The sequence below is a fragment of the Pelophylax lessonae genome, assembly GCF_965119305.1.
Source record: "Pelophylax lessonae genome assembly, chromosome: 3".
NCBI classification, from domain to species: domain Eukaryota; kingdom Metazoa; phylum Chordata; class Amphibia; order Anura; family Ranidae; genus Pelophylax; species Pelophylax lessonae.
In genome coordinates, this window is record NC_138770.1 from 165,656,336 (window position 1) to 165,944,693 (window position 288,358).

At 43.6% G+C, this 288,358-nt stretch overlaps 1 protein-coding gene across 2 annotated transcripts; it reads left to right on the forward strand.

Annotated features, from left to right (window-relative positions):
* Positions 1-39,989: 39,989 nt before the first annotated feature.
* Positions 39,990-198,780, forward strand: UGGT1 (UDP-glucose glycoprotein glucosyltransferase 1; the record flags this gene model as incomplete). Of its 2 annotated transcripts, XM_082251306.1 has the most annotated exons (40): positions 39,990-40,114; positions 45,320-45,393; positions 56,590-56,720; positions 58,513-58,625; positions 58,764-58,938; positions 60,360-60,456; positions 64,020-64,095; positions 64,937-65,037; positions 68,332-68,431; positions 72,127-72,187; positions 72,885-72,976; positions 85,457-85,607; positions 86,586-86,705; positions 87,740-87,825; positions 100,016-100,151; positions 103,874-104,005; positions 107,838-108,002; positions 114,900-115,020; positions 116,420-116,518; positions 120,171-120,194; positions 120,488-120,582; positions 124,097-124,303; positions 130,341-130,472; positions 130,593-130,723; positions 133,413-133,508; positions 135,751-135,853; positions 135,974-136,053; positions 148,810-148,999; positions 164,978-165,136; positions 166,195-166,280; positions 166,428-166,512; positions 175,176-175,264; positions 180,697-180,801; positions 181,077-181,161; positions 183,403-183,585; positions 185,325-185,485; positions 189,676-189,790; positions 191,744-191,860; positions 192,052-192,220; positions 198,341-198,780. In XM_082251306.1, 40 exons carry the CDS (start codon positions 39,990-39,992, stop codon positions 198,364-198,366), a joined length of 4,593 nt encoding a protein of 1,530 aa, XP_082107432.1. In that variant the 3' UTR covers positions 198,367-198,780. The 2 variants fall into 2 exon arrangements, with proteins under 2 accessions (XP_082107432.1, XP_082107433.1); XM_082251307.1 differs by lacking the exon at positions 120,171-120,194 and having other exon boundaries at positions 40,073-40,114.
* Between the last annotated feature and the right edge of the window lie 89,578 nt (positions 198,781-288,358).

Here is a 288,358-nt window from a genome sequence, read left to right on the forward strand (position 1 = left end):
AGACTCCTTCAGACGTTTAAACGGTCCCATCCGGATAAGATGGCCCAGTTGGGCATCCAGAGGCTGCCCATTGGGAGGGGGCCATGTCAGGAAGGTCCTGCCAGGAGACAAGTTGGCAATCGCAGGCAAGGCCCTGCCCCTTGAATTTCCCAAAGCTAATTGGCTAATTGCCAAATGTGAAAGCCCCAGCATGTGAATTGAGTGTGCTGCGCACCTGATGACAGTTAAGCATCAAGAGGCCTATTTAAGCTAGATCTGCTCCCAGGATCAGTGCTGTCTCGTCTACAGCGTTCCGTGCCAGTCCTGCTTCCTGTTACCTGTGTTGCTCCTGAGATCTTGACCCGGCTTGCCTTTGACTACTCCAGTTCTCTGCCTGCACCGACCCTGGCTTGTCCTTTGACCATTCTCCAGTCTCTCCACTTGTACCTGATCTGATCTCTCTGTGTATGACCCGGCTTGTCTGACTCTGCTTACCTTCCAGTATACCTCGAGGCTCTCTAGCTGCTGCATTTGATCCAACTACTCCCAGGACACCTGCCTCCGTCTGGAACTCTACGCTACCAGCAGTCCTGCAGCCTGCACGTCCACCGGCACTCGTGCGACTCTGCACTCTGCGCTTCCTGTTTACTCTATCAGGGGCTCTGAGTCAGAGGTGTAAGAGAGGCCTTCCTCCGCACATTCAGGCTCTACCTACCAGGTACGTGACACCAGTATGGAAGAGTGAGACAGATAACACCAAATTTAACACACTTGCTCCTCATTCACACCTTAGACTTTGTAACATTAATGAGTCACATGACACCGGGGAGGGAAAATGGCTAATTTGGCCCAATTTGGACATTTTCACTTAGAAGTGTACTCACTTTTGTTGCCAGCAGTTTAGACATTAATGGCTGTGTGTTGAGTTATTTTGAGGGGACCGCAAATTTACACTGTTACTGTTACACTCACTACTTTACATTGTAGCAAAGTGTCATTTCTTCAGTGTTGTCACATGAAAAGGTATAATAAAATAGTTACAAAAATGTGAGGGGTGTACTCACTTTTGTGAGATACTGTATATATACAGTATCTCACAAAACTGAGTACAGTTTTGTGAGATACTGTGGAACAGTTTGGGGATGGACCCATTATGTTCCAACATGACTGCACACCAGTGCACAAAACAAGGTCCATAAATACATGAGTGAGCGAGTTTGGAGTGGAGGAACTTGACTGGCCTGCACAGAGTCCTGACTTCAACCTGATAGAACACCTTTGGGAGGAATTAGAGCAGAGACTGTGAGTCTTCTCATCCAACATCAGCGCCTGACCTCACAAATGCGCTTCTGGAAGAATATTCAAACAGACACACTCCTAAACCTTGTGGACAGCCTTCCCAGAAGAGTTGAAGCTGGTATAGCTGCAAAGGGTGGGCCAACTCAATATTGAACCTTACTGACTAAGACTGGGATGCTATTAAAGTTCATGTGCTTTTAAAGGCAGGCATCCCAATATTTTTGACAATACAGTGTATATTTACACACACACACAGTACTGTGCAAAAGGTTTAGGCAGGTGTAAAAAATGTTGTAAAAATACATTTATACTCCTGCACTTGAGAAGTGTTGTGCAGCTTGATTGTTAGCAAGATGACTCCGACGGTTTAGCTGCCTTAATGACTGTGCTGCCATTCTCAACAGGTCAGGGAGAACCCAGGTAAAGCCCCCCCAGTCCATAGCAGGCCCTTACACAGGCACACAGCCTGGCAGGTCAGGAAAGGGGAGGGTTCAAACGAGAGCCCTCCCCCCTCCTGAACCATTCCAGGCCACATGCCCTCAATATAGGGGGCTGCTCTGGGACAAGGGGGGCTCTGCCATGTCGATGTGGACAAGGGCCTTTTCCCAACAACCCTGGGCCGTAGTTGTTGGGGTCTGCGGGTGGGGGCTTATTGGAATCTAGAAGTTCCATTTAACAAGGGGGCCCCCAGATTCCGCCCCCCCTACCCTATGTGAATGGGTATCGGGTACATCATACCCCTACCCATTCACCAAAAAAGTGTACAAAAAAAAAAAAAAAACACGCAAGACAAGTCCTTTATTCAAAAATAAAAATTTGTGTCCCAAAATGTAAATCCATCGTCAATCATGCCGCCCGCCGCACCCGCCAGCCTGAAAAAAGAAAAAAAAAAAAAAAAAAAAAGCTTCGCTCTCAGTGAACGCTTCCCGCGGACTGCCTATTCGTGGTTTGACAGCTCTTATATAGGGAATGGGCGGGGCCACACCAGTGACATCACCGGGAGGTCCCACCCCCCTCGTGATGTCAGGGACTGGTTCATGCTGGGTCGGTGACGTCATGAGGGGCGGGGCGGCCAGGTGACATCACTGGTGTGGCCCCGACCATTCCCTATATAAGAACTGTCAGACTGCGAATAGGCAGTCTGCGGGAAGCGTTCACCGAGATCGAGCTTTTTTTTTTTCTTTTTTCAGGTCAGTGGGTGCGGCGTGATTGACAATGGATTTACATCGGGGGGGATACCATTTTTTTTATTTTTAAATAAGGGACTTGTCTTGTGTGTTTATTTTTTTTTGCACACTTTTTTGGTGAATGGCTAGGGGTGCGATGTACCCGTAGCCTATTTACAATGGGGGGTGGCAGGATCTGGGGGCCCCCTTGTTAAAGGGGACTTTGAGAGTCCGATAGGCCCTCTATCCGCCCACCCCCACAACCACAGCCCAGGGTTGTCGGGAAAAGGCCCTTGTCCCCATCAACATGGGGACAAGGTGCTTTGGGGGGCATACCAAAGCACCTTCCACGTGTTGAGGGTAAGCGGCCTGATATGGTTCAGGAGGGGGGTGCTCGCTCGTCCCCCCTCCCCTTTCCTGGCCTGCTAGGCTGCATGCTCAGGTAAAGGTCTGGTATGGATTTTGGGGGAAAACCCCACGCTGTTTTTTTTTTCTAATTTTGACGTGGAGTTCCCCTTAAAATCTATACCAGACCCAAAGGGCCTGGTATAGATTTGGGGGGGTCCCCATAGCATTTTTTTCTTAATTCTGTCATGGGATTCCCCTTAAAAGCCATACAAGACCCACGGGGTACCCCCAAGCTGCTTTTACCCCAATTTTTTTTAATTTACATTTTCTTTTTACAATTATTTTTATAAATTTAGTTCTCAGCAGGGAAGTCTTAACAACCTATTGACTGTGCGCTTGGCGGGCGAACATCCCACTAAGTGCAGAGAAAGTTCAGGTGTTAGGCGAGTACCTGAATGGGCGATGTTCAGGCAAAACTTATGCTCAGCCCAAACCGTTCACCCATCCCTAGTAGTGCCTGAGCACTGTAACCCCTCACAGTAACTCTTGCCGGGCACAGGAATTGGCCCTGCTGGTAAAAATTTGAAAAAAAAATTGAAATTACATGCAACTGTCAAACAGGTGCAGAAAAATTGGGCCTTGGGTGTTGGTGGTGCCTAAACACTGTAACCCCTCACAGTTACTCTTGCTGGGCACAGGAACCGGCCCTGCTGTTAAAAATTAGATTTTAAAAAATTGAAATTGCATGCACCTGTCAAACAGGTGCAGAAAAATTTGGCCTTGGGTGTTGGTGGTGCCTGAACACTGTAACCCCTTACAGTTAAGTTCGGTATACACGATAAACAAATCGGAAGTAAAATTTTGTCCGACAAACCATCTGCCAATTTTTGGATCGTTAGTATGGTGCTTTTGACAGCCGATTACAAATTTTCGTACGACAAAAACTGGATGTGCAGGCTATAAAACTTTTATCGTACGTGAACACAACGTCCGATTTTCGTTTAATTAGTACAGTTTGTTCCAAAAAAAATCCTAAGAGCAAGACTACGCATGCTCAGAAATTAAAGAATACATACAATTTAACACATTACATCACTAATGAAGTTGAATTCTGTCGTATGAGATTTTTCAGATGAAAGCAACCTCTTCACTCGATATGAGACTAGTATGCAACAAAAAAACAGATGAAAATTCGTCCGATAATCTGATCATGTGTATGAGGCTTTACTCTTGCTGGGTGCAGGAACAGGCCCTGCTGTTAAAAGTTTGATAAAAAATAAGAAATTACATGCACCTATCAAACACCTGTGGACAGATACACTCTTTTACCTGTCACAAGACCTCCAGCAGCACTGAATGTCCATTCGGAAAGAACGCTGGAAGATAGGACAGGACAGTAGCTCGATTGCATATTGAGTAAGTTCTGGCCTGTGGTCCATCCTCATGTCCCAGTGGATGCGCAGTTAGAAAGGTCTCCAGGTCTGCTCTTGCCCCTAGATAATCCTGCACCATTTGATGCGGCTCACCATCCTTGCTTAAACCTAACAGCCCTGGGCGCTGAGGACTAAAGAAATGTTTAAAAGCATTGGTCAGCCGACCGCTTTCTCTACTGCTCCTCCTTTGACTGAACGAAACCTGAGAAACACATTGTCCAGGAAATGGTAACCTCCCAGTGTCTGGAAAGGTGTTACACAAATTTCTCTTCAAGGCGTCTTCAAGATGTTTCATCCTCGGCAAAAGCAGGATGAGCTCTACAACTTTAACCTTGTAACGTTGATCAAATAGTTGCCAACCAGTAATGATCCCTCTACTTGATACCACGAATCTTCGGGTCCTTTATCAGGCTTTTGTAGAATCAGGGAGTCCATGCAGCGTAACTTTGAGGAGGCATAAGATTCTGAGTCCTCTGGGTCATTAAGAATGACATTGTCTGGCGCAACCATCCCTTGAAGACTGCTGTATAGTATTTTCTACATCCATGCTGCCACAATCCTCCTCCTCCTCCTGCATGTTTTGCGGCCCCGCTGGAATGGTATTTGCATAAAGGGGGCCTTGTGAGGAAAGGAAATCCTCCTTTTCCTCCCGCTGTTCTGCCTCAAGTGCCCTATCCATGATTCCAGGAACGTGTGCTCCAGCAGGAAGACTAGAGGGATAGTGTCACTGATGCATGCATCATCATGGCTCACCATCCTTGTGGGCCCCTCAGATGGTGACAGGACAGTGCATGCATCCTTTATCAGCAGCTACTGGCACGGCGGAAAGAAGCCAAGCTCTCCTGAGTCTGTCCTTGTGCCATACTCACACAGGTACTTATTGATGTCCCTCTGCTGCATGTCCAGCCGCTGCAGCATTGCCAATGTTGAGTTCCACCTGGTGGGCATGTCACAAATGAAGCGGTTGTTGGGCAGGTTGAATTCCCATTGTCAGCCAGCTGAGCACTGGCATTGTATGACCGCCGGAAATGGCCACAGACTTTTCTGGCCTGCCTCAGAAGACCTTGTAAGCCTGGGTACCTGTTTAAGAAACGATGCACCGCCAAATTCAGGACATGTGCCAAGCATGGAACATGTGTCAAGTGTCCCTGTCAGAGGGCCGAGAGAAGGTTGGTGCCATTGTCGCCTACAGCCATTCCTGGCTCAAGCTGCCATGGTGTCAACCACCTCTGAGCCTGCCGCTGCAGAGCTGACAGAATCTCTCCCCCAGTGTGGCTCCTGTCCCTTAGACAGACCAACTGAAGCACTGCATGGCCTCTTTTAGCCTGACTACTTGCATAGCCCCTTGAACGCTTAGGGAGCACTGCTGGTTCATAGGACAATTCAGAAGAAGAGACCATAGAGGAAGAAGAGGAGGAGGGAGTGAAGCAGACAGATGTGCTAGAATCACCAAACAAGCTCCAGCACTGAACCCTGTCCTGCATCCTTCCCAGCTGCCTGCAGAGTTACCCAGTGTGCCATGAAGGAAATGTAACGTCTCTGACCATGCCTTCTGGACCATGAGTCAGCAGTAATGTGAACCTTGCTGTTAACCGCTCTGTCTAACGAGGCTAAAACATTGCCTTCCACATGATGGTACATAGCTGGAATGGCCTTACGTGAAAAGAAATTTCTTTTTGGAACCTGCCAATGTGGCAAAGCACATTCCGCAAATGCAAATTTAGGAAAGAAGCAGAGTCTACCATATGAAAAGGCAGCAGTTGTAGTGCTAGCAATTTGACCAAGCTAGCATTTAGACACTGAGCATGTGGATGGCTGGGACAGTATTTTTTTTTTTTTTTTTTTTTTTTACTATTCATCAACTGGGGTAGCAAAATTTGCCTGGTGGTGAAATCAACAGGTGGTGTACTGCTAGTAGATTGGGTGCAAGTACCTGTGGCACCCATTGCTATACCATCATTCCTCTCAGTGCAGGTTTTTGAGAAGACTTGAGGTATAGTAGGTGTAGCACTGTCCCCATAGGGCTTGCTGTGTGATGACTTGTTGGGCCTCCTCTGATTATCAGCACACAGTCACTTAGGGTACAGTTCACACATCCCTCCTTCCGAAAGCTCATCGCTCAATAAACAGTCCAGGGGTATTGGTTTTTAGTGTTTATTTTGGAACTTGGATGGGAGAAGGGAATAGTGGGATACTCCAACTGTAACTATTCACAATGGGTAAGAACAACTCTCACTTGGCCTCACCAGGTTACTTGTGGAAGCAGCTGCAATGCTTAATCCATACTGCCACATGTATGGAAAGGGTTAAGTCTCCTTGCTCTTTCTCTTCAGCAATAGACTTGGTGAACTATATTCTCTTCAGGACACTCAATAGCATCCCCTTTACTGACACCCGCCCACTGACTCTTTTAGTTGCAGGGGTGGCCCCCCTCAGGTTAGACCCCTTGACACAGATCTGTACTCACTGTACTGCAGAATCAGATCCTCCAGTGTCTCCCCTCTCATTCAGCTTCACAAGACCTCTGGGTTCAGTTCCTCTCTAGAACTCCTTAGGTCCTCAGGTTGACCACCTGAGGCAGCATGGCACCTCTACAGAGAAGGAGACAGCCGCCTCCCTCCCTCCTGGACTCCGCTATCCAGCCGAAAGACCCTGAGCACATGTGCTGCTGGCATTTATACAGTATCCCAGCATGCAATGAGGCACTTTCCTCTGCCAAATCACCAGGGCTGTATCAAACACCTGTGTACTCATTTGTCAGGTTTCCTTCCTCTATCCAACATGCCTCTCTATTGGGCCAGTGTGAAACACTCTGCAGACAGAATGGGTTACAACTGAGCACATTGAGTAGACCTCACTAACAGATCCTGCTCTCTGGTAGGCAGAAAACAATATAGATTTATCTGCAATCCCTCTGGTAAGCAGACAGGATTCAAAACTATACTTTCTCTCTCTAGCACCTGCCTAGGAGGGTGCTACTTCGGGGTAGCAGATAAAGAGCAAGGAAAAGTCTAAATTTTTTTATGATGAGGGTCTTTCAGGTGCTGTTACCAATGGACTGCTTGGCAGGTCGTCATATGGCTTGTCAAGAATGTGGTGCCCAAGCGACTGGTGTTCTGGCCACACTTGATCTGCTTCAGACAGAGATTGCAAACAGCAAATCTGCGGTCTGCTGCACATGTGTTGAAAAAAACCCACACCAATCAACTTTTGGAAGTCAGCGGGGAGGTAGCAGTGCCCTGCACCTGTGGAGCTCTGTGGTGTGATGCAATAGGGTGGCTGCCATTAAGTCGGCCCCTGGAGAACATCCTGCCTCGTTGGAGTTGTGTCTCCTCCTCCTCACTTTCCTCCTCTATTCTCTCAGGCACACAAGTAAAGTCAGTGACCTCACCATCCCCTCCCTGCTCATCACTGGAGCAAATTTTGCAGTATGCTGCAGCTGGAGGAACATGACTGCTAGTTTCCTGTCCATCATTGGCACCCCCTCTCTCTAGGCTCGTGTTATTTCCTTCCTCAATCTGGGAACCAACATTAGAGCATTTAAATTGCTGTGCATCCTCCAGCAGCATGTAATTGACACTATGATCGAATAATGGTGGGGCTACAGAAGGAGTAGCTGTGAACAAGGAGCCTGCGGAATAGGCCGCTTTGGGAGCTGCAGTGGAAGGCAAACTAGTATGAGCCTGGGTGACAAAGGATGAGGACCGCTTAGTTATCCACTCCACCATCTCTTCTGCATGTTGTGGCTCAATAACACGGCCGGCACCGGAAAAAAAGGGCATGCATTCCCCGCCTGCAGAGGATGCACCATGTCCGCAATCACCACTTTTCACTGTGGACAAGGAGGCTGCTTGCCCTCTTTTAGTGACCTGTGAGCATCTGCCTCTCCTTGTTGGCCTTTCAGACATGATGGGGTTATTGAGGGGGGTTATAACTTTTTATTATAGAGTGTGGGATGGAAATTTGGTGCTTGGGTGCACTCTAAACCGTTTTAATATGGTTTTATTTAAAAAAAAGAAAAATAATAAAGCCAAAAAAATAAAACCCCTGCTGATGCAGAAGGAATAGCACCGGTGATGCAAAATGGGGACAGCAATTATGCCCTAAATAAGATTAGTGCTTCTGCGCCACAAAAAAAAGAAATCCCCTGCTTACCCAGAAGGAATGGCACCTGCCATGCAGAAGAGGGGACAGCAATTATGCCCCAAATATTATTAGTGCTGCTGTGCCACGCTTAAAAAACACACAGCTTACACAGAAGGAATAGCACCTGCAACACAGAAGGGGGAACTGCAATTATGCCCTAAATATTATAAGTGCTGCTGCGCCACAAAAAAAAGAAAACCCCTGCTGACGCAGAAGGAATGGCACCTGCGACGCAGAAGGGGGGACAGCAATTATGCCCTAAATATAATTAGTGCTGCTGTGCCATGAAAAAAAAAAAAACACTGCTGACGCAGAAGGAATAGCACCTGCAACGTAAAAGGAGGGGACATCATGTCAGAATATTTGTACTGCTCTGAATATAACAGTGTCTATTTATGTCAATAAGCAAAGATCTGTGAGATAGGAGAATCTCAACTTATTTCCACGAATCAATATGTAGCGAATGCTTTTTAATTGATTAATTTCTTTTTAAAAGCTTATACCAATCTTAGTGAGTACAGTCTACAGTATGGAATATATAAAAATATTTATTCACAAGACATGTATTCACAATAAATGATCAAAATGTTGGTAACACAAAAAGATAACTCTACATAAAATACAAACTTAAAAAGATGAATGCAATGTGATGTTCAGCTCAATGATGAAAGCAAAAATAAAACAAAATGAAAGCAAGATTACCTTTTCTCCAGGTATAGCATAAACCATAGGTAAGTGTTCTATATAAACAGACATCAATTGTCTGCGAATTGCACTGCCGACAGTCACTCCACTGCAGATGGAGCGAGAATAAGCTATGCAAAACAAGAGACTAAAATCGCAATAATGCGCTGAATCTGATATTAATAAAAATGTATAAAAACAAAAATCAGCTTTTTAGAGAAAAATCTACTATGGTTTATACGGCTGGGATTGTAATCTTATTACCCTTAAATATGCAATATAAAACATATAAGGAAGGAAATAAACAATATTGAATAAAATAAAATAACACAGCAAGGTATATATACCACACTTAAGATGGCTGCTAGCTTCAAATGGTCGTTACCAGAGTCCTAAGATGGATGTAGTAGTGTGTATGTTGTAGGTGTAATGGGTGTTGTCAGTAGTGTAATGTCTCACATCTGGGTTCTCCTTTTTATATGGTATTGAACAAAGGACTATTAAAATTACCATAAGTTAAACCCAGAGGGAGGAACATTATCCCCATTGGTTGGGATATTCTACCCATTAACTGGTGAGGTCATAGTCACACCTCCATATTAATTAACCCAATACTTCGGATAAAAAAGTTAAATGATGATTTCTTTATATTTAAGAGTAATCATCAAAGCAATATATAAACTTGTCCATACTCTCAGTACATACATAAATGTCCATCTAATCTCCATCATGTTCCCTGGCAATTATTGGATCTGGTAAGCCATTTAAATAATTATATTTTTAATACAATATATATATACAGTATTTATATTGGAAAATACTAAATTACCCCAAGACTGCATTTGGTAGTATCTCCAAAGAGGGCAGTATTGTACTGTTCATTAGATTCAGCATATAAAATAATTAGAACATACCATAAGACCACTACTTAAAGATAACCTTTGACCTCTTGGCTAGTGAAAGTCCATTAATTATTTGGCCTACACCGTCAAGAAAAGCATCTGGCTTGTAGGATTTATATCACTTAGTTCAGTCTAAAGCAATTCTTATATAAACACTTCTACCACATGCCTTAAAATGAAGTAATTTAAGTGGAATTAGTTTACCTAAGTAAGATTTGTTATTTAGCAAGAATATAAACCCAACATATGGTATACAGATAATTTCTAAATATGTATATGCCTTACATAATATAATGACATAATTATTGCTAATATCTTCTCACATACAATATAACGTATCTTAAAAAAATATAGTTTAAATGAACCTGATGAATGCACTATTGTCCATTGTTAAATACAGACAGACTAACGTCTGGACATCAGTGACTAGTATGGTGTCTCGCTAATTGACCCTTATCTAATGAAATGTCCATGTACCACTTATTTACGATCAAGGAATACAAAGATCTCTGTTGAATTTCTTGTAAGAGACATTTTGCAAAAGAAGATGGAAGCTGTGCTGTTCAAAATCTATATGCATAAGATGGAATATACATGGCTTTTTAAATCCATTTTTTTATATTATTTAATCACCCCAATAACCCTGACATATCACTCTAGACCATGCTGAAACCATTCATTATCCAACCAACATCCAAGGTTGAACGTCCAAACAGATTTCTCGGATTCCTGATTGCCAACATTGTTTTACTGCGCTTTGAATGGTAGTTGCTAATACCATTGCAGTAGTTCATTTCTGTCTCCATCAAAACTATGCAAGCTGAAGTTGCAGATTTCAAGGAAAATTTGAGTTTCTTTACTAGGAGATCGAAATTCAAGAGACTAATAAGGAACAGTTTGTGACATAGCTAACGCTAGCAAAGTCGCTACGAACTGACATTTGGAACTAATTTTTTCTTTCCATTTTAACCGTTTTACTTAAAAGTAATGAACAATTCCCAATATGGACTATTCTCTTATAAAAAGAGGACAAGACATTTTTCTTTTCTGTTTCTTCTAAGCTTCTTCCCAGATATGGCTAGGCTTGTTACCTGCATACTGGGAAGAAGGGGGGGGATATGTCAGGTTTATTGGGGATTAAATAATAGAAAAAAAATATGGATTTAAAAAGCCATGTATATTCCATCTTATGCATATAGATTTTGAACAGTACAGCTTCCATCTTGTTTGAAGGTGAATGAAAGTTCATATATGTTCTTTTGCAAAATGTGTGTTACGAGAGAGTAGAATTTCTACAGAACATCTTTGTAAGTCTTTAGTCATAAATAAGTGGTATATGGACATCTCATCAGATAAGACATAATGATAGTGCCAGTCTGTCTGTAAGTATTGCAACAATGGACAATAGCCCAGTGTATGCATCAGTCATTTAAAAACTATATATTTTTTAAAGATACATCATCATGTGTGAGAAGATATTAGCAATAATTATGTCATTATATTATGTAAGGCATATACATATTTAGAAATTATCTGTATACCATATGTTGGGTTTATATTCTTGCTAAATAACAAATCTTACTTAGAGTAAATACGAATTACCTCATTTTATGTAAGTTTGTGGTTAAGTTTTTACGACCACTTTAGATCTTCCAATCCTAGCCTAAATGTCTGACAGTAATGGCAGAATCCGAATAATTAATGGCTTTTCACTAGCCAGACAAGTCAAAGGTCATCAGATAATAATTGTGGTCTAATTATTTTATATGCTGAATCTAATGAACAGTACCATACTGCCCCCTTTGGAGATAATACCAAATGCAGTCTTGTGGTAAATCAGTATTTTCCAATATAAATATATATTGTATTAACAATATAATTATTTAAATGGCTTACCAGATCCAATAATTGCCAGGGTACATGATGGAGATTAGATGGACATTTATATATGTATTGAGAGTATGGACAAAGTTTTATGTTGTGTTTTATGGTTAATCTTGAATATAAAGGAATTATCATATAGTTTTATTATCCAAAATATTGGGCATGATTAAAGAGGTGTGACTATGACCTCACCAGTTAATGGATAGGATATCCCAACCAATGGGGATAATGTTCCTCCCTCTGGGTTTCCTTCCTTATATGTTTTATATTGCATATTTAAGGGTAATAAGATTACAATCCCAGCCGTATAAACCATAGTAGATTTTTCTCTAAAAAGCTGATTTTTGTTTTTATACATTTTTATTAATATCAGATTCAGCGCATTATTACGATTTTAGTCTCTCGTTTTGCATAGCTTATTCTCGCTCCATCTGCAGTGGAGTGACTGTCGGCAGTGCAATTCGCAGATAATTGATGTCTGTTTATATAGAACACTTACCTATGGTTTATGCTATACCTGGAGAAAAGGTAATCTTGCTTTCATTTTGTTTTATTTTTGCTTTCATGATTGAGCTAAATACCACATTGCATTTATCATTTTAAGTTTGTATTTTATGTAGAGTTATCTTTTTGTGTCATTTCCATTTTGATCATTTATTGAGAATACATGTCTTGTGAATAAATATTCTTATATATATTCCATACTGTAGACTGTACTCACTAAGATTGGTATATGCTTTTAAAAAGAAATTAATCAATTAAAAAGAATTCGCTACATATTGATTTGTGGAAAAAAGTTGAGATTCTCCTACCTCACAGATCTTTGCTTATTGACATAAATAGACACAGTTATATTCAGAGCAGTATAAATATTCTGACAATCAATTATACCCTAAATATTATTAGTGCTGCTTTGCCATGAAAAAAACACTGCTGACACAGAAGGAATAGCACCTGTGATGCAGATGGGGAACAGCAATTACGCCCTAAATATTATTAGTGCTGCTGCGCCACAAAAAATAACGAAATAAATATAAATATTCACTGCTGATGCAGAAGGAATAGCACCTGTGACACAGAAGGGGGAGTACTAACAATGTAGCACCAGAACCTGATGCAAAAAAAAAAATGAAAAAAAAAAAATATTATATATATATATATATATATATATATAGATATAGATATACTGTACATATATCAATGAAAAAAAATTGGGATCAGTGGGGTGACACAGACGTGTTGTATACACCACTACACTGTGTTACACAAGAATCACAGCACAGCACTACACTACACTGACCTGACTGCACTACACTGTGTTACACAAGAATCAGCACAGCATTACACTACACTGACTGCACTAAACTGACTGAAAGCACCATCCACTAACTACCTGCCTAATCTCCACTCCTAAAACACTATACATGGCTGTGTAAGCAGCCTTAAATAGTGTGGGGCGTGGACTTAGCCCCTGAGCTATGATTGGCTAAAGGCACCCTACCTTTGGCCAATCATGGCTCTGACAGGACATTATGCTGTGATTGGCCGAAGCATACAGGTAAGGTGCATGCTTTGGCCAATCACAAGCACTTAATGCATTGCAATTGCGCAGTGCATTATGGGGCGCTCATCGGCGGGCGAACTTCCTGTCGAGCACCCCAGGTGTTCTTGTGTTTGCTGAACATAAAGCCCATCCCTAATGAAGAGCTGTACTATAATGAGTGTCCACAGGCCACAGTAAAGCATGGAGGAGGTTCCTTGCAAGTTCGAGGCTGCATTTCTGCAAATGGAGTTGGAGATTTAGTCAAGATCAATGGTGTGTCCTCAATGCTGAGAAATATTGACAGATACTTTACGTCTGTGTGTGGTGGCTCTTGAAGCACTGACACCAGCTGTATTCTGCTCTTTGTGAATTTCCTCCAAATTCTTGAATGGCCTTTGCTTCACAATCCCCTCAAGGCTGCATTTAGTTATCCCTGTTGCTTATGCACCATTTTCTACCACACTTTTTCCTTCCAACTTCAAATAATATGCTTGGATACAGCACTCTGAACAACCAGTTTCTTTAGCAATGACCTTTTGTGACTTATCCTCCTTATGGAGAGTGTCAACGGATGTCTTCTGGACAACTGTTAAGTCAACAGTCTTCCCCTTGATTGTGTAACCTACTAAATACACTGAGAGACCATTTAAAGGCTCAGGAAACCTTTACAGGTGTTTTGAGTTAATTTGCTGATTAGAGTGTGACACCATGAGTCTACAATATTGAACTTTTTCAGAATATTCTAATTTTCTGAAATACTGAATTTTGGGTTTTCACTAGCTGTAAGCCATAATCATTAAAATTAAAAGAAAGAAATGCTTGAAATATATCACTCTGTGTGTAATGAATCTATATAATATATGAGTTTCACATTTTGAATTGAATTACTGTAATAAATTAACTTTTTGATGATATTCTATTTTATTGAGATGCACCAGTATTTACCCACACAGGGTTTTTTTTGACTGAGAATAGGTGTGGATATTTACCACTCCCCAGCAGAGAGTTGCAAGGCAGCACCTAATGGTGGGTGTGGCCAAACTGCACTAACAGCAGAAGGGTCCTAAAAGGGCACTCGCTCCCATAATTGTGCTGTGATTAGACTCAGTGGATCACAGGAAAAAAGTATGGAGTCACTTAAGGTGGCTCTGTACCACATGACTGCTGTGATCAATAACACTATAACATAATGTAAACAAAGGCTGCCATTTACAGCAATGTCTCATTTACTGTAGATACAAAACAAAGAAAAGGGCGCACCAGCCTAGCGCATTATCCTCAGCGAGTTTATTGATAATATCAAGATAAAAATCAGCTACTCACAAACATTCGTGAAAATCAAGCACATCAATTCCATAAAGCCGCCTCATTGCAGGAGTCCAATATCTCATGGAAGCAGAGGGCTGACGCGTTTCGAGGCTGTGCCTCTTCCTCAGAGCCTGAGAATGTTTGTGAGTAGCTGATTTTTATCTTGATATTATCAATAAACTCGCTGAGGATAATGCGCTAGGCTGGTGCGCCCTTTTCTTTGTTTTGTATCTACAGTGTCTGGTCGACCATCCCGGTCGTAAGGGGCAGCAAAGCCTAGCCATAACGGTTGCCAAGTGTGAGTACGAGTTCCGGGATTGAGGCAGCCTGAGGACCGGGTTCTGAGCGCAGGAGTGGGGTGCTGAATAGCACTTATCTCTTTTTTTGGAATATGTCTCATTTACTGGCTGATGAGCAGGAAGCTCTCACACATTGCCTGGAGGACCAAGAAAGCTTCCTGACCATCAGCCAGCACCAGTGCAATCCAGTAAGAGTGCCAACAATAATAAAATCCACCCCTCTCGTGTCCTTCACCTCTTTATAGTATATGTGAAGCCCATTCATCTGTAATCTGACCTGTATATTAATCCCTCGCCTCCCTTTTCCTGCACATCTGTACATTAACCCCCTCACCTTCTGATCCCTCTGTCTATGACCTGTACATTTAATGTATCTAGTGCACCTTTTCCAAGCTTCAAAGGTGTGCACAGCCTATTACATTAGAATGTCTCAAAGCTCATAAACACGTTCATGTGTGTGTGTGTGTGTAATATATATATATATATATATACACACACACACACACACTGTATATGTGTAGCACTGTCCCGGTAGGGCTTGCTGTGTGATGACTCCTTGGGTCCCACATCAATGACCCCTGCCTCCCCCTCACTAGATGAAATGGAGGACTTCAACTTCTGGATTCATTGACACCCCTCTGCCTCTTTAATACGTGGACTGTTGTTTCTGAAATGCACCCTGTGACCACTGCTTGGCCCTCATGACTTGTGTGCATTGCACCTCTGAAATGTGGGTTTCTCTGGTTTGGCAGATGGATGTGCAGGTCTTCACCGCTGGTCCCGGCCCCAGTGGTGTTCTCGGCACTCCCCATCCTCTCCCAAAAGGAATAGCCACTACTGGTGTCAGCAGTTCAGATGTGGTTCCTACCTCCCAGTTCCCATACAGTCTACTGGGCTGGCAATCACTCTGTTTCAACTTCAACAACATGTCAACCAATTGCCCACACTGGCCCCATGCTCGCAGCCTTATGGACACATTCAGGCATCTGCCACATACCAGTCCAATGTTTTGTGTCCCCCTTGGGCATCAATTGGACCCCTGTGTCCAACAGGGTCAGATTCCGTGATTCAGTCTGCTCTGCATGTTCTCTGCCAACATGTGGGATAGCCCCTGCACTCCGGCTCACTCCAGCATCTGCCGTCTTGCTCCTCCACACACATGTCTGCTCCTCAGCTACACCTGTCGGGGGAAGTGAAGCTTCAGCTCCCTTCCTCCGTTCAGATTAGCAGCCCGCGGTCGGCGACTCCGCCCACATCCCCAGACTAGCTGACTCTCTGGTGATGGCTCCTCCTGCTAGGCAGATCTCTTTGCCGCACTCTCTCCCATGGGGTGCATTGACCTCTTCGCTGCTATAATAACACAGCTCAGCCTGCACGAATGATACTGTAATGCAGATTGTGTTTCCTGTCACAGATACACATACATCTACCTCCTCTGTCTTGACTTGAGCTCCAGTTGCACTTTTTTGTTTACATGCCAACCAAACTCCCTCACTGCTGTTAGAAACTGTCCTGCTGTTACCAACTGCACAGCAGACATTTTCTTTTACAGCACATGCACGGGTCACATCCTGGGTCACTGCTTTTTTGACCATACCTTGAAAGCACACTTGCACTGATCACTGAAAAGCAGACATTTCTTTCTTCCACAGTACAGCACTGACACTCCAGCACCTTACTTGCGAAGACATGGCATTTCTTGGGTATATATCAGTTGTTGCCGGTAGCAACCACTGCTGTAACTCAGTGGTAAATCCTAGGATGACGCCTCCAAAATGTAGCACTGTCCCCGTAGGGCTTGCTATGTTATAACTTCCTGGGTCTCTATCTGATTACCTGCAGACAGTCACTAGGGGATTTTTCACACATCCTTCCTTACTCCCAGTTGCTTGTTACTCAATAAACAGTGCAGGGGATTTGGTTTTATGTTTATTATGGAACTTGGATGGGAGAAGGGAATAGTGGGATACTCCAACTTGAACTATTCACAGTAGATAAGGACAACTCTCACTTGGCCTTACCAGGTTATTTGTGCAAGCAGACACACTGCTTTGACCATACTGCCACTTGTGTGGATGAGTTAAAGTGATTGTAAAGTCTCTCTCTTTTTTTTTTAAATAACAAACATGTTATACTTACCTCCTTTGTGTAGTTGGTTTTTCACAAAGCAGCCTGGATCCTCCTCTTCTTGGGTCCCTTGTTGCTGCTCCTAGTCCCTCCCTCCCATAGAATGCTATCACAGCAAGTAGCTGGCTATGGAGGCACCCGAGCCGAGCTGCAGCTCCATGTGTCCATTCAGACCAGCCCCCCCCCTCTCCTGATTAGCTAGCTAACTTTGACTGACAGCCGCGGGAGCCAATGGCGCCACGGCTATGTCTCAGCCAATCAGGAGAGAGAGAGTCCCGGCCGGCCGAGGGACTCGTAGACATCGCTGGAGAGAGAAGGGGTTAAGGTAAGTATTAGGGGGTGCTGGGGAGGCTGCTACACCCAGAAGGTTTTTTTATCTTAATGCATAGAATGCATTAAGATAAAAAGCCCTCTGACTTTAGGTCCTCTTACTCTCTATAGCAGCAGACTTGATGCGACTACATTATCTTCAGGACACTCTCTAGCATCCGCTTGACTGATACCAGTCCACAGACTCTTCTAGCAGAAGTGGTGGCCCTCACAGAAAGGGCCCCACGACACAGATCTGTACTCACTATAGGCAGAATCAGATCCTTTCCAGTGTCTCTGTTCCAGTCAGTTCTGCAGGACCTCTGGGTTCAGCTTTTCTCTGACTCTCAGGCCCTCAGCTTGACCACCCAAGGTTGCATGGAAGCTTCTACAGAGCAGAGGCAGCTTCCCCCTCCCTCCTTCCTGGACCCCGCTCTCCAGCTGAAAGACCCCGAGCACATGTGCTCTTGGCATTTATATAGTATCCCAGCATGCACCGAGTCACAATCACCAGGGCTGTAACAGATGCCTGTGCACTCACTTGCCAGGTTTCCTCCCACTGTCCAATATGCCTCTCTACTGGACCAGTGTGAAACATTTCAGACAAGCTGCTCTGCACCTGAGCACCATGAGCATACCTCACTAATAAATCCCGCTCTCTGGTAGGCAAAGAGCAAAATAAATTTACCTGGCAATCTCTCTGGTAAGCAAAAAGACCAAATAAACTATATTCTCTCTCTAGCACCTACCTAGGAGGGTGCTACATCCACCCCCTGCCAAACCGAGCCATATCCTCACTGGCTCTGGCCATCCATCCCCCCCTACAAAAATACCTGTACAAATATTTACAAGGAATATTTCACAAACTTGGAATTATTTTTTATTAATTTTCTACAATTTCGTTTAAGCATATTAATATCAAGCATAATAAATACAATTTATTATGCTTAATTTATGAATACACAAAGAAGCAATCAGTACCAATCACTCACTTGTGTTCATTCACAAAAGGAAGGGGGCTGATAAATTACATATTTACTGGCCATTTCTCTGCTACCCATCCTGAAATTATGCGGACGGGGCCCAGGGGAGCACACAGGGGGCTTTGGGAACAGAATAAGGAGGGACAAGAGAGGCATGAGGGTGGCATGGGGGAGGAGGAGTAGCAGAAGCAGAATGGTTTCACAGGATTAGGGTGTGCTCAGGCATACCTTGCACACCCCCTGCGCATTCATATGCCAAGCTTCATGTTTTAATACCCTCAATACTGGCGTTTTTCTTCACAGAGCTCAGGAGTTGGTAACACATAGGGGTTGATTTACTAAAACTGTGGAGAGCAAAACCTGGTGCAGCAGTGCATGGTAGCCAATCAGCTTCTAACTTCAGCCTCTTCAACGTGTTTATGAGCTTTGAGAAAAGAAATGGAAGCTGATGGGTTTCTATGCAGAGCTGCACCATATTTTGCACTCTCCAATTTTAGTAAATCAACCCTATAGGCCAATGTAAAACCAAGAGTTGTTTTCCCCCTTAACCCCAGTACATAGCCCTACTCCGCAATCCCTCCCTCCTTTAGTACAGAGCTCTCTCCTCTCACCCCCAAATCTCCCACACTCCAGTATAGAGTGGTTGAGAGAGGGGCTGCTGTGAAAGAGCAGGTAGTAATCACTACAGGAGGTACAGATGCTCTTTGAGGTTGTGAGTATTGCAGTGATGGTGCAAGAGAGGAGGGATATAGTGCAGAATTGCCCCATGGGATCTGGTGTCACTGTGAAAACCCTCTACCTCCCTCCTCAGATGCCATATGGTGCAGGGAGGATACCAGCAGAGGAAGCAAGTATTGGAAGACTTTGTCTGCTGGCTTCTGTGTTTACAGGTGACAGTGGAATGTTGGTGAGCACAGGGCCAGTGTTGGAGGTTGTGATGAACACAGGTCAGACTCTTGCCCTTGTCACCAACTCATGACAAAGGACTGCACTGTCATTGAATACGCAACAATGGCACTCTCAGCCTCACCCTGCACAAAGATTTTTCCAGCTTGCGGGATAACAATCTAAGTGCCAATCAGACTGTTGTCACTGTTTGTAGTTAACTAAGCAATTAACCCTTTACACCCCAAACTGTTACCAGATAGCTTCAGCAATGACAATTATGATTTTAAAATAAACGTCTGTACACACACTGAGTGTACAGACGTACATATACTGAGACAGGTGTATTCAGAGGTTTATCATGTAGTAGCTCTCTTTAAAAGACAGGCTATCTTTAAGTTTGTGTTATGGCAATAGAGACAGTTTTAATACTTTTCAAAATATGGTTTAATAATAAAAAGGTAAAAAAATTGCAAAAAATAAAATATTTACAGAAAAAGGGTATTACAAAGAAACAAAGAGACCATAATGCAACCGAGAAATAAAAAGGAGTTGACAATGGAAATACTTGCAAGTCCCGGTTTCAGCAGACTTCAGTCAATGATGAGCAAGGTGATATATTGACTCTCATAACTTGACGGATCTTCCTTCGTTTGATGGTACACAAGAGCTGAACAATGTGGTTGCAGCCCACCTTTCTTTGGTATCAAGGAGGTGTTGACAGAGACCATCTGACCAATTAAGCGGCTGAGGAGTGGCCCTGGGATGTCAATGTGTTTATAACTGTATCCCAGGTACAGTTTTCTGTAAGTATTAATATCTCTGAATACCTACAGGTTACAGCCTGCTAGCATACATATTATCATTCAGTATGAAATTAGCTGGTTCTGTTCCTGGTACTCCTAGGGTAACAACGTTTGGGCTCAAAACGCTACAAATGAGGGAGGTAAATACTGTATGTCTATATTCTGGCTGTGCTGTTATTATTTCATGAGTTATGAAACATAATGAAATCTAAGAGTTTTGGCTGCTAACCAGTCTCTCAATAATGTGTATTGCTATGGTATTTACAGTAGGGGGGATTGCTGGCTGGGATCTGTTAAAACTCCAGTCACTCAATCAAGTCAGACAGCTTTATGGGTGCAAAGATGTGTATTGGGGTTAGATTCTGCTACTTCTATCAACAGACTGATAAGAGGTGTCTGGCGTGCAACTAAGAGGTTGTGGACTGTGTATACTGAAGGAGGACGGAGAGGGAAGGTCACTGCAGCTATGTCTTCTTATGACCAAATGGCATAATAGACTTGTGACCTGAACAAAATGGCTGTCACACACAGCTAGTCTTGTGCCCAGTACACATGACCATTACAGTGGTGAATTCTGTTATCATTATGTTTTGGCCGCAGAGATATTTTAAACACCCCATCTGTTCACTGGTTCTGCTGCTAAAGTGCTAATATTTGACATCACTCTGTTTCGGTTATGCCAAAATACACTGAACTCTCTTGGACAATCAGACAATAAGTGGCTCCTTTTGCAAAATTTATCTCCGCTGCTTTCTAGGATGACACATCTACCTAAAAAATGTCCTGATAAATTCAAGTTTAAAAATGGGTCCCTTGGACTTTCTTTACATCTTCTCTACATATGTTTATATATATTTTTATATGTCACATTGGTTAAGGTCAGATGTAGATCACTGGAAACCAGTCCATGCATAGAGTCTAAATACTTACAAATGTTATGTGACAGGCAGAAGTTTATCTGAAATTTTGCTGGAACATGAATATACACACAAGCCTAAGGCCTTTACTGGAGATAACCAAAAAAAATCGCCATTGGAAGTTTAATCTGAAAGGAAGGGGCTCCTGAATGGTTTCTTAGGTTAATAAGTCAGTGACGTGAGGTTTCTCAAGAGAGGCGCAAAATATAGAAAGAGTGAGGGGAGAGGAGTAAATGAGGCCCGCAACTGATTAGGAAAAAGAAACACAGAGTCAAAAAGGGAGAAAGAGATAAAAAGAAAAGGTGAGCCAAATAAGAAGAAAGAGGAAGAGAAGAGAGAGTAAAAAGCAGTGGCGTAGTGTGGGGGGTGCTGAGGGGGCCACTCGCACCGGGCGCAACATTTAGGGGGGCACATAACACGCCCGCCATCCGCGGGATCATTGTGTCCCTTTATTCTGATGATGCCGCGTCCAGCGGCCCGCCCGCCCGCCCACACTCCTGTTCTTGGCTCTTTGACTGCCACTTTGTGCAGGACGAGCGGCGCCGGAGGACCGCTGAAGGTGTCACATGCGGCCAGGGGGCGGGGCTGGTCGTGGCTGAATATGGCAGTCTGTGGCTCAGTGTAGGTGTCAGTGTATGGGGGGTCAGTGTAGGGGGGATGTCAGTATAGGTCTCAGTGTAGGTGTCAGTGTAGGGGGGTTAGTATAGGGGTGTCAGTGTATGGGGGGGTCAGTGTAGGGGAGTCAGTATAGGTGTCAGTGTAGGTGTCAGTTTAGGGGTGTCAGTATAGGTGTTAATGTAGGGGTCAGTGTAGGGGGGTCAGTGGAGGGGGGTCAGTGTATTTGGAAGTGTAGGGGGGTCAGTATAGGGGTCAGTGTATAGGGGGCGGTCAGTGTATGTGTCAGTGTAAGGGGGTTAGTGAAGGTGAGTCATTGTAGGTGTCATTGTGGGTGTCAGTGTAGGGTATCAGTGTATGGGGGGGTCAGTGTGTGTGGGAATGTAGGGGGGGTCAGTGTAGGTGTCAGTGTAGGGGGGATCAGTATAGGTGTCAGTGTAGGAGGGGCTCAGTGTATGGGGGGTCAGTGTCGGTGTCAGTGTAGGGGGATCAGTATAGGGGGATAAGTGTAGGGGGGTGTCAGTGTAGGGGGGAGTCAGCGTAGGTGTCAGTTTAGGGGTCAGTATATGAGGGGGTCAATGTAGAGGGGGGGTCAGTGTAGGGTGGTCAGTATAGGTGTCAGTGTAGGGGGGGTCAGTGAAGGTGTCAGTGTAGGGGTCCAGTGTGTGGGATCAGTGTAGGGGTCAATGTATGGGGGGGGGGTCAGTGTAGGTGTCAGTGTATGGGGGGATCAGTGTAGGGGGGGTCAGTGAAGGGTTCAGTGTAAGGGGGTTCAGTGTAGGTGTCAGTGTATGGGGGGGTCAGTGTAGGAGGGTCAGTGAGGGGGGTTCATTGTAGGGGTCAGTGTAGGGGGGGTCAGTGTAGTGGTCAGTGTAGGGGGGGGGTCAGTGTAGGTGTCAGTGTAGGGGTGTCAGTGTAGGTGTCAGTGAAGGTGTCAGTGTAGAGGTCAGTGTAGGGGGGGATGTCAGTGTAGGGGGTTCAGTGAAGGTGTCAGGTAGGTCAGTGTAGGAATCAGGAATGTCAGTGTAGTGTTCAGTGTAGGGGTCAGTATAGAAATTAGGTAGGTCAGTGTAGTGATCAGGTCTGTTAGTGCAGGAATCAGGTAGGTCAGTGTAGTGATCAGGTCGGTTACTGCAGGAATCAGGTAGGTCTGTGTAGTGGTCAGCTAGGTCTCTGTAGGTGTCAGTATAGTAATCAGGTAGGTTAGTGTAGGAATCAGGTAGGTCTCTGTAGTGGGCAAATAGGTCTCTGTCAGTATAGTGATCAGGTAGGTCAGTGAAGTGGGCAGTGTATTGGTAAGGTAGATCTGTGTAGTGGCTGTGTAGGTCTGTGTAGTGGTCGGGTAGGTCAGTTTAGGTGTCAGTATAGAAATTAGGTAGGTCAGTATAGTGATCAGGTTGGTTAGTGCAGGAATAAGGTAGGTCAGTGTAGGAATAAGGTAGGTCAGAGTAGGTGTCTGTGTAGTGGTCAGGTAGGTTAGTGTAGGTGTCAGTATAGTGATCAGGTAGGTTAGTGCAGGAAACAGGTAGGTCAGTGTAGGTGTTTAATGAACAGGTAGGTCTGTGTAGTGGTCAGGTAGGTCTGTGTAGTGGTCAGGTAGGTCAGTGTAGGTGTCGGTAGAGTAATTAGGTAGCTCAGTGTAGTGATGAGGTTGATTAGTGCAGGAATCAGGTAGGTCTGTGTAGTGGTCAGGTAGGTTAGTGTAGGAATCAGGTAGGTCTCTGTAGTGGTCAGATAGGTCTCTGTAGGTGTCAGTATAGTGATCAGGTAGGTTAGTACAAGAAACAGGTAGGTCTGAGTAGTTGTCAGGTAGGTCTCTGTAGTGGTCAGATAGGTTTCTGTAGGTGTCAGTATAGTGATCAGGTAGGTTAATACAGGAAACAGGTAGGTCAGTGTAGTGGTCAGTGTATTGGTCAGGTAGGTCTGGGTAGTGGTCAGGTAGTTCAGTGTAGGTGTCAGTATAGTAAAGGTAGCTCAGTGTAGTGATCAAGTAGGTCAGAGTAGGTGTCTGTGTGGTGGTCAGGTAGGTCAGTGTGTCAGTATAGTAATCAGGTAGGTCAGTGTAGTGGTCAGGTAGGTCTGTGTAGTGGCCAGGTAGGTCTGTGTAGGTGTCAGTATAGTAATCAGGTAGGTCAGTGTAGGAATAAGGTAGGTCTCTGTATTGGTCAGCTAGGTCAGTGTAGGTGTCAGTATAAAGGCCTGTGTAATGGTCTAATAGGTTTGTGTAGGGGGCGCAAATTACTTACCTTGCCCCGGGCGCTGACAACCCACGCTACGCCACTGGTAAAAAGAAAGACATAATAAGAAGAGAAAGAAAGAAAGGAAGAAAAAAAAGACAAACGAAGAAAGTGAGAGAGGAGATATACTGAAGAAAGAGGTAGAAAGGAAGAGAAGGAAAGGACTAGAGAAAGAAAGAGAAATATAGAAAAAGAAGCAAAGAAAGGAAAGAGAAACATAGAAAAAGAAGCAAAGAAGGAAAAGGAGGTGAATCAAGAGAAATAAAAAAGAAAGGAATGAAAAAACAGTCAAGGAAAGTGAATATGATAGATGGAAGAATGAGAGAGAGCAAACTTAACAGAAAAATGTGACAGAAAAGAAGACGGAGGGGACTAGGAGGTAGAGAAAAAGATACATGAAGAGAAGGACAGCAAAAGAAACAGAGAGCAAGAGAGAGACGAAGGTAGAACAAAAGAGTAGAAGAACAGGTAAGGGAAAATGAGGAAAAGATGAACAGGAGATAAGGCGGAATGTATTATATAAGCTGTGACCATTGCGAGAATGTTTTTTAGGAAAAAAAAGTCTGGAACTCCGAGGCCATGAATGGGAGAAATTGACAAAGATAAGAGAGTATAAACAAGTATACAAGAGAAAGACAGAAAATAGAGAGGGAGAGACACATAGAGGAAAAGGGGTAGAAAGGCAAAGGAATGAGATGAAGACTAGAGAAAGAGAGAGTTGGGGGAGGAAGAAAGAGGGAGAGATATATACTGTATAATGAATATACATGCAATGTTTTTATTTTTTGTTTGATATGTTTGAATACTTAACAAAGGAATTAAATGATTGGAAATATAAATAAAGAAAAAGTAAAAAAAAAAAAAAAAAGAAAGGGGGAGAGAGGTATGGAGAGATGTACACAGAGAGAGGATAGAAGAAAAAGCGATGGAAAGATGGAGAGAGAGAGAGAGAGAAAGAATGAGCTAGAAAAAAGCAGAGAAGAAGCCAGAAAGAAAAACATAAATAGAAAAGACAGAGTCTCCATTCACACTACCGCGACTTATCAGGCGACTTGTCAGCCTGACAAGTCGCGGTCCGTCCCGGTCCATGCAGTGCTACAGGACCCGTTCTAATAGGAGCGACACAAGTCGCTCCGACTTAGAAAAAGGGCCCTGTACTACTTCGGGCGACCTCGGAGTGACTTGCATAGACATTCATTATATGAAGTCCATGCAAGTGGCGCCAAAGTCGCGGTACTCGCGACCTGTGAAGTCGCCCCCGAAGTTGTGCCGCTTCAGTGTGAATGCAGTCAGAGAATGACAAATGAGGGAGAGATAACAATGTAGAAAGTCAGAGAGTAATATAAAGTGCATGAGAGAGAAACTACTAGGAAAAAACTAGAGGTTTATGAAATTAACCAGAATGTCCAGTGGGCAACTAGATATCTCGCACATCAGAGCAGAAGGGGTTGGATGCTAGAGATGCCCATAGCTCTGCAAAAAAATTAAGATTTTATGCAATGCTTCCCAGAGTGCTAAAGCAGTAAAAACAAAAGTGTAAGTATATTAAAGCTCACAATTTTTAGATATGGTGGCTGCATTAGTTTTCTCATCCAGCAAAAGTGTCAGTTACAGATTTGTGGGCAGGGCTCAGCAAGAGTTCTTTGCTAGTACCCCAGTGGCGGGCTGAGGCTATGGTCATGTGAAATCAGCGTTAAGGCAGCGCACTACAGGATAGTAAATAGGAAATCCGTGCAACAGGGATGGTCCAAGTATGTGGGGAACTGGTCGCCAGTAAAAGGGGCTAAACATCAAACCCCTTCTGCTGCTTTCCCTGGAGGCACAGGTGCCGACTCGCTCCCAAGTCCTGCTGCTGTGTCCATTGACACAAACAAAAAGACTCGACCCCGCCCTCCGCTCCCATGTCACAGGATTTGATTGACAGCAGCGGGAGCCAATGGCTCCTGCTGCTATTAATCCGTCCAATGAGGAGAGAGACAGAGGCTGGAGCAGCTGCGCTCGTGCACATTGCTGGATCAGATCAGACTCAGGTAAGAAAAAGGGGGGCTCTGAGGGGAAGCTGCAGCACAGAAGGTTTGAATGCATTAAGGTGAAAAACCTTAAGCACTGACATAATCCAACAAGGACAGGGTCTTTAAACCCACTTTAAGGCTTTAAACCCACTTTAATTAGGTAGTGAAGTCCATCAAAAGTCCTTTGCCAGGCAAGAGTCCATTGTTGGCAATGAATCCATAATTTCGTAGCAATAATCCACAACTGGTAGTAAATCCATGACAGGCAGCATAAATTCATATATGTCTATTCCCCTTGGAACCCCAACTGGGCTCCCACAAAGGGTGGTGACCCAGCAGAATAGCATCTTACATCTTAGCAGGTCAGTCCCCAAAAGCCCTTCACCTAGTATCAGTTCTCTTTTTATATGCTTTGTCCAGCAGAGGTTGATATTCTTCAGAAAAGCCAGGGAAAACCTGGGCAGCAGAGCTAACCCTTATGCCCCATACACACGTGCAGATTATCTGCAGACTTTTGTCTGCAGACTCACCAAAACCATATAATATGAGGTCAAACCTAAACACTTTCAATTTGTATGCAATCCGGCAGGCCCTTGCACTACATAGAAAAGGTAAGTCTGCAGACAAAAGTCTTCAGATAATCTGCACGTGTGTATGGGGCATTACCTACCAAACAGCACCACCTCTGCTGGGCAACATTAACTAAGCAATTTAACATGACATAACATAACCTGCACAGAAATACCTCAGTTAGTACCCGCCTAAAGGTTTGATACAAACAATTTAACACTATTTATTTATGTAAAACCTGTATTCCAAATGGAAAAACTGCTGCCGGAGTTGGTTTTAATCTGTTAGTTGCATTTCGCAAATAATATCATACAAATGCACGTCTTCAGGGGAAGTCAGTACGTAGGAGGTAGGAGTTACAGGCTGATGTCCCCCTGCCACTTCCATGCTTGGAACCAGCAGCTCTCTTTGTAAGTGCACTGGTTTATTTGACAAATGTTTAACTGGCATTTGGATGAAGTTATGTGGACTTTATCATTTTTTCTCACAGCAGGGGTCCGGTGCATCCCTGTTCTCTGTTTCAGGGATGAATCAGGCCCAAATCTTTGCCTGAATTTGGACCTGAAATGGAGCCAAAGACGCACAGGACCCCTGTGCAATCTGCTCTGCAGCTGCCATGGAGATGTGTGAACCGGCTCCATTGAGAGCCGGGCACACTCTCCTGTCATGCGAATTGGATGCGGGGGAACCCAAATCCAATTGGCACTAGTGTAAACCCAGCCTAATACAGTGATCGGTGCTAAAATGCTATGCACTGCCACTGTCACAGTACTAATAACACTGCCAGGGAAGGGGGTTAACATCAGGGGTGATGAAAGGGTTAAATGTGTGCCTAGCCAGTGTTTCTGTGTACTATGGGAGACCACCGTTCTGCCATACCGAATGATTTGCAGTTGCCGGCGGACATTGAACCAGCGGTACCCATTGATCGGCTCCCGATGTGTATAATCACAGCAGAAATGAGTCGCTAACGGCATGCCCCCTACTCGGATCACTATATACTATGTATACGTGATCCGGTGGCACACAGCTGCCCCCCTGCAGGCATCCCAACCTGCAAAAACGAATTTCAGGGAGGTGGCAAACTCATTTTAGGGAGGTGGCACTCCGCATCGTTAACGACCAAACCCCCCCCCCGTGCCGCCGCGCCCTTCCTGTGCTGCTGCGCCCCTACCCCCGTACTAATTTAACACAACTAGAGGATGATTAAATGAAATGGAATCAGTATACAGAGGTTTACTTCTTCTGAGAGATGTTAAAGGAACACTCTAACCACCATAACCACTTCAGTGATTTGAAGTAGTCATGGTGGTAAGAGTCAGAAACACTGCACATACTGGGATAGTTACAGTTATGTGCTGGGGGCTAGTTGCACCCCTAACACATATGACTTATGGAGCCAGAAAATGTCATGTCCTTATTCATACATGTATGAACAAGGACATGACATATTATGACAGGACACAACTAGTTATTAAAAAACATATTGCAACAATTTACACACGCTAATGCACATACCTTTTCTACTTATTTTGCAGGCTGCTGGCGGTTACTGCTGGTGGATAATGCTGGCGGCTACTGCTGGTGGGTAGTGCTGTTGGTTACTGCTGGCAGGTAGTGCTTGCGGGTACTGCTGGTGGTTACTACTGGTGGGTAATGCTGGCGATTACTGCTGGCAGGTAATGCTGCTGGGTACTGCTGGTGGGTAGTGTTGGTGGGTAATGCTGGCGGTTACTGCTGGCGGGTAATGCTGGTGGGAAGTGTTGGGGGGTAATGCTGGCAGTTACTGCTGGCTGGTACGCTGGTGGTTACTGCTGACGGGTAATGCTGGTGGGTAGTTCTGGCACTGCTGGCGGGTAATGCTGGTGAGTACTGCTGGCACTGCTGGCGGATAATGCTGGTCATGTGGTTACTGCTGGCGGGTAATGCTGGTCATGCAGGTACTGCTGGAGAAAGCAGCGACTGCAGTAGAGAGCAGAGCCGCTGCCTCCTGTATGGCTCCTGTTCCAGGCGGAGTGCATTTCATATCACTGAAATATCGCCTGTGACAGAGCCGGTGTTCCGTGAAAAAAACCATACCCGTGAAAATTCCCTACCCTCGTCACTTCTGGTGCACCTACGTCATTCAACAGCTGAGGAGCTTACTAGTGCGCATGCTCGGAGGGTAGGGAATTTTCATGGTAGTGTGTTGTAACGTTACACCGCCTCAGCTGCTGCAGCGGTTACATTAAAACATCTCGGCTGCAACATGAGTCATCTCCGCTCCTACCCCTGTCACTTCCCTGATCTTGGCTACTAAATATAAAAGCGGCGGCGGCGGATCTATGAAAAAACCCGCTGCCACTTTTACATTTAGTAGCCGAGATCAGGGCAGTGACAGGGGTAGGAGCGGAGATGATTCATGTTGCAGTGGAGATTTTTTAATGTAACTTCTGCAACAGCTGAGGCGGTGTAACGTTACAACACACTACCGTGAACATTCCCTACCCTCCGAGCATGCGCAATGCTAAGCTCCTCAGCTGTTCAATGACGTATCCGGAGCTGTGAGCATGCGCACTGCTATGCTGCTCCATTACGTTTCTGACAGGAAGTGACGTGGGTATGGAATTTTCACGAGGTATGGTTTTCTAACGTTACACCGGAACTATACAGGAAGCAGCGGCTTTGTCACTGACTGCCGACATCCTAAGTCTCCCGCGGCCTATCACTGTGCGTTTAAACTGCTGCATGCAGCACTGAGCATACCATCAGCAGTGCACTGCACAGCCTTAGCACAGATATAAACTGAGGCAATATATACACAGCTCCAGGTCTTATATAGTTATCACACTAATGCTGGGTGCACATGGCCTGAAGCTCAGCTGTTCTGTAGAATGTAACCCTCATGCACCAGCACATCCTCCTTTATATACACAGCAATACTTTATTCTCCCAGCTTTTACTTTCGAATGTCCAGTCACCACTATTTAGACCAACGCCATCTTTGATAAAGGCATTACTCTTCCTTTGGGCTTCGTGTATTAAAACAAATCCTTCAACTACCATAGAGATAATACTCTAAGTAATCAGGATGATAATTAACTTAACCGTTATGTAGCATCTACAATAGGAAACAGAGCCTATCAACATTCCATTAACTTTTGTACGCGTAGCTCTGGCAGCAGTGACCACAAGAAAAATGGCCGCTGTTCTGCTACGGAGACGTCACCTTCCTGTAGCGAAGCGGAAATGACCCCTAGGAGGTGTGGCGCTTCCAGGAAAAGGAGCCGGTAATCGTGAGTATCGTGTGTTTGGGTTCCTACATAGAATGGGGGTTCGGATTTGTATTGCAGGGGGGCGGTGAGGGTGCTCATTTCCGGTCTATGTTTCTGCTTTAGTTATTTCTTTCTTAGCAGAGAGGAATGAGAGAGCCCAGAGAGAAAGGAATGAGAGGTCCCAGTGATACAGGACAGGCTCAGAGTGGGACTGGGGACAGCAGGGGAGAGCTTTTCATCAGTACAGGGATCTGGTCAGGGAAGGGAAACTTCAGCTGCATGGAGATCCTGATCAAATGACCTGACTGCCTAAACACTGGAGCAGCTGTGTATGGCAACCAATCAATGTCCAGCTTTCATTTCCATAGCTTAAAGAGGAAGTAAACTTCCTCTGCAAACATTTACCTATAGGTAAGCATAGAATAAGGCGTACCTATAGGTAGTGTAAATATCTCATAAACATGCATGGTTTAGGAGATATTTACATGATATACAGCCAGTGACATCACTGGTGCATGCGGTCTGAAGGAACCGCTACGTGTGCCGTTTCTTCCGAGCTCCGTGTCGTGAATGGCGATCACAGCGCCGGAGCGTGCAAACCCAGAAGCAACTCATGAAAAATGTCGGCAGTGACACTGATGTGCGGGTGCCACTGTGGGGCTTTGTTCTAAGGGAAGTATTACATAATGAGCTAGTATGCGATGCATACTAGCTCATTATGCCTTTGTCTTACAGGTTTTTTTTTTTGGGGGGTTTACAACCTCTTTAATTGAACAAGCTGATGGTAGAAGCTGATTGGTTGTTATGCACAGTCTTCTAATTCTGTTTGACTTTTGTCGTTTGTTCCATCTCCGTGCTGCTGATCTCCTGCAGAAAATCCCTTCTCAGATGTCTGCTTGCCTTTCTTTTTTTGTGGAATAAAAAGGGGAAAGGGCATTTACATACACTCTTAGATTGAAAGCTCTAACGAGCAGGACCCTCTGATTCCTCCTGTATTGTATTGTAACTCTGTCTGCCCTGGTGTCGTAAAGCGTTGTGAAAACGGTTGGCACTATATAAATCCTATGTAATAATAATAATAATACACCCCAGCACTGAAGAGGCATAGACATCTGGATTGTGCCAACTGTAATAGTCATGATCTCCGAAGAAATCTTCAACTGATATGCTCCACCGATGCAGCCCTCCTTGGGGGGAATTCTGACTGGAGGGCGCAACGCCTTGTGCATTACCAAAGACCTGTATTGGAAAACACCAAAAACACACTCCCAAGTATACCACTAAGAAAGCGATGTATAACACTGTAGAGTGGGACGATTTCACCAGACTCAAACCATCACTCAAATTGTCAGGCTTACGGGTTTTGGGGGATGCACCCCCTTCCTCAGAGCTAAACCAGTCTAGGGCCCATATCTTCCTTCATATCCACTTATGCAAAAGCTCCATGCCCACTTCTGATCTAAGTAGTCAGGACCATTGCAACCGATTAATTTTATTTATTTGCACTTGATTTTACAATTGTATGTATTCCTTTGAGGCATCTGGGCGAAAGTTTATTAACCCTGTCTTTTGCAAATGTCCCACCACTTTAGATCAGAAGTGGACAGGGAGTTTTTATATAAGTGAATATAAAGGAAGATATGGCCCCTAGACTGGTTTAGCTCTGAGCAAGGGGGTGCATCCCCAGAAACACGTAAGCCTGCCAATTCGAGTAATGGTGGGCAGCACAGTGGCTAAGTGGTGAGTACTCCAACCATGGAACTACCTGCCCAAAGTTTGCATGTTCTCCCTGTGCCTGCGTGGGTTTCCTCCAGGTACTCCCGTTTCCTCCCACACTCCAAAGACATGCTGGTAGGTTAATTGACCTGTCTAAATTGGTCCTAGTATTTGTATGTATGAATGTGAGTAAAGCCTCGTACTAGGGATGCACTGATCCGATATTCGGATCGGATATCTGCGCCGATATGGCCATTTTAGATGCATCGCGGGATCGGTAACATTGACCGATCCACTGGCCGATCTTGTTTTTGCTTGGTAACGGCTCAGCCATCCCTTACTGGGTGCAGTAGTAGTATGGGATGGGAGCCGCTACTTCCTGTATAGGTCCGGCTCACAGGCGGAGTGATATCAGATGCACTCCGCCTGTGAATGGAGGAGCCGTACACATGAAGCAGCGGCTTTACTCTGTAGCCGCTTGCTTTGTGTGTAGCTCCGGATCGGTTCCGGTATCGTTATCGGCGATTTCACAACGCCAGATATCGGTATCGGGTCCAAAAAAGTCGGATCGGTGCATCCCTACCTCGTACACACCACTTGTTTTGTTTTTTTTTGTTGTTCAACCCGGTTGAACAAAAAAAAAAAGACTGACAGCTCGGGTCAGAGCCGCTGTTAGTACAGCAACCTCCTCTGCTGTGCTTTTGTGTTGGGACAGGGGGACGGCCCTCCCCCACCAGAACTCTCCGCTCAGCGCTCTCATTTGTTGGCTGAGAGCGCTGATCGGGGGCCGGTTGGCAGACCTCTTTCGGTCATGAGCCTTCAACAGAAGCTGGCTGAATGGCTGCAGTACAGATGGGCCTTATGTCGTCTGGTTTCTATTGAACTAGCCAGTGCCGCCCAACATTCAGGCCGTGTGTACTAGGCTTAAAGCGGAGTTCCACCCTGGAAATACTTTTTTTTAATAAAAATACCCCTGGGACAGTCAGGGCTAGTACATTCCACAATGGCTAGGGTTGCACTTACCTTTTAGGAGAAATACTTACCTTGAAAAAGTATTGTCCAGCGCTGCCATCTCAGGTGTGGGCAGCTTTAAGCCAGCGCGATCCTCTTCTGTGTCCTCTTCCGTCTTCTTCGGTCCCACGATGCACTGCACCGGCCCCGCCGTCACTTCCGGTGCAGGCGCATTGATTCCTGGGAGCGATGACGTTCAGCTCCCAGGAATCATTGCAAACCCAGGAAGTGACGACGGGCCGTGGCCGCCGAGGGGAGGAAGAAGGAAGTAAGGTAAGTATATTTTCTTCTATATGAGGTAAGTAAAAAAAAAAAAAAAAATTGCGATTATCCATTTCTTTTTCAGGTGACCCGGAGCGAGAAGATGGAGGTAAGTATAAATTTAGGGTGGACCTTCTTGAGGGCAGGGACTGATGTGTTAAATATATAAATAGTATGTAAATGGATAGTGCTAAAGAAGTACCGGTAATAAAAAAAAAATGAATGATTTGGGCCCAGTGACACCATCTCACTGCTGGATCAATCTGCAGTGTTTTATATTGCCTGCTTATTGGTATTATTATATGTTTTTGGCATTGGGTGTTTTCAATAAAGGCCATTGGTAATGCATTAGGCGATTGCGCCCTCCTATCTGCTTTTATATAGAATATAAGAGAGTTGACACGGAGTACACCCAACTATAATCTCATATGGAATTTAACATGTTAAAGAGATATTAACTACTTCCCACCCGTAGGACATCCTTGATTTGTAGTGGGTATAGCTGGATGATTCCTGCACCTACAGGCATCCTGGTATAAAACATTTCAGCCGGCGATTTCGTTTATAGTAGAAGTGTTTCGAGTGGCTAAATAGCCACTTGATCACTTCTGCAGGCGGCGAAAGGGGATCCCAACCGTCGCCGCCACCATCTTTCTCGGGCTCTGCCATCCAATGGCGGAGCCCGGGAGTGACACGACCAGCGGCGATGACTGCACAGAACAGAGAGAGAGGAACCCAACTGTGACCCCGGAAACCGGGAGCAACGAGAATGTCATCACTTCTGGTTCTACCTGTTTATTTACCTGGCCGTTAGCGGCCAGGAAAGCAGCTGATCAGTCCGATTTAATCGGCTGCATTAAAAGCAGAGGAGAGATTTGGGGTCTAATACACCCCAGATCTCTCCATAAAGAGGACCTGTTAGGGGCCATGCTATCACAAGGGATGTTGTTCATCCCTTGTGATGCCAATAAAGTTAATACAAAAAAAGTAAAAAAAAAAAAAAAGTTTTGTATAAAATAAGCAATTTTAAAAATAAGAAAAAAATATTAAAGCACCCCCGTCCCCCCATGCTTACGGGCAAATGCAAACATACGTTACTCCTGCTAGTATATGTAAACGATGGTTGCACCACATGTTAGGTATTGTCGCGAACGTCAGGCAAGAGCAATTATTGTAGCACCAGACCCTGCCGGTGTAACTCTAAACTGGTAGCCTGTAAAGGCTTTTAAAGTGATGCCTAGGGAGAATTTTAAGCACTGTAGTTTGCTGCATTCCACAGGCAGACCCAATTTTCAAGCTTGACATATAAGGTATCTATTTACTCGGTGTAACATCATCTTTCGCATAATACAAAAAAATTGGGATATATATATATATATATATATATGTATGTCTATATAGATATATATGTATAACTGTGTATGTGTATGTGTATGTATATATATATATATATATATATATATATCATTTTTTTTTTAATTCATTAAAGTGTATTTTTTCCCAGAAAAATAGTGTCTGCAAAACTGCTAGTCAAATACTGTGTGACATAAAAAATTGTAACAAACATAATTTTATTTTTTGTTTGGGGGTTCTGAGTAATTTTTTAGCAAAAAAAAAAAAGTTTGATTTTTAGATGTAGGAGCGAAGAGTCAGAATTGGCCCGGATACGAAGTGGTTAAACCCCTAAACCAAAAATGCGTTATGTTGCAGCTTACCAATCATTGGATGTGATGGTTGCATTAAATTTTTTTTTCACCTCTGTTTATACCTGGTGATCTTCCCAGTAACACACCTCTTGCATTAGAGTGGAGGAAGAAGCACAGTGGGCACAGAAGACAGCAGCATTGTTAATCTGAAGTAGAAGAGTGTTAGATATATTAGCAGGTTTAGATACACTAACAAACTGAAAGCGGAGTTCCACCCAAAAGTGGAACTTTCACTCATTTGCTCCCTCCCCTCCTCCGGTGCCATATTTTGCACCTTTCAGGGGGGGAGGGGGGAAAGGGTACCTATTTTGACAGGTACCCTTTCCAACTTCCGGGAGACAGCACCGTTGCGCTATCCACCGGAAGTTTCGTTCTCCTTATCCTTCCCTCCTCTGCAGAGCCTATGAGAATGCCCAGCGCGCTTCAGGCATGCGCAGTAGGGAATCGGCTGTGAAGCTGAAAGGTTTCATTGCCTGTTTCCCTTGGAAAGAATGGCGACGGCAGCACCCGGCTGCCGATCTGAAAATCGGCTGGGGCGCTGACATCATGGGCTCCTTGGACAGATACGTGTCTATATATTATTTGTAGCTGCTGACTGTTCATTTTTTTCACCAGACGGAGCTCCTCTTGAAGCCAAACCCCGGCTCACACTTATAAGCAGTGAACAGCAAACACATTTTTTTTTTTCATTTTTGGGGATAAAGGTTTTACGTAAATAAGAGCTGATCATTGTAAGCAGCCCTGTCAGTGGTAAATGGTTTGTCTCAACCCTCTGACTGCTACATGTGCAGGACAGCTTGTTATATTGAAAAACAACAGACTTGCTAGAAGGATCAACAGGTGAAAATAAAAGAAATCTAATGCAGCCATCACATTTAGTGTCAGTTCACACTACCGCGGCACGACTTTGGGGGCGACCTGTGAAGTCGCGTGCACCGCGACTTCGGTGCCGCTTGCACGGACTTCATATAATGTGTGAACTGCCAGGGGTGTGGATGCGATGCGGGAACACGCTGTATATTCGCAGCGTTCCCGCATCGCAGAAATGTGAACTGGCACTTCATGGTATATCTCTCTGTGATAGAAAACTCACCTTTGAACATCACACGCTCCACACTGCACTCTGCTTGTTTACAAATAGAACTTTAAGACCGCATTCACACTGCAGCGGCACAACTTCTGCACGACTTCGGGGGCGACCCATGAAGTCCCGTGCACCGCGACTTCGGTGCCGCTTGCACGGACTTCATATAATGAATGTCAATGCAAGTCGCTCCGATGTCGCCCCGAAGTAGTACAGGACCCTTTTTCTAAGTCGGAGTGACTTGAGTCGCTCCTATTAGAACGGTCCCCCTTAGCACACAATGGACCGTGACTTGTCAGGCTGACCAGTCGCCTGACAAGTCGCGGTAGTGTGAATGGGCACTTAAGAATTGATGAGCTGCAATATGATAAATATTTGCTTTTGGGTTTAATACTGCTTTACTGTAATTTCAAGGGTAATTTTCAGGATTTGCAGGCCTTGCTTACACCAGTAGTAGGGTGGTGGTGAAACCCCTTGCAGTTGAGCTGGTCTTTAACCCCCCTCCCCCAAACTACTACTCCCTTTTAGCTGCAGAGGCAGCAGCGGGGGGTGTACACATGCCACAGTTGCGATGCTTTGCAGCTGCAGCAGGAATGGAACCCCTGATACTTTCAGTGGGCATAATGCCTGACGAATGCGACCTATTCAAGGGAATGGGGCCGTTCTGCATGCACTTGTGTGTGCTTTAAGAGGTTAAAGCAGACAGTGAGTCAAAACAACCAAAGTTAGTGCGAATGACCCCCGAAAACGGACCCCCCTCCACCTTCATCTTTGAAACTACCAATACTATATAAAACACTGTAGCAAAGCAAGTGGACTTGCATATGCAAGCACCTTTCTTTTCACGATTTGATGTTGTATCACTGTCTCTGGTCCATCTTTGCCCCCGTACTGCCTTTTTCAAAAACAATGCCATCAGCAGTTGGACTCTACATGGTCATTCATGTTTCCCCCCTTTATATAAGGAAGAGACACGGGATGCGTGGTATATCGCTCACCAGGTGGAGGGTACCACTATACCTCCAATGTGATGCCTTAGCTATTTGATGAGCCACTTATGATCTCCATGCAGGTGTGCACTGTTTTTGTGAAATAGGACAATCAGTGATTTCCTTGCTGACCTCTGACAGCACCATAGTGGTTTATATATAAATACGTAGGACATTGCAGCATGGGGTATGGCTATGGTGTTTTATCATGTGTTAACAGTGCCCCTCCTGATGGTTTCCTTCCTGTTTTTACTCAAATGCCCTTGGAGTCTGCCTGGTAGACCTCCAGTTTACTGTCAATCCTAACACCTTGCATATTTTGTACATCTCATTTGGTCTCTTGATGAGGCAGAACTTGATTCTGGTAAACGCTTTGAGATTCGGCCTTGTCTTACCCTCAGCTTTTAAATGTTGGATATAATCATGTGTCTGTGATTGCATATGTGTGGATTACCACACTGTTAGAGCAATGAGTATGCTATTGTACTCGTTGGAAGTGCGACATAACCCTTCCAGATGAGGCCGATCTATTTAGTAATTTTGGTTGAATGGCCTTTTGATTATATGGTAAAGTACAAAATATATATATATATGTAGCACTAAAACAAATGGTTAAAAAAAGTCCATATACAGTTCATTTAAATATCCAGAGATCCCAGTGAAAAAAGGTGCTCAACAGCCAGGTCTGAGTGAATCAGTGAAGTAGATCCGCCACCAAGTAGATTGCCAAAACACGCTTACCAGACGGATAAAACAAACAAGCTATCAAGCTGAACCTCAGCTAGGCTGTAGATCACTGTCTCAGGGTCTTCATCTCAATCCAACTTTCAGAGGGAAACCCACATGTATACACCGAACGTCACACCAAATCAGGAACCAAAACATCAAATGTAAAAAGACAGTGATAAAATCATGAATAGCCGGTCTAAAACATTCTGACGCGTTTCGTTGGATACAACATTCTCAAAGGATAAGGCATGATTTTATATATTATCAGTATATGGTCAGTGTAGCTGCTGTTTGTGATATTTTAAGAATTTTAATGATTTTTACTTAGCACAACTATTTATTTACTATTATGGTAAAGTACCGTTTTTATATGTACGTCAATAAAAAGTAACTGTTTTTTATACTATAGTGTGCGGGTGCCTTAAACGTCCACTTGATGCACAATTTTTTCTGGTCTTCTATTTATCTCCCAATACTGGATGTGGCACATGTTTACATGCCCCCCACAACATGTAATTCTGGAAACATAGGTAGTATGGCAATCCATCTATTTGACTGGGCAGCACAGTGACTCAATGGTTGGCATATCTGCCTTCCAGCTCTGGGGGGGTCCTCGGTTCTAATTATGACCAGAACACTATCTGCACCTACTTCATCATTCAGTGATGAAATCCTTAGTGGTGGAAGGAATAGAGCTTAGCCTTGCCTTGAAGATAAGCCTAGTGTGCAACCTGATCTTATTATCCAATATAAAAGCTTACAAACTCTAGAAGTGCGCACCTACGCACGGAGACCCTTGGTAAGAAACAAAAATGACCACTTCTAGAACAGACGTTAAATGCAAATGGTTCATGTGTGCTATTTGTGGACTAAAAGTATACAAAATAGAGAATATAGTGATCTTTCCAGCCCTCAAGTTTAAGGGGAAGGGAGTGTGCGGTCTCCCATAAACAGGGCCATAGTGTTTACGAATGGGGGTCTTCCATTTGGATGGACAGTTCACTGCAGCATGAACAGAGAGGGAAGAGGCATAGATCCTGGGCACACATATGAACTCCTCTGTGCATGTGCTGGGGTTTTGTCATCCTGAGCTGGCCAATAAAGAGGGCCAAAGATATCAAAGCTAGGTAGGTGGTGTCATCACCATGGAGGACCTTGCGGCAGTGTTAATTTCGTCGACTAAAACCGACTAAAACATTTTCGTCGACTAAATTAACACAATTTTAGTCGACTAAAATATGACTAAAACTAAAACAATTCAGATGACTAAAATACGACTAAAACTAAAATGGCATTTTAGTCATAAGACTTTAACTAAAACTAAATAAAAAATTGACATCATCAAAATTAACACTCCTCTGCTGGCCATTTCTATATCGGCAACACAATTCCATCCAGAGCATGTAATGATAGCACATTAAAGTCTAAAGATGTATTGCACCACCGCATACTCATAAGTAGGGAGCATCTACTAAGCTGCTGAAAACTAAACAATTAAGAAAAAGGCTTTTCTTATATTTTTCCCTAATATTTAATGTTGGTAATATATTCAGGTAATATGTGCAATGACATTACAGCCAATGGAGTTTACAGCAGTGTTAATTTCGTCAACAAAAACGTTTTCGTCACCGGCATTTTTCAACTGACGAAAACGAGACGCAAAGTATAGCACATTTTCGTCAAATGACGACAACTATGACAAAAATCAAATCCGGCAAGGACAGCTTTCCCTGCTTTTCCCAACTTGTGATTGCAGGAAAGAAAAGTGCACCATCTATGGCTGCTTTTATTGTTTCTATATAAAATGATCTTCTAATTTCAGTTTGTAGTTGTTATGCTTATCTGCTGCAAAAAAAATGGAAATGTTACTTCCTTACAATGTAGCACTGGAAGTAATGTTTGTTTCCAAGCTCCAGTCTGAACAGTTACAGGATGAAGCGCTGGATTTCTGTTCCTAATAGTGTGTCTGAAGCCAACTGACACAAAAAGTCAACAGACTGACTGGCTAATTCTCCAGGGCAGTACAGACCCTATAGCCAATGCTGGCCATACACTATACGAAAATCGTTCAAACTTCTTTTCGAAAAACGAACACTTGGGCGTGAGAACAAACTATAGTGCCATCATGTAATGACCGATAAATCATTCAATGGACATAAATGAATCAGTTTTTTTGTTTGTTTTTTTACATATACCTAGTGCAAACAGTTTGGACTAGAAACACAATAACCTTTTAATTTATTGTTCATTCAGCAGAAAAATTCCAAACTTGTCCTTTGTTTTTTTTTTTTGTTTTTTTTTTTGCTTAAAGATGTCGCAACTGATTTGTGCCCATTAACTGACTGAAAAATGAACAAACTGTCCAAATGGCCGAATTTTGACCGATTTTTCGTATAGTATATGGCCAGCAGTAGACCCCTATGTAAACCACCACTGAAGAAAAAGGGCATAATATTATTTTTCATTCTAATTTGACAGTAATTATTTTTTATGAGGGAATTATGGTGTTTAAGGAATGATTGGGAGGGAGAGATTAGACGGTTGAAATAGTGCAGAGCCTGTATTCTGCTCTATGCCATGCTGTCTTTGCCCGTAGGAGAGCAGCGTGTATACTGCATGATTCTAGTGATTGCTTGTGTACAAGTGTTATAGGTAATGAATAAAGACTGTGGGGAGCTTTTACAAAGGTGTAAAGTTTTTTACATTATATGATAAAACCTTTTTACACTTAATTTGATCAAACTACTTCTAATTCTGATGAATGCTTCTGTTTTTCTGCAGACACTGATGGATTCACTTAGGTTTCTTCTGGGTTTGGGCTTTTGCCTGTCTTCAGTGAGTGCAGATTCCAAGGCCGTCACCCTGTCACTCACCACCAAATGGCCTTCTACATCCCTACTGCTGGAGGCCAGGTAAGACTAGTGTTCATTTTGATGTCAAATTTCAATTTCGTTTTGCTTAAGGTGACAGAACGCTCAGATGTGGACAGGGGTCTTTGAAATTAATGGGATTTGTATTATTGGGCATTTTTAGAGCTGAGGCTTAGAGCAGAAAATCGCCCAAAAACGCCTAGATGTGAACGGAGCCTTAAACATGCACTCCAGACACAAATTTAGCGGTTGTGATATATAACCTCTTAGAAAGAAAAAACAAGTTTCATAAACAAATATTTTGCTGTTTGACAAACAGAAGTGCAGCTTTAACCACTTGCTACCCGCCCGCCGTCAAATGACGGCGGAGCGGTGTATCTATTGTTCTGGGACACCGTCATATGACTCTCTCGATCGTGACCGCGCCGTGTTGTTAGGACACGGCGCAACCCCGATCTCGGTAAAGAGTCAATGGCATGACTCTACCCATGTAATCGGCTGTGTCCAATCACAGCCGGTCACATGTAAATGAGGAAGTGCCGTTATTCGGCTCTCCTCACCTCACACTGTCAGTGTGTGAGGCGAGGAGAGCCAATCAGCAGCTCCTCCTCATAGGGGAGACAAGTAAAAGTAAATGGGGCACTGATCATCAGGGCCCTGATTACACAAAATGTAAATAAACTGCCAATTACTGCCCACAATCAGTGTCCAAAATCAGTGCCCACAGTGCTGCCAGTCAGTGTTCATCAGTGCCTGCTCATCTAGGCACTGATGGGCACTGATGGTGCTGCCCATCAGTGCTCATCAGTGCCACCCGTCAGTGTCCATCAGTGCAGCCCGTCAGTGCCGCCTCTCAGTGCCCATCAGTGCCACTTCTCAGTGCCCATCAGTGCTCATCAACAGCAACATCACTGGGTCTCTGTCCGTCTTTATGCAATGCAGGCAGATCATGACTGGTGGGAGGGGCTAGCAGAGTGCTGTACATAGCTTCCTGAAAAAAATCACAGCACTCGGTATTTGCATCAGTACTCCTCTCAAGAGTCGTCAGCCTTGATGCAAGCAGTGGCCTGGCCCTTGTGGACTTATGCACACATCAAAATGCATTGATCAGTGGATGTCACTCTGTAAGATTGGTAGGCTGCATTTGCATGCACGCCCATATGCGATGCTGAGCCTCTATGTTGGAAAAGATGGAAATCCATAAATGAAAGGGAAAGGCTGGGTAAGAAAGGGCCAGATGATGCTGAACTTCCCAAGTCAGGGAATGAGATGGGCTCTATCTGACCTGGAGTTAGGTTTTCTTTCACTTTAAGACTGTCTCCACTTTTCTTCTGGCTCCTTCCATGTTGTGCCCCTGCAGACTCTTCTCTAAGGTGCCCAGGCAATCCTAGACACTCTCACATCATCAAGTACAGTGCAGGGCCAATAGCCCTTCATTGTAATTTGGCATACTGAGGGCTCAAGCTCAAGCCGGAATGCCATGGATAAGAGGGGACTGCTGGGTGAGGGATTAGGTAAATAAAAGTTCTTTTTACTACTTCTCTGGGTATAAAGAAGCATTTAAAGTGGTTGTAAAGTCTAAACATTTCCTACTTTAGCACATTCCCTACATTTAGGTAAAAAATGTTTAGGTATCAGCATCTTCCCTCACCCCCCCCCCCTCCTTTTACTTTGCTGACCCTCATTCGATCCAGGGCTGTGCACGTCTGCCGCTCTTCTCTCCCTTCACTTCTGGGTCTCACTGGCTTTAATGGGGCACTGGGAGCCATTGGTGCTGTCAATCAAAGCAAGTGATGAGGGAGCGAGGGGCCGAGTCCCGCTGTCTTTGTCAGTGGACGCAGTAGCGGGGTTCAGGTGCGAGAAGGGGCTTCCCAAGGGGGACCCGAAAAGAGGACGTTTGTGGATGCTCTGTGCAATTCCATTTCACAGAGCAGGTAAGTTTTGACATGTTTGTTATTAAAAAAAAAAAAAAATTACCTTTACAATCGCTTTAAACCTTGCAATCTGGGGAGAGCCCCTCTGCAAGGGAGGATTTTTTTTTCTGGAGTTCAGCTTTAATGGCTTTTTTTGAATGAATGCACACTTGTCTTTTTTAATCTGACTAGAGTTTGGCATTAAATTGATAGAATTAAATATTAACAATAATTTAAAAAATAGTTTTCCTTGCAAATTGATCATTTCACAGGCGGCTCACCAGCTGACACAGGTTAGAGATGTGTGGAGTAGAGGAGCATTTCTTGCCATTGCTGCAGGCTCAGGAGTGAAGGGTTCTTTGTTTGGATAATTAAATCAAATAAAGCAATGAACTTGGCTGCAGTGCCATTTCCCCTCTCATGTGTTTACCTGTCTCCTGGTTCCTGATCTGGCAGTCCTTTACTGCAAGGATAAGGTCCTCTGCCCGTTTGTCTTTTTCTGTGTAGGAGTAATGCGAATCTTACAATCACTTTGCTGTCCTCTAAAGTTCTGTCTGCACAGAGTATAAATATGTATTCATGTATTTTACTGATTTGCTTAGAGTACTTTCCACTGGAAGAGTCAGAAACTGCAGCCACATGGGAAGCTTCACAGATGCTCAATGTACACTTCAATTAGGGAAAGCACAAACACAGAAGCAAAAGATGGAAACCGTATACATGCTCTTTTGAGGCTGCTTCTAATAAAATAATAAGCTCATTCTTCTTCTTTTCCCCGTTAGGCTTTAAAATGTTTAAAGCTGAACTCTGGGATTTTTGTAACTTGTGCACTGTAATGTTTAAAGGGGTAGAGGAAGAAGCTCTAAAACGTAACTTATTGCTCACACTCGCAGGCTCCCGCCACCAGCACTTCTGGTCTGCCGAAGCATCTTCTCTTTGGCGTTCCGCCAGCAGATGCTCTCTGACGTCTTCATGTCCAATGCAGGACCATCAGTAGTGCATTGTACATGAGGACAGTGAGGGCCTGCCCACAACCTGGAGCGTCAGGGAGAAGAGGTGAGTGGCAGAAGTTGGCCAGAGCAAAGGACCAGGTAAGTGTTACAGCTTACTCCTCTACCTCTAAACTTAAAGCGGAGTTCCACCCAAAAGTGGAACTTCCACTTAAAGCACTTCTCACCCCCTTACATGCTACATATGGCATGTCATTTTTTTTTTTTTTTGGTGGGGGGGGGGGGATTGTGGGTACCTAGTTTTGACAGGTTCCCAGCTCCCACTTCCATTCGGGCCGCCTAGGGGATTCAAGCGGAAGTTCTCCTCTCTCCCTCCCTCCCTACAGTGTTTTGGGACACGTTGCATGTCCCAGAAGATTGCCCGGCCACTGAGAAGGTGTAGCGTCCACCCCGCTGTGAATCTGCAAGCTGTCACAGCCGGATGCCCACACTTGTGATACCAGCGCCAGAGAGGAGAGAGGCTTCGGGCAGCCATATCGCTGGATCGTGGGACAGGTGAGTGCGTGTTTATTAAAAGTCAGCAGCTACACTTTTTGGAGCTGCTGACTTTTAATAAACTTAAAAACGAGTGGAACTCGTCTTTAATTAACATTTAACCCCTAAAATGTTGGGGGGCATGGTGTTTTTCTGTTCTCTATTAGACACTTCAGTAAACAATCCACGCTACGCCTACATTTTGTGTTTCATTTATAAAATGCAGAGCATAGTGTGGAGCTGGTGGCCTTCTTCAGAGTGTTCTTTGCATAACACTGCAGATAACATTTCATGTTAGAAGGGGAGCTCGGGCACCTGAACTGTCAGGCAGGGCTCACTTTCCCCGAAACTCATTTTTTCTCATTTTCTAAAATGAATGCAGCTATACTCACTTTGTGATCTTAAAGTGCATTTGTGTTAACCATGGTGGAAAATTGTTTTTTGAGAACAATAGTAAGACCACGGATACATACATATTCGCCAGCACACCAAGGATCTTGCACAGCAGTCCGAGGAAACTTTTTATTGCAATGTGATCACATGCCTGACGAAGGGGTCCTGCGCGACTCCAAAATGTTGCACCTATCTTAATGTGATCCTTTTGCAAGAAAAAGTTTCCTTGAACTGCTGTGCAAGGTCCTTGTGCTGGCAAATATGTATGTATCTGTGATTGTTCCAGTGTCCAGGTGGTGATTGCTGCAGTACCCACAACTGATGTGCCTATATCCAGGAAGGTGTACGATGGGAATATAAATTATTCTCAATAGTAAGGCCAAATTGCTGCTTAATAAATTGGGCCTTAAAAAAAATGAAAAAATTGCACTGGCTCTTTTGTTTTAGTTCAGTGTGATCTGTCATGGTAATGTTATATTTCTGCCTGCCAAAAGTTCTAATTTACCTGGTGGATCCTGCCTGCGCTGCTCCTCCTACAAGTAAACTGACCACGCTCGCATGGTAGCCGATCCATGCTAGCATGGTCCGTTCACGTGTTGCTGTCATCTTGCTGAAGATACAAGCGTGCTATGCAAGAGGACAGCGCACCTGTATCTTCAGTAGTCATTACATAGCCAGCCCCCCCCCCCCCCCTCCTGGTTTGATTGACAGCACATGTTCCTTCAGGGGGAAGTGACGTTGTGTCGGTGGGGCGGCTTGCGTTCCATTGTCATGAAAACGCAGAAGCTCTGCGGCAAAGTAATTTCCAATATTGACGTACATGCCTATCGGCAGGTCCGTGCATCGATGTGTAAGCAACAGTGATTGCGTGACCTGCACTTTAGAAGCTGGAGAAACTGAAAGGCAAGTTCTTTAAAAGAAACAAAGCACGCTATCAATAAAAGCTTAATTTATCCTATTTAAAAACGATTTTATTAGTAGCAAGTTTAACCACCACTTTAAAGAGCAACTTTACCCATAACAACTTGATAAAAAATAATGTTATTTAGCAAGGAACATACATTAATAATTATGCTACCAAAATTAGTGTGTGCTGTAAATTGCCTCCAGCATTGTGCCTGTTTCTTTTTGCTGGAGGCTGTGAGCCCCTGAACAGCAGTAAATCTTTAGGCTGACAGCAGATTGCCTTCTAGTGGCTCTGATTTTTGTAACGTGCCAAATAATAGAGAGCATGTGCAGAGCAGAGTGAGACATTGTATTACTGGATTTTAAACTGTATAGGTGCCTATTTTTTATGTTTTCCATAGCTATACCTGCAAAAGGGGCCAGCCTGAAGTGATCTAGCATGACTTAATTTTCTGACTAAAGTTCCACTTTAGGTATTTTCAAAATAATTATTCTGATTGTTATTAGTACCAGCAGATTCTTAAACATTTTCTTCTAATTTACTCTTGCAGTGAATTTCTTGCGGATGAAGGACGGGATAAGTTCTGGAACTTTGTGGATGAAAACCAGCAAATAGAAGATCAAGGTACATTGTCTTTGCAAGGCTTAGCTAAATGGAGTTAAAAAACATCTCTTAGGCTTTATAGAAGAAATGGATCAGATGCCATGATGTCAGTTTATATCCACCTCCACTCTGCATTCACTCCTCTGTGGGGGTTTGGTAGGCTTGGGTCTGCCCAGGAAGGAGAATAAAAAATACAATAAACTCAGGATGTCCCTATTGGCTTTCTTCTCTATGTAACAGCATAAATCTTAAAACTGCTTGTGTGTGCATATCTATATATATATATATATATATATATATATATATATATATATATAGTCAGTAAAACCTGTTGTTTTATAATTGTTATTGTTATAATTAGCAATATATACAAATTCTAACAATTGTATAAAAAAAAGATAGATTTCCTTTGAAAAAGTAGGTCAATTAAATGAGTCTTGCTAAACCTCAGTAGAATATGCCATGATATAAATATGGTAGGTGTCATTGCTTACTTCTTTTTGAATGCTCAAGCTTTGGGCGGCTATCTCCATCCTTGCTTCAATACTTAGTGAATCACTGACCTGGAACAAGTATGCAGTCATTGAAGTGTCAGGACACCTTACCTACAAAGTTCTATGTTAAGTACAAACCGGAATAATGGCTTAAATCTCCAGTGTTTTGCAATGGACCTACCCATCAATGTTTGCAGTGAAGCCAATATAAAGCTGTGTTTTTAATTGGATTGCCTCTAGAGTAGCAGTAAAAGAGGCTATACCTGTACATATTTTGATCATTGTAATATTCAAGAAAAGTGCAGAGTATATACCAGAAATGGGCAGAGTGCCAGTGTAGTAAAAGAGCCAGCAGGTACTCAAGTGGAAACTGTATTATGTTATATTGGGTCGATTTTTTTATTTATTTTTTTTTAGTTTAAAAGTTTGAAACTGATTTTTATATTTTATTTTTTCTTAATTTTTTTTTTAATATGAGGTACACCCACTACACATTTTTGTTTAGAACATTCTAGGTTTTTTCAAAGCTGAACTCCAGGCAGATATAATAAAACGCAATTAATGCAGTTATTCATTTATTTAAAAATCATTAAATATATTTTAGTCGCAACTATTGCAAATTCCTGAATTTAGTAAAACACTAGGAAATATCTGCGTTAAAAATAAAGGCAATAGAAAACAAAAGAGCCGCCAGCATAAATTCTGTTGATTACATAAAACTAATTTAAATAAAGTCCAAATGCAGCGCTGAAAGAAAAAACATCTAATAGTCCATGATCAGAACAGGAGGATGAGATCCCATCACCAGCATCAGTGTAGGAGGACAGCACACTCCACCGCAGTGCCCAAAAAACCTTTGCGGCCCCCTGGTGGCTGTTCAAGTGCACGCGTGAGCATGCCAGCAGAGACCCGACAAGCATTCAAACAGCAGGTTAAGCAAAGACGTGCACATCGTTTCTGAATAGCGGCAGATAGTAACAGCTTCATCCAAGCATTTCTCAGCTGCAAGACTTAGAATAAAGCTCTGTGAACTATCCTGCCATAGCCAGGACCCAGCCTGCACACCAGCATCAACCACAGCCAAGATACACTTTAAGACAAGTTGACAAATGGTCCAGCCAGAAGAAACTGCTGCTGTAGATTATATTCTTCAAAAGTAAATGGTGAGAAGCTAAGCAGATTTTTGTGGCTAGTGATTGAACGAATCCTCTGGTATCTAAAGGGCAATATCTTGTGTTAAATCAATATTGAAGTCCTCAAGACGTGTGAAACACTACTGCCATTTGGAGTATCCATTCCCAACAATCAAACAGCGTAATTGTGACATTATCTTGACAAATCCCCCAGAACGTTCAGTGATGTCATCCCCACATCTGAGATTCAAGGCAACCTTTGCAGCATAGCATTGGTATATGTAAGGAGGAGTGGAGCTGGTTATTATCTGCCAAGTGGAAGTGTCTGTTGAGGAGGCGATGGCGGTTTACCTGAACACTGCTGTTGACCCCATTTCTATACTTACATATCCATGTTCACCTTTGGCTCTGGTAAGGAGATATTTTGGGCACTGCGGTGGAGTGTGCTGTCTACCTACACTGATGCTGGTGATGGGATCACATCCTCCTGTTCTGCTCATGGACTATTAGATGCTTTTTCTTTCAGCGCTGCATATGGACTTTATACATTCCTGAAATTGACTTGATTTAGCTTCATGTAATCTCTTGTACAGTGGCACTCAGACTGGGAGAGGGATGTCCTGCTTTCTCCTCTTCTGAAAAGAAACATGTTCATAAGGGAAGTTAAATAGATAACCTCATCAGTCTGTTGCTCCTCCTTTATTAGCTAGTCCCAGGCTGGGGACAGGGAGGAGACCTAGTTGTGTTGCTTAAAGCGGAGTTCCAGCCATTTCACTCACCTGTCCAGCGATGCGGCCGCCCGAAGCCTCGATCCTCTCCCTCTGCGCCGGCATCACTGCTGTGGGCACCCGGCTGTGACAGTTTGCGGCTTCACAGCCGGGTACCCACTGCGCATGCGCGAGTCGCGCTGCGCGTCTCGATTGGCCGGCAATCTTCTGGGACCTCTGACATGTCCCAGAAGATTGCAGGGAGGGAGGGGGAGAGGAGAACTTCCGTTCAGGGCGCCGTGGCGCTCCGAGCGGAAGTGGGAGCGGGTACCTGTCAAAACTGGGTACCCGCTCCCCTCCAAAAAAAATGACATGCCAAATGTGGCATGTCAGGGGGTTAGAATACCTAAAGAGGAAGTTCCACTTTTGGGTGGAACTCCGCTTTAACTAATAATCGTAATAATTATAAATGCCCATGTTTTTGCAGAAAAAAAAATAATTTATTTATTTTTTTTCCCCAAGGAGCCTCCAAAGCATCGCACCCACAAACAGTAGATCATAGGTGTAATGTCAGGCTCCTGCATACTAGTACTACAAATTTCTGCCCATACCTTGGTACAGACTATTTGTTTTAAAGCTGCAGGCCTTGTGAATGAACTGCGAGGGCACTCATCAGCACCCTCGCAATTCTTTGAGAGCTACAAGTTCTCTGCCACAGTGTACAAATCTGGATACAAGGTACAACAGAATGGAAATGGTAGACACGTTTCACATGACCAACAGCGTGCTTGTTCACTACCACAAGCCCCCCCCCCCCCCCGCAGTTGATTGAAGGGGCTACAAGCCCTGTGCCGCAGTGGCAGACAGGACTTGTAGCTTTCTCATTCACAGATTTCAGTGAATGAATGAAGCAGGTAACACAGCCATGCCGATTTTAAAATGTGACAGCATGGGGGGGGGGGGGGGTGGAGATAGAAGCCACCGTTCGCTGTCGCAGGGGGATCAGTGTAGTGAGGGGAATATGTGCTGGAGCATGTTCCATATGGTGTAACATGTTCCAAATGGGAAAACGCAACAATAGTTTCTAACTTTGTCTATTTTTCTCAAATTCAAAATCTGTACAGAGCAGGACAGGGGGAAAGGAGGGAGAGAGAGGCATTCCTTTCTATTTCAGCTGTGTGTGTAATTTGAGCTTCAGCAGTGTAGCTTAGTAAACAGGCGTTTTTCATTATCAGCTTTCTCTAATAGTTGTTACTTAAGTCATTTTACTGCTTACCTAAGAATTAGTGCCCATATGCTTTCTTTTATGACCATAATAAAATTAGTTGTCAGCCTTGACTCCTGACTATTGGAATTAGTCCAGACCTGGTGTAGACATCTTTTTCTTTTTTACTATTGCAGCAAATTTATTTTGAGGTCTTTTTGCAGTGCAGATAGAGATCATAGTGTCAAACGCTTCTCTGCAAGGAACTTCGTTCATACTTCCAGCTGTTTAACACATCAGCAGCTCCTCCAGGAGGAATGTACCATACTGCAGAAGGAGTTGTGTTTTCTTAACTTCAGTTTCGTGTTACACAAAATCACAGTTTAGTCAGACAGTTTTATATCAGTGTCCTGGGATTCTGGCCCTGGGTCTTCCAATACATTCCATTAGCATTACATATACATTGGCTGGGACACATTCCTCGCATGCTTTGATGAGTTCTGGGGATTGGCTCCCTCAAATAAATGTGTGTGTGTGTGTGTGTGTGTGTGTGTATATATATATATATATTTATTCATTTGACTGCATTTATGTGTCAGTTTATGAACTCCTGAAATGTCAAATATTTAAAGAAGAATCCTTTGTAAAAGAAGATCTCTGAATATAACCAGTTAACAATTTTGCACCCGATTCTTGAAGCGGACCTTCACTTAAAAATGAAAGTATTGCTCAACTCCCTCTCCCCTCCGCCACCTCTAACTTGTTTTTTTTTTTATTCAGGGAGAAGGTACCTTTTTGTGACGGGTACCTGTTCCCATTTCCACAATACACTCACTGCTAGACAAAATTACATCAGTTTGACCCAACCTCCTGGGACGGCTGCGGGACCAGTCTCGCAGCACTGCTGTGGCTCAGGCATGAGCAATAGGGAGACACCTGTAAGACTTCAAGAAGTCATAGCTAGCCAGCTGGCTCCCATATCCAGGATGGTGGCACTGGAGAGCTGAAGCCCAGTGAAGACTCGGCTCTTAGGAAGACAGTGTTGGACTCCACGGGCTCATGGGTGTCTTTTTCTTAAAGTGGAAGTAAACCTCAGACATGAAATATGAACAAACACATCCTTCTATTATTTGTGCTTGTCTCAATTAGGACACCAAGAGAAAAACGGTGACAGGGGAGGGATCTCCAGCAGATTGACAGCCTCAGCTCTGTTCCTGTGTGCTGTGTGAATGGAGGTGTGTCTCTTCCCTCCAATCACCTCTCAGATCTCTCCTCACTGAACTCTGCAGAGTGTAACATCAGCTCTCCGCCCACTTTTTTTTTTTGAACTCTCAGAAAAATGTATAAATGTAGCACTTTGAACAGATGTAGAGAAGACAAGATTGCAGATAAACAGGTGCAACTTATGTAGAAGGATTTATTTAATTTCTGTGTATCTATTGAGGATAGACAGTTCACTGGGTATATGTAAGGGTTTACAACTATTTCAAAAGTCATCATGTTTCTTTTAAAGCTGAGGGTTGGTGCATTTATATTCACTAATCGCCTGAAGCAGGCACTTAAAATATTCTGTTCAGTGTCACCACCTTGTTTTAGGACCATTCAATGTCCGTAGCATTCATTCTGTGTCTGTAACCATCATTGCACAATGACTGACGTTTGTAGCACAGGAAGGAAAGCTTCTAAAATCTTTTTGTTTAAAGTAGAACTTCAGGCAAACTGGCAAATACAAACTCACAGAGCAGGTTACTGCCAAAAGGATTTGTATTTCTGTGTATCCATTCTTGAGATTTGCTCAGCTCTGCCAGACAGTACAGTTAGCTTGGTGATTTGGCTTTTCTCTACCCCAGTTAAGTCAACTTGCTGCCTCCTGCTTGTGATTGAACAACGAAGGAGTAGCAGCATTTACTCCTGTGCCCACATTGCTCTGTCCTGTTAGCATCTTCTTGTTTAGCAAATGGGCACTGCATCATACCCAAATGGCTCCTAGTACTGCCTCTGCTGTTCCTAGTCTGCATTCTGTTCCACAGGGGATTACAGAAGGCAAATATGAGGTCAAATTCAAATATTTACACCAGCTGTGTTTAAAAACACAGGGCCAACGGTACCATTATTTTGCATGTAATTCTTAACCACTTAAGCCCCGGAGGATTTGGCTGCTAAAAGACCATGGTTTTTTTTGCGATTTTTTTTTTTTTTTTTTTTTACTGCGTAACTTTAACGGACAATTGCGCGGTCGTGCGGCACTGTACCTAAATGAATTTGACGTCCTTTTTTCCCCACAAACAGAGCTTTCTTTTGGTGGTATTTGATCACCTGTGCGATTTTTTGATCATGCGTTATAAACAAAAAAAGAGTGTCAATTTTGCAAAAATAACAATATTTTTCAAATTTTTTTTTATATGAAATTCCCCCAAAAAAATTTAAAAATCAAAATTTTTTAACATTTTCGGCCAATTTGTTTTATGCTACATATGTTTGGTAAAAAAAAATTGCAAAAAGCGTATTTTGATTGGTTTGCGCAAAAGTTATTGCGTTTACTAACAAAGGGAAAGATTTTTGTCATTTTTGGTGTTTTTTTTTAACGCGTAATGGCGGCGATCTGCGATTTTTTTTTTTGCGGTACTGCGACATTGCGGCGGACAGATCGGACCCTTGACTGACATTTTTGACACTTTTGGGGTTACCAGTGACATTACTACAGTAATCAGTGCTATACATATGCACTGTTACTGCAAAAATTACACTGGCAGGGAAGGGGTTAACTGTATTGGAGAGGGAGGGGTTAAGTGTGTCCTAGGGGCGTGTTTCTAACTGTAAAGGGACATGGCTATTGGTGTAAAAACAAAGATCAACGGTCCTACATAGTAGAACCGTCTGATCTTCATTTTTACACAGGGAAGAATGACAGACGGCTTGTTTACATAAGCCGTCCGCCTTTCTCCCTTCACCGGAGCGATTGACCAGCGGACGATCGGGTCCGCCGGTCACACGCACTGACTTGTCAGTGAACGAGCCGGGGCGGGCGCGCTCCCCGGCCACAATTGGCTCGCAAGTCAGTGACAGGCAAGTGACGTACCCCTACGTCACTCTGCCTGGCCGGGGCTGTCCGCCGCAGTATATAGTCATGCGGCGGTCGGCAACCGGTTAAGGGCGAGCAGCCCAAACCAACTATTTACATATGATTTTTTTTTCTGTGCGTTCTTCTTTAGAACATCTCGGGGTATGATAAAGTTTGAAACACAAAATCATAAATTATAATATAATAACTATAAATAAGTTAAAGATATATATATATATATATATATATATATATATATATATATATATATATATATATATATATATATATATATATATATATATATATATATATATATATATATATATATATATATATACATAGTGTGTGTGTGTGTGTGTGTGTGTGTGTGTGTGTGTGTATATATATATATATATATATATATATACAGGGCCGATCCTAGGGTAACAGACGCCTGGGTGCAGAAATATTTATGGCGCCCCCTGTGTGGGCGTGGTCATCTTACTAACCCCTCCCCTTTCCTAATGGGACCTGGAGGGGGTCTCTCCAAGGAACACAGAGAGGGCCTCTGTTAGAGAGTCTGTTAGAAAGAGCCTCCACCAGGCCCCATTAGAGACTACAATGGGGTTGTATCATGGGACCTGGAGGGGGGTCTTTCGAACAGAGGTCATCTTTGTGTGCATTTTAAAGTCTATGTTAGAAAGACCCCCCACCAGGCCCCATTAGAGACTACAACGGAGTCTAATGGGACCTGGAGGGGGGGTTTATCTTACAGAAGCCCTCTCTGTGACTATTGGAGAGTCTCTGATAGAAAGAGTCCCCTCCATCCCCGATGAGAGACTACATTAGAGTGTCACCGAACAATAGAAAAATAAACAATATTATATTAATAGCACTTTGATGCCCAGGCCCAAGACTAGAAGACTTCACTTATCTTAAATAATGGGTACTGGGGCTGGCTGCTGGTCCTGGGGCCTGGCTTCTGGGGCTTTGCTGCTGGTCCTAAGGTCTGGCTGCTGGGGCTGGCCTGCTGGTCCTGGGGTCTGGCTGCTGGTCCTCCTGATTCCTGGCTGCTGGTCCTGGTTTTTGGGGCTAGGCTGCTGGTCCTGTATTCCGGCTGCTGGTCCTGGGGTCTGGCTGCTGGGGCCTTGGGGCTGGCTTCTGGTCCTGATTCTTGGCTGCTGGTCCTGGGGTCTGGCTGCTGGTCCTGATTCTTGGCTGCCTGTCCTGATTCCTGGCTCCTCTGTGGTGTGCCGGGCTCTGTGGTGCCGGGCTCTGTGGTGTAAAGCTCTTGTGTGACATCTCAGCGGGGCTGCGGATGTCACTGTGAGAACGGCGCCTCCATAGTCCTGGCTCACAGGCGGAGTGACATCAAATGCACTCCGCCTGTGAGAGGAGGAGCCGTACAGAGAAAGTAGGCGGCTGCAGTAGAGAGCAAAGCCATTGCTTCCTCTGTATGGCTCCTCCTCTCCAGGGCTGGTGCAAGGATTTTTGGCCCCTAGGCAAAATAAAAATTGCTGCCCCCCCATATGCTCGTGAATGTGCAGTACAATGCGCATTATTAGTACACATACACTTCCATAAGCCTAAAACGTTTTACTATGCATTAAACTTCAGTCTAAGTTACAGTCAGAGCATGTAATGTACACTACACATACACTTCCATAAAGGTAATGTGACATCACCGTCATGTTATGGAAGTGTATGTGTAGTGTACATTACATGGTCTGACTGTAACTTATCAAACCCAGTGATCACACTGTGATCAGCCCATACACAGGCAGGCACTTTAATTCATCTGTCAGTGTGGGACTGAGATATGTCCCCTGGTAAAGTCTGCCTCCCTCCCAGGCTCTGCTAATCAGTGTCACAAACTGCCAGCATACACTAAAACTTCAGCAGGCTCAGGCTGTGGGATCGCATGGCCGAGTCACACTCACACACATGCCATGAGACTTCTTCCTCCTCAGCTCCGCATGGGAAAAAGGGGCTGGACTGGAAGTCTCTGAGCAGCCCCCAGCCTGCTTACAGTAACAGAGAGGAAGATTGTAAGGAGAGGCAGCTGCTATACTACACTCAGCGATCCATCCCATCAATGTTTACACCTCACACCTCACCTGATCATCTGTCATTGTCATGTGCTTGCCTTTTTAAAGCTGGAACTCTCACCTGGCATCTCCCTCTGTCCTGTCTTCCTCCCCCACTGTCGCCCCTTCCCTCAGCTCACAACTACAAACATAGGCGTGTGCAGCCTATGGCATTAGGGTGTGCACCTCAAACCAAAGCTCAAACACACACAGTACACAAACACACAGTATATACACGTATACACACACACAGTATACACACACACACAGTATATACACACACACACAGTATATACACACACACACACACACACACATACACGTATACACACACACAGTATACACACACAGTACACACACAGTATACACACACACACAGTATACACACACACACACAGTATACACACAGTATATACACACACACAGTATATACACACACACATACACACAGTATACACACAGTATATACACACACAGTATATACACACACAGTATATACACACACAGTATATACACACACATACACACACACAGTATACATACACACAGTATATACACACACACATACACACAGTATACATACACACACATACACACAGTATACACACAGTATATACACACACAGTATACACACACACACAGTATACACACAGTATATACACACACATACACACAGTATACATACACACAGTATACACACAGTATATACACACACTATACATACACACAGTATACACACAGTATATACACACAGTATACACAGTATACATACACACAGTATACATACACACAGTATACACACACACACACAGTATACATACACACAGTATATACACACACATACACACAGTATACACACAGTATACACACACACACACAGTATATACACACACAGTATATACACACACACAGTATATACACACACACTATACACAGTATACACACAGTATATACACACACAGTATACACACACACATACATACACACAGTATACACACAGTATACACACACACCAGCACTTTCCATCTAATTATCAGCCTGCCTGATTGAACACACTGCTGCTGCCTCCATTTCCTGGCATGCTGGTACTTGTAGTGCTCCAGCAGTTCACAGACATTGCATGTGGTAATGCAGAAGAGAGGGAGGTGGTCAGGTATGGAGTAGGGAGGTGCAGTAGAGATTGGAGAAGGTTAGAGAATATCCTCCCTCCAGAAGCAGTGCACTGCTACTCACACAGAAAAAACAACAGACTCAGAGACAGGAAGAGAAAACACAGCCCTCCCCCCTCCTCAGCAGGGGAAGCACTGACAAGAATACATTTAGTTTATTTTCCCCAGCTCACCTTCTTCTATAAAGGCTGCAGGCAGTGTACTCTCCTCTCCTCTCTTCTCCAGGTCGGCATCTCCTGCTGAGATATCAAACAAGGCGCGCTGGGGAAGGGGGCGTGTCCACTGTGTTCCCATTGGCTGAGGAGGCAGCAGAGAGGCGGAGCAGCTATAACCAATGTATTTTTTCAGTGAAAGGCGAGGCTGCAGTGAGAGACTTGCAGCCGGGAGAGGATAGTGCGCCCCCCACCTTGCGGCGCCTGGGCGCACTGCACCCTAAGCACCCGCCTCGGACCGGCCCTGTATATATATATATATAAAAAGTACAGTAAAACTGCAGGAAAGGGCACTGGGGGGCAAACTGTGAATTTATTTTGAATTGTATCAGTGTGTTTGGTGTATTTTACTTTTGAATTTGCTGCCGGTTCCACCCTCCTGCGAACGTCATGTCGCAGGAGACGGAGATGGGGCACACAGAGCATCGGGAGGAAGATCCGCTGCCGCACACCGCCGGGATACATCGCTGGATCCCAGTGACAAGGTAAGTAACCCCTCTACCAGGATCCAGCGATCTTCCTAGCGGTACCCCGAGTGTGGCTCGGGGTTACTGCTTTTGGCACTGAAATTTAACCCCGAGCCACACTCGGGAATACCGCTAGGGAGGTTAACCTATATAACAGACTGTATGTTAGCGCTTTTTAAATCAATGAGGTTGATTTACTAAAACTAGAAAGTACAAAATCTGGTGCAGCTGTGCATAGAAACCAATCAGCTTCCAGGTTTTTTGTCAAAGCTTAATGGAATAAGCTGAAGTTAGAAGCTGATTGGCTACCATGCACAGCTGCACCAGATTTTGTACTCTTCAGTTTTAGTAAATCAATCCCAGTATGTTTTTTTAGACATTGGAATGTCCTGCACCTCTTTTGTACTTTTTCTTAAAAAAATGAATAAAACCTAAGGAACAAAAAATGTTGAGTACAGATGGTTGCACATAGTTTCTGGTTTTTGAATTGAACTCCTGTCTGACTTTTGGAGTCGTAGTAACCCCATAAATACTTGCATTTTTTTCTTTTTGAACTTGTAGTTTAGATGGGAATAAGACGTACCAGAGCTGGAATCGTTCATTTTCTGTTGTAGTTACTAATAGTGGAAAATATTTTTGAAGCATTCTAAATATTTGTGTGAGGAATAATCTATATGCAATGAATCTCTGTCCTATTGCAGGCTCTGACTCGGCTAACTATAACCTGTTAATGACTCGTGCCAGTCGCCACCTTTCCCCAGTCCAGCAGAACCTTCTGAAGTTTGCCCTGTCTCTTCGCTTATACTCGCCAACTGTACAGTCATTCCAACAGGTTTGTAACATCTGAGTTTTCCCTGTCAGTCACAACAAGAAAGCAATTTCCTAGGCAAGGATAGGGGTTTTAAGTGCTTGCAGATGTTTCTTTTTTGCGCCCAGCCAATGTGTTTTTAATAATATGCATTTGCTTCAACGATAGAGTGCACACATTCATTCTTCATCCATTTAGTAAGAAAAAGTGAGTAGGGGGAGTTATCTTCTTCTTAAAGAAGAACTCTGCTTTCTTTTTTATTACTGGTTCTATTCCAAGCACTTCCCCGCTACTTAAAAAAAAAAAAAAAAGTTCTGTAGGGACAACTCACCCTCTCCACGATCCTGCAAAGCCCTCCACAGTTAGCTGCAGTATCTGTTCCAGGTTATTTAATGGCCAGCGTCATTCAAACCAGGTTGTCGATGACACATCCCTGGGGCCTCATCAAGGTTGTCAATGACATGCAAGGTTGTCAATGACATAACCCTGGGGCATCATCACGCATCATGGGCTCACGGCACTCCTGGACATGAGCATCACTCAGTCCAGTTAGAAGGGCCACCTGCTGCCAGAGGAGAAGAGGAACGACTTGATGATGTCACAGGATAGATTTCAGATTGAAAGTACCGTATGTATTGAGCAATTTAAACAATAATGGTAAAGGCTTCATGGTTGGAAGGGGTAAAAACAAGTTCTGCTTTAAGGCTACATTCACATGGCCATTAAGGCCAGTGCGAATTGCATGTCAGTTCCTTCTGCAGGTCTCAGTGGCTGATTGCAGCTGCTGGTCTCGTTTATTATAATGACAGGTCCCCAACGGCCGCAGCTATTCGTGGCTCTCTGCACAGCCAGCGATTACCTGCTGTGAGTACTGCTGGACTGTGCAGAAAGCCGCGAATAGCAGCGGATGCCAGCAACCTTTCATTATAGTGAACAGGGCCAACGGCCACAGCAGGAATCTCTGATTCCTCCCACTGCTATTCACACCAGCCCTAATCGCCAGTGTGAATGTAGCCTAAGCCATTTTGCCAACTACTCTGGTCCCTACAGGCTTTAGTCTAGTAATGTAATCTCTTGATAAGAATTGGTTTCGTTAGCTGGCAGGTAACTAATCATTTAGGTGTACAGTAGTGTTTTTTTTTGTTGTTCATGGTTCCAGTGCCGTTCCACCCACCGTAGTACTACTTACTGGTAACGTGTAGCTGTCCCAACTTCCTTTTGTCAAGCTTAGTTTTAGTAGGTGGGACAGCAAGAGTACATGCTTGGCTGTGCCCACCAGCAATCTATGGGACCATGGTGGAGGATCATGGGACTGATTGAAAATGGAAACAAAGCCCAATCCAGTCCACCAATTAACATGTAAAAACAGGATGGTTCATTTGGCTTTCTTAAAGACAAAGAAAGGAAATTGTCAGATAAGCCACACCCTTCATCATTACATGGGACTGTGTATGCTCTGACAGTGAGCTTGTCAGCCATTAGAAAATACAATTCCTCCTAATTGGAAAGTGAACAATGTTGTTGTATCCGGACAGATGTAAAAACACATGGGCACACTCTTCAGTAATGCACTTTTAAAGGTAAAGTGAATTTTTTATAGTTTTTATAACTTTTATATTTTGGGACTGATGGAGAGACCTGACATAAGAGAGGGAGCAATAAAGAGCCCACAACAATATTTTTATGTGGTAGCAAATAGGAATAGCAAGGATCACTTTATTTTAAATTTTAACAATATTATGTTAGCGTATTCTTTAATTACAGCCATATTTTCTGTAAATAACTATTTCTGTGCACATTTATTGTTTGATTTCAGATTGCAGTCGATGAGTCCCCACCCTCAAGTTGTAAAGCTTTCATTGTGGTCCATGGAAAGAAGACCTGTGACCTTAGTGAGCTGCCATCACTTCTAAGTGAAGCTCTGGAAAGGTATTCATGTTATTGTAAATATAGACAAAATACAAAGAGATACATTTACAGAAGACATGAAACATATTTGAAAATCTTTGCTTAAATATGTGAACCACCATTGCATTAACTTTTTAACCCTTATCTGTCTTTGTCCAGGCAAAAACCTTTCTTGTTCAAGGGAGATCACCAGTATCCTGGTTCCTCACCTGAGAGCCCAGTGGTAATTCTATACTCTGAGATTGGCTCTGAAGGCTTTTCAGGGTTTCACCAGCATCTCTCAGAGGAGTCTCGAGCAGGGAATATTTTATATGTGCTAAGACATTATGTTTCGGTAGGTTTCTGTTATTCTTCACTGCATTCCTAAAGCTGCTATTGACTGATCGATTGATCTGTCTAAGGGCAGACTGTTGTACTGAAGTCACTTCATCGATCGACTTCAGAACAACCAGCCTGCCATTTATTTTTTGCCCGATCACCGCTGGTGGCTATAGCCAGGCAGCAGTGATCATTGTATTCTGGTGGTGGGAAAGGAACACAATAACCCTGCAGGGGGAATTCCCCCATCCTTCACATGGTTGAAGGAAATAAAATTGCATAAGGTATAGCCTGCCTAAGGGCCTAAAAGTTTTCATTTTTCCTTTAGGGAACTCTTAAAGAGGAAGTAAACCCTCCTCTACAATTTTTACCTATAGGTAAGCCTATATTAAGGCTTACCTATAGGTACTGTAAATATCTCCTAAACATGCACCGTTTAGGAGATATTTACTTTGCATGCAGCCAGTGACGTCACTGGCGCATGCGCTCTGAAGGAACGGCCGCTCGTGCCGTTCCTTCAGAGCCCCGTGCCGTTACCGTCAGCTTCCGCGCGCATGCGCGGGAATGACGTCATTGCGGCTCCAGCCAATCAGATGGCCGGTTTGCCGAAAACACGGAAGAAGTACGACAGAACATGTCGCCCATGAACAGGTAAGCGGTCGGCACTGCGGGGGCTTCGTTCTTAGGTAAGTATTTCATAATGAGCTAGTATGCGATGCATACTAGCTCATTATGTGTTTTTCCTTCAGGTGTTTGTTTTAAAAAAAAAAAAAAAAAAATCGGAGGTTTATAACCTCTTTAAAGCTTGCCATAGATGGATAGAATTTTGAACAAAAAGTCTTGGGAATATTTGTAAGAAATTCCCAAACGTTCGTTGGTCGTTCGAAAAAATCAGTTGCTTTTAACATTTTATTTTGTAGTGAATGGACTTTACACATACACTGTTGGAAATTAGTTTGTTCCAAAATAATTTTTCTGTCCTGCGCCTTTGAATCTTCTTGTCACTGTTTGGTACAGTATGCATATTAAAGCACAGGGGGTGCTTACATTGTTGCCCTGCAGCCAGTTTTAAAATTATTATTATTATTATTATAAAATATTTTTACTGACCGGATTGAACTGGACCTTTTTTCCATTTTTATTCTTGCCGTTCTTATTGTTTACCTCCTCTGCTCTTGTACTCTTTTTATTGGAAACCAACTGAACTGATCTCTTTTTGGTCTACTGCAGGCAAACTTTATCCACAGATTTTAATTTTGGAATATTCTCTGATCCTATGCTCACGTGTATTTGTTGAAAAGCATGTGCCCTTTTAATTTGACATATTTTATATTTAAAAGACAACTTTACTGAAGCTAAATCTCAGACGTAATATTTTAATATCTGAGCATACATGTCCCCTGTGATGTTATGTATATATACTTTTTGTTTCCACAGAATCCTGGGACAGAGAAAGTTTTCCTCTCTGGTTATGGTGTGGAGCTGGCCATTAAAAGCACGGAGTATAAAGCTAAAGATGACACACAAGTTAAAGGTAACAAAAAAGTCTGATTATAAAATGATTATACTTCCTGTGAGAGGCTTCTGACCATTGCTTCTGCATTTGCTGGCTCCACAAATTTTCCTCTACCACATATGCCTAGCTTACATCCTCATTCTTTTTCAGTCATCGTGTCACTGCTTGGAGCTCATTTCTTTTTAGCAGAAATCTAAAGAAACTTTTAGGATCCATGCAGACTAGCTTATTTTTAAGTTCCTAGAGGCTATTATGAGCATTTTTTTTCAGCTCCTAGAAGATAATAGGGTTATCTATGTGTCCATGCCGAACAAAAAAAAATTGCTATTGTAGATTTTTTGGGAGCGTTTTCCCAACAGAAAAAAAAAATTTGTTAATACTACTAAAATGCTCATTTTTTCTTGTATTATAAAAAAAAGCTAATAAAATGCTACTACAAGCCAGCACAAAAACACTATTAGCATTTTTTCATCCAGCGTTTATTTTCTAGCATTCTTTGTACTTATAAAAAACGCTAGTGTGCATGGAGCCCAAGGTTGAATTCAGAGTCTTTCAGTCTTTACAGCACGCACATTAACCTGCTATTTTGCTGTTTACCAAAAACTAGGTTTCAAAGGACCTGCAGCATTTTTGTCATTATAGTGCGCCACAACCTTTGGATAGTTCACACCTGCCCAAATGCATGTGATTCGTGCTCTGGCAAGGTGCACTGAGGTGTGATTCAAAATGAATGGCATCATACCACACTTAGTTTTGTGCATTTTACCAAGTGTTTCCACAAGCAACATACTGAATCTGCCATTAACATTAGTTTGGGTAGACCAATCATTTAATATAGCCAACTTCTGGTCAGGGTCAAGAATTTGGTGCTAGTTAAACCTTATGTGAGTTTTAATTTTTTAAAGTGGAGTTGGAGCCCCTCTTAACACAACACATACTTCTTGCTCATGAAAAGATATAAGAAACTCATATGCTTTATCAAAAATGGAAAGATAAGCTGCGCTAATGTGTAAACAAACATCTATAAAGTTGCGCTAAAAATAAATTATACCTGTTTCACCTCATCACTTATATTATTTATTTATTTTATATACGGTATCACTCATCGATCATTTTAAGATACCAAACTTTAGCACCTTGTATGTGCACATATGCACTGTAGCACCTTTTATTTATATTTATATAATCTTTATTAGTAGAATTTATTTCATGTTCTGGATTTTCCCATTTTAAACCAGACATTTATTGTTCACTTCGGCACTTTATATTTAATCCTTCTATATCACTTACACTGACCACTTTTATTGCATTGTTATTGTTTTATTATTGATTATGTGCATTAAGATTTTTTAATCATATTTATATACCATTTGGGTGTGAGGGCAAACCCCCCCCCTCCCTTTTATTCCATACCTACATCCACATACAGGCAGCGCCACCTACCTCAATACACCTTGCTTTTGGCTTAATACCCAGCTGGGGCCTTTATGTAGTCCAGTGTCCTCTCCTTACTCCACACAACGATATCTCAAATGGTACCATCATAAGGACATCCCAAAATACAAAGAGCTCAAAGCTTAAAATCGTTAACACTTTTATAAAAATATAATTTAAGATTGCACTTACATTGTATGCAAGTAAAAATAACATTAAGAACAAACATGCCGGCCAGCATGTAGAACACAGCCTGTCCTTCAGAGGTTGCATGATTGCGGTATTGTCAGCACGTCGCTCCACATGCAACCCCAGAAGGACGGGCTGTGTTCTACATGCTGGCCGGCATTTTTGTTCTTGAAGCGATTTTGACTTTCATGCAAGTGCAATCCTAATTGATAATTTAATAAAAGTGTTAACGATTTTACACTATGTGAAGCTCTTTGTGTTTTGGGATGTCCTTATTATGGTACCATTTGAGATATCGAGTTATGAGAGGACCTGGACTACATAAAGGCCCCAGCTGGGAAGCCAAAAGCGCCATTGTCCTCCTAATACGAGGTCAATAAGAGCTGGTAAGCGAGCATTTTAGCCTTTGCTGGCGGTGGTGTTGCCTAAGTCCACTTTAAGGTGATTAACAGCGGTGTTTTTCCTATCAAGGATCCCTTTTCATCACTTGTTGACTGTTTTCGATATTAATTGATCCAATATGGACATTTATTATTAGCGCAACTTTATATACGTTTGTTTACACATTAACGCAGTTTATCTTTCCAATTTTGCTAAAGCATATGAGTTTCTTATATCTTTTTCATGAGCAATAAGTACTTGTCATATGCTTAAGCCTTCAGGGCCAATTGTTTCCTATGTCTCCCATTCACACTGCAACACAGCCTAGTGCTGTGCTAAAATGCAGACATGCTGCATTTTATCGCAGCGCAACGGTCCGAATCGAAATGAAGTGTCAGGAAGTGCAGTACATTGCACCACCCGACATTGAAGTGCATGAAGTGTACATTTTGTTTACTTCACATAAAGTTTGTTTAGGGGCCAATTCTCACCAGTCCGTTGATCTGCGTTTTAAGCGCAGCCTTAAAATGCAGAATAACGGAAGGATATCGGAAAAACAAAAATTTCCAATGTGTCCTATTCACACCACAACGCTGAGCATGCATGCCAACGGATGTCAAAATGTATGTTAGCAGGCATCGAAATATATGTCAACGGATGTCAGAGCGCATTAAAACGTGACTAAAATGGATGGAAATTTACAAGCATTTTCCATAAATGTTAGCGCAAGTCAGTGTAAATTGGCCCTCAGCCCTCATACATTTACTGAAAACTGAAATATCGCTTTTGGGTGGACTGACACATTTCTGGTTTGGTAGCAGAGAAAAAAAATTAGGTAAGAACTAAAACTGAACAACATGCTTTAAAGAAGAAGTATCACCACAAGTTGGAAATCCTTGTTGAATTCCCCAGGGGACCCAGTGCACAATAATATTTGGACCAGTTCAAATCCGTGCAGTGGGTATTGAGCTAGCGAGGTTGACCGGGCATCCCCACCGTTGTCTGACCACGCTACGTACAAGAAGACAAATATATAAATAATTCTGACTAATGGATAGACAGAGGAGAGCTTGCACAAGCCGTCAGCTATATGCCTTTTTCTCTGGTCTTTCTCAAGAGAATAGCTGGTGGCCAGGTCTGGGCTCAGTCTCTATTAGTACAAGGAAGACTTTTTTTTACCTGGAAGATGGCAGAGCGGTAGAGAAAGAGAAGCGTAAGGCTGCTAGATTAGATGGAGGGCTTCACAAGGAAGAGGGGTGATGGTTTCAGTGCTGGCTGTGTCTCTCCTGTAGGAATGCCCATAAATTGGTTTTCAGTCTGGTGTGGAGCTACAGCCAGCACAACCCGAAAATAAATGTTCTTTTATTAGCAAACCTTGACACAGATTTAGACAGGACCTAATGCTATGTTCACTGGGTCCCCTGGGAAATCAACAGGGAATTTCCACTCCTGGTGATACCTCTTAAATATATTGCATTGCTTGAAAACTTTGAAAATGATGCCCTTCGTTAAGTTCTTTACCTTTGCATGCATTTTAAAAATAATTGTATATTATATTTCTCCTAACTTTCTTTTAGGGGATGGGGTAAATGCCACAGTGGTGAGTGATGATACCATAGATGAAGTTCAAGGATTTCTGTTTGGAAAGCTCAAGTAAGTGAACTAAGAGTACAGGCTATACATGAGAGTGTTAAGAGTGGAATAGAAGAGATATAGGTGAGGGGCTATTGCTGACTTTCTTTGGCTTCTGTACTTTCAATGTCAATGCCAGAACTGCTCATCTACATTTTTTAAGGTCACTGAATCAAGCTATTAAATCATGGGGATCAGTAAGGCAGCCAGGCAAATGGCATTTTTGTGTGGAGAGATCTGTAGTGGCAGCCCATGAATTGTAGCCTCTTTCCTTTAAAGCTGAACTCCAGACACAAAAACTTTTATTCAAATATATTACTCATTAGCCACAAATAATGAAATCCACTTCCTGTACAGCAAATGCCTTTTGTAAACCCAGATGTTAGGTAGCAGTGACATCCTCACTTGGCTGTACAACACCTTTGCGGACAGCAGAGCTGTCGAAGGGACCCAACAGGCTGCACCCACTATATGCTGCCTGCAGAAAACTACTGCAGTGGGTGGAGACATGCCCAGGACCATGCGCAAGGAGAGAGAGCAGCAGTGACTGCTCTTTTTTACTGGAAACTCTTGTACAAAGCCAAACGTTTCACGTTGGATTATTGCATAGATCTGGAAGAAATACACAAACCACACCAGGTTTTAAGTAAGAATACACACGCCTTTTGTATTTAGACAATATTTGCTTATCCTAGAGTTCAACTTTAAAATATGTATCTTGAATAAGTGTATCTTTTATATAAGCTGCTTTATCTGACTTTTATATTCGATCATAAAGATCATAATTAGTCATGTCCATCTGAAGTCCAGTAGCCTTTCATAAGTGTCGGTAATAAACTTTTTTTTTTTTTTTTTTTTACAGACAGCTATACCCAGAGCTTAAAGAGCAACTAAAAGAGCTGAGGAAACATTTGGTGGAAAGCACCAATGAAATGTCACCTTTGAAAGTCTGGGAGTTACAAGGTATATCTAGCAGCACTAAAATGATTGTGTCTTATGTTAAAATGTCTGAATACATATATGTATCCACTGGCATAACTTGTAGAATTCTCCTAAATACCAGCTCTAAACCCCCAAATCTAACTAGTTCTTCATATGTGCCCATACAGTGGGGAACATGATGTTTTCATCCCCTGCAAGATTTGTAAGTTTGCCCACTTACAAAGAATTGAAAGGTCTATAATTTTTTACCATAGGTGCATTTTAAATGATAGGGACAAAATATCAACCAAACATCCAGAAACACTCCTGAGAAAAATTGTATAAATTGAGTTGCAATTCAGTAATTTAAAGAAGTATTTGATCCCCAAGCAAAACATGACTTAGTACTTGGTGAAGAAACCCTTGTCCTTGTTGGCAAGCACAGAGGTAAGAAGTTTCTTGTAGTTGGTGACAAGGTTTGCACACATCTTAGGAGGGATTTTGGTCCACTCTTCTTTACAGATCTTCTCTAAATCCTTAAGGTTTCTTGGCTGTCATTTGGCAACTTGAAGTTTCAGCTCCCTCCATAATTTTTATATTAAGGTCCGGAGACTGGCTAGGCCACTCCATTACCTTGTGCTTCTTCTTGAGTCAGTTTTTTGTTGCCTTGTTGAATGTTTTGGGTCATTGTCATGCTGAAAGACCCATCAATGACCCATCTTCAGTGTTCTGGCTGAGGGAAGAGGGTTCTCATCCAAGATTTTACAATACATGGCCCCATCCATTGTCCCCTTAATGTGACAAAGTCAGTCTGTACCTTTAGCAGAGAAACTGCCCCAAAGCATTAGGTTTCCACCTCCGTGCTTGACTGTAGGGATGGTGTTCTTAAGGTCATAGTCAGCATTTTTCTTCTTCCAAAACATACCGCCAAGGCAACAAAGGAGTGGATGAAGAAGAAGCAAATTAAGGTCATGGAGTGGCCTAGCCAGTCTCCAGACCTTATTCCTATAGAAAATTTATGGAGGGAGCTGAAACTTTGAGTTGCCAAGAGACAGCCAAGAAACCTCAAGGATTTAGAGAAGATCTGTAAAGAAGAGTGGGACAAAATCCTTCCTGAGATTAGTGAAAACCTGGTCTCCAACTACCAGAAACGTCTTACCTCTCTGCTTGACAACAAGGCTTTCTCCACCAATTACTAAGTCATGTTTTGCTGGAGGATCAAATACCTATTTTACTCCCCGAACTGCTACTTCATTTTTAACATTTGTTTCGTGTTTTTTCTGTATTTTAGGTTGTTATTCTGTCTCTATCATTTAAAATACACCTATGATGAGCAGTATAGACCCTTCATTTGTTTGTAAGTGGGCTAAGTTGCAAAACCTGCAGGGGATCAAATGATTTTCCCCATTGTATGCACCCACTCCCATCAGACCCATTTTACTTTATCATCCAATCCACTGGAGACTGATGCTAGCCTGTATGTTCCCCCCCCCCTTTTTTTTCCCCCTGATCTCTTTTTTTCTTCTTCTTCTTTCCCCTGTAATCCCCATATACCCCCAAATATGATAAAAAGAGCGTTCACAAACCATACAGCTTTAGGTTATCCAACATTAGTTTATATGGACATGAGTTACAACAGTGTGGATGGGTGAATCTTTTCCACTGAGTTATTGTATTCTTACAAGGGGGAGAATTCCTCACTACCACAATACATTGATCAGTGCTGCCAGCTTAAAGGAGCAGTAAAGTCAAAAGGTTTTTTTTTTATCTTAATGCATTCTATGCATTAAGATAAAAAGCCTTCTGCGTGCAGCAGCCTCCCCAGCACACTCTAATACTTACTTGAGCCCCCTCGCTATCCAGCGATGTCCTCGAGTCCCTCAGCCGTCCGGGACTCTCCCTCCTGATTGGCTGAGACACATCCGCAGCGCCATTGGCACCCTCGGCTGTCAATCAAAGTCAGTTAGCCAATCAGGAGAGAGAGGGGGCGAGGCCGAACGGCAGCTCCATGTCTGAATTGACACACGGAGCTGCATCTCTGCTCGGGTGCCCCCATAGCAAGATGCTTGCTGTGGGGGCACTCAACAGGAGTGAGGGGCCAGGGGCAGTGAACAGGGACCCGAGAAGAGGAGGATCCAGACTGCCCTATGCAAAACCAACTGCACAGTGGAGGTAAGTATAACAGGTTTGTTTTAAAAAGAAAAAAAAGAGACTTTACGAAAATAATATGCACATCTTTTTGCAGGTAGAAAAGTCGGCATTTATTATTTCTTTTATTAAGCACCTTTAAAGCATTGCACCCATGATCAGCAGACTGTCAGGGTAGCTGTCTTCCCATACTTCCTATAGGCAAGCAGTTACTGAATGACAGGGAGCATCAATGAACTACCTAGAGCGCTCAACGGCGCCCTGGTATTTCATTGTGAACTACAAGCCAACAGCAGCTATGCTTGATGGTAGTTGTAGTTGTAGTTCTCCCATTTACAGAAATGTAAATGAATGACACTGCTGGGTGGGTGGAGCCCCACACGGCTGTGTTTTTTTAAATTGGGACAGCGGGTATGGGAAGAAGATCCCTGGCCCACTGTCACAATGGGGGCTCGAAAAGTTGCAGGGGCTGCTAGGTAAAATGCATCTTTCATGTTACACCCTGGATAAAGGTGTAACATGTTATGATAGGTGAACTTCGCCTTTAACTCTAGATCCCACTGTATATGTAAAGAACCAGTTGAGGCAATGGTGGCTTCTGTATGCCAACTGTAAGGTCCCTTCTGTATCTTCTGAACTTGGTTCTACAGGTTTTGGATCTCTCAGCTGTCTAAGAATGCCTGGAAGTGGAGGGCAGACAGTTATGGCCGATCTTCTTATTTTGCTTTCACAGAAAACCCCTCTAGGAGCACTGAGTAGAACATTTTGCTTTATCACATTTCAGCTTGGTACCTGCTTCTTCTCTGTACAGCACCACTCAGACTGTGAGAGAAAGGGCCAAATGCATAGGTGCTGACAAAATAAGTATGCTGACAAACAATAAGAGGACACATCACCATTCTTAATTCTTCTGCACTGTTCAGACGTATAGTGGGTGTGGGGAGGTAACCTAGGTGTATTGCTGAATGCCTGTGAAGGAATGTCAGGCTGTCAGTTATGGCTCTGCATATTTCAGAATTGACTGCAGGTGAACAGCTCCCATATTTGAACTTCTGCCTGGAGTTCAGAGTTAAGATTCTTATTTAGTCTATTTTGTTTTTCTAAGTCATTATGGTAACTGTAGTAAAGTACTTCCCACCATGTGTTTTTTTTTTTCATATAAATATGTGTACTTTTCTTCTCGTTAAGATCTGAGCTTTCAGACTGCGGCTCGTATCCTGGCTGCTCCCTCCTCTGATGCTCTGACGATAATGAGAGATTTGAGCCAGAATTTTCCTACTAAGGCCAGGTAAGTTGTAACTTATATGACTTCTTTTTTCTGGTCCAGAGTAACTGGATTTAAGGAAAGGAAAGCAAGCCTTTGCAAGCAGTCAGATTCCAGATGTTCTTTTCTAATGCTGGTTTCTAGGGAATATTTTTTACGGGTTATTTGAGACCAGCTGAACAAAGCAAAGTGGTATTGGTCCATATACACCACAAAGTGCAAAGGCATCCTTGGATTGCCTGTATATAATGGCTGGCTGAGTAAAGTGTTGTCAGGAGATGTTGGTCTTCTTCAAGCCTTAAAGTGGTTTTAAACCTTCACATGTACCCAGTGAAATGACTAGCAATAGGTGATACACAGACATTAAACAAATCCCCCAACGTCCTTTATAGTTGTGTATCTATAGCCATTTCTACTGTAGATCGTTCTGAAAACACACAGAAGAAAGGATTTCCCTTCGTTCTAGGAGAAGGGGGGCGGGGATCTGAAGTTTTCGCACAGCGGACAGCTCTGAGCCCTGATTGGAGGGAAGGGACACACTCCCTTCACACAGTACAGAGAACAAGCACAGCTGTGGATATAAGTCACAGGCTGAGCACTGCAGCTCCCTCCTCGTCACCATTTTTAAATCTTGGTTTAGGGAAAAGCTGCCAGAATTAAATCATTCTGACAACAGAGGAAACAGGCAGCAGAGCGACATGACACTCAGAGCTTTGAAGAGAGACAAGTACACAGTTTAGAGGGTTGTGTTTTTCATATTTCATGTCTGAGGTTTACAACCACCTAACACAGGTCCCATAGTTCATTCTGTCATAATTTTATTAACATGGACTGCTGAAGGCCTGAAGAAGAGGACGTTTTTTCCCCCAAAAATGTGTTGGCTGTATTTGATGCTCGTAACCATTAAATGTTTCAAAAAGTCCTTTAAGTGAGATTAACTTTTGTACCAGGCCCTCCTCAGTACACATCCATGCATGTAACAGAAGAAACCTTTTTTTACAGTATACACTACTGCTTAGCTTAGGGTTAAAATATATCTGTTAATTAAAATATATCTTCTTTATTATTTAGAAGAAATGAAAGCGTGCAGATGTGTTGTGTACTATTGTTGAAATTTGGTCACAATGATCTAATTGTAAATTAGAATCTAGAGAAGACTTTATGTGGAATCCTTGGCATTCTTCAGAGGTTGCCAGGGGTCCCTTCAGTAGTAGGTAGTGGTGGATCTCATGACTGACGGTGCCTGCATAGTTCTATGATCGATATTTGGCAGAGTCAGCATTGTGGGACCGGTGAAGCCCCTGCTTTTATCTCTCAGGGAGGAAACCACAAGAGGAGCTCCAGACTCCCTAAAAAAAAAAAAAAATGAAAAGTCAGCAGCCACAAATACTGTAGCTGCTGACTTTTAATATAAGGACACTTACCTGTTCAGGAATCCAGCGATGTCCGCACCCAAGCCGATTCTAGCATCTTTTGTAAGGGAAACCATTAGAAAAGCCTTTTGGCTTCACTGTCGCTTTACCTACTGCACGTGTGCGAGCCGTGCAGTGCTTTGTGAATGGTCCTGCAGTCTTCTGGGACTCGTGTGTGTCCCAGTAGGCTGCTTGGGGGAAGGAGGAGGGGGCTGAACATTCTCACATATCACCGTGGCGATCTGACCCAGAAGTGGGAGCAGGTACCTGTCAAAACCAGGTACCCCGCCCAAAAAAGTGCCAAATGTGGCAGTAGAGGGGGTGAGGATGCAAACAAGCAGAACTTCCTCGTTTGGGTAAAGTTCTGCTTTAAACCCAGTATTTTTTTCTTTTTTTAACAGCATTTAGGGCCGGTTCACACTCTTGCGAGTGCGACGAGCGCACTGCTCCTTCATTACATGTGCGGATGCGAATTCAGCCATACACTTTGTATGGCTGAAATTCGCACTGCACCCGCACAAAAAGACGCACAGGACCCTTTTTTCCAGCCCCATCAGGATCGTATCGCACAGTGGTTCACGCTTGTGCGATCCGATCCTGTGCGAACTGTCAGATCGCACTGCGATATGCGATCAAACTGGGGGTGTCGTTAACATTTAATCGACACCCCCTGCGTATAGCATATGGCAGTGGGAACTGCCAGATGTGCGCTTGCAATGCGGGAACAGGCTGCAAATTCTCAGCCTTCCCGCATCACACAAGTGTGAACCGGGACTTAAAGGGGCATTTTACTACTGACCGCCAGTGTAATGGGGCACTTCAATGGTCACCAATGTGAAGTGACATTACAGTTTTCACTGTCCGTGCTTCTAATTCAATCATTATTATAATTGCTTTCATTTCATGCTGAAACTAATGTTTTCGCATAGAGCACAACGTACATCCGATATCATCCTATCAGATCCTATCCTATCAGATCCTATCAGATCCTATCCTAACAGATATCATCCTTGGCTAGATCCTCACATTCTTTATTCTTTAATTTACTATAGTATTTACAACTTATGTTACAGTAACATAAGTTATAGATATAATCATATTTAAAAGAAAGTTCTCTAAGACTTTAAATGTATTTCAGGGGTTTCTCTGGTATAAAAAAGGCTGAGAGACAGATCTAGAAATTCCTATTGGTATCAAGGAACTGTGGTGTGGAATTTTAAAGCGTATTTGTGAGAAAATTTAAAAAGAAATATTCAGTATATCATTGCAATACATGCACATTTCCCCATGTTTGGTCTCCCTAAAAATGCTGCAAGTACAGAACAAAATACCTGTTGAAGAAAGGATAATTAAGTATGCTCATAACTTTTTGAGTGGGCTGACAGTGCTGCCTCTGCTGCGCTGATATGCCAAACAGACAAAGAGGACCTTGCCTTGGGCTATCGGGTGAATTGGGGTTATTTTAAAATATTTAGAGGCATACTTCGCTATTAAGATACATTGATCAGCCTACTTATGTAATGAGTAAAGTGACTGACCATGTATAAATGTAGCAGCATAAACTATTCTATAAAAACAGCGTTTTTTTAGGGCTCTTTCATCCGCTCCGTATGCCCACATATCATCCCATCCGTTTGCGGATGATATGCTGCCCTAATATAAGTCTATGGGGATTGCGGATGTCAGCGGATGACACCGCTGACATCCGATTTTCCTTCCTTTCCGTTTTTTGAACGGAGGAAAAATAGGGTTCTGTTCCGTTCGAAAAAACGGAACAGAACTGAAAGGAAGGAAATCAGATGTCAGCGGATGGTATTCCGCTGACATCCGCAATGCCATTGACTTACATTATGTCCGCAAATCATCCACAAAAAAATAGGATGATTTGCGGACATACGGAGCGGCTGTGTGAAAGAGCCCTTAAGAACATTAAAGTCCAGCTCTGGGCTTCAACCTTCCACCCTTCCTTTTTATACTTTCTCTTTTTTTAGATGTCTTCAGGTCAGTCACATGTTGCTTATGGTCCTTTTAGCTGATATTTTTTAAATGTTTGTTTAAAAACATATTAAAAAGTCTATAGGTCTTCTTTAATAGTTTGGTTAAGACAGGCAACTGCATCACATCTCTCTGTGGGTATTCTTTAAGCTAAGCTGTAATTGTATCAGCTAGGGCTGCTACATCCAGCCAAAGCAGTGTTCAGGCAGGCAGATTACATTGTGGAACTAGTAGCTGCCTCTAGGGCCAGGAAATGTATGTAATAAATAACATTTATGCATTTAAATTGTTTAATTTAATTTCCTTTACCAGAGCTTTAACAAAGACCGCTGTTGATCCTGCTTTGAGGAAAGAAGTAGAAGACAATCAAAAAGTGAGTAATGTGAATCCTTTCTGATTTAGAAAGACATTGCTCTATGATCTGTATGGTGAAAGTACCTACTGACAGTGGGCAGGCATGTGGTAGTGATGGTGATTTCATTGCTTACACTCGTCTTGTTTGTTACATATGTTAAAATACAAAGTGTAGCAACCAATCGGCAATTCTCTTTCATAGTTTGGATTACCCTAAACAAACAAAAGGTCAATTCTGGGTGTTCCAGCTTGTTGCACTTTGCACATTACCTTTGCCTTTGCATTGTCTTATTATAAACACTTTTATACATCCCTATGTTCACTAAGACATTAAAGAAGCATTGCTAAAATAAACATTGTTTAACATATATTTAACATCGTAGATTTGTCAGTTGTCTTGTGGCCATGACCTGTAAAGGGAATGACTATATAAATAACTGCATTGGCCTTTTTTTCAAGGGCCTCTTTATTTAGCACTAATATAGCAGTCCAAGTAGGAAATTCTTCAGGCTTGAGACACCTACAATGACTGTTCTATGGCCATGGATATGTTCTTTGTATTGTACATATTCTCCTTGGGCTATATTGAGTTAATATTAAAAAGATGATTTAATTGTCAAAAATCATACTGTATAAAGGGACAAATATTTGAATTCACACACACATAAATTTTTGTTTGTTTGTTGATGAGATATTCTTTTATGATTCTTCTTTAGTATTTTAAGAATAACCTTGGCCTACATCCTGGAGACTCTGCTCTGTTTATTAATGGAATGGTTATTGATCTGGACAGCCAAGACATCTTCAGGTATGGTGAGCATGGAGCTGAATACGAAAAAAAGTGAGATAACTTAAAGTGGAACTGAGGCATTTTGGATAGAGTAAGGAACAGATACAAGTCAGTTCTTTTTACCATCTTTGTCCCATTGGGGGACATTTTCTTTAACTTCCTGTCTTATAGCCAGTATATGAAGTGAGAGGGAGTCCCTCCAAGGTTAGGGAAATCCCTGGTAGTCATCAGAGTACCAAACCGAGTGTCCCCTTTGGAAGATCACCCCACTATTCCTGTTCTGATGACCACTCATAATTTGGGATTTTCCTTTGATTTCACTCTGTGATACCTGTCACAAGGACAAATTGGGATGGTGATTTTCCTTAACCCTGTGATTCTCCCTCTGATTATTGTTGGGGTTCTTCCTGTCCCCTGCTGACCAGGTTATTTAACAGCAGTGCATCTCTCAGACTATCACTCCTCAGAGCTGCTCCTCTGTCTTTTTTTGCGGACAGGTTGCATTGCACTAGAGAAACCTAATCCAGTGTGAGTGGCTAACCTTGGAACTAAAAAAATGGTTAGGAAGAATTTCCAGTTGTGTGTAGGATTTCCTGTTCTTATTTGAACTGAAAAAAAAAAAAACTACTTAAGATGTACGCATTATTTTAAATTTAGTATCCTCGAGTGGGTATCTGGCTACTTTAATTGAAATTGCCAATTTAAATTGCCCATCTGCTTGCTATTCCGATGTATTAACAAGGAGTGGTCACACCTGTCTATATTTGCCTTACTTAGTCTGGGAACTGAATTTCCTGATTTCTCCCGCAATACCATTTGCATGGGAATAGAGAAGGCTCTAGAATATATGTCCCACCTCTAGGGAGTAAGGTGCTACCCCCAACCCTCTTCTTAAAATTAAAATCCCATCATTCTGGTACCTTTGCACGGAGGGGCAGTCATGCCCTTTAGGGTTGAGCGGACACCTAGATGTCCGTGTTCGACGGGTTCGGCCGAACTTTAAAAAAAAGTCCGGGTCCGTGTCCCGGACTTTTACCGAACTTTTCCCGGACACCGAACCCCATTGAAGTCAATGGGGACCCGAACTTTAAGGCACTAAAATGGCTCTAAAACACCAAAGGAAAGGGCTAGAGTGCTGCAAATGGCAGCAAAACGTAATTAAGAGCATGGCAAGTGCTCTGCAAACAAATGTGGATAGGGAAATAACTTAAAACAACAAAAAAAAACAGAAAAATAAAACAATGTTCTTCTTCATCTCTGAAGGACTAGGCCCATATGGAGTAGGAGGGAGGTTGAGGTGGTGGTGGATGTGGCGGTGACATAGGCGTGCGCACAGGGTGTGCTGGGTGTGCCTGGGCACACCCTAATCACCTAGGGCACATAGCATTGCCAGTGAGGAGATGGGAAAGATCTCCCTGGGACCTGCTCTGCTCTATTTCTCCTTGCCTACAGGTACATGGCCCCGATACATTACTCTCCCTGCTGGCAAACACATGCATGTGTATTTCAACTTTGGGGTGCACACCTTAATGCAATAGGCTGCGCACACCTATGGGCGGTGTAGGTGGAAGCGGCGGTGGAGGAGGACCAGGGCCGGATTAACAGCATCATGGGCTTGGTGCTGAGGATTTTGAAGGGCCTTAGGGCCGTGCCTTGCCATGCACCCAGAGGAGGAAGGGTGCAGCCATGCATGCCTAATTCAACATGGGATGCTGTCTCTGAAGCCCATAAACACATCCATGCATCGCCAACTGTCCCTCCTTGTCCGGCCTTCACGCTGTGTGGGGAGGTTCTGAGGGTGCTGCCTGGGGAAGCGAGCATAGAAGCCAGACTTCTGTGTTTACAAGTGACAGAAGAGCGGTAACAGTGAATATGGCCAACCCGGGGCCTATATAAAAGGTAGGGGCCTGGAGCTGCAGCTCCAATAGACCCTACATTAATCTGGCCCTGAGGAGGAGGACGAGGTAGCCAACACTGCTTCTTTTCACAAATTTTAAATGAGGGTACACCCCAAAAGAGTGAGAAAGAGCAAAAATGGAACAATGGGTGGGTAAGGTCGGTATCCATTGCTATTCTGCATAAGGTACGGAAAAGTCCCGTGGGATCCATGCCTGGTTCATTTTAATGAACGTGAGCTTGTCCACATTGTCTCTGGACAGGCGGCTGCGCTTGTCTGTTATAACGCCCCCAGCCGTGCTAAATACCCGTTCAGATAATACACTGGCTGCAGGGCACGCCAGCACCTCCAAGGCGTAAAGGGCAAGCTCAGGCCATGTGCCCAATTTGGAGACCCAGAAGTTGAAGGGGGCAGACCCGTCATTCACTACATGTAGGCGTGTGCACACATACTGCTCCACCATGTTGGTAAAATGCTGCCTCCTGCTAAGACGTTCCATCTGAGCTGCTGGTGCTGCTGTTTGTTGTGGCGTGCTGACAAAGCTTTTCCACATTTCGGCCATGCTAACCCTGCCTTCTGAGGTGCTGGCGGTGCCCTGGTTGCGTTGGCGACCTCCTCCTCCTCCTCCTCTGCCTTGTGCTTCCACTGTGGCCCCGCTGTCAGATGGGAATGCCAGCAGCATGGCGTCTACCAGCGTGCGCTTGTACTCGCGCATCTTGCGATCGCGCTCCAGTGAGTGAATTAAGGACGGTACGTTGTCCTTGTAACGGGGATCCAGCAGCGTGGCCACCCAGTAATCAGCACAAGTTAGAATGTGGGCAACTCGGCGGTCGTTGTGGAGACACTGCAGCATGTAATCGCTCATGTGTGCCAGGCTGCCCAGAGGCAACGAAAGGCTGTCCTCTGTGGGAGGTGTATGGTCCGTGTCCTCTGTATCCCCCCAGCCACGCACCAGTGATGGCCATGAGCTGGCCTGGGTGCCACCCTGCTGTGAACATGGTTCCATCTCCTCCTCCAGCTCCTCCTCCTCCTCATCCTCCTCATCCTCCAGAACTGTGCCCCTGCTGGACAATTGCGTCCCTGGCGTTTGCGTGTGCAGGAACCCACCCTCGGAGCCCCTTGCGAATGACTGCCCTGAAAGCCTTGGAAATGTTACCTCTTCATCCTCCTCCTCCTCCTCATCCTGTGCCACATCCTCTTCCATCATCGCCCGAATTGTTTTTTCAAGGAGGCATAGAAGTGGGATAGTTAAGCTGAGAACGGCGTCATTGCCACTGGCCATGTTGGTGGAGTACTCAAAACAGCGCAACAAGGCACACAGGTCTCGCATGGAGGCCCAGTTATTGGTGGTGAAGTGGTGCTGTTCCGCAGAGCGACTCACGCGTGCGTGCTGCAGCTGAAACTCCACTATGGCCTGCTGCTGCTCGCACAGTCTTTCCAGCATGTGCAAGGTGGAGTTCCACCTTGTGGGCACGTCACATATGAGGCGGTGAGCGGGAAGGCCGAAGTTACGCTGCAGCGCTGCCAGGCGAGCAGCAGCAGGGTGAGAACGCCGAAAGTGCGCACAAACGGCCCGCACTTTCTGCAGCAGCTCTGACATATCGGGGTAGTTTTTAAGGAACCTCTGCACCACCAAATTCAGCACATGCGCCAGGCAAGGGATGTGCGTCAAACCGGCTAGGCCCAGAGCTGCTATGAGATTTCGCCCGTTATCGCACACCACCAGGCCGGGCTTGAGGCTCGCTGGCAGCAACCACTCATTTGTCTGCTGTTCCATGCTCCTCCACAACTCCTGCGCGGTGTGTGGTTTGTCCCCCAAACAGGCAAGTTGTAAAACTGCCTGCTGTCGTTTACCCCTGGCCGTGCTGAAGTTGGTGGTGAAGGTGTTACGCTGTCCGGATGAGGAGGCGGTAGAGGATGAGGAAGCGGAGTAGGAGGAGTTAGGAACAGGAGGCAAACTGAAGCGCCCTGCAATCCTCGGTGGTGGAAGGACATGCGCCAAATTGCTATCCGCCTCAGGCCCATCCGCCACTGCATTTACCCAGTGTGCCGTTAGGGAGATATAACGCCCCTGACCGTGCTTACTGGTCCACGTATCCGTAGTTAGGTGGACCTTGGCACAGATGGCGTTGCGCAGTGCACACCTGATTTTTTCCCCCACTTGGTTGTGCAGGGAAGGGATGGCTTGCCTGGAAAAGTAGTGGCGGCTGGGCACGACGTACTGTGGGACAGCCACCGACATAAGGTTTTTAAAACTGTGCGTCTCCACCAGACGGAATGACAGCATTTCAAAGGCCAATAATTTTGAAATGCTGGCATTCAGGGCCAGGGATCGCGGGTGGGTAGGGGGGTACTTCCTCTTCCTCTCAAGTGTTTGGGAGATGGAAAGCTGAACGCTTCCACGGGACATTGTGGAGATGGTTGTTGGTGACCCAGGTGGTGGTGTTGCTGACAGATCGTCTGTTTGCGGGGTGGCAGGTGCCGGTATCACTACAGATGTGGCTGGAGCGGCCGAGACTGCAGCAGAAGAGGAAGCAGGATGAGCCAGAGACGTTTCTTGGTTTTGAAGGTGTGTACTCCACTGCAGCTCGTGCTTTGCACTTAGATGCCTGATCATGCAGGTTGTGCTCAGGTTGAGAAGGTTCATGCCTCGCTTCAAGCTCTGATTGCACAGGGTGCAAACCACTCGTGTCCTGTCATCAGCACATTTTCTAAAGAACTTCCACGCTAGAGAACTCCTTTGAGCTGACTTTGGTGCGCTCGTTCCCTTGCTGCGTTGGGCAGTAGCGGGCGTAGTGTCTAGGGCACGGCCGCTCCGCTTCTGCACCCTGCTCCCTCTTCTGCTGTGCTGGTGGCTCTGTGCGACCACCGCCTCTTCCTCCAAACTACTCAGTTCACCTGCATGACGTTCATTCCATGTGGGGTCGAGGACCTCATCGTCCTCCACATCATCTTCCACCCAGTCTTCACCCCTGCCCTCCTTGTCGGTCTCCACAATGCTGAACGCCGCAGCAGTTGGCACCTGCGTTTCGTCATCATCGGAGACGTGCTGCGATGATCCTTGCATGTACTCATCTTGAGGAATAAGTGGTTGGGCATCGCTGCACTCAATCTCTTCCACTTCTGGGGCAGGGCTAGGTGGATGGCCCTGGGAAACCCTGCTGACAGAGTCCTCAAAAAGAATAAGAGACTGCTGTATGGCTTGGGGCTCAGACTGCTGGCCTGATTTGCAAGGGGGTGAGGTGAAAGACGGTTGGACATTGGCTGCAGGTGCCAACTCTGACCTTTCTGCAGTAGACTGGGTGGGAGACAATGTGAAGGAACTGGAGGCACTGTCAGCAGCAAACCAATCTACTATCGCCTCAACTTGTTCTGGCCTCATCACTTCTAGGGGCGTTTGATGCCCTACCAAATACTGATGCAGGTTCTGTCGCCTACTCACACTTGAGGAAGGTGTTTCACTTGTGCGTGTAGCTGGCACAGATCGACCATGTCCTCTCCTTGCAACAGGAGCTCTACCAGCAGCACCACGACCCAGGCCACGGCCCTTATTTGACGGTCTCCTCATATTTCTGTAATTTAAGATCTTGCCCTAGAAAGGTTTTTATTGAATAGCGGAATAGAAAATATGATCCAAAAAAAGTGTATGTATATCACACGTACACAACCACACTAGGCCCCAATTACTATTGTTTGTACCCCTAAAAGGCTAGATGAGGAGTAGGGGGAGTATGGAACAGGCAGCACCCTCAAACCTTCAGAAGTATGAGATGAACCCCAACAACTTGGAAAGGTGGATCTCTCTCACACGTACCGACACAGACTATCCCGCAATTCAATTGATCCTCAAAGGTTTTTATTGAATAGCGGAATAGGAAATATGATCAAAAAAAGTGTATGTATCTCGCACGTACACAACCACACTAGGCCCCAATTACTATTGTTTGTACCCCTAAAAGGCTAGATGAGGAGTAGGGGGGGTATGGAACAGGCAGCACCCTCAAACCTTCAGAAGTATGAGATGAACCCCAACAACTTGGAAAGGTGGATCTCTCTCACACGTACCGACACAGACTATCCCGCAATTCAATTGATCCTCAAAGGTTTTTATTGAATAGCGGAATAGGAAATATGATCAAAAAAAGTGTATGTATCTCGCACGTACACAACCACACTAGGCCCCAATTACTATTGTTTGTACCCCTAAAAGGCTAGATGAGGAGTAGGGGGAGTATGGAACAGGCAGCACCCTCAAACCTTCAGAAGTATGAGATGAACCCCAACAACTTGGAAAGGTGGATCTCTCTCACACGTACCGACACAGACTATCCCGCAATTCAATTGATCCTCAAAGGTTTTTATTGAATAGCGGAATAGGAAATATGATCAAAAAAAAGTGTATGTATCTCGCACGTACACAACCACACTAGGCCCCAATTACTATTGTTTGTACCCCTAAAAGGCTAGATGAGGAGTAGGGGGGGTATGGAACAGGCAGCACCCTCAAACCTTCAGAAGTATGAGATGAACCCCAACAACTTGGAAAGGTGGATCTCTCTCACACGTACCGACACAGACTATCCCGCAATTCAATTGATCCTCAAAGGTTTTTATTGAATAGCGGAATAGGAAATATGATCAAAAAAAGTGTATGTATCTCGCACGTACACAACCACACTAGGCCCCAATTACTATTGTTTGTACCCCTAAAAGGCTAGATGAGGAGTAGGGGGGGTATGGAACAGGCAGCACCCTCAAACCTTCAGAAGTATGAGATGAACCCCAACAACTTGGAAAGGTGGATCTCTCTCACACGTACCGACACAGACTATCCCGCAATTCAATTGATCCTCAAAGGTTTTTATTGAATAGCGGAATAGGAAATATGATCAAAAAAAGTGTATGTATCTCGCACGTACACAACCACACTAGGCCCCAATTACTATTGTTTGTACCCCTAAAAGGCTAGATGAGGAGTAGGGGGGGTATGGAACAGGCAGCACCCTCAAACCTTCAGAAGTATGAGATGAACCCCAACAACTTGGAAAGGTGGATCTCTCTCACACGTACCGACACAGACTATCCCGCAATTCAATTGATCCTCAAAGGTTTTTATTGAATAGCGGAATAGGAAATATGATCAAAAAAAGTGTATGTATCTCGCACGTACACAACCACACTAGGCCCCAATTACTATTGTTTGTACCCCTAAAAGGCTAGATGAGGAGTAGGGGGGGTATGGAACAGGCAGCACCCTCAAACCTTCAGAAGTATGAGATGAACCCCAACAACTTGGAAAGGTGGATCTCTCTCACACGTACCAACACAGACTATCCCCCAATTTAACTGATCCCCAAAGGTTTTTGATTAAATAGCGGAATAGAAAATATGATCCCAAAAAAGTGTATGTATATCACACGTACACAACCACACTAGGCCCCAATTACTATTGTTTGTACCCCTAAAAGGCTAGGAGTAGGGGGAGTATGGAACAGGCAGCACCCTCAAACCTTCAGAAGTATGAGATGAACCCCAACAACTTGGAAAGGTGGATCTCTCTCACACGTACCAACACAGACTATCCCCCAATTTAACTGATCCCCAGAGGTTTTTGATTAAATAGCGGAATAGAAAATATGATCCCAAAAAAGTGTATGTATATCACACGTACACAACCACACTAGGCCCCAATTACTATTGTTTGTACCCCTAAAAGGCTAGGAGTAGGGGGAGTATGGAACAGGCAGCACCCTCAAACCTTCAGAAGTATGAGATGAACCCCAACAACTTGGAAAGGTGGATCTCTCTCACACGTACCAACACAGACTATCCCCCAATTTAACTGATCCCCAGAGGTTTTTGATTAAATAGCGGAATAGAAAATATGATCCCAAAAAAGTGTATGTATATCACACGTACACAACCACACTAGGCCCCAATTACTATTGTTTGTACCCCTAAAAGGCTAGGAGTAGGGGGAGTATGGAACAGGCAGCACCCTCAAACCTTCAGAAGTATGAGATGAACCCCAACAACTTGGAAAGGTGGATCTCTCTCACACGTACCAACACAGACTATCCCCCAATTTAACTGATCCCCAAAGGTTTTTGATTAAATAGCGGAATAGAAAATATGATCCCAAAAAAGTGTATGTATATCACACGTACACAACCACACTAGGCCCCAATTACTATTGTTTGTACCCCTAAAAGGCTAGGAGTAGGGGGAGTATGGAACAGGCAGCACCCTCAAACCTTCAGAAGTATGAGATGAACCCCAACAACTTGGAAAGGTGGATCTCTCTCACACGTACCAACACAGACTATCCCCCAATTTAACTGATCCCCAGAGGTTTTTGATTAAATAGCGGAATAGAAAATATGATCCCAAAAAAGTGTATGTATATCACACGTACACAACCACACTAGGCCCCAATTACTATTGTTTGTACCCCTAAAAGGCTAGGAGTAGGGGGAGTATGGAACAGGCAGCACCCTCAAACCTTCAGAAGTATGAGATGAACCCCAACAACTTGGAAAGGTGGATCTCTCTCACACGTACCAACACAGACTATCCCCCAATTTAACTGATCCCCAGAGGTTTTTGATTAAATAGCGGAATAGAAAATATGATCCCAAAAAAGTGTATGTATATCACACGTACACAACCACACTAGGCCCCAATTACTATTGTTTGTACCCCTAAAAGGCTAGGAGTAGGGGGAGTATGGAACAGGCAGCACCCTCAAACCTTCAGAAGTATGAGATGAACCCCAACAACTTGGAAAGGTGGATCTCTCTCACACGTACCAACACAGACTATCCCCCAATTTAACTGATCCCCAGAGGTTTTTGATTAAATAGCGGAATAGAAAATATGATCCCAAAAAAGTGTATGTATATCACACGTACACAACCACACTAGGCCCCAATTACTATTGTTTGTACCCCTAAAAGGCTAGGAGTAGGGGGAGTATGGAACAGGCAGCACCCTCAAACCTTCAGAAGTATGAGATGAACCCCAACAACTTGGAAAGGTGGATCTCTCTCACACGTACCAACACAGACTATCCCCCAATTTAACTGATCCCCAAAGGTTTTTGATTAAATAGCGGAATAGAAAATATGATCCCAAAAAAGTGTATGTATATCACACGTACACAACCACACTAGGCCCCAATTACTATTGTTTGTACCCCTAAAAGGCTAGGAGTAGGGGGAGTATGGAACAGGCAGCACCCTCAAACCTTCAGAAGTATGAGATGAACCCCAACAACTTGGAAAGGTGGATCTCTCTCACACGTACCAACACAGACTATCCCCCAATTTAACTGATCCCCAAAGGTTTTTGATTAAATAGCGGAATAGAAAATATGATCCCAAAAAAGTGTATGTATATCACACGTACACAACCACACTAGGCCCCAATTACTATTGTTTGTACCCCTAAAAGGCTAGGAGTAGGGGGAGTATGGAACAGGCAGCACCCTCAAACCTTCAGAAGTATGAGATGAACCCCAACAACTTGGAAAGGTGGATCTCTCTCACACGTACCAACACAGACTATCCCCCAATTTAACTGATCCCCAAAGGTTTTTGATTAAATAGCGGAATAGAAAATATGATCCCAAAAAAGTGTATGTATATCACACGTACACAACCACACTAGGCCCCAATTACTATTGTTTGTACCCCTAAAAGGCTAGGAGTAGGGGGAGTATGGAACAGGCAGCACCCTCAAACCTTCAGAAGTATGAGATGAACCCCAACAACTTGGAAAGGTGGATCTCTCTCACACGTACCAACACAGACTATCCCCCAATTTAACTGATCCCCAAAGGTTTTTGATTAAATAGCGGAATAGAAAATATGATCCCAAAAAAGTGTATGTATATCACACGTACACAACCACACTAGGCCCCAATTACTATTGTTTGTACCCCTAAAAGGCTAGATGAGGAGTAGGGGGAGTATGGAACAGGCAGCACCCTCAAACCTTCAGTATGAGATTGTGTTCACTGTACCCCACAAAGATTGAGTTCACTGCACCCCACAATGATTGTGTTCACTGCACCCCACAAAGATTGTGTTCACTGCACCTCACAAAGATTGTGTTCACTGTACCCCCCAAAGATTGTGTTCACTGCACCCCACAAAGATTCTGTTCACTGTACCCCACAAAGATTGTGTTCACTGCACCCCAAAAAGATTGTGTTCACTGCACCCCAAAAAGGATGTTGTTCACTGCACCCCAAAAAGGATGTTGTTCACTCCACCCCAAAAAGATTGTGTTCACTGCACCCCACAAAGATTGTGTTCACTGCACCCCAAAAAGATTGTGTTCACTGCACCCCAAAAATGATTTTGTTCACTGCACCCCAAAAAGGATTTTGTTCACTGCACCCCAAAAAGGATGTTGTTCACTCCACCCCAAAAAGATTGTGTTCACTGCACCCCAAAAAGATTGTGTTCACTGCACCCCACAAAGGATTTTGTTCACTGCACCCCAAAAAGATTGTGTTCACTGCACCCCAAAAAGGATGTTGTTCACTGCACCCCAAAAAGGATTTTGTTCACTGCACCCCAAAAAGATTGTGTTCACTGCACCCCACAAAGGATTTTGTTCACTGCACCCCACAAAGATTGTGTTCACTGCACACCAAAAAGGATTGTGTTCACTGCACCCCAAAAAGATTTTGTTCACTGCACCCCAAAAAGATTGTGTTCACTGCAGCCCAAAAAGATTGTGTTCACTGCAGCCCAAAAAGATTGTGTTCACTGCAGCCCAAAAAGATTGTGTTCACTGCAGCCCAAAAAGATTGTGTTCACTGCAGCCCAAAAAGATTGTGTTCACTGCAGCTCACACACAGAAAAATGGATGTGGATCACCGACACCTGCCTATCTCCAATCCCACACCACACAGCAATATCGATTGTAGTTTGTAGAACACAGTTTCCCTAAAATTCAGCAGACTCTGTCCCTAACAGGATTGAGAAGAGATCGTAGATCAGGATTGAGTGCAGATTCACCCCACCCCCCACACAGCAATATCGATTGTAGTTTGTAGAACACAGTTTCCCTAAAATTCAGCAGACTCTGTCCCTAACAGGATTGAGAAGAGATCGTAGATCAGGATTGAGTGCAGATTCACCCCACCCCCCACACAGCAATATCGATTGTAGTTTGTAGAACACAGTTTCCCTAAAATTCAGCAGACTCTGTCCCTAACAGGATTGAGAAGAGATCGTAGATCAGGATTGAGTGCAGATTCACCCCACCCCCCACACAGCAATATCGATTGTAGTTTGTAGAAGACACTGACCCTATATAATTCAGCAGACTCTATCCCTAAAATGCCTACAACTCGCCCTGCCTAAACACTCCGACCTGTCCCTCAATTCTATCCGGACACAAATGGTTTTTTCCTGCCTATCTTTCCCTAATCAGCAGCCAGCACGTTGATGTGTGCTCTGTCCCTGAATCTAAGCAGCATAATGACGCCGCTGCGGCTGCCTCGAACTTATAAAGACTTGGTCACATGCTTCAGACGGCCAATCACAGCTACTGAGACATTTGCAGGCATGGCTGGGATGGCTTAAGGCACACCAGTTAAACGATTGTTGATTGGCTGTTGAAAGCCCGCCATGAAAAGAGCGCCAAAGCATGCAAAACCCGGAAATAAAACGACCGAACACGGATTTTTACCCGAACATACAGTAAAGTGTCCGTGTCCGTGTTCGGGTACAAAAAATCCAATTATTCGGTACGAACACGAATAATACAGTCCGTGTTCGCTCAACACTAATGCCCTTCAAACAACCACTCCCAGTGTGACCTTTCTTAATTTTGGTCTCTGGAGGGTGATACTAACTCTTCACCACCCCACTATGCGCCAAATCCTGTAACGCTATTCCTTTATTTAAGTTGGAGAACTGGCTTCATCCCAGCTGGCCTTGGATATTTGGGACAAGTTTGGTGATGCCCAAATACACCATTTTTGCTAGTTCTAAACTCTGCCACATTTCTTTGACTTCAGCGGTAGGGAACAATCATTCCATGAAAGCCTGTATTTCCAAACAAGGTTTGACAGTCTTGTGTGCCTTCTAGCTAACACATTTTCTTATTATGGAATAGAAAATCTAGTATGTGTAACATCAAAGTCAAATCTTTGTATTCAATTAGCATTTAGCTTCTAGATAAACAACTTGTGAGTCAGGACCTCAAATGGATTTTTGATTGTTTTAGTTTCTCAGGTGGTTAGCTGTAACATGCACTCCACAGAAATGAAAGGACAGACAAGTTTTTGGGGCAACAAAGCAATGGGACAGTAGCGCCCTTGACAACTGCGCAGTGACCACTTTAAACACTTCTGTACATGGAAAACGAAAAACCTTATGTTTAGTAAACATTCCAGCTTTTTCCCATTTGGTAAATTGGCTTATTATTACGATTACATTTTTCAAATTCAATATTCATTCCTTATGCAATTCTAATGTTTATTGCATTTTCATCTTCAAACACATTTTGAAATGTTATTTCTCATTTTATTGTCTACTTTTTTGACTGATAATATCCTTCTTCATCTTGTCTATTGCATACAGTTTATTTGATGTCCTGCGTAATGAGGGTCGGGTGATGGAGGGCCTCCACCGATTGGGTATAGAAGGTCCAGCATTGCATAATGTCCTCAAACTTAACATCCAGCCATCTAATGCAGACTATGCTGTGGATATTCGAAACTCTGCCATACTGGTAACTTTCACCACTCTTTATAACTTTCAGTGATTATTGTTCATAAATGTATATGTCATCAAAGGCTTATCTAATGCTGAAATGTTAATGTTTGGTGAAATCCTTATTGTTAAAGTGAATGTCCTATTAATTTTGCCTGATTATGTGGCCTGTTATGTGGCATATGAAAGTTGTGATGAGTTGCTGGCTATAGCTAATAAACCATTCAGAATTACTATGTTGTAACCTAGTTTGTGTACTATCTGGAACACTGAAATCCAGTGATTTGCAATTTCTGGCTAAGCTAATAAATACTATCTACCCAAAAATTAAAATATGTCAGTTGTGCACACATCGTTTGATTTAAAAACATGTGGAGTCCATGGAAAGCTGAAGAGGGAAAATATGGCACTAATCAATGGGTGCTCTGGCTTATCAAGATGCACTCTAGCCAAAAACAAATCCTTGATAGATAAACAAGGTACATCCTACTTGCTTTTGACTACTTGACTTTTACTTTCTATCCAGGCATTGCTGTAGTGCATTATACTATCCCACTGTTGGTCTGTCCTTCTGGAAACACCAGTTGATGAGCCCTGTGAGTGTGCAGACTAAATTATTCCAGTTTTGCCTGTTGTGTAGATGCCTTAAAATCTTTCACACAGATTCAGAAATGAATGTTATAAGGGGCAGAATTTTGTAACTATTGGCTGTAGGTCCGACCAGATTTACATATTGGGGCTTCCTAGAATCTTGTTTCTCTGGATTACAAAGTTCAGGTCAAGGTAAATTGAGTAGACTTTCTGACTTGTTCTTGGATAACATTCATTGAATGGTTTCAACTGTTTCCTGGAGTTGCTTCTCAATATATTGCTGCTCCTATTAAGAATTGTCTGTCTTGAATTTCTCACCTAAAGCTAAATGTTAGCCTCAGCGATTGTAGATTCTGTTCATTGTTATGACTTTGAGCATTTATGTCAATGTCTGCTTGCATTGTAGTGGGTGAACAATCTGGAGACCGACAGCAGATACAGCTCGTGGCCATCCAATGTTCAAGAACTTCTGCGGCCTACCTTTCCTGGAGTCATCCGACAGATCCGTAAAAACTTCCATAACTTTGTAAGTACAGTAGCTTTTTCATGGCTAGTTTAGATTTTAAAACAGCCTCTACAACTTTTTCTTTTACATCAAACTTTTTTTTTTGTACTTAGTAGTGAGGTTAAAGCTATTTTGGTTAAGGAGACATATTTTAAAAATGTGAAATGAATAAAAAGATATATAATGGACACAATAGTGGAGTTATCACTAATGTGGCCAAACATTTTAGGGGTGTGTATGGGGGTGACCCGCTACCTTACAAATACAGGGCATAGAAAAATCATTGCCCCAAAAAGGGGGGTGATTCCTTTAGACTTTTCTGTAAAAGGAAAGTCTTGTGGATATTTCACTTTACAGACAAGGTTTCCAGGAGACTTGAACTACGAGTTGGATTTAACCCACTATTATGAATAGACCATGTCTGAGATTTAACTAATTGTTAAAATATAGATTCTGGTAGAAGAAAGATTTGGGGAGACATGCACAACCTGATATTTTCAGATATGCTTTTATTTATTTGTCTTTTTGTTTCTCCTACAATTGTTACCTGGCATATCTGTCATGTTTAGGCTACATTCACACCGGTGATTTAGGCCGGTGCAGATTTGTAGTGGCAGAAATCTCCTGATTCCTGCTGCGGCTCTGAGTGGGTTGGTACAGCCGCTGGCCCCATTTGTTATAATGACAGGTCGCTGGCACCTGCAGGTATTCCCGGCTGTCCACACATCCAGCCATTACCTATGGTGATTGCTGCTTGACTCACACAAGTGCCTGTCCTTCCGCAGATTAGGCATCTGACACATGACTCACCACCTTTGGGGGAGCTGTGTGCAGTGTTTTGTGAAGGCAGACATAGTATTATAAAGCTCAATTTGGTTATTTATATTTTTATTTATTATACAAGGAGGCTTAGTGGTCATTTGGCACTAGGTCTATTTTAATTCTGTCAGATTATATTAGATGTGGTCTTCAGTCTAATTGTTTGTACATTTGAGTACAGTTATATTACAGGCTGTAAAGAAGACTTAGTTATGTTCATTCTCATCTTTCTTTAGGTCCTCTTTATTGACCCAGTGCAAGAATCTACCTCTGAGCTGATCAACATGGCAGAGATGCTCCTGACTAACCATATACCTGTGAGGTAAAAAAAGCCAAATGTACAAAGAAAACACATATGTTGGCACTGTTTTACCTGACAAAATTTGTTTAAAGGCTATATATTCTTAGGAAGGTCACACCACTTGCAAAGGCAATTCTGCAGACTTTGTGACATTACCTGCCTCCTGCTTGCTTTAGGACTGTTATTGTGTGCTGACATACTCGCCTCCCTCATGTAAGCCAATGACAGGCAGTCCTGTTGCAAGCTATCTTCACCTTCTAGTATGAAATTGCAGTATTATGACAGTGTAAGGTAAGTATATCTAAAGGAAAACCTTTTTTTAAGTTTCTTATAGAGTAATAAATGGTTAAATGCCACTTATGAACGTAGGCAAGCCCAGTAAAAGGAGCCAATCTGACATGACATTTCTGATGATCGCCCATGTCTTAAACGACTACTTCACTGGCCCCGACCATTGCAATACCTGCTTCTCCCACTGAACGCAGTGGTTTCTACTTCTAAGTCATACTTCACCACAAGACATACGAGCGGGTGGGAGAAATCATTGCATTGAGGGGACAGATATTCAAACATACTCGAAAAGGTTGATTACCTGCAGTGTCCTGGTAACAGTGAAGTGACAGTAATTCAAGACACAGGCTATTGGAAAGGTAAGCATAGTTGGGTTTCTTTTATAGGGCTGGCCTATTTTTTTAATCGACCCTGTGAAAACAGCAAAGGTAGAAAAACAAGAATAGAGCCACTGACATTTAAGAAAACCAAAATACATTTATTGGTATCACCCAATACAGAGGAAATATATCTGCTCCTCTCTTATGCATTTCACTCCAACAGGAGCTTAATCATAGAGGCTTTGTAACTAAGCTCCTAGTAATGCTAGTTATGCTGTTAAAGTGATTGTAAACCTAGATTTTCTCTTTCGTTCATTGACGGACACAACTCCTGATTCTTCTTAACCTTTGGGTTATACTGCCCCCTACAGGAGTAGGACACTAGGCAGTAAAAAACTTGTGTATGCTTATGTGCAGTCCCAAAGGGTATACACCCACTCTCAGCTATAGGCACTCAGTTTGTTTCTGCCTAGTCAGGAGTAAGGACCTAGTTCCTTGCTGGGATCTCTGGTCGTGGGGATTATAAATGGAATTTTTTCCTATCTTTGTTATTTTGTTCCTGTGAGAATCTACAATCATTTGCCAGACTGGGGGACGAACTAGATAATCTAAATCCAGAGGGTCCCCCCAGTATGGCCAGCGCACAGGCCTCAGCTCCGCGCTTTGTCGGCCGTGACATAGCCTCACTGGACAGGGGCTAGCCTGCGAGTTAAACACCTCGTGAGGGCGCATGCGACCTGGCCTCGGCCTGAGTCACAGGGTCCCTCCTGGCCGACAGCCACCCACATTCCGATGGAACAGTGGTCTGTCTGGGAACGGTGCCCACTCTATTCCTGGTATAGTAAGTAGCTGTCCCCCTCTACTCCTGGAGGGTTTTGGTGTGGATGTGGGCCCCTCCCTGGAATGGTGGGACCCCCAGGTTCCCCTCCTTCCCCCCATCCCCTCTAAACTTTCAGTGGTCACTGTGGGTCTTTCGCCCCTTGCTCCCCCTGGGTGAGGGTATGAGCTGGCTTTTACCACATGCTCTAAAGGGGGGCTTGTTGGAGTTGCTGCTGACCGGGTTTTTCCTGGTGCACAGTGGGGGGTTGAGCAAGGTTCTCTGCCACCCTGGGGGTTGGTGACTAGGGCAGGCATGTCCTCTGGGCTCCCTGTGGCGGCTGTTGGGCTGGGGGAGCGGATGGTTTAGCCTCCCCGGATCCACGCCTCATGCGGCCAGATCCGGCCAAAAATTTAGGCAGTGGCTTTGTGGCCTACTGGTCGGAAACTATGTGGGGTGGCCCTTGTGAGGGTGGCAAAACCAATGCCTCCTGTTTAGGCATCCGCTCTCCCCTCCACTGCCTCTGGGTGGTCAGCTTCGCTGGGTCTCGCGCATGGCGACTGGGTGCCCACGAAAATTTAGGCCGCGGCCTACTAGGCAATGCGTTTAGCTTGGCGCGTCCCTTGGAAGGGGTTGCGCTGTGGGGGAAGTTCATTTTTTGATGACAGCCTCCCCGCCATTATTGTGTGGGGCACCTGCCCCTTTTTAGCGCTGCAAGAACATCAGAGTACCCTGCCTGTGCGTTCGTGTCCTGGCGAGTGGGTCCACAAAGTTATTCGATCAGGCTACAAGATCGAGTTCGGTCTTATCCTCCGGAAAGGTTTTTCCCTTCCAAGCTTCACTTGTCCCCCGATCGCTTACAGGGTCTCTTTGGGGCAGTGCAAGACTTGTTACTTTAAGGGGTGATTGTTTCGGTCCCGACTTCGGAACTTTTTCAGGGGTTTTTTTTTATTCAAACCTCTTTACAGTTCCCAGAAAGGAAGGCAAGGTACTTCCAATTATGGACCTCATGCTGCTAAACTGCTTTGTGCGGGTGCAGAAGTCCTGCATGAAGTCCATTTGCACGATTGTGGCATCCCTGCATCCGGGGGTTTTCTTCTCGCTTCTATCGTCATCAAGGATGCCTACCCGCACATTCTAATACACGCCGGTCACCAGTGCTTCTTCTGTTTTGCTGTGGGCGAGGAGCAGTATCAGTTTGTGGTGTTGACCTTTGGTCTCGCCTCAGCTCCCCAGGTCTTCACAAAAGTGTTGGCCCTGGTGCTGGCATTGTTTGAGTCAGGGGGGGATTGCGGTACTGGGGTACCTGGGTGATCATCTTCTGCGAGCAGCGGAGTCTCCGACTGCTCCGATGGACATCTGGAAATTACTCTGCGAACTCTGAGGGAGTTTGGTTTGATTCTGAACCTTCAGAAGTCTGCTTTGGTTCTGTCCTCAAAAACTGGACTATCTGGGTCGGACTTGGCCTCAGCCAGAGTGTTTCTCCCTCTGGAAATACTCCAGACATTGCAGGAGACAATTCAGCTTCTATTTTTCAGAAGACGGTCATCCCTCTGGGCTTACATGTGGGTACTGGGCCTGATGGTGTCCACCTTCGAGGCGGTCTGTTTGCATAGTTCTCTGCAAAATAAATTCTGGTGAATTGGGACAAGGATCAACTGTCTCTAGAGGTGGCTTCGTTCTCTGGCTCTTCGACAGGAAAAATTCTTTCTCCCCCTGTACTGGACAGTTTTCACCAAGGATGCCAGCCTGTCTGGGTGGGGAGGCGTCCTCAGCACAGATGTGTTCAGGGGGTCTGGACTCCTGGCAGAATCCAGACTGCCAATTAATGTACTGGAACTCAGAGCGTACAGACTTGTCTGGCTCATTGGACAATTCGTCTTCAGGGGTGTCTGGTACGAATTCATTCGGACAAGGCCACGGCCTGTGGTCTATGTCAATCACCAAGGAGGCACAAGAAGTGTCCTGGCGGCTCAGTAAGTAGTCGTAATTCTAAGGTGGGCTGCCGATTTGTTCCAGTCCTCTCAAACTCCTGCCACGACTCCTGTGCAGGATCGAGGCAGAAAGGATTTCCGGCCATTCTAGTGGCTCCAGACTGGCCTTGCCGGTCTTGGTACGCCGATCTCGTACGACTGGTCGCAGATGCTCCTTGGGGACCTCCTCTCAGGGAGGATCTGCTGCCCCAAGGACCAGTTTTCAATCCTACTTTACCATTTTTGGTGGCTTCGCTCCTGTCCGTCATTCCTTACTAAGGTGGTCTCTGACTTTCATTTGACTGAAGACATTGTGTTGCCTTCCCTATGTCCCAGGCCTAAACATCGGAAGGAAATTGCCTTTCATGCCTTGGATGTGGTCCAGGCAATTAGTGTGTACCTGGCAACTACGGAGTCTTTTAGGATGCCAGACTCTCTATTGTGCTCACGGACGGACCTCATATAGGGTTGTCCGCTTCCCCTGGTGGTTCAGGCCTATTCCATGAAGGGTCAGGTTCCTCCTTACCCTGTCAAGGCGCACTCTATAAGGGCGCCTAGTACCTCCTGGGCTTTTCATCATCATGCATCAGTGAAGCAGGTGTGCAAGGCGGCCGCCTGGTCGTTTGTGCACACTTTCACAAAGTTTTTATACAGTGGATATGTTGGCATCTGCGGATGCTTCTTTTGGCCGCAAAATCAGTTTCTCTGATGTTCATTGACAGACACAGCACCCACCCCTCTGTGGAGTTGGCTTTCTTCTGACACTGCTTGTAACAAAATTGAGTGCCTATAGCTTAGAGTGTGTGAATACGCCCTCGGACTGCCCATAGGCATAGTCAAGCTTTTTCCTGTCTAGTGTCCTCCTGTAGGGGGCATTATAACCCAATGGTTAAGAAGAATCAGGAGCTGTGTCCATCAATGAACATCAGAGAAATGGATTTTACGGTAAGTAAAAAATCCCATTTTTTAAAAATAATAAACGTCATATTTACTTGCTCTGTGTAATGGTTTTTGCATAGAGCATCCTCTTCTTCTGGGGTCCCCGGCAGGTGCTCCGGGCTCCTCTCCCCTGCAGAGTGCCCCCATAGCAAGCCGATTGGCTCGGCTCCACCCTCCGCTCTCTTCCTCACAAGTTGTGAGCTAATGGCTCTTGCTGCTGACTCCATGTAAAGTGAGGAAAAAGAGAGAGCTCGCAGAGAGAGCTGTACTCGGGCACAGTGCTGGATCAAGATCAGATTTTAGGTAAGTATAAGGAGGGGCTGAGGGGGGTTGCTGGATGCATAGAATGCATTAAGGTAAAAATCTTCTACCTTTACAACCACTTTAACCACTATTGTAATATGACGGCCAGGCGAGAGCACTATTTTTCTGGGAGGACATGACATGATATCCTCTCAGGATCGTGCCGTGTGTGCGCCCACTGACCACGCTATGGCACGATCTTTCACCCGCAGTGTCCACTGCCTGTACCATGTGATTGCTGTAGCCAATCTCAGCAGATCACATGACAGCTGTATACAATGAAAGGCTTTGATTCATGCCTTTCATGGTGTACTGTTGTGATAAGCTCTGTGACTGGTCACAGTGATCACATGGTAAAGATGGGCAATCACGGCCCATCTGAACCATGTGATTAGCTGTGGCCAATCACAGCTAATAACAATAGTAAACACGGAATGAATAGTTTTCATTCAGAAAAAATGGTTGCTTAGAACTGTATAATTCACAGTTCTAAGCAACCATAGTGCATTAAAAAAAAAATCACATCACCAGAATAGTACAGTGTTTCTATGGTAACACTGTAATGCTCCGGTCCCTGTGTAAAAAAAAAAAAAAGGAAAATTGTAATGTATTCTTTTTTTTGTTATATGATGAAGCTGTACTGCACAGTATGTAAAAAAAATTTAAATGTGAAAAAAAAATTTAAAATGTAATTGTGACAAAAAATTTCAACTTCAAAAATACTTTTTCTCTTACGTCCTCCGACAGTCGCCGCCTCTTCATATTCGTCACATATGGGGTATTAGACTTTGCTCCGAAGGAGTAGCTAGGCAACAGAATATGTTAACATTAAAGCTTTTAACATATCCCACCCTCAAGGGGTGGTCCCCTCAGTCAATACCCTCCTACTTTCTGCAACCATATCTCAGTTTTAATGTCTAGCTTGTCAGGAGTGGCTGGCTCTCTCTGTGCTGGGGCTTTGTGCCCCAGACTCTTTCTTCTTTTTTGATTTTTTGTTTGAGTTTTCTCTCTACCTTTACTTAGCTGTTCTTTTTGTCAGCATTAATTAGTTCTTCGGATGAAAAGGATCATGCGGGCTGGGTCTCGGGCTGATCCCCCTGGTCGCAGGTCGTGGGTCAGTGGCTTCCCAGCCTGCCATCGAGCGTTCAGCCAGGTAACGCTCCTGGCACAGTGAACGACCCATCCCTGTTCGGTGCAGGGATGATTGGTGAGGTGGCTACCTCACTGGACGCTGTGCGGTTTCTTAACCACCATTCTGTGCGTCTTGTATGCGACTCTCCCTGCCTCATGTGCAGCGGCTTGTTCGCCTGTGCGGGTCCCCCACGCCACTGTGAGGTAAGTGTATTTATGTGGGGACCTGTCTGTCTGGGGGGGTGTCAGTCTGGGACTGTGTAACCTGCCTCTATTCACACTGTTTGTCTCCCTATCTCTCGGCTGCATGCTGTGGGCTGCAAGGGGGGGGGGGGGAGCTGTGTGACACTGTGTGTGTCAGCCTTGTCAGTGTGAGAAGCTGTGTGCTGTAGGGCATGTTTTGTGGCATGTTTGGGCATTATACAGCGATCGCTGCGGCGATCTGACATGTTTTTTTATATACAGACATGTGTGCATTACTGTACTGTGGAGCGGCGGTTTCGGCGCCAAACGGCGCCATTTTGCCTACACTCGCTCCGGCCGCATGTTCTACATGCATGGCGGCCATTTTTTTTGTAGCCTCCCATAGGCTTTCATAGAGCGCCCTGGCAGCATCACTTCCTCTTCTCCAGGAACACCGATCGAGGCAGCAGCAGCGGCGAGGGTCTCCTCAGGTTATATCCTTCCTATCCATTGCCTGTGTCAGTTTTATTGTCCCTGTGGGGGTCTCATTGTGCTTGTGTGAGGTGCGGTGGGCTGCGCTCGCCGCGCTTGTTAAAGGGGCAGTTAACCCTTTATTATCCGGCATTTGTTATAGGGGCAATGGATTCTCAGGAGGGCAAATTTCCTACCGCCTTGGTGGAAAGCCAGGGGACCGCTGTTTCCCCCCCAGGGGGGGATTTAGCCACTATTGTGGCTGGCCTTGCTGCTCAGGTGCAGATGCTGGTGGCTGCTCAATCTACTAAAAGACCCAGAGTTGCTCTTTCCTCTGATTCTGAGGGTGAAGGTGATGGGGTTGTTATGGCGGGGGCCTCCTTATGGGGGTCCCGCTCCTCCCTGGATCTAGTGGGGTCCGAGGTGGAGGCTGAAGTTGAAGGGGTTGATAATTCTCCCCCTGGCTCGCCTGAAGAGCTTGCAATCATGGATGAATTGATTGCTTCCATAAAACAAACGCTGCGTTTGCAGGATGAAGTGTGTCCCCCCGCTGCCTTGGCGGCTTATGGGACGCAGAGAAAACGCAGGACGCCGCAGGTTTTTCCCTGCAATGATGATTTTCAGCGCGCTGTTAAGGAACAATGGCGCAATCTACGCAAACCTTTTGCTGTACCAAGTAGGTTCAAGCTGCGCTATCCTTTCTCGCCTTCCACTGATGAACGGTGGTGTGTGCCACCCCCAGTGGATCACGCAATTGCGGTTTTAAACAAATCCACTGCGATTCCTGCAGAGGATTCCCCTGTGTTCCGTGATGCCACGGATAGGAGATTGGAGTCTCTTGCCCGTCATACTTATTCTGTTACGGGTTCTATGCTTAAGGCTCTGTTTGCCTCTCTCATAGCGGCCCAGGCGGTCGCAAGTTGGACGCAGATGCTTAGGCGCGTCCTAGTGGCCGATTCGGCCTCGCCGGCGACCCTGGATATGGTGGATCAAATCCACCAGGGTGTCATGTATCTGTGTGATGCGGACTTGGACCTAGTCCCGTTGGCTGCACGTGTGCACAGCGTGGCGGTGTTGTCTCGCCGCCTGGTTTGGTTGAAATGTTGGTCGGTGGACCAGTCTTCACGTAAGACCTTAGCCAATCTGCCTTATGATGGGTCTCGCCTTTTTGGGGAGTCCTTGGATGTGTTGATTAAGGGGATCACCGGAGGTAAGAGCACTCTCTTGCCCCATTTCCCCAAGGCTAAGGGGGCTTCTGGGAAGAAGCATGCAAATTTTCGGCCCCCTCAGGGGTCCTTTCGTGCCTTTCGGTCGCACTACAAGGGCAAACCGTTCAAAGGTCAAGGCTCTCAGAAGAAGCCCTGGTCTGGAAAACAGAAGTCCGGTCAATCCGGATCTGCAGCCCATAACAGTGCGGCCTGAAGGGGCGCCCTCACCCAGTTTTGGGGAGGGGGGACGCTTGCTCGGTTTTCTTCAGCCCTGGTTGACCCGCGTGCGGGACAGATGGGTTCAGGAGATCGTTCGATCTGGTTACAAGATCGAGTTTCTCTCTCGGCCGGAGAGCAGATTTTTTCCCTCAAATCTTCAACTGTCTCCAGAGCGTTTACGGGACCTGCACCTGGCGGTGCGGGACCTGAGGGCTCAGGGAGTGGTAGTTCCGGTGCCTCATCGGGACAGGTTTCGGGGGTTTTATTCCAGTCTGTTCACCGTGCCCAGAAAGGAGGGCAAGGTTCGTCCAATTCTGGACTTGAAGGCTCTGAACCGCTCTGTGCGGGTTCGCAAGTTCCGCATGGAATCCCTGCGGTCGGTGGTGGCTGCCCTGGTTCCGGGGGAATTCATGGCCTCCATCGATTTGAAGGATGCGTATCTTCACATCCCCATTTTCGAGGGTCACCAGAGGTTCCTTCGATTTGCCATTGCGGAGGATTACTACCAGTTCGTGGCATTGCCTTTTGGTCTCGCCTCGGCTCCGTGGGTCTTCACCAAGGTGCTTGCACCGGTTCTGGCATTATTGAGGGCCCAGGGCATTTCTGTCCTGGGGTATCTGGACGACATTCTGGTTCGGTTTGCGACCAGCCAGGGTCTGGAGAAGGACCTGTCTGTCACGATGCAAACTCTGCAGGAGTTTGGTTGGACGATAAATTTTCCAAAGTCGACACTGAGTCCGTCGGTTCGTCTTCCCTACCTGGGAATGATTCTGGACTCGGTGCAGGCGAAGGTCTTCCTGCCGGAAGACAAACTCAGAACTCTTCAGGAGGAAGTCAGGTCCCTCAGGGACGTTCCGCACTCGTCTCTGCGGACGTGCATGAGATGTCTGGGATTGATGGTCTCGGCTTTCGAGGCGATTCCCTTCGCCCAGTTTCACGCGCGGGGTCTCCAAGCGGAGATCCTGTCCATGTGGGACGGGCGACCTCAATCTCTGGATCTTCAAATCTCGTTGAGTCATCGCACCAGAAGAGACCTTCTGTGGTGGCTCCAGTCCCCGATGGTGTCCGGGGGCAAGTCGTTTCGTCCTATCTCGTGGACGGTGATCACCACGGATGCCAGCTTGTCGGGCTGGGGTGTTGTTCTGGGCGTTCTGTCCGCCCAGGGAACTTGGTCGGAGGGGGAGTCTTCCCTTCTGATCAACATTCTTGAAATTGCGTGCGATAAATCTCTGTCTTCATCGCTGGACGGACCGGCTGCAGGGCTGCCCGGTTCGGGTGCAGACGGACAATGCCACGGCGGTGGCCTACATCAACCACCAAGGGGGCACCAGGAGTGCCCGAGCGGCTCGAGAAGTGGCCGACATTCTGTCTTGGGCCGAGACTCATGTCCCGGCGATAACGGCGGTTCACATTCCGGGGTTGGAGAACTGGCAGGCGGACTATCTGAGTCGCCAGACCCTGGATCAGGGGGAATGGTCTCTCCACCCAGCTGTCTTCCAGATGTTGTGCGCGAAGTGGGGTCTTCCAGATGTGGACCTGTTCGCGTCTCGTCTCAACAACAAGGTGAGGAGGTTCGTGGCAAGGACGCGCGACCCTCGGGCAGACGCGTCGGACGCGTTAGTGGCCCCGTGGCATCAGTACAGGCTGATGTACGCGTTTCCACCGATTCAGTTGCTGTCCAGGTTCCTTCGCAGGTTACACTCGGAACGCAGCACGGTGATTCTTGTGGCACCGGACTGGCCTCGCCGGTCCTGGTACGCAGACCTCGTGAATCTGGCGGTCGACGCCCCGTGGCGTCTGCCTCTTCGAGACGATCTCCTGTCTCAAGGACCGATTTACCATCCTGCTTTACAGTCGCTGGCTTTGACGGCCTGGCTGTTGAGACCGAGGTCCTGAAGGAGAAGGGTCTCTCCCCAGAGGTCGTTCATACTTTGATCAACGCGAGGAAGTCTTCCTCGGGGAAGGTTTATTACCGTACTTGGAAGGCCTATTTTGCCTGGTGTGAGTCCAGGGGGTTTTCACCCCGCACGTACTCGGTGTCCCGTGTGCTGTCCTTCCTTCAAACGGGTGTCGATCAGCGTTTGGCGCTGGCTACGATAAAGGGTCAGGTGTCTGCGCTGGCCGTTCTGTTTCAACGTCCCGTGGCTTCCAACTCCTTGGTTGGCACTTTTGTTCAGGGTGTGCGGCATCTGGTTCCTCCTAGGAGGGATCCTTTGCCCCCTTGGGACTTGAATCTCGTTCTGTCTGTGTTGCAACGTGCTCCTTTTGAACAGATCAGGGAGATCTCGTTGTCTATGTTGTCCAAAAAGGTCGCCTTTTTGGTGGCGATCACTTCGGCTCGCAGAGTGTCGGAGCTGGCGGCTTTGTCCTGCAAGTCTCCGTATCTGGTTGTTCATTTGGATAAGGTGGTCTTGCGACCTAATCCTTCTTTTCTTCCGAAACGAGTTTCGGAATTCCATCTTAATGAGGATATTGTCTTGCCTTCGCTGTGCGCGAAGCCTAAACATCCAAAGGAGGTGAGATTACATTCTCTGGATGTTGTTCGGGCGATAAGGGTTTACCTTAAATCGACTGAGTCTTTTCGAAAGACGGACTCCTTGTTTGTTCTTCCAGAGGGTCCTCGGGAGGACATGGCGGCGTCGGCCTCTACCATCGCCAAATGGATCAGGCAGACCATTGAACAGGCCTATGCCTTGCAGGGGAAGGTTCCCCCTGTGCCTGTGAAGGCGCATTCTACTAGATCTCTGAGTACGTCTTGGGCCTGTCGTCATGGGGCTTCTGTAGCCCAGGTGTGTAAGGCGGCGACTTGGTCGATCGTGCACACTTTCACAAAATTCTACAAAGTAGATGTTCAGGCATCGGCGGATGCTTCCTTTGGCCGCAAGGTTCTTAGTGCGGCAATTCCCTAGGGTCCCTTGTTGGGGACCTCTGGCTGTTGGGATAAGTTTTTTATCCCCTGGTTATTTGTCTTTTCCTGGGTTGTTGCTCCTGTTGAGCACTTGTTTTTCCTGTTGCCCAGCTGGTTTCCTTCCTTTGGTAAGGTTCCTTTCTTTGATGCGGAGACTGCGTTGCCTTTTCGGCGCGGATGCGTTTCCCACCCCTCGTGTTTGCACTGCTTTGGGACGTCCCCATATGTGACGAATATGAAGAGGCGGCGACTGTCGGAGGACGTAAGAGAAAACGGAATTTTTGTAAAATCTTACCTGTAAAATTCCTTTCTCTGAGTCCTCCGACAGTCGCCGCCCCCGCCCCTCTTTTGGGGTTTGGTTGTATACTCTACTGCTATTCCACTAAAACTGAGATATGGTTGCAGGAAGTAGGAGGGTATTGACTGAGGGGACCACCCCTTGAGGGTGGGATATGTTAAAAGCTTTAATGTTAACATATTCTGTGGCCTAGCTACTCCTTCGGAGCAAAGTCTAATACCCCATATGTGACGAATATGAAGAGGCGGCGACTGTCGGAGGACTCAGAGAAAGGAATTTTACAGGTAAGATTTTACAAAAATTCCGTTATACTGTTCTGGCATTTTCATGCCTCAGGAAATGAGATCACAGGCCATCAGTACATAAGGATTAATCGATTTTCAGATATATGTGCCATAGTTTATGGACTCTATAACTTTCCTACAGACTAAATAATATACATAGAAGATGGGTTGTAGATGGATCTTCCCATTGATTGGGATATGTTCACCAAAGAAATGTACATTTTGGCCTAAATTTATGAAGAAAGATTATTTGCTAAATTTTATAACTGAAACAAAGGTTTTTTTTTCCAGGCTTTTCAGTCTTTTTTTCATTTTTTGAGCAAAAAAATAAAAAACCCAGCGGTGATTAAATACCACTGAAAGAAAGCTCTATTTGCATGAAAACATTTGATACGGGGGTACAGTGTTGGATGACGGCCTAATTGTCATTCAAAGTGTGACAGTGCTGAGAGCCCAAAATTGGCCTGGGCAGGAACGGGGTAAAGTATCCGGTATTGAAGTGGTTAAGCTCTGCTTGTGTAGTGAGCGGATATGTCTGCTCCATCAACAATGAATCAGCACTCTTTGTTATGATGACTTATGTTAAACATATCCCTTGCACATGGAAATCTGAAAAAAGACAACAGTTCCTCTTAAGAGAGTTGATTTGCACATACTCCAAAGCTATTTTTATCTTCTATAGGTATTTGTAAAAAATATCAAATGCTTATTTATTTAAACATAATCTGTCAGTTAAATCCATTAAGGAAACATGTACATTCAGTAACGTGTAGATATTTCTTAGGTTTTTAGCGTAAGTTGTAAAAGTCTTGTGCTGTATTTGAATGTAGTTTGCATTTTGACCAGCAGAGGACACTGTCTTTCAGGATCGGTTTGGTGTTCGTAGTGAATCAAGCTGATGAGGTTGATGGTTTTGAGGACGCAGGTGTTGCTCTGCTAAGGACTTTCAACTATGTGGCTGATGAAGAAGATAATTATCATGCTTTTCAGATCGTTATATCGGTAGGTGGCTGGAAGCATAAAAGGAACATCAATCAGCTTTTCTTTTTTTCTCAAGCAGAAATACAGTCACATTAATGTCGAATCATGGCTAACATTTCAGCTTTATACTTGTCCTCTGCTTTAATGCACTTTTAAAAGGGGAGCACTGTGAACATAATTCTAAGTATGTAATGATTTCTGCCAATAATAAAGGCTCTTATAACAGTCACTATGCTGCCCAAGCTTTTTTTATTAAGAGCAGCATAAAAATGAAATATTACATAGTGATGCTGTTCCTCACAGTTTGTATCCTATGGGATCCATAAAAGAAAGCTGGCTAAGAAAGTATTTACATTTTGCTACATGTATCAATTCATGTGGTAGCTAAATTATATGTTGTTACTTTTTAAAATATTTTATGCATTTAAAGGAGATTGGAAAGGTGAGAAAATTAAAATACTGATACACATACAGGAGGTATTTGTAAATGAACAATTGTAGGAATTTAAAATACACGGATCTCAATTCTACACAATAGTAAGATTTATGTAAACCCTACCAATGGACTTCTTATATTTGCTATCTTTTGGTCTGTTAAATATAGCATTGAAACATTTTTATTATATACAGTGGGGAAAATAATTATTTGATCCCCTGCAGATTTTGTAAGTTTGCACACTTAGAAAGAAATTAAGGGTCAATCATTTTCATTATAGGTTAATTTTAAATAGAGACAGAATATCAACCAAAAATCCAGAAAAACATGATACAAATGTTATAAATTGAGTTGCAGTTCAGTGAGTAAAATGAGTCTTTCACAAGTTTTCTATAGGATGAAGGTCTGGAGACTGGCTAGGCCACTCCATTACCTTAATGTGCTTCTTCTTGAGCCAATCCTTTGTTGCCTAGCCGGTATTTTTTTTGGGTCATTGTCATACTGGAAGACCCATCCACGACCCATTTTCAGTGTTCTGGCTGAGGGAAGAAGGCTCTCATCCAAGATTTTACAATACATGACTCCCATCCATTGGCCCCACAATGCGGCAAAGTTGGCTTGTACCTTTAGCAGAGAAACAGCCCCAAAGCATAATGTTTCCACTTCCATGCTTGACTGTACGGATGCTGTTCTTAGAGTCACAATCAGCATTTTTCTTCCTCCAAACACAGCGAGTCCAGTTAATGCCAAAGAGCTAATTTTTGGTCTCAACTGACAACAGCACTTTCTCCCAATCCTTCTCTCAATCATTTAGATGTTCATTGGCAAACTTCTGACAGGCCTGTACATGTGCATTCTTGAGGAGCGGGACCTTGTGGGCGCTGCAGGATTTCAATCCATGGCAGTGTATTTTTTGGTGACTGTTGTCTAAACTGCCTTGAGATCAGTCACAGGGTCCTCCCATGTAGTTCTGGGTTGATCCCTCACTTTTCTAATTTTTGATCATCCTTAACCCATGAGGTGAAATCATGCATGGAGCTCCAGACTGATTGATGGTTATTTTGTATTTCTTCCATTTGTGATTAATACTTTTTTTATTCACTGAACTGCAACTCCGTTTATAACATTTGTATTCTATTTTTTAAAATGAACCTATGATAAAAACAATAGACCCTTCATTTCTTTGTAAGCGGGCAAACTTACAAAATCAGCAGGGTATCAAATAATTATTTTCCCCACTGTAAGTACCAAAAATATTTTACCATGTCAGAAATTCAGAGTTTTCTCAAGGAGTCTAATTAACACTCCTAGTTATCTTGGGACTACAGAATGGTTAGTGTTTATGTTGTAGATAATAGCATAGTGGATGGAAAACCAATTCACCAACCAGAAGTAAGTGGGTCAGCACTCACTGGCATAAGATGGTTAGTATGTGTGCGTGTGTGTGTGTGTGTATGTGCGTGTGTGTGTGTGTGTGTGTGTGTGTGTGTATATATATGTATATATATATATATATATACTGTGTGTATGTATGTATATGTGTATATATATATATATATATATATATATATGTAAAGATTACCAGACAGACACTAGCAAAAAAGCATGTAGACCATTATCTGCTGGAAGGTGATGGTAAAACAGGGGCCTTCAGGCTGGCTAAAGGAGAAGGCAGAGCCTCAGAAACGCATTTCGGGCCACCTCCTTCCTAGTGTGTGTGTCTCGTCCTGTCACAGCTGTAGCCTGCAGTGGCATGTGTGAGCCGTTTTGACACCGCTGGTTCCAGCTAGCTTTACCTGACGGGTCCTGGTTCATGTTAAGGGCTACTTCTTCATCTGGCATTCCGATCCTTAGCAGTGGGGCTTTTGGAGCCTGCTAATGCTATCAGTTTCTGCTAGCCTGTTACTCACATTGACCTGGCACCCTTTTTCTCCTTGCATAGTGGATGGGTTTGAGTAGTTTAGCAAAAGACAGCTGGACAGTGCTGACACCAAAAAGTCTCCAAAAAATACTGTGTGTTGTCAGCTTACGACAGGAGCTCAGAATTGCATTTCTGTCAAACCATTAGGTGTTTTTTTTTGTACTTGCAGGGACTTTAAAATGATAAAACATGGGGAGAAGTGAATGTATTGCAGAGATGTACTGCATGTTTTTTTTTTTTTTTTTTCCCCCGACCTCCCCTTTAAAGGAAATATGTCATGAAGACCACCACTGATCAGGATAAGATGAGGCAGAGTCTCAGAGATAGCATTGAAGACCAGCTGAGTCCATCTTGCGTTTTTTGGATATCTTGAAAAAGGATGTTTGTGTTTTTTCTCTGTATGGTTTCCTTAAAATAACCATGTTGGCCTTAGTCAGGCTAGCCTTTGATAAAAAGATGAAGAAGACATTTTTTCTTCCCTGATATGGCTGTTTGCTGAAGAGGATATAGAAACAACTCATACAGTGACTCTAAATTGCTCCAGAAACACCAATTTGGCATGCTTAATAAAGAAAAAGGCAGTTCTTTATGTATACTATATACTTTTTTTTAGTGTTCAGCAGTGTGTGTGTGTATATATTAAAATATAAGGCCCGTGCACAGCTGAGACTAATCATGAGGACTGGCTGCCAGGTAAGATGATGATCTAGCAAAGCAAGGCTTCCACTCAAAGCTCTACAAAGCCTCCAGGCTCAATGACCCACATCAGAGCTTATTGAGATTCTGAGAAAACAAAGTTTTTTTCCACATTGCGATACATCCTGAAGCCCCTCACCATGAGTATATGACAAATCTAACTAACACATACACACCGTCCAGAATCCTACTAAAAGAGAATTCCATTCGTGACAGTCAAGTTTGAAAGAGTGGACCTGGACAGATAAGTGAAGAAGCTTAATGTAGTTGTGAAAATTAACACCACTAACATGTAAAAATGAAATGTGAAAAGGGCTTGACCTTCATTGAGTGGAACAAATACTAGTAGTTTGCAGCATTCTGTAGTAACCTAGGGCAGATGCAAGTCTCCCCCCTCCTTCTAATGAATTACAGATCTGCATTTGTTAGTCTTGATATACTAAACTACTAAAACATGGTACTTTTTTTTATGTCTATTAGTAATAGATATTGTTGCTGCTTTGTACCATATTTGTTAATGATAAAAGCTTGTCCACTAAAATCCTCATATAAAAAACAAACTAGCCTTATGAATTGGTGTAAAACTAGTAGAATTATTGGTTAAGTATCTTTATGATGCAATGGTGTTAATGTTTGGGAATATTGTAAGCTATAGGTTTTATTTTTAAACCTTTGTTCCTTGTTCTGCAGATCTACAACAAGTTACAGGCTGGGGAAAAGCTGACTGTGAAACATGTTACCAGTGTTCTGGAACAAAAGTACCGCTATGTGGAACTGAGCAGTATCCTGGGCCGGGACTCGGCTTATGACCAGTACAGAAAGGTGAGGTGACCCTTTATGGCATGTCTGCATTTATGGCAGGTGTTTTATGTGTTTTAAAGAGAAAGTACATTTCCATGTTTACATTTTACCTATAGGTAGTGTAAATATCTCCTAAACATGCACGGTTTAGGAGACATTTACTGTACATGCAGCCAGTGACATCATTGGCGTATGCGCTCTGAAAGAAGGGCCACCTGTGCCGTTCCTTCAGAGCCCTGTGCCGTGACAGGCGGCTCCCATGCGCATGCGTGGGAGTGATGTCATCACGGCTATGGTCAGTCACAGAGGTGGAGTCCGCGAACCCGGAAGCAATACAAGTGAAAATGGAAGTCATCTCCAGCGATGACATCACATCGCTGGAAGGCTTAGTTTTCAAATAGGTTTCATGATGCGATGCATACTAGCACATTATGCCTTTGCCTTGCAGGTAAGAAAAAAAAAAAAAACATGCAGAGCTTTACAACCGCTTTAAAGCCCAACTGAAGTCTTTGTGAAAAATATCAAACAACATTTAGCATGCAGTGAAAAAGGAAGTCCTGCAAATCATTGGTTGGTTTGTTAAAGAACTACGATCACTAAAGAAGCATCATCTCCCTCACCTGTAACCTGCAGCTGAGGACCGCTGGTCTGTGTGGGAGATCAGTGGTTTGACTCACCCCTCCATGTCAGAGCTATGCACGGATCCTTATCCAAGACACAATGGATCCATTAGTTTATGTCCGCGTGTGTCAAATCCTGACCCTGTCTGCATGTTGCTCAGGCCAGACAGAGCAACATTTTTGAATCATTATTCTACCTATTTTGATGATCCTGTGCCCCCCCCCGTGGCAACATTTTCCTGTTTTTAGCTGACTGGAGCAGATCCTGACTGGTTTCTGTGCTGATGTGCTCTTCTTGCATTCAGTAATGCCTTTCAGCACACCACTGTTGTAGAGGTTATTTGGGAATTTATGGTCGTGCTGTCAGTCGAACAAGTCTGACTATTGCCATTTGACTTCTATTATTGGCCAGGTGTTCATGCGAAAGGAACTGCCTCTTCCTGGATGCTTTTTGTTTTTTACATCTTTCCAGTCTAATTTTTGAAACATTGTGACCATGTCCATTTGCTTTATCTACAGAGTTAGGCTGTTTGTCTCCCTCTTTGTAACATACATTATGATAGTTCCAGGGTTCGTACGGTCATGAAAATCCTGGAAAAGTCATGGGATTTTGACATTACACTTTCCAGGCCTGGAAAAGTCATGGAAAATGGGCAAAATTACTAAGTTTTGGAAAAGTCATGGAAAAGTGTTGTGACACTATTTATTTTTGTCTCTGGGCCCCCTGTATTCTGTGGGAGCGGGGGACAGTAAGTGGACTATTTTCTCTGTTTCGGGTTTGGCGGATTAATCAGCCGCAGTGCACTGCACAGCTGAAGCCTAATCACTGGTCTCTTCAATATGAATAGACCGTGACAGGCTGGGAACTCTGCGGCGGGTTGATCTGCTGAAACTGAAACAGAGAAATTGTGCATTTACTGTCCTGCTCTGAGGGACGTAGCTGCGGGGCGGGGGGGGGCGCGATCACTGCGGGGTGTCAGGCTGGTGTCCATCGGGCAGGGCGGGCGGGGGGGGCCGCGTTCACTGCGGGGTGTCAGGCCGGTGTCCATCTGGCAGGGCGGGGGGGCCGCGATCACTGCGGGGTGTCAGGCCGGTGTCCATGCCGCATCTCTGTGTGAAGAAGGCAGCGGGAGAAGGAAGGTCAGTGAGGAGTCTCGTGTGCTGGATAGGAGGGGGATGGGATGGTACAGCTGCATATAGATGAATTGAACTTTCATATTCCTCATGTCGCTGAGTGTTGTTACTCCTCCTCTCAGAAGCTGCACTAGGAATATGGAAAGTTCAATTCATCTATATGCAGCTGCCCCATCCCCCTCCTATACAACTTCCTTTGCTGGCCCCCCCTCAGTGCTTTTTTAGCCCCCCCAGTGCTTTTTTTAGCCCCCCCCCAGTGCTTTTTTAGCCCCCCCCCGTGCTCTTTACCTCCCCCTGCTCTTAGCCCCCTCCGTGCTCTTAGTCTGGCTCCCCCTCAGTGATTTTCTGTTCCCCCCCCCCCCCCCCCCAGACAGTGCTCTCCAGTTCCTCCCTCCCCCTGTGCTCTCAATCATCCCCGTTTTCCCTGCCTGCTCCCCCCCCATTGCTCTCCACTCCCCTGCACCTTCCAACCCCCCTGCAATGCTTTCCAAACCCCCCCTTAATTCTGTCTATTTACCCCCCCCCATGCCCTTCAGCTCCTCCAGTGCTCTCTGCTTTCCCTGTGCTCTCCGGCCCCCCCTCCTGCTCTTCTATCTTCTATCATGTCCGCAGTCTCTGACTATCCCCTGTACCATGTCCGCAGTCTCTGACTATCCCCTGTACCATGTCCGCAGTTTCTGACTATCCCCTGTACCATTTCCGCAGTCTCTGACTATCCCCTGTACCATGTCCGCAGTCTCTGACCATCTCTTCTACCATGTCCGCAGTCTCTGACCATCCCCTGTACCATGTCCGCAGTCTCTGACCATCCCCTGTACCATGTCTGCAGTCTCTGACCATTTCTTCTACCATGTCCGCAGTCTCTGACCATCTCTTCTACCATGTCCGCAGTCTCTGACCATCTCTTCTACCATGTCCGCAGTCTCTGACCATCTCTTCTACCATGTCCGCAGTCTCTGACCATCTCTTCTACCATGTCCGCAGTCTCTGACCATCTCTTCTACCATGTCCGCAGTCTCTGACCATCTCTTCTACCATGTCCGCAGTCTCTGACCATCTCTTCTACCATGTCCGCAGTCTCTGACCATCTCTTCTACCATGTCCGCAGTCTCTGACCATCTCTTCTACCATGTCCGCAGTCTCTGACCATCTCTTCTACCATGTCCGCAGTCTTTGACCATCTCTTCTACCATGTCCGCAGTCTTTGACCATCTCTTCTACCATGTCCGCAGTCTCTGACCATCTCTTCTACCATGTCCGCAGTCTCTGACCATCTCTTCTACCATGTCCGCAGTCTCTGACCATCCTCTGTATCATGTCCGCAGTCTCTGACCATCTCTTCTACCATGTCCGCAGCTTCTGACCACCTCCTGTACCATGTCCACAGCCTCTGACCACCTCCTGTACCATGTCCACAGCCTCTGACCACCTCCTGTACCATGTCCGCAGCCTCTGACCACCTCCTGTACCATGTCCGCAGCCTTTGAAAATCTCCTGTACCATGTCCGCAGAGAGGAGACTACAGAATAAAACCAGAGCATTGTGCACCTAAGAGGAGGTCAGTGACAGTGCTGCCCAGCCAGTCTGAGGGGGGGGGGGGTCACTGATGTAAGGGGGCACTGTTATAAAGGTTCCTCCTTATATCAGGACCCCCCCTCCCTTCCTTAGTGCATTCACTCTGTGGAAAGTGGTCTCTGGTCACCAGAGTCCCCCCTACATCAGAGTTCTCAGCTTTTTCACCCGTGCGCCTGAAGTGACACCCGCTCCGAGCTGCTGCAGTGGTGCTTCCATCTCATCCACTGTAAAACAAGGGACCATTTTGAGTCGCGCTGTATCCAGAAACGAAACCCTAACTGCAGAGGTACTGTACACTACAAAGATTGTCATTTATTTTAGTAAAAATATGCTGGGTGTGACATGGATTTTCTTCTTATTTAACGTGTATACATAGACATTTCATGAAACTTTAGGTCATGAATATTTACGTGAAGTCATGGAAAAGTCATGGAAAAGTCATGGAATTTTATTGGTAAAAATGTGTATGAACCCTGTAGTTCAGAATTTGTTGGCTTTTTTTGAACTGCGCTATTGTATTTCAGGAGGGGAAGGAATATTTCTTGCAGACAGGTTTGTCTCCACTGCCTGTGGTTCTCTTCAATGGTGTACCGTTCTCTAAAGACCAGTTGGATCCTGATGAACTAGAGACTGCAACAATGCAAAAAATTCTCGAGACAACAACCTTCTTCCAGAAAGCTGTCTATTTGGTGAGACAATATAGCTACCAGCTAATCTCTATTACCTAATCCAGACGTAGTTAAAATGGAACTAAATGGAAAATAAAAAATTACAATTTGATGTATATATTACATATAATGACATATATAACCTAGCAGTTGATCCTAACATGAGACCAGAGTCTCCAGAGTGTCCAGAGTGACAATGTTGTTCTTTCTGCTGTGAAATTGAATAGCAGTGTTGTAACCCTCTGGACAGGGCAGTCCTAGAGGGATACTTTTAAATGGGCTTTAGAGCGGACTTCTATTCAAAAATGGAACTTCCTCTTTAAGGCCTCCTGACCCCCTGAAATGCCACATTTGGCATGCCATTTTTTTTGAGGGGGAGCGGGTACCAAGGTTTGAAAGGTACCCACTCCCATTTCCGCTCGGGCCACCTAGGTGGCTCAAGCGGAAGTTGTTTTCTCCCCCTCTCTCCCTGCAATCTTCTGGGACACGGCAGAGGTCCCAGGAGATTGCCCGTCCACTCAGGATGCGCAGCGTGACTCGTGTATGCGCAGTGCACACCCTGTTGTGATGCCGCAAGCTTTTACAGCCGGGTGCCCACACTAGAGATGCCGGCGCCGCTGGAAGAAGAGGGAGTGAACCGAGGCTCATACCGGTCGCATAGCTGGACCATGGGACAGGAGAGTGTGTGTTTATTAAAAGTCAGCAGCTACACATTTTTGTAGCTGCTGCCTCTAATAAACACAAAAACGGGTGGAACTTTAAGTGTCAAACAAATTAAAACCGAGCTTTAAACTAACCTTCACTTTAAATAACACAATTTCTCTATAGTTGAATTACATAATTTTTTGTTTTTTTCTATTCTATCAGCTCTCTGCTTCCATTGTAGCCTAAGCATGAATGATGTTTCATTCTCCTCCTATAGCCTTCTGCGACACTGACCTTACATATCCCAGAAGGCATTCGCTTCCACAATTCATTTAAATAGATGCAACCCCAGATCTCGGACATGCGCAGACAAAGATCGGGGGCCGTGTCTGTTTACATATTGTTCTAGAGTGGAAAGTCATTATCCCAGGAGACATTACTTTTCATAGAACTATTCATAGAACAACATGTAAACATGTAAATCTCTGCCTGCGCATGTTCCAGATCAGGCACCACATTATTGGGGACCTGCTCCCAGTACCGGGAAGAGACAGGCGGCTCATTATGATGTTAAAAACAAATATATGGCAGCACGAGACAGTCCCTATAGCAGGAGAGCATTATGTATAAGCTGACCACTGTAAGTACACCCAGTGGTGTAAAATGATTTGTCCCAATCCCTATAATTGTCACTTGTGTTGGACAGCATGTAAAGTAAAATATACAGAATGCTATCACTACAGGTGTTACACACAAAACGTTACCAAAATACAAAAATTTCCCCCGTAGTGGACCTTTAAATTATTGCCTTCTCTCATTTGAGAAGCATGCAGTCATGTTTTAATAGGCAGTAGATGTCAAGATAATTGCTCAGAATTTAATAAGGATATTAATACTGACCTTAAAGCAAGTGCAATAGCACCTAACATTAGTCAGAAATCATTGTTCTGTCTGTGGATAACTGCTCATTATCCTTGCCCTTTTTACCATCTTGTTAATGGAGAAATATAGTGTATTTTCAGATTGTAGATATTAAGAGTTTTTATAATATGTGCCTTTTGATAAACTTTTAAAACTTACTTGCTCTTCTTTTTTTTTTTTTTTTTTGCTTTGCATTATATTTAGAGAGACTTGTAGATTAGCTACTAGACTAGAGGGAGATTTGTATTTTGCCTCCCTGCTCAAAGTACATGTCATTCAGACTATATGGTAGATAGACCATTGTTTCGGACTCTTAATATACTTTTGGATTGTACCAGTGACCATATTTAACCACTTCTGGACCGGAAGGATTTGCCCCCTTAATGACCAGGCCATTTTTAGCAATTCGGCACCGCATTACTTTACCGGAAAATTGCGTGGTCTTGCAACACTGTACCAAAATAAAATTGATGTTGTTTTTTTTTTTTTTCCCCCCACAAATAGAACTTTCTTTTGGTGGTATTTGATCACCTGTGCAATTTTTATTTTTTGCACTATAAACAAAAAAGAGCAACAATTCTGAAAAAAAAAAAAAACAATATTTTTCACATTCTGCTATATACCTTTCCCAGAAAAAACGAAAAAAAAAAACAAATTGAAAAATCAAAATTCTTCATCATTTTAGGCCAATTTGTTTTCTGCTACATATTTTTGGTAAAAGAAAAAATTGCAACAGAAAACAATTGCATGTCAAAATGGATGAAGTATTCATACGTTTTTCATCAGTGGTCATCAGTTTTTTTTTTTTTTTTTACATCCACTACCATTGCAAAAACAGATGAAACACTGACTGTTTGTCAGTTTACATCCGTTTTTCGTCAGATCCCTTTTTTTAACGGAAGAAAAATAAAGCTTTGGTCAGTTTAAAAAAACTGATGCGGATGTAAACTGATGTAAATGGATGATCCATTTACATCTGTTTTTCCATGGAGATGCATTAAAGTCCGTTTTTCATCCATCAACGGATGGATGAAAAATGGGCAAACGAAGGAGAGCATGTGTGAAAGGCCCCTTTCATACGGGCTTTCTGATCCGGTCCGGCTGTCAGTTTTTCAGGCGGACCTGATTGGATGCTCCATGCAGCCCTATGGAGCAGCGGATGTCAGCGGAGACACCTGCTGCTATCTGATCCGATCATGTCAATGAAATCCGGACGGATGGAAACCTTATTCTCCATCCGTCTGTAGGATCGGAATAGATAGGATCAGGCGGTCCGTTTTCATCCGATCTCCCATAGAGGAGAGCGGGGCTCTGACAGCTCCATCTCTGGAAAGTAAGCGGAGACAGAGCTGTCATCCGCTTGCTCAGCACGGATCGGCAAATTGATCCCCACTGAGCAAAACGGAGTCCGCCGGGTGCACCGCCTGTGTGAAAGGGGCCAAAGGGAAATTATTGCAACGCATACCACACTCAAAATTTCCACTAACATAGAATAAATAACATAGATTAAAAATAACAAAGTCAAACTCAACAACAAAGTGCAAATAATACACCACTTTCTCTTGCATTACCCCAACTAATTATTAGCATAATACCAACATACTAGAAAAACTACATTAAAATTATAAGCCATATTTAAATCTTCGCCTCTAGCCCTCACAGGGTTGGGTGGGAGTAGTTGTCCGAGATTGAACGTACTTTGAGCAAAGACTTCAACTCCAATCCAACAAGATCACTGGCCTCGTGAATCCCTTTGTTGAGTCTGTTGGTGTCAGCCACCCTAAGCCTTTTTCCCCAGCATGTCAATGCACAGGAGAGCGCTGGCTATCACAGACTCGTAAAACATCTTCAGCATTGTTTAATAATATTGCACAGAGCAGCCCTGAACCTCCTCTTCTGGGGTCCCCTATTGGCACTCTAGGGTCCTCCTCTTCTGAGTGCACCACCACAGCAAAACACTTGCTATAGGAGCGGAAATGTGGGCTCGCTCACAGGATTTGACTGACAGCAGGAGGAGCCAGTGGCTCACATAGGTACTAATAGACTGCAGGCGACTAGCTTATGGAAACAAAAGGGAAGTAAGCATTAATAGACTGCAGGCAGCCACCTGGAAAAAAGAAAGTAGGCACAAAGACCACAGATGACTAGTTGAGGTGAAAAGGGGAAGTAGGCACTAATAGACTGCAGACGACCAGCTGAAGGAAAAAAAGGAAGTAGGCTCTAACAGATTGCAGGCGTGAAGCTGGAAAAAAAAACGAAAGCGGGCACTAATAGACCACAGACTATTAGCTGAGGGAAAAAAATAAAACAGGAAGGCAAAAAAAGAAGTAGGCACTAATAGACTGCAGACGTCTAGCTGAGGAAAAAATATTCTCTCCAAGGGGAGGTCAACCATAAAAATGGGTGAGATCCCAGTCAAAATTTAGCCCATTGGGCATCCGTGTTCTCAAATGGAAAATCCAGAAGACCTCCTGCTTGCACAGCAACCTAAAGACATCCCTTCCCCTAGGTAGTCTTTTAACTCTCTCCTGTATCCCCTGTATTTGTAGAGCTGCGGGATCGCCGCCATGTTGATCCAGCGATGTTGCATGAGGGCCTTGGCTCTCCAGCGACTCTCCCTCCTCATTGCCTGAGACAGCAGTGGGAGCCATTGGCAATATCAGTCACAGCCAATGAGGAGAGAGGGGACGTGGGCCGAGCTGCCGCTCTGTATATCACTGGACACACAGAGCCCTGGCTCAGGAACAAGCCTGCATGGGTGCCCCCATGTCAAGCTGCTGGCTCTGGGGGGCACTTGGCAGAAGGGAGGGGCCAGAAGCACCAGTGAGGGACCCGTGAAGAGGAGAACTGGGTCTGCTCCGTGCAAAACAACTTCACTGAGCAGGTAAGTATAACATGTTTGGTATTTAAAAAAAAAAAAAGCCTTTAATGTCACACCTGCTAGTAGAGCAGGCCAGGACTGAAGAAATCAGTGCCCCAGCACTCGGAACACCTATGCCACTGGGGAACATGCTGTATTGATAGTCTGCAATAATGATGATTTGCGCATCATCAATGCAGACTTCGGCAGCCAACTGACACTGACAGCCCTGCTGTGTCACTGTGCTTGTGATGGACACACTGCCCCACACATTATTCTTCTGCTTCTGGGGCTCATGCCTCTTCTGCCCAACCCTTACCTTCCTTGTCCCAGGCCTGATTATATAATATAGTTTTCTATAATATAAGGCAATCTTTAGATGGACAAACTAAATAAGGGAGAAGGTAGACCCTGCATAGACTGAGTATAATGAGTAAAGGTAATGTGTGAGAATGCAGTGTGTTTGGTGACTACACATACACTTTACAACAATCAAAGATTTTTGTGTGACTCAGGCTGGGTTCACACTTATACAAATTCAGACCGCATTGCTGTGCAGGTCACATGTAATGTCTGTGAGATGCAAATTCAGCCATACAAACTGTATGGCTGAAATTGCATCGCATTCGCACCAGAATGGTGCAGGACCCTTTTTCGGTCTGCACTGAAACCGGACCGCATGGGTGTTCATACCTATGTGATCCAATTCATGTGCCATTGACAGTTCCCACTGTGATCTGCGAACCAATCTGGGGGTTTCATTAACTTTATATTAACGGTTTGCAGATGGCAGTGTGAACCAGTGTGCGATTCAGGTGCGATGCGGGAACTGACACTGAATCGCAGGGTTTCCCACATCGCACCAGTGTGAACTAGAACTAAACTGAGTTTTGTGTGTTTTGTGCGTGCAAACACTATATACACATTACAAATCATGACTTCAACAAAGAAAATTTGCGGTTTTTCTATTAATAAGAATAAGATCAGAGCAGAAAAAACCCATGATCATGTCATGTGATCAGTCTTATATCTGTGTGCCCTTTATAGGTGAAATGGCACATTTCTTGTCCAAGAGATGGTTTGTAGGGTTACACTTCCTACTGTACAGCACTGCACTCTGTTCACTACAAAAATCCAAAACTCCCCTTTCACCACCCCCATGAAGGCCCAGAAACACCCACAGCAACCCTAGGAGCACCCCACATCAACTTCCAGAACTGCTACAAGTTACTCCCATAGCCTACCCTAAAACTATGGAGGCTAAAAGCATGATGGGACATGTAGTATAAGGACCGGTAAAGGAAAGAAACAGGAAGTCAGAGAAATTTGAAATTCAGCCGGGAGGAGGAGTGACATCAGACACACAATTTTGCTTTTTACAGCTAAATAACGTAAGATACAGAGAGAATGACAGTTGGGTTGTGATTCATTTACATGCACAATGCATCTGTTTTGGGGCAGAAAAGCTGGAGTTCTGCTTTAAGGCTTTTCACCTTAAAGAATAAACTAAAGGCAAAACTTTTTGTTTTAGTTTTAGATAGCGTAGAGAGGGGTTAGAACCCCTGTCAGTTTTTATTTCTGCTTATGTCCCCGTTAGGGAGATTCACCCTCTGTATTTGTCCTGATTATCATTGAAAGTGAAAGTAAAAGAAAATCCCAAATTTCGGGTTGTCCCCAAAAAAGTAATAGCCTAGAAATCTACTAATGGGGATACTAGTTCTGGTGGCCTGGGGGTCCTAAAGGAATTTGCTTATTTTCAGGGATCTCTTCTCACTTCTTGTTTGGCTATGGGACAGGAAGTAAAGCGAAATCTCTGCAATGGGACACAGATGGCGAAAAAAAATCTAACAGGGGTTATAGCCTGCAGCTTCCCCCCCGCCGCCTTTTTGTTACCTGAGTCCGATCCGATTTAGTAATGCGCAAGAGCTCGGGCTCCAGCCGCTGTCTCTTTCCTCATAGGACATATTATTAGCAGCAGAAGCCATTGGCTCCTGTGCTGTCAGTCCAAAGATGTGAGAAGGGAGGAGAAGGGCAGGGCCATATCCCGCTGTCTGCTTCAATAGATGCAGCAGCCGGACTCTGGAGTGAACCCACACGGGTGCCCCCAGGCAAAGCGGCTGTCTGTGGGTGCACCCAATGAAGATGAGGGGCCTGGAGAGCCAGCGGGGCACACCAGAAGAAGATCTGAGCTGCTCTGTGCAAAACGATTGCACAGAGCAGGTAAGTATAACATGTTTGTTATTTTTAAAAAAAATCCAATGTTTACAACCACTTTAATGCAGGGAATGCATTAAGATAAAAAAATGTCCTGCCTTTAAACCCCTTTACCAAATGCTTTAATAGCATGCAAGTCTTATTTTAAATACACTAGTATAGCTGTCGTTCTTGCCATTACTGTCTTGGCATGACAACATAGCAAAAATGTATGTGATATGTGTAGGTATGACAGATGTTTTGATGCAAGTTCCATGATTGCTTGTTATTATTCACAGGGAGAATTGGCAAACGATCAGGATGTTGTGGATTATCTTATGAATCAGCCTAACGTTGTTCCTCGAATTAATCTGAGGATACTAGAGGTGGAGCGTCAGTACCTGGACCTGACTGCTATAAGTAAATCAACTTTATAATGTTTGCTTGTTTGTATTGTTGTTATGTTTTCCAGGATTTCTGTTCTGTATCTCTGTTATGATATTTACCCTAGAATACGTGCAGATTCTGGATCTCAGAGAGGATTTGTTATTGTACTTGGATATACAGTATAACAAACCTAACCTGAGAGGCTATTGGGATGGCAGAAGATTCTAAACTCACTAAGCAAAATAGATACAATTTAGTACGTATGGGAACATTTATGAAATAATGGCAGGAATAATAACTGTACAGGTGTTGGACAAAATTATGGAAAACCAGTATGGTAAAAGAAGGAAATCGTTACCTAATATGGTATTGGGCCGCTTTTGGCAATCCTAGACACAGAAACATAGAAAAGCGGCAAAAAAGACTGAGTAGTCCATTGAGTCTGCCCGTTTTTTTGTTATACACATTTGTTTTTTGTTATGTTTCTTGAAGGTTTTTTTTTATTTATTTTATTTTTTAATAGTTAAAGGGGTTGTAAAATGGACGTTGACAGAAGCGGATGAAAACGGATGTAAAAGGATGATCATCCGTTGTCATTCGTTTTTCCATTGGAATGCATTAATGTCTGTTTTTCATCTGTCAATGGATGGATGAAAAACAGACGAACGGTCCGTATGTGGGAAAGGGGCCTTCTGTGCTGCAGCTCTCCCCCTGACCTCCCCCTTTTTTTTTTTTTACCTGAGTCTGATCTAGCAATTTGCACGAGTGCAGCAGCTCCAGCCGCTGTCGCTCACCTCTTTGAATAGAGTGATAGCAGCAGGAGCCATTGATTCCCGCTGCTGTCAATCAAAAGCTTTGGCACGGGAGCGGGGGATCGGGGAGGGGGGGTTAGTGAGCCGGGTGCCCCCCGGGAAAGCCGCTTGAGCACTAAATAAAAAAGAGGGGCCTGGAGTGCTGGCGGGGGACCCAAGAAGAATCTTTTTTTTCCTAGGGGGTGATATTGTGTGTCTTTATTATTTAATGGAGATTTTCTAACTTTTGTAAATATCTGTTAGTAGCTTCATACTGTTCCTCTTCTGTAGAGAAAAAGAGTATTGTCACAGCATGTACACTGCTTCCATCTCTTGACCAGGCTGGGGTGCACATGCAGTGATGGAATTACTCTCCAGGTTAAAGAAAAAGGATTGAATGCTGAGCAGGCACATGAATTTTCCCTTATGCCGGAGGACTTCTGTCTTTTAGCATTTCTTTCCAAAGCTTGCATGTGCTGGTTGTCACTAAGGAATTCACCATCTTGTTCCAAGACACAATCACATCAGCAGCTTTGCTTGCAGTTATAAGTTAATGTACTTCTGGCCCACACGTTTAGATTGGCTATGCTGACTGGTGTTCACTTCACAACTAACTGTTTTCCCTTTTTTCCCCCTGGTAGATAATTTCTTTGTGGACGATTATGCTAGATTCAGTGTGCTGGACTCCAGTGATAAGAGTGCGGCCATAGCCAATAGTATGAACTACCTCACTAAGAAAGGTAAGCAAAATCAGTAATCGTCTCATAGGTACAGTGTGTCTGTGTGTTCATCAAAAGATTTTTCACACATTGTGCAGGGGGGGGGGGGGGGGGTAAACTTATGTTGTTATAACACTTGTTGCAATACGCTTGTGCAGGCTTTTAAAGGGAATTTGAAATGGATGGAAGTATATGGACTGTGCTCTTTGACTTATTTTAGGAAGTACATGCTATAGGGTGATCATCTAATTAGTAAGTGACCCAAAAGTATGTACTAATCTTGTAGAGGTGCACTCCGACATGCGCATGATTGTTTATAGTCAAAGCGGAGTTCCACCCGTTTTGGTGTATATTAATAGTCAGCAGCTACAAAAAGTGTAGCTGCTGACTTCTAATAAACACACACTCACCTGTCCCACGGTCCAGCGATGCGGTTGGCGGATGCCTCAATTCGCTTCCTCTTCTCCCCCTCTTCTTTCCGCAGTGCTGGGATCTCTGGTGAGAGCACCTGGCTGTGACAGCTTGCGGCTTCACTTAGTTGACAGGCAATCTTCTGGAACCTGTGACGTGTCCCAGAGGATTGCAGGGAGGGGGAGTGGAGAACTTCAGCTCGAGCCACCTAGGCGGCCGGAGCTGAAGTGGGAGCAGGTACCTGTCAAATCTAGGTACCCGCTCCCCCCAGAAAAAATGACATGCCAAATGTGACATGTCGGGGGGGGTCAGGAGGCCTTAAAGTAGAAGTTCCACTTTTGGGTGGAACTCCGCTCTAAAGACTCTCCCAAGTTTGGAAGGAATGATTAGGTAATCATGGATCACACACCTTCAAAAACAATTTAGAAATAGCTGCTTCTATATTTCTAGCAGTTTGCTGTTGTGTCTGGTAAAAAGTGTTTGGAATTAGAGCCAGCTGTCATTGAGCCAGTTTTGAACTGTCCTCAGAAATCCTCTGTCCACTTCATGCCTTCAAAGAAGTGACACAGTATCTATCGTTCATCCATAGTTACATGATTTATCCAAAGGGAATAATACATCTGCTTATTATTCCAGATCCTTTACAAATATGAGGACGAGAATCATACACAACATCATTTGTTATAGTGATTATCTTTCTACACATTGAAATGTAAGATTTACTGGAAGGACCATAGTGGTTTATAAATGTGTGCAGGTCACTGTACTCTTCTGTATTTATAGTGGTCTGTGCTATTGGTTTTAGCAGCGATACCACTTAAAAACAGACTTGTATAAAGTACTCAAAATTTCTACTTGAGTAAAAGTACAAGTGCTCGATCAAAAAGTGACTTAAGTAGAAGTGGAAGTGCTCGCAGAAAAAGTTACTTAAGTAGAAGTACTAAAGTATTCAACATTTTTTTTACTTAAGTATTGCAAGTAGTTTTTTCAAAAAATTTGCTACTTAAGTACTAAAAGTAAAAAGTACCAGTAGTTTTGAAAAAAAATTTCTACTCAAGTACTGAAAGTAGAAGTACAAGTACTGTGTTATGTAGTTATTAAAGAAAGAAGTCAAAAGTTTGAACTTTATATTGTTTTTTATTATTTCAAATGATTTATTCAAATGATTAACCTGTGTTTGTTAGTAGTTTCTTGATGCACTTTAAGCGCTGTAGCACCATTTATTTGTTTGTTTCATATTTTCTTTTTATTGGAAAGATTTGGTATAGCAGCTTTTATTATACACAGCCTTTATTTTCGTATGCGCTGATTTACAAATGACATTATACACATTTTTTTGAGCTTTATGCAACCTGCCATCTACTGTTCTGGCAGTGGTAATTTTTATAATAGTAACGAGTAACTATGCAGCACAAAAAAAAAAATATCGGAGTAGAAGTATCGAAATCATCGAAAAAATGTAGTGAAGTAAAAGTAGAAGTAGGAGAAAAAAATTCTACTCCAGGAAAGTACAGATACCGCATTTCGGTACTTAAGTACAGTACTTAAGTAGTTCTACTTCGTTACTATACATCTCTGCTTAAAAACCCCAATTCTGTTCAGGATGTCATTTAATAACCTTCACAATACAAACAATCTGCACTGTGATCCTGCACTTCTCATCTTTGCAGATATGTAGTGATCAATTCCTCCTCACATTTAAAAAAGCCCGCTTTGTCCTCTTCACATCAAAGTCCATGGTCAGAAGCCATGCTTATAATAGTGAATTCATCTTCTCTTGTAAAACTAGTGCATCATTTTTTTTTTCTTTCCTCAATCATACTTTATTTAAATTTAAAAAAAAAATGTATTTTGAGTTTACTACGGCTGCCCACTAATTTCTTGATCAATGTGCAGAAATCCAGATGCAACCCCTTCTTGTTTTCATGACCATGACACAAACCATGTCTCAGTGCTGATTCTGCTGCGGACCAAAAAAAGGGTCCTGTGTCAGCGGTATTATCCTTTCGTGCCGGTTTACATTTCTGCGATCACAGAGATCGCATGTAATTTGGAGCGCACTGCTCCTAAAATTACATGCGATCTCTGTGCGTTGCAAATTTAGCCATACAGTTTGTATGGCTGAATTCGCACCGCAATCACACCCAACTCACGCGGGACCCTTTTTTTGGTCCGCAGCAGAATCGAATTTCATGGTTCACACCAGTGCGATCCGATTCTGTGCGAACTTTCAGATCGCACTGCGATATGCGATCTGATCTGGGGGTGTCGTTAACTTTTAATTGACACCCCCAGCGTATTGCATATGGCAGTGTGAACTGCCAGGGGTGTGGATGCGATGCGGGAACACGCTGTATATTCGCAGCGTTCCCGCATCGCAGAAATGTGAACTGGCACTTCATGGTATATCTCTCTGTGATAGAAAACTCACCTTTGAACATCACACGCTCCACACTGCGCTCTGCTTGTTTACAAATAGAACTTTAAGACCGCATTCACACTGCAGCGGCACAACTTCTGCACGACTTCGGGGGCGACCCATGAAGTCTCGTGCACCGCGACTTCGGCGTAACTTGCACGGACTTCATATAATGAATGTCTATGCAAGTCGCTCCGAGGTCGCCCCGAAGTAGTACAGGACCCTTTTTCCAAGTCGAAGCGACTTGTGTCGCTCCTATTAGAACGGGTCCTGTAGCACTGCATGGACCGCGACCGACCGCGACTTGTCAGGCTGACAAGTCGCCTGACAAGTCGCGGTAGTGTGAATGGACACTAAATGTTCAGTGTTGATGTTCAGTGGCAGTTGAGGTGGTTATAGCACTGTCTTTTTTAAATGAGGCCCATAGTGTTGTATACACTGCACCATAAGGTGCCCAATTGTTCCTGTATAGCTCTGCCAGAGCTGCTGGTACCTCCTGAGATCTCATAGGACAGCATTAATGACAAGGTGACATTAGAGACATTAGATTGTGACTTGCACCCTAATTTATGCAAATACTGATTACCCTAATCTTATGCAAATACTGAGACCAGGTGAACTTGCAGAGTCATTGTTACTTTTTGTGGGGCATTTGTCTTGGCCTTGAAATTCCTGCACAATAATATATTCAAGTTTAGAATAGTGGCTATGCAGTGTTTATCTGCAGTTTCATGCTTGGTGTGCTTTCTTCTCATACATATTTGTGTATGAAGCTTTTTTTTCTGTTGCAGTGATAATGTTTTTTTCTCTCTTTTCTTATGTCTCGTTTTCTGTCTGGCCCAGGAATGTCCTCCAAGGAAATTTATGGTAATCAGCATTCACATAGTTATGCAGCATATGTTTCTGCATGAGAGTCATTTAACCAAAGCTCTTTATGGACCTGCCCTAATCAATAGCTTAATGCCTATTCATGTCACATGGTTAAAGCCCAACTCTGGGCACATTATACTTACCACAGTTAAAGTGTGGGAGATAATGAAAGAATACTAAGAGTCAAAGTTCTGCAGTGTTGCTAAGGGGTTTTAATAAACATACCTATTATCCTTATCAGTTTAAAGTTGTAAATGCTCATGTTGGCTTGCTTACTGTAATTGCTGTAGATGACTCATTTGTGAGACCCATCACGTTCTGGATTGTTGGGGATTTTGATAAACCATCCGGACGGCAACTTCTGTATGATGCAATTAAACACCAGGTAAGTACACAAACCAACAAAACCATGTTTATGGCTGCTAAGCATATCTACTGTCCAAAGAGCAGGTTAGAAACATGCCTAGGCGTACATACGGAGTCTTCTTTGGCTAGATTTTTTTTTAAAACCTTAAATTCACTTTTTCCAGATTATTACCTTTGCAGACATGGGACCCCAGTAGTTAAAACTGTGCAGCTTTGAAAATAACTGTTTAATGTAATGCAGATCCTTTGTAAGCTCAGCTGCCGCTTTGATAGAGAGAAGAGCATGCACTGCGCATGTGTGGGGTTTTCAACGAGTGAGAACACTCACTGAGTGCCCAATGACTGAAACCTTCTATCAAAAAGGCAGGATCAGGGAATGCTAACTTTGGGAGTTTTATGCCAAGCTTTTGGGAAGAGGGGAGCGCAAAAGGCTTACAGGAATGGTAATTACATTAATCAACAATTTTCAAAGCTACTGGAGCCCCTTGATTGCATATGCAATTTTCATGAAAAGGTGAACGTAGCCTGTGATTTTTTTTTTTTTTTTTAATTGCATTTTTTTGTTATAGGACCATAATACATACAGTAAATATCTTTAGGGGATATTGTGCTTAAAGTCCCCCTCTCCCCCTTCTCTCCCATAACAAAATGGCTCTGCGGCGTGATGTCATCGGCTCTTCCTCCCTACTCGTTACGTCACTATACCATGTGACTTTGTCAGGGGATCACGCACGCACGCACACAAACAGCGATCGTCCCACACATGTGAGATATAGCCTTGAACGTCAAATCGTGGGCAATAATTCTAGCACCAGACCTCCCCAATAAATCTAAAGTGGTAACTTGTAAAAGCTTTTAAAATGTTGCCTATGGGTAGTAAAATTTACTTCATGCTTAATTTTAAAGCATGAAATGTTTGGTATCTATTTACTTTGCGTAACTTTGTCTTTTATAGCTTACGAACAAATTTTGTTCTTTATTGTTTGTGTGTTTTTTTTTATATCTGTTTTCTTTTCTTTTGGTTTCACCAAAATTAAAAAAAAGTGTATTTCTCCATCGTTCATCGACAGACACAGCTCTGCTTAATCATAGACTATAGGGTTATGCTCCTCCCACTAGGGATAGGCACTAGGCGGAAAAAAGGCTTGTCCATGCCTATAGGGGCTGTCCCAGCTGGCATAACCCCTCAGGCTCTGCTATACTCAAACAGTTTGTTCTGCCTAGTGACAGGGATAGGACCTAGCTCCATGCTGGGACTTCAGTCTTCGCTGTAATCCGGGGGAGCTCCTGTTGTTTCAGGTTGAGCTCTGTTTTACCTGGTTGGCTATGTTTGGCCATTGTAAGATTTTTTTAAGAACTTACCGTAAAATCCTTTTCTCTGAAGTTCATGGACAGACGCAGCACCCACCCCTCTACTTCTGAGGTATGGGGTCTTTTTCTGTCACTGCTTGCAACACAACTGTTTGAGTATAGCAGAGCCTGAGGAGTTATGCTGGCTGGGACAGCCCCTATAGGCGTGGACAAGCCTTTTTTCTGCCTAGTGCCTATCCCTAATGGGAGGAGCATAACTCTATAGTCTATGATTAAGCAGAGCTGTGTCTTTCAATGAACTTCAAAGAAAAGGATTTTATGGTAAGTTCTTATAAAAATCAATTTTTTCCCCAAATAAATTGCGTTTGAATAACTACTGTGTGAAAAACTTGCAAAACCCAGCAATTTATTCTCTAGGGCCTCTGCTTTAAAAAAAAAAAATATCTATATAATTTTTGGGCGTTCTAAGTAATTTTCTAGCAAAAAATACTAATTGTTACATGTGAACAAAAAGTGCCAAAAAAGGCCCGGACTGGAGGTAGTTAATTTGCTTTTAGAGCTTCAAGCAAGAAATGTCCTTTAACCACCTCAATACCGGGCACTTAAACCCCCTTCCTTCCCAGACCAATTTTCAGCTTTTAGCGCTGTTGCAATTTGAATGACAATTGCGCGGTCATGCAACACTGTACCTAAACCAAATTTGTGTCATTTTTTCCCCACAAATAGAGCTTTCTTTTGGTGGTATTTGATCACCGTCAGGTTTTTTCTTTTTTGGTGCACAAATAAAAAGACTGAAAAGTTTGAAAAAAAAAAAAAAAGTTTTTTTGTTTAGGTTATAAAATTTTGTAAATAGATATGTTTTTTCAGGCACTGATGAGGAGACACTGATGCGGTGGCACTGATGGGGTGGCACTGATATGCAGCACTGATGGGCACTGATATGCAGCACTGATGGGCACTGATATGTGGCACTGATAGATAGCACTGATATGCAGCATTGGTGGGCACTGATAGGCAGTGCTGATGGGCACTTATAGGCAGTTGTGATGGGCACTGATTGGCGGCACTGATGGGCACTGATAGGTGGCACTGTTGGGCGGCAATGATCGGCACTGATGGGGGACACTGATAGGCAGCACTGGTGGGCAATAATGGGCACTGGTGGGTGGCACTGATAGATGGCAATAACGGCACTGGTGGGCAGCACTTATAGATGGCATTGGTGGGCAACACTGATAGGGAGGGCACTGGGGGGCTCTCTGAGTGGGCATCCCTGGTGGCTTAGTGGCCCCCCCCCCCCCCCCCAGGGCTACACTGGTAATCAATGTTCTGATTACCAGCACAGACCCCCCCTGTGATCAGTGAGTAATTAGAAATACTCACTGATCACCCCTGCAGCAGCACTGATCATCTCTCTTCTCCTCACTGACAGGATCTGTCAGGAGGAGAAGAGATCGAAGCCGTTACAACGGCTCTATTTACATTACATGACGGCTGTGATTGGACACAGCCGTCATGTGATCAGGAGGGCCAATCACAGGGCCCTCCTGCCGAATGATGTTGCTCTGTGTCCGAGGGACACAGGCACATTGAGATCGCGCCGCTGCACGTGCCCGCAGCGGCGCGATCTCTCTCCTTCTGAAGGACGTTCCGGAACGTCCATTCAGAAGGACGAGACTCCCGCCCGGCCGTATATGTACAATGGCCCGGGTGGGAGGTAGTTAAAATGTAAAACAATAAAAAAAAATAAAAATTCTGCAATACTTACCTTTTTGTCTGGAAACCTTGAGTGCTCTTCTCCTGGCAGAGTGCATCCTGTCTCCCTGGTACCAGCATTTTCAGCATTTGCTATTTGTCTTAAGCGTAAAGTGTCTCACATTAACCAGTCAAATTTAAATCTGAACTGGAAAATGGCAGCAAACAAAAGTTTGTATTTCATAGTCTGGAGTGTGCCTAGTCTATGCTACTAGAAATTGCTGGAGCCTAGGGAAGCCACTAAGGTGAGAATCTCTGCTGTTACAGATATGTTTTGATAGCTGCTTCTACTATCAGTTTGTTATTTATCGTATGAAGGCTTTAAGTGATAAGTGAAATGCGTTTTGCAACTGCCCCTATCTGCTAAGGCGTGAACTGATTTCTTTGGAATGTAATACAAGTGTGTGAGATCTTGCTATGTTGGTGTTCTTGTTTTTTATTTCCTCTATTGTTTTTTTTTTTTTCAGAAAACAAGTAACAATGTCAGAATTGGCATGATCAATAATCCCAGCGTAGATCCCTCTTCCAAGACCACACGTATTGGCAGAGCCATCTGGACAACGCTACAAACCCAAAGCTCTAACCATGCCAAGAACTTTATCACCAAAATCATCAAAGAAGAGAATGCCCGAGCGCTGGAGGCTGGCCAGGACATTACTGGATTTGCTGTTGGGGTATGTGTAAAAGTACCATGCGGCTACATTTTGAATAATATGTTTATTATACTAATCTTGAGCTTCATAATGTAACTGCAGTGCTATTTGAATCTCAGAATTACCCCTTAAATGTTAAAAACAATATACAGAGAAGTCCTCCCATCTTACAGAAAATAACCAAGCCTTGGCTGCTGCCATAACAAATACTCTGGATGCAGTGCTATTCTAGGTTTGGTGCTTGCACTGTGAAAAGAATAGCCAAAGATCATTTAATTCATCTATAGATTGCCTTTATCATTAGAAGCACTTGAATTGGACATGCAGCTGGTGAAAATCACACTATGCATTACCTTGTCCCTGATATACTTTACTAACTCTCTTCCTGTTTTTAGTTTTCTTTTCAATTTTTCATTCCAGCATGTTTTATTGCTTTTACCAGAAGGGCTCATGCACATAGGGCTTAAAATGGTTGTAAAGGAAATAATATATATTTTTTTAATAACAAACATGTCTATACTTACCTGCTCTTTGCAAAAGAATTGCACAGAGCGGCCCCACCCTCCTATTCTAGGTTCCCTCACTGGCTCTTCTGGCTCCTCCTCTCTTGCTGGTGCTCCCAGTATGAAAACAGATTCTCATGGGGGCACTCGTGCATGTTCACTTTTGAGCCCAGCTTCTGCATCCATTGACGCAGACAGGGGGACTTGATCCCGCCCCCATCACTGGAGTTGATTGACAGGAACAGGAGCCAATGACTCCCGCTGCTATCAATCTGCCCAGGGAGGAGGGACAAAGCCAGGAGAGCCGCGCTCTCATGCACAGCACTGGATCGCGATGGGGCTCAGGTAAGTATAAGTGGGGTGAGGGGGAGAGTCTGTGTCACAGAAGGTTTTTTAACCTTTAGCACATAAATGCACTAAGGTAAAAAAAACTTGAGGCTTTAGAAACATTTTAAAAAGCACCTCTATTACGGGTATTTGACATTTTTCTCAGCCTGTAGCAGCACCTTTAAGTTATGCATGCACACATACGTATTTATGTAGGTATAAGAAGCGGCTTATTTACATGCTGAAATTAAAAGTCATTACCAGTACGCTCAGGAGAGGAGTTTTGGGCAGAAAAAATGCTTGACACGCTTAAAGGTGAGATGCGTTTACTGCTTGAGTGTTCATTCATTCCACCCCTCATTATGCATAAACAAAATGGCAACTGTGCAACTCCAGGAACCAAAACAGCTGACAAAAAAAGAGAGATAAAATCATTTGTCAGGTGGTTTGACATTATAATAACAGAGGTGGACACTGTGAGAATAGTATTGACAGGGACGCTGATAAGCCAGTACAAACAGCCCTGTTGTACCAGGCCTGGAGTCATCAGCTCAGCAGGGGGGCCCAGGCAATCTCAAATCAAAAACACAGTGCAGAATAATAAAAAAAGCCTTTCTGAATTATTAACACCAGCACCCCCACCCTCTTCCCTTCCTACTGACTAAGCTGGGTGTGTTTTTCCTTTTTCAGTGGGAGGGACTACTACTTCTGTTTCGGGCGCATGTCAGTCCCGCGCCCACTCCGCATGTTGTTCTTGGCTGAGATTTAAGTCCTGGCCGTCTGCCTGCATATTGCCTTCCCTGGCAGAGTGATCTATCTTCCTCCGCTCACGGCGCTCAGCTCTGCTCCCCACTTGACCTGAGACTGGAAGCTGTGAGGCGAACTGCAGTGGCGGCAGAGGAGGTAGCTCAGCTGACATATTTGTCCAGGCAGCAGCAGGAACTAAGGGGAAGAGGTTAGTGGGGCTGCCAGTGCCTAACACAGGTGTGCTTGCTTGGGGGTGATTCATACAAAATATAATACATGATTACACTGTATCTGTCTGCAGTACATACAGTATCTCACAAAAGTGAGTACACCCCTCACATTTTGGAAAATATTTTATTATATCTTTTCATGTGACAACACTGAAGAAATGACACTTTGCTGCAATGTAAAGTAGTGACTTACAGCTTGTATAACAGTGTAAATTTGCTGTCCCCTCAAAATAACTCAACACACAGCAATTCATGTCTAAACCGCTGGCAACAAAAGTGAGTACACCCCTAAGTGAAAATGTCAAAGTATGGCCTAATTATCTATTTTCCCTCCCCAGTGTCATGTGACTCATTAGTGTTACAAGGTCTCAGGTGTGAATGGGGAGCAGGTGTGTTAAATTTGGTGTTATCACTCTCACTCTCTCATACTGGTCACTGGAAGTTCAACATGGCACCTCATGGCAAAGAACTCTCTGAGGATCTGAAAAAAAAACAAACAACTGTTGCTCTAGCCTAAGCTATAAGAAGATTGCCAAGTCCCTGAAACTGAGCTGTAGCATGGTGGCCAAGACCATACAGTGGTTTAACAGGACAGGTTCCACTCAGAACAGGCCTTGCCATGGTCGATCAAAGAAGTTGAGTGCACGCGCTCAGCATCATATCCAGATATTGTTTTTGGGAAATGGATATATGAGTGCTGCCAGCATTGCTGCAGAGGTTAAAGGGGTGGGGTTTCAGCCTATCAGTGCTCAGACCACATGCCGCACACTGCATCTGATTGGTCTGCATGGCTGTCCTCCCAGAAGGAAGCCTCTTCTCAAGATGAAGCACAAGAAAGCCTGCAAACAGTTTGCTAAAGACAAGCAGACTAAGGACATGGATTACTAGAACCGTGTTCTGTGGTCTGATGAGACCAAGATAAATGTAATAGGTTCAGATGGTGTCAGGCGTGTGTGGTGGCAACCAGGTGAGGAGTAAAAAGACAAGTGTGTCTTGCCTACAGTCCAGCATTGTGGTTGGAGTGTCAGGGTCTGGGGCTGCATAAGTGCTGCCGGCACTGGGGAGCTACACTTTATTGAGGGAACATTGAATGCCAACATGTACTGTGACATATTGAAGCGGAGCATGATCTCCTCCCTTTGGAGACTGAGCCGCAGGGCAGTATTCCAACATGATAAAGACCCCAAACACACCCCCAAGATGACCACTGCCTTGTTAATGAAGCTGAGGGTAAAGGTGATGGACTGGCCAAGCATGTCTCCAAACCTAAACCCTATTGAGCATCTGTGGGGCATCCTCAAGCGAAAGGTGGAGGAGTGCAAGGTCTCCAACATCCACCAGCTTCCTGATGTTGTCATGGAGGAGTGGAAGAGGACTCCAGTGGCAACCTGTGAAGCTCTAGTGAACTCCATGCCCAATAGAGTTAAGGCAGTGCTGGAAAATAATGGTGGCCACACAAAATATTGACACTTTAGGCCCAATTTGGACATTTTCATTTAGAGGTGTACTCACTTTTGTTGCCAGCGGTTTAGACATTAATGGCCGTGTGTTGAGTTATTTTGAGGGGACAGCAAATTTACACTGTTATACAAGCTGTACACTCACTACTTTACATTTTAGCAAAGTGTCATTTCTTCAGTGTTGTCACATGAAAAGATATAATAAAGTATTTACAAAAATGAGAGGGGTATATTCACTTTTGTGAGATACTGCACATTTTGGCATTGGCATGGGGGGGCACTGTCTCTGCCGCACATACATGGAATTGGCATGGGGGGCACTGTCTCTGCCACACATATATGGAATTGGCATGGGGGGGGGGGACTGTCTCTGCTGCACATACATGGATTTGGCATGGGGGGGGGGGGCACTTTCTCTGCAGCATGTGCATGACATTGGTATGGGGGGGGGGGCACTGTCTCTGCAGCACATACATGGCATTGGCATGGATGGCACTGTCTCTGCAGCACATGCATTATGGCATCGGCATGGATGACACTGTCTCTGCAGCACATACAATATGCCATCGGCATGGATGGCACTGTCTCTACAGCACATACAGGGCATTGGCATGGGGGGGGGCACTGTCTCTGCAGCACGTACATGACATTGGTTTGGGGGGGGGGCACTGTCTCTGCAGCACATACATGGCATTGGCATGGATGGCACTGTCTCTGCAGCACATACAATATGTCATCAGCATGGATGGCACTGTCTCTGCAGCACATGCATTATGGCATCGGCATGGATGACGCTGTCTCTGCAGCACATACAATATGCCATCGGCATGGATGGCACTGTCTCTACAGCACATACAGGGCATTGGCATGGGGGGCACTGTCTCTGCAGCACGTACATGACATTGGTTTGGGGGGGGGGCACTGTCTCTGCAGCACATACATGGCATTGGCATGGATGGCACTGTCTCTGTAGCACATACAATATGTCATCAGCATGGATGGCACTGTCTCTGCAGCACATACATTATAGCATTGGCATAGATAGCACTGTCTCTGCAGCACATACATTATGGCATTGGCATGGATGGCACTGTCTTTGCAGCACATACATTATGGCATCTGCATGGATGGCACTGTCTCTGCAGCACATACATTATGGCATTGGCATGGATGGCACTGTCTCTGCAGCACATACATTATGGCATCGGCATGGATGGCACAGTCTGTGCAGCACATATATTATGGCATCGGCATGGATGGCACAGTCTTTGCAGCACATATATTATGGCATTGGCATGGATGGCACTGTCTGTGCAGCACATACATTATGGCATTGGCATGGATGGCACTGTCTGTGCAGCACATACATTATGGCATCTGCATGGATGGCATTGTCTCTGCTGCACATACATTATGGTATCGGCATGCATGGCACTGTCTCTGCAGCACATACATTATTGCATTGGCATGGATGGCACTGTCTGTGCAGCACATACATTATGGCATTCGCATGGATGGCACTGTCTCTGCAGCACATACATGGCATCGGCATAGATGGCACTGTCTCTGCAGCACATGCATGTTGGCATGGATGACACTTTCTTTGCAACACATACATACATGGCATTGGCATGGATGGCACTGTCTCTGCAGCACATACATTATGGCATGGGCATGGATGGCACTGTCTCTGCAGCACATACATTATGGCATGGGCATGGATGGCATTGTCTCTGTTTGCAGCACATTATGGCATTAGCATGGGTGGCACTGTTTCTGTCTGCAGCACATTCTGGCATTGGCATGAATGGCACTGTCTCTGCAGCACATTCTGGTATTGATGGCACTGTCTCTGAAGCACATTATTGCATGGATGGTACCATACACACAGGCAGCAGGCACTCTATCATGGCTCTGGCTGGATCTGTTACAGTGTGTCACATGACATGGCTGTTGGGTGCTGATTTTGTTAGCGTATTGGTAATAGGTTAACAAGGTAAGTACCCAACAGCCATGTCATGTGACACACTGTAATAAAAAAGAATTGACCGCACTCCAAGCTGCATCCAGATTCGATTTATTGGACAAACATTCCAAGTGTTACAACAGTGTACAGGTAGACGCGTTTCACACACTAGCAGGTGTGCTTATTCATTACATGGTGATGAAACACCTGCTAGTGTGTGAAATGCGTCTACCTGTACACTGTTTAAACACTTGGGATGTTCGTCCAATAAATGGAATCTGGATGCAGCTTGGAGTGCGGCCAATTCTTTTTTATTATTGTATGGGGAGGAGAGCCGAGGCGGGCACCCGTTAGCATCATTGGGCTTCCCTTTTCTCACCTGGAGCAGCGAGTCTTTCTTTTCTTGGATGTGACACACTGTGACAGAGGACTGCCAGCCACAACCATGATAGAGTGCCTACTGCCTGTGTGTTATCATAATCCTGATGATCTTCACCAGTTACCGACCGCCCTGTAGCATATTTACTGCTACAGCGCGGTTGCACTGCACAGGATCAGTATATATACATTGTTCTGCAGGTATTTGTTTCAAGGCGGGGTCTAGGAAGGAACCAGGGGGGGGGGCCCATGGGTGAGGCTTAAGGGGACCCTGTCAGGTAGGCTGTATGGGGCCCCAAGATTTCTATCAGTGGCCCTGAGTATTGATGGTGTACAACAGCCCATAGTTAGCGACATATAGGCTGTGAAAAATACCTTATAGGATTTTCATGAATGTGGTATATACACTAACCATGCTTTAAATATATATTTTTTCCCACTCATCAGGGAATGGATGTCAGTCTGTTCCAGGAAGCCTATGACTCCCCTAAAGTGGATTTTATACTATCCCATGCTGCATACTGTCGGAATGTTCTGAAATTAAAGAAAGGAGAACGGGCTGTTATTGCTAATGGGAGAGTAAGTATGTATGAATGACAAGTTTTGCATGTACTTTCTACAGCACTGTCACTCTTATCTGTTCTAGAACAATTTTTAGTTACTTCCAGTATAGACAACCCCTTGTCTTTTTTGGTGCAGGTGATTGGACCCCTTAAGGATGAAGAAATTTTTAACCAAGATGACTTTCATCTCCTGGAGAACCTAGTTTTGAAGACCTCTGCACAGAAGATCAAATCCCACATCCTGAAGCTAGGAGTGGAGGAAGATCAGTAAGCTTCTGTTTAGTGACCTATACCTTTGTCTTTGTCTTGGCTTTCCCTCACAAATCATCTATATTAAATAGTTACATAGTGAGGTTGAAAAAAGACATCAGTCCACCCAGTTCAACCCATAATGTGTGTGTGTTTGCTGCTAACCGTACATTGTATACCTGTATGCTGTGGTCTTTAAGGTGCCCATCTAATAGCTTTTTGAAACTATCGATGCTCCCTGCTGACACCACTGCTTGTGGAAGGAAATTCCACATCCTTACCGCTCTGACAGAAAAGAACCCCCTACGTAGTTTAAGGTTAAACCGTTTTTCTTCTAGTTTTAGTGAGTGGCCCTGTGTCTTATTAACTACCTCAATACTGGGCATTTAAGCCCCGTACACGCGTACCGATTGTCGGCCGTAAATATTTGGCCGACGATCGATCGGCCGATTGTAGGCTTGTTAGTGTGATGCTTCCGACAGCGCATTTTCGGCCGAACAGAATCTGTCGTGCAAGCATTAAAATTTTTGTTGGCCAACACCAGAACGGCTGATTGTTTGCCAGTCAGTACAGATTTCGGCCGACAAACAGCAGATTTGCAAGACTGGGCATGCTCAGAAAAGAAAAAAGACAAGGAAAGTTAACCATCACATGACATCACTTCTGCAGTCGGCTGTTGTTGGCCGACAAAATTAGTGTGCAGTCTTTAGCACTTTTCAACAGACATGACAGCCCTCGGACAAAAGACGGCCGATCGTTCGGCCGACGATCGGTACGTGTGTACGGGGCTTTAAACCCCCTTCCTTCCCAGACCAATTTTCAGCTTTTAGCGCTGTTGCATTTTGAATGACAATTGCGCGGTCATGCAACACTGTACCTACACCAAATGTATGTCATTTTTTACCCACAAATAGAGCTTTCTTTTGGTGGTATTTGATCACCGCCAGGTTTTTTCTTTTTTGGTGCACAAATAAAAAAAAGACCGAAAAGTTTGAAAAAAAAAAAAAAAGTTTTTTGTTTAGGTTATAAAATTTTGTGAATAGATACGTTTTTTCCTGCACTGATGAGCACTGATGACGCCGCACTGACAGGCACTGATGAGGAGACACTGATGGGGTGGCACTGATATGCAGCACTGATGGGCACTGATAGGTAGCACTGATATGCAGCACTGATGGGCACTGATATGTGGCACTGATATGCAGCATTGGTGGGCACTGATAGGCAGTGCTGATCGGCACTGATAGGCAGCACTGATGGGGACTGATCGGCGGCACTGACAGGCGGCACTGATGGGCACTGATAGGTGGCACTGATGGGCGGCACTGATGGGGGCACTGATAGGCAGCACTGATGGGAAATAATGGGCACTGGTGGGCGGCACTGATAGATGGCAATAACGGGCACTGGTGGGCAGCACTAATAGATGGCATTGGTGGGCAGCACTGATAGGGGGGCACCACTGGCAGGCTCTCTGAGCCCTGTTTGCCATCCCTGGTGGCCATGGTGGGCATCCCTGGTGGTTATGGGTGGGCATCCCTGGTGGCTCTAGTGGCACCCCCTCCCCCCAGGGCTGCACTGGTAATCAACCATCTGATTACCAGCACAGACCCCCCTGTGATCAGTGAGTAATTAGAAATACTCACTGATCCCCCCGGCTGCAGCACCGATCCTCTCCTCTTCTCCTCACTGACAGGATCTGTCAGGAGGAGAAGAGATCGAAGCCGTTACAACGGCTGTATTGACATTACATGACGGTTGTGATTGGACACAGCCGTCATGTGATCAGGAGGGCCAATCACAGGGCCCTCCTGCCGCATCTTGTTGCTCTGTGTCCTAGGGACACAGGCACATCGAGATCGCGCCGCTGCTTGTGCCCGCGGTGGCGCAATCTCTCTCCTTCTGAAGGACGTTCCGGAACGTCCGATCAGAAGGACGAGACTCCCACCCGGCCGTATATGTACAATGGCCTGGGTGGGAGGTGGTTAAATTCCCTTACTCTGAAAAGTTTATTGCTTATGCTATGGTCATCACCAGTACAGTATTTGTACATTGATATCATATCCCCCCTCAAGCGTCTCTTCTCCAGAGAGAATAAGTTGAGTGCTTGTAGTCTTTCCTCATAGCTGATGCCTTCCATTCCCCTAATTATAGAATATAGAATTCTTTCTCATTATGTTATTGCATGACTAAGCCAGATCAGACACTGGCTTCACATCATCTGCTAAAGATGGGTATTAATAGTGGTTGTGTAATTATTTGTCCTCAATTTTCATTCTTCATTTATTATCATCCTCTTGGAATCCCCTCCAAAATGCCCCCTTAAACCCTCTACCCCAGTGGTTCTCAACCCCTGGTCCTCAGGACCCACTAACAGGCCACATTTTAAGTATTACCTTTGGAAGATGCAGACTAGAATACTGCAATCACTGAGCAGCAAATTATATCACCTGTGTTGTATTTCAGTTATCCTGCAAACCTGGCCTGTTAGTGGGTCCTGAGGACAGGAGTTGAGAACCACTGCTCTACCCTCATCAGTTTTGTTTGTCTACTTCTGCTTTGTTATTATCCAGATCTATGCTGCATATGTCTCAGTAAGTTTGAGAAAAGTTCTATAAAAGTTTTATTTCTGTGACAGAATCCTTGTGTTCACCACTTTATGCATATGTCCATGAGTATTAACCCTTGACACGCCTTTTCTTTGCAGTGCCAGTGATTTGGTCATGAGAGTGGATTCTCTTTTATCCTCCCAACCAAAAGGTGAAGGGAGAATTGATTACCTGATAAATGAAGATGAGTACAGGTGAGGTGCTGTTTATCAGTATGGTACTAGATAGAGCCATATTACTTATTAATTAGGGCAATTATATGAATTAATATGTAATGTTTCTAATTTTTATTTGTCAAATAAGTTTTCAAGTTTTTAGAAACAAAAAACTGCATCAATGTTGGTACATAACAACATATGTAGCAATTATAATTAAAAAAAAGGAAATTAGTAAAGGGTGAGACTAGATAGAGGAGGGAAAGGGAGAGGGATGAAAAATGTTTCTTTGGTGCATACATTAAAGCCAAACTGAATGATCTTTAGCCAAAGACTAGTGAGAGTGTCGGTCCATGAGGCAAACATGTATCATCTTCATACCAACTTCTCTAAGCATAATGATTATAATTGTGATCCAGTAGATATAGTAGATTTTGTGGATGTATACAATTTCATGCATTTTCTTCATTTAATAAGGGTAAAGGCAAGAAGAGCCTGTTTTTAGAAATTGTTATTTTTTTAATTTTTTTGTTCATATTATTTTTTTTTTTACTTTTATTAAGACATACCGGTTTGCTTTAAATCACCAATAACTTTTTAGTTCCAAAAAGCTATTTCTACAGTGGGCACATAATACCACAGAAAACATGCTCAGTCTGACAAGAGCTGTTAGGATCTATAAAGCGCACCATACTGGAAGCATCTTCTGCTGTGGGTTCATGTGGTTCTGGTTAGATATTAAAGTGATGGTAAAGTCTTTTTTATTTTAAACAACAAACATGTTATACTTACCTCCTCTGTGCAGTTGGTTTTGCTCTGGTCCTCCTCTTCTGGGGTCCCTCTTCTGTGCTCCTGGCCCCTTCCTCCTGTTGAGTGCCCCCACAGTAAGCAGCATGCTATGGGGGAACCCAAGCCGAGTCACAGCTCCCTGTGTCCATTCAGACACAGAGCTGCAACCTGGCCCGCCCCCTCTTTCTCCTCATTGGGTGACTGACTTTGATTGACAGCAACAGGAGCCAATCGCCCCACGCTGTCTCAGCCATTGAGGAGGGGAGTCCCGGACAGCTGAGACACTCCTGCAACATCACTGGGTAAAGGAGGGCTCAGGTAAGTATTAGGAGGGCTGCTGTACAGAGAATTTCTTTTATCTTAATGCATAGAATTCTTTAAGATAAAAAAACCTTCTGCCTTTACAATCCCTTTTTTTTTTTTTGAAAATTATTTTTATTGAAGTTTTATAAACAACATATAAAACAGAGCCATGTGTGCATACCCAGGCTCAACAACATAGAACCACAAACAACAACCAAAAAGGACAGAAAAAAAAATAAATAAAACAAACGCCACTAACCCCCCAACGGTGGCTGCAGCTCAAAGGTGGCCAAGAACATCACAGGTCACATTACCGAAACATCTAGTCACTGGTATGCCAGGGACTTCGGTCCGGTGCGGTCAGTAGAACAGAAAAATAACACACCATTAGACATAAACATGAGCAACCTACGAAGTTTGCAAGGACCCATCAATGGCTGGAGCCGAAGGATCATCTGTAGTATCCGTAGCTTCCAACCACAGGTCCCATACCTTGTGAAATTTATTGGGGCACCCCCTGTACGTGTACACTGCGAGTTGCCTGAGTTTTTCTCCATTCCTGACCCGTCTCTCTGGGCCACTAGGGGTATTCGGTATCTTTCCCACATTTGTCAGGGGGAGAGCCTACTGAGTTTTGATCAACTGAAGGAAAAATTTGCTCTGCCCAACTCCTACTTTTTCAGGTTTCTGCAGCTCTGCCATGCCTTCCGGATTCTCAGGGGGCTCTCCCCCTGATTTTACTCCGGCGGATTTTGAGCTACTCCTTCGGGATGACCTTAAGAAGCCGCTCTCCTCCATATACAGGTCCTTGATGCCTAGTGTGCATACGGGTCTGGAGAGGTTGCTGGAGTTCTGGGTGGCGGAGGTGCGGGAACTGGACTCGGAGGACTGGGAAGACGTCTGGGACTATCCGTTCAAGTATTTGGTCTCCTCGAGGGACCGGTTAGTCCAATTCAAAATCATTCACAAGTTCCACCTTACGCCCTCCAGATTGCACAGGGTGTCTTTACAATCCCTTTAAGCCTTGCTTTGTACTCCAGCATGAAGAAGAAAACCAGGAATGGTACAAACACAATACCATAACTAACCAATTTTTTTTTTTTTATCTGAACTACTGTTAACAATATTTCATTCTCTCTCTATTGCCTGTTCTAGCAATAAAATCCTCCATTTCACATTTACTTTTTAGTGCCATTAAGATGAGACCTAAAGAAGGCATGATGTACTTTGAGGTTGTAGCCATTGTGGATCCTGTGACGAAAGCTGCACAGAGGCTTGCTCCTTTATTGTTGGTATGTCCTCAATATTAGTTAGCTGTTTTGTTTGTGTCAATGACTTTTCATCTTTGGTAAAACTGCAGTCACAGTCCAGTCCTTTGGCAATGTTCTAAATCTTGGTGTTCTATATTTCAGGTTTTGAATCAAATCATAAATATGAACTTGCGTGTTTTTATGAACTGCCAGTCCCGGTTATCCGAAATGCCTCTGAAAAGGTAAGAAAACAAGTTTAAAGGGGTTATAAAGTCACGGTGTAATCAGTTTTTTAAATGCTTCTCTTAGTGATGGCCATGTGTACAGTAGGTATCTTTGCTAAATGACTCCAGCAAGATTATTTACAGGCTACTTACATAGAGGTTGTCTATAGACAGAAATCTTTTGATTGCAAGCATTGCTTGTGCCTGTCTGGCCATCTAGGGTCAGTAAATTATGGCACAATGGGATTTTTCATCTTGTTGGTCCCAATAATTCTGAGAAGTACTACAGTTGTGTTACTAATGTTGTCAGGCAAGTATCACAGTGGGGTCAAGTTCACATTTGAATTTGTAGCCTGGAAAATATTTGCCTGTCTCTATGGCCAGGAAAACGGTGGAGTTGAGTAAATCAGTTTAGGTCTGATCTGAGCATAACATAATGTACAATCAAGAAGCATCACTATTAGCCAGGAAACACATCGTAGGTTATAGTTAGCAAATATTACTCCTTCCAAGGAGATATGCAATATTTAATTAAAAATAGATAAGATGCATTTACATATACACTATATTACCAAAAGTATTGGGATGCCTTCCTTAACATGAACTTTAATGGCATCCCAGTCTTAGTCCGTAGGGTTCAATATTATGTTGGCCCACCCTTTGCGTCTATAACAGCTTCATCTCTTCTGGGAAGACTGTCCAGAAGGTTTAGGAGTCTGTCTATGGGAACGTTTGACCATTTTCCAGAAGCACATTTGTGAGGTCAGACACTGATGTGGACGAGATAGACTGTCTTGATCCCAAAGGTGTTCTGCTGAGTTGAGGTCATGACTGTGCAGGCCAGTCAAGTTCCTCCACCGCAAACTCGCTAATCGATGTCTTTATGGACCTTGCTGTGTGTACAGGTCCAAATCCTTTGGTGGAGGGGGGATTATGGTGCAGGGTTGCTTTTCAGGGGTTGGGCTTGGCCCCTTAGTTCCAGTGAACGGTACTCTTAAAGGAGTTGTAAATGCAGAATGTTTTTTTTTTATCTTAATGCATTCTATGCATTAAGATAAAAAGCCTTCTGTGTGCAGAAGCCCCCCTAACACTAACCTGAGGTCCCTCTCTTTCCAGTGATGTCCACGGGTGTCTCAGCCGATCGAGATTCTCCCTCTAGATTGGCTGAGACACAGTAGCGGCGTCATTGGCTGCCACTGCTATCAATCAAAGTCAGCTAGCCAATCAGGAGAGAGAGGGGATGGGGCCGGGTCAGGGCTCCGTGTCTGAATGGACACTGGGAGCTGTTACTTGGCTCAGGTGCCCCCATAGCAAGCTGCTTGCTGTGGGGGCATTGAACAGGAGGGAGGGGCCAGGATCACAGAAGAGGGACCAGAGAAGAGGAGGATCTGGGCTTCTCTGTGCAAAACCAACTGCACAGAGCAGGTAAGTATAACATGTTTATTTTTATAGGAAAAAAGTGAGACTTTACAACCGCTTTAAGGCGTCAGCATACCAAGACATCTTGGACAATTTCATGCTCCCAACTTTGTGGGAACAGTTTGGGGGTGGCCCCTTCCTGTTCCAACATGACTGCACATCAGTGCACAAACAAGGTCCATAAAGACATGGATGAGTGCGCCTCGACCTCAACCCGATAGAACACCTTTGGTATTAGAGTGGAGACTGCGAGCCAGGCCTTCTCTCCAACATCAGTACCTGACCTCACAAATGCACTTCTGGAAGAATGGTCAAACATTCCCATAGACACTCCTAAACCTTGTGGACAGCCTTCCCAGAAGAGTTGAAGCTGTTATAGCTGCAAAGAGTGGGACAACTCAATATTGAACCCTACAGATTAATACCTGGATGTCATTAAAGTTCATGTGCGTGTAAAGGCAGGTGTCCCAATACATTTGGTATTCTAGTGTATTTGTATAGTAAAGCTGCCTATTTGTGCCCCCAAAAGATTAGCTGATGGCTGTGACATTCAGTAAAGAACAATTTATTTTTGTTTGTGCATAGTGCTGTAATGTGGGGGGAATCAGACCCAGAGTTCTTCTTGTCTCCCCATAGAATCATCTTTTACCTGTAAGTTTTCAGGGACTCGCTAGACTATCTGGGAAAATAAAATCTGGTGTCTTGGGTATACTATAGGACCTTCTAGTTGAGCAGCATTCTACAGACCTCTAGGCCTCAAAACATAAAGTGGTATTAAACACAAAAGCAAAAATGTATTATATTGCAACTTACCAATTCTTACATGTGATGCTGTATTAGTTTTCTTTATTTTAACCTGGTCATCCTGTCAGTAAGTCTTTTGTTTTTCAAAAGAACAAGCTGTCCTGGAGATGTAGCAGTTACAGATATGAGACAAACCATTTACCACTGACAGGGGTGCTTACAATGATCGGCTTTTTTTTTTTTATATTATTTATGTAAAACCTTTATTCCAAAAGGAACAAAACTGTTGCTGTAACTGCTTATACAGTGTTAGATTTAGTTTGGCTTCAATTAATTTACTGTATTTGAATTTTCTTGTACATCTAACACCCCCAGACTAGCAATGCTGCTGTCCAAGAGTGCCCCTGTGCTCTAGAGTGGGGGCATCCTGAATACAGGTGTGTAACTGGCCAGATCTCCAGGTGAAAACAGAAGGAAAAAAGCCATCACATCTAATGATTTGTAAGCTTCAATATATTACATTTTTGGTTCTGAGTTAAAGCTTTAAGGTCCAACAGTGTTATGGAAAAAAGCTCTCAGATGCTGCCCCTGGCAGTAATTCAATTCTGTCACAAGTTGTACTCAGTCTTCCATCATTCCTCTGAAATTCAAACTAGAAGACTGAGGACATACAGTGAGTGCAGGGAGTCATGGACCTGTTCCCTGCAGAGGCATCACCAGGATGACTCGCCTATATTGATGCAGAGAGCATCGCTCATGTAAACACTGCACTGCTTCTTTCTGCATCATTGAGCACTGCCCACTGCCAGAAGAAGATCAAAAGAGGACCCTCCACATCACGCCATCATCCGTAAAAAAAAAAAAAAGAAAGGTAAATAAAGAGGAAAAAAATAGGATAACATATGCACAAGGGGCTCCAGGGTGAAAGAGGGAGTCACAGGGAAAGGAGAACCTGAAGTCTTCAAATCAGGGCTTTAAAATAGTGACCTAAAAGGTTGAGGTTAGGCACTGGCTTGCATCTGTAGGTGTTGACAGCAGATTTCAATGTGACTCCAGCATGACTGGTGATTTCACCCCATACTTGTACTACAGAATTCAGGTTTTCAGTAATGTCCAGCTTTAGCATGTCTGTTTTCCTATGGGATGCAGTGTTATGGTGCCAGGGCTTGACTTTCTGAAATGTTGTTGTTTTCTTACAAATTAGGGAGGCTACCTGGTATTTCTAGAACTCCATTAACAGCAAAAATGATGTCTGCCCCACTCCCATCCACTGGCAGCTGACAGAGGGATCTGTGCAAGGCCAATGAAATGATTGGCTGCTCGAACAGTGGTAGCTAATCAGCTGTCTGGACAGTGCTAATTGGTCCTGTGAAAAAAAACACTCTCTAGCAATACACTCCAAACTAAGCATGTGCAGAGTGCCTCCTAGGGCTCTTTACTGTCAGGAGATGAATTAGGGACATTGGAAGAAGGGGAGGATCAGAGAAGACAGGATCAAACAGTCTTTTTACACAATGCGCAGGATTAAGCCCTTAGGTTCCACAGTGAGTATAACAAGCATGCTTTACTGCACACACAGACTGATTTTACTGTTGTGGGTTTAGTAACACTTCAAACACTTTGATTATGAACTATTTCTTAGTAGCAATAGGGAGGAAGGCAGTCATAATTTAAAGCAGACTTGAAGGGTAAATTCACCTTTGGGAGCATGTTACACATTATACACATATTTACAGTATAATATGTAACATGCTCCAGTAGTCTCTCTTCCGCTCTTGATCCTCCCTCTCCCCGTACCCACTGGAATAATTTAAATATAGCTCAACTGTGCGTGGCTCCATGCACACAGCCGCATTATTCATTCACAGAGTTCTGTGAATGTATAAACTACAGCTACCATCATCCACTGCAGCAGACTGCTCTTAGTTCCATGAACTTCATGCTCTTCAGTAACTGTCTGGCTGTACAGGACTGCTATACTGAGCGTCTGCAGGAGCCTGGCATTGTACCTGTGATCATGGGTGCACTGCAATGCTTTCCAGGCTTCCTTCAGGCAAAAATTATAAATGCACTTTTCTCTTATGTCCTCTGACAGACGCAGCTCTCAATGCTTCTTCACTTATGGGTAATGCGCCATCTATAAGTGAAGAAGCATTGAGAGCTGCGTCTGTCAGAGGACTCAGAGAAAAGGATTTTTTTGCGGTAATTTCTAACAAAAATCCAATTTTCTCTTACGTCCTCTGACAGACGCAACTCTCAATGCTTCTTCACTTATAGATGGCGTATTACCCATAAGTGAAGAAGCATTGAGAGCTGCGTCTGTCAGACGACTCAGAGAAAAGGATTTTACGGTAAGTTCTTACAAAAATTTTATTTTTTTCCCCTACAGAAAATGTGCAGTTATTATATTTTTCCAAATGGTGAGCTTAGCTTTTAAGTTTGCTGATAGTACCTACTGTTGTCAATTATAGCCTTCTATCACATAGTTTCCAACTGTCCCTGATTTTGAGGGGCTGTCCCTGGTATGAAACAAAGTCCCTCTGTCCTCATTTGTCCCTCATTTTATTCTGATCTATATAGCTGTATATAAAATATTATCTTTCAAAAGTTTTTCCCAGTGCTAAACTTTTCATTCAAATTCTAAATCGCTGCATTTGGTAGAAGCCAATATAAATGAATAGTAGTGGTAAAAAAAAGCACTTGTGGGTTTAGCTATTTATTTATTTTGTTTGTTTTATTCTCCTTTTAAGGGTGTGTGGCAGGCTGTGTCCTATGCCTACATACTTTTGCTAATGGGTATCCCGCGTTCCCATTTTAAAAAGTTGGGAGGTATGCTATCAACCGGCAAAATTCTATTTTTTTTAAGTTTTAAAACTTAACAGGTGTCCTTTCAGGCTGATTTGCTAGGATCACACTGAAAAGCGCCACAGAACAAAGCTCTTTCTGTTTTCTTTCACGGTTTATTAAGCTGGATAGCATACAGTATTACAGAAAGACTAAAGCAAATGTTGGAATTTTGGGCCCCCATAAGCCAATATGTGATCTCATCTAGCTATGGTTAATCTTGGCATTCTAGATCTGATGATGGCATTAACTTGTAGAAAGGTGCACACAGTGACAGCTTGAAACTGATAAACTGCACTGTGACTGTAACCAGTAAACCGTACACTAGAATATTGAAACCTTTGTGGACATAGGGAGTAATCAGCAAAAAGTATTGCTTTTGTAGGCAGCAATTCTTGCCTTCATGCTTTAACAGATTAGTGCTGAAAGCTTAACATGTGGATGAAGCACCTTTGCTCACTTCCAGCTGTCACTGATATGCTGAGCATTTGCAGATAGATAGCTTAGAAAGAATAGAAATAATGTGAACAAGATGGAACAAAAGTTCAACTTTTTTCAAAGTACATTTTGGTTTATTGTAAGTTTATTTCTAGTCTTTGTTGTCTACTGCAGGGAAAAAAAGTTTTCTTTTGCATTATTGCTCACTATATCCTATTTCTCACTATTACTAGTTCTTATGCCTAGATGGACTATATATTGTCTGCATGTAAAGGTCTGTGGTAGACCACTGGTACCCAACCTGTGACCAGAGGGCTACATAAGGCCCATTGATAGCAGACCTTGGTCAGTGATTTCCCATCCTAGCTGCTTTAGTCAGGGCTAGTAAAGAAACAATCTTTTTTAGACAGGCTTCTTATAGGTAAATAATTTGTTCAGTTTCTTTCCTTCTTTTTTAGTGTAGTCCATTCCCCTTTGCTATATTTATGTATTTTTCTCTGATCTTTTATAAGGGTTCTTTCGGAATATCAAATGTGGTGCCAGTAATATTTTTAGAGGCTTAACGAGCACAAATGTAAGCACTGGTTTGTAAAGCAGCTGTAATGGCAGTGATCTTTAGTCTTATGTCACCTGCTGCAGTTTCATCTTCTGCGGTATGTATTAAGTTTCCAACTACACCTTTAGCATGCCCATCTACTATGGTAGATCTGCAGAATGTGAACGTTAGATGTAGCATTACATAAACTAAACACCATATACTGTACATCCCCTGATGTCAGGTCCCATGCTTTGGGCCGTCTATTCATTTTTTTCTATACAGTTTCTCAGAAAGTATTTTCAGATCAGTCTGATGGCTAACAGCTGAGATTTTGGGAACATGAACAGCATTGTTATCCTTTTTATTTCTCCTGAATTTAAAGCAGAGCTCCACCCAAAAGGAAAGTTCCGCCTTTATGGCCTGCTTTCCAGCTCCTCTCTGTCATTTGGCATTTTTGGTGGGGGGTTACCTAGTTTCGATAGGTTCCCACTCCTACTTCTGAATGGAAGTTTTCCTCCCCCTGCCTTCCCCGCTGTCTTCTGGGACACGCTACAGGTTCGCACATGCTCAGTGGGCACCAGGCAGTGAAGCTGCAAGCTGTTACAGCCTGGTTTACACAGTTAAGATGTTGGCGCCGACGACTAAAGACAGTTCCCGACGCCCCCTCGGTCGAGCACAGCGCTGGATCCACATACAGTTGAGTGTCCTTTTTATTAAAAGTTAGCAGCTACAGTTTTTGTAGCTGCTAACTTAATTTTCAGAAAACCAACTGGAGCTCTTCTTTAGGCAGAGCTCCATGCAAGATAATAAGATTGTGTGAGCTGTCACTCACCAGTACTTAATTGGTAGGAGTGACTTTTAAAACTTTAGAATATTTTGCATCATTGGGGAAGGGAAGGTTAAGGAAATTATACAGGTCAGAGTTTACCAGGATGGGTTCCAGTGCTTGAATTTATATTAGCCCTGGGTTATTAGTGTACAATTGTATTTATTAAACAACACATGTATGACAGAATAAGAATATCACTTTTGGATCCTTTAAAAATAACGGCCCTAGCAGGAGGTACCCTTTTTCTCTTTTGTTCATTGATGGACACAGCTCCAGATATTTCTAACCATTGAGTTTTACTGCCTCCTACAGGAGTAGGACACTAGGCAGAAAATAATTCTGCCTACACACATGGGCAGTCCCAGTGGGTATACTCCCTCTCTCTGCTTAAGCCACTCGGTTTTTTTCTGCTTAGTCAGGAGTAAATACCTATTTCCTTGCTGGGATCTTTGGTCCTGGCAAAACATTTTTAGATAGAAATTTTTTTCTCCTGGATTTTTTCCTGTGAGATCTACAATCAACTGCCGGGCTGGATAATCTAGATCCAGTGGTCACCCCAGACCTCAGCTCCATGCTAGGTCGGCCACAACATAGCCCCACTGGACGGGAGCTTGCCTGCCTGCCTTGCCTGCCTCTTGAGGTCCCATATGACCGGGTCTCCTGGCCGACATCCCCCCATTTTGATGGAGAGGGGTTCTGTCTGGAGCGGTGCCCGCTGGTTCCTGGTATGTTTAGTAGCTGGTCCCCCCTCTCCCCTTGGAGGGTTTTGGGATGGACGTGGGCCCCTCCATGGGACGGTCAGAACCCCGGGTTCCCCTCCTTCCCGTATGCACCCCCCCCCCCAAGTCCCTTTTCCTGCCCCCCCTCCACGCCTGCACTATTTTGGTGCTCTGGCCACTTTCCTGGGATGGGGGCAGGGTGCTAATTGGCGATGGGGGTCAGGGGGGTGCGCCACCAGTGACCGGACGATCGATTGTGCGGAGAGGGTTGGGTGTACCTGGTGAGGGCTCCTGCCAGGGCCCCCTGTTCTACCTGGTGCGCCATTTTTTTGTAGCCTGTATGTTTCTGTGCATGGCGGCTATGTTTGTGTAGTCCGGCGGGCATTTTCTTGTGGTTTGCCATTGGAAATAGCGACGGCCATGACAGTGGAGCCAGCGGTGGGAGCCCCTCCCCATCTCCTTGTGCTAACTCCTTGATCATTTTACTTCCTGATCGCCGCAAGTGTAGTGCAGATTCTCCTGGTGGCTACAGGTGCCTGTTTGTGTGGGTGGTGAGTCCGGTGGGGTCCTCTCCCTCTCTGCTGAGGATCGCTTGGTGCTTTGTGTCTGATGACCGGGTGGTGCTGCCAGCGCTGTGGGGGTTGTCCCTTAGCAGTGTTTTACACTTTTATGGGCTCTCCCTGGGGACTCATGGAGTCTTTGGAGCACATTTCCCCACCTAATATCCTCTCTGAGGCTGCAGGGCCCTTAGGGCCCCAGCCATCAATCCATGCACTGACGGCGGTCCTGGAGTCCCTTGGGTTCTGGGTGGAGGTGGCTTGCGGACTAGCAAAAAGCACCCTCCGCCTTCCCCGCCTCATCTGTCTCATCAGATCCTGAATCTGATTCGGCCACTGCGAACGTGGGTCACCCTGCTGGGTCTGCATCCACACGCCTGGAATCCTCCGATAGTGAGGATCACCCTCCACGTCTGCGACCACGCATGAAAAGGCGCTGGTGGATGCACTTATTGTGTCTGTGCGTGAGACCCAGAAGATGAAGGACGGAGCTGAAGCTGCGACGAAGGCACAGGTGCCCTTTGGCACTCACAAGCCATCCAAAGTGGCAAAGGTGTTTCCTTTCCCTGCCTATTTTGACAGAATTGTCCCCAGCCTTTAAGGATCCGGCTGACCGGAAGGCAGAGGCTGTGGCCCGCACTATGTGCACTCTGGCTGGTTCGGCAACAAGGCCGGTATTCACCATTGCCCTAGTGTTGCAAACTTTGACCGAGTGGGCTAAGCTCCTACACCGTGACCTGGAGGGGGAACAGCCCCCCCCTGCCTTTACCGAGCTGGCGGACCAGCTGGTCCAGGGGCTGCAGTTTATGTATGATGCCTCTTTGCATGCGGCTCCCCTGATGGTTCGCCTCTCTGTTTTGGCAGTGGTCCTTTGGCGTGTTTTTTTTACTTAAGTGCTGGTCTGCAGATCAGACTTCAAAAAGGGCCTTGACTGATCTTCCTTTTCAGGGAGATCGCCTGTTTGGAGCTACCCTGGATGACATCATTAAAGGGCTCACAGGGGGGAAGAGTACTTCTCTTCCGCAGGCTACTAAGGGAAAGGAACCTCATCGTAGACGTGGGCCTTCCTCCTTAGCTCTTAAGAAGTTTTTTCATCCTCAGGGTCAACTGGCAAGGGCTCGAAGCCTTTCAGGGCCTCTTCTGGAGGATCCAAACAAACCTGGTCTGGCAAGCCAAGATTGGGCTTCTCCAGACCCGGGGACAAGGTTCCTTCTGCATGAAGGTGCGCCCTCACTCGTATCAGGGTTGGAGGGACGTCTTCGCTGGTTTCCAGACCCGTGGACTTCTCGGTTGCAAGACAAGTGGGTCCACAAAGTCATTTGGTCCAGCTACAAGATCGAGATTCGCTCTTGTCCCCCAGCAAGGTTTTTTCCTTCCAACTTGCACCTGTCCCCAGACTGCTTACATGGCCTCTTTGGGGCGGTACAAGACCTGTTCCTTCAAGGGGTGATTGTTCCGGTTCCGGCCTCAGAACGTTTTCAGGGTTTTTCCTCAAACCTGTTCACAGTTCCCAGGAAGGAAGGCAAAGTGCTTCCAATCCTGGACCTCGAGGCGCTAAACTGCTCTGTGCAGGTACAGAAGTTCAGAATGGAATCTATCCAAATGGTGGTGGCATCCCTGCGTCAGGGGGGATTTCCTAGCCTCTATCGATATCAAGGATGCCTACCTTCACATTCCAATATGTACCAGTCACCAGCGTTTGCTCCGCTTTGCTAAGGGGGGGGGGGGGGCGGGCATTATCAGTTTGTGGAGTTACCCTTTGGTCTTGCATCTGCTCCTTGGTTCTTCACAAAGGTGTTAGCCTGGGTGCTAGCTTTGCTATTGTCAACGGTGGATCGCGCCACTGGGCTACTTGGACGAACTCCTTCTGCGAGCGGGGTCTCCCTCTGCTCTGGTCGAGAACCTGAAGATCACAATATGAACTCTGCGGGAGTTCGGCTGGATTCTGATTTTTCAGAAGTCTACTCTGGTTCCATCCACAAAGCTGGACTATCTGGGCATGACTCTGGACTCGGCCTTAGCTAGAGTGCTCCTTCCTCTGGACAATCTCCCAGAAATTGCAGGCTGCAATTCACCTCCTGCTGTACAACAAATGATCTTTCATGCGGGTGCTGGGCCTGATGGTGTCTACCTTCCATGTGGTTCCGTTTGCACAGTTCCATACTAGGTCCCTGCAAGGGAAATTCTGACCAAATGGGACAAGACTCCTCAGTCTTTGGACAATCAGATCCGCCACGAAGGGGTCCCTGATATGGTGGCTTTGTTTTCTGGCTCTACGCCTGGAAAATTCCTTCTTCCCTCCTTCCCCAGTTGTCAACACGAATGCCAGTCTGTCCGGCTGGGGAGGCATCCTCGGCAAGCATTCTGCTCAGGGGATCTGGACACTGGAGGAGTCCAGACTCCCGATCAATGTCTTGGAACTCTGAGCGATCAGACTGTGTCTGGATCATTGGACAGATCGTCTACAGGATTGTTCAGTGTGCATTCAATCGCCACGGCCGTGGCTTATGTCAGTCACCAAGGCAGCTCTGGAGGTAGCCGGCATTCTAAGGTGGGCAGAATGGTTTGTTAAAGCTCTCTCTACCGTACACATTCCTGGGCTGGGAAATTGGCAGGCGGATTACCTCAGTTGGCAGGCATTGGGCCAAGGGGAAAGGTCCCTTCATCCGGAGGTGTTTCATCAGCTGTGTATCCGGTGGGGCACCGCCGAGGTGGATCTGTGGGCGTTTTAGCTCAACAGAAAGGTGCAGAGGTTTGTGGCTTGGTCAAGGGATCCTCTGACGGACACCACAGACGTGCTAGTGGCCCCGTGGGGTCCTTATCGTCTGCTTTATGCCTACCCTTCTCTCAGGCTTCTGCCAAAACTTCTACGCAGGATCAAAGCTGGAGGGATTCCAGTCATCTTAGTGGCTCCGGGCTGGCCTTGCCGGGCTTGGTATGCTGATCTGGTGCAGCTGGTCACCGACATTCCTTAGCAGCTTTCTCTCAGGGAGGATCTGCTGCCCCAAGGACCTATCTTCCATCCGCTGGCTTTGACGGCTTGGCTGTTGAATGCCAGGTTCTGAAGGATAGGGGTTTATCTGAGTCGGTGATTTCTACACTATTGAAAGCCAGGAAATCTACCTCTAAGAAGAGCTACCATCGTACATGGAAGACGTACATTGCGTGGTGTGAGTCTCTTGGGGTTCTTCCTCGCTCCTTCTCGGTAGCTCACATCTTGACCTTCCTTCTTAAGTACCAACAAGGGCCAGGTGTCTGCTTTGACGGCCTTCTTCCAATGACCTTTGGCCACACACTCCCTGGTGTGTACCTTCCATCAGGGTGTCCGACATTTGGTTCCTCCTGTGCGAGCTCCGTTGCCGCTTTGGGATCTTATTTTGGTGCCTTCAGCTCTACATAAGCCTCCCTTTGAAAATATTTGAGAGCTTACCCTGTCCCAGAAGGTGGCCTTGCAGGGTGTGGCAGCTTTATCCTGTCGTTCATGCTATCTGGTGATTCACAGGCATAAGGTTGTTCTTTGGCCCTTTCTGCCTTTTCTTCCAAATGTGCTCTCTGATTTTCACTTGAATGAAGACATTGTGTTGCTGTCCTTGTGTCCCAGGCCTAAACATCCAAGGAAATTGCCTTGCATGCCTTGGATGTGGTCTGGGTAATTAGGGTGTACCTGGTAGCTACAGAGTCTTTCAGGAAGTCAGACTCTCTACTTGTGCTCCCAGATAGACCTCAAAAAGGGTTGTCCGCTACCTCTGCGACCATTTCCCGATGGATCAGACAGACTGTGGTTCAAGCCTATTCCATCAGGGGTTAGGTTCCTTCTTTCCCTGTCAAGTTGCACTATACTAGGGCGCTTAGTGCCTCCAAGGTTTTTCATCATCAGGCGTCAGTGACGAAGGTTTGCAAGGTGGCCACCTGGTCGTCGGTGCACACTTTTACAAAGTTTTATAAAGTTGGATGTGTTGGCATCTGCGGATGCTTCTTTTGGCCGCAAGGTTTTGCAGGCTGCTGTTTAAGAGGACATGATCCTCTGAGGGTGGTGTTTTTTTTTTTTTTTTTTTTCAGTTGAGCTCCAGTTCTTTGGTTGAACTCCTGTTGACTGGCTGGCTAATGTTTAGCCTTGGGAATTTTTTTTTTGTCGTTCCCACCCCTCATGTTTAACACTGCTTTGGTGACATCCTAATGGTTATGAATATCAGGAGCTGTGTCTGTCAATAAACTTAAGAGAAAATGGGATTTTTGACTTACCATAAAATCCATTTCTCTGATGTTCATTGACGGACACAGCACCCACCCCTCTGTGGAGTTATAATTCTCCTGACACTGCTTGTAACAAAGCTGGGTGGCTATAACAGAGAGAGGGAGTATACCCCGTGGGACTGCCCATGGGTGTAGCCAGAATTCTTTTCTGCCTAGTGTCCTACTCCTGTAGGGGGCAGTATAACCCAATGGTTATGAATATCAGGAGCTGCATCTGTCAATGAACATCAGAGAAATGGATTTTACGGTAAGTCAAAAATCCAATTTTTGCAATAATGTGTCATAACCCATAGCATCCAGATGTCATAAGTTTACAGTCAGCAAATAATACAAGTGTTTTCAGGATAGTTGTAATTTGTATTGGGGTCTATACCTTGCAAGCATCAGAATTTGCGTGTTGACCATATTTTTTTCTCTCTTTGACTTTTCCAGTTTCTACCGTTATGTTTTGGAGCCAGAGCTCGTGTTCACCCCAGACCACAAGTTATCTTCTGGCCCCATTGCAAAGTTCTTAGATATGCCACAGTCCCCACTTTTCACTCTGAGTACGAGCACGCCTGACAGCTGGATGGTGGAGTCTGTGCGAACCCCTTATGACCTGGACAATATTTACTTACAAGAGGTAATGTGGCTCTGGTGACGTGTATTATTCTGTACCAGAATTTACTTTTCAGTTTGTTAAACTTGGGCTTGTTTTGTGAAAAGTGAAGGTTTTGCCTGCAGTGGTCAAGAAAGTAAATACAAAAATATGGGTAACCACCAGGTGGTGCTGTGGAAACATGTTGATAATTACCCAGCGCTACCTCTTAATTTAATGATATTGTTAATCAAAAGGTATTGTAATAGCATATGGACTTTTTTGGTACTCAACAACCAATGACTAAAATATAGTAAATGTTATTAATATACAAAAGCGCTCTATAAAGGTTTTAGCTTTATCCTGCTCTAAAAGCATAACAGTTGGAATCAGATTTCTATTTAAAAGAAAGTGCACCGCTTTCAATTAAAATGAAACATAAACGTGTATGCATCAAATAGAAAAGTCCTCAAAACAAGTCCTTGGGAAGTGTCCACAAATATATAGTGAAATCCACCTGACGTGTGCTCAGAGATCATGAAGTGGTGTCAAAAGAGCTCCTTCCACCTTAAACAAACACACGTAGCCTCTAACCTATAAGGACCAGTTTCCACTTCTCTGGGGTATTGTGGGGTGCTGTCAGCGTATCCCGTGTGGTACTATCCTTGCAGACTTTTACTAAGGTCTCAGAAAAAATTGGGCCATCATGGTGCAGTAAATCCGTACATTTATTTATAAAATTGTAGCAACTTACAGTTTAAAATCTTTGAGCTCAGCTTGTGTAGTAAGCCACGGGACTCCTGTGTCCTGTACGTACGTCACTTCCGGTGTGCGGGTTCCTACGCGTTACGCCATAATGAAGTCACGTGATTCAGTGGTGTAACGCGTAGGAAAGCGCACACCGTAAGTGACATTCCAACATGACAATGATCCTAAACACAAGGCCAAGTCCACCTGTCATTGGCTACAGCAGAATAAAATAAAGGTTCTGGAGTGGCCTCAATATCATTGAGCCACTCTGGGGAGATCTCAAACGTGCAGTTCATGCAAGACAGCCCAAGAATTTACAGGAACTGGAGGCTTTTTGCCAGGAATAATTGGCAGCTTTATTATCCGAGAAGATAAAGAGCCTCATCCAAAAATACCACAAAAGACTTCAAGCTGTCATTGATGTTAAAGGGTGCAATACACAATATTAAGAACTGGGGTATGCAAACTTTTGATCAGGGTCATTTAGATAGTTTCTGTTGTTGTTATGATTTAAAAAGAGTAAACACAGTTGATTGATAATAAATGGCTTCAGCCAAACACTCACCATGGGTGAAAGAAACGTTTTTGTGTTATCATTCATATTCTCAGAAAAGTGGCCAAGAAATCAAATTCTGCCAGGGTATGTAAATTTATGAGCACAACTGTACATTACTTGTGCCAATAACTCTAGGGAAGGTTGCTTTCATAGATATTGGTTCAGACCACAGTATGACTGCACTGTGCATAGCAGGTTATGTGCTCATTTTACAGTTTTGTAAGTGTAACACTACTCCCAAGAGAGCTGCTGGTTATGGGTCCCCCTGGGTTACCATTAGCAACAGTAGAACAATCTGGCATTTTCCAAGTGTTTTTACCTCAGACAAGAATCAGTCCAGTTTCTTTTGGTTTTCATGTTTTATTAGGAACTTGGATAGGAGAAGGGATGAATGGCATACTACAACTGAACAAAACTATGCACAATAAGCAGGGACGACTTGAGTAAATGCTGGTTAACGCTGGGTAACACTGAAATTGAGCTAGTCACGGCTAGGCCGCTGGTTTCAGTCTGTCACTAGCTGTGACGCAGAACTGAAGTAATTCTCTGAGGTAATGAGTACTCTGAAGTAATCTGTACTCTGAGGCAACTGAACTGTACTGCTGAACAAGTTCAGGGCCCTTCCTGGCACCCCCTTTGATCCTAATCTTCAGGGTTCACTACACGACACACCCTTTACTGTAACACTCTGGGTGAGCTGGCTCCTTGATCCCCTGAATTCTCTGTAGTGGTCCCCTCTCTTAGGCCGACCCCTAGGCAGATCCCTTGGTACTCACGATACTGTTTTTCCCAAAGTCCTCTGCCCAGCAGCTCCACTGGTCAGCACACTGGATCCTCTGCAGCCCAGCTCCACTCCTGGTCCCTAGGCCGACCGCCTGGACCACCTTCCTCACTCTGCAGGAGGAGAGACAGCCGTCAAACCTCCTCCTGAGACTTTGCTCCTGCCAAAAGATGCCCTGTCACATGCTCCCATCCTATTGCCAATCCCAGGATGCATTTTCACATGCCCTCCCACTGGGATTGCCATGAAACAGGATGTGTCACTGGCTGGGTTTTCTCCACTGTCCAACATGCTCCCTCATTGGATACAGTGGGGACACTCCCTCAGACCCAGTGAATCACACCTGGAAACATGTGACAGGCAAAACTAACAGATCAGCTCCCCTGATAAGCAGCAGGAGCAAAATAGATGCTTTTACCTAGCACCTGTCTAGGAGGGTGCTACATAAGTAAGGTTAAGAAAAAATTGTCAGGTTTAGTCCAACTTTAATATGATGGTATTATCCTAAAATAGGCTAAGGAAATGCCCCGTAAGGTATCGGCAAAGTTATTTTCACAGGTGCATAAAAATATATTCATCTCTACCCCATCTATGGCAACCAGGTTAATTTCATCAGTCAGTCACTTCACTAACGAATGTTGTAGCTGGAAATGCCATTTTTTTGTAGGAAAAGTGTACAATCCACATTTATATTCACATCGTTACCTCCGTTGGCAAAGGATTCCAGTCTCTATTCACTCTTAACAGTGAAGAACTCATTTCTATGCTGGTGATGAAATCCTTTCTGTTCTATGCTGGTGATAAAATCTTTTCTTTTCAAGTCTAAGTGGATGTTCTTTTGTCACTTGTATTGTTTTAAGGATAGAAGAAGAGCTACTTAGATAGTTCTTTATATTGACCCCTAATGTGTTTGAAAGGGTTGTGTTACTTTCAATTGTAAAAGAAACTTAACAAATTCAATTAGGATTCTTTTTTTGTATCCTTCACAGGACACAGGAGACCTCTGGAGTGTTAGCCTTGTGGTTGGATACTAAGCACAAAAGATTTGCCCTTCCTATGGGCTATAGTTTTTTGTTATAAAATAGATAGCTATTAGCTATTCTTTTATTCATTTTTGCATACAGCGATGATCTTAAAGAAACAGGTGCACTTTTACCTTTCAAAAAAACATTTGTGCATAAATCAAAAATGAATAGATTCAAATGAGTAATTATAAAATCAAAATAGTAAATTATTGTGCCAAATTAATAAAAAAATAAGAAAAACTCAAAGACTTAAATCAAAAGTGTCAGAATCAATAATAGAGTCCAGAGAATTTATTTGCAAATCTATAATAAATGTAACTCCGTCCAGATGTGCTAATCAAAAAAATCCAAATGAAAAGTCGCAACTCCAGCAGCCGTGATGAAGTGTTCTCAGTGCAAAGGATTAGCAATCAAAGTGCTCCAGTGCCCATGTGAGACTCTCATACAAAGCAGCTTACTAGCAGTAAAGATCTCACACACAGGAGATCTAATAAGCACTTGTGTACACAATAATAGATAATTCCGCCGGCCAGCTTAGTACGTCATCTCCCTCATAAGGATTACAAACATGGGACTTCTCTTCCACACACTGTTTATAGTTTTGTATACCAGTTAAAATGTAAAAAAAATGGGGGGGGAAAAAAGCTCCTTTCCTGAAGATGCCCTATTGGGGGAAATGCGTTGGGCGGAGCTGATCTTGTAACATCATCGTGCACGACTGTGGCTGGAGTCCACAGTGGTGCTTGGATCTGATTGTTATGTGATTTAGGCCCCGTTCACACTGGGGCGATCCGACTTCCTGGGGCGACCTCACAGGTCGTGGCGCGCTGCTCGCACCGCGACCTCGGAGCGGCCGGCACGGATTTCATAACATTGAAGTCAATGCAGGTCGCTCCAGGTCGCCCCAAAGAAGCTCCGGACCCTTTTTCTAAGTCGGAGCGACTTGTGTCGCTCCTATTAGAACAGGTCCACAGCTTCTCTATGCCAGGCGACCTGTCAGGCGACCAGGTCGCCTGACAGGTCGCCCCAGTGTGAACGGGGGCTTACTGCTGTGTTTATGCTGCTGAGAAACATAAATGCAATAGCCTATTATTCAATTTTACTGGAATTTACTGCACCATGAAGCTTCTCCCATTTTTTACATTTTAACTGGTATACGAAACTGTAAACAGTGTGTGGAAGAGAAGTCCCATGTTTGCAATCCTTATAAGGGAGATGATGTACTAAGCTGGCCAGCGGAATCATCTTATTGTGTACACAAGCGCTTATTAGATCTTCTGTGTTTGAGATCTTTACTGCTACTAAGATGCTTTGCATGAGAGTTGCATGTCGGCACTGGTGCACTTTGATTGCTAATCCTTTGTACTGAGAACACTTTATCACGGCTGCTGGAGTTTGAACTTTTCATATTATTTAGAATTTTTTGATTAGCTCATTTGGATGGAGGTACATTTATTATAGATTTGCACATAGACTGTATTTTTTATTTTAACATTTTTAGTTTTTCTTAGTTATTCATTTGGCACTTGAGTTTTCTATTTTGATGTTATTTATTATTACTAGTTTTCATCTATTATTTTTGATTTATGCACAAATGGTTTTTTAAAGGGACAAGCGCACCTATTTGTCAGGTCTTGTGTTCAGACTTGGTTGGTGCAGCTGCCCCTAAGCGCAGGGTGTATTCTGTTATTTGTATAAAGTGATGATCAGCTGCACAGAATTTAACCGGTTGCCGACCGCCGCACGACTATATACTGCGGCGGTCAGCCCCGGCCAGGCAGAGTGACGTATCGGTACGTCACTCGCCTGTCACTGACTTGCGAGCCTATCGCGGGCGGGCGCGCGCCCGCCGAGGCTCGTTCACAGGCAAGTCAGTGCGTGTGACCGGCGGACTCGATGTCCGCCAGTCACACTGCGATCGCTCCTGTGAAGGGAGAAAGACAGAGCAGCTTGTGTAAACAAGCTGCCTGTCAGTTCTCCCTGTGTAAAAGTAAAGATCTGACCGTTCTACTATGTAGAACGGTTGATCTTTGCTTTTACACCAATAGGAATGTCCCTACACAGTAGAAAGCACGCCCCTAGGACACACTTAACCCCTCCCTGTCCAATAAAGTTAACCCCTTCCCTGCCAGTGTCATTTTTGCAGTAACAGTGCATATGTATAGCACTGATTACTGCAGTAATGTCACTGGTAACCCCAAAAGTGTCAAAAATGTCAGTCAAGGGTCCGATCTGTCCGCCGCAATGTCGCAGTACCGAAAAAAAAATCGCAGATCGCCGCCATTACGCGTTAAAAAAAAAAACACCAAAAATGACAAAAATCTTTCTCTTTGTTAGTAAACGCGATAACTTTTGCGCAAACCAATCAAAATACGCTTTTTGCGATTTTTTTTACCAAACATAGGTAGCATAAAACAAATTGGCCGAAAAATGTTAAAAAATTTTGATTTTTACTTTTTTTTTTGGGGAATTTCATATAAAAAAATGTGAAAAATATTGTTATTTTTGCAAAATTTACGCTCTTTTTTTGTTTATAGCGCGTGATCAAAAAATCGCACAGGTGATCAAATACCACCAAAAGAAAGCTCTGTTTGTGGGAAAAAAAGGACGTCAAATTCGTTTAGGTACAGCATCGCACGACCGCGCAATTGTCCGTTAAAGTCACGCAGTAAAAAATCGCAAAGAAACCCCTGGTCCTTTAGCAGCCAAATCCTCCGGGGCTTAAGTGGTTAATCTTACTGACTGACTGAGTAATCTTAGGAAAAGCCCATTACCATATAGCCTGCACCAAGCAGGGTAATACTAGGCCATATGTGCATCCATGAGCTGAACAGGGCATCATGTAGTTGCTGCAGATTTGTTGGCTGCACATCCATGATGCAAATCTCCAGTTCCACCACATCCCAATGGAGCTCTATTGGATTGAGATCTGGTGTGTGTAGAGGCCTTTGGAGTACAGTGACCTCATTGTCGAGTTCAAGAAACCAGTGGTGGGATGATTTGAGCTTTGTGACATGGTGCATTATCCTGCTGGAAGGAGCCATCAGAAGATGGGTACACTGTAGTCATAAAGGGATGGGCATGGTCAGCAACAATGCTCAGGTAGGCAGTGGCATTTAAACCATGCTCAATTGGTACCAAGGGGCCCAAAGCGTGCCAAGAAAATATCCCCCACACCATTACACTACCACCACCTGCCTGAACCGTTGATACCATGCTGGATGGATCCATGCTTTCATGTTAACGCCAAATTCTGACCCTACCATCTGAATTTTGCAGCTGAAATCGAGACTCCTCAGACCAGACAACATTTTTCCAATCTTCTATTGTCCTATTTTGGTGAGCCTGTGGGAATTGTATCCTCCGTTTCGTGTTTTTAGCAGACAAGAGTGGCTCCCGGTGTGGTCTTCTGCTGCTGCTGTAGCCCATCTCCTTCAAGGTTCGATGTGTTGTGCGTTCAGAGATAGTATTCTGCATACCTTGGTTGTAACGAGTGGTTAATTGAGTTACTGTTGCCTTTCTATCATATGGAACCAGTCTGCCCATTCTCCTCTGACCTCTGACATCAACACGACATTTTCCTCCACGCTCACTGGATATTTTCTCTTTTCTCTTTCGTTCATGGATGGACATAGCTCCTAGTCCCTTGCTGGGATCTCTGGTCCTTGCGATTTTTTTTCTTTTTAAGTGGAATTTTTTCGTATCTTTGTTATTTTGTTCCTGTGAGAATCTACAATCAATTGCCGGAATGGGCGACGGACTGGATAATCTAGATCCTGAGGGTCTCCCCAGTCTGGCCAACGAGCTCGTGTAGACTGCAGCTCCGCCTATCCTGTCGTTCACCATACTGGCGATTCACAACGATAAGGTGGTGCTTTGCCCCTGTCCGCCATTCCTTCCTAAGGTGGTCTCTGACTGTCATTTGAATGAAGACATTGTGTTGCCTTCCCTGTGTCCAAGGCTAAACATCCAAAGAAAATAACCTTGCTTGCCTTGGATGTGGTCCGAGCAATTAGGGTGTTCCTGGCAGCTACGAGTCTTTTAGGAAGTCAGACTCTGTATTTGTGCTCACGGTCGGACCTCGCAAAGGGTTGTCCACTTCTTCTGCGACCATTTCCAGATGGATCAGACAGACGGTGGTTCAGGCCTATTGCATCAAGGGTCAGGTTCCTCCTTTCCCTGTCAAGGAGCACTCTACGGCACTTAGTGCCTCCTGGGCCTTCCCTCATCAAGCGTCAGTGACGCAGGTTTGCAAGGCGACCACCTGGTCGTCAGTGCACACTTTTACAAACTTTTTACAAAGTGGTTGTGTTGGCATCTGCGGATACTTCTTTGGCCGCAAGGTTTTGCTGGCTGCTGTTTAGTGGACCTGGTCCTCTTTGAGGGTGTATTGTTTTTTTCAGGTGAGCTCCAGTTGTTTATGGTTGAACCCCATGTTACCTGGTTGGCTATGGTTAGCCTTGGAAATTTTGATTCTGCTTTTTTCCCACCCCTCATGGTTAACAGTGCTTTGGGACTTCCGAATGGTTAAGAAAAATCAGAAGCTGTGTCCGTCAATGAACGAAAGTGAAAATGGGATTTTTGACTTATCATAAAATCAATTTTTTTATCGTACATCACCGGACACAGAGCCGGTAATAATGACTATCTGGGTTATACGCTACCTTTAGGTGATTGGACACTGGCAACCAATAGACAGGAAGTTCCTCCCATATAACCCCTCCCATACAAGAAGAACCTCCCCTCCCATACAAGAAGAAAGTTTTTTCACCAGTGTCTTGAAGGTGGTGGTCGTCATGGCTGTTAACCACTTTAGCCCCGGAGGATTTGGCTGCTCAATGACCAGGCCCTATTATGTGATTCGGCACTGTGTGATTTTAATGGACAATTGCGTGGCCGTGCAACGCTGTACCCAAACGAAATTGATGTCCTTTTTTTTCCCACAAATGGAGCTTTCTTTTGGTGGTATTTGATCATCTGTGCGATTTTTATTTTTTGCGCTATAAACAAAAAACAGAGTGACAATTTTGAAAAAAATTTGATCACAGAGGCTATGTGATCCTGCTATATAGGATCGCATGTCTCTGTGATTACTTCACAAGCCATGCCCCCTGACAGTTAGAATCACGCCCCTAGGGACACATTTAACCCCTTGATCACCAGTACAGTTAACCCCTTCCCTGCCAGTGTAATTTTTACAGTAACAGTGCATATTTTTTGAAAAAAAATAACAATATTTTTCAAATTTTTTTACATGAAATTCTCAAAAAAATGTAAAAAAATCAAAAATTTTTAACATTTTAGGCCAAATTGTTTTCTGCTACATATTTTTGGTAAAAAAAAATAGCAATAAGCGTATTTTGATTGGTTTGCGCAAAAGTAATTGCATTTACTAACTACGGGAAAGATTTATGTCATTTTTATTGTTTTTTTTTTTTTTTTTACTAGTAATGGCGGCAATCTGCTTTTTTTTTTTTTTTGCGGGACTGCGACATTGCGGAGGACAGATTGGACCCCTAACTGACATTTTTTACTTTTTGGGGGGTACCAGTGACATTACTACAGTAATCAGTGCTAAAAATATGCACTGTTACTGTAAAAATTACACTTGCAGGGAAGGGGTTAACTGTACTGGTGATCAAGGGGTTAAATGTGTACCTAGGGGCGTGATTCTAACTGTTAGGGGCATGGCTTGTGAAGTAATCACAGAGACATGCGATCCTATATAGCAGGATCACATAGCCTCTGTGATCACTTCAGGGAGAATGACAGATGGCTGTGTTTACATCAGACGTCTGTCCTTCTCTCTCTGCTGCGGGAGTTTACGAGTGGCCGGCGGCGCGCGCTCATCCCCTACAGTCTCCTGAGCGAGCGACGTAGGGCTACGTCACTTTGCCCAGCAGCGGCTGAGTGCCGCAGTAAATGTATGGTGGGCGGGGCTGAAGAGGTTAAAGCTCTTCAATCAGAAGAATGATGTCCCAGTTGCGGCATTCTGATCGGATCCATTCGGATGGCTAAGCGCTAAAAGGATGGTACCCGAGCCTTTCGGCCGAGAAGATCTGTTGTCTTGCCTGTAATGTGACCCATCTGGGCACTAGGCCCCTGTAATGGAACCCTGGTTATTATCCCAAGGAGTTTGCCAGCAGGGGGCTCTACGGGTCCAAGGGTGTGGACCCCTTTAAAAAGGGGGATCCGGTCCTTGAAGGTCCATTGACTGACCAAGCCTGCCGTGATGGGTTAAGATTGGGTCCTTTAGGGATCCTGCGGCGGGACTGGTAAGTTTTTCCTTCTCTTTTTTTGGAAAAAAAGATTGCAGGGAAGATTTGCACTGTTTTCTCCAGTCGCTGCAGTATCGTGTTTGGCCACTAGAGGATACTAGGCTGTTCCAATCTGTGTCTACAGGGGACTTTTGGTCAGCTTGATGAGGGGGTGGTGTATCTCCCTCAGCCGCGCTCGTGCACGGCTCAGTTAAAACATGTGGAGTTGCTGGCCGGAACTGTTTGCTGGAGCTGCTAGCCAAATCTTTCTGGGACACGGAGCAGGATTAGACTGAGGGCACATGAGTCTATGGGCCTTAGACATGGCTACAAATACTGCTGGAGAACGGTAGTGGTCTGTGACAACTGTGCTTGCTGGATCACAGGATCTGTCTGCCTTATTGTGCAAAGAGCCTCTCTTTGTGGGTCTTACTTTTATTAAAACAATGTCTTACAGAAAAAGAAGTGTGGTGAGGGGGGGGGGGGGTGGTAGGTGCAGCAGGGATGGAAACACCTGTTCCACTATCAGGATTAGGAAATCCTAGTCTTGCTCCTGCTGGGCTATCTTCTCCTGAGAGACCTGAAGCAACTGGCCAATCTGAGCCATTACCCTTATCAGGAATTGTTGCTACCTCTAATGCCTCTGTGTCTACCTATGTTACTAAGGATGACTTAGCATCTGCCTTGGCTAGCCTTGATGGTAAAATAGCCAGGATGATTGCTTCTGTTTCACAGTGGGGGAGAAAACCGGATAGATTCCCCTCTCCTGTGCCCGGGCTCAGCAGGGATCCACCAGAGTTTTTAGGCTCTCAGGGTCTTGCAGGAACTCCTGGCTTAGAGCCAGACTGTTCCAGAACAGTATTTTGATTGCTTGGAACAAAAAACTCAGAGCTCTGGATTCCCCGATGTTTCTTTCCCCAAGGGTAAGATAGGATCTGACCTGGTGGCTAGTCCTCAGCAACCTAAGCAAGGGGAAATCTTTTCTGCCTGTGACCTGCTAGTAAACACAGACGCCAGCCTTGCGGGCTGAGGAGCGGTCTTAGAGGAAATCTCTATCCAGAGAAGGTGGTCTGAGGTAGAAAAGGTTTTACCTATTAACATCTTGGAGGTCCGGGCAGCCCGTTTGGCACTGGTTTCTTGGATGACCAGACTGCAAGGGTGTCCTGTCAGGATTCAGTCCGACAACGCAACTCTGGGGGCTTATATTAACTATCAGGGGGAACCAGAAGCCAATCAGTGCAGAAGCAGGTGAACCACATCCTGTATTAGACAGAGAGTCATGTTCCATGTCTGTCAGGGGTTTTCATCCCGGGGTGGACAACTGGCAGGCAGACTTTCTAAAGCCTAGTACACACGCAACGCATTTCCGCTGACCGGTCGTCCATCTTTTGTCCAGAGTGGTGTTTAGTTGGTTGGAATGTGCCTAGACTGCACACGAATTTTCCCGCACTACAAAATTCTACTTCAGAAGTGATGTCATGTGTTGGTTTGCTTTCTTTGTGTTCTTTCTTCTCTGAGCATGCCAAATCTTGCTCATAAGATTTTTCCCTGTCGAAATCTGTACTGACTGCACGAAAATCGGACGTGTTTTGACGGAGGACAAAAATTTTATAGCCTGCACACCAGATTTTTTTCGGCCGAAAAGTCGGAGTCGGTTGTCGGAAGCATCATACTAACAAGCCGAAAATCAACAGATCGGTCATCGGACGAAAATTCCCGGGCGAATTTCGACTCGTGTGTACGGGCCTTAAGTTGCCAGCAGTTGTTTCCAGGGGAGTGGTCTCTGCATCCCAAGGTATTTTAACTGATCTGCCAACATTGGGGTACTCCCGACGTAGATCTATTGGCGTCCAGGTTCCACAACACGCTCTACAGGTTTGTTTCCAGAACCAGGGATCCGATCGCGATCGAAACTGACGCCTTAGTGATTCCTTGGTTTCAGTTCAACTTGATCTATGCAGTCCCTCCTGTCCAGCTTTTGCCACGTCTTTTGAGCAGAATTCAGGTGGAGGGGAAGCCGGTGATCCTAATGGCTCCGGCTTGGCCCAGGAGACCTTGGTACGCGTAAATTGTAAAATTAGCTGTAGAGGAGCCATGGTTGCCTCCGTGTCGTCCAGACCTGCTCTCCTAAGGTCCCATATTGCACCCTACTTTACGGTCGCTGAATTTGATGGTTTGACTATTGAGGCCAGAATCTTAAGAGATCATGGGGTTTCTGGTCCAGCTCTGGCTACATTGATAAATGCCAGAAAATCTGTCTCTAGGGGAATCTATTATAGGGTCTGGAGATCCTACATTTCTTGGTGTGAATCCAAAAGATGGCACCCTCGTAAGTATGTCATTGGAAGAATTCTTTCTTTTCTTCAATTAGGAGTGGACTTGAAGTTGGCATTAGGAACCATTAAAGGGCAGATCTCCGCCTTGTCTATTTTCTTTCAAAAACCATTAGCAACGCACTCCTTGGTGCGGGCTTTTTTGCAAGGTGTGATTTGCACAGTTCCACCAGTCAAGCCACCCCTATGTCCTTGGGAATTAAAACTTGTGCTCTCTGTGCTACAAAAACAACTCTTTGAGCCTATCAGGCATATTCTCTTGGTTCCCTTGATAAGGAAATTGGTTTTTTTGGTTGCCATAACCTTGGCCAGAAGGGTGTAAGAATTGGCAGCTTTGTCCTGCAAAGAGCCATTTTTAATCCTTCATCAGGATAGGGTGGTCTTACGCCCTCATCAGGCCTTTTTGCCTAAGGTAGTTTCCGGTTTTCATCTAAACCAAGATATTGTTCTACCTTCCTTTTTTCAGAGTCCTCAAACTACGGAGGACAAATTGTTGCATTCTATTGATGTAGTACGAGCAGTCAGTCTATTTAAAAATATCAGCACTAATTCGTAGTAATGATGCTTTCTTTATCCTGCCAGAAAGGCCAAGCAGCAACTAGTTCCAGTATTTCCAAGTGGATTTGTCATGTCATTGCTCAAGCATATGGCTTAAAGGGTAAAGTTCCACCCTTTATGTTAAAAGCTCAATCTACCAGGAGGGTAAGTGTTTCATGGGCAGTGCATTATCAGGTGTCTGTGGCTCAGATTTGCAAAGCTGCTACCTGGTCTTCAGTTCATACATTCACAAAGTTTTACCAAATGGATGTAAGAGCCCGAGAAGGGGCTCAATTTGGAAGTAGCGTACTTCAGGCAGCAGTATAAGCTCTTTCTTTGCCAAAGGGCAATTTTGGGGTTACTGTGTCCCCTCCCCTCATGGGCATTGCTTTAGGAAATCCCAGATAGTCATTATTACCGCCTCTGTCCCGTGATGTACGATAAAGAAAATAGGATTTTTCCTACAACTTACCTGTAAAATCTTTTTCTTAGAGAAGATCACAGAACACAGAGGTCCCTCCCCTCTTTCCTGGGATCTTCATTGCTTGCTTCAAAAACTGAGTTTCTTCCTGTATGGGAGGAGTTATATGCAATGAATTTCCTGTCTATTGGTTGCCAGTGTATAACCCAGATAGTCATTATTACCAGCTCTGTGTCCCCTGATGTACTCCAAGAAAAGGATTTTACAGGTAAGTTGAAGGAAAAATCCTATTTTCTCTGATGTTCATTGACCGACACAGCACCCACCCCTCTGTGGAGTTGGCTTTCTTCTGACACCGCTTGTAACAGTGCCTATAGCTGAGAGTGAGTGTATACCTCCTGGGACTGCCAATAGGCATAGTCAAGCTTTTTCCTGCCTAGTGTCCTACTCCTGTAGGGGGTAGTATAACCCATTGGTTAAGAAGAATCAGGAGCTGTGTCCGTCAATGAACATCAGAGAAATGGATTTTACGGTAAGTCAAAAGTCCAATTTTTTCCCACCATTCTCTGTAAACCCAAGAGATGTCTGTGTGTTAAAATCCCAGAAATACTCAGACCAGCCCATCTGGCACCAACAACCATGCTACGTTCAAAGTCGCTAAAATCCCCATTCTAATGCTCTAGTAGAGCAGATGCCTAAATGCATTGAGTTGTTGCTATGTGATTGGCTGCTTAGCAATTTGTGTTAACAAGCAATTGAACAGGTGTACCTATTAAAGTGGCCAGAGAGTGTATGTTAACTAATATAGTCAAGTTAGCAATTTTGACTAAATATTCAATAAAGAAACCCTGTCACCAGCCTTTTTTTTTTCAACGGTCAGTACATGGGATTATATGTGTGTTAAACATGTTTTTTGAATGTCATTTAATTATAAAATCCTCCCTTGTGAAGAATATACAGTACAAAAGCTCTGAGACTTCTTCTGCAGCTCCAGCAGCTTTAAAGCTGTCACTCAAGTGTATTGTATACACTTCAATCCTCCTCCTCCAGCGACATAAAAGGTTATATAGGTAGGTGATGGTAGGGACCAGAGGAGATAGGACAGCACAGCCAGCAATTAGGCAATTTTAGAAAAAGAGAGGACTATGTTTTATAAGTAGGGTGGGAAAGCCTTTGTTGTGCTGGGAAATCAACTTCTTTTGAAGTGTTTAAATTTCCTAGTAAATTGCAAGTGAAAAATAGTTGTTTTGGAAAGGAAAACACAGTAAGTAGGCTTAAGCATTTCAAATACTTGCATTTTTTTTTAGTTGGCAACAGGGTCTATTTAAAGAAGGCAATTTCTTGTATTTTTGATAAAAAAGGTAAACTCCCTTGAGCAGTTTATCAATACATTTTCTTGCTCTTACTGCACTCTCTTCCAAACACTGGATCATCTGTCTAAAGATAGGGTCTTCAGGAGGTGAACCCAGTAGTGCCACTGGTTCTTTTTGTTCTTCCTGGTTTATTCTTTTTCTGAGATTCTGATTGTTGGATCTCTGGAATATCCCAGTGTGTTCCGATCTTCCTTTCTATTTTCCTTTATTGGATCCCCAACAGGCTTCATGCTGCTGGAACTCCAAAAATCTTCCCTTCATTTGTCTGTCTAGACCCTGCTCCCAGCTGTTGGCTTGTCTATCATAGGTGACTGTTCTCTTCCTATTATGTCTTCTTCTAATTGTTAATTTAAAGGACTCTTGACTGGGATTTGAGGATTTAGCAGACCCTCTGGGGAAGTATTACCTTATACCAGGGGTGTTCAAACTATGGCCCTCCAGTTGTCAGGAGCTACAATTCCAATCATTCTTAGTCATGTCTGTGGATGTCAGAGTTTTACAATGCCTCATTGGATGTGTAGTTCCATAACAGTTGGAGGGCCGTAGTTTGAGGATCCCTGCCTTATACCCTCAGCTTTCAGCCTTGATCCTCTCAGGCTTTTTTTTTTTTTACTGTTGTGCGAAAAGCACATTTTTGCTTATATAAAAAAATAGGTCCGGAATTCGCTGCACTTCCTTGAATCATTTGTTTAACCACTTGCCGACCGCACGCCGCAGATGTACGGCGGCAGTCTGGCTCTCCCAGGCAAAGTCCTGTACATGTACGGCGCTCACCTGGGAGGAGCTAGGGGCGATCGCACGCCACCGGAGACACGCTCCTGCCCCCGCTCGTCAGCGGGGAAGCTAGTGCGTGTGACAGGCGGCTCCGGATGGCCGCTGGCCACTCACCACTCGTGTTCTCCTGTCGCTGACAGAGAAGGACGGACGGCTGATGAAAACACAGCCGTCCATACTTCTTCCTGAAGTTATCACAGTTTTAATGTGATCATGCTTTATAGGATCACATGTCTCTGTGATGACTACACAAGCCACGCCCCCACAATTAGAATCACGCCCCTAGGGTCACATTTAACCCCTTGATCACCCTCACTGTTAACCCCTTCCCTGACAGTGTCATTTTTACAGTAACAGTGCATATTTTTAGCATTGATTACTGTAGTAATGTCACTGGTACCCCCAAAAGTGTCAAAAATGTCAGGGGTCCGATCTGTCCGCCACAATGTCGCAGTCCCGCAAAAAATAAATATGTAGCAAAAAACAAATTGGCCTAAAATGTTAAAAAATTTTGATTTTTAAATATTTTTTTGAGAATTTCATATAAAAGAATGTGAAAAATATTGTTATTTTTTCAAAATTGGCGCTCTTTTTTTGTTTATAGCGCAACAAATAAAAATCGCACAGGTGATCAAATACCACCAAAAGAAAGCTCTATTTGTGGGAAAAAAGGATGCAAATTTCGTTTGGGTACAGCGTCGCACAACCGCGCAATTGTCCGTTTAAAGTCACGCAATGCCGAATCGCAAAATAGGGCCTGGTCATTGAACAGCCAAATCCTCCGGTCTGAAAGTGGTTAATGTTTCATAAAGCGCTTACTCATAACCATATTTTTATGAAACATTAAATAAAGGTCTACTTTTTATATTTGCATTGACAGCTGAGCTGCGCAAGCACCCTCGCGATCATCTGCAGCAGATAACATTCCAACAGTTCACCTGGAGCGGCTTACCACTCCAACTTTTAGCTTAGTGTCCACCTTTTATAGGCAGAGCTTATACTCTGAAGGTCTCCAGTGTCCCCAAAGAGCTCAACTTTTAATATGCCCTCTCCTCATGTCTGTATACTACTGGCCTGGGGCAGCCACATAGTAACCCAGAGTCCAGGTATACTGAACATATTTGTTAATGTCATCTGTGCCGTAGTGTAGCTTACCATGGTTTTTTTTTTCTTTTTTTTTTTACTCTCTTCTTTGGCTTTGTCTTGTTTTTTTCAGGTGGACAGCATTGTAGCTGCTGAGTTTGAACTTGAATACCTGCTTTTGGAAGGCCACTGTTTTGACGTCTCTACTGGTCAACCACCACGAGGACTCCAGTTCAATCTGGGAACAGCAAACAATCCTGTAATAGTAGACACCATTGTCATGGCTAACCTTGTAAGTTTCTGTTTGATAACCAGAATATCATATAGACTTTAAAGGGGTTACTGTGTTTCTAATGCCCTTCTGAAATAAAATCAAGTATTTGTTAGGTAATTTCAGTTAGGGAGTTCAGGCTGAGCATATACAGGCAGTCCCCGGGTTACGAACAAGATAGGTTCTGTAGGTTTACGCTTAGGAATATGTATGTAAATTGGAACAGGTAAATTTTTTAAGTGTAACCCCAGCCAAAAAATAAATGTTTACGTTTTTTAGATAGCATAGGGAAGGGTTTAACACCCCTGTAAGGTTTGTTTTGCTGTCTGTGCCCCTGTTCAGAAGATTTCACCTCACTTTCTGACCCTGTGACAATTGGATTTTGAAAATTTTTGGTTGTTGTGGAAACAAGGATTGGTGATAAAGCTTCAGTGGAGGCACTTTTTCCCCATGATAACTCTAAGGCCCCTTTCACACACTCCGTCCTTCGGACGGAGTCCGTTTTTCCCCAGCGGGGGATCGATCCGCTGATCCCCCGCTGAGCAGCATGACAGCTGTGTCTCCGCGCTGTGTGCGGAGACACAGCTGTCAGTTCCCCATGCATCTCTATGGGGCAAATTGGATGGGAACGGACCGTCGGTCCGTCCTCATCTGATCCCATCCGCTGGACAAATGGAAAATAGGGTTTCCATCCGTCCAGATTTGACGGATCGGATGTCAGCGGACATGTCTGCGCTGACATCCGATGCCCCATAGGGATGCATGGGGGGACCGTCCAGATCCGCCCAAAAAAATGGACAGGCGGATCTGAACGGTCCGCCTGTGTGAAAGAGTCCTTAGAGGAGTGAATTTCCCTTCCTAGTGGTAGATTTCCTCTCACTTCCTGTTGTCTCTTTCCGTTTGTAAGCCAGATTTATGTAAATCGGGGAATTGCTTGTACACTGTAGAGGCTTTTAGATTAGGTTGTGCTAGTCACAGTGCATAATTTATTGTGATATGGAAGCAAGTACTCATTCATGAACAGTGTCATTTATTGGAGCTCTTGTGTATGAAGTGACAACTGTATTTTTTATTTACAGGGGTATTTCCAGTTAAAAGCTAACCCCGGAGCATGGATTCTTCGGCTCAGGAAAGGCCGTTCTAACGATATATATAATATTTACAGGTAGGATTGTTATACCACCGTTGAGAGTTTTATAATCACATAAGCTCAGTTTTGAAATACTGCACTTTAAAATAGTGAACTTTAATATACAGTATGCATAATATTTTAATAAATGTAGAATTATTTCTTTCTCTCTGTCAATTGTAGTCATGATGGCACAGACTCTACTCCAGAGGATAAAGATGTGATCATAGTTCTTGATGATTTCAGGAGCAAAACCATCAAAGTAAAGGTAATATGTGCGAATGTACGCTCTTGTAGTTTATCTCTGTAACTGTCAGTGGTGCTGTTACTATTCTTTGCAGGTATTTATGTTTCTGGCCGTTATCGACAAAAATAACACATTTGTTACAGAAATCTACTTGTTCCCCTCTTTTTTTGGTTTTGTGTGTCGGGGTGTCATGGAAGCATGGTGGTTACTGGATTGAAATGGTTACCGATCTAAGCATGTTGTGGAAATAGCCAACTAAAATGCATCTTTAAAAAGAGGGTTGAAAATAGAGAATATACCAAAATACTTTTTTGCAATCTACCTAGATTTTGGAGCTTGCAGTAATGTGTTCTTTTGCACTGTGAAAAGTGTTCCCCTTACCACAGGAGATAATGGTGTGATTCCTTCTTCTAGGCCCACTAACCCCATACTTTTCATACATTTGTTAATGTAAAAAGAGCTTAGAAAGGAAGTAAACTTCCCTCTAATGTTTGTACCTATAGAAAAGCCTATAATAAGGCTTACCTATAGGTACTCTAAATATCTCCTAAACTTGCACCCTTTAAGAGATATCTACTTTATACTGTGCCGATGATGTCATCAGCGCATGCACTCTGAAGGAGCGGCCACCCGTGCCGATTCTTCAGAGCCCCGTGCCATGACCGACGGGTCCCGCATGCATGCGCGGGATTGACGTCAGGCAGCTCAGGCCAGTCACACAGCCAGAGTCCGTGGATCTAGAAGGAGGACGGGCGAAGATGGATGCAGCCTCCAACGGGGACGACGAGGGCTTAGTTTGCAGGTAAGTGTCACATAATGTTCTAGTATGCGATGCATACTAGCACACTATGCCTTTACTTTGCAAAAAAGAAAATTAAAAAAACAGAGTTTTTACTTCCTCCTTAAAACACCAGTAAAAGACAGAAGATTTCCACAACAACAATTTATTGAAAATCAAGGTAGCTTAGTGAAAGAGATATATCAAACACATGGTTCCCATCCAGTGATAGTAACCAACTCTAATACTGTCTCAGGCAGACTTCATCCAGGGCAGATTGCTTCATGAGCGATTACATGCGAGTGGCTGTGACTAGTTTCGGTAGCTGGCAGCCTCCCATTGCTTTCAATGCGGTTGCCTCCTGCAGCTAATCGCGGGAACCCCTTTTGGGATTCTAACATCTAATTGAAGTTCAGGTGAATTCACAGGCATGAATGAACTCTTATAATATAATGCACCTTGCTTTGATTGCCTGAAAATCAAGCACATGCTGCAATCTAGAATAAGTGTAACCATGCCTGGCATTTAATGGTGATCACTGCTAACTGAAGGTGCAACACAATGAAAGACCATGCTTTTTGCTGTAACAAACTTTTCCAATGTCCAGCTCCATTTGATTATATACCTTTAAAACAGGGAAACCTCTTTGCTCCCCACACATGCTTAAAAAAAATAAATAAAAAACAAATGAAAATTTTCCTTACCATTCCCAATCCACAAACCGCAGTATTATCTTATATATCCTCTAAAACACATGTGTCAAACGCAAGGCCCTCCAGACCTATTAATGTGGCCCTCACACCTAGGGCTTATTTTCAGCCGGAACATGGCAGAAACTGTGGACGGCTGTAGAGGGAGATGTGTGCAGAGGTGGTGGATAGGGGAGAGTGGTGCAGAGGTCAGAGCTGAGAAAGGGTGGCAGTGAGATGTGGAGAGCTGAACCCTGCACAATGTGCATAGCACACCCCTAAACCCTGCACTCTGTATATAGCACACTCCTCCACCCTCTGTACATAACACGCCTTTAAACTCTGCACTCTGTGCATAGCACACCCCTGAAATTGCACTCTGTACATAGCGCACCCCTAAACCATGCACTTGGTAAGTAGTTTACCCTTGAATGCTCTATATCATATATTGCACACCCCTGAACTCCACACATAATACACTCCTGGTATTTATTGCTCGTTTAATATCCTCCCACTGTTGCAATTTGCCCACACCCACTGTTTGATGCAGTTTGGCAGGGGAGGGCATGGTTGAGTTCCTGCACCTATTCTCTGAAAAGAAACGCCCTGGATAAATTTATATAGTACAACCGGCCCTTCGAGGCAACCTTAATGCTGATGCATCCCACAATGAAATTGAGTTTGACAACACTGCTCTAAAAGATTGTCTCTATAACTTAAATGGGTCATAGTGTTATAGCAACCAAGGTGTTTTTTGTAATAAAGTGCATTTATTTTGCTTGTTTAAAGTATCAGATTCAGAAGGTTGTTCCAAAGAAAGAAGGGATGGAATTACATTCTGATGCAGTACTGAAAAACAACAATGCTTTTATCCTAAATGGGGTTAAACCTTTTAGCGCTCTTTTTCTTTTGCAATAGCAAGGCAAGATTCATTGGTATATATGTGTAAAAAAATGGGATGCGCCAACTCCGATTCGGGGAGCAGCACCTAGAATTCCCTGAACTTGGGGAGAAAGGAATAAGGTATATATGTGCTAGTGTGCTCTAAAAAATGCTCATAAGTGAAACATTTAAATAAATTATCAAATTGAAAAAAAAAAAAACATTTGATAATAGTGCAAATTAAGATAAAAAAAATAATAGTGCAACAATATTCAAACCTTGTGCAAATCAGCAAAAGAAAAAGTGCAAAGTGCTAAAGTGCTTGATATCTGAGTGGCACCAGTGAAAATAATTAATTTATATTTTGGTAAAAATGACAAAGTTCATTCATAACCCTTGATGGGTAAATGTGCAAGATGAAAATATTCTGTTCAATACAACAGTCCTAGAGTCTTGTTGAGTAGAATCTTGTGGCAATACAGACCTATAGACCTTGTAGGATTCACACTCCATGCAATATGCGGTGCTGCATGCAACCCCCAGGTGACCACACACTAAAGTCAGGTGGCTACTTACCAGAAAGTGGCGTTGTAATCAGCACAGATAGCAGAGAAAATGTCCCGATGTAGGGGAAATCTTCATTATATCTTCATTATCTTCTTCATTATCTCTTTATAAATAGGACCCTCCAGCTCATTCACTTAGTCAGGACTGGTAATACTGGAGCTTCCAAATAAAGGTGACCCAAATGGTATATAGTCCCCCTTTCTCCTATGGATCCTCAGTGCATTCCTGTCTCCTACGACACTGCCCATATTTCTGTCCTGAAATCAGGACAGAAATATGGGCAGTGTTGTAGGAGACAGGAATGCACTGAGGATCCATAGGAGACAGGGGGACTATATGCCATTTGGGTATGTTTTATAGCAGAAATTAAAAAGATTTTTTTTTATTTTGTTTATGGTGCAAAAAATAAAAAATACAGAGGTGATCAAATATCACCAAAAGAAAGTTCTATTTGTGGTAAAAAAAAAAGGACATAAACTGTATTTGGGCACAGTGTCGCACAACCGTGCAATTATTAGTTGGAGTAATGCAGTGCCGTATCGCAAAAAATGGCCTGGTCATGAAGGGGGGTAAATCTTCCAGAGCTAAAGTGGTTAAATGGAAAGCTTAAAAGCCAGTACTCAGAGGTATCTGCACATACACTCTATTATGCAGATAGTGACTTCAGATTGTGAGGTTGCACTTGCTGCATCTGGTGCCACACTGTTCTAGAGCTCCCAGGGAAAGCCTCCCCAACAGGTAGTGATGTCTGGAAAGAAGAAACAGGCTGGCACAAGCATGATGTCTGAAGCTGATGTCACTTTGTGTATAACACAGTTTGGATTTCAAAGCTTCTGGGGACTTCTTCAAGCTTACTGAGTGTTTATTTGCTGGAACAACCAGTCTTACACTTTAATCTGGGTCCCAGGTTTACTTTAAGATGGGTCTTTGAGATAAGCAAAGCAGAGTTTCTCTTACGTCCTCCGACAGTCGCCGCCTCTTCATATTCGTCACATATGGGGTATTAGACTTTGCTCCGAAGGAGTAGCTAGGCAACAGAATATGTTAACAATAAAGCTTTAACATATCCCACCCTCAAGGGGTGGTCCCCTCAGTCAATACCCTCCTACTTCCTGCAACCATATCTCAGTTTTAATGTCTAGCTTGTCAGGAGTGGCTGGCTCTCTCTGTGCTGGGACTTTTTGTCCCAGACTCTTTCTTCTTTTTAATATTTTATTTGAGTTTTTTCTCTATCTTTACTTAGCTGTTGTTTTTGTCAGCATTAGTTAGTTCTTCGGACGAAGAGGATCATGCGGACTGGGTCTCGGGCTGATTCCCCTGATCGCAGGTCGTGGGTCAGTGGCTTCCCAGTCTGCCATCGAGCGTTCAGCCAGGTAACGCTCCTGGCACGGTGAACGACCCATCCCTGTTCGGTGCAGGGATGATTGGTGAGGTGGCTACCTCACCGGACGCTGTGCGGTTTCTTAACCGCCATTGTGTGCGTCTTGAATTGCGACTCTCCCTGCCTCATGTGCAGCGGCTTGTTCGCCTGTGCGGGTTCCCCACGCCATATGAGGTAAGTGTGTCTATGTGGGGACCTGTCTGTCTGGGGGGGGTCTCAGTCTGGGACTGTGTAACCTGCCTTTAAATCACACTGCTTGTCTCCCTATCTCTCGGCTGCATGCTGTGGGCTGCAAGGGGGGGGGGGGAGCTGTATGACACTGTGTGTGTCAGGCTGGGCAGTGTGGGAAGCTGTGTGCTGTGGGGCATGTTTTTAATGGCATGTTGGGGCATATACAGCGATCGCTGCGGCGATCTAACATGTATCCATATAATGGGATGAATTTGTGTGTGTTTTTATGCACTGTGGAGCGGCGATTTCGGCGCCAAACGACGCCATTTTACCGGCGCCCGCTCCGGCCGCATGGTTTACATGCACGGCGGCCATTTTCTTGTAGCCTCCATAGGCTTACATAGAGCGCCCTGGCAGCATTACTTCCTCTTTCCTGGAACACCGGTCGAGGCAGCAGCAGCAGCGGGGTCTCCTCAGGTTTTATCCTTCTATTCCTGTTGTCCATTGCCTGTATTCAGTCTGTATATTCCCTGTGGGGGTCTCATTGTGCCTGAGTGTGTGCGGTGGGCTGCGCTTGCCGCGCTTGCTGAAAGGGGGCAGTTAACCCTTGGTTGTCTGGCGTACAGGGGCAATGGATTCTCAGGAGGGCAAGTTTCCCACAGTATTGGTGGAAAGCCAGGGGACCGCTGTTTCCCCCCCAGGGGGGGATTTACCCACTATTGTGGCTGGCCTTGCTGCCCAGGTGCAAATGCTGGTGGCTGCTCAATCTACTAAACGGCCCAGAGTTGCTCTGTCCTCCGATTCTGAGGGTGAAGGTGATGGGGCTGTTCTGGCAGGGACCCCCCTATCGGGGTCCCGCTCCTCTCTTGATCTAGTGGGGTCTGAGGTAGAGGCTGAGGTTGAGGGGGTTGACAATTCTCCCCCTGGCTCGTCTGAAGAGCTTGCAATCATGGATGAGTTGATTGCTTCCATTAAGCAGACGCTACGTTTGCAGGACGAAGTGTGCGGCTTATGGGACGCAGAGAAAACGCAGGACGCCGCAGGTTTTTCCCTGCAATGCTGATTTTCAGCGCGCTGTAAAGGATCAATGGCGTGATCTGCGCAAGCCTTTTGCGGTACCAAGTAAATTCAAGCTGCGTTATCCTTTCTCCCCTGCCACTGATGAACGGTGGTGTGTGCCTCCGCCAGTGGATCATGCAATTGCGGTTTTGAACAAAGCCACTGCGATTCCTGCAGAGGGATCCCCTGTTTTCCGTGATGCCACGGATAGGAGACTGGAGTCTCTTGCCCGTCATACTTATTCTGTTACGGGTTCTATGCTTAAGGCTCTATTTGCTTCTCTCATGGCGGCCCAGGCGATCGCAAGTTGGACGCAGATGCTTAGGCGCGTCCTAGTGGCCGATTCGGCCTCGGCGGCGACCCTGGACATGGTGGATCAGATCCACCAGGGTGTCATGTATCTGTGTGATGCGGACCTGGACCTGATTCCGTTGGCTGCACGTGTGCACAGCGTGGCGGTGTTGTCTCGCCGCCTGGTTTGGTTGAAATGTTGGTCGGTGGACCAATCTTCACGTAAAACCTTAGCCAATCTGCCTTATGATGGGTCTTGCCTTTTTGGGGAGTCCCTGGATGTGTTGATTAAGGGGATCACCGGGGGTAAGAGCACTCTCTTGCCCCATTTCCCCAAGGCTAAGGGGGCTTCTGGGAAGAAGCATGCGAATTTTCGGCCCCCTCAGGGGTCCTTTCGTGCCTTTCGGCCGCACTACAAGGGCAAACCGTTCAAAGGCCAGGGCTCTCAGAAGAAACCCTGGTCTGGGAAACAGAAGTCCGGCCAATCCGGACCTGCGGCCCATAACAGTTCGGCCTGAAGGGGCGCCCTCACCCAGTTTTGGGGTGGGGGGACGCTTGCTCGGTTTTCTTCAGCCCTGGTTGGCCCGTGTGCGGGACAGATGGGTTCTGGAAATCGTTCGATCTGGTTACAAGATCGAGTTTCTCTCTCGGCCGGAGAGCAGATTTTTTCCCTCAAATCTACAACTGTCTCCAGAGCGCCTGCGGGATCTGCACCTGGCGGTGCGGGACCTGAGGGCTCAGGGAGTGGTGGTTCCGGTGCCTCATCGGGACAGATTTCGGGGGTTTTATTCCAATCTGTTCACCGTGCCCAGAAAGGAGGGCAAGGTTCGTCCGATTCTGGACTTGAAAGCTCTGAACCGCTCTGTGCGGGTTCGCAAGTTCCGCATGGAATCCCTGCGCTCGGTGGTGGCTGCCCTGGTTCCAGGGGAATTCATGGCCTCCATCGATTTGAAGGATGCGTATCTTCACATCCCCATATTCGAGGGTCATCAGAGATACCTTCGATTTGCCATTACGGAGGATCACTACCAGTTCGTGGCGTTGCCCTTTGGGCTCGCCTCGGCTCCGCGGGTCTTCACCAAGGTGCTTGCACCGGTTCTGGCATTATTGAGGGCCCAGGGCATTTCTGTCCTATTTTGCCTGGTGTGAGTCCAGGGGGTTTTCACCCCGCACGTACTCGGTTTCCCGTGTGCTGTCTTTCCTTCAGACGGGTGTCGATCAGCGTTTGGCGCTGGCTACGATAAAGGGTCAGGTGTCTGCGCTGGCCGTTCTGTTTCAACGTCCCGTGGCTTCCAACTCCTTGTTGGCACTTTTATTCAGGGTGTGCGGCATCTGGTTCCTCCTAGGAGGGATCCTTTGCCCCCTTGGGACTTGAATCTAGTCCTATCTGTGTTACAACGTGCTCCTTTTGAACAGATCAGGGAGATCTCGTTGTCTATGTTGTCCAAAAAGGTCGCCTTTTTGGTGGCGATCACTTCGGCTCGCAGAGTGTCGGAACTGGCGGCTTTGTCCTGCAAGTCTCCGTACCTGGTTGTTCATTTGGATAAGGTGGTCTTGCGACCTAATCCTTCTTTTCTGCCGAAACGAGTTTCGGAATTCCATCTTAACGAGGATATTGTTTTGCCTTCGTTGTGCACGAAGCCTAAACATCCAAAGGAAGTGAGATTGCACTCTCTGGATGTTGTTCGGGCGATAAGGGTTTACCTTAAATCGACTGAGTCTTTTCGTAAGACGGACTCCTTGTTTGTTCTTCCAGAGGGTCCTCGGAAGGGCATGGCGGCTTCGGCCTCCACCATCGCCAAATGGATCAGGCAGACCATTGAACAGGCCTATGCCTTGCAGGGGAAGGTTCCCCCTGTGCCTGTGAAGGCGCACTCTACTAGATCTCTGAGTACGTCTTGGACCTGCCGTCATGGGGCTTCTGTAGCCCAGGTGTGTAAGGCGGCGACTTGGTCGACCGTGCACACTTTCACAAAATTCTACAAAGTAGATGTTCAGGCATCGGCGGATGCTTCCTTTGGCCGCAAGGTTCTTAGTGCGGCTGTTCCATAGGGTCCCTTGTTGGGGACTCCTGGCTGTTGGGATAGTTTTTTGTATCCCCTGGTTTTTTGTCTTTTCCTGGGTTGTTGCTCCTGTTGAGCACTTATTTTGCTGTTGCCCAGCTGGTTTCCTTCCTTTGGTAAGGTTCCTTTCTTTGATGTGGAGACTGCGTTGCCTTTCGGCGCGGATGCGTTTCCCACCCCTCATGTTTGCACTGCTTTGGGACGTCCCCATATGTGACGAATATGAAGAGGCGGCGACTGTCGGAGGACGTAAGAGAAAACGGAATTTTTGTAAAATCTTACCTGTAAAATTCCTTTCTCTGAGTCCTCCGACAGTCGCCGCCCCCGCCCCTCTTTTGGGGTTTGAATGTATACTCTACTGCTATTCCACTAAAACTGAGATATGGTTGCAGGAAGTAGGAGGGTATTGACTGAGGGGACCACCCCTTGAGGGTGGGATATGTTAAAGCTTTATTGTTAACATATTCTGTTGCCTAGCTACTCCTTCGGAGCAAAGTCTAATACCCCATATGTGACGAATATGAAGAGGCGGCGACTGTCGGAGGACTCAGAGAAAGGAATTTTACAGGTAAGATTTTACAAAAATTCCGTTTTTTCTCTGGAAAATATGTCTTGGCTTCAATTGTTGTGCCAAGTTCTTAGATTCACCATGTGTTGGAGTATTTTATCCAAAAGTACTCACTGTGATTAAAGTACTTGACAGGCCCCAGGCATCACAGATGTTTGCTTTTTTCTATTTAATTTAGTTTTTTTAATAATTTTTTTTTCTTGATTTTTTTATTTTTTATTTTTTTTTATTTCAGGTTCAGAAGAAGGCAGACAAGATGACCGAAGACCTCTTGAGTGATGGATCTAATGAAAACGAGTCAGGCTTCTGGGATTCCATCAAATGGTAATTCAGGGCTGGACCAGCATTCGTCTTTTTTGCTCGTTTTTCAATCCCTACAAAGGAATAACCGCAAATTTGTCCTATCAAAATACTGAAGAACCAGTCTCAATCTATCAGAATTCCTAGCTGTAAAATGCATCTATTGTATGTGAAATCCATTGTTCTTAGTGCTTTTTCTCATTCACAAGAAATTTAGGTCACTGTGGATTATAAAATAAGTAAAACTTTTTTTTCACATTCTCAATGACAGCTACATAAAAGGCAATTGAAGCTAATGAAAAAAAATCTTATGTTTTAGTTTCAGCTATGATGTAGCTTTAGTATTGGCTGTCTCTATAGGTGTGCACAGGGTGTGCTGGTTGTGCCTAATCACCCCGTGTGGCGCAGATTCCCCCTACTGCCCGGGCCCCTGTGTCCCCCATTCCCCACACAGTGCTGCCAGCTTCCCCTTCTCTCCTCTCCCACTGGCTGCTGCAGGCACACAGGGATGTTTTAAAATTGAAAGAGTGGGGGAAGGGGCCCCTAAATATGTCATTTACTGGCCCCTTCCTTTTCTGAATGGGTATAGCGAGTGATCGGTAGTGATCACTTGCTGTGTTCATAACTGAAGCAAAGTAAACTGTATTTACTCTGTTTCAGTTTGTGAATGATCAGGAAGCTGCTCAGCACAGAGCACTTTCCATTCATTTACTGTCCAGTGCAGCTGAGGCTGCAGAGAAAGGAATTGGGGAATCTCTGTTTTCAGTCCCTGTCTGTCTCAAAAGTGAGCCATTAAGGATCTGTTTAGACCCCTGATATTTTACCAAAGCCCTCCGACAGGGATGCTAAAAATTAAAAATAAAAATAAACTAGTAAAAAATAATAACTATTAAAAAAAAGTTATATATATATATATATATATATATATATATATATATATATATATATATATATAACTTAAGTTTGAGCTTTGGGGTGCACACCTTAATGCAATAGCCTGCGCACACCTATGGCTGTCACTGAGTATAATGCTATTTACTCACAGCATCTCAGGCTTCAATAAAATCTTACTTTCCATTTTTGATATAAGGGACTTATAACAAATTCTCTGGTAATGTATAGAAAGTGCTAGGGAGACAGCCACCTGTCATTTGGTGGTGCAATACAGTATTCCTGTGGTCCGTGCTCTTTTTTATTTGCATGAGAGGGAATCATGCAATATGCCATTGTGATTGTTTCCATTGAGTGGTAGCGCTATGAATCACAGAAAAAATGGTCCATCAGTTCTACCCCATCACATCTAGGTAATCCTTTAGATGCTGAAGAAATTATAGTTACCAAAAGTTTGATTTTACTTAGAAACTAAAAAAAAAAAAAAAAAACACCCTTTGATACTCCTATTATAGTAACACACATTCTGTGACCAGCCTCCTAAATACAGGAATGTCACATCCCATTATGCTAATTATATAGTGATTATGCCCACAGGTTGGAATACCTGTAATTAGACAGAGAAGTAACCATGATTGTCTTAGTCAAGTACTATTCTAAAAACAATAATGTTGATTATAGTGGTCATTGTGTTCGGCAATATGTACCTTGGTATGATAAGTACATAATCTTGTTTGACCCAACATAAATTTGAATGGTGTATTTCCATCCCGGTACATAGTTACATAGCTATATAGTTAATCTGGTTAAAAAAAGACACAACTCCTTCCAGTTCAACCAGCATGTAACCTAAACTCTTGACTATTTTGTCTCCCTTGGCTAATCTTTGTATGGGTCTTTTCACACCCATGTGCAATGCAGTATCTTACATTTAGAACCAGTGTTACTTCATTTATTTTCTTGTGTTAATACACACATTTAAATGGTGTTTATACTACTGTACATGTACACCTTTATTAATCCTACATTACAGTACATGGGATTTTAGTCTTAAACAATTGTGCAATGTAGCTAATGTCAAGTGATTGGACACTGGACAAAACTGTAAGGACAGCCCCAGCATAACCTCTTCCACGCATAGCAAGCCTAGGTTTTTCCCTAGTGTCCTCAGGTGTATAAATGTCTTCTCTCTCTGCTTTGAGAGAAGTAAACCTTTTTCTTTGTTATTTGTCTTGTCTTATTTTTTGCATCTTTATTCTTTTATCAAATTTATAACTGCTCCTAGCCACTGTGGCTTCCATTTAGCAGCTTTCCAGATGGGTTGACCCATTGTCTGAATCTTGGGAGACCATACCCAGACCCTGCCTGAAAGAAGATATCGGGTCAGGTCTGTAATGTTTTTTTGGGCACTGGAATCCTGCCTACATGACTACTCAATCAGGATTCAGTCAGATAATACCACGGTATTGGCTTGCATCAGCCACCTATGCGGCATATGACTTTGCAAAACTTAAAGGGAAGCAGACCTCATTCTACCTTAGAATTAATGAGATGTTCCAGCCCTGTCCATGGTGCACATACCAGGAGTGAAAAATTGGCAGGCAAACTTTCTCAGTCATCAGCGTCAAGGGGAATGGCAAAGGTGTTTCACCACCTGTCACTGGTGGGAACACCAGATGTGGATCTTCTGGCATTCAGGTTCAACAATAAAATGAACAGGTTTGTCACAATGACCAGGTCCCCCTTTGGATGAGTTCTACTTGATTTACACATTTCCTTGCCAAAACTTCTTCCTCGTCTGCTACGCAGAATTGAGTGGAAGGGCATTCTGATGATCCTTATTGCACTGAACTGGCCCAGGAGAATGTGGTACCTTGTCAAATGTATGCCAGACTCTTCATGGTCCCCACCAGATAAGCTATATCTCCTTTCCCACAGGGGTCAGTCCATCATCCTGCTTCTCAGCATAGCTGTTGAAGCCCGAGTCCTGAATGACTTTTAGATTCAGCCATCCCTATGCTCCTGAAAGCTAGAAAGTCTGCTTCTCACAAAGTCTATGACTGCACTGCAAAAGACCTACTTTGTGTGTTGCGAGGCTAGGGAATTTCATCCCAGAAAGTACTCCTTGGGACATTTCCTTTCTTTTCTCCAGTCAAGGGTCAAATTTTAATGCTTGCCATTCTTTTTCATAGACCGCTTGCCTCTTACTCATTGGTGAAAGCTTTTGTGCAGGGAGTTGCTCCCATCAGTCGCCCTGTACACTACTCAGTGACTCTGTGGGACCTCAACTTGGTTTTATTGTTTTTTTTCAGAAACCTCCTTTTAAACCTGCTATGGATTTCCTACTGTCTTCTCTCACTCTCAAGAATGCCTTTCTTGTGGCTTTCACCTTTGTGAGCAGGACTTACAGTTAGCAGCCTTATCTTGTAAGGACCTTTCTTAGGATAAGGTTGTCTTGCAGCCTAAGGCCTCTTCTTCCCCAGGTGGTTTCCTCCTTCCATCTTAACTAGAACATTGTGCTTCCCTCCTCATGCCCTGCATTGAAACATTCCTTCCAGCTATGGCTTGTTTTAAAAAATAGGTTTACATTTAAAAAAACATTAATGCAAATATTTTTGCAGGTATTTTTTTTTTAAGAAGCCTGCAGAGCATTGCACCCATGATCAGCAGATCTCAGGTGCAATCTCAGGCTCCTACAGACTCTCAGCATAGATGTCTGCCCATACCTCATATGGACAGGCAGTTACCTGAGGGCAGGAAGAATCAGTTAACTATTAGATTCCCTACCAGAGCCCCCATATTTCATAAAGAACTACAAACCTTCAGCCGCAATGGCTGATGGTACTTGTAGGCATTCATTCACAGGAAACTGTGAATAAATGATGCGGCTGTGTGGGCGCAGCCCTGTACAGTTATGCTGTTTTCAAAGTGTGACAGCAAGTGCGTGCAGATTATCCCCCGCCCGCTGTCGCAGAGAGAGGAGATCGGGAGAGGGAGCGGTTGGAGATGCTGGAACATGTTAAATATTCGACCCAAAAAACAGGTGGAACATGCAGGGCAGCCATCATACATTTTGGGGCCCCTTAAGTGGGGTACACACTAGTAGAAAATCTGCCGCAAATTCCCGCCCGATGTGAAATCGTCCGATTTTCACCTAGTGTGTACACAACTTTCAGCAGCCGATGCCGACATTTTCAAAAAAAAAATGGAGGGACAAACACCAAAATTTTTTTCGTCCGTCCCCAGACGACCGATTTTCGTTTAATGTGTATGCAGTACGTCCGTGAAAAATCGGATACGAAAGACCGCGCATGATCTGAAGTTGCTGACAACCCGGAAGTCTAGGAACAAATGTGGCACAAAAAAAAAATAAAAATCGGACGAGAAATTTTGTGAACATTTATGCACTGTCGACTAAAAACGGTAATGAACGCTGAGAAGACAGAGAAAAATCGGAGGATATTTCGTCCGATTTTCGTCAAGTGTGTACGGCCCTTTACACAGCTTTAGGCTTGTGCACATCTTTTTGCAAAAAAGAAAAAAACTCCCCTCAGTTAAATTACCCCCCTCCCTTCCCCATGTAAATCCCCCTAGCATAATGCCCCCAATGTATTCCCCCAGGTGTAATCCTCCCGGTGCAATCCCCAAGAGTAATATGCAATCCCTCCTGTGTAAATCCCCCAAATCAAATGTAATGCCCCCAATGCAATCTCCCCTGTGCAAATCTTCAACCCAATGTAACTCTGCTTACTTGCTCAGTTTAAATCTTCCCTATTACAGACCTCAGATCAGGGTGGCTCTCCCGACAGATGTTCCTCTACCTAGACCCCTCCTCCTCCTCTTGTGGATGTAACGTTAGAGTGGAGGAGGAGCCTTTAAACAATTGGGTTCACTCTTTGTCATTCCTGGGCTCCCTCGGCCGCTTCATCAAAAATCAACATATTAAGATTTATTCACACCAGCATGTACGCTAATATGCTGCCATCTGCTGTCCATTGTGTAGGGGCAGTGCGATATGTTTTTACAATGTAACTGTTGCAGCCTATGCAGCATATCGCAACGCACCTTACTATACCATTGTAGTGTGCCCACTGCCCAGGGAACATAGAAACCATAGTTTTCTATGTGCCTTAGTGTTTAACCTGCTTTGATTTGTGCAAATGTTGTGAACTAGCCCTTAGTTTGGAAGTGGAGCTTTTATTTTTTTTGTTTACACTGAATTCAAGTTAATAACTTCCACATAACTGCCCACAATTATTAGACATTAGGGTTTATTTACTAAGAGCAAATACAAGTGCCCTTGGAAGTGCAGTCGCTGTAGATCCGAAGGGGACATGCAAGGAAAAAAAAAAAAAAAACATTTTTGCATGCACATAATTGGATGATAGAAAACAGCAGGGCTTCCACTTGTAGTGCACAGTGGATTTGCCTTTTGTAAATAAACCCCTTTGCCTTATATGTAGGACTTGTGAAAGGTTATGCAAGATATGTCCTATTATACTGTAAATCCAATCCATAAATGAGTCATAATACTTATCAGACATATATGTTTCGTAATTCACTAGGGGGTTTTCTGGTGGTCAGAAACAAGAAGAGGTGAAACAAGATAAAGAAGATGTGATTAACATCTTCTCAGTGGCCTCTGGACACTTATATGAGCGATTCCTCAGGTGAGTTAAACGGTTATTCTTTTAGGAGACGTAGAGCCTTTAATATACAAATTTTTATCACTGTTTTTGCTTGAAGTCCAAGTGTTTAAAAATGTATCCTGGAGTTGTGCTTTGCCGTGAACCTTCACTCTTCATTCCTTCCACAATAAAGAACTACTCAGTACTGCAGAACTGTCAGGTGGTGCTCTTCACACCCTGGTACCTTCTCATAAAGATAATTATATAGAAAATTTAATCTATAGAATTTACTTTGTAACTTTGTTTCTTTCCCACAGAATAATGATGTTATCTGTACTGAAAAACACACAGACCCCAGTGAAGTTTTGGTTTTTGAAAAATTATTTATCTCCTACGTTTAAGGTTTGTAATTTTGTATGATGTTTGAGATTTTTGAGAGTTTTTAACCAGCTGCTTAGATCTAAGGAAGCATCTAGTTCACGTTTTGGGATGTAAATGCAGGTTGTATACAAATAAATGTTTCCTCCCACAGTAGAAAAGCTAATTGGCAATAAAAATAGCGGGGGGTAATCTAAACTATAGAGCTTTGCATATTATTAAAGCTTGTGGACTCGGCAGTGTGCTTGTACTCTAATTCGTAACTCAGAATGCCTTTGTAGTTACTATGTAAGGCCTAACAAAAGCTGTAGGGTTTGGTTAAGTGGTTCTAAAGGCATGGCATTTTTTTCCCTTAAACTGGAGAGTGCAAAATCTGGTGCAGCTCTGCAAAGAAACCAATCAGCTTCCAGGTCATTTTGTCAATGCTTAATTAAACAAGCTGAAGTTAGAAGCTGATTGGCTACCATGCACAGCAGCACCAGATGTTGCACTCTCCCGTTTTAGTGAATCAACCCCATTGGCTCCTGCTGCTGTCAATCAAATCGTGTGAGTAGGGGAGCAGGGGTGGGGCCAGGGGAGCAGGGGTGGGGCCAAACCTTGCTGTGTGTGTGTCTATGGACACACCAGGCGAGCGTATAGGTGTAGGTGTGCTCCAAATACCATTGCACAGAAGCAGGTATTGCATGTTTATTTTAAAGAAATACAATTTATCTTGGCTCTCACTTTAAATTTTATACCAAGCTGAATTCGTAGTTTAGATTTCAGAGTAAAGGTTACCCCAGCGCCACTCATCCATAACTAAAAAGGTTGTTTGGCCAGACTGACTCTTTTAAACCCCAGTTACAGCCCCCCCCCCCTTGTATTTTTTGATGATCTTTAGTATACTTACAATTTTTCAGAAGTCTTTTGTCCGGTCATGTGATATGCAGGGTCCTCTTCCATTCTTCACTGTTGCTTGTTGGTCATATGCAATGCAGATGGGCATAGAAGATGCAATGATATCCGCACATTTATTCTGAATCTTTGTACTGGGAATACAGGGCTCCATGATGACTTGCCCCTATGGAGTGGTATGTTCTTGATGCCCTGCACTCACGAGGAGTGGGTTGAATTTTGTTGGTTGTCATTTAGCTTGGAAGAAGTCTGGCCCACAGTGGTGATTGGACAGCAGCAGGGAGACCATGAATATTACATCAAAAGTTGCAATATTTATTTTTACACTGGCTGAACTGTTATTTTCATTAAAAATGGAATTAAGCTTTGGGGCTCATTCACACCAGTTTGGAGTACGTTGTGTTGTGAGGGATGGTGCCTTGTGTGTTTTTTGTTTAAACTTTGTTTAAATATCACAAAATACATTTCATTCACTTCTGTGTGCCGTAGTTAAGCTATGTTGCAGGGATATAACGTGAAGTGCGGTGTGTTGCAAAAACAAAATGTAGCAAGTCTTCATTATAACGGAATGCACTGCAACCCAATTTAAGGCAGCGTTGTGGTGTGAAGAAGACATGCTAATCGTTTTCTTTGTGCCCTGGCATTGAGCCTGCAATAAACTATGCAGATCAATGCATGCACCAACTCCAGTGGTGTCAGCAGGCTCTCAATGTATATCTTCAGCCAATACTTGGATAAACTAAGTAACCTTAGTCGATTTTTGATTTGTGTCTGTGTCGCTGTTGGAGTGATTTACCCTTACTTCCTGCCCTGGTGGCACCCCAAAGGAAGTAAAAGAAAATGAATGCAGGTACAAATGCTTAACTTCCAGACAGAGGATCTAACCCTTCCCTGCTCTGTTCCACTTTAAGAACAAGCAGTGATTAAGTCCTTTGGCTGATGATTTTGTAGTGAAACAAACTAGACAAGAGTTATTTTTTTAACATTTCCACTTATAGCCTGCCAAATCCTTCCTGTTATCCCTGTTAAATTTACTTGAAAAGAGGAATTAGACTGTGTAATTTCTAACAAACGGGGCTTTATTTTAAGCTGGTCTACATAGGGCTCCCTTGGATTTTGCACCATAGGGAAGTGTCAGCTGTGTGCAAGGTTATTAATATGTATTTATAGGACTAGACTGCTGCTTTGTTAAATGTCATTATTTCATGTAAAAATGACCATGCCACTTTCTGCTTCTTAGTGCCACAGGAAATAATTATTCCTTGCCGTTTATGTAAACAATCTCCTGCTGTTGCAGTTATTGTACAGTAATAACTAGATTTCTGGGACTGATTTTCTACTAATCTGCCTATGCTGTTTTAACTCTTCCAGAACTTCATCCCTCACATGGCAAAGCAGTACAACTTCCAGTATGAGCTGGTGCAATATAAGTGGCCCCGATGGCTGCATCAGCAGACAGAGAAACAGAGGATTATTTGGGGATACAAAATCCTCTTCTTGGATGTGCTATTTCCGCTGGCTGTGGATAAATTCCTCTTTGTGGATGCTGACCAGGTATTTATAAAGCACTAAAATGAGAATTAAATTGAACCTGTGAAGCTGTTCTATTAAGAACAGTAGTTAATGCAGGTAGCTAAACATTCCTGATGCACCTTTTCTGGGGTACTGGAGCTGTAGCCTTCCACTTCCATCAATGTGGGTGTGCACATGTATGCACTAGATATCCCAGCATCTAAGACTCAGGGAAGGTAACTAAATATATGAACAGTCACCGCTAAGTTCCTGTATTTAACCCCTCTGTCAGTTTACTTGCTGTACATGTATCTTTTATTTTATATATTTGCACCTACTATATGTATCCTCTACATGAGTGTAATTCATACAGACCACACAGCCTGTATTTCTATGTTCAGTTATGAACTGAGGGGCACAGATTTTATTGGTAAGTCACACAAAAATACATTTATCATTAAAGACAAATATCTGTGATCAGTGGCTGAATCTAATGTTCTGATCCCCAGTCCCTTAAATGGGACCTTAGGTGCTTATTGGCATCTTTGTGGCTACAAGGAAACACAGCATTTACAGGTTCATGTTCTCTCCTGACCTGTGTGTGTTCTTGCAGGTGAAGAACTTTAGTGGGGTTTGAATGCTAACTTAGAGATGCAAACCTGTGTCCTGATTCAAAAGTGGTTGGAAACCCTTAGTGAAGTAGCTATAAACAAACCCAAATCCCCACACAGCAAACAACATTTCAAACTTAAACCCACCTAAGAGCAGCTACACACTAATAGTGATTCACATCTAAATATCAAATCAATAGATGGCACTCTTACACACACAATCCCTATATCCAAACACATTAATTAATACAACCCACTATATAACATAAAGTGATAAAAATATGAACAAACAGTTTAATGTTATTAACAGGGACCACACATATACATAAATAATGCTAGAGCACTAATGGTGCATAATAAACGAATTGCAATCAATGTGGTTCAAAAGTCACTTGTAACATGTATCAGTCAGTCTTATGTGTTTTCATTTCATCTTCAGTGCAATCTTCCCACAACTGCATATGTTCTACACAATAAAACACTTCCACCAGTCGTGCCTTTTGGGGGTGCTCTCATCTGGACCTCTTAAATTACAGGCGGTCCATAAGCCATATACCCCACAGGGGTTAATCCTTTCTCCTCTCTCCTTAAAGTGGCTGTAAACCCTTACACATACACGGTGAAGTGATACACAGAAATGAAACAAACCCTCCTACATAAATTGTACCTGTTTATCTGCAGTTTTCTCCTCTATAGCTGTTCAGAGTGCAGAATTTATACAGCTTGTTTGAGTTCCAGAAATCAGGGGGCGGAGAACTGAAGTTACACTCTGCAGAGCTTAGTAAGAGCTGATTGGAGGCAAGTGACACCCCCCCCCCTCCCCTTAAAGCATACAGGATCATAGCTAAGACTGTCAATTAGCTGGAGGTCCCTCCCCTGTCACTTTTTTCTTTTGGTGTCAGGAAAACTTGTCAGAAGTGATTAATTCAGATAGCAGAGGAACATAGCAGCAGACAGAAATTATAATTATTGCCCTGGATAGAGACAAGTACACACTATAGAGGGATATGTTTTGTTCATATTTCAGGTCTGAGGTTTACAACCACTTTAAGGGTTTCTGCAGGCACATCTGGAGTATTGTGTAAACATTCATATTCGTGATTTATAATTTTGTTATCTTTATGTTATGTAGTGTGTTATGGTTCAAATTTTCTGTTACTTCTCCAATAGATCGTCCGTACTGATCTCAAAGATTTGAGAGATTTCAATCTAGATGGTGCCCCATATGGCTACACTCCTTTCTGTGACAGCCGTAGGGAAATGGATGGATACCGCTTCTGGAGGTCTGGTTACTGGGCTAGTCACTTAGCAGGACGAAAATACCATATCAGGTAACCATATTTCATATTGTTTAACCCAATGTCCTGCCCAGATCACTAATGTGCATCTTTACCAAAATATATCCAAAAGGTGAATCTGTTAAAGATTTAAAATTTTAGTAAAATTTCTGACCATGGGCAGGTACCACGAGGTGCCTGCAGTTGCATTGTTGGGTAGAAATTGTTTTGTGTCGTTCACCTTACCTGGTGATTCACAGGAATAAGGTGGTTCTTCGCCCCTGTCTGTCGTTCCTTCCAAAAGTTGTCTCTGACTTTCATTTGAATAAAGACAATGTGTTGCCTTCCCTGTGTACCAGGCCTAAACATCCAAAAGAATTGACCTTGCATGCCTTGGATGTAGTCCATGCAATAAGGGTGTAACTGGAAGCTACGGAGTCTCTAAGGAAGCCAGAATCTCTATTTGTCCTCAAGGATCGACCTCAAAAACGGTTGTCCGCTTCCTCTGTGACAATTTCCAAATGGATCAGACAGACGGTTGTTCAGGCCCATTCCATCAGGGGTCAGGTCCCTCCTTTCCCTGTCAAGGCGCACTCTGCTAGGGCGCTTAGTGCCTCCTGGTGGGCCTTCCGTCATCAGGCGTCAGCGACGCAGGTTTGCAAGGCTGCCACCTGGTCGTCGGTGCACACTTTTACAAAGTTTTATAAAGTGGAAGTTTTGGCATCTGCAGATGCTTCCTTTGTCCGCAAGGTTTTGCAGGCTGCTGTTTAAAAGGACCTGATCCTCTTTGAGGGTGTGTTGTTTCTTTTTTTCAGGTGGGCCCCGGTTGTTTGGTTTAGCCCCTGTTGCCTGGTTGGCTAATGTTTAGCCTTGGGGAATTTTTTGGTTGTTCCCACCCCTCATGTTTAACACTGCTTTGGGACGTCCCAATGGTTATAAATACCAGGAGCTGTGTCCGTCAATGAACGAAAAAGAAAATGGGATTTTTGACTTACCGTAATATCCATTTCTCTGCTGTTCATTGACGGACACAGCACCCACCCCTCTGCGGAATTGTAATTCTTCTGAGACTGCTTGTAACAAAACTGAGTACCTATAGCCCAGAAAGGGAGTATAATCTCCTTGGACTGCCCATAGTTTTAGCCAGACTTTTTTTTTCTGCCTAGTGTTTTTCTCCTGTAGGGGAAAGTATAACCCAATGGTTAAGATCAGGAGCTGTGTCCATCAATTTACATCAGAGAAATGGATTTTACGTTAAGTCAAAAATCCCATTTTTCACAAAGTCTGCTGCCTTAGTTTTTATGATGGCAATTTGCATATACTCCCGAATGCTATGAAGAGTAATCAGATGAATTGCAATCAAATGCAAAGTCCCTCTTTGCAATGAAAATTAACTTAAAGCTGCGTCCCACCCAAAAGTGGAAGCCCTGCTTTACTGCTTCCTCCCCCCTCCGGTGCCACATTTGGCACCTTTCCAGGGGGTTGGGGAGCAGATACCTGTCAAGAACAGGTACCAACTCCCCTTCCGTGTAAGGGCGCTCCGGTGATCTATGTCATTTGCGGCCCCTCCTGCTCCCCCGCCTGCCTTCTGGGAGACATACAAAGGTTCCAGAAGACGGCAGGCCCATTTAGAAACTGCAGCGTGACTCGCGCATGCGCAGCAGGAAACAGGCTGTGAAGCCCCATGGCTTCACTTCTTGTTTCCCTTAGTAAGGATGCCGGCGCCTGTACCCGGAGCCGATGGACTGGTTGGTTTTGGGTGCAGACATTGCGGGCTCCCCGGACAGGTAGGTGTCCTTATATTAAAAGTCAGCAGCTACAGTATTTGTAGCTGCTGACTTTTCATTTTTCCCCCCCCCAGACTGGAACTCTGCTTTAATCCCATAAAAAACATTTCCACTGCCTTTGTGAAGAAGGCTTCAGGGCTCCCAAGAAAGTCCTGCAAGTGCCATGACCATCTCCTACAGTTGACTCTGCTGTGGGATCGGGGCACCACCAGTGCAGAGCTTGCTTAGGAATGGCACCAGTCAAGTGTGAGTGCATCTGCACGCACAGTGAGGCAAAGACTTTTGAAGGATGGCCTGGTGTAAAGAAGAGCAGAAAAGAAACCACTTCTCTCCAGGAAAAAGATCAGGGACAGACTGATGTTCTGCAAAAGTACAGGGATCGGACTGCTGAAGACTGGGGTAAAGTCATTTTCTCTGATGAATCCCCTTTCCGATTGTTTGGGGCATCCAGGAAAAAACCTTTGTCCGGAGAATAAAAGGTGAACGTTACCATTAGTCCTGTGTCATGCCAACAGTAAAGCATCCTGGGACCATTCATGTGTGGGGTTGCTTCACAGCCAAGGGAGTGGGCTCACTCATAATTTTGCCTAAGAACACAGACATGAATAAAGAATGGTACAAAAACATCCTCTTAGAGCAACTTCTCCCAACTATTCAAGAACAGTTTGGTGACGAACAATGGCTTTTTCAGCATGATGGAGCACCTTGTCATAAGGCAAAAGCAATAACTAAGTGGCTTGGGGAAGAAAACATCAACATTTTGGGTCCATAGCCAGGAAACTCCCCAGACCTTAATCCCATTGAGAACTTGTGGTGAATCCTCAAGAGGCAGGTCAACAAATAAAACCCCACAAATTCTGACAAACTCCAAGCATTGATTATGCAAGAATGGGCTTGTAGAAAAAGAAATAGCCGCACATCCAGGGATTCCAATAAGTTTCAAATACCTTTAATTCCAAAATGTTGCAAGTGATGACACCAAAGACACCAACATGAAGTCTCGTGGACGCGTTTCACACATACATCTTGTGCTTAATCATTACCAACATTTTTCTACAAGTGTTCCCACGGAGGCGGGTCGGGGCCAGCACTCTATGGGATATCCTATCTCCTGGCAATTACTACACACTATACACCTGGAGCAGCGTTTTCCTTTCTTCAGTATGCAAGAATGGGCTGCTATCAGTCAGAATGTGGCCCAGAAGTTGACTGACAGCATGCCAAGGCAGATTGCAGAGGTCTTGAAAAATTCACTTTTTGCATAAACTTATTGTAATTGTCAATAAAAGCCTTTGACACTTATGAAATGCTTGTAATTATACTTCATTATATCATAGTAACATCTGACAAAAATATCTAAAAACACTGAAGGAGCAGACTTTGTGAAAATTAATATTTGTGTCCTTCTCAAAACATTTTGCCACGGCTGCACAATTGTGTTGCTAGCTGTGATTGGTTGCAGTGATAACATGGTACAGAGAGGTCCCATGTGATTAGCTATGGCCGATCACCGCTAATCACAACAATACTTATTGAATAAATCAGTTTCTTTCAGTAAAAATGGTTGCTTATACCAAATAAATTAATTGGTATAAGCAATCATAAAATAAAAAATCCTGATTATTTCCCCTAGAGTAGTACCATGTTACTATGGTAACACTGTATTGCTTTGGTCACAGTGTGTTAAAAAAACATCATAAAACAGAGAGGCAAAGAGAAAATGGAATTTTTGACTTACCGTAAAATCCATTTCTCTGATGTTCATTGACAGACACAGCAGCCACCCCTCTGTGAAGTTTATTAGTCTCCTGACACTGTTTGTAACAAAACTGAGTGTCTATAGCAGAGAGAGGGAATATACCCCCTGGTGCTGCCCATGGGTGTAGCCAGAATTTTTTTTTTTCGCCTAGTGTCCTACTTCCTGTAGGGGGCAGTATAACCCAATGGTTATGAACACCGGGAGCTATGTCCATCAATGAACATCAGAGAAATAGATTTTTTGGGAAGTAAAAAATTCCATTTTTATTTCTTTATTTTCAATCTTTTCATTTATTTAACAGTGATTTTTAAATACCACCAAAAGAAAGCTCTATTTGTGTGGAAAAAAAATGAAGATGAAGCTGAAAATTGGCCTGGGCAGAAAGGGGGTGAAAGTGTTGAAGAGGTTAATAACAAATTGAAAACACGTTTCAGAAAGACAGACACACACACGCATGCACACACGCACACACACACACACACACACACACACACACACACGCGCGCACACACACGTTTCCTGGCTGCAATTATAAAAGCAGTTAATGTGTGGTGCCTGCTCCTAGCCAGAAATTTTACTTTAGTACATAGTTTAAAAAAATGTGTTTATATATTTGCATGGATTCCGTTTTATGTTTTATCAGTGTAGAGAGAAACATGGAGGTGTTTATGTGCAAATTCTGCTTTTTTTTTTCTTAGTGCTTTATATGTAGTGGACTTGAAGAAGTTTCGGAAAATTGCTGCAGGAGACCGGCTCCGAGGCCAATATCAGGGCTTGAGCCAAGATCCCAACAGCCTCTCCAATCTGGACCAGGTTTGTGCTCTGGAAACATATCAGCGTTACAATGAATTCAGTTTATTGATACATGGGGCTTCTGTTCATTTAGCACCTATTTATTCATGACCACGCAATTACCAGTTAAAGTAACACAGTGCTGAATAGCAAAGAAAATGCCCTGTTCATGAAGAGGGTAAAACCTTCTGGAGCTGAAGTGGTTAAAGTGTGCGTACACACAACTTTGTATATGTATATATATAATTCATAAAAATATGTATACACCAACATATGTAAATTAATAACCTAGACAGTAGATACAAAATATCAAATCTTCATATACATGCATTCATATAAACATAAATAAATTGGAAATGCAATAATGCAATCACTAAAATCTCAAATCTTAACATGTTAAAGTGTATGTATACAGGTGCATCTCATTAAATTAGAATATCATCAAAAAGTTAAGAATTTTTAATGCAGAAATGTTGACTTACTAAAAAGTATGTTCATGTCCATGTGCAGTATAGTATGCACTTAATACTTGGTTGGGGCTCCTCCTATATTAATTACTGCATCAATACTGCGTGGCATAGAGGCGATCAGCCTGTGGCACTGCTGAGGTGTGATGGAAGCCCAGGTTGCTTTGATAGCGGCCTTTAGCTCGTCTGCAATGTTGGGTCTGGTGTCTCTCATCTTCCTCTTGACAATACCCCACAGATTCTCTATGGGGTTTAGGTCAGGTGAGTTTGCTGGTGAATCAAGCCCAGTGATACCATGATCATTAAACCAGGTAATGGTCATTTTGACAGTGTGGGCAGGTGCCAAGTCCTGAAATCAGCATCTCCATAAAGCTGGTCAGCAGAGGGATGCATGAAGTGCTCTAGAATTTCCTGGTAGAGCGCTGCGCTGACTTTGAACTTGATAAAACACAGTGAACCAACACCAGCAGATGACATGCCTCCCGAAATCATCATGGACTGTGGCAAATTTTGCATTTAATTTGGAAATCAAGGTCCTAGAATCTGGAGGAAGAGTAGAGAGGCACAGAATCCAAGATGCATGAGGTCCAGTGTGAAGTTTCCACAGTCAGTATTGATTTGGGGAGCCATGTCGTCTGCTGGTGTTGGTCCACTGTATTTTTTCAAGTCCAAACTCAGCGCAGCCCTCTACTAGGAAATTCTAGACTTCATGCTTCCCTCTGCTGACCAGCTTTATGGAGATGCTGATTTCCTTTTCCAGCATGACTTGGCACCTGCACACACTGCCAAAACTACCAATACCTGGTGTAATGACCATGGTATCACTGTGCTTGATTGGCCAGCAAACTCGCTTGATTTAAACCCCATAGAGAATCTGTGAGGTATTGTCAAGAGGAAGAGGAGAAACACCAGACTAAACAATGCAGATGAGCTGAAGGCTCTATTGGATTTTTCTGAGATACTGTGTGTAACACATAAAATATATGAGTTTCACTTTTTGAATTGAATTACTGAAATAAACTTTTTGATGATATTCTAATTTTATGAGATGTACATGTATATAGAGTAGTGAAGGGTTAGAACACCCATTAGATTTTTATTGTGTCTATGTCTGGACTGGGTAGATTGATCATATATATATTTGTCATACTGACAGGTCCGATGCAGAAAGTTATAAAAATTTCAAAACTTTACAGTTAACAGCAGAACAAACCTTGAAGGAAAATCTTCCATTCAGGACACTTGGTCCCGTGAAAACTTTCTGGATTTCCCATAATTCTGGAAAGATTTCATTTTTTTTTACCTGTGGTGTTCCCAGGAAAGTGAAGAGAAATCTCATTCGACGGCACAAAATAAACCGACAGGGTTTCAGCTAACTAAAAAATAAGTTTTGGCTACTGGCTGTTATTTTTAAATGTTTCTCATTAAAAACAGTATCCTGATTTTTAAATGAGATATTCTTCTATGGTCATATTTTGTTTGTAATAATTGTGCCTTTTCTCCTTAGGATTTGCCCAATAATATGATCCACCAAGTGCCTATTAAGTCACTTCCTCAGGAATGGCTGTGGTGTGAGACATGGTGCGATGATGCTTCCAAGAAGAAAGCCAAGACTATAGACTTGGTAAGAGGTTACTGGCTGTAGATTAGGGGAAAAAGCTTTGAATTTCCCATTTTTAAGCTTTGTCTATACCGTTATTTTTTTTTTGTAAGGACTATAAATCTTCTGCTTGTACACATTTTTAGCTTCATCTCTGTTGTTGAACAGCTTGCTGCATTCAGTAGTTTAATTTTCTTTTTTTTTTTTTTTTACAGTGCAACAACCCAATGACCAAAGAACCTAAGCTAGAAGCAGCTGTACGTATTGTTCCAGAGTGGCAAGATTACGACCAGGAAATTAAGAGGCTCTTCAATCGTTTGCTGGAAGAGACTTCAGGGACAACATTTGAACATTCTGATGATAATAGAAAACCAGATACACAGGGTAAGCTGTCTCTTCCTCTGACAGGTTGGCCTTTATTTCATGCGTGTGATTCTGTTTAAAGTGGTTGTAAACCCTCACATGTACCCAGAGACGTAATGAGGCATTAGGTGATACACAGAGATGAAACAAATCCTCCAACATAAGTTGTAGCTGTTTATCTACAGCCATTTCTTCTGTTGATTTATCTGAAAACATAAATAGGAAAGGATTTCCCCTTTTTTTAACAGCAGGGTGCTGTTACTATCTATCACAGCCGACTTATCTGAGCCCTGATTGGAGGGAAGGGACACCCCCCCCCCCCTTCAAACAACACAGAGAGCAAGTACAGCTGGGGATAACATTCACAGGCTGAGTGCTGCAGCTCCCTCCAACATCACCTTTTTAACTCTTGGTGCCAGGAAAAGCTGCCGCAACCAAGTCATGCTGATAACAGAGGAACCAGACAGCAGAGAGACATGACACTCAGAGCTTTGGAGAGAGACAAGTACACAATAAATTTATACACACTCACTACTTAAAAGAATTAACTTAACACTTTGAAAACACATCACATCTCAATGGGTAAAAATATAATGATGGATATCTATACTGATATGGACTTGGTAATGTGTTAGGAACAAAAAGATGCCACATCGTTTGATGGAAATGAAAAAAATCAACCTACAGAGGGATTTATTCAAAGACACCCCCAAAATCAAAGTGAAAAAATGATGCAGCAGACTAGTCCATTTCGCTGAAATTTCATTGCAGCAACTCAAAATGGTATTCAGTAGTTTGTATGGCCCCCACGTGCTTGTATGCATGCCTGACAACGTTGGGGCATGCTCCTAATGAGACGGCAGACGGTGTCCTGGGGTATTTCTTCCCAGATCTAGACCAGGGCATCTCTGAGTCCCTTAACAGACTGAGGTGCAACTTGGAGGCGTTGGATGGACCGAAACATAATGTCCCAGAGGTGTTCTATTGGATACAGGTCAGGCGAGCGTGGGGGCCATTCAATAATATCAATTCCTTCATGCTGCAGGAACTGGCTGCATACTCTCGCCACACGAGGCCGGGCATTGTTGTGCACCAGGAGGAACCCAGGGCCCACTGCACCAGCGTAGGGTGTGACTGTGGATCTAAGGATTTCCTTCTGATACCTAATGGCAGTCAGGGTGCCATTGTCTAGCCTGTAGAGGTCTGTGCTTCCCTCTGTGTATATGCCTCCCCAGATCATCACTGACCCACCACCAAACTGGCCATGCTGAACGATGTTACAGGCAGCATAACGTTCTCCATGGCTTCTCCAGACCCTTTCACGTCTGTCACATGTGCTCAGGGTGAACCAGCTCTCATCTGTGAAAAGCACAGGGCACCAGTGGCGGACCTGCCCATTCTGGTGTTCAATTAGAAATGTCAATTGAGCTCCACGGTACCGGGCAGTGAGCACAATGCCCACTAGAGGACATCGGGCCCTCAGGCCACCCTCATGAAGTCTGTTTCAGATTGTTTGGTCAGAGACATTCACATCAGTGGCCTACTGGAGGTCATTTTGTAGGGCTCTGGCAGTGCTCATCCTGTTCCTGACACAAACTAGTAAAAAACAGTCAGAAAAGATGTGTAGGGAAAAAAAATGTCAGTGGCCTCCACCTTTAAAACTATTCCTGTTTTGGAGATTGTTTCATTGTTGCCCATCTAGTTCATCTGTTGTTAGTTTCATTACCACCAAAGCAGCAGAAACTGATTAACAACCCCCTCTGCTACTTAGCTGACCAGATCAGTATCCCAGGAGTTTAAGCGACTTGATACTACACTCTGAATAAAAAATGTTCCTTTAACTTTTTTGAGCGGTGTATAAAACAATATATACTGCACTGAACAGAGAAACTATAAATCAATTTCCCTTTGCCAAACAATCAGCAGAAATAAGTGTAAGAAGTAATACTATATTAATGTACTGTGCCCTAACAAATATTATAATTATTAAAAAAATGTATATGTTCATGAAGCCATGAATGCATTTTTAAACAGTCCATGAAAAATCATGAGTGTTCTTCCCAAAAAAACAGCTCTTTGTATCCTAATGTGTATGTGAGCATCCACCACCACAGTGACCTATTGACATGCTCTCCCCTTCTTATATAGACCTTATAGACAAAAAATAGTACTATCTGTTTAAAAGGAATAAACCCTTTATTAATGGTAAATCCACACTTAGAGTGAGAACAATAACAAGGCTAAACAGCTACTACAGAGCTGGATGCCTCCAGCGGCTCACTGCCAGTGGCATCTTAAGAGCATTATAGGCCCCCGGGCAATGCAGTGCACTGGGGCCCCGCCTACACAATCACCCACGAGAATAAAAATGCAAATTATTAATAAGGAGATATTTATTGGTACAGCAGTGCCAGGCTAATGACAGCTTCCAAGTTCCCTGGGTGGTCTGGTGAACACACACATGTACAGGGAGTCAGACTTGACTGTCCTGTGTGTGCTTGTTCCCGTGGAGGTGGGATGCACAGGCGCTTGCCACCTGCTAAGTTCGGTGGCAGGATGCACACGGGAATCGGGACTAATGCTTGGCTGGGGCTGGGTCGCTGATCAGGTGGGGCCCCCCGGGCAAGTGGGGCCCCTGGGCAACTTCCCAGTGTGCCCATTCAGTAAGATGGCCCTGCTCACTGCTTCCAGCAGGGTCTGACTGACCGCTCCAGCAAATATGTACACTTGGGAAAAACCAACAACTCCGATAGTCAGTTGCCTTGTGGCGCTCCATCCTTCGAGTTCTGTTATTAATGACTTAATCCCCCTTGAAGGGGAGAGCTCTAGTTTTTGTCCTTTGTTTTCTTTAATATGGCTGGATATATCACCTTGGAGCTGACCGGTTAGGAGACCTATAATCTGCATTTTAGTTGATCCTTTTATAATCTTAAAGTGTATATAAAAGGTAAGAGCCTGTCTAAAGGTCCCTGTGGTGGTGGATGTTTGCAATCGTATTCGTAAAATTGGTTAAAATCCATTCATGGCTTTACATATGCAATTTTTTTTTTTTTATAACTATAATATTTTTACGGCACTGTACATTATTAGAGTATTGCTTCTCACACTTATTTCCCCTGTTTGTTTGGCATTGTTAGACTGATTTAATATTTTTCTGTTCAGCGCGGTACATGTGGTTCTATATTATTTGAAAGTTATTTTTGACTTTGAGTACTGCAGCTGTTCAGATCACATCACATTGCATATTAAGGGTGTGCGTGTGAAACCTATTGCATATGTAAGTACACAGTGTAGTAAGATGTGCTTTTCTCATATTTCATGCCTGAGGTTTACAACCACTTTAAATGATTATAATGTCACACTGACCACAAAAGGAAATTGAAAGCTGTGAAGTAAAAATGAAGGTCCATTTATGTTCCTGTTGTAGAAATTGTACCAAGATTATAGGAAAGCTGTCCTTAGAGAAATTCATAGCAACGGTTTGTTCTTCCTTTGTTAAACCACATGGAAAATCCTTATATCTCCAGAGGAAACTTTTCTTAAGTCCAAACTCTGGGGAAAGGAAAAATGCTTATATGTAGCGAGGCTGCCCCTTTACTGCTAGGGTTATATGGTCGTTTGGGTCTAGGGAGCTGCAAAAAAGCACCTTTATTTGCCCAATTCTTCCATTCCTGCTGACCCCCTCCTGTTTGCAAGATTGCGCCCACACCCTCTTCTGCCCCACGCTCCAGCAGTCGCGGGTCCTCTTGACATCATCAGGTCCAATTCAGGGAGCAGAGCCCTGCACTGAACGTGAGGATGCCGAGGTACAGTTCCCTGCTTGAGTGTAGAGGAGAGTGCTGGCTGGGGGGAGTGGAGGATCAGATAAGTAAAAAGTTTTTTTTTCTATCATTCGTTGACAGACGCAGCTTCATATCTTCTTGACCATTGGGTTATACTGCCCCCTACGCGCTGGTGGCTACTTGGAATCAGTATTCAGGCTTATTTGCTGAAGGGTCATGTTCCTCCTTTCCCTGAGAAGGTGCACTCTATTGGGGCGCCGAGCGCTTCTTGGGCTTTTCGCCATCAGGCGTCAGTGATGCAAGTTTGCAAGGTGGCAACTTGATCGTCAGGGCACATGTTCACAAAATTCTACAAAGTAGATGTGTTGGTATCTTCGGATGCCTCATTTATCCGCAAGGTTTTGCATGCTGCTGTCTAGAAGAAAATTTTGTTTTCTCTTTGAGGGTGTATGTTTTTTATGGGTGAGCTCCAGTTGTTCCTGGTTGAGCTCCATGTTACCTGGTTGGCTAGTTTAGCCTTGGGAAATTACGTTCTTTTTGCGTTGTTTTCCCACACCTCATGCAAATACTGCTTTCGGTCGTCCCAATGGTCAAGAAGATATGAAGCTGCGTCTGTCAATGAACGATAGAGAAAACTGGATTTTTGACTTACTGTAAAATCCTTGTCTCTGAAGTTCATTGACAAATGCAGCACCCGCCCCACTATTTATGAGTGGAATGGGGTTGTAATCTTCTAAAACACCGCTTGCAACAAAACCGAGGGCTATAGCAGAGTGTGTGGGGTTATGCCTGCAGGGACAGCCCCAAAGGCATGGTAAAGCTTTTTCCTGCCTAGTGTCCTACTCCTGTGGGGGCAGTATAGCCCATTGGTTAAGAAGATATGAAGCTGCGTCTGTCAATGAATTCAGAGAAAATAATTTTACGGTAAGTCAAAAATCCAGTAAACTCCAGTATACTAGTACATTCCAATACACTAGATCTAGACAAGCATATAACATTTCCAGTGCGGGGGGCAGACCCATCGCAAAGCAGCATTTTTTTTCCCACTGACATTAGCTTTAAGATATGTGCAGTTATTGTGTCCAGACCTCTACTGTGGTCATTTCATGGGGTCCTATACCTTGTTGAATTTTTTAGTATATGAAGAATGTGACATGAGGAGCTGGGTCACCCAGGTTGGCAATAACTCCCAAAACTGCCAGATGAACTGTAACATAGTCATGAAATATGGCAGGAAGATCTCCCTGTTGGGCTTGTCCGAAACATAAGAAGCCATGTACTCATGGCTCATAGCTCCACTAAAACAGAACTTTTAGGTAGTCCCACATCATTCCTTTAAAGCCTGATATCTGTGACTTACATTAAATTGGTATTAAAGGGTAATTTTTTATTTATTTATTTTTTAATAACACGCTTTACTTTGTGCAATGGTTTTTCACAGAGCAGCCCTGATCCTCCTCTTCTCGGGTCCCCCACTGGCAGCCCTGGCTCCTCCCTCTTGATCAGTGCCTCAATTAGCAAGCCACTACGGAGCCCTGCTCTATACATCCAAAAGACACATAGAGCCGCAGCTCTGCCCTGCCCCCCACTCTCTCCTCATTGGTTCACTGGCTGTGATTGACAGGAGAGGGAGCAGCACACAGAAGGTTGTTTTTTTTTTTTTTACCTTGAGCCTTTATAACCACTTTAAGGGAGTGTACTAGGTTCACATTAGCTTTAACTGCATTCACTCTATAACAGTCTGTGTAATTCATAGTCATTCATTAATTTTTAAAAGATGAAGTGGCAACCCTGGCTGCATGTTTGACAGGATCAGAGTTTCCCACTGACTTTGACACTGAGAAGACGTAGCATTCATCAGCAAAGAAGTTTTTGAAATGCATACCTATTCATGGCATGAAAATACCTTCTGTATCCCTGCTCAGTACAGGTAGTCTATGATAAAAATTTCAGGCAAAAAATAAGAGCGTGAAGAGAAGGAAACTGGTACATATTCCCAGACATTAGAATAAACTTGTAGAGGATAAACCGCAATATTCTTGTAGTGTTCGATTCACAAGAAGCAGCTCATTATAGTCTCTAAGCTTGATTAACGAGGATCGAATGCTGACAGCTTGCTAACGGCACTTCCATGTAATTGTACCTGTCAGGTGTAAATCTGCTTGAGTGCCATCTGATGATAAACCTGCCACAGAAAGATAATTTAGCATATGGCCCAGAGTTTCAGTACAGCAAACCCTGTGACATATTACTCTTGTCTTTTAAATATTTGTTGTGCTGTATTCCAGTTGACAGTGTCTGGTAATTGTACTCTGTGTAGATCAGTGACATCTTCCCTTTTTTTTTTTTATTCTTGCAGATCACAAGTCACATGTGGAATTATGATCTACGGATGTCTACTGGAACTTAGACTTTTTTTTTTGCAAATTTTGAGATTATTGTAATTTTTTTACTTATTTTGATTTTACAGGATGTCTGCAGAACTGCTGAATGGTTTGATAAGCTGAGCTTTAGGGGGTTATTTATATTTTGGGTGTGACTGATTTTTTTCTGGAGGTTGGTAAAGGGAATAGGCCATCAAGACTGCTGCTGTTTGACTTCCAGGGTTTGTTCTAGTTCATGGCCAGGGAAGTTTCTATTCACCTTCACTGAGTGAGGGAACTGTCCTAAACTAGCCTGCAGCCTGAAAACCACAAAATAGCATCTCAGGCTTGTTGCATTAGTATTTAGCTTGATGACAAATTCCTTTTAACATTTAGCCATATCTTTGAGTACTGTGAGGACGATGAAGAAAGAACATATATTTCCAGGTGCATACTGCTTACAATGTTCGTTAACTGTTTAATATGAGCACACAATCAAGGATTGTGAATGCGTCCTGTTATGTTCTCCCTACCTATTTCTTGATGTTAGTTGTTCAAACCACTCCCCTGAATTTGCACCATACTTTCCCTCCCGGGGTGTTCCCTGCTCTTATGTTTTAATTTCCCTATATTTCTTCAAGGTAGCTGTTCAGGTTACTCCATTAAAATTACATCATACCCTTGCCTCCCCTTGATATCACTTTCTCTTCTCATTCTTTATAAAACGCAATAGATCTAAGGGGGTATATATGCACTACCTCTATGGATCATACCATGCCTTTTTTTAGGTATAAGTTCACCTTTTAACAAAAAGTAATAAATGCACATTTCTTTGCAGGTAAAAAATTGTGCATTTACTATTTTTTTGTTTTAGGCGCCTGGAAAGCATTGCACCAGCGATCAGCAGATCGCTTATTCCATGCAGGTTTCCTGCAGACTGTAAATGTAAGCTGTCTGCCCGTACCCCCAATACAGACAGGCAGTTTTACACTGACAGGAAGAATCAATGAACTACCTAGATCGCTTAACAGTGCTGTGGTAGTTCATTAAGAACTGCAAGCCGTTGTAGTCCAATCAGTCACAGAACACCGCAGCCGGGTGGGCGTAGCCCCACATGGCTGTGTTGTCTTTAGATTGTGGCAGCGAGTTGGAGGGGGGGGGGGTGTTGGGAGTTCCCCCACGCTCTGCCAAAACAGGGAATCGAGGGGTGCAGAGGCCAGTACATTTGTAACATTTTACAAGGTACACCCTGAATATGGGTGTAAAATGTTACAAAAGGGGAACTTATTGTTTTGTCAGTCTTGGCTTAGTTGTCTTTAGGACTTTGCAAATATGGATTTTGTAATCCACATTCTTTTATTTTTTTTCTATTTTTTATCATTTCTGTACTTTTTGTTTTATTAAACAAAGAAAACTTTCCTAATTACTTTTAGTCAGTGCATATTCTAGCTGCTCCTTCTCTAGCATCTAAGCACAACATAGCTCATAGCTCAACACCATGCTGGGCTTCCAGATCCAAAGATTTGCTGAAACAGCTTTATCAATGCTTTACAGGTGGAGCAGAGTCATGCTGCTTTTACAGAAGCCTAGAGGTGGCGCACGTTTTTCCTGACTCTCTGCTCAGACATCATAGTGGACTCCATGTCCAGAGATTTTCTGAAAGTACTTTCTTGCCACACTGCTTTACTGAGCAATCATTCTGATTTTGCTTCCAACCCCTTTTATTGTTGTTGTCTCACCCTCATTCCCCTTTCAAGTGCAGATTAAGGGAATACAGGTAAAAAATGATGCACTCTAAAAAGAGAATATTTTTGGACTTATCCTAATATGAACCAGACAAGCTCTGTTGTAAAATATGAGTTTAAAGTGAATTTAAAAATGCAGCTACGTTTGGTGGAATCAGTGACACAGCAAAACAGACGGCTATGTTGTGTCTTCCTTGTGATTTATCAAGCAGCACTGTCGGGAACATTGAGTCAGCAGACAAAATGGCCTCCCATGTTGTATGTTGTTGTGTGGCCAAAATGATTGCATTCTGTCCTAATCATCACATGTACACCAGTTTATTGCAGATGCAGGGTAATAGTCCAGTCACATACATCCATCTAATGTAAAGAAGGCTGACATATCACAATATAAGATACTGTATTACGCTGACTTTGCCAAAACCATTGCTTTACATCAGATGATGTTGCATTACTCAGCAAACTATCGAGAATAAATGTGAGTTAGATATTCATTTCACAATATATTGAATGTGACCTGTTGCTAGAGAGGCTTTGGAGTTGAGCTTTAGCCCTGGTTCCCACCAGTGCTACCTGTAATGCGACTTGACAGTTTAAAGTCACATTACAAGTCACACCCTGATGTCAATAGAACTGTTCAAATCGCTGTGACTCAAGTTGCAGCAAATTTCAAAAAGGTTCCTGCACTATTTCTGTGTGATTTTAGTGTGACTTGCATTGACATCTGTTAAATGAAGTCACACAGGTGTCAGAAAGCCACACATGAAATCATACTGATAGTCAGCTTTGAAGTCTTGCTGAAGTAGCGCTACGTCAAAGCTGCACTGCTGTGACTGTGAACCAGGACCTACTTTGTTTGAGGAACCTAAAATATCATTATTAGAAATATGGAAGCTGGCAGTGCGGACTTCCTGAAAGTTGTATGTGACTTTGCCGATATATTGAGGCGAACTTGACTGGACATGAAGCAATGCCTGTGTAATCTTGAGGTTTATGGACCTCAAGTCGCATGAAAGTCACATCAAAGTAGTGCAGGGACTACTTTGAAGTCACACAGATATGAACGGTACTCATTGGAAATCATGGGGTAAGACTTGTCATGCGACTTTACAGTTCCAAGTCGCAGGACAAGTTGTACAAGTGTGAAAGGGGCCTCAGGGACAGATCACCTACATGACATTTCAGATCAGTTTTGATGCTGATGCGTTGTACCACACATGGATATCCCCTGTCTGCTAGAGGCTCTAGGCAAAAGATCTCTACACTGGTATTTTCTAATACACTCACACGTTCTGCATCCATTATGAGGGATTTATACCCCTTGCTTTGAGTTTTAAATTGCACATGATAAAGCGGATGCTTGAGATGTTGTTTTTGTGCAGAAAAAGCCATGTGATGTGTCCAGAAAAGATCAGTATCTAACCTGATCTGAAATGATGCCCTTGAGAGGTTTACAAAGCCACTGAGGGATTTTTTCCTGTATGTAACTATAGCCGAGTTTTGAATGCATAGTTTAATGCTGTATTGATAATTGCAGTTAGGACTCCTTTATACAATTGTTTCACTGTGCATCCAGAGTGAATGGGACAAAGCCAGTGGCTACCTGTTGGCAGAACAGCTTCTTGTAGTGTGAAATACCTGCTATAACGTTTATACCAGGGATCCTCAAACTACAGCTCTCCAGCTGTTCGCGGGACTACACATTCCATGAGGCATTGTAAAACTCTGACATTCACAGACATGACTAGGCATGATGGGAATTGTAGTTCCTGAACAACTGGAGGGCCATAGTTTGAAGACCCCTGGTTTATACCTATCCTGCACACCCTCAATACCTTCTGTTCAAAGTGCAATTGTTCTTTTACTCTGAGGTCTTCATTTTATGCACATAACAGTATTATTTGCCATTTGGGTTTAGTAAGTATTATTTGCCAGTTAAGCTTACAAGCAGAACATCAGCCAGTTATGCGAATTCACAATTTGGTCAAGTTGGGTATTTATTCCAAAATAATTGAATGTATTTTTAAATACATCTAATTACCTTAATCTGTCTATTGCCATTATTCTCTGCATACCAGAAATTGAACATTGTACAAGCTCAGCGGTGTTGTCAATGCTCTACTGACATCCTGTGGGCTGGAGGGGAATGTGTCAAGGTAGGTTTATTGGATAGGTGGTAACCCAGGGAGGACTTCATCACTATAGTAATAATTATGTATAGTCCAATGAGTTGGAGAGATGTCACAGGAAACTGCAGAGCATTAGGCATTGAATAGTGTTGCCTTTTAGTTATTAAGTGTGACAATGATTTTCAAATCATAAGAGAGCCAGAAGAGGGTTATACATCTTTTGGCTAGTAAAACAGTCACATACATGTATCTTAATTGTGCGCTAGCTGTATGGCTGGACTTTAATGCAGCAAGACAAATAGAGGAGTTCATTGAACTAGACACCTTTGTATTCCCGCTGACAGGGCCAGGGTTGGCTGTATGCCTATAGCTAATTTATCAGGGACTAACCATATAATCTATGTAAGCCATATTCGTATAACTCACTGGCAGATCTTACACATCTGCTTGAGCCATATCATGTAGAAAATGGGGTCTGTGGATAAGCATACAACTGTATAAAAGCAACCAGTGATCAGCTAGGTAACTATTGCATTAAAATTGTCAACTTTATTGCAGGTTATAAACACAATGAGCCCAAATTATCTGCATTAGAAACTGAATTAGAACTGTTTTGCTGTGTAACAGCCAATCAGGCTGCGACCTTGATTGAGAAACAATTAAAAAAGAACTCTTGTAAGAATAGCAGTCAGCTGCAGATACATATATATAGTATTAAGTTGTAGTGGTCTACTGCAGCAGTACCTAAACCCAATATTATGGATGGATTCCCATCAGCTGAGAGCAAGTTCCTCTAATTAAAGCAATGTGATGGGGAGGGTTCACTGTCGGATCACACAGCATTGTGAATGATGGCTGGCCTGTCCATGGCCCACAAAACAGGATGTGGTTACAGACAGTGTACTGTATATGTTTTGTTACAGGCCAAAGTCCCATTAAGATCTATGCATGCTTGCTTTTTTGTAGCGTTAGGTATGTGTGTTGTCGTGCATCAACGTGCATTTCCGTTGTCGTTAATGTGCAACTTGATGTACATTTCAAATGCTTTTAAGTTAATATTTTGAGTTGATAGTCATCGACCAAAGCTTTTTAATACCTGTGGCCAATGCATCAGTTTCCATACAAACTCCACTACAGCACTGAGATGGGAACATCTTTGTTATGGGCAACCATGACATGTTTTAGCACAACAGTGTTAATGGGCCCCTAGGGAAGTTTATTTCTTATATAAGCAATGAATTATAAAAGATTTTTGTTTTCACTTTACAAGTTATTAAATAAAAAATGGTTGCACAAATTGATAAATGAGACCTAGAATGTGAAACAAGTTGCTATAAGAATAACAATTAATCAGGGGGAAGATTGCATGCTTGTGAATAGAATAACAGAACAGAACATGCCATATTTACAAAGTGGACTGCATATATGTTAATGCCAGATGCCTTTTTATTATGTTTCCTGCAAAGAACACTTCTATACATGAAGGAGTTATTGATTCCAGACAGTGTGTATTGATACTTGTTGAGTCTTATAAGAGAAGAACTTTTATAGGAAAAACTTAGCTCGTTTTATTTTATTCAGTACCTGTCTTCCTCTATGCCAGAGGCGTAAAACCTGTTTGTCAGGGGCCCAAATGGGGTCTCATCAATTTTGGGGTCAACAGTTTAGTATGATGTTTTTTTTTTCTATTGGGAGCAATGTCTTTTCGGGTCTCAGAACAATAGGAAACTGACACTTGGGATCCCAACATTATTAAAGGAGCACCTGTGTATGACAACCTGCTTTAAGCTTTTTGATTCAGTTTTGCCAGATTTGTCCCAGTTTAGAGGCCATGGCAGTGCCAGTCCCTAACAGCGGCTCTGTTCTTTTTTTATCAGTGTGGAGCGTTGGCTGCTGGTTCCCGAGAGCTGTCCCTTGCCAGTGCTTGTCTTTTACACTGCTAATCCATTAATGTTTCTCTAGAGGTTGAGTCATTCTTTGAAATGGGATGCCTTATAATGGAATTCACTGAGCTGTTGTCACATTAATCTGGCCCTGTTTGTAATGGCACCCTGTGGAGGTCTAGGAACAGGCTTTCATGGCTCAAGGTTTTTCATATAAAGTCTTGAGAACTAATGTGTGCCAGTTTCCATGGGCTGAAAGTTAAAGCTGGAAAGGCACAGGTATCTTAAAGTATACCTGTCTTGAGAAAAGTATGGGGGCTGCCATTACCTGTCTTTAGTACTTTTTCGTCACTGACCTTGAACAACCATGCATATTCCTCATCTGTATGTATATTTTGGGTCAGTGACTTAGGAATTTAAAGCATAAGCATGACAGACATGAAACTAATATTTTCATAAGACAGAAAAAGAAGTTTGGAAAACCCACTATTTTTCTATGCAGAGGACAAACCTGCGATCTTTCCTCAAATATCTTTATTAACAATCAATGTACGGAAATCATGTGCATTAGTGTCTATTATTTCGTTTGTTCTAGGGGGCACCACTTATACATTTTAAGGTGTGCCAAAACTCCTCTATGACTGGCACTACATATGGACCTGTCTGGATCTTACTATAATTTTTATTGTTATGTTTAATATTTTCATAAGGATAAGTTCATACCGGCAGCCTGCATAGTAGTAGGTAACCTATTCTGATAAACAGTTGTAGGCTGCTGTTGCCAACCGCCTCCTTAAATGCTGGTTGCCTGGCTAGCATGCTAATCCCATGATACTACTTCCAGGGTTACTGATGCAGAACAAGTGTACAGATTGCGAGTTCTCCACCTGTTGCATACTTATTCCAGGGCAATGACTATCACTGTGACAGCCAGGCAACTAGCATTTTCAGGAAGTCATCAACAACAGCTTACACATCATAGCGGTCTGATTTACAGGATTCAGTTCCTTAGTATATGTGTTTAACTTTAAATGTATTTATCTTTGCTGAGTATTAGAAAGGGTGAAATACCACTCCTATGAATGATTTGCACTAAAATTATAGGGTTAGATTACTCTGGAAACCGAACGTGAGCATTTTTTTTAATATGTAACTCTTGGTGTAAGTGCCCTGAATCCTGAAGTAAATGCTTGGAGACATTCTGCTAAAAAAGGGAACATTTTACTTAAAGGAACACAGCAGTCTTGCACAGCCTTGGGGCAATTTCTCCCAAAACAGATATTTTTGTTTTATAGTAGATGGTGCAGAGTTGAATCGCTCACTAGCTCATTTCATTGCAGAAGTTCCCAACTTGAACAGCTGCAATCACCATTACATGGGGGTCCCAGTATGTCACATTTTAGATTTATGTTCTGAAAAAAGCAATAGGAGAGGGCGTTGTGCCTGGTTTGCCACAGGAAGAGATTTTATATGAAAAAGTTTAAGGGCCAATGAGGTTGTGATGTGCATTGTTTTGTTTTTTAAATGTTATTTTGAGAGCATACAAACACACTCTATTCAAGTCTTTGCACTGTGCTATGTTGTGCTGCAGTGCCTTCCAATGCGCTGACAGAAAATGCAACATGCCAGCACTGTTCCGTACCACATGCACATCACACACACCAGCATTAAGGTGTGGATGGAACACATAGAAAACAATTGTTTTCTTGTGTCCTTACAGTGACTGGAATTGATCATATGCCAAAAACACACAGTGTGAATGAACCCTAAGACGACTGGCTTCATACTGTATTTTTGTAGTAACATGCAGTTCAAATAGATTGGCACTACAAGGCTAACAGACCTGTACTGCAGTGCACTACAAAAAAAAAGTTCAGTTTTGGTTTTTCTTCTGTTATCATTAAATGAATGAGCTGCCTAAACATAACACATGCAACATAGCACACATGCATCTGTTAATGCACTGTGACAGAGCATGAGTGTGAAGGAGACCTCATGCCATGAGTACATCCCTGAAACATAAAATGATCCAATGAGTGGTTAAATGTTCCATCAAACTCCGTTATACGTGGAATAGTCCACCATACATTTAGAGATTATCACAAGATACAAATATATTAGGCAATCAATACACACAGGCAAAAAAGATCACTCACTGAGAATAAATATGAATGCTAAGCCAATTTGGTTGAATTGTTCATTTTGGTATAATCATACCAAAATGTAACTCCACTTATTAGTGACATTTCTGCTTGCAGTGGTTACCAGTAACTTTTATCCACACTGAATCCCAATTTTAAGTCAACTGCTACAGTTATTGTTGATCCAAGTAACTCCATTGCACAGAGATGTTCTAAAAACAGCTGCGAAAGAATGAAACTTTCTTTTACAAAAATGGTTGAGGCAGAAACTATTCGGACCAGTAAAGGTAAAGACATATAGCATATACCAGTTTTGGGTGGAATTTCTTTGTTACACTTAAAATGACTATTAGCACTGTCATGCCTGAATATCAGACTGATACATCCCTTCTGTGACCTACCCACAATTTACTCTAAATAGTAAGGTCAATTGAGAATTATTACTTCATCTTTATATTAAGCCATACGACTTCGATTCTCATTAATTAAAACGGTTTCCCTGCCTGTCCTGTTAAAATTTCTATATGTGTATAAGGCATCCCTGTTAAAATAGGGACTGTACCTTATATTGTTAAAGGAACCGTCCACCTTTCTTTTTCCCATGATCTTCCATTGATGTTGGGTTTTGTCTGGACTAATCAGTGGGTGTGATGGCACACTGTTCGCCCTGTGTTCTGTATAGGAATTTTATAATGATTGTGTGTGATTTTTGTATTGCTTGAAATCTTATTGCCTCAATTTGATTAAAAATGTTTTTACAGTTTGTTGTCTTTTCCTTTATTTTCTCTCTCTTACCAGTATATCAGCCTTTTGCATCGCACTACAGTTAAAGGGTAAAAAAAATTATGCGTATACAATTGCGACACAAGTCATATTGTAATTGAATGTTATTAAAGTTGACCTTTTCTTTGGGTGGACACAGCTCTCCATTATTCAGAACCACAGGGCTTTATTGCCCCCTACAGGAGTAGGACATTAGGCAGAAATAAGACTTGGCTATGCCTATGGGCAATCCTAGGTGATACTATACATCCCCCTCTGCTATAGGCCTTCCGTTTTTTTTCTGACAATCAGGAGTAAGGACCTAGTTCCCTGCCGTGATCTCTGGTCCTAGCAGTTTTTTCCTTTTTTAAATGGCTTTTTTTCTTCTGGTTTTTGTGCCTGCGAGATCTACAATCAATTGCGTGACTGGGCGACGGGCTGGATATCTAGATCCAGTGGTCCCCCCAGTCCGACCAGCGTTCCTCCGGGCCAAAAGCCCCCCATTTCAATGGTGAGGAGGTTCTGTTTGAAGTGGTGCTTGCCTGGTTCCTGGTATGGTGAGTAGCTGGTCCCCCCTCTCCCCCTGGATGGGTGTGGGGTGGACACGGGTTCCTGGGATGGTCGGACCTGTGGGTTCCCCTCAGACCCCCTCTGGGGTAGCATGGTGGGTTGGGATTGTCAGAATGTTTATACTGCTCTGATAAACAGTGTCTATTTATGCAAATAAGCAAGGATCTATAAATAAGAAGATTCTCAACTTATTTCCATAAATCAAGAAAAATTTGAGATCGTTTTAGTGGCACTAACTTGAAGATAAGAGGAATACAATTTTGTACAAATATATATATATTTATTAAATAATATCAATGCAGAAAAATGTCAAAAATATAACTGGTGATAAATACAAAATGTGGAACAATATTCAATACCATGTATCACACAGGTAATGTGAGAAATGATACCAAAGGATATTATTATAGAAAATCAAGGTAACCAAAACCCATAACTTCTGGAATGTGATTAATAGCTTTCCATGAGCTCACAAAAGATGGAAACAAAATCTAACAGATTTGACACGTGACTTCTCTCAGCCAACAGATGTTCACAACTCAATGTTTAAAAAAAATGCATGGACAAAAATTGTTACACCATGCACCAAGACTTGCTAAAAGTCCAAATAGTTTTTGGTAAAATAAACCTCTATTAAGTTAATCTATTTTTAAGAGTACATCATAACTGCCCCATTTACTATGGGCTAAATCAGCCTAAAATTCCCAAGATAAAAAAATTAGACCAGTCATACTGCAGTTGGAATGATCTAAATTCAAATCTTGATGCTATAAAGCAGTGTTTCTCAACTCCGGTCCTCAGGGCACACTAACAGGCCAGGTTTGCAAGAAAACTGAAATACATCCCAGGTGATATAATTTGCTGCTCAGTGATTGCAGTATTCTAGTCTGCATCGCCCCAAGGTAATACTTAAAATCTGGCCTGTTAGTGTGCCCTGAGGACCGGAGTTGAGAAACACTGCTATAAAGGATAACAATGGTTCATTCAGATGTATAGGGCAAGCAAATTGCCTATAGGAAAAATAGAAATGTATACTTTACCAAACAAGCTTATTTCTGTTTCCTGGGATGTCACGTTTGACTAGCCTCCTCAGCTTCAAATGTTTTCCATCAGTGTCAGAATATCATCAGAGCACCTTACTCCCTTCATGGTCTGTTCAATTCTTTTTTCGTCTCTTACTCACACTAAACATTTATCCAATGTAAATGTGGGCGTGGATTTTGTTTTCCACAAGAAAACACGTCAGATAGGGGTATATAAAATAAATACCTCATCTGACCATCACCCAAAGAGGGGCACTCTTGCCTGTATAAAAGTTTGGGAGATTGACTTTCTCTATCGCTCATTGACAGACGTAGTCTTCTTGATTCTCAAGAGCTGGGTTATGTTGTCTCCGCAGGAGTAGGACTAGGCAGAATGACAAAACGTTCTGGCTCCACCCTAGGGGCAGTCCCTGAGGGTATATCCTCCCTCTCTCTGCTACAGGGAATCAGTTTTTTTCTGTCTAGTCAGGAGTAAGGACCTAAGTTCCTTGCTGGGATCTTTTGGTCCTGGCAAGACTTTTTTCTTTAAGAAAAAGACATTTTTTTAGGTAGTTTTCTCCAGTGTTTTTTCCTGTGAGATCTTCAAGCAAAAATGCCGGACTGGGCGACACTTGTGGTCACCCCAGCCGGCCTACGAGCGCGCGCAGACCATGGCATTGCGCTTGGTCGGCCGCGACATATTCAAGTAAGTACGCGGGGCCGGGCGACGGGCTGGATGTTGAGATCCAGTGGTCACCCCGGTTTCTGCCTAAGAGCGCGTGCAGACCAGTGCGCTGAGTCGGCCGCGACGGAGTCCCAGTAAAGGGACTGACTTTGCGAGTTAAAAGCTCGCCTGGACGCCAGGTACCAGAGAGTCGAGGCGTCCACAAACCCCCACCCCGGTGGAGAGGGTATTGTGAAGAGAGGGTGCCTGTCGGTTCGGTATGGTGAGTAAACGTTCCCTTTTTTTCCTCATTATGAGGCAGTATATATTATGGGCCCCTCCATATATGGTCAGTATATATCTGATACTTACAAGTCCCCCTTGTAATACAGCATGTGTTTTGTGGGAAGTGGACTTGGTTCAAGAGCTAACACTCTACCCAGCAGACTGTAACATTACAGCAGACATAGGAGGTATAATCCTACCTTATGTGCAGTGTATCTCTGTAGATCCATATGTCACCTCTTAGCAGAGTGCAGGTGGATGTGCTGGGAAGACGATATCGGCGGTCCGCCGCCATTTTGCCGTAGACCGAATGCATGTATGTCCTCAGGTCACGCCGGCCGCCATGTTTTTGGAGTCTTATGTCTCTTCTATGGGGGCGGCCATGTTTTGTGAGCCCAGCTACCTCGTGGAGGGCTGGGAATGCCGGAAGGCGTACACAGGGGGCGGAGCCACGCCTTCTGCCCGGGAAAAAGCAAACAGCTCCTTCCAGTCTGTGTAAGACAGACGCTGACTGCAGTTTGTTGGGTCCTGTATTAACATGGACCCTGCCGCTCATGTATCTCCTCCGGATCCCCTCGAGGGGTCTGCGGGATCCTCCAGCACCCCATTGACAATTGAATCTTTGTCAGCTATTATGGAAACTTTTGTGTCCCGGGTGGAAGTGGCTTGTCAGGGACAGGGCGCAAGAAAGCGACCCCCGCCTAACCCCTTATTATCTGAAACCTCGGATTCAGACTCTGAGCCTATTTCTGCAGTTGCAGGTACTTCATCTGGTATTGGTGTCTCGGGTCCTGTCTCTTCAGACAGTGAGGAGGATGTTTCGGCATCCGCCATAGCCCGAGAGGAAGCGTTGGTAAACGCACTCATTGTATCTGTTCAAGAGACCTTAAGGTTACAGGGTATTCCATCAGAAATAGCTGAAACTGAGATCCCTTTTGGGACTAAAAAACGCATCAAAGTGGCGAAGGTTTTTCCATTGCCCAAATGTTTTGGCAATCCAATCGAAGAAGAATGGCGTCTGCCAAAACGCACTTTTAATATTTCTAAACGCATTGACAGGCGTTATCCGTTTGAGGAAACCCTGATTAAGAAATGGACAGAACCACCTGTGGTGGATTCACCTATTGCTAGATTGAATAAAGCCACGGTTATTCCTTTAGAAGACGCTCCGTCTTTTAAAGATCCAGTGGATCGCAAGATAGAAGCTATGTCTCGCACCATGTTTTCCTTGATTGGATCAGCTTTCAGACCAATAATTGCTATTGGTCTGGTTTCGCAGGCTGTAACTGAATGGACCAAGTGGTTACGCCGGGACTTAGAAGAAGTCCCTCAGGCGGTATCAGATTTGTTGGAACAAATGATACAGGGGTTACAGTTTGTATGTGATGCGGCGTTAGACGCCACTCCATTAATGGCGCGAGCATCTGTCTCAGCAGTGGTTCTCAGGCGTACACTGTGGCTAAAAGGTTGGTTAGCCGACCAAGGTTCCAAAAAAGCATTGGCTAATATCCCCTTTTCAGGAGAGCGTCTATTTGGAGCCAACTTAGATGAGATCATTAAGGATCTCACCGGTGGAAAAAGCACCTTTTTACCGCAAAATTTTAAAGGTAGAGGAACTCGTCAAAGACGAGGGCCTTCTTTTTCTGCTCACAAGAGGTTTTTTCGTCCAGCGGGTGAAAAAACTAAGTCCTCCAAAGCTCCTACAGGAGGCGTCAGGGGTCGTTGGTCGGGCAAGCAAAAGCCCGCCCCCTCCAGACCTGAAGATAGACCGTCCAAAGCCTGAAGGTGCGCCCCCACCCATAACTGGGGTGGGGGGACGTCTTCGCCGGTTCCCGGATCCATGGCTTTCCAGAATCCCGGACAAATGGGTTTGCGAAGTCATAAGGTCAGGGTACAAGATCGAGTTTCGATCTCTCCCACCAGCGCGATTCTTCCCTTCCAATATCCGTCTATCCGCAGATCGTTTAGAAGATCTGCGGAGAGCAGTCACAGATTTACTACAACAAGGAGTGGTAGTCCACGTTCCTTGGACAGAACGGTTTCAAGGGTTTTATTCAAACCTGTTTACAATACCCAGGAAAGAGGGCAAAGTGCGTCCAATTCTGGACTTAAGAGCACTCAATTCTTTCGTCAACATAAGAAGATTCAGAATGGAGTCCATTCGCACGGTAGCAGCCTTCCTGCATCCAGGGGATGTCCTAGTGTCCATAGACATCAAGGACGCCTATCTTCACATTCCCATTTTCGCAGGACATCAGCGTTTTCTACGCTTTTCCGTAGAGGAGAACCACTATCAGTTTGTGGCGTTACCTTTCGGTCTCGCCACGGCTCCGCGGGTCTTCACAAAGGTGTTGGCCCCAATGTTGGCACTTCTGCGCCAAAGAGGTATATCGATTCTAGGTTACCTAGACGATCTTCTGCTTCATGCAGAGTCTCCTCAGACCTTGCTACAAAACATAGAAATTACTATGATTTCTTTACAGGAATTCGGGTGGCTGGTGAACCAGCAAAAGTCATTTCTGGTTCCCACCCAGAGGCTCGAATATCTGGGTCTAATTCTAGACACAGGACGAGAGTTTTCCTTCCGGTAGGGAAACTTCGAAAGATTCAATCAGCAGTCCAGTTGTTACTGTCCAACAGCTGGTCTTCCCTTCGGACTTGCATGAGGGTTCTGGGGTTGATGGTGGCTTCATTCGAAGCAGTCCCATTTGCCCAGTCCCATACCCGAATTCTTCAGCAAGAGATTCTTCTCAGATGGAATCGGAATCCGGAATCCCTGGACAATCAGATCCGATTGAGCAAACAGACCAGAGAGTCTCTGGTATGGTGGCTTCGGTCTCCGATGTTCAGCCAGGGAAAGTCATTTCTGCCAATATATTGGACGACAGTGAGCACGGATGCCAGTCTATCCGGATGGGGAGGAATTCTCGGTCAGTTATCTGTCCAGGGACTTTGGTCCCCGGAAGAATCCAGGTTACCGATAAATGTATTGGAACTGAGAGCGATCAGACTTTGTCTGATTCACTGGACCGAGCAGCTCCAGGGCAGCTCGGTTCGGATCCAGTCGGACAATGCCACGGCCGTGGCTTATGTCAATCACCAGGGGGGCACCAAGAGTGCCCGAGCGGCCAAAGAAGTGGCTTGCATTCTTCGCTGGGCGGAACGATTTGTTCCAGCAATCTCTGCGGTGTTCATTCCGGGGGTGGAGAATTGGCAGGCAGATTATCTCAGCCGTCAGACCCTGGATCAGGGGGAATGGTCCCTCCATCCAGACGTTTTCCACCAGTTGTGCCTACGGTGGGGCACCCCGGATGTGGATCTGTTGGCATCACGATTCAACAGGAAAGTTCAGAGATTCGTGGCTCGCTCCCGCGATCCTCTAGCAGAAACCGCAGACGCACTGATCGCCCCGTGGGGGCAATACCAGCTAATATATGCCTTCCCTCCTCTCGCGTTACTGCCAAGACTTCTTCGCAGAATAGAGGAGGAAGGAATCCCAGTAATCCTGGTAGCTCCGGACTGGCCTCGTCGAGCTTGGTACGCCGACATGGTCAGACTGGTGGCGGACGTCCCGTGGAGACTTCCTCTCAGGGAGGATCTACTGTCTCAGGGACCGATCTTCCATCCTGCTTTACGATCGCTGGCTTTAACGGCCTGGCTATTGAGACCCAGGTGCTGAAGGACAAAGGTTTGTCAGCTTCAGTTATTCCTACTCTAGTTGAAGCAAGGAAAGCGACTTCCAGAAAGATTTATCATCGCACATGGAAGTCCTACATTGCATGGTGTGAACCTTTGGGGTTCCGTCCTCGGTCTTATTCGATTAGTCGAATATTGGCTTTTCTGCAACAAGGGGTTGAGCAGAAACTGGCCTTGAGTACTATCAAGGGTCAGGTCTCAGCATTAGCCATCTTCTTTCAGAAGCCTTTGGCTACTCATTCCTTGGTGCGGAATTTCATCCAGGGGGTGCGACATCTGGCTCCGCCAGTGCACGCGCCGTTACCCCCCTGGGATCTTAATTTAGTGTTGTCGGTTCTTCAGAAACCTCCCTTTGAAGATATTAGGGAGATTCCTCTACCCACGTTGTCCCAGAAGGTGGCCTTCTTGGTGGCTATTACTTCTGCACGCAGGGTGTCAGAACTGGCTGCATTATCTTGTCGTTCACCATATCTGGTGGTTCATAGAGATAAGGTGGTTCTTCGTCCGAATCCATCCTTCCTACCAAAAGTGGTTTCAGAATTTCATCTGAATGAAGAAATTGTATTACCTTCCCTGTGTCCTAAGCCCAGTCATCCTCGGGAGTTTGCGTTACACTCCTTGGATGTGGTCCGGGCGATCAGGGTATACTTGAAAACGACAGACTCGTTTCGCAAGACGGATTCACTTTTTGTGATCCCAGATGGACCCAAAAAGGGGTTGCCTGCATCTGCCGCGACCATTTCCAGATGGATCAGACAGACGGTAGTACAGGCTTATTCTATTAAGGGTCGGGAGCCCCCGTTCCCTGTTAAGGCGCACTCCACTCGGGCACTTAGTGCGTCATGGGCCTTTCGCCATCAGGCGTCAGTGGTCCAGGTGTGCAAGGCGGCTACCTGGTCGTCGGTGCATACCTTCTCTAAACATTATAAAGTTGATGTAATGGCATCGTCTGATGCCTCATTTGGCCGCAAGGTTTTGCAGGCCGCAATTTGAGGAGACCAGTGGTCTACCTCGAGGGTTTTTTCCGTTGGAAAATTTTTTTCTTTAGCCTCATTCTTTGTTTATAATGAGCCTTTAAAACTTCTAGTTTGGCACCGGTTGGGCCTTCTAGATTGGATTTGATTTTGTCAATCCCACCCCTCATTTGTGGCACTGCTTCTGGATGTCCCAGCTCTTGAGAATCAAGAAGACTACGTCTGTCAATGAGCGATAGAGAAAAATGGATTTTTGTAAGAACTTACCGTAAAATCCTTTTCTCTTAAGCTCATTGACAGACGTAGTACCCGCCCCTCTATCATTGAGTTGGGTTGGGTTAAATTCTCTGTACTGCTTTAAACAGAACTGATTCCCTGTAGCAGAGAGAGGGAGGATATACCCTCAGGGACTGCCCCTAGGGTGGAGCCAGAACGTTTTGTCATTCTGCCTAGTCCTACTCCTGCGGAGACAACATAACCCAGCTCTTGAGAATCAAGAAGACTACGTCTGTCAATGAGCTTAAGAGAAAAGGATTTTACGGTAAGTTCTTACAAAAATCCATTTTTAATTCAACTATTTTCTCAAAGATAACCTTCTGACCTAAGCCTTGGAAAGAAACTTAAGTCTCATGGAGGTATACCTTTATGTCACTTTTCTGTCAAGAATAGTGTCTAGCTTGTAGGATTTATATAACCTACATAAGGTTTTAAAGACTACTTCAATAAACATTCCTTTATAAGTGAATCAATTTAAGCGGAATTAGTACTTAGCTCTTTACACAAAAAGAAAACAATGGTATACATATACGTTTCCAGAACGTATTCAGTTTAGTAGGCCTATGTATATGCCTCACATAATACAATGACATAATAATATTGTCGCTAATACAATTACTACAAATAATAATGTTTCCTCAAGCATATTTTTAAATGAGCCCTACAAAAAATATTCTGATCTTTTGTTCATTTTTAAAACTCAGACAGACAAGAATAACATCACCCTCATTAGCACCCAACATGGCACCACCATGGCTAGACCTTATCTTGGTGTGATGTCAGGGCCCCTTAATTTATGGCTTAAGAAAGTCTTTGCTGAAACTTTAAACTTTTCTGTAAGAACTCTTAACCAAGGACAATGAACTTACATTCACCTCATGACAAAATGGCTGCAAGGCTGCCCAATATAACAATATGTATCAAATAATGTGTATGAGTCTTATACGATTCCTTTTTAGCCCCCAATAGTTCTGACAGGATAGTGACACGGACTGGTGTGCTGCACTGTACCAGTGGGGGGGTGCAGTGGCTGGGCTTCATAACTGGGGGGGCATTGGCTGCTATTGGTGGTCCTGTGCTCGGTCCCCCCTCTCCATGCTGGATGGCGTCAGGGCTCCAGGGTTCCATCCTGGGAGCCTCGTAGAGCCACATGCGGCTGGCCTTTTGTCATAGCCGGCGCCATTTCTTTGGGGCCTATGTGTTTCTAATGGTGGCGGCCATGTTTGTGTAGTGCGGCGGTCATGTTTGGTTGGTTTCTCGTGCTAGTAGAGCGGCTGCCATGACGGGAGCCTCTATCATCCAGGATAACTCAAGTTAATCTACCGTATCACTCAATGCAGCAGTGCAACAATATGTAAATAGAGAACTCACAATAGTGCATGAAATCCTTTAAAATGATCTTTAGTAAATAAAAAATATTTGGTCTCACTCACATGTATTGGTGCATACCATGCACCTATAAACCATCATGGCATTAAGATTAATCCATCCAGAACAGGTAAAATCGTGGTGGTATAGTGGGAGACGCCGTGCACGTCTGCCTGCAGTGTGTATCAATACCGTGTACCGGCAGCCGACAGTCTCACCGAAGAATGTGAAGCGCTCCGTCCATCCTTGCCCCTCCCCTATGCGTGACGACACAAGGGACCGCGTGTCTTCATCAGGGGACGGCGTCTCCCGCTATACCACCACGATTTTACCTGTTCTGGATGGATTAATCTTATTGCCATGATGGTTTACAGGTGCATGGTATGCACCAATACATGTGAGTGAGACCAAATATTTTTTATTTAATAAAGCTAATTTTAAAGGATTTCATGCACTATTGTGAGTTCTCTATTTACATATTATTGCACTGCTGCATTAAGTGATACGGTAGATCATCCTGAGTTATCCTGGATGATAGGAGCCATAAGGATGCGGATGGATGGTCATTAGGATCTCATGTCTATACAGGCTTCAAAGTATATATTTTAAGGTGAGCACCCACTCACAAGGGGGTGCACGGTTGCTGTTCACTGTGACACTCTGGTCACTTATCACTGGAGCACTAGCCACCCGAAGTTGGCTGATTCACTGTTTTGAACTATACGTTTTTCAGCACTTCTACGCGTGGATTTATTATTGGACTTTTTTTTGCATCATTTGCACATTTATACAGTTTTGCACATTTATCACGTATATAAGACGTTTGCACTATTATTGCATTTGCACTTTACATGTTGAGCATCATTATGCGTTTTTGATCTAATATTAGATTTATATATTTATCTTTTGCTATTTTGCTTCCCTCTCTCTGCTGCGGGTTGGGGGGTGCTCTGCTTTCGGGTGACTCGGTGGTACTACCAGTGCGGTGGGGGTGTTCCATTGTGGTGTTAGACATTTTTTGTGGTGGGTCCCCTTTTTTACTTATGGAGTCTCTGGAGCATGTTTTCCCACCCGACCCCCTCTCAGAGGCTTTAGGTCCCTCAGGGTCCCAGTCCTCCATTAATGCACTGACGGCGGTCCTGGAGTCTTTTTTACCCGGGTGAAGGGGGGGCTTTGGGCAGCGGGCTGGCAAAAAGCGTCCCCCGCCTTCCCCTGCCTCATCTGTCTCATCAGATTCTGAATCTGACTCGTCCACCACTGACGTGGCCCACCCTGTGGGGTTTGCAGCAACGCTCCCTGATTTATCAGGTCGTGAGGCTGATTCCTCCACACCTGTAGCTGTGCAGGAGAAGGCGCAGGTTGACGCACTGATTACATCTGTGCGGAAAACTTTCAAAAAGGAGGATGCAGCTGCGGCTGCAGCGGAGGTGCTGGTTTTCTTTGGCACCCACAAGTCAGCTCGCACAGAGAAAGTGTTTCCTTATACCTCCTATTTTGACAAATTTGTCTATAAAGAATGGGAGCATCCATAACGCCCCTTTGTGGTTCCTAGAGGCTTTGCTGTGAGGTACCCCTTTGAGGAGCCACTCCTAAAGAAGTGGACTGTTCCACCAGTGGTGAACCCCTGTCTCAAGGTTGAACAAGGCAAAAATTATTCCAGTAGCGGTGTCCCTGACTTTTAAAGATCCAGCTGATGGGAAGGCGGAGTCTGTGGCCTGCAATATGTTCACTATTGCTGGCTCGGCGCTTTGCCATTGCCCTGGTGTCACAAGCGCTAACTGAGTGGGCTAACTGAGTGGGCTAAGCTTTTGCGCCATGACCTAGAGGTTAAGCAGATTCCCCCTTCCTTTGCTGAGTTGGCAGACCAGTTGGTCCAGGGGCTGCAGTTTGTCTGTTATGCCTCTTTGGACATGACTCCCCTGATTTCTAAGCTGTTTCTGCAGTGGTGCTTAGGCATGTGTTGTGGCTTGAGTGTTGTTCTGTGGACCAAACCTCTAAAAAAGCTCTTAATGATTTTCTATTTCAAGGCCGATCGCCTGTTTGGGGCTACACTGGATGACATCATTAAGAGTCTCACAGGGGGGGAAGAGTACCTTTCTTTCACAGTGAGGGAAGGGAAAGGAACCTTGTCGCAGACGTCACCCATCTTTTTTGGCTCACATGAAGTTTTTTTCGTTCCTCGGGTTCAAAACCTTTCAAGTCCTCTTCTGGAGGTTCCAAGTGGCCCTGGTCTGGCAAGCCAAGAGCGGGATTCTCTAGACCCGCAGAGAAGGCTCCATTAAGGTGCGCCCTCAACCATGCCTGGGGCAGGGGGATATCTTCGCTGGTTTCCGGGCCCGTGGACCTCCTTGGTAAATGACAAATGGGTCCACAAAGTTAAACTGTCCGGATACAAGATAGTTTTGTTCTTGCCCTCTGGAAAGATTCTTTCCTTCCAATGTGTGTCTGTCCCTGGACTGATTGCAAGCTCCCTTTGGGCCGGTGCAAGACCTGTTGCTTCAGGGAGTGATTGTCCCGGTTCCAGTATCCAAATGTTTTCAGTGTTTTCATTCCAACCTGTTTATGGCCCCAAAGAAGGAGGGCAAGGTACCTCAAATTCTAGACCTCAAGGCCCTGAACTGCTTTGTGTGGATGCAGAAGTTCAGAATGGTGTCCAGTCGCACGGTTGTGGCATTCCCTTATCAGGGGGACTTTCTTGCTTCTATGAACATTAAGGATGCTGACCTACACATTCCAATATGTGCCTGACACCAGCGTTTCCTCCGCTTTGCTGTGGAAGAGGAGCATTATTAATTTGTGGCTTTACCCTTTGGTCTAGATTCTCCTCGGTTATTATTTACAAAAGTGTTAGCCCCGGGTTCTGGTGTTGCTACGTCAGCGGGGGATTGCGGTACAGGGCTATCTGGACGACCTCCTTTTGCGAGCAGAGTCCTCTGCTGCCTTGATGGGCGACCTGGAGATCACTATACAGACCCTGAAGTAGTTCAGTTGGCGTCTAAATTACCAGAAGTCTGCTCTGATTCCATCCAGAAAATTGGATTATCTGGGTCTGACTCTGGATTCAGCTCTAGCCAGAGTGCTCCTTCCTGTGTATAAACTCCAGAATTTGCATGCTGCGATTCATTTACTGCTGTCCAGCATATGGTCTTCCCTCCAGACTTGCATGCGGGTGCTAAACCTGATGGTATCCACCTCCGAGGCAGTGCCATTTACGCAGTTCCATTTACACAGTTCCCTACGAAGCCCCTTCAAAAAGAGGTCCTGGTGAAATGGGACAAGTGTCCGAGGTCTCTAGACAATCAGATTCAGCTGAGCCAGGAAACCAGGGGGTCCCTGGTCTGGTGGCTTCCCTCCCTGGCTCTTTGGCAGGGCAAATCCTTTCTCCCCTTGTGTTGGACAGTGGTCATCACGAATGCCAGTCTGTCCAGGTGGGGAGGTGTCCTGGGACAGAGCTCCGGTCAGGGTTGTTGGACGTTGGAAGATTCCAGACTACGGATCAATGTCTTGGAACTTCAGTTGATCAGGCTGTGGGGGGCTGCAGGGGCTCCCAGTACGGATCCAGTCAGACAATGCCGCGGTGGTGGTCTATGTCAATCACCAGGGTGGAACAAAGATTGTTTTGGCAGCCCTTGAAGTAGCCTGCATCCTTTGGTGAACAGAACACTTCGTTTTGGCCCTTTCCGCCGAGTGTAAAACTGGCAGGTGGACAATCTCTGTCGGCAAACGCTGGACCAAGAGGATCGATGCCTTCACCCGGACATGTTTTATCAGATATGTCTCCGTTGGGGCACCCCCTAGGTGGATCTGTTGGTGTCTCAAGGGGGTACCGAGGTTTGTGGCAAGGTCACGGGATCCTCTGGCGGTTGCCACAGATGCTTTGGCGGCCCCGTGGGGCCAGTATCGTCTGATCTACGCCTTTCCTTCTCTCAAACTTCTGCTGTGGCTTTTGCGCAGGATCGCGGCCGAAGGGATTCTGGTCGTTCTGGTGGCCTTGGTACGCTGACGTCCCTTGGAGACTGGCTGTCAGGGAGGATCTGTCCCAAGGGCCAATCATCCATCCTGCTTTTCAGTCACTGGCTTTGACAGCCTGCCTGTTGAAAGCCAGGTGCTGAAGGATAGAGGTTTGCCTGAGTCGGTTATTCTGACACTGCTGAAGGCTAGGAAGTCTACCTGTAGGAATATCTACCATTGTACGCTGAAAGAGTACATTTTGTGGTGTGAGTCGCTTGGTGTTCACCCTTGTTCTTTTTCGGTGGCTCAGATTTTGACCTTCCTTCAACGAGGTCTTGAGTGACCCCTGACTACGCACTCCCTGGTGCGTACTTTTATTCAAGGGATCGACATCTTACTCCACCGGTGTGATACCCATTACTTGTTGGTCCACAAAGATAAGGTGGTTCTTCGTCCATGTCCGTTGTGCCTTCCTACGGTAGTCTCTGATATTCATTTGAATAAAGACATTGTGTTGCCTTCCGTGTCCCAGGTCCAAACATCCTAAGGAATTTGACTTGCATGCCTTTGATGTGGTTTGGGCGATTCAGGTGTATTTGGTAGCCACGGAGTCTTTTCGAAGGTCAGACTCACTGTTTGTGATCATAGACAGGCCAAGAAAAGGACTGTCTGGCTCTTCTACGACCATTTCCAGGTGGATCAGTCAGACTGTGGCTCAGACCTATTCTATTAAGGGTCAGGTTCCTCCTTTCCCGGTAATGGAGCATTCTACTCTTTCGTCATCAGGCGTCAGTGGCGGAGGTTTGCAAGGTGGCCATTTGGTCGTCGGTGCACACTTTCACTAAGTTCTACAAAGTGGATCTGTTGGCATCTGCAGATGCTTTGTTTGGCCACAAAGTTTTGCAAGCTGCAGTTTAGGGGGTCTGTTCCCTCTTTGGGGGTGTATTGTTCAGGTGGGGCTCCAGTTGTTTTTTGTTGAGCTCCTGTTTGCCTGGTTGGCTATTGTGTTTAGCCTTGATTTTTCGTTGTCCCATCCCCCATATTTGGCACTGCTTGGGGACGTCCCTGTGGTTCTGAATAATGGAGAGCTGTGTCTGTCAATAAAAGAAAGAGAAAATAGGATTTTTGTACTTAGCGTAAAATCCATTTCTCTGAGTTCATTAATGGACACAGCTCCCACCCACTCTATGGAGTTTTAATTCTTCTGACACTGCTTTTTACTAAACTGAAGGCCTATAGCATATATGAGGATATATACAACCTAGGACTGCCCTTAGGCATTGCCAAGTCATTTTTATGCCTAGTATCCTGCTTCTGTAGGGAGCAATATAACCCTGTGGTTCTGAATAATGAAGAGCTGTGTCTGTCAATGAACTCAGAGAGATGGATTTTATGGTAAGTATAAAAATCCTATTTTCCTTTTTAATTTGCAGCACTGTACTTTCTGTAAAATGCAATACAATTTAACTACCTGGATGCGTTCTGTACACAGATGGTGTATAGAACTCCCCCAGATATGTCAATTTCTGCTTGTGTGATTGGCCTACTGATTTTTCCAAAATTCTACACTAAGATACAAATCAGATTTTGAGCATCCCCTACAATAAAAATGTAATTTTGGTGAGGTATTCTCAAAGGGAAATCACGTCTAAAGGGGTACAGACCCTTTAGCAGCTAATTGATAACTATAAAACCACTCCCATACAGATTCACTTTGCACATAGACAAAGAAAAACCGTTATTTCTTCAGAATATTGAAAGGTTGGAATCTGCATCAAAGTTTGTTAAAATCCCTGCAATGTTCATAGATCACCCAGAGGGGAATGTTATTTTCTCAGCAAAAGTGGAGTTACTCTTTAACTACAGCCTAAAATGCATCTATAATATACAGAATCTCACAAAAGTGAGTACTACCCTCACATTTTTTTGTAAATATTTTATTACCTTTTCATGTGACAACACTGAAGAAATTACACTTTGCTACAAAGTAAAGTAGTGAGTGTACAGCTTGTATAACAGTGTAAATTTGCTGTCCCCTCAAAATAACTCAACACATCCATTAATGTCTAAACTGCTGGCAACAAAAGTGAGTACACCCCTACGTTAAAATGTTCAAATAGGGCCCAATTAGCCATTATTCTTCCCTGGTGTCATGTGACTCGTTATTGTTACAAGGTCTCAGATGTGAACGGGGAGCAGGTGTGTTCAATTTGGTGTTATCTCACTCTCTCATACTGGTCACTGGAAGTTCAACATGGCACCTCATGGCAAAGAACTCTCTGAGGATCTGAAAAAAAAAAATGTTGCCCTACATAAAGATGGCCTAGTCTGTAACAAGATTGCCAAGACCCTGAAAATGAGCTGCAGCACCGTGGCCAAGACTATACAGCGGTTTAACACTCCAGTTTCCACTCAGAACAGGCCTCGCCATTGCTGGCCAAAGAGGTTGAGTACACGTGCTCAGTGTCATATCCAGAGGTTGTCTTTGGGAAATAGATGTATGAGTGCTGCCAGAATTGCTGCAGAGCTTGAAGGGGTGGGGGGGTCAGCCTGTCAGTGCTCAGACCATACGCCGCACACTGCATCAAATTGGTCTGCATGGCTGTCATGCCAGAAGGAAGCCTCTTCTAAAGATGATGCACAAGAAAGCCCGCAAACAGTTTGCTGAAGACAAGCAGACTAAGGACATGGATTACTGGAACCATATCCTGTGGTCTGACTAGACCAAGAAAAACTTATTTGGTTCAGATGGTGTCAAGAGTGTGTGGCAGCAACCAGGTCAGAAGTACAAAGACAAGTGTGTCTTGCCTACAGTCAAGCATGGTGGTGGGACTGTCATGATCTGGGGCTGCATGAATGCTGCCGGCACTGGCGAGCTACAGTTCCTTGAATGCCAACATGTACTGTGAAATACTGAAGCAGAGCATGATCTCCTTCCTTCAAAGACTGGGCCGCAGAGCAGTAATCCTCAAACAGCAGAGGAAAAGTTGTTACATTTATTCGATGTAGTATGTGCATTTAAGGTCTATTTGAAGATGTCAGCTCAGTTTCATAAGACTGACCTTTAGTGCTGCAAGAATCTAGGTCTACAGTTTCTCAATGGATTCGCCAGGTTTTTTATCCAGGTGTATGGTTTAAAAGGGAAGATTCCACCTTTTCCGGTAAAGGCACACTCTACCAGAAGTGTAGGTGCCTCTTGGGCAGTTCGCCATCCAGCTTCTATTGCTCAGATTTGCTTCTGTAGTCTTCAGTACATACGTTCACTAGATTCTATCAAGTGGATGTGAGGACCCAGGAGGAGTCTGCGTTTGGCTGCAGTGTGCTGCAGGCAGCTATGTAGATTTTTTTTGGTCTGATGGTGGTTTTTTCATATAGTGTCCCCCTCCCCTTAAGTGCATTGCTTTGGGACATCCCATATATAATGAATATGGCTGCTCTGTGTCCCGTGATGTACGATAAAGAAAAACAGATTTTTCCTACAGCTTACCTGTAAAATCCTTTTCTTGGAGTACATCAATCTGACACAGAGGTCCCTCCCCTCTTGATTGGGACGTTTGAACAAAATGTTGCTACAAAACTGAGGTACTTCCTGTATGGGAGGGGTTATATAGAGGGGGACTTCCTGTCTTGTTGGTTGCCAGTGTCCATTCACCTATAGGTGGCGTATAACCCAGATAGAAATGAATATGGCTGTCCCATGATGTACTCCATGAAAAGGATTTTACAGGTAAGCTGTAACAAAAATCAGTTTATTTGGTATATTGCATAAATAGTTCAGGGAGATAAGTTCAATGTCAAATAATTAATTTATTGACTTCAGAGCAGTAGAAGACTGATTCTGATTGGTTGTTGCACTTTACACATAGTGTGTTGCTGCTATTACTATTTAATTAAACAAGCCTGTGTGTAACAGCTGTTCTCTTTTTATTATTTTATGTCTGTTTTAAAAAGAAAAAAAAGCTTAAAATGAATTTTTGATAGCAACCCCCTGCCAAGTTACCCCCCCCCCCCCCGAGCTGATGCCAGCAGAATGTACCAGGTTTGTGCGAAGCCATAGCGACCCTAATGTAAAGTGGGGTACACACTATAAGAAAATCGGGTGAATGATCGTCTGATTTTCCTTGGTTGTTTCACAGCAAATTGGAATGGTTGAACGAAAGTTCGTACGAAAATTCTCGTATGACAAAGGCTTTTTTTTTTTTTTTTGTTGTTGTTTATTGTTTCTGATCAAGGGCAGTCTTTCTTTTCTCATTTTTCTTTTGCAAAAATCGTACGAAAACGGTACACATTAAACGAAAATCGTTCGTCTTTTCCCATACGAGAACTTTTTTTGGAGTTTGTCCCTTCGAGAATTTTCGTACGAAAATTCTAAATTGTCTGTAGAAAGTTCTGTACACACTATATGAAAATTGTACGAAAATTCTTTGGATGAAAATATTCACCCGATTTTCTTATAGTGTGTACAAGCTTTAAGAGGGGGAACAATCTTCCAGCTCAGATTTTCAGTAAACAGCACCCATTGCAGCAGAAACACAAACATAGTATGATACTTCTGGTTCAGTTCACAGTGTTTGACTGTTGTAGTAGAGCTACTATTATGAGCAAACATAAAATATAGGAAGTGACATGATAAATGTGCCGGGCTTGAAGGCCCACCACTTCCACAAACCCTCCTGTTTCCCTAAAGCAGTGGTTCTCAATTCCGGTCCTCGGGACCCACCAACAGGCCAGGTTTGCAAGATAACTAAATTACATCACAGGTGATCTCATTTGCTGCTCAGTGATTGCAGTATTCTAGTCTGCATCCCCCAAGGTAATACTTAAAATCTGGCCTGTTAGTGGGTCCCGAGGACCGGAATTGAGAACCACTGCCCTAAAGTGTATCTGCAGGTACAAAAAGCAGCCCGGCTACATCAGAATAAAAGTACAGGCCATACATAGTATGCCCCATCCTTCCTCTCTTCTGCCATTCCCCCGATCCCAGGACATTTGCTGGATATTCCTGGCTATATAACAAAATCTATAGACCAGATCTTTAGAACATCTATATGAAAAAAATATAGACCAGTCACTGCTTCTCTCTGTCCTTGTAGAGGGTGGCTGGTCTGTAGTGTTCTGCAGGCAGCCTATAGTTGGTGGCCCCTCCCACAGCTCTGCTGTCTGCACAGGCTATGTACACCACATTGATTGTGCACACAATGTTGATTTTTATCATTTGTGGCTATTGTGGAATACATTTAAATAAAAGTTGTTTGCCTGAATTTAGCTTTAAAGCTGAACTTTACCCAAAACAACTTGATAAAAAAAAGTGTTCTTTAGCAAGAAACATACATTCCACATTAACCACTTAAGCCCCGGAGGATTTGGCTGCTCAAAGACCAGGGCCTATTTTGCGATTCAGCACTGCGTGAGTTTAACGGACAATTGCGCGGTCGTGCCATGCTGTACCTAAACAAAATTGACGTCCTTTTTTTCCCACAAACAGAGCTTTCTTTTGGTGGTATTTGATCACCTGTGCAATTTTTATTTTTTGCGCTATAAACATAAAAATATAGCGACAATTTTGAAAAAATAACAATATTTTTCACATTTTTTTTATATGAAATTCCCCCCCCCCCCCCAAAAAAAATGTGAAAATCAAATTTTTTCACATTTTAGGCCAATTTGTTTTCTGCTACATATTTTTGGTAAAAAAAATCTCAATAAGTGTATTTTGATTGGTTTGCGCAAAAGTTATTGCGTTTACTAACTACAGGAAAGATTTATGTCATTTTTATTGTTTTTTTTAACTAGTAATGGCGACAATCTGCGATTTTTTTTTTTGCGGGACTGCGACATTGCGGCGGACAGATCGGACCCTTGACTCACATTTTTGACACTTTTGGGGGTACCAGTGACATTACTACAGTAATCAGTGCTATAAATATGCACTGTTACTGTCAAAATGACACTGGCAGGGAAGGGGTTAACTTTATTGGTGATCAGTGGGTTAAATGTATCCCTAGGGGCGTGTTTCTAACTGTGGGGGGGGCGTGGCTAGTGATTTAACCACAGAGACATACGACCCTACATAGCAGGATCGTATAGTCTCTGCCTTTACATCAGGGAGAATGACAGACGGCTGTGTTTACATCAGCCGTCTGCCTTTCTCCCTCTCCTGAGCAGGTTTGCGAGTGGCCGGCGGACATTGGAGCGTGGGCTGGAGCACGCCTCCGGTGGCACGCGCTCCCCCCTACAGGCTCCTGGGCGAGCGATGTAGTACTACGTCGGTTTGCCCAGGAGCTGCTGACTGTCGCAGTAAATATACTGACGGCAGTCGGCAAGTGGTTAATAATTGCACTACCAAAATTAGCATGTGCTGTAAATTGCCTCCAGCATTGCTCCTGTTTCTTCTTGTTGGAGGTTGCCATTTTGCTGAAACCCAGAGCTCCTGAGCAGCAGTAAATCTTTAGGCTGCAAGCAGATCAGCCTCTACATTTTTGGCACAGTGCCGCAAAATAGAAACTGAGCATGCGCAGAGCAGAGGTAGACTGTGTATTATTGAATTTTAAACAGTATAGACACTTACAGTATGTTTAGTGTTTTACATACCTGCAAAAGGGGCCAGCCTGAAGTGACCGAGCAGGACTTAATTTTCTGACTAAAGTTCCACTTTAATAAAAGCATAGCTGAATTAAGTAAAGGGCTTTATCTCTGCCAACGTTTATAAAATACTTAAAGGGGTTGTAACCCCCTTATATATCTAAATGACCCAAGCGCTCACTCTATCAGGAATAGTAGGCGCGCTGCTCTCCTCAGATGGGGAAACTCCAAAGTCCGAAAACACAAAAGAAAGGAGGTGCAAGCACCTAGTGCATTACCCTTGGACACCTTCAAAAATGTATTTGACTGCCAAAAACATACTCACAAACATGAAGAGTAAAATCGCATAAAACAAGTCCACCTCAATGTGGAAAAGGACATGTCCCTGTGTTAGGACCGCTGACGTTTTTCGGGAGACACAGCTCTGAGGAAGGGAGCGTGTCTCCCAAAACGTGTCAGCTGTCCTAACACAGGGACATGTCCTTTTCCACATTGAGGTGGACTTGTTTTATGCGATTTTACTCCATATTTGTGAGCATGTTTTTGCCATTCAAATACATTTTTGAAGGTGTCCAAGGGTAATGTCCCTTATATATACCCAGTGACTGTGATACACACAGATGAAACAAATACTGATACATATGTTGTACCTGTTTGTCTTCAGCTGTCTTTCCCCTACGTCCTTTCAAAGTACAGAATTTACACAGGATCTTTCAGCTCTGAAAAGCAGGGGTGAACACAGAAAAAAATGGATTGAGTAGTCCCATGTATGCCCCCAAATGGCCAATCCCAGGAGAACTTCTGGTAACTTTCTTATCGAAGAGTTCACTTTGCTGATTTAGAGCCGGTTCACACTGGGGCGACCTGGTCGCCTAACAGGTCGCCTGCCATAGAGAAGCTGTGGACCCGTTCTAATAGGAGCGACACAAGTCGCTCCGACTTAGAAAAAGGGTCCGGAGCTTCTTTGGGGTGACCCGGAGCGACCTGCATTGACTTCAATGTTATGAAGTCCGTGCCAGCCGCTCCGAGGTCGCGGTGCGAGCTGCGCACCCCGACTTGTGAGGTCGCTCCGGCAAGTCGGATCGCTCTAATGTGAACCGGCTCTTACTGAATTTCTAAATACAAATTTTTCATTCACGGTTTGTTTGATTATACTATGTGGATTAATGTACCGTTATCTTTGTACTAATGATTTGGTAACATAGAACTGCCTTTTATCCAGTTAACAAAATATTTGAAAAAAGAAACATTTTTATATATACATATTATATTGCTTAACCACATTGCTTTTTCGTTTATGTTATTCATGTGTTTACCGGGTATGTAAGTGAGCATCATCCACTATTATTTATTGTTAGGCGTTTTTCACATTTTTTTTATGTATGTGAGCGTCATCTTTACATTTTTTATTTGGAAAAGAAAAGCAGGGGGCAGACAGCAGCTCTGAGAGACGATTGGAGGGAAGACCCCCCCCCTTCACACAGGAACACAGCTGAGACTGTCAATGAAAGGCTTTGCCCTCCCTGTTACCATTTTTCTGTGGTGTCAGAAAAAACTTGTCAGAGTGATTCATGCTGATGTCAGGGGAATGAAGCAGCAGATAGAAATGACACTTAGTGCTCTGGATTGAGACGAGCACACACTATATAGGGATATACTTTGTTCATATTTCATGTCCAAGGCTTACAACCACTTTAACACTAATTGAATAGAGGGTAGGGCCTACTTTCTAAAACTTCCTTTGCAGCTTATTATCTCCTAAATTACAGATACACTTTAAAGCGTAACTCCACTTTTGTTGAGAAAAAAAAACATTCCCCTCTGGGTGATTTCTGTACATTACAAGGATTTTAACAACCTTTGTTGCAGATTCCTACCTTTTATTATACTGAAGAAATCATTGTTTGTTCCTCTGTGCTGAGTGGGTCAAATGGGAGTGGTTTCATATTTATCAATCAGCTGTGGCAGCTGCATGGCTCTAATTAGGAAAGCTGCTGGGCCTGCATCCCTTTAGACATGTTCCTATTGGGAGTAACTTGCCGGGAATACCTGAAATCTGACTTGTATCTTAGGCAGACATCTGGGAAAATTGGTGAGCCAATCACACAAGCAGGAAATGATGTTTCTGGGGTGTGGTCAGTACACATTATGTGTACAGAACAGCTCCAGGTAGCCATATTGTATTGTATTTTCAGAAAATTTCAACAGCTGCAGATTGAAAAGGAAAGGTATAGGATTGTGTATATTGGATTGTATGGTTGGGTTTTCATTACTGTTTTTTTTTGTTTTTTATTGGTTGACCCAGATGGACTTGTGTCTTTTTTCAACCTGACTAACTATGTAAAAGGTAATTTTATAACATTCAATTACAATATGATTTGTGTCCCAATTGTATACGCTATATTGTTTTTTCTTTATTTTTTTTTCCCTACAAAAGTGGAGTTACTTTTCAGCATCCATCTCTTTAGTACTGTGCTTACAAAGTACTGCTTCCTTTGTATATCCATTAGAGGTGTCCTAGCTAATTTCTTTCCATAACAACAATTTCCTTCTCATACAGGTTCTAAAACAAAGAACTGAAGTATTCCTCAGTCAGGAAACAACCTGACTGTGCTATAAAGCTCCCCCTGGTAATCAGAATTATAATGTTTCCAGCTGATTGCTACAAACTTCTTTCCATATGAGAGAACACAAACAATGGCTTAGACAGGTTGTCTTTTGGGCTCCTGTTCAGAATAAAAGAAGAATTACACGGCAGGCCTTTCCTTTATGGTAAGCAGCATAATGTGCTTTGTCTTCAAGTGACAGTGACATGACAGAGTGATTATTCAGGTGTGCAGCCAAGATCCCACACTAGCAGATGGGACATACCTAATGAGTGAGATCTGCATATGTAACATTCACCTAATGACAGCAGCACCACTATGTTCTATGCTACCATTTTCTGAAGTACAAAATAACTATATTTCAGACAAGGAGTAAATTATAGTATGGAACTTTTTCAAGCATGTTTGAAAAAGAAAAAAAAAGAAATGTAAAGGTCAGCGATCGATTAATTTGTAAGTGCATACTAGTCTGCTCCTTGCCAATCACAGTCTCTGAAATGTGGGTGGCTGCGTTGGTGATATAATAAAAACACCTTAAAGCACTGTATGATGCCTGCTATTTAATGCAATAGAAATTCTAGCGGCAAGGTATGACATCTCTCCAAGCGGGTCGTCTGGGCGTGAATACCTGTCAGTGTTCCCTGGCTTTTTGGCTGCTTAGCCTGAAGTGGAATGCCTAGTGAAAAATGGAATTTAAAAAAACAACAAAAAGTAAAACTCGCAGTTCAAAACTTTGTCAATATTATCAGAACTTTCCAATCTGCTAATTTTATGTTTCAGTCACAAAACACGTAAAGCGATCAAAACATCTCTGCACACAGGATGGCTTTCCCTAAAATAAGCTTTTAGTTGCCCATTCAGGGCAAAGTAACAATTTACATGAAGTGTATATTAACCTCAACAATGAACCTCTCTGATTTTCTCCCCTTTTGTCTAAGGGCTCATGCACATGGTCATAATTAAAATGCTCATACCTACGATGGATCTTGCTGCCAGAAGCTAATTACGTGTAATCTACTTGGTTTATGCGCGCGTAGGAAGGTTTACCGATTGTAAATAGAAACCGGGGACATCCTACAGGCCACGCCTACTTTGAACCACATCCACAAAACACACCCCACCATTTGTACCCACAGCCACAAAATCCACCCCCCATTTTTAGAAAAAAAGAATTCATTATTTTCAAGTATAAGCGGGGGAAGAGTAAAAGAAAGAATAAAAGGAGAGAGGGAAAAAAATGAGAAAAAAGGAGGAAAGAAATAGAAAAAGTATGGAGGGGATATCAGGAAAGATAATAAACTATAAGTAATGCACAGCAATAAACAGTAGAGCCAAAAACCGGCAAGGGGAGGGACCAGGGGAGGAACCAGGGAAGGCCACGGGCAAGCTCCCAAAATTACAAGTCAAAAACATTTTTAGTAATTAGGGAGAGAAGAGCATATTTTTAAGGAGGAGAAATGTGGCCAAACAAGCCATAAGGCCGTAAATGTAGGATAAGTGTTGTTATCCAAGGCCAACATCTCTTCTGTGCGCATAATGTCATTCATGGTTAAGACCCAGGTGGCCAAAGGCGGAGTCCGCTCCATCTTCCAAAATAATGGAATAAGCTAATGGGCAGCCGGAAAAGAAAAAAACGCAGCAGGCTCCTCCTTAGGACAGCAACAGAACCCAGCAGCGTGGAAAGAAGAGCAATTTCTGGCATGGGTCTCAAAGCGGTCTCATAAATTTTGTTATAAACCAGAAATACCTGATTCCAAATGGGTCAGATCCTCTCGCATTCCCACCAGATGTGAAGATAGGTCCCAGTCACTCTATTACACCGCCAGCAGGAGTCCGATATGGAGGGGAAAATGTTATGTTATGTCTGTGGATCCCTATACCATCGTGATATAATTTTAAAGTTCTCTTCTTGCGAGTAACATGAGATGGAGGACTTATGCGTAAAAAAAAAAAGAGGTTTGCCATTCAGCGTTGGTAAATGTGTTACCAAAGTCCCTGGACTAGTGCACAGTGTATGTAGGCAGATCAGGTTGGGTGAGCGTCTGGAGCAAACAATAAAGGGAGGATAAAAGATGGCCAGGGATTTCTCGCAGCACACAGATCTGTTCTAACTCCGTAGGTGGTCTATACACATTAGGGTAAAGGGATAAGGTTCTGAAAAAGGACTTAAGATGTAAGGAAGTTAACCAGTTGGTCATATCATGGGATGTGACTGGAGGAGGCCAATGAGGGTGCACAAAATTTAGTGCGACTGGCCAAGAGGCTCGGGTAAATGTACCAACCACAGAGGCCCCCCTCTCCAATAGGGAAGGCCGGGTTATCAAACAATGGTGTGAGCGGAGATGGATCCGAAGAGAGAGTATAACAGAGACCCCTCGTATACCACAGTTTTAGTGCGGAGTGTGTCAGCGGGGAAATGGAGTGCAGGCAAGATATTTCTTGGCTATAGCCCCAAAGAATGGCCCGAAGATCTACTGGGGAGAGGTCCTGTTCAACCGTAATCGAGGCCTTCGAAAAGGGTCAAGGAAACCATTCCACAATGTGCGCCATCACAGTGGCTTTTTGATAGAGTTCAAAGTCTGGGGCGCCCACTCCCCCTTGAGATTTTGAGATGGTAAGCAATTTGTATTTAACTCTAGAAAGGCCCCGATTCCAAATAAAAGGGATAAAAAGAGACCGTAAAAAAGAAAAAAACGATTTAGGGACTTGGATAGGGATGGTTTTGAAAAGGTAGAGCAATTTAGGGAGAATGTCCATTTTTAAAGTATTAATACGGCCCATCCAAGGCAATGAGGGATTGCCCCATGATTCCAGATCTTTTCTAATATGGGATAACATAGGAGCATAATTAGGAGAATACAATTTGGATAAGTCAACTGGAATCGTAATCCCTAAATAGGAGATGCCCTTGGATTGCCATTGGAAAGAGTAATTAAAGCAAAGTTGGCACATCGTAGTATCCGATAAAGATACATTGAGAGCCTCAGTTTTAGAGATGTTGAGTTTGAAATGATTAAACATCCCAAGCCTAGTGAATTCATGGAAAAGAGAGGGGAGGGAGATATGTGGGTGTTGTATGTAGACTAACAAATCGTCAGCATACAACGAAAGTTTATGGTGAGAAGACGGGGTGAGGATACCCTGTATTGATTCGTTTTAGCGTATAGCACAAACCAGGTGTTCCATTACTATAAGAAAGAGGAGGGGAGAGAGAGTACAATTAGAGATCTGGAATAGGGCCGAAAAAGTGCCATTCACAAGGACAGAAGCAGAAGGGTGAGAATATAAAGACATCACTTTAGAGATGAAGTTAAACCCCAGGCCAAGTTGTTCTAGGGAGAGGCGTAGGAATTGCCAATTAACTCTGTCAAACGCCTTTTCGGCTTCACAAGACAGTAGACAAGCTTTTAGGCCATGGTGTTTAATGTATGAGATGAGGTGAATCATTTTGGTCTTGTTATCCCTCGCCTCACAGCCCGGGACAAATCCCACCTGATCTGCATGTATAACCTTGGGCAATAACGGAGACAGACAAGTGGCAAGTAATTTTGCAAAAAGTTTAATATCGATATTCAGCAAGAATATCGGCCGGTAACTACCGCACTGGGAGGGGTCCTTACCAGGTTTCGGGGGGATGGATATGTTAGCCACCAGCAGAGCAGCAGAAGGAGACTGGGTATCATCAATGGATTTAAAAGCCACAGTGAGCAAGGGGGAAAGAAGGTGTGTGAAAGTCTTATAGAACCAAGGGTTATACCCATTGGGACCAAGGGCCTTCTCCAACTTCAGGGCCTTGATGGCATTCAGGAATTCGATTTCAGCAAACAGTTTATCTAGGTCAAAAGCGGCCAGGGGATCAATCGTGGGAAGCGCAGTTTCAGCAACGTAAGCCCACATATGTTCGTGAGAGGCAGCTGAATTGTTGCAAGGGACATTAGGCGGTAGGTTATAGAGTTGAGAGTAGTATTGCTGGAAAAAAAGCCAAGATACCCTGCGTGTTATGTCGCTTACCATGTACGGGATCTATGATAAACGGGATAGGATGTCGAGGGGGCCTGGGGTGTAAAATCCTTGCCAGGTGTTTGCCACATTTATTAGATAAAGAATAGTGATGAGCAGGGGCGGACTGACCATTCGGGGATTAGGGCACTGCCCGAGGGCCCAGGGTCAGTAGGGGGCCCCATGAGAGGCTACACACTACAGAAAGAAGCCAGGAACTTCCATGCAGGCTATGCTGTGGTAGATATTTTAAATGCCCACTCTATGTGGCTGAGCTTCAATTTGTAGGTGGGGCTTTGTGTGGCTTGAGTGTGGACACAGGGGGCCCCATGATCTCTGATTGCCCGGGGGCCCCATGAGTTGTCAGTCCACCCCTGGTGATGAGCGCGAGCCTTGTCGCGGGCTATAAGCCAGTGAGAATCTAAAATGCGGAGTAGATCCCGGCGGGCGTTAGACAGAGCAACATAAGTAGAGGGCAGGAGATCTCTCTTATGGGTAGCTTCAAGGGTCGCAATAGTACCTAGCAAGCGATTAATCTCAGCTGTTCGAGCTTTCTTCAGTCAGGAGCCCTGTTGAATGACATATTTTAAGGCCTCCCAACATATAAGAAAAGGTGTCAGGTCTTGGTTGCCTCAGCCAGACAGACAGTGTCTCGAAGAAGGTTGTCATTAAGAGGCCACAAAGTACTCGTGTGGATAGTAGGAGATTGCACGAGTTTCAAATGTATAGGGGCGTGATCTGACCAAAGTATATGAACTATTGAAGTGTGTAGTGGGGTATCAAGCAAAGATTGAGAAATTAAAAAATAATCTAACCCCACATAGGAGGCATGAGCCACTGAATAATGACTATAATCTCTTTCCATGGGGTGCTGTATACGCCAGACATCCACTAAGCTGTTAGCGTGTAAAAGTGATTTAATACGTGTTAGGGATGTAGTAGGAATAGAGGACTTACTGGAGGAAGTATCAGCGGGAGGGGACAGAGCGGAGTCGAAGTCACCACCAAGAATGTGGCACGGACCACCAAATTAGGACAACCTGGTGAGAACAGTAGAGAAAAACCGGGCCTGTTCTTGGTTAGGTGCGTAGATGTTGGCCACTGTGAAAACAAAACCATGATATTTCAATTTAAGATATACCGATGCCCTTCATCCAAAAGAGTATCTAAAACTTCAGGGTTGAATGATTTATGAAATGCAATCGACACCCCTTTAGATTTTGATTGAATATCGGGGCTATGAAACCAATTAGTGTAGTGTCGGTTGCGTATCATTGGAACAAGGCCAGTACGAAAATGTGTCTCCTGCAGGAGGATAATATCAGAATGGCTCTTGTGAAAGTGATAAAGGATCTGACTGCGCTTTTCAGCGGTGTTAAACCCATAGCAATTGAAATTGATATACTCACTGGGATCTTGGGAAGTCACATCACTAGCCATAGCATCATATGGGAGCACAGAAAGAAACTGTAGGTCCTAGGCCTCCCCTGATTCCATATGTCCCTACTTAGAAAGAGGGGACAAAAAAAAAGAGGGAAGGACAAAGAGACGAGAAAAGAAAAGTAGAAGAGCAGAAAAAACCAAGTTGGGAGAGAGGGAAAAATGTACGAAGCAAGTGTCTACTCGCCAATATCCATACCAGGCCCAGACGGGAAAATAAATGACAGTATAGGATAAAGGCGGCATAGAGGAAAAAATCAAGTAGTATAGAAGAATATAGGTACTAAAGAAGGCCGCTAGGTGGCTCCATATAATCAATAATCCATACAACATGTAAGAACAGATATAGAGAAAAATGGCGATACAGTGAACAGTGCATAGGTCTACACTGAACAGCCAAGGGGGTACGCAGGAGGCACGTGGTGCAGAGGCCCCCGGGTCCTCCAGTCCACAGGACATAAAAAGGGAACCCCCCCCCAAAAAAAACCCCTGTAAGAATAGGAAAAAAAAACCCCAAAAAAACCTGATGGGAGGAAAAACATGATGGATATACAAGCCAAAAGTCAAAACAGAGCAACAACAAATAGGCACTGAGCAAAGAACATATAATCCAGTGTGTGAATAAATGTCTCTGGATCGCTTCGATTGATGAAGAAAAAAGATCCTGGGAGTAGTAACCAGGTGAAAACAAACAAAACGATTAAACTATAGTCAACCAACAGCAATCAAATAGCTGTATAAGTGAGAGAAACTAACGCCCCAGTTCCATAACACAGCAAGAAAGGAGCCTGCAGAAAAGGATATCCAAGGAGACACAGAAATCCTGTCAGTCATTGGGGGCTTTGCGAGTTGGTGATCTGGTTCTGTGTTTTTGGCCCTGTTACTGCAATTGAGGGGTAAAGGGTAGGGGGGAGGGGGGGAGCACAGGTGCCTCCATGGAAAGCGGCTCTCTGTGGGGGCACCCGATGAAGAGGAGGAGCCAGAAGTGACACCGGGACACAACAGAAGAGGAGGATGCAGGCTGCTCTGTACAAAGAACAGAGCAGGTAAGTATAACATGTTTATTTATTTTTTTTAATTGAACCTTTGCAATCACTTTAAGTTGCAGTTCAGTAAGTAAAATAAGTGTTTGATACCCAAGCAAAACATGACTTAGTACTTGGTGGTGAAAGCCTTGTTGGCAAGCACAGAGGTAAGACGTTTATTGTAGTTGGTGACCAGGTTTGCACACATCTCAGGAGGGATTTTGGTCCACTCTTCTTTACAAAATCCTTGAGGTTTCCTGGCTGTCTCTTGGCAACCTGAAGTTTCAGCTCCCTCCATAAATTTTCTATAGGATTAAGGTCTGGAGACTGACTAGGCCACTCCATGACCATAATGTGCCTCTTCTTGAGCCACTCCTTTATTGCCTTGGCGGTATGTTTTGGGTCATTGCCATGATGGAGACCCATCCATGACCCATCTTCAGTGTTCTGGCTAAAGGAAGAAGGTTCTCATCCAAGATTTTATAATACATGGCAACATCCATCGGCCCTCAATGCAGCATTGGGGATCAAATACTTTTTTTACTCACTGAGCTGCAATTCAATTTTTAACATTTGTATCTTGTTTTTTTCTGGATTTTTGGTTGATATTCTGTGTCTATCATTTAAAATACACCTATGATAAAAATTATAGACCCTTCATTTGTTTGTAGGTGGGCAAACTTATAAAATCTGCAAGAGATCAAATAATTATTTCCCCCAGTGTATGTACCTATTTTTTGGGATGATTTTATTTAATAATTTAGGGAAAATCTGCAATGTTTGGAACATTTCTCTTGTGTTTAGGATGCATCAGTGGAGTGATAATTGATATGGTACCAGCCAATTGTGCCTGTATCCTGTATGGGGATTGAATCGTATATAGGTCAGTGGCATATCATCCATGTGTGCGGGGCAAACGGGCCCCCAAGGCCAGTGGGGCCCACTGTGCCCTATCACACTCTGCCCACATGGAGTAACAAAGTTTCATGCCCTACCATGCAGTGAGACATGCCGCCCAGACACCAGAGAGGGGCTGCCAAGAGGACACTTTTATAAGGGGAGAGTGGGGAGGGGCACGGTGTATGGTAGCCAGAGAGGGAGTGTATGGGGTGGAAGGCTGCGGTCTCCTCATTCTGTGTTTGGAGGACTGTTGGAAGCCTGCTCTGCTGGGACTTGTAATGCCCTCTGTGGGGGACTGAGATATGGCAGCCTCCTATGCTGGGACTAGACTGTGGGGTGAACAAGAGATCCTCAGTCCCCCACAGAGGGCACTACAAATCCCAGCATAGTGCGTTGCCATTCTTCAGTCCCCTGTAGTTTAGGGCACTACAAGTCACAGCATAGCAGGCTGCTTATACAGAACATGAGAAGGAGCTGAGAGGGTAAGGGATTTGTACCGGGATGAGGGAGAAGGAGGCACGGGTTTGAGAAGGGGGAGGATTTATGCTGGGAGGGGGAGATGGGAGAGGATTTGTGCTGGGAGGGGGAGACGGGGAGGATTTTTGCTAAAAGGGGGAATTTATGCTGGGCTGGGTAGATGGGGAGGATTTGTGCTCAGAGGGGAATTTATGCTGGGAGGGGGGTGGGGGAGGATTTGTGCTGAGAGGGGGAGATGGGGGAGGATTTTTCCTGGAAGGGGTTATAGGAGGGTGAGGATTTTTGCTGGTAGGGGGAGATGGAAAGGGGGGGGTCTGTGCTGAGATGGGGCATTTTCACTGAGAGGGGGGATTGGGAGCAAGAGAATATGTGAATGTGGGGGGGGGGGGAAATTATGTTGTAAGGGGGATATGGGGAGTGAGGATTTGTGCTGAAATTGGGGATTTGTGCTAGAACGGGGTATATGGGGGTGAGGAGTTTGCCCTGGGCACTGGATGACCTTGTCCCGGCATTGGCGCACTCTGTAAATTGCAAGGGTGGAGCTGTGAGAAGAGAAATCTGGGTGCTGACATGAGGACTGAATTGGAAGCTGCTTCAGCCTGTACTGACGCGGTGGCGAATGTAGCGGCCGGGAGCGGCAGACTCATGAGTACCTGGTGACCCGCTGAATGTAGTGACACACACACTCATGTGTTTCTTTAGTAAGAGAGTCCCCCCTCTCCCAGCTAGCCTACCGGTAGGTGTATAGAGTGGCAGTGGGAGTACCTGGGTCCTGGTCCTGGTCCTGCTGATTGGAGTCACTCTTACCAAAGAAACTCCCTATTTAACATTACCACATTCTGAACTATGTAAGTCATCTCACACTCTATTTAACCACACCCCTTTAAGCCACGACCAATATTTAGCACAACTTAAACCATGCCCACTTTTTGCTGTGGCATGCCTTTCCTTTCACAAACATACATAGGGGGCCCACTTTGGATCTTGCCCACAGGCTCACTGATTTCATGATACGTCCCAGATATGAGTGCCCTCTAACCCATAGGTTCTAGGGTCCATCTCTGTGGTAAGCCTTTTGTTTATACAGTATGTGGTGGTGGAGATGGCTGTTGAATATGACATTCACAGGAGTCTCACTCATCTAACTGCAACTTACAACCAGTTGGAAATGAAGTTATGCATATGAGAAATTTTATTTGCTTCACGACACAGTGGGTGGAGGATATATTTATTAATTCTAAGGTAGAGGAATTGTACTTCTGGTGCTGCAGTGTTTACTTTTATTTTTCATGGATAACTAATAGAGTCTTTCTGCAAGCTGCTGTTTCTATTCTTTTTTTAAAATTAGTTTTATGGGTTAGCACAGACATACAGTAGTTGTTTAATTGCTTTGATATTTTCCACTTGGGATATACATTTTGGTTCAGTTGATTTATTATGCATACATACATATTGTATATATACTCCAGCTGCAATGGGTATAGGAATTTGTTGTTTCCTTTCCTTTATATATTGACGTCCCAACAACAGCCATTTTGCTGTACAATTAGATTCCTCAGTGGCCATTAACCCTTTCACTACAAGGTCCGTACGGCATACGGACCTACAGCACTGTTTGCAGCTGGCCAGGTCCGTACGCCATACAGACCTCATTTCTCCTTCCGCTATAAGCTCATTGTTACTTTATTGACCATAAACTTCTAACATAATTGTTCAGCAGACTCTAGCCATGGATCAGTGCCTTTGGATGTCAGACAATGTAAGTATTTTGTCTAATGGTATCAATGTTAAATGTTGTATAGTTAGATTAGAGAACCCTCTGGAGTCTATTTATCAATGTTTTCACACAACGGAATGAAAAATGGGTGAGTCTATGGTGAAAACATTGATAACTTGATCTCTGTGTATATGGACCCACATAGGGCACTTTCTACAAGCTTCAAAATTCAAAAGCAATGAATGGGATGAATGCAGCCAAGCACTAATAGTTTAAATCTATTGCGGTAAAATGATTATACTATTCATGGTAGGTTGTCTTGATCTATTCTGTTGTATCTGGTTTGAGAGTTTGTTGAAACTGTATAAAAATGACCTTGTGTATCTGAGACATTATCTGCGTCTCCTGTACACCAGGAAAAGGAGCCCATATGTATTGCAGAAAAATACAGAAATGTATATGATGTATGCACTGCACATTTTAAATGAACAACCCTGAATGACTCATGAAAGGGGTGAAATATACAGTGCATGCTTCCTATTAATCACCCTGCACTCTACCTAAAACAATTACAAGAAACGTCCCATGAGCTTTTAATGAGATGCCAACAGCAAGCATCTGAGACCCAACTGTCTGCTTCCTAGGCTAGGCTGAAATGTGAAAATAATTTTTTCTTAATCTGCTGTGAGCACAAAGTTCATTGTTTTCCCAATGTATTCAACCGCATATGTTTGTTTGTGCATTTTAATACCTGCTTGCCATGGTCTTTATCTACTTTGAAAGAGCTTACCTTCCAGATCGTAAATGCAGCATCCATAACTACTTTGCAGCTCAGTCAGTATTGTATTTTATATTACTTTTATATACACTACAAGTTCACGCTTTAAAACTAACGGAATTTTCATTTTAAGTGCCAGTTCACACATATGCAATGCGGGAACCCTGCGAATCCAGTCCGCAGGTTCCCGCATCTCACTTGACTCGCAGGCAGTTCACACTGCCCTATGCGAATCGCTGGGGGTGTCAATCCAAAGTTACCGACACCCCCAGATCAGTTTGCATATCGCAGTGCAAACTGTCAGTTCGGACATGAATCGGATCGCATAGGTGTGAACACCCATGAGATCTGATACTGGTGCGGATCAAAAAGAGGGTTCTGTGTGACTTTGGTCTGAATGCAATGTGAATTCAGCCATACAATCTGTATGGCTGAATTTGCAATGCACAGACATCACATGTGATTTGCAGAGCAGTGCGCTGCGAATCACATGCAATGTCTGACATCACTATAGTGTGAACAGGCACATAATCAGGTAAATAGACAACAAAGGGTCCTATTCTTCAGCAGTGATGAGCACAAGTCTGAACCCACCTCTGCTCTCCTGTCATTAGGCTATCAAAGCCAGAGGCCAATCATAGAGGCTTTCCCCATCCCACAGCCACATGTAAACCCACCCCTGGCATACACTCGGCTATGGGGCAGGGAATACCTCTGCTGCCGATGATTGCCTATTGGCTTCAAAAGCTTCCCAGTGGGAGCGCTTAGGTGGTTTGGGACATGTGCCTGAATTCATCCCTAGTGTAGAGTAAACCAGCCGGGAAACAGCAACATTGAATGAAGTGTCACTTTTTTGCACTTCAAATAAAACGTGTCCACAATAAATAAAAGAGAGCTATACAATACGCTGAATCGCGCACCACACCGTCCCCTTCAATGTCCTGCTGCAACTGGAAGGAAACTGCTGACTTTTACTGTGTGGCAACTGCTAGTTTCAGTATGACCGGATCCTCACTGTCACTATTAATTTGTAAACATTGAAATATAATGTCCAAATGCCTTATTTCACCTGCCTTACAGCATGGTCATGTGACATTTTGGTATTTGCCCCGCAATGTGCTGTGAGATCCAGGGGAGGAGCAAGCTCAAAGCCTCTGACACAGTCTGCAGACATCAGGAGGTCTACTTTGGGTGGAAAAAAAAAAGTAAACTTGCTTTCTAGTTTAAAACTAAATGTGTAAATAAGCCATATAAATACTGATTTTTTTAAATAGTGAGTCACAAAAGGGGGTGGCTCTGGCAGGTGAGAAGACTGTCATTCATCCCTGCAAGAGCCACCCCACAATCTGATGTTGATTGTCAGGTGGGACAGAGAGAAGGTGGAGGAACTTTGGAGCTGCCCTGCTGATCTATGAAAGAATTTATATAGGAGAACATCCATAGAAAGGAGGAAGCAGAAAGGATCTACCAGCGCATGGGCACTGACAGTGCCAAAGGAGGATACAGAGGATCAGCTGCTTGTCTGTTATTACTCAGAACAGGGAATTAAGTGAACCAGCAGGATCAACTAGGTATTTACAAACTTTTCAAATATGTACAGTATGTTGAAAAAGGTATGAAACCATGCAGAAATTATGGTGATGGCGGCGAGGGGGGGGGGGGGGGGGTTATGGGGAGCTATGTGGCGCTGCCTAATATTGCAATATAATACCCTTCTAGTGCTTAAACACACATCAAATCAATAAATTAGGTAAAAAACAATCAGCAATAATGTGCTGAAGTGGAAAAATCACATTTAAAGTGCCAAAGTGCAATATGGTGCTGAATTGGTAATTATAATAAATAAATTGGTAATAACAAAATTAATTATGGTGAAAAGCACATTATATAGCAGATGTGACATATGTGCATAAATGAGTGATGTATATAGTGCCACCATACAATGCCACAATAAATTATTTTTAAATGTAAATATTAAAACCATATACATAACAGCAAGGAATAAATAAAATGACATGTGAAAAAGTGACTGTGCGACTTCAGTTAGGAACTGTCCATATAAATGTACATAGATGAATGAAAATCTTATAGGGAATCTTGATGATCTCCAGACGTGACTGGTGATTGTGAAAAAAAACTCTCCTGCTCCCCTCACTCCCAGGACCGCACTCACCAGATAAGGGAACTCCAACAGGGGTAATAGGCGTTTCTGGTTTAAGGGATGTAGCTCAAATGGATATCCAGTGATGGACCCCAGTATCAACAGATGGTACTCATAAATACATATGTCCTGGATACGTAGGAAAAAGAAAGGTCTCGCATAGTGCAGTATCGTTTTTCAATCTGAATAGGTTTATTATAAAAAGGTACTCACAATAGTAGGTAAAATACAGGCAGTAAACAAGCCGATAGTAGCAGCTTCCCGGGTGGCTGGAACGCTTCCAGAACGTTATGCGTTCCAAAGCCCGGAAATGCATTCCAGAGATGTGGAAATTATGCTCTACGCGTTTCATCAATGTGACATCATCAGGAGAAGCCTTTCATGCATAAATTATACTTTTGCAAATAAAGACACAAAAAAATGTGGGTTTAATGACATTTTATTAATCGAAAACCACTAAATCGATGAATACCACCCAAACGTTTAAGTTCCATATAATGTAATGATCCAGCCTGAGGCAGTAGGTTGCTTTTATCTACTCGATTGCTTTTCCAGTGCAAACATGCATATTGCAACTGAATTGTATGTAATATTAAACTGGATATCTATCTACAATAAACTTACCTATTCCTTATGTTTCTTGTCTCTTCAGATATCTGGCTAACAAAATGGAGGAGGATTTTATATCTATGTGGCTCCATTCTGAACTTCACCCATTGTTCCACCTAATGATGACTTCAGGTGTGCCAAGAGGATGAGGTTCAGAGCGTGGGAAACCCAGAGGAGTGGCAGCAAATAAGTAAAACATTCTAAACTCTTATAATGCATCCGAAAGGGTAACAGAACAAAGAGACATGGCAAGCAGTGTAATATTTCTGAAAACTAACTTCACACCAGTATAACTAAATGTGATCTCGGGACAAATAGAATGTAAGAAACATAGAAACATAGAAACATAGAATGTGTCGGCAGATAAGAACCATTTGGCCCATCTAGTCTGCCCAATATATCTGAATCCTATGAATAGTCCCTGGCCCTATCTTGTATGAAGGATAGCCTTATGCCTATCCCATGCATGCTTAAACTCCTTCACTGTATTTGCAGCTACCACTTCTGCAGGAAGGTTATTCCATGCATCCACTACTCTCTCAGTAAAGTAATACTTCCTCATATTACTTTTAAACCTTTGCCCCTCTAATTTAAAACTGTGTCCTCTTGTGGTAGTTTTTCTTCTTTTAAATATGCTCTCCTCCTTTACCGAGTTGATTCCCTTTATGTATTTAAATGTTTCTATCATATCCCCTCTGTCTCTTCTTTCTTCCAAGCTATACATGTTAAGGTCCTTTATCCTTTCCTGGTAAGTTTTTTCCTGCAATCCATGTACTAGTTTAGTAGCTCTTCTCTGAACTCTCTCTAGAGTATCTATATCCTTCTGGAGATATGGCCTCCAGTACTGCGCACAATACTCCAAGTGAGGTCTCACCAGTGTTCTGTACAGCGGCATAAGCACTTCTCTCTTTCTACTGCTTATACCTCTCCCTATACATCCAAGCATTCTGCTGGCAGAAGTGTTAGGGAGGCAGAAAAAATATCACATTGTTGCTTTCCCCAGCAACCAAATTTCACCTTCAGTTCAATATCTCCTAATGGGACTGTGAGATAAGTATCTAGATGTATTCATGGCAGGTCCACCTTTATAGCATCTGTTTTTCCAAATAGACCCCAAAATGAGCTTTCTACAGAGACGATGCTACATATAGGATGGAGAAATTACACAACAGGTAGTACCAAATCATAAACAGGTAATAGAAGATTTTATCTGGCTGTTTGGCATGGCACTGCTTGCATCGTTCTTATTTTACATGTGTGTTCTGTACAGCTCGCTATTTCTGTGTCCATGGCAAAGCAGTGAGGAGGCACAGGAGGAGCCCAGATGAATTGAGACTCCTCAACTCAGACACGGACTACATCTGTGAGAGGTGCAAGGAGGAGGAAAACTCCACTCAGGTAACGGCTCCCTGCAGATGTAAGCTCATCCTGCTCTACAGGGAGCACTACATTCCTCTGTACACTGTTCATTTTACAAACAGGTGTCCACACATCCATTTCAATCATCTGTGGTGAGTATACAACCACCCGAACACACTCACACAAACTGTGATGAGTATAATATGATAAGATTGCTTCAGGGTGAATAAGATAGAATAGGATAGGTTTAAGCTAATAGAGTAGGCTTTATTTATGTAGGATAAGTTAGTTCAAAGAGATATGTTTATGTAGCATAAGAAAGATGGGTTTGTGTAAGATAAGCTATTCGAATAAGATCATTTTTGGTAGGATTGGCATCACACGGCCACTTCCTGCCCTTTGCCATGTCATTTATATTGCCCTCTCTAGTTCCACAGACTACAGAGGAGATGTAAAGACATATGTAGCTTTGAAGTTACAGCTTAAGAATTAAGTTTATCAAAAATATTAATACATCACTAAAAAAAAAAAAAAACTGTGTGATGGCTAACCCACGCTGTGTAATTTTTTTTCTTTGCGTTAAAAAAAAAAAAAGCTAAATGTTTTAAAAAAAAAAATGTGTGTTTGTGTTAGCTATAAGTTATGTAGATTATGCAGGATAAGTTAGTAGAGTAGGATTTGATTATGTAGACAAAGGTATTAGAATAAGATATGTTTATATAGGATAAGTAAGATAGGTTTGTGTAGGATAAGGTATTAGAATAGGATTATTTTAGGTAGGATTGGTATCACACAGCCACTTCCAGTCCTAAGCTATGTCATTTACTGTATATTCCCCTCTGTAGTTCCAAAGACTACAGAGGTGACTTCAAGACTTAAGTAACTTTAAATACATTTTCTATTCTTTACAACAAAATATTAACAATTAACATTTTATTTATGATTATATCCATTTGTCCCCCTGAAAATGAGAGGACTGTGTATATAAATGATTGCAGTTCCTAAAATTTGTATTTGATATTTATGTTCAACCCCTAGAATCAAAGCTGAAAGTCTGCACTTCAAATTCCTTTGGGTTGTTTCATTTTAATTTTATTCTGGTGGCATACAGAGCCAAACATATGAAAATCGTGCCTGTGTCCAAATATATATGGACCTACCTGTAAGTAGCTTTAGGTCAAGAATACAAATATGTAAAAATTTGGATTTAGATTTAGTGTAAAGTACAGCTTAAGAATTAAGTTTATCAGAAATATCAATAAATCACAAAAAAAAACCTCTTAACAAAAATGGTGGGATAAGTTCCTAGAATAAGATAGTTTCCGGTAGGATAGTAAGTGGCTGTGTGATGGCCATCACATACAGTGTGATTTTTTAGTAAGTAAAACATTTGAAAATAAAAAAAATGTGTGTTAGTTATGTTATGTAGATTATATAGTATAAGTTAGTAGAGTAGGATTTATTTATGTAGGGTAATTTATTAGAATAAGAAATGTTTACGTAGGATAAGTAAGATAGGTTTGTGTAAGGTAAGGTATTAGAATAGGATAATTTTAGTTAGGATTGGCGTCACAGGGCCACTTCCTGTCCTATGCCATGCCATTTATATTTCCATTTATATTTCCCCCTCTAGTTCCAGAGACTACAGAGGAGATGTCAAAACATAAGTAGCTTTAAGTGACGAATAGAACATTTACAAAAATTTAAAAATTTGAACAAAATTTGGATTTAGATTTAGTGTAAGTTACAGCTTAAGTCCCCATTCACACTAGCGCGACTTGTCAGGCGACTTGGTCACCTGACAAGTCGCGGTGGGTCGCCTGCCATTGATTAGCACAGGACCCGTTCTAATAGGAGCGACACAAGTCGCTCCGACTTAGAAAAAGGGTCCTTTACTACTTTGGGGCGACCTGGAGGCGACCTGCATTGACTTCAATGATATGAAGTCCGTGCATGTCGCGCCGAGGTCGCGGTGCACGCTACTTCACAGGTCGCCCCAGCAAGTAGCGTCGCCCCTGTGTGAACGGGGTCTAAGAATTACGTTTATGAAAAATATCAATAAATCACCAAAATAACTCTAAACAACAGTAGTAGGATAAGTTCCTAGAACAAGAAAGTTTCAGGTAGGATAATAGTGTGATGGCTATCCCATACTTTGTGATTTTTTTTTCTCTTTGTTTAAAAAAAATACAAAAAAAGTAAAGCATTTTAAAAGAATGTAAAAAGAAAAAAATGTGTGTTTGTGTTAGTAGGATAAATTTGTTTGTGTTAGTAGGATAAATTAGTAGAGTATCCTACATAAATAAATCCTAATTTATTAGAATAATAATCGGTTCTAAACTAAATCAGAGCAGCGCCCAGGCCTGCAGGCGCCTGTGACCGTGAATGTTAATTGTTAAGTCCTAACTTACACTAAGCCTAAATCTACATTTTGTTTATATTTTTCATATTTTTATGTTTTTGCTAATTTTCTATTCTTCACTTAAAGCTACCTATGTCATTATGTCACCTCTGTAGTCTCAGGAACTAGAGAGGGGAATATAAACGACATGGCATAGGATAGAAGTGGCCGTGTGACGCCTACAATTGATCCTATTCTAATACCTTATCTTACACAAACCTATCCTATTTATCCTACATAAACATTTCTTAGTCTAATAACTTATCCTACATAAATAAATCCTACTCTACTATCTTATTCTACATAAACATGATCTACATAATTTATAACTAACACAAACACACATTGTTACTTTTATATTTTTTTTATTTTTTTCACACAAAGAGAAAACAAAATCACACAGTATGGGATAGTCCTCTCACAGCCACTTACTATCCTACCTGAAACTATCCTATTCTAAGAACTTATCCTACCAATTTTGTTTATAGTTTTTTTGGTGATTTATTGATATTTTTGATTGATATTTTTGGTAAACTTAATTCTTAAGGTGTAACTTTTACTAAATCTAAATACACATTTTGTTCAAGTATTTACATTTTTGTAAATGTTCTATTCTTCACTTAAAGCTACTTATGTTTTTAGGACAAGAAGTGGCCGCGTGATGCCAATCCTACCTAAAATAATCCTATTCTAATACTTTATCTTACACAAACCTATCTTACTTATCCTACATAAACTTATCTTCTTCAGGTCCAGGCCAATGATTTATAGCCTGGACCTGCTGATCGGTTCTGACAAGTCACAGAACCACATGTGCCTGTGTTTAAAAAAACACAGGCACAGGAAGTTGCGTTCTCTTCTCTCATGGAGCCCTTTTCGGTTCCAGAGAGAGAAGAGACAACATCTACTGTAAGTACAAGCACTACACTGACACCAGAACACACAGTTAGGCACATTTAACCCCTTGATCGCCTCCCAAGTTAAGTCTTTTACTCCCTGTCAGTGTCATTAGGTACAGTGTACAGATATTTAAATACTCACTATATTAGTGTCACTGGTAACGCTAGATAGCATTAGCGGCAGTTATTGTCAGCGCCAGTCTCAGATAGCGCCTTTTTGCCTGCCACATATTCCCTAATAAAGTTTTTATCCCCTAATCGCCCCCAGTTAAACCTTTCAGTGCCCTGTCATGGTATCGTTAGTACAGAGTACAGATCTTTTTTCTGATCACTGTATTAGTGTCATGGGTGATGCCAGATAGTGTTAGCGCCAGCGTCAATCCCAGACAGCGTCAGATTGCCTGCCACACATTTGTTATTACATTTAACCCTTTGATTACCAGTAACACAAACACATGATACACCTCTATTAGTTGTATAGTCTAAACGGATCAATATCTTTGATCAGAACAGAAATATACTAGCGTCCCCAATAGTATAGTGTTCTGAAAAATGCAGCGTTAGCCAGATCAGCCCCGACACCTGCCAGCACCTGCGTTTAGCCCCCCCAACAAGTGCAGTGTCAGTAGATCACTGTCACCTCTGATACACAGTACACAAAACCTCAGCATTAGCAGAGTCAGGCCTAATCACTGCTAGCATTAGAATCTTCCCTCACACATCCACCCACTCTTCTAATGTTGGGCTGCATGAAAAAAAGAACCTAACAGATACCTTTATTCACAATGATCGATGTGGATGAAGAAAACTCAGCCAGAAAAAGTGAAAAATGCATATGCCGAAGCACAGGAACTACCACCCACTGGCCACTCCACGCTCCTCATGCTTGGGCACATACATTCTTTTTTTTTTTTTTTTTTTTTTTTTTAGCTGCGGATGAGAAATCTCCTGCAGCGCTGCAGGCACTGATGTATGTAGTCTAAGAGCAGCACCCTGCTGCTCTCAAAATACACATATTAGTGCTGCAGCTGGTTGGCATTCCTGCAAATCAAACAACAACAGGTAACAATAACACACAGTATCAATATAACATTCACGCAATAAAACAACTTTTTTTAACTTTTTAATTTTTTTCTACCTTTTTAAACTTTTTTTCTTCGACTTACATTTCACAACAATAAACTTTGCAGCCTCTGATTTTAGGGACTCTCAAAATGTGGTAGACAGTTTCCTGTCTACCTAACATCTTTTGAGACCATTCTTGTACAGAATTGTGTGCCCTAGACTGTGCTGTACAATTGACTAAAACTCCTCTAAGGTGTGGTAGTGAAGGAAGCAGCCCTTGATGCAATTGGCCAAGATGGGTGAGACAAAAAACGGGTGTCATGTCTCATCCTGTGTTTACTGCAGACACAACATCTTTTTTGGGGTGACTTTTTTGCCAGGGTACAAGGGAGGACATCTGGAAAATGCCTCTCTTGCAGCTTGTTAACTGCATCTGGATTTGGGATTTGGCCCACAGTACCTTGTGGATACAAAAGGGCTGTTATGATTGCTTCCTGAAATTTTAGCGACAGTACATAGAGAGGGGTTCCCCTAAATGGGACTTTTTAGGCACAAAAGGATCTAGTATTGTAATAATCAAAAGTGATTTTGATAATAATGGTGATTTTTATTAAATGTGTATAAACAAAAAATTAAAAACATATACAAGCTATACCAGATGACACCAATTTTCAACCAAATAACAGAACTTTAACCCGACATGTTTCGAAGATAATAAACTTTCTCTTCTTCTTCAGGGGAAGCTCAAGTAAGTATTCTATTAACAGAAAAATATGTATATGAATATTATATAATAGATATATAAAAAAGCACATTTAAAGATATTGTGTTAACATTACTTACAAGGTTGATAGTGTCTAGACTCAAATAGCTTGTACAAAGGGTTAAAGCCAAGGAAGCTGGGCTTGATCTGACTGGCGGTGTGGGCTGCTGATATATGTATGCAGCTTGGATGGTATGACAGGGTAAGCTGACCCGAGACCTCCACTATGGGCGTCTGAAGTCCAATAAGATTAGGAAGCCAAACAAGGTGCCATATCTTATCCCTTTTCACATATGATGTTTAAAGCCAGACAGCTGGTAAAAAAGATCACAAAAAAGGACTGGGTTTAGAATTCTGATAGTTCAATGTGTGGCAAGAAGAATGAGTATTGAAATTGCTCAAACTTTAAATTGCCAGATAGTATCGAAAATAGGTCCCAGGTGTTTCATTTGGCCTGAGGGCCCAGGTGTTTCCTGTCCTTGAGGACATCACACCTGCGTTTAAGACCAGGTGGGAAGAATCTCTATTGGAGTGTTCAATTACCTTAATGAATCTTCTGATTGAGGAGTATACAACTAGAGCTATCCAATTAGATGGAATTATTGCCACAACCTGTGATAAGATCAAAAAATTCAAAACCCATAACACCTTTGCACAACGAGAGGTTAAACTTAAGGAACAACTTGACAACTTTAATAAAATGATTCTGACCAAGAAACAAAAAATTCTCAACAAAGATAGGCACACGTTCCAGCAAGGCAAAGCCTATAATTGGTCTATTAATAGGAACAATCTTAGGGTCCCCAAAAAGGACATCAACACATTTCCTACTCATTTTTCCTCAAAAGAACCTTTTGTGTCCAAAACACCTAAAACATTTAGTGATCGTTCTAAACGACCCTACCAAAGTGACACTAGTTTAGAACAAAAATCTAAAAAGTCCAACACTAAACCACTCCCAAAAGAAGGTCTTTCCCTTTTTCCACCACTAGTCACAGCACATACACTAGACAATTTGTCCTCACCTTCCTCCCAATCTACAATCACCTTGGCCCCTCCCACCATGCCCACTAATTTGACTTCCACAATTAATTTACAGGAACAGACTTTTTTAGACCTTATTCACCAACGTGCCCTACAAATGGCTCCTATGTCCAACACTCCATCACTCCCACCCCTTCCACAAACCTAACTCAACACTCTCCTTCTCCTCCCCCCCCTTCTTCTTATTCCAATTCATCTGATTTTTCTATTGTCAACTTGTCCAATTATAATCTTTCTGAGGACGAATTATCCGTACTTCAGAAAGGTCTTAGTTTTTGTCCAACTATTAATACCCAAAAATTTGATATTATTAAAGACCTTCATTTGTTTGCACGGAAGTTGAACTTCAAGTGCGTTTTCCATAAAGAAAATAAAAAGACTGAGGCAAAGGATCCAATCTTGGACACTCTCATCTCTCTCCTCGAAGAGAATGAAAATCTCATAGACCGGGTGGATTTAGACTCCTTACTTGCGGGTATCTCTATGGACTCAACGGAGAAAAAAACACCAATAAGTGATCTCCGAAAGAAATCCGACGCATACCCTGCTATTCAAAACGCAAATTTGAATGCATTTCTGAAAATTGTCTCTAGTGAGATAGAAAAATTAAAAATTCGACCCATTCCATACCCAAATATCACTTCAACACAAAGAGAAGCCATCAATAAACTATCTGCTAACAAATCAATCATCATAAAACAAGCAGATAAGGGTGGCAACATTGTCGTCATGGACAATGCCCAATACATACTCATGTGTACCAATATACTCAAAAATCCAAATTGGTATAGACGCATTACCTCTGACATTATCTTAAAATTCCACCAAGAATTCTACCATCTTGTGGACTCTGCCTATTCAAACAACATCTTCCCAAAACACACCTGGGAATACATTCGGACTAAGTTCCCCAAAATTCCCACCTTTTATGGGCTCCCCAAGATACATAAAAACGCCACCAATCCCCCGGGGAGACCCATTATATTGGGTAGGGGATCCATTTCTGAGAATGCGAGCAAATTAATAGACGCCTTCCTTCAACCATTCGTCCAAAATTTACCCTCGTACATCAAAGATACGATTCATTTCTTAAATAGAATTGAAAATTTGTGGATTCCTCCCACTGCATTATTAGTTACTATTGACGTAGAGGCCCTCTACAGCTCAATACCCCACCATAGAGGTATTGCAGCTGTAAGGCATATCATATCTCGTCATGGACAGGAAGGCCCCTATAGCGCTTTCATTCTGGATCTCCTTCAATACATCTTAACCCACAACGTCTTCAACTTCAATGGCTCCCACTACCTCCAGGTGCAGGGAGTCGCGATGGGCACTTGCTGTGCGCCATCCTACGCCAACCTGTACCTGGGGGAGTGGGAGGAGTTTTTCTTGAAGGATGAAGCACTATCTATATATACTGACCACATTCATTTGTGGGTCAGATATATAGATGATGTGTTCTTAATTTGGGACGGCCCCACTGAATCCCTCCAAGCTTGCCTCGCACGAATGAACAAAAATGATTTTAACCTAGTGTTCACCATGAATGCAGATTCCAACTGTGTCACCTTTCTGGACGTAGCCATCACCAGGGACGAAGGAGGTACCCTACACAGCGGACTTTTTCGAAAGCCCACTGCGGGGAACACAATCCTTCATGGGTCTAGTTTCCATCCCACACCCCTCCTTCGCTCCATCCCAGTAAGCCAATACCTACGACTAAGGCGCATTTGCTCTGATCTACCCTCGTTCCAATCTGCAGCCGATGGGCTGCGGGATAGATTATTACGAAGAGGTTATTCTAAAAAATCACTTAAACATGCTTATAAGCGTGCTCTTCTTAGTGACAGGAAAGCTTTACTAGCCCCAAAGAGGGTTCCTAATACAGACAGCAACAGTGATGAACCCAGAATCATAACTCCATTTATGTACCAACACTCTAAAATTAGACAGATTGTTGCCAAACATTGGCACCTTCTGTCATCCGATCCAATTCTGGGCCAATATCTGTCAGACACTCCCAAATTCACCTTCAAAAGAGCCCCTGCGCTCAAAGATAGGTTGGTTCGGAGTGAATTTATAAATGAGTCCCTCACTGTCTGCTGTAAATATAAAGGGACCTTCATATGTGGTAGCTGCAACTATTGCGGCTACATGATGACACAAAAAAATCCCACTTTGCCCAACGGTCTTGTTTTTAAAGCTAGACACTTCGCCAACTGTCGCACGGCGGGGGTAGTGTACTTACTGGTATGTGATTGTCAATGTTTTTACGTAGGCAAAACCAAATTAGAGTTCTGGCGACGGGCTTACCGGCACATCCTTAGCATGAGGAAGTCTGACCCAGAGCTCCCGCTTGGACGCCATGTAGGCACAGTCCACGGGGGAAAATTCCCGAAAATAAAGTTCTTAATCCTTGATCGTATCCACCCCAGCCCGAGAGGAGGAGACTGGAACAAAAGTCTCCTCCAACTTGAGCTGAGGTGGATCTATTCCCTTAAAGCCACTGAGCCACCAGGGTTAAATGGCATGTTGTCTTTCAAGCCATTCCTGGAAGGCTTTGAGTCAGGAGGAATGGAAAAATGATAAATACAGAGTAATATGTCCACACGTGTATTGTACTTTATTATCCTGTACATACAAGCAACATAAATGTATTTCACTGTTGTGTTTTATTGTTATCTATTTTTGATCACAATATATGCTTTTTTGTCTCCATGCTGTCAATGTCCACCTTTAATATTTGTACTGTACAACATAAATATTTTTAATTTGTGTTATTGATGCTCTTGTTCCATTTGTGTTCTTTAGGTGGTTCCCATTACAACACCTTGGTCTGGATCTTGATCTCTAGCGGTGCTATATATACCTATATTATACACATATTAACATGCCCAAGTATATTGGCTGATTAAATGTTTTTGGCACAAATAAAACTTTTCACTTTGTACCCTATCAGCCTTTTATCTGTGAGCTGTTTCCCGGGTCCTCCTCTGTGGGCGTCCCGGCACGGTGGAGACACATCGCTTCTATGCGATGTCTCTCATTGGTGCTCTTCCAGCTCCACTCCCTCTGGGTGTGTGCGCACCAATGAAGACCGGATGTTCTTCTGAACTTCCGGTTTTCGTACGCCGTGCCGGTGGAACGCAGACGCCGGCCCCGCCCACTCCACGTTATGCCGCTATGCGGCGTACACGTCGGGTGGGGGCGGGCCCGGCGCTTGTGATCCAGGAAGCCCAGTCCTGGACGCCAGCTGATGCCTCCTTCTCCCTAATTATTATGGCCTCTTATACACCCCCTCCCAGCATTCAGGCAGCACAGTATCTGCTGTCTGCTCGCTGGAGAGGATCGGTCTGTCCATCTACATATCCTTCAAGGTACAAGCAATTTTTCTTAACCTATTTTCGATACTATCTGGCAATTTAAAGTTTGAGCAATTTCAATACTCATTCTTCTTGCCACACATTGAACTATCAGAATTCTAAACCCAGTCCTTTTTTGTGATCTTTTTTACCAGCTGTCTGGCTTTAAACATCATATGTGAAAAGGGATAAGATATGGCACCTTGTTTGGCTTCCTAATCTTATTGGACTTCAGACGCCCATAGTGGAGGTCTCGGGTCAGCTTACCCTGTCATACCATCCAAGCTGCATACATATATCAGCAGCCCACACCGCCAGTCAGATCAAGCCCAGCTTCCTTGGCTTTAACCCTTTGTACAAGCTATTTGAGTCTAGACACTATCAACCTTGTAAGTAATGTTAACACAATATCTTTAAATGTGCTTTTTTATATATCTATTATATAATATTCATATACATATTTTTCTGTTAATAGAATACTTACTTGAGCTTCCCCTGAAGAAGAAGAGAAAGTTTATTATCTTCGAAACATGTCGGGTTAAAGTTCTGTTATTTGGTTGAAAATTGGTGTCATCTGGTATAGCTTGTATATGTTTTTAATTTTTTGTTTATACACATTTAATAAAAATCACCATTATTATCAAAATCACTTTTGATTATTACAATACTAGATCCTTTTGTGCCTAAAAAGTCCCATTTAGGGGAACCCCTCTCTATGTACTCTTTATCAGGGATGTGGCACATTTGAACACTGGTCATACACACCCCTTCTTCAGAAATTTTAGCGACGATCCAGTTCTTGCAGTTGCTCTGTAAATTACAAAAACATTATATAAAGCCAATTGAAATAAATATATAGACACTTTTTTGTACCTCATCATTTGGTCGTTGATGTTCACGCCTCCCATATAAAGATTATAGTCGAGGACACAGAGAGGCTTTTCAACGACACCAGATGCCATGTTATTTGGACCGTCATGTCTGCGTGAATGGAGAACAGGATGAATACATGCCATTTATCCTTCCACTTCACTGCAAGTAGCTCTTCACTGCGTTAACAGACTTTCTCCCCCTTTTTAAGTGGGGTGGTAACGAGCCACTGGGGGAAGCCCCTGCGATTAGGTCGCATGGTTCCCGCAGCAGCCCGCAGCAGTACCCCGTACAGAAAAAGGGTGACAGCAAGTCCTACACTATCTTGCCGCTGCTCCCCTTGTAGTCTGGGCATTTGAATGGCTCCACTTGACTGTCTTTTCCCTTGTAAATTCTTAAATGATACGTATAGCCTTGTGCCCTATCACATCTGGCAGGTTTTCTGGGGAGATATTGATTGAATACATGCCCGCCAGTAAATTTTAGGAGGGACTCGTTTATGCACATGTTTTGTGGGGACATATACACATCTGCAAATTTTTGGGTAGTTAACTTAGGAGGGCATGAATTTTGTGTAGCCGATCATAGTCAGGGTCACCCAGAGGACGACAAAGGGTATTATCATTGAAATGCATGAAACGCATTATATTCTCATATCTACGTCTGGCCAATGCAGCAGAAAATATGGGCATATGATGAATCAGGTCTGTGGACCAATATGATCGCAAATCATACTTTTTTGTAATGCCCATGTAAGGGTTAAGCCCATAAAAGTCTTAAATTCAGAAACCGAGATAGGTTTCCTCTCGAATGGCCTGACAAAGTATGAATTTGGGCTGGCGGGGGTGTATTGTTGGATGTAAACATTAGTTTGGTCCACAATCAAATCTTAGAGATGTTTAGTGAAAAATAGCCCTGAAAAGTCAAGGGGGTTGTTAAGTTTTCTGTTTCCACCTAAGCTCTGGGTTGGGCTGTGAATGGGGGGATAGAATATACTGCTGAATCTGGAGGCAGCCAGTTAGGGTTTGCAAACACCTCTGGAAGGCTACTTTGGGCTCTACAGGCCTGTGGTTGAATTCTTGGTGACTGCGTTTGCATTCTGCTACTAGTGCTAGCCACCCTACCAGTTTGCACTGCACTTCTGGCGTTCGAGATACTGCAGTGCTGGTGTAAAAAAGGCCAGGATCAATTAGCCAGATAACCAAAAAGTAGTGCAGCGCTAGTACTGGCAATCTGCTGCATATGCCGGTGCACTAGCATTGTTCTGATTGTAAACAAGATACTGATCTGCGTTCAGACCCTATACTAATGGCCGTAATGGTGGTTATAAAGTGACTGTGATAGTGTTGCTGGAAATCAAGTGGTTAAATGTGGATGGCGATAGTGCGGCTGCCTATCTGATGCTAGCTGGCAGGGACACCTAGTGACTCTGGCCCTATCTGAAAACACCTGTGACACCAACACAGTGATCAGTAAAAAAATACTGTACACTGTACTAAGGACTTTGTGACAGGGCTGTTCAAAGGGTTAACTGAAGGACAATCAAAGGGTTAAATGTGCTGTCTCTACTCACACAGGTATGCAATCTTCTCTCTCTGAACCGAAAAGGGCTCAGGAAGAGAAGAATGGTGCATTTCCTGTGTGTATTTACAAACATTGACACTTGCTGTGCTGTGATTTGATAAAGACAATCAGTAGATTCAGGTACAAAATCATTGGCCTACACCTGCAGACAAGCTTGAGCTGTAGCCAATCAGATCACAGTTTGGGCGGGGGGCTGCACATGCTGGATGATATACATGTACGTGACCCAGCCTGCCTGCATTAAATGTTGTTAATGTTTGTTTTTGGGTTTAATACTGCTTTAAAGGAGATGTACAGCCAAAGCTCATTTGGCTGTACTTCTCCTATGGATCACAGGCATGCAGTTTGTTCCGCCCCCCGCCACAGCCCAGTGCTCCAATGAGCGAGGATGGGGCAGAGCAGAGAGCTGCTGACTGACAAGTCAGCAGCTCTCTCTGCTCACGGAGCTGTGAGAACTGCACGATCGGCGGTGATCGATCGCTTGGTTCTCATTTTTGGAGTGCTGGGGGACAGATGCTGCATCCACCGAGGTAAATATGATTGGGGAAAAAAAGAGAAACCCCATACTTCTCTTTTATTACCAAACATATTTTTCTGATAGCTTTTCTATGTTCTCTTGATGGCACCTTAACCCACTGGAGTCATGTTTGACACTCTCCCTTTGTTCTCTGAGTGGTAATTCTAATGTGCAAATGCTGTTAACTGGGGGCTGGGATGGCTGATGTGTAGGCTCCAACCAGCACAGATGCATGCTTATTTTGCATCAGTGATATTGCTCTAAGTACAGTTTACCTCTAATATCTATGCTGCTCAAACAACCAGAAACCGTTATGTTTTTTACCCAGTTTCCGACCACCCGCCACAGTTTTACTGCGGCAAGGTGGCTCAGCTGCGCAAACCCACGTACCTGTACGTCGGGCACGCGCTGTCCCCGCGATGTGCAGATTTGGTTCAGAACTGATCAGCCATCAGGTTCAGGCCAATGATTTTTAGCCTGGACCTGGTGATCAGTTCTGACCAATGGCAGAATGTCCTGTGCCTGTGTAATGTAAACAAAGGCACAGAAAATGATGCAATCTCCTCTCTTGGAGCCCTTTTTGGTTCCAGCGTGAGAGGAGAGAGCATCAATGGTGAGTACACAAGCACTACACTGACACCAGAACACGTAGGCACATATTTAACCCCCTGATCACCCCCAAGTTAACCCTTTCACTCCCTGTCACAGTGTCACTATATACAGTATACAAATAATTTTCTGATCGCTTTATTAGTGTCACTTGTGGCATCAGTTAGTGTGAGCAGCAGTTAGTGGCAGTCCCAGATAGGTTTAGGGTACCCCCCCATATATCCCCTAATAAAGATTTAATCCCCCGATCACACCAAATTAACCCCTTCACTGCCCTGTCACAATGTCACTATTATAGTGTACAGATCTTTTTTCTTATCACTGTATTAGTGTCAGTTAGCGTCAATCCAGGACAGCCTCAGATTGCCCCCCACAAATTTAGTAATGAGTTTTAACCATTTGATTTCCAGTGACACACACACTAAACACCTCCATTACTAGTATAGTGTCTGAACGGACCAATATGTTTAATCAGATCAGAACTATACTAGTGTCCCCAATAGTATAGTATAGTGTTCTCAAAATGCAGCGTTAGCAGGATCAGCCCCGACACCTGCCAGCACCTGCGTTTAGCCCCTCTGACCAGCCCCCAAGAAGTGCAATATAAGCAGATTACTATCACTTCCAATACACAGCACACTAAACCGCAGCGTTAGCAGAGTCAGGCCTGATCTCTGCTAGCACTAGCAGTTCAAATTTTTGGTAGCGGTTCAAACAGTCCTTGACAACAAGGTGCTTTTTTTCCCTGTGAGTAACACTAGGTACCTATAAATTTTATTGGCCTAAATGTCCAAACAGAGGTACACTAGTGAAGAGGCCTACACAATGCTGAGCATGACAGATGAGAGCGATGGGGAAGCCTCACTGTCAGAATCAGGCTTAGGATTCGAACCTGTAGAGAGCAGTGGCACCCTGACAGATAGCTCTGACGACGGAGTAGGGGTCCCTGCTAAGGTCAGGTGTACCCAACCCTGTTCTTCTGTTACTGAGGTGCAACAATTGCATGGTTCTCGTATGCAGCAGAGTTTCGGTTCTAGTGGCATTCAACCTTCTGGTGAACTGGCAAGCACCAGCGGCCTAGGACATCCTGGTCATAGTCAAACCAGCACTGCAGTACCACTTGGTGATGTGGTGAGCCCCATTAGTGCAGTCCAAGCTTGTTCGGTGGCTACCACAAGTAGTGTCCCGCAGCCACCAATAATTCGAAGACAGGCCCATAGAGCCCGTAGTGTCCTTTCTGATGCGCTTGCAAATCCTGATTGGGAGCCCACAACTTCTGCAGCGCCCGTACTTCCCCCATTCACTGGCCAACCCAGAATTCAGGTGGAAACAGACGATTTTACTCCCCTTGGTTTTTATGAATTGCTTTTCCCGGAAGATCTGTACAGATCTATTGTGGACCAAAGCAATTTATATACCGCAAATCCAAATTTGACCCATGGCAGAGAATTTGCATGGAAACGTATCACTGTTTCAGAATTTAAAAACTTTCTGGGCCTATCCCTCATCATGGACATTACTAAAAAGAGTTGTGGTCATATTGGTCCACTGACCAAATTTACCATATGCCCGTGTTCTCTGCTGCCATGGCTAGGACTAGATATGAGCAAATCTTGTGGTTCATGCATTTCAATGACAATGAACTCTGTTGTCTTCGGGGTGACCCTGGATATGACCGGCTCCACAAAATTCGGACCCTCGTAAATCACTTCAACCAAAAGTTTGCAGTCTTGTATACGCTCCAACACGCTGTCTGCGTTGATGAGGCCCTGATAAAATTTTCTGGCCACCTTGATTTTAAACAGTTTCTCCCTAGCAAGCGTGTCAAATATGGGGTCAAGATGTATAAGCTCTGTGACCGGGCAACAGGCTATACATGTGGTTTCCGAATTTACGAGTGAAAAGATAACAATGTGGAGCCCCTGACTGCCCAGACTACATAGGGAGCAGCAGCAAGATTGTTTGGGACTTGGTGTCATCCTTATTTGGAAAGGGGTACCATTTATATGTGGACAATTATTACACAAGTGTGCAACTTTTTAGTCACCTTTTTGATTCTGGAATTGGCACATGTGGCACCATGCAACCTAATTACTTCCTCCAACGGCTTGTAAATTCCAGACTTAGGCAGGGGGAGAATGCTTGCTTGAAGTGTAATAAATTGCTTGTGCTTGCAGTGAAGTGGAGGGACACACGGAATGTTTTCAAATTAAAACGGCGACTGGTGTTGTTGGGAAGCCCCTCTGTGTCCACGATTACAACCTTAACATGGAAGGGATGGACTTCAACGACCAGATGATGGCGCTGTACTAAATTGCCCGTAAGGCTAGACTCTGGTACAAGAAAGTGTCTGTATACTTATTCCAATTGGCTCTGCTGAACCCTTACGTGCTATACAAAGGGTCAGGAAGAAATGGATCTTTCCTAAAATTCCAGGAAGAGATCATCACAGCCACAGCCAGAAAAGCTGCATAAATTCCAGTATATACACCATAGTTTGTAGGCACTATAATTTTTACTCAAACCAATATATATATATATATATATATATATATATATATATATATATATATATATATATATATATATATGCTTATTGAGATTTTTTTTATGAAAGACATGTAGCTAAATACATTTTGGCCTAAATGTATGACAAAAATGTAGTTTATTGGATATTTTTTATAAGAAAAAGTAGAAAATGTATTTTTTTCTCAAAATTTTCAGTCTTTTTCAGTTTATATCGCACAATTTAAAAACCGCAGAGGTGATCAAATACCACCAAAAGAAAGCTCTATTTGTGGGGGAAAAGGGGACATACATTTTGTTTGGGCACAGCACTGCATGACTTCGCAATTACCAGATAAATGCAGTGCCAAATTGCAAAAAATGGCCTGGTCATTAAGGGGGTAAAACCTTCCAGTCCTTAAGTTGTTACAGAGAATCTCTCATTTTGTTTATTTAGGGCAAAGTCACACGTTCTCTTGAAAGCTCACACCAACTTAGGTCACATTCACATTACTGCACAGGGAAAGCCAGGGGAGGCCATCAGCAAGAATCAGTAGATTCTTGCCAGTGGTTCTAAACACTGCCTGCTTACACTGTTTGTGACCAGCAGCGGCTTTTAGATTTGTACTCTACAAATCAATGGCTACTATTCGCATGTAATCTAAGCAGTTTCATCGGAATAGAGCAATTGACACCTGCATTTCTGCAGAAGTCTGGCCGCAGATAATCAGCAAGTATGAATACGGCCATAGCACAGAGAGCACAGCTACCTCTGAACACAGCAAACTATCTTCACCCATGTGGCTATGTGAATGTAGCCTTACTGTGTACTCCCCTTGCCCACTCTCCCTCTCTACTCTATTCCTCCATTGAAAAGCTACACCCTATATAAGCTCCATAATGAATGAGGTCAAAGCTTACACAGCATTGATGATGTTACCCTTCTCTCACATGCTGGTGTAATGATGTTAAAAGAAGACTAGAGCCCCACCTGCTGGGTGGCTAAAAGACTACGTAATAGTAATATGAAGTATTTTATATTTATAGGACTAAAATGTTTTAGGTTCTTAAATTGTTTTAGTGCTGAACACTGTAAATAAAGATGGAAAATATGTACAGAATCCATAAGGCCCCTTTTACACGGGTGAAGTCTGCCAGCAGATCCGCCCGCTCAGCAGGAGATCTCTCCACTGATCCCTGCTGATGCAGAGCAGACATGGACACCGCCCGCTGTTCTCCATGGGCTTGTCTGATGGAAACGGACCTCCTGTCCATTTCCATTTGACTGCCATCTGATCAGATGCTGACGGGTGTCAACAGACACATGTCTTCTAACATCCACTGATCCATAGTGAGCAATGGATGGTCTGATCGGGTCTGCCTGAAAAACTAACAGGCAGACCCAATTGGTCTGTCAGTGTGAAAGGGGCCTAATACAGTTCCCCATAAAGTGAAGCTCTACCCAGAGGGGGAAGATCCGCTTGTCTGCCTCCTCCCCCCCCCCCCCCCCCCTCCACTGACACATTTGGCACCTTTTGGGTGGGAGGGAAGGGGGGATCGGGTACCTGGTGTTGACAGGTACCCGCTTCCACTTTCTGGGTGAGTTCACTGCGGCCCCCCTCCTTCCCCTGCAGCCTGCCCATTCACTGAGCACAGCATGCTTTGTGTATGTGCAGTAGGGAACCGGCTGTGAAGCCGCAAGGCTTCACTACCGATTTCCCTTAGTCGAGATGGCGACGGCAGCACCCTATAGCAGGTTGAAGAATTGGCTCGGGTGAGGACGCTGGATTCCTGGACAGGTAAGTGTCCTAATATTAAAATTTAGCAGCTACGGTATTTGTTGCTGCTGACTTTTAATTTTTTCTGAAGGAGCCTGGAGCTCCTCTTTAACCGCTTGCCGACCGCCGCACGACTATATACTGCGGCGGTCAGCCCCTCACAGGCAGAGTGACGTAGTGGTACGTCACTAGCCTGGGAGGGTCTGGGGAGCGAGCGCGCGCCGCCGGCGGCGCGCTCCCGCTCCCGCGCGGTCACGGACCCCCCCGCGCGTGTGACCGGCGGACCCGATGTCCGCCGGCCACTCTGCGATCGGCGGGGGAGAGGGAGAAAGTCGGGCAGCTTGTGTAAACAAGCTGCCTGTCATTCTCCTCGCTGTAAAGACACTGATCACACGGATCTAGTATGTAGATCCGTTGATCAGTGTCCTTACAGCTCAAGCCACAGCCAATCACAGTAGAAAGCACGCCCCTAGGGATACACACAGCCCCTCCCTCCCAAATAAAGTTAACCCCTTCACTACCAGTGTATTTTTACAGTAACAGTGCATATGTATAGCACTGATTACTGTAGAAATGTCACTGGTAACCCCAAAAGTGTCAAAAATGTCAGTCAAGGGTCCGATCTGTCCGCCCCAATGTCGCAGTACCGCAAAAAAAATCGCAGATCGCCGCCATTACGCGTTAAAAAAAAACAACAAAAATGACAGAAATCTTTCCCTTTGTTAGTAAACGCGATAACTTATGCGCAAACCAATAAAAATATGCTTTTTGCGATTTTTTTTTACCAAACATAGGTAGCATAAAACAAATTGGCCGAAAATGTTAAAAAATTTTGATTTTTACATTTTTTTTGGGGAATTTCATATAAAAAAATGTGAAAAATATTGTTATTTTTGCAAAATTGACGCTCTTTTTTTGTTTATAGCGCGTGATCAAAAAATCGCACAGGTGATCAAATACCACCAAAAGAAAGCTCTGTTTGTGGGAAAAAAAGGACGCCAAATTCGTTTAGGTACAGCGTTGCACGACCGCGCAATTGTCCGCTAAAGTCACGCAGTGCCGAATCGCAAAATACCCCCTGGTCGTTTAGCAGCCAAATCCTCCGGGGCTTAAGTGGTTAAGGGCTCATGCATACAGGCATATTGGGGCATGTAACATAAAATATGGATGTATTGCGTCACCAAGTAGCCATAAGTATTGGGTACAGAAAACTGTGCAAATTAATTACAGGATAGGGCTGTATGTACTTTAGGTATGCATAGCCTCAAGTTTAAACATGCATACGGACATGTGTCCTTGTACACAGACAGCATGGACCCTCGGAGCTGCGTATACCTGCATATAGCCATATCCTGTATGGGCAGCTGTACCTGTGGCTTCTGGGTGCTGAAATATGTCTGTACCTTACATAATATAATATAAATAAATCCGCGCTAAGGATATCAGAGGATAAATTAGATGCACAGGTAAGCTGCAGCCTCACTTAAAATATAGCCAAAAAAGGCTATATAAATATGTATGTAAATATGAAGTGGTGGCGCTGCTTATAAGGTGCAAATAGGTATATATAAATATATAAAATGAAAAAATAAAATGTAGAAACACAGATGTGATTGAGGAATAAAAATATAAATATAAATGGTGGATATGTAAATAATGCCACAATATAGTAAAAATCCAACATAAAATGGTATTGGGAATGAGTTAATATGGAATATATGAAAAAATATAAAAAAATAAAATGAAGTAAAATATAAATAACCACCAGAGTGCGTAGTATAAAGTGCAAAGTACTACAATATATATATCTCTTAGTATATACCTAAAATAATAATATCAGCATTTTGTAATAAGATGGTAAGAAAATAACTTGAAATAATAATACATAGGCAATGGTATAATATGAAAAAGTGTGCAAAAAGTGCAACAATTAAATTGGGTGTGCGGGAAACTTTTCCGGAGAAAATGAATAAGAGTGCGGGAAACTATTTTTACAAAGTGCAGTAAGTAGTGATGTGATCTAAATTCATGTGATAAATAGTCCGTATAATAATAAAGGTGCAAACAATATTATGGGCAAGCTCAATGTGCAAAGAAATATGAACTCCAAGGTAGAAATAAGAAATGGTATTAGATCAGATCAGCTGTTAAGATAAGTCCATATATAGATGATTGTGCCCCGAGGAGTGGTGGATGAATAAGTATCCAGCGGTGACCCCCAAGGTGGGTGACTGGCGAGTGGCGGGGAAACCTCTAGTAGAAAAACCTACTCACCAGATGTACCCACCCCACACAGGGGTATAGGGCAGGTACTGTAGAAATATCCTGTTGGTCCTGGCTCTGGGTAGTAGTTCCCTTCCTGGGGGAGATGTAGTATAGGGTCCGCAGGGATATCCTAAAGTGAGATCCTATCCGATAGTAGGATATCCAACGATCCGTGGGGTGAACTGATATGGCCACTCAAAGGTAGACAGAGAAGACGTCACATGACGAAACGCGTACAGCGCCGTCACGTCACTTCCGGTTCCGGTCTCCAGTTGGAACGCATTGCGTTCCGGGACGCCACTACCTCGCTGTTTACTGATTTTATCTATGTGAGTACCCATTTTTATGTTACTGCTGGAAGGAATAAACTTTAAAAACGGTATTACACTATCGAGTTCTTTTCCATTTATATGATCCCTCCATCCACATACCTTTGAGTGGCCATATCAGTTCACCCCACGGATCGTTGGATATCCTACTATCGGATAGGATCTCACTTTAGGATATCCCTGCGGACCCTATACTACATCTCCCCCAGGAAGGGAACTACTACCCAGAGCCAGGACCAACAGGATATTTCTACAGTACCTGCCCTATACCCCTGTGTGGGGTGGGTACATCTGGTGAGTAGGTTTTTCTACTAGAGGTTTCCCCGCCACTCGCCAGTCACCCACCTTGGGGGTCACCGCTGGATACTTATTCATCCACCACTCCTCGGGGCACAATCATCTATATATGGACTTATCTTAACAGCTGATCTGATCTAATACCATTTCTTATTTCTACCTTGGAGTTCATATTTCTTTGCACATTGAGCTTGCCCATAATATTGTTTGCACCTTTATTATTATACGGACTATTTATCACATGAATTTAGATCACATCACTACTTACTGCACTTTGTAAAAATAGTTTCCCGCACTCTTATTCATTTTCTCCGGAAAAGTTTCCCGCACACCCAATTTAATTGTTGCACTTTTTGCACACTTTTTCATATTATACCATTGCCTATGTATTATTATTTCAAGTTATTTTCTTACCATCTTATTACAAAATGCTGATATTATTATTTTAGGTATATACTAAGAGATATATATATTGTAGTACTTTGCACTTTATACTACGCACTCTGGTGGTTATTTATATTTTACTTCATTTTATTTTTTTATATTTTTTCATATATTCCATATTAACTCATTCCCAATACCATTTTATGTTGGATTTTTACTATATTGTGGCATTATTTACATATCCACCATTTATATTTATATTTTTATTCCTCAATCACATCTGTGTTTCTACATTTTATTTTTTCATTTTATATATTTATATATACCTATTTGCACCTTATAAGCAGCGCCACCACTTCATATTTACATACCTTACATAATATGCCCCAATACGCCTGTCTGAGCCCTAACTGGTACACCTAGTTATAAAGTTCTGTACTTTAGAGCCTATCAAGGCACATATAGTTTGGGCCCAAATAAGGCAGTGTTGTGAGCTTTGTATTCCTGTAGTATTAGTCATTCCTGTCCTAGCTATAGGTTATGATGTAAAGAGAGCGCACAGCTGCAGCAGGAGGTGGCTTCTGCCATCTAAAGTTTACATTACATTAGAGTCATTGGTGTGAGTGAGGTCTCCTTGGGGACTCTACTTAATTGTGCAGATCAAATTGTTATCATTTAAATGGTTAGCAGGATCCATTTGTGCCTGTCCTGGTAATTTATATCTTCTCCCGGGTGCTTTCCTGATCATTTAACAAGTAATGCTGCAATAAAGGTAGGTGCTGTAAAGTGTAATGTTCCATTTGATATATATATTAAACATTGTTCCCGTGTCTCGGTGATACAGGCACAACAGCGTAGCCACCAAACAAGCACGTGTTATTATTATAAAATGTCCATTATAAGTTCATTTTATTGGTCATAAAAATATATTAACACTGGAACTACTAAAAGATGCAAATTGGTTCTCTGCAGCTGAGAGTTTGGAGGTGCAAAAGAGTGAAGAAAGCCTTAAAGGAGGTATACTAGAAAATTGAATATCTACTATATGGGGGCCCCTCAGTTCTGCAAAATTGAGCCCCCCCCCTTTTTACAGTTCCCCTAGCTTGCTGGGGTACTGCTATCTTTCACATGGTCTGAAGAGCTTGCTATTCTCAGCCTTACCATTCTACTGGGTCAGTCCTATTCAGCGTAAAAAAACAGAAAGCCAGGAAACAGCCTTGCATGTTTGGATCTGGATTCAGTTACACTGGATTTTAACTCTGTGTCTACGTGATGAGTTAAACTGGCTGTAGAGTTTGTCAAGCCAGCAAGCCACCATGTTTTATTTGCATAAAGCCACATCTGAGTGTAAAAAAGCCTTCATTATTGGTCAAACTAGTATACTAGCTCCCCTACTGTTCTCCTCTACAGTCTTAAAGCGGAGTTCCACTAATTTTTTGTAATTAGCCAGATTGTAACGCACACCCATAGTGATGAAATGCTTGGATGCTTATATGGGGAAATTTCTTAAAGTACCTTTTTTTCAGTATTCTTACCCACGACTTCCGATCACAGCCGTCTAGGCGAAGTTGTCATCAGCCTGGCCCATTGACTCCCGGGATACCTATGTCATGAAGTCTTCGGGCATCTAATGTGGGTGCAATCGCAAGATTTTTTGACCGGAACAAAGCCTGCCTCGCAGTGTCATTACTGCGCAGGCACAAGATCAGGGGGCGCATGCTGGGTAGCCAGCTGCACGAAATCCGGGAAATTGAGCCAGGCCGGCTTCAGCTGCCCACATCCTCCATGGTGGCAGCCGGAATCGAGGGAGAAAAGAGAAAGGATCATTTAGTAAGTAAATACAATCTGGACCTGGCCGGAAATATCCATTGCAGTTAAGGTGAATTACAATGATCTTGAAGATGTGATTCGTATAATTTTGGCTAGGAGACTGGAACACCGCTTTAAAATGTTTTTTTGTGTGTGACAGAACAAGTCAAGTAAGTTACTTACCACTAATGATGTCTATAAAAAGACCAAAATGGCTGCTGTTTACTGTACAAACCATAACTTTATTCATGTCAGGTACAGTGTTGCCAACCTTCAGTATTTTTACTGGCAGCCAGTAAAAAACGGGCACTTTTCTTCTGCCAGCAAATGCCAGTGACCGCAAAAGGTTGTCAGTAAAAAATATGTCTGTGACGCATGGCTCAGTACTGCACATGCGCAGTACAGGCTGGAGCCAGCTGAGACCGAGTGCCTCCTTTTTTTTAAAGACAATCTATCATGGGGAGGCCATCAGCAAGAATCCGTAGTCTCTGGCACACATTAAGAGAAAAAGTAATGCCAAACAAGGAAAGTCAGGAAAGATCATGCTCCACACCCAAGGTGAGTAATGAAAGCTGCTTACCAGATACAATGACCACTTAAATACAGGTGATCAAACAAGGCACGAGGAAATAAGGTCTCCCTCAAACCGTATGCTGCTCACTCAGCTTACACTGCTCCAGCCTTACTCAGAGACAAAATCAAGAGAGGCGCTTCCATAGTGCGGTATGAAAAGATCATTTAATGGATAAGACATAAGATTGCACCTACAAGATTCCGTATTAAAATCAGCACAAAATCGATTCGAACATGTAAAGAAAAAGTTTGCGGCATTCCTAGGAGCTTTTGGAAATTATTATTACAAACCATAATTATCAAAAAAAGTTGAGACACTGTGCAAATTGTGAATAAAAACACAATGTAATGATGTTGAAGTTTCAAATTTCAATATTTTATTCAGAACACAACATAGATGACATATCAAATGTTTAAACTGAGAAAATGTATAATTTTAAGGGAAAAATAAGTTGATTTTAAATTTCATGGCATCAACACATCTCAAAAAAGTTCGGACAAGGCCATGTTTACCACTGTGTGGAACCCCCTTTTCTTTTTATAACAGTCTGCAAACATCTGGGGACTGAGGAGACAAGTTGCTCAAGTTTAGAAATAGGAATTTTGTCCCATTCTTGTCTAATACAGGCTTCCAGTTGCTCAACTGTCTTAGGTCTTCTTTGTCGCATCTTCCTCTTTATGATGCGCCAAATGTTTTCTATGGGTGAAAGATCTGGACTGCAGGCTGGCCATTTCAATACCCGGATTCTTCTTCTATGCAGCCATGAAGTTGTAATTGATGCAGTATGTGGTCTGGCATTGTCATGTTGGAAAATGCAAGGTTTTCCCTGAAAGAGATGACGTCTGGATGGGAGCATATGTTGTTCTAGAACTTGGATATACCTTTCAGCATTAATGGTGCCTTTCCAGATGTGTAAGCTGCCCATGCCACACGCACTCATGCAACCCCATACCATCAGAGATGCAGGCTTCTGAACTGAGCGCTGATAACAACTTGGGTTGTCCTTGTCCTCTTTAGTCCGGATGACATGTCGTCCCAGTTTTCCAAAAAGAACTTCAAATTTTAATTTGTCTGACCACAGAACAGTTTTCCACTTTGCCACAGACCATTTTAAATGAGCCTTGGCCCAGAGAAAACGCCTGTGCTTTTGGATCATGTTTCTTTTTTGGCCTATCGAGTTTTAGATGGCAATGGCGAATGGCACGGTGGATTGTGTTCACCGACAATGTTTTCTGGAAGTATTCCTGAGCCCATGTTGTGATTTCCATTACAGTAGCATTCCTGTATGTGATGCAGTGCCGTCTAAGGGCCCGAAGATCACGATCATCCAGTATGGTTTTCCGACCTTGACCCTTACGTACAGATTTTGTTCCAGATTCTCTGAATCTTTGGATGATATTATGTACTGTAGATGATGATAACTCCAAACTCTTTCAAATTTTGAGAAACTCCTTTCTGATATTGCTCCACTATTTTTCGCCGCAGCATTGGGGGAATTGGTGATCCTCTGCCCATCTTGACTTCTGAGAGACACTGCCACTCTGAGAGGCTCTTTTTTTACCCAATCATGTTGCCAATTGACCTAATAAGTTGCAAATTGGTCCTCCAGCTGTTCCTTATATGTACATTTAACTTTTCCGGCCTCTTATTGCTACCTGTCCCAACTTTTTTGGAATGTGTAGCTCTCATGAAATCCAAAATGAGCCAATATTCGGCATGACATTTCAAAATGTCTCACTTTCAACATTTGATATGTTATCTATATTATATTGTGAATAAAATATAAGCTTATGAGATTGTAAATTAGTCCATTCCTTTTTTTAGTCACAATTTGTACAGTGTCCCAACTTTTTGGGATTTGGGTTTTTAATATCACAGAACACAGAGGAGTGTGGAATTTGTTTATATCGACTATTTTTCTCTATACCCCTGGGTTTTTTATACTGTATGAGGTCATACATTTTTAAAATGATTTTTCTTACAGATTTTGTGATGTATGTATATTGACTTATTTCATACTTGTCATTTTGATTGATATTGGGAATCTACAGTAGTTTTACCCTAATTATCTGTCACAATAGCACTGCACTTCTTTTTTTAGTATCGCATCATTTATTTACATTTTTTAGGAATCTGTCACATAGCCCAGCAGTAGCAGCCACAGTGATAATTCTGAAATCTCTGGAGTTGTGATTTACGTTTGCTACTAAAATTTTCTTTAGGGTCCATTCACACTGCAACATGTGTGTTGAGTCCAGGTAAATGCACATGTGTTGGCATGCATTGTTGTGCTGCAGTGGGTTGCATTTTTTTTCCCTTTTTTTTTGAATGTTACTATATAAAAAAATCCACAACCTAAAATTTAATTTCTATTACATTATGATACTTAACCATTATTTTAAAAATAAATAGAACAAATCATAATAATGAGCATAATGAGCATACTAGAGCTGCACTATTAATCGTTAAAAGCCATCTTGACCCCCCCCCCCCTCAGGATCTTAATCTGGCATTTTCACGATTCATGTAACAGTGCAGAACGATTCCGTGCTCACAGCTGTCAAAGAAAAAAAAAAAACAGCCGGAAAAGTTTATCACAACATTACCCAGTGCAAAGAGATAAAAATAAACAATGTATCATTTGGTTCTTTTAGATCAAAGGGATGAACTTTGGTCTGCAAAGGAGGTCAGTCTAGCCACACTTCCCGCAAATCGACATACCTGTACGTCAGCTTGAAGAAGTGGTTGTACCGGGATGATGCCTGCAGCTGCAGGCATCAACCCGGTACCGTTTTTTACACCCAGCGCTCGGCTTTCAGGAGATAACAACTGATGCTGCTCAGCAGCCCCTCGCCCGTTGTCCCAGGGAACGGGAGGGGATGTCTTCTGTCCCACCGGGAGACCCGAGCAACCAGCCGGCATGTCCTCCGCCTGGTTGGAGTCCCGAACGAAGCCGGATTCGGCTTTGACCGGGTGTCCAATCATATAACCCAGAAGCGATGTCACAATGTCACTTCTGGTTTACTCGACTGCCAATGGCCCCGATTTAAAAAACTGTCAGTATTCAAAAGTGTAGATTTCAGCATTTTGAATACTTTGAAGGGCAGTGGAGGGGTCTGGGGTCCTTGAGACCCCAGATCCCTCAATAAAGTGTACCTGTCACTGCCAATTACTGTCACAAGGGTTGTTTACATTCTCTGTGACAGCAGTAAGTCCCCGTTCACACTGGGGCGACCTGTGAGGCGACCTGGTCGCCTCACAGGTCGCCGTAGGTCGCCTTCCATAGGGAAGCTGCGGACCCGTTCTAATAGGAGCGACACAAGTCGCTCCGACTTAGAAAAAGGGTCCGGAGCTTCTTTGGGGCGACCTGGAGGCGACCGTCATAGACTTCAATGTTATGAAGTCTGTGCCGGGCGCTCCGAGGTCGCGGGGCGAGCAGCGCGCCGCGACCTCGGAGGTCGCCCCGGGAAGTAGCGTCACTGCTATGTGAACGGGGCCTAAAAGTGATCAGATTTTTTATTTTTAAAAAACAGTGTTAAATAAATAAATAGGGAACATTTTTTTAAAGCACCCCCTGTCGCTGTGAGCTCACGCACTAAAGAAAACGCATAGGTAAGTCGCGCCCGCAAATAAAAACGGTGTTCAAATCGCACAAGTGAGGTATCACGACAATCCTTAGAGTGAGAGCAATAATTCTAGAAAAATACCTCCTCTTTAAATCTAAACTGGTAACCATTTAAACATTTTTAAAACGTTGCCAATGGAGATTTTTAAGTACCGTAGTTTGTCGCCATTCCACGAGTGTGCGCAATTTTAAACCGTAACATGTCAGGTAGCTATTTACTCAGTGTGACATCATCTTTCACAATATACAAAAAAAATTGGCTAACTTTACTGTTTAGTTTTTTTTAATTCAGTGAAATGTATTTTTTCCAAACAAATTGCGTTTGAAAGACCGCTGCGCAAATACCACATGACAGAAAATATATTGCTACGACCGCAATTTTATTCTCCAGAGTCTTTGCAAAAAAAAAAAAAAAAATATATATATAATATATATATATATAATGTTTTGGGGTTCTAAGTAATTTTCTTGCAAAAATACTGATTTTAACTTGTAAACAACATGTGTCAGAAATAGGCTTGGTCCTTAAGTTGTTAAAGACTAAGCCTTTTTCTGACACTTGTTGCTTACAACTTAAAATCAGTATTGTTTGTTAGAAAATTACTTAGAACCCTCAAACATTATATATATATATATATATATATATATATATATATATATATATATATATATATATATATATATATATATATATATATATATATATATATATATATATATATATATATATATATATATATATATATATTTTTTTTTTTTTTTTATCAGAGACCCTAGAGAACCAAATGGCGGTCGTTGCAATTTTTATTGTATTTGCGCAGTGGTCTTTCAAATGCAATTAAACAGTAAAGCTAGCCCAACTTTTTTGTATAATGTGAAAGATGATGTTATGCTGCAGCTCTGGAGCATATTATATACAAGTATATTACAAATCCAAAAAATAATAATTTCAACAAAACATTTACAAACCCAAATCCAAAAAAGTTGGGACACTGTACAAATTGTGACTAAAAAAAGGAATGGACTAATTTACAAATCTCATAAACTTATATTTTATTCACAATATAATATAGATAACATATCAAATGTTGAAAGTGAGACATTTTGAAATGTCATGCCAAATATTGGCTCATTTTGGATTTCATGAGAGCTACACATTCCAAAAAAGTTGGGACAGGTAGCAATAAAAGGCCGGAAAAGTTAAATGTACATATAAGGAACCGCTGGGGGACCAATTTGCAACTTATTAGGTCAATTGGCAACATGATTGGGTAAAAAAAGAGCCTCTCAGAGTGGCAGTGTCTCTCAGAAGTCAAGATGGGCAAAGGATCCCCAATTCCCCCAATGCTGCGGCGAAAAATAGTGGAGCAATATCAGAAAGGAGTTTCTCAGAGAAAAATTTGAAAGTGTTTGGAGTTATCACCATCTACAGTACATAATATCATCCAAAGATTCAGAGAATCTGGAACAAACTCTGTGCATAAGGGTCAAGGTCAGAAAACCATACTGGATGCCCGTGATCTTCAGGCCCTTAGACGGCACTGCATCACATACAGGAATGCTACTGTAATGGAAATCACAACATGGGCTCAGGAATACGTCAAGAAAACATTGTCAGTGAACACAATCCACCGTGCCATTCGCTGTTGCCATCTAAAACTCGATAGGCCAAAAAAGAAGCCATATCTAAACATGATCCAGAAGCGCAGGCATTTTCTCTGGGCCAATGCTCATTTAAAATGGTCTGTGGCAAAGCGGAAAACTGCTCTGTGGTCAGACGATTCAAAATTTGAAGTTATTTTTGGAAAACTGGGACGCCATGTCATCCGGACTAAAGAGGACAAGGACAACCCAAGTTGTTATCAGCGCTCAGTTAAGAAGCCTGCATCTCTGATGGTATGGGGTTGCATGGGTCCGTGTGGCATGGGCAGCTTACACATCTGGAAAGGCACCATCAATGCTGAAAGGTATATCCAAGTTCTAGAACAACATATGCTCCCATCCAGACGTCGTCTCTTTCAGGGAAGATCTTGCATTTTCCAACATGACAATGCCAAACCACATACTGCATCAATTATTACATCATGGCTGCGTAGAAGAAGGTCCTGGGTAGTGAAATGGCCAGCCTGCAGTCCAGATCTTTCACCCATAGAAAACATTTGGTGCATCATAAAGAGGAAGATGCGACAAAGAAGACCTAAGACAGTTGAGCAACTGGAAGCCTGTATTAGACAAGAATGGGACAAAATTCCTATTCCTAAACTTGAGCAAATTGTCTCCTTAGTCCCCAGATGTTTGCAGACTGTTATAAAAAGAAGACGGGATGCCACACATTGGTAAACATGGCCTTGTGCCAACTTTTATAAGATGTGTTGATGCCATGAAATTTAAAATCAACGTATTTTTCCCTTAAAATGATACATTTTCTCAGTTTAAACATTTTATATGTCATCTATGTTGTATTCTGAATACAATATTGAAATTTGAAACTTCCACATCATTGTATTCTGTTTTTATTCACAATTTGTACAGTGTCCCAACTTTTTTGGAATTGGGTTTGTACTAAAAAGTGTAACCAATATTCATTATCTACATCAGACAGCAACCCTTAATAATCCCTATACCTATATATCCCAAATAAAAAATAATGAACAATTAATAAATAATCCCTAGTATATATTTTTATTGTGAGTTATAGCAGGAATACGCGGTTCGAATATCGACCGAAATCGTCGCCAACATTAACAATCGAAAAAAAATCTTTCAAAGAGCAATCGATTTCATACATAGTGTTGACATTTCATGTACAAGTGGAAGTGATGTAGTGTGCGTGTGACCTTGTAGCCACGCCCTTCCTCCCAGCACGAACGTTCTTACGCTCTTCGTTGAAGGGACCAGCATTGAAACCATATATATTTTTTCTGACATTTCCTTTGCTTTGTTTGGAATTTTTCATTCGTGTTTACGAAACTTCGTTCTTCAACTCTGCTTCTTGGTTGCCAACTATTTCCGCTCATGCGTGATAATGTTCTATAGATTTTCTACCTTCACACCAACGAATAGAAAACCGTTGGTTCGCAAATGATACGGCAGAATTTTTAAATTTTTTCAATCAGTCTTTTTCGTTCATAATATCGATATCGGGTATTGATTGCTGAGCATCAAAGAGTAGAAAATCGGCAGATCGTTCGCGGAACTAAAATTTTCATACAATTTTCTTATCCTGTTTTCCTGTCATTAACCACTTACCGACCACCCACCTAGGTCTACCTCGGCTGACTTTAAAGCGGAGTTCCGGGCACAAAATCGATATTTTTTTTTTGTGCCCGTCCGCTTCTACACCTTCACCTGAAAAGGAATTGGATAGTTAGGTTTTTTTTTTTTTTTTTTATTTACTCACCTTGTAATTGAAGATCGAAGATACTCACCTAGTCTTCACTTCCTCCCTCTGTGCCGCGGCTCCGTCGTCACTTCCGGGCTTGCACTGATTCCTGGGAGCTGAACGTCATCGCTCCCAGGAATCAATGCGACGGCACCGGCCCCGCTCGTCACTTCCGGGCGACGCCGCACCGGAAGTGACGAGAGGGGCCGGTGCAGGCGCATTCTGGGAGAAGAAGACGCCGAAGAAGACGCCGAAGAGGACCGCGCCGGCTTCAGCTGCCCACAAGAGAGATGGAAACGCTGTGGAAGAAATTTTATTAGTGAGTATTTCTTCTAAAAGGTAAGTGCGAACCGGGACAGATCAGAGGCTAGCCATTGTGGAATGTACTAGCCCTGACTGTCCCGGGGGTATGTTTGTTGAAAAATGATTTCTGTGCCCAGAACTCTGCTTTAAGTGGTTGTACCGGGGTGATGCCTCTAGCTAGAGGCATCACCCCGGTACCGTTCTTTAGAGCCGGTGGCCAGCTTTCCAGTGGTAATGACCAATGCGGCTCAGGATCCACTCAATCATTACCCCAGCGAGCGGGAGCGTCGCCTATGGAGATTTTTATTGACCGTAGTTTGTCGCCATCCGTGGGTGTGCACAATTTTAAACTGTAACATGTTGGGTATCTATTTACTCGGCATGACATAATCTTTCACAATATACAAAAAAAGTGTCCTAACTTTACTGTTTAGTTTTTTTTAAATGCAGTGAAATATAATTTTTTGTAATTTTTCCAAAAAAATGGCGTTTGAAAGACCGCTGCGCAAATACCACGTGACAAAAAATATTGCAATGACCGCCATTTTATTCAGGATTTCGGATATTGATTGCTGGGCATCAACGAGTAGAAAATCGGCCGATCGTTCGAAAAATTTTCATACGATTTTCTTATCGTGTTTTCCTGCCATTAACCACTTACCGACCACCTACGTAGGTCTACGTCGGCTGACTTTAAGTGGTTGTACCGGGGTGATGCCTCTAGCTAGGCGGCCTAGCAGTTCGCAGAGGCTCTGCTGGAGTTGAAAAAGGGGTTTGCATCTCCTGTGCCATCGGAACCAAAATTGGTACGTGCCTCATACCACCTGCAGAAGATGACACCGGCCGATGATGGTGAAGCATACCTGGCGACTTATGAGAGAGTGGCTGTCCGTAAAGGTTGGCCAAATGAACAGTGGTGGGGGTCTGTTGGCCCCATTTATGACAGGAGATCCGCAAAAAGCGTATTTTGACCTGGAACCGGATAAGGCCCTTGACTATGAGACTCTGAAGACGGAGATACTCGCACACTTGGGTGTCACCATGGCAGTTCGGGCTCAGCGCGTGCATCAGTGGACCTACTCCAGCAGCATGCCATCCCGTTCTCAAATGTTCGACCTGGTCCACCTCACCAAAAAGTGGTTGCAACCAGTGGCCTTGACGGGCCCCCAGATCGTGGAGCGTGTGGTAATGGACCGGTACCTGCGTGCGCTTCCTGCTGCTCTAAGGAAGTGGGTCAGACAGGGGGACCCCAAAACTGCAGCCCAATTGGTGGACCTAGTGGAGAGTTACAGTGCTACTGAGGACTTGGTGAACCCGTCTATTCCCCACTTCAGTGTATCTAGGGATGCAAGATTGCCCAGCTATTCTGGTAAGACTGTTCCAGGGTTCAAGTGCATGGGGAAAGTAGATAAGACTGTTACAGCTAATGAGACTGTGGGTCCTAGGCCTGGAGACTGGCCAAAGAAGCCAGGAAGGTCAGTGGATGAAAAGCCACTCACAGCCCTGCTAGACTCTGGAAGTGTGGGGACCCTAGTCAGAAATGATTGTGTAAATCCCACAAAACTACACCCCAGTACTATCGGGGTCATTTGCATCCATGGGGACACTTGGGACTACTAGACAGCGGTGGTTGAGGTTGATACCCCTTGGGGCAGTGTGACCCATTCGGTGGGGGTGGTGCCTTCACTGCTTCATGAAGCTTTAGTGGGGAGAGATTTCCCCCATTTTTGGAGAGTAAGGGGAGGCTGGTGGATAGAGCTCCCCCTGCTCCGGAAGCACAGGAACTCTCACCAGACCCTTTTTGCCAAAGGGAAGGAAAAACTGTTGAGGGAATAGAGGGAGCTGGAGATCCTCTTCCTTTCCCTGTCATGGCTGGGGAGCTGGAGGACCTGGAAGCTAGCTCCCAGCCTGAGGGTAATGAACATGAGAACATTTCTGGCCCTGACAATGAGAGTAGCCAGAATGTGGTACCTGACATAGAGGTCAGGAGAGAGGATTTCTGTACCGAGCAACTGCGAGATGTCACCCTGCTTAGAGCCAGAGAAAATGTTAAGATGGTGGATGGGGAACTGGTAGATCCTCACTGGGGGGGGGGGGGGTGTATTTTTCCTACATGGCCATTAAATACAATTTACTGTATCATGTGGAAAAACGTGGAGAGGATTAGGAAGAGCAGCTACTGGTTCTCAAACCCTTCCGCAGGGTGGTCCTAGACCTGGCCCATGGTCATGTAATGGGGGGACATCTTGGTATAGAAAAAAACAGGGAGAGAATCGCCCAGAGATTTTTTCCGGGTTGCATGCAGATGTCAGGGAATACTGTGAATCGTGCCAAATGTCGGCACCGTCGCCCCATTTTCGCAGTCCCCTTGTCCCTCTATTATTAATCGAGGTTCCTTTTGAGAGGATTGGCATGGACTTGGTGGGACCGGTAGTGAAGTCTGCCCGGGGTCACCAGCATATTCTGGTAATCCTCGACTATGCAACGCGCTATCCTGAGGCCATACCCTTGCATAACACCTCTATTAACGCCATCCCCAAGGAGTTAGTCCAGGTGTTTAGTCAAGTGGGAATCCCAAAAGAGATTTTAACCGATCAGGGCACCCCATTTATGTCCAGGGTTACCAAGGAACTGTGTAGATTTTACAAAATCTCCCATCTCCATATCTCTGTCTACCACAAGATTTAATAAAACCTTGAAAAGTATGCTAAAAAAAGGTGGTTGACAAAGATGGGAGAAATCAGGATTTTTTGCTCCCATATCTTATGTTTGCCATATGAGAGGTTCTGCAAGCATCCACAAGCTATTCTCTCTTTGAGCTCTTGTATGATAGACATCCCAGGGGGCTGCTGGATGTCGCCAAAGAAATGTGGGAAGGTAAGGCTACCCCATATAGAAGCATCATAGAGCATATCTCCTTGATGCAGGATAGAATCACTGCTGTCCTGCCCCTGGTGCGAGAACATATGGAGCGAGCCCAGGAGGCCCAGAGGAGGGTCTATGATCGGGGTGCCAAGGTCCGTACTTTTAGCCCCGCAGACAGAGTGTTGGTACTGGTTCACACGGTCAAAAGTAAGTTCCTACCAACCAGGGAAAAGGAAACCACAACAAATTTATTATGTGAATCTCTTAAAGCCCTGAAAAGACAGAGAGACTTTATTGGCCGCATGCCCGGCCCCAGCAGACCGGGTACCGGTGACACCTGACGTCCCTATGATTCCCTGTCTGTGGCACAACAAAATGACGTTAGGGGGAAGGTTTTGTACAAAGATAGAGATTTTTTCTCCCCCTTACCCAGACTGACCAACGTGATCCAGCATGATACAGTGACGGAACCAGGGGTTTGCGTAAATTTAAAGCCATATAGAATCCCAGAGGTCAGGCGAGAGGCAGTCGTGAAGGAAATCAAAAATATGTTAGAGTTGGACATGATAGAAGAGTCCCACTCAACCACTCACAGTGAGTGGTCAAGCCCCATAGTACTGGTCCTAACACCTGATGGCACTATCAGGTTTTGTAACGATTTTAGGAAACTCAACAGTGTGTCCAAGTTTGATGCATACCGGTGCCTCGGGTTAACGAACTTGTGGACAGGTTGGGACAGGCCAACTACATAACAACCCAAGATCTAACGAAAGGCTATTGGTAAATATCCCTAACTGAATTGGCAAAGGAGAAGACTGCCTTTTCCACTCCTGTGGGCTCATTTCAATACAAGCGGATGACTATTGGTTTGCATGGGGCCCCTGCATCGTTCCAGCAAATGTTGGACAAAACTTTGAGACCACATCGCCCATACGCAGCCACTTATTTAAACAATGTGGCCATCCGCAGCCCAGATTGAGACTCTCACCTGCCCCGAGTACAAGCAGTGGTAGATTCCCTTAGGGAAGCAGGTGTCACGGCGGACCCAAAAAAGTGTGTCATAGGCCTGGAGGAGGCCTCAGGCCAATACCTTGGGTACGTTATTGGTCTTGGACTGGTCAAGCCTCAGACCAATAGGGTTGAGGCAATTCAAAAGTGGCCCCAATTGATAAACAAGAAACAAGTTCTGGCCTTCCTAGGCATTACGGGGTATTACAGACAGTTTATACCCAACTTTGCCACCATTGCCGCCTCTCTGACCGACCTGACAAAGGGTCGGTCATGGTCAAATGGAATCCTGAAGCGGAGGAGGTGTTTCAGACATTAAAGCAGGCCCTTTGTGTACTACCGGTGCTGGTGACCCCGGACTTCACAAAGGGGTTTGTGGTAGAGACAGACACTTCTGAGGTGGGCCTGGGTGCTGTACTATCCCAGAACAGAGGTGGTGAGGAGCACCTGGTTGTATACCTGAGCCGAAAACTGAACAAGCATAAAAAAACTATGCTATTGTCAAGAAGGTGTGTCTCGCTATTAATGGGCTTTGGACTCCCTGAAGTATTACTTGTTGGGGAGGTCATTTAAGTTGGTCACTGACCATGCTCTTCTAAAGTGGATGTGTGACAACAGGGAGAAAAATAGGCACGTGACAAGATGGTTCCTGGCTCTACAGCCCTTTAAATTTACAGTAGAGCATAGGCCGAGCAAGCTCCAAAACAATGCGGATGTCCTCTCCCGCATGCACTGTATGCTTGGGTCAATTGCTCAATCGCAGGGGCTTGAGTAGAGGGGGAGGATATGTGATGGTATGCGAGGTGAGGTAGTGGATAATCGGTATATTTCACCTCATATACGTTCTGTGGTAAGAGACTGAACTGGAATCTGGTCCCGGTTTTTCCAACCTTTGTGACAGGCTAGGTTCCCGATTCGGAGGTTGTGGTCCACTTGAGTCCATGCTCAGGTGCACTTTAAATGAACAGGAAGAGAGCACAGGAATGCTCTGGCCTGAGACTCAGAAGGGAATCTGAGAGAGGAGCTCTGTTTGGACTTTAAAAGAGAAGGTTTGCTTTACCACGTGTTTTGTGGGTGATGGGGATCAGCCCCACACCGTATAGTGAGGAAATCTGCTGTACAGTTTAGCACCGGACGGCAAGGATTTACTTTACTGTTTTGTTGTTTTTTTTTTAAATACATTTGCAAACCTCTGCTAAATAAAGCTGGTAACCCACCAGACTTTAAAGAAATTACCTGCATGCTCACCTTATTTTCCAGAAAAGGTGATCCCTGTGAGCTAATCTCCCACAGGGTGTATTCACTTTTGTTGCCAATGGTTTTGGCTGTGTGTTGAGTTATTTTGAGGAGACAGCAAATTTACACTGTTATACAAGCTGTACACTCACTACTTTACATTGTAGCAAAGTGTCATTTCTTAAGTGCTGTCACATGAAAAGATATAATAAAATATTTACAAAAATGGGAGAGGTTTACTCACTTTTGTGAGATACTGTATATCAGATATAACATTGATACCATGTCCTACTAACCTATCCAAAAAGGTTGACTTGAATGCATAGTACCTATCACCACAACAGAACCCTTAATAACTACAGTAGATATTTGTAAGTAGTATAATGCTGTCTTGGAATTTTAAATTCCATAGTGACCGTCTCAAATGACTTTAGAGAGCCCAAATTTTTATAGTATGATTGGTGTGCTGTATTCAACCCATTCTGGCTCCAGGTTTGAAGAGCTGCATCTCTTCTCTGGGAATGATGGATTATCCTGAATTAACAGGAACTTTAATACATAGGGAGAAATTCTTTAGTTTTCTTTCAACTCTCTCCAGGTTACTATTGTGCCCTATAAAGTAAGTTATACTTCAGAATTGGAGGCAGGTTTCTCATCTTAGTATGTAATAGAGTGGAAAGATTCAAAGAAAGGCCTGTTCTATCTCTATGTTTAAGTTTGAATGCCTTGACAACGATATTAGCCAGTCAAAGTGTGTCTTGGTAGACAGGCTAAATTGTAAATTCTAATATTGGGAAGGCCAAGACCATCTTTATTTTTAGGCAGAGAAAGAGTAGATATTGATACTCACTGTCAGGTAACCTGTGGCCAGATGACAACTGCACCCTGTTGGAGGCAGGGGAGCAGCGCAAGGTAGTGAACCCAATAGCTGACTGCTGCAGATGGACCGGAAACGTGAGCCCAAGATTCCCCAGGGCGCGGAGTCTAAGACCCAGCAGGTGTTCACCAGAGCCTCTAGTGGTGAGGATGGACTTGGCTGCCACTTGGCCCAGGTCGCGGCCCCTGGGGTCCCCCAGGTCACGCTCTGAAGGGAGAGAGGGGAAGCAGCCACTCAGGACACAAGGGATAGAGATGGGTAAGCCGAGGTTGGGGTAACAGGCAGACGAGGGTAACCAAGGGACAGGCCAAAGATCAGGGTCACAGGCAAACAGGAGTAGTCAGAGACGAGCCAAAGTCGGTACACAGAAAGGTAGATCAAGCACACGGCAGACAGGAATCAACTAACAAACACTGTTGAACAGCAAAGCAGACCTGCAGTGCACTGGTTAATATAGACTTCCTGTGATGGCCTGGGGTGGGGCTGAACAGGAAGGAGAGATGATAAAAAGGAACCAGAAAGGGAATCTGGCCTCCAATGCAGACATGAAGGAACAGGTAAGCTGCCAAACACTATTGCAAGCTCATGACACTCATGGTCTCTTCCCTTGTCATAAAAACCATGTCTTAGCCTGCGTTAATTGCTTCACTTCTTTATGTTTAAGGAGGATTGGTAATGTTTGTAAGGGATAAAGAAGACAGGCTAAATTCACAATCTTAATAAAATGGCTTCTACCAAATAGAGAAAGTGGAAGATCAGAAGAAGAAGATTTTAATATGCACTTATCTCCTTGCTTCTTGGCACATGCAAAGGGTCTATGGCACGGCAGAAGAGGAAAAACTGTGCTGGCCTTCTGCATGGATGCTCATTGCGCTGTGCTGGCAAGCGCCAACAATGCATTGCAAGTTTCAAAAAAAGTAGGGCTTGCTCTACTTTTTTTCGCCACACACCAGCACATATAGCAATTCACCAGTGTGAACTACTCCCATTCACATAGCCTCCTTCACTAGGAATGAAAATGACAAGAAATTTCCATAACAGAGACAAAAACAGCAGTATAGCCGTACTGAACGTTTAGTCAAAGGTAAAAACCAATGTTTTTCTTAGAGATTTTAGCACATGCTTTTATAGATGGGTCTATCACATCTGATACCAATCATACTAAAAGTTTAGAGGGCTGTGTATTGTCATGAATTGTTGATGGGGAAACTGTATATTTTATATTTCCTTATTATTATAGTGGCTCACAAATGCAATCTAGGCCTCCAAATCCTGGTCAAGAAGCCATATAAGGACATTAGCATAGTTCTATCTTATACCAAAGGAATGTTATTGTTAACCGGTCAAGTCCTTGAGGGGTCATATTGCAAAGGGAGTTGGCTTGGGGATGGTATATTTCTTACACAAGTCTAAATACCACTGTCCAAACTGCTAAGAGGTTAGTCCCACCCAGAACGGCCATGAGGCAAGTGTCTGGCCCTGATTACCTGTGCCATGTTGCATAACAGCAAATGGGACTTGATGGCAGGAAATCTCTTTAGTTAAGTATTCTTGTTATATTTTCTTTATCTTTATTTGTATCTGTCATTATCTTTAATAAATGTTATACTTTTAAGTATTTGTGTGATCTCTCTTTGCACAGATCAAACACAAAAACAAAAACGTGACAAAACAATTATGACTACAAATAATTTCAGAGGGCTATGGCAGAGGAAACTTAGCCAGTGAAAAATATACATCCTTCCTTTAATACAGCCATCTCCACTCTTAGCCTGTTCTGAAAGCTTCTCCTTAAATGAATGAAATGGCTAAATATAATAACATTACACAGCAACCATTGTATTAAAATATTGCTTCTGCTTCTAATTAAAAAAAATATCTCATTTATGTTTGGCTTTGGATTAGCCCTAGTTCTCTGAAAAGTGCATTAAATGAAAATCCCATCAATGCACAATATAATAATGTACATGGCGAATATTAATTTATTTCTGGGGCGATCTATCAGAAAATCAATGTGCCCATTTCCTGTAAAACACTATTCTATTGAGGTGGGGGGAAGGACCATTTAGCTTCATTATTGTTCCTAGATAATTGTAGCAAGATACAATGTTCGTTGCCTTCCTAATATAATTGCTGAATAGATATTTGGGGAAGATGAAGAGAATGGCTTGGTCTTATTCCTTTAGTACTTTATTTCACATTGTATAGATGACCAATGGGATACTTTATAGCAAGGGTCTCCAAACTTTTCACAAAATTTTGCAAATATTCTGAATCCGTACTTAATGTACATCCGGTTCCCCATCAGAGTCCCCTTTAATTCAGAATTCCCTCTTACAGCAAGGTCCCCATCAGAGCCCCCATTACATCAGAGTCCCCAGGCTAAGCCTCTCCTACATGAGAGTCCCCCCCTTCCGGAGTTCCCATTAGAGTCCCCTTTTTGAATAAATCGTGTAGTGGATGGTAGTTTGGAAACCCCTGCTTTAAAGTGTGGCATAATATGACAAACTGATATCCCAAATCCACTGCACATTAACTAGTAAAATGAAAACATTTTTGCCTGTTTCCTACAGTGGTAAGCATATATAGTAATGACATCAGGTGCAACATGTATTGGGCTCCTAGGCTGCATTTTTGGCCCAGCCACTGGTCTATGTCAACTTTCCATTTTAGTATAAGTATAGATAGCTGTAGTTCTCCTCCCAAACTATAAACATTTGAGGCCTCCGATTTGTTCTGGTAGGACATTGTTGGTGTATATAAGGACAGACAGTTGGAGATCTTGACCTGTGATGCAAACATTTAAAGAGAGACTGCACTCTGGAAGCTGTGCGCAAAACGAAAAAGGTAGGCAGAGGGCAATGACTGATCATAGGTATTGCCTGTGGGCTCCCTGCAGCTTAACGTTTCCCATTAGTTATTAATAATGCCTTGTTCTGCACTATGTCCCTGTGTAGGGGTGGGCATCTTGGTAGAGGCAGGATTACCCGCAAACAAAATGGCCGCTGCCCCCACCTATAACTGACCTTCATAGCAAAGAGCACATGGAAGGGCAACGCATGCGAAACAAAATCAGAAAAAAGTCCCAGCTCAATTCACCAACCAGTTTGCTTACCAACCGAATTATACTGTCTAACAGTATGCGCTGAAAACAGGGGTTTAGTTAGCACACATTTGCAAATGCAGGTGTAAGCTGCATAGCCACTTCATGGCACGCTGTATTACCTGCAGTCCTAACTCCTGTAAATTTATGAGAGTCTCCACAGTGGAAGCACATGCACTCTAATGGATAGATAGGGGGCAGGTGAGCCTGGAGGTAGCCCAACCTTCCTTAAAGACACTTGGGGGCACAGTGGACGCCCACCTCATAGCACAATGGCGGCAAAGGCATCCAGTGTGTCCACTCACTAGTATACATCAACAACAAACAAAATGGCCCCTGCCCTCACCTATAACTGGCCTTCATAGCAAAGAGCACATGGAAGGGCAATGCATGCAAGACAAAATCAGAAAAAAATCCCTGCTAAATTCACCAACTGGTTCTGCCTTTTCTGTATTTATTAAAAGTCAGCAGCTACAAAAAGTTTAGCTGCTGACTTTTAATAAACACACACTCACCTGTCCCATGGTCCAGCGATGCGGCCGCCTGAAGCCTCGATCCTCTCCCTCTGGTCTCGGTGGCGCCGGCATCACTGGTGTGGGCACCAGGCTGTGACAGCTTGCGGCTTCACAGCCGGGTAGGGCCTGCAGCTTACACACGCGTTTGCAAATGTGTGCTAACTAAACCCCTGATTTTAACGCATACTGTTAGACAGTTTAATTTGGTTGGTAAACAAACTGGTTGATAAATTGAGCTGGGAATTTTTTCTGATTTTGTCTCGCTAGAGACAGGATTAGCTTCCTTATGTCAAAGCTTCCAGCAAAGAGTACAGTGTACAGTACAACTGTGATATCAGCATTGAGGACACCATTGATCCTGACCACATCTCAAACTCAATTCGCAGAAATGCAGTACCAAACTTAAAAGGAACCTCCACCATTCTTAAATGTTGCCTGCAGGTCCTCCCTAATGTACTGCTCTTAAGACCTTTGCAAACAAACTGCCTCATTATTGCACCACTCTCCAGCCTTTCGGCGAACAAACTTCCTCCTGCTACAGCCAAATAGTTTACATTTTGACTCATCAGTCCAGAGCACCTGCTGCCATTTTTCTGCACCCCCAGTTCCTATGTTTCCATGCATAGTTGAGTCGCTTAGCCTTGTTTCCATGTCTTATGGATGAAAACATAGTAACTGGGGTGTAGAAAAATGGCAGAAGGTGCTATGGACTGATGAGTCAAAATGTGAAATATTTGGCTGTAGCAGGAGGCAGTTTGTTCGCTGACAGGCTGGAGAGTGGTGCAATAAAGAGTGTCTGCAGGCAACAGTGAAGTGAACACGGGAGATTCCTGGCAAGTTTGGGGCTGCTTTTCTGCAAAATGGAGTTGGAGATTTAGTCAGGATAAATGGTGTCCTCAATGCTAAGAAATATAGGCAGATACTTATCCATCATGCCATACCATCAGGGAGATGTGTGATTGATTCCAAATTTATTCTGCAGCAGGACAACGACCCTAAACATACAGCCAATATCATTACAAACTATCTTCAGCATAAAGAAGAACAAGGAGTCCTGGAAGTGATGTATTGGCCCCCACAGAGCTCTAAACTCAACATCATTGAGTTTATCTGGGATTACATGAAGAGATAGTAGGATTTGAGGCAGCCTACATCCACAGAAGATATGTGATTAGTTCTCCAATATGTTTGGAACAAACTACCTGCTGAGTTCCTTCAGAAACTATGCAAGTGGACCTAGAAGAAATTTTGCTGGTTTGAAGGCAAAGGGTGGTCATGCCAAATATTGATTTGATTTTGATTTCTCTTCTGTTAATTTACTTACCATTTTGTTAATCAATAAAAATAAACTATTAACACTTATATCTCTGAAAAAGTTCTTAATTGACAGCATGTTTTCACACCTGTGTATATATTTGTGGAGGTGCGCAAAACAATATAAAACAAATCAAAGCAGCACTAGAAAGAATAAATAAAGTAAATGAAGCAACAAACAATAGTGCGCTACTGAAATGACAAGGTGAGTCAAAATAAATGAATAAGTTGAGTGCAAATAACGAGCAACACAATGTGTAAAAAACTTTGTGTGAATGGTGACTGTCTGCTTAAACCAATGAAAACAATACAGTGCAAAAAGTCAGTGCCAAAGTGATGTGACGCTGGCAGACAACAGTGCTTGAAGAAATAAATATTCTTGGTGATTGGGTGGCCTCTTACCGCAACAACACTCCAATAATGACTTGCAAAGTGACAATTGGTGAGATGGTGACACCCGCTGGTAGAATTTAGTTCTTACCAGACATAAGGAGATAAAAGCTTAGGACTGATGTAATGGAAAATCCACTTCAAAGATGGTGAAGAGTTGAAGAAGACTCTCATGGGAACATATCACAAAACACGTCCACTTCAAAAATGCATAAGACCGGTGACTCCAGGCACAAAAACCAAGAGGATATGCCCCATAAAGAAAGAAAGGTGCATTACCCACATAAAATACTTTATTGAAAAAAAGGGCAAACACTTACATCACCAACGGAATTTACAGATGAAGAAAAGCTCTTAAAAATGTACAGCCGCCTGCAGAACGGTCCATGTCAAATATCAGCGCAGGCTAGGCTCCCTCCGACGTGTTTCCACATAGGAGTTGTCTACTGGGAATGGAGCTCCATGTAGCAAAGTGTTATTTCTTCAGTGTTGTCACATGAAAAGATATTATAAAATATTTACAAAAATGTTAGGGGTGTACTCATTTTTGTGAGATACTGTGTATATATATATATATATATATATATATATATATATATATATATATACAGTGGTGATCGAAAGTTTGGGCACCCCAGGTAAAAATTTGTATTAATGTGCATAAAGAAGCCAAGGAAAGATGGAAAAATCTCCAAAAGGCATCAAATTACAGATTAGACATTCTTATATGTCAACAAAAGTTTGATTTTATTTCCATCATTGACACTTTCAAAGTTACAGAAAACAAAAAAATGGAGTCTGCAAAATTTTGGGCACCCTGCAGAATTTATAGCATGCACTGCCCCCTTTGCAAGGCTGAGACCTGCCAGTGTCATGGATTGTTCTCAATCATCGTCTGGGAAGACCAGGTAATGTCAATCTCAAAGGTTTTAAATACCCAGACTCATCTGACCTTGCCCCAACAATCAGCACCATGAGATCTTCTAAGCAGTTGTCTAGAAAATTGAAACTGAAAATAGTTGACGCTCACAAAGCTGGAGAAGGCTATAAGAAGATAGCAAAGCGTTTTCAGATGTCAATATCCTCTGTTCGGAATGTAATTAAGAAATGGCAGTCATCAGGAACAGTGGAAGTTAAAGTAAGATCTGGAAGACCAAGAAAAATATCAGACAGAACAGCTCGCAGGATTGTGAGAAAAACAATTCAAAACCCACGTTTGACTGCACGATCCCTCCAGAAAGATCTGGCAGACACTGGAGTTGTGGTACACTATTCCACTATAAAGAGATACTTGTACAAATATGGTCTTCATGGAAGAGTCATCAGAAGAAAACCTCTTCTACTTCCTCACCACAAAAATCAGCGTTTGAACCTCCGCGCGAGTGACCAGCGGACCCGATGTCCGCCGGTCACTCGCGATCGTCAGTTACAGAAGGAGAAAGGCAGGCGGCTAATGTAAACAAAGCCGCCTGTCATTCATCCCTGTGTAACAGCAGAGATCATACGGTCCTGCTATGTAGGATCGTAGATCTCTGCTGTTACATGAAAAGCCACATCCCTGCACAGTAAGAAGCACACCCCTAGGGACACACTTAACCCCTCCTTCCCCAAAAAAGTTAACCCCTTCCCTGCCAGTGTCATTTTTACAGTAACAGCGCATATGTATAGCACTGATTACTGTAGTAATGTAACTGGTACCCCCAAAAGTGTCAAAAATGTCAGTCAAGGGTCCGATCTGTCCGCCGCAATGTTGCAGTCCCGTAAAAAAAATTGCAGATCGCTGCCATTACTCGTAAAAAAAAAAAAAAAACAAAAATGACAAAAATCTTTCCCTTAGTTAGTAAACGCAATAACTTTTGCGCAAACCAATCAAAATACGCTTATTGTGATTTTTTTTACCAAACATATGTAGCAGAAAACAAATTGGCCTAAAATGTTAAAAAAAAATTGATTTTTAAATTTTTTGGGGGGGGGGGGAGGGGATTTCATATAAAAAATGTGAAAAATATTGTTATTTTTGCAAAATTGTCGCTCTTTTTTTGTTTATAGCGCATGATCAAAAAATTGCAGAGGTGATCAAATACCACCAAAAGAAAGCTCTGTTTGTGGGGAAAAAAGGACGTCAAATTTGTTTAGGTACAGCGTTGAACGACCGCGCAATTGTCCGTTAAAGTCACACAGCGCCGAATCGCAAAATAGGGCCTGGTCAGGAAGGGGGTAAAATCTTCCGGGGCTTAAGTGGTTAAAGAGAGGATGGCTTCTACAAATGGATAGTGATCCTAAACACGCCTCAAAATCAACGAGGGAATACATCAAGAGGCGTAAACTGAAGGTTTTGCCATGGCCTTCACAATCTCCTGACCTCAACATAATTGAAAATCTATGGATAGACCTTAAAAGAGCAGTGCGTGACAGACAGCCCAGAAATCTCAAAGAACTGGAAGACTTTTGTAAGGAAGAATGGGCAAAGATACCTCAAACAAGAATTGAAAGACTCTTGGCTGGCTACAAAAAGTGTTTACAAGCTGTGATACTTGCCAAAGGGGGCAGTACAAGATATTAACTCTGCAGGGTGCCCAAACTTTTGCAGACACCATTTTTTTTGTTTTCTGTTATTTTGAAAGTGTAAATGATGGAAATAAAATCTAACTTTTTTTTGACATATTATAAGACTGTCTAATCTGTAATTTGATGCCTTTTGGAGATGTTTCCTTGACTTCTTTATGCACATTAATACAAATTTCTACCTGGGGTGCCCAAACTTTCGATCACCACTGTGTATATATATATATATATATATATATATATATATATATATTTTTTTTTTTTAATCAATATACAGTATATAGTTAGATACCAATGCTGATGTTGAGAGATCAGGACATAAAACTCCTCCTTAGCACACTAGGTGGCACTAGAGCTACACTAAACCATGAAATAGGCAGTGTTACATCTCTACTAAGATTTTGTTATAATTTTGGTAAATTACAAGTTACAAATTATATTCACATCTAAAAAGCAATGGTGAAATGTCGCATTTTAAGACAGAATGCATGACAATTTAAAATAAAGAGCTTTGCATTAGGCTTTTTTTTTTTTTTTTACACAAATACAGCAGTGAATGCCTGCACAGGAGGTTATACAGGGGAACTCGCCATGTTCGAAAATGCTAACTGTTGCAGAATACTACAACTACTAGTCAGAGCTGCCACACAATCA